Here is a 255,911-nt window from a genome sequence, read left to right as displayed (position 1 = left end):
CAAATAATTTTTGGGTGGTTGTCATGTGATTATCCCAGAATATTGCTTCCCCACAGGGGCAGTGGGTCAGGTTTAAAGGTGCTAGCCATCCATCCATCCATTTTCTTTCGCTTATCCGAGGTCGGGTTGCGGGGGCAGCAGCCTAAGCAGAGAAGCCCAGACTTCCCTCTCCCCAGCCACTTCGTCCAGCTCCTCCCGGAGATCACGAGGCGTTCCCAGGCCAGGCAGGAGACTTAGTCTTTCGTGTCCTGGGTCTTCCCCGTGGCCTCCTACCAGTCGGCCTTGCCCTCCTACCAGTCGGCCTTGCCCTAAACACCTCCCCAGAGAGGAGTCTGGGTGGCATTCTGACCAAATGCCCGAACCACCTCATCTGGCTCCTCTCAATGTGGAAGAGCAGCGGCTTTACTTTGAGCTCCTCCCTGATGATAGAGCCTCTCACCCTATCTCTAAGGGAGAGCCCCGCCACCCGACGAAGGAAACGCATTTTGTCCGCTTGTACCCGTGATCTTGTCCTTTTGGTCATAACCCAAAGCTCATGACCATAGGTGAGGATGGGAACGTAGATCGACCAGTAAATTGAGAGCTTTGCCTTACGGCTCAGGTCCTTTTTTACCACAATGGATCAATACAGTGTCCGCATTACTGAAGACGCTGCACCGATCCGCCTGTCGATCTCACGATCCACTCCTCCCTCACTCGTGAACAAGACTCCGAGGTACTGAACTCCTCCACTTGGGGCAGGATCTTTTCCCCAACACTTCACACTCGGCTGCCAATCGAACCAGTAAGAGCTGAAGATCCCGGCCAGATGAAGCCATCAGGACCACTTAATCTGCAAAAAGCAGAGACCTAATCCTTCAGCCACCAAACTGGATCTCCTCAACGCCCTGGCTGCTCCTAGAAATGTTGTCCATAAAAGTTAAAAAACAGAATCGGTGACAAAGGGCAGCCTTGGCAGAGTCCAACCCTCACTGAAAATGGCTCCGGCTTTCTGCCGGCAATGCGGACCAAGTTCTGACACCGATCATACAGGCAGCAGAGCGCCACAATTAGACAGTCCGATACCCCATACTCTCTGAGCACTTCCCACAGGACTTCCCGAGGGGAAACGGTCGAATGCCTTCTCCAAGTCCACAAAGCACATACTGGTTGGGAAAACTCCCATGCGCCCTCAAGGACTCTGCCGAGAGTATAGAGCTGGTCCACAGTTCCACGACCAGGACGAAAACCACGCTGCTCCTCCTGAATCCGGGGTTTGACTATCTGACGTATCCTCCTCTCCAGTAAACCTGAATAGACCTTACCGGGAAGGCTGAGGAGTGTGATCCCACGATAGTTGGAACACTCTTTGGTTCCTCTTCCTAAAGAGAGGAACCACCACCCCGGTCTGCCAATCCAGAGGTACCACCCCATATGTCCACGCAATTTTACAGAGTCTTGTCAAAAAAGACAGCCCCACAGCATCCAGAGCCTTAAGGAACTCTGGGCAGATCTCATCCACCCCCGGATTCTTGCCACAAAGGAACTTTTTAACTACCTTGGCAACCTCAGCCCCAAAAATAGGAGAGCCCACCACAGATTCCTCAGGCACTGCTTCCTCTTAGGAAGACATGCAGGTGGGATTGTGGAGGTCTTCGAAGTGTTCCCTCCACCGATCCGCAACATCCGCAGTGGAGGTCAGTAGCACACCATCCTCACCATACACGGTGTTGACAGTGCACTGCTTCAACCTACTGAAGCAGCGGATGGTGGTCGAGACTTGCATCGCATGTCCGAGGTTTTGCCTCCGTGACCGCCAAAACTGCACGGCGCTTGGCCTGTCTGTACCTATCCGCTGTCTACCGAGTCCCATGATCCAAAAGGACCCGATAAGACTCTTTCTTCAGTTTGACGGCATCCCTCATCGCTGGTGTCCACCTGCGGGTTTTAGGATTACCGCCACGACAGGCACCAACCACCTTGCGGCCACAGCTCCGACCGGCCGCCTCGACAATAGAGGTACGGAACACGGTCCACTCGGACTCAATATGCAGCGCCTCCCTCGTGACATGTTCAAAGTTCTTCCGTAGGTGGGAATTGAAATTCTCTCTGATAGGAGACCCTGTTAGACGTTCCCAGCAGACCCTCACAATGCGTATGTCCGGCATCCTCCCCCACCGTTGCCAACTCACCACGCGGTGGTGATTGGTAAAAAGTTGCGCCCCTCTCTTCACCCGAGTGTCCAAAACATGAGACCGCAAATCCGATGACACAACTACAAAGTCCATCATGAAACTGCGGCCCAAGGTGTCCTGGTGCCAATGGGACATTATGTTTGAAAATTGTGTTTGTTATAGACAATCTGTGACGAGCACAAAAGTCCAATAACAAAACACCATTCGGGTTCAGATCCGGGCGGCCATTCTTCCCAATCACGCCTCTTTAGGTTTCACTGTCAAAATGCGGCTGCTAGACTTTTGACAAGAACAAGAAAGTTTGATCATATTACGCCTACACTGGCTCACCTGCACTGGCTTCCTGTGCGCTTAAGATGTGACTTTAAGGTTTTACTACTTACGTATAAAATACTACATGGTCTAGCTCCATCCTATCTTGTTGATTGTATTGTACCATATGTCCCGGCAAGAAATCTGCGTTCAAAGAACTCCGGAGCCCAAAAAAAGTCTGCAGGCTATAGAGCGTTCTATTCGGGCTCCAGTACTCTGGAATGCCCTCCAGTTAGAGATGCTACCTCAGTAGAAGCATTTAAGTCCCATCTTAAAACTAATTTGTATACTCTAGCCTTTAAATAGGCCCCCCTTTTAGACCAGTTGATCTGGCGTTTCTTTTCTGCTCTGCCCCCCTCTCCTTTGTGGAGGGGGGAGCACAGATTCGGTGACCACAGATGTTGCGCTAGCTGTCCAAAGTCAGGACCCAGGGTGGACCACTCATCTGTGCATCAGTTGGGGATGTCTCCGCTCAAGATGATCTCCTGCTGGCCCCACTATGGACTGGACTCTCACTATTATGTTAAATCCACTATGGACTGAACTCTCACAATATTATGCTAGATCCACACGACGTCCATTGCACCGGTCGCCCAGAGGGGCGGGGGGTCCCTCATCTGCAGTTCCCTCCAAGGTTTCTCATTGTCATCACATTGGGTTGAGTTTTTTCTTGCCCTGATGTGGGATCTGAGCCGAGGATGTCGTTGTGGCTTGTGCAGCCCTTTGAGACACCCATGATTTAGGGCTATATAAGTAAACATTGATTGATTGATTGATTGACTGTCGTTGCCAATATGAGCGTTGAAGTCACACAGCAGAACACTCTCCAGTACTCCCTCGAGAGAATCCAAAAAGGGTGGGTACTCTGAGCCGCTGTTTGGTGCGTAAGCACAAACAACAGTCAGGACCCGTCCCCCCCACCAGAAGGCGAAGGGAAGCTACCCTCTCGTCTACGTTCCAAAATCGTATTCTGTATATTTCTTCAATTAATTCATATGATACAAGCTCGGGAAGTATTGCTGTGACATATACGTGACATCTGGCTTTCAGTGAGGATGGCTGAGACTGCAAATGTGGGCCAATGTGGTCTGTGGTAAATCCCCCATTACTCAGCAAAAAAGGGTCAGGGTTCTTATGGGTTAAATTAAATACTATTAAATGAGTAGAATGTACCACAGAAAGATCTAAGTCTGTTGGATATAAGCTGAAGACAACATTAAAAAAACATGAACTCCATGCTTAGCCCCAGTTTATCCTACTACACGAGGGTTCTGATGAAATAGCAAAGCTGAAAACTGATCATCAATGGGAAATCAAGGAGCTCCACAAAATGTTCTTTGAATTTGTTATCGGTGACTTAAAGTATTTTGTTAGCACATCTGCATGTTGCTCGTGTGGGCTTAGGCTAGTTCCCACCATTCAGACACATGCATGTTAGGATAATTGGAGACTCTAAATAAGGGGTGTCCAAACCCTTTCTCCAGTGGGCCACATACTGAAAAGTCTATGCATGCAGCGGCCATTTTGATATGTTTTTGTTCTGCAAAAAAATGGTAAAAACAGAAATTATACATTTTTAAATACTGCTTGTGTTGTTACAGGTGACAATATTAGTTATATACGATACCGATATTGGAGCCTTGAGTATTGGCCGATACTGATGACACATTGTTGGGAAAGGTTTGATCAAGTGAAAGTACTCAAACAAAGAACAATCATCTGATACGTTGTTGGGAAAGGTTTGATCAAGTGAAAGTACTCAAACAAAGAACAATCATATCAATCAATCAATCAATCAATCAATCAATCAAAGTTTATTTATATAGCCCTTAATCACAAGTGTCTCAAAGGGCTGCACAAGCCACAACAGCGGACATGCGCTGCTATGGAAACGGAAATAAATGCACCAAGGAATTAGTTACGGCATTCATAAAAAGGACCAAAATACAGTAAATATTGTACATGTAACATATTGTTATGAACGTGTTTGTTACTACATTATATATATATACTTGCAGTGTGTATATAAAACGTTTATGGACGTTTTTGAAGTATGTTCGTGTCTTTCATAATGATTGTGAACAATAGGCAAAAAAAAAAAAAAAAAAAAAGTACAGTTCCCCTTTAAGGTCACAACACAGGGAGTTGAATAAGGCAAACACGTTTGTTACTGGATATTTTCTGATATGCTTCTGCCTTGGAGACTTAGTATATGTTAGTATTATGCAACTATATATATATATATATATATATATATATATATATATATATATATATATATATATATATATATATATATATATATATATATATATATATATATATATATATATATATATATATATATATATATACATATATATACACTACCGTTCAAAAGTTTGGGGTCACATTGAAATGTCCTTATTTTTGAAGGAAAAGCACTGTACTTTTCAATGAAGATAACTTTAAACTAGTCTTAACTTTAAAGAAATACACTCTATACATTGCTAATGTGGTAAATGACTATTCTAGCTGCATATGTCTGGTTTTTGGTGCAATATCTACATAGGTGTATAGAGGCCCATTTCCAGCAACTATCACTCCAGTGTTCTAATGGTACAATGTGTTTGCTCATTGGCTCAGAAGGCTAATTGATGATTAGAAAACCCTTGTGCAATCATGTTCACACATCTGAAAACAGTTTAGCTCGTTACAGAAGATACAAAACTGACCTTCCTTTGAGCAGATTGAGTTTCTGGAGCATCACATTTGTGGGGTCAATTAAACGCTCAAAATGGCCAGAAAAAAAGAACTTTCATCTGAAACTCGACAGTCTATTCTTGTTCTTAGAAATGAAGGCTATTCCACAAAATAACAACATCCTCGGCACAGAGCCCACACAAGGGACGTCGATGTGAATGACTATGAGAAACCTTGGGGAGGATCGCATACGTGGGTAAACCCCCCCCCCCCCTCTAAGTACAGTCCTTATTGGATCCAACATAATAGTGAGAGTCCAGTCCATAGTCATATATATATAGGCCCCTCTTTTAGACCAGTTGATCTGCCGTTTCTTTTCTGCTCTGCCCCCTCTCCTTCGTGGAGGGGGGAGCACAGATTCGGTGACCACAGATGAGGCGCTAGCTGTCCAAAGTCGGGACCCAGGGTGGACCACTCATCTGTGCATCAGTTGGGGATGTCTCCGCTCAAGATGATCTCCTGCTGGCCCCACTATGGACTGGACTCTCACTATTATGTTAGATCCACTATGGACTGAACTCTCACAATATTATGCTAGATCCACTTGACGTCCATTGCACCGGTCGCCCAGAGGGGCGGGGGGTCCCTCATCTGCGGTCCCCTCCAAGGTTTCTCATTGTCATCACATGATTGTTCTTTGTTTGAGTAATTTCACTTGATCAAACCTTTCCCAACAATGTGTCATCAGTATCGGCCAATACTCAAGGCTCCAATATCGGTATCGTATATAACAAATATTGTCACCTGTAACAACACAAGCAGTATTTAAAAATGTATAATTTCTGTTTTTACCATTTTTTTACAGAACAAAAACATATCAAAATGGCCGCTGCATGCATAGACTTTTCAGTATGTGGCCCACTGGAGAAAGGGTTTGGACACCCCTTATTTAGAGTCTCCAATTATCCTAACATGCATGTGTCTGAATGGTGGGAACTAGCCTAAGCCCACACGAGCAACATGCAGATGTGCTAACAAAATACTTTAAGTCACCGATAACGAATTCAAAGTACATTTTGTGGAGCTCTTTGATTTCCCATTGATGATCAGTTTTCAGCTTTGCTATTTCATCAGAACCCTCATGTAGTAGGATAAACTGGGGCTAAGCATGGAGTTCATGTTTGTTTAATGTTGACCTCAGCTTATATCCATATATGTATATATATATATATATATATATATATATATATCCATAGGCATGGAAAAGCTCTTACCTATTTATTGTTAACGGTCTGAAATTGATGTATTCTGTCTTTAGGTTGAAGTAGAGTGGTAATTTTTTGGCGACACCTAGTGGCCACATAATGGCCCAACCATAATGAGGGGAGAAGGAGAAGCAGCCATAAAAAGCCTAAAACCTGGCAAGTCCCCTGGAGTGTATAACATTCCAGCAGAGCTGGTAAAGAGCGGAGGTGACGACACCATCAAAGCCCTAACAGAAATATGCCAACGTATATGGAAAGAAAAGAAGTGGCCGGAGTAATGGACACAATCAATTGTTACCCCTTCCAAAGAGAGGAAACCTCAAAAAATGTGAGAACTATAGGACCACAAGCCTTATTAGTCACCCAAGCAAAGTTATGCTATGAATAATTCTCAACCGCCTCAAAGCAAAATCTGAAGAACTATTATCAGAAGAACAGGCAGGTTTCAGAGCAGGACACAGTACAGTGGAACAAATCTTCAACTGTAGGATACTCATGGAAAAAAACATTGAACATCAGAAAGACCTGTTTCACAACTTCATAGATTTCAAAAAGGCATTCGATCATGTATGGCACGAAGGGCTCTGGCACACAGTAAAATAATTCAATATTGAAAATAGGGCTCATACAAGTCACCCAGGCCCTCTATCATAAAGCCACCAGCGCAGTCCTCCTTAACAACCAAATAGGACAGTTTTTCCGAACCACAGTAGGTGTCAGGCAAGGATGCCGCCACGACACCCTGTGCAAGACCACGGAAATCCTGGACAGACAACATCAAGATGGACCTGTCAACCCCAGAGCTATTAACGGCCACTAAGGACCGTGGGAACTGGCGCAGACTGGCTGCTTTCTCAGCGCAGTTATCCCCCCTACAACTTGACAGTCATGGGAAAGACTAGAATAGACTAGACTAGTGGCCACAATAATTTATTAAGCTCATGCGTCAGACACGTTTGTTACTAAATATTTTCGTACATGCTTCTGCCTTGGACGTTGTGTGTCTGTATGTATGACATCCGATATCATTTTTGGGTTAGAGGTTAGGGTTAGTGTTCAGGGTTAGAGAAAATATCGAAATGGGACACCCCTATTTATTGGTACCTATTTTTTAAGATACTTTATATAGTACTTTTTATTTATTTATATTTTTTATTTGCCTTTAACAAAAAGCCAAACTAGGTTTCCGTAACAACCCTGTGTTGCAGCAGTCTTCAATATGGGGTTTGAAAGGCCCAGGGGCTCTGCAGAGGGGCCGTGAAATTTTTGGTAGATTTTTAAAATATATTTTTAAATAATTCACACCGCAATTTTTTCACAAATGTAAATGTCTTTAAAATACACATGAACATTTAACCAACACACTTTTTTTTTTTAATTCAGTGTGAATAAATAACATAGAAAATGTATAAATATATATATTATTATATTCCTGTTAGCATTTAAGTTAGCTGGTGATTAGCATTCTAGTTGTCAGCTAGCGATTAGCGTTTTAGTTGTCTGCTAGCGATTAACGCACCAGTAGCCAACTATTGATAATTGCGTTACATGTCAGATAGTGATTAGCACACTAGTTTCCAGCCAGCTGTTAAAGGCGCAATACTGTTATTATTTGAATATCATTAGTATTGCACAATAACAAGGTTGTTTGGTTAAACTTTATTTCGAACATGTATACAGTTTCAATATGATACATCACATATTTCACATATTTTCATTTCTCTATACAACGAGTGTGAACTGGGGTAGGAAGAAGCAAAGCTTATTTAATCATTTCCCTTTCCACTTCATAGGTATTAATAACACATACAGTATGTTCACTTCCTAGTCTCAATTTGTAACACAATTTACATCAATGGATTCTAAATACAACTGTTTTTCTTAATAAACAGTTAAGTCAGCTATGATTCACTAATTAGATAATTAATATCTTATTTTCAATAACTTCAAGACATTTGTCATAATTATTCTTCCTTGTACTTTGTAAACACTTGTAGTTTAAACAGTTTCTTTAAGTGGATCATATTAGTACATTGTTTGACTTATTTGCTTATAATCCATTCCAAAATTTAATTACACATACAGATATACTAAAGGTCTTAAGTGTATGTGCATATATGTGTTTTAAATTAGATTTTTCCCTAAGGATATAGTTCTCTTCTTTAGTTCAGAAGAATTTTTGTACGTTCTTGGGTAACAGGTTATAGTTTGCTTTGTACGTTATTTTAGCTGTTTGCAAATTCACCAATATATTGAATTTGAATATTTTGATTCAATAAATAAAGTGTTTGTGTGTTCTCTATATCCAACATTATGTATTGTTCTGACTGACCTTTTTTGTAATACAGTTAGTGAATGAACATACTTTTGTAGTTATTTGCCCATATTTCTACACAATAACTCAGATATGGTAACACTAGCGAGCAGTAGAGAATATGGAGGGATTGTTTTTGTCCAATACATATTTTTGCTGTATTTATTATTAAAAAAATGATTGCCACCTTATGTTGCATATTTTTATATGAGATGTATTTTACGCTGTCAATATCTACTCCATCTGTTTGTATTTGTGTTTGACTTTCTCTTCTACTGTTACTGAATAGGATTTTTTAGTTTTACTAAAATTCAAGGATAGTCTCTATTTGTCAAACCATCTCTTTAATGTGTTTATTTATTCTGTGACTATTTGTATTATCTCCTGTGTGTTCTCTCCTGCCGTGTCATCTGCAAATGATACGAACGTTAAGTCCTTTGTAACTTTACAAATATCAGTTATATGACGATTGAACAATTTTGGTGCCCTGGGGTACGCCACTATATATCTCAAGCGCTGTTGACATATTTTCACCTACTATCCTCACATATTGCTTCATGTTGGTTAAGTAGCTTCTCAAGAACAATCCTCTGGTGCCAAGGTACCTCTAGGACCAGTTAAATGTAAAATACAATTTTTAATTCATACAAGATATATAAGGAGGGTGTACCCACCCTTTCTCTCCATTAGTTTGGGGGTCCTTGGCCCGGAAAACGTTGAAGATCCCTGCTGTATACCTTTTGTACCAGTGGTACAAAGGTGTCACTACAAGTTAGCGTCAGCATCCTTGTAATGGCATAATCCAGATTGTGCAGAGCACTGTAGGCTACATGTTTTGTTGCATGAGTTCTATGGAGGGTTACCTGAGTAGCTTGCTTGGACATGTGCTCCATGCCCTGCCCTTTTTCGGGTGACATCATCCCGCATGTTATTATACACTACTCCTTTGATTGAGTCAGCCGGGGTAATGCTCGAGCTCAGCCATCACCCTGAAGAGGATACAAATTAGAAAAGTAGTGAATTAATATACTGTATTGTTCTCTTATAATTTTGTGAAGGGAACTATAACTACTATAAAACTTTATTTTGATCCTCACCGAGCCTCTGGCTTAGCTTTAAGATAGTAAAACATGTCTTCAGGTCCAACTTTGGGAATTACTAAGGTTGAATCCCAGTTTGTTTACACAACCCTGTAGGGATTAAGCTTCATCCTTTCCCTATTTCCATACTGTATTATGAAACCACCGCAAGGTTTGGATGATTTATAGAGGACCGCAGCAGGAATTGAGAGAGTAGCCTTTCCCCTCCCAACTAGACCAAATTGATGGTTACTGCACTAGCGGACATTTGTATTGTACTAAGACTCCAGAGAATCCCAATTAAAAAGCCCAATGCTGCATTACCTTGTGGGACAAACACAAGTCTGCTAGAGTCTAAGGAGCGGCAGCAGCAGCACTGATCCATGCAGGAATTGGAAAGCTGTTTGCTATGCACTGCTTTTTGCTCTCCATGTAATGACATGTACACAACGTGTTCTACTATGATTGGAAAATGTCAAGTTTTGAAAACTTTGAGAGATATTTAGCAACACAATTAAGGAAAGTTATTGCACATTCCAATATAAAATGATCTAAATAGTATGGTATAGTTTATTTCTAATATCAATCAACCGAAGTGTATTTATATAGCCCTTAATCACAGGTGCCTTGAACAAGTGCAAAATGGTACATCACATGTTTCCAGTTTCTCATTACAGCACGTCCGAACAAGAGTGGGAAGAGGCAGATCTTATTTAATCCTACCCCTTTTCTGTTGCACAGAAATTTCCAACACTTTTGTTTGTTCACTTCCTGTGCTCAATCTGTTACACAAACAAATACATAAATGCGTAATTAAATAAATCAATAATTAATAAGGTTCACAATTAGCATAAATGAATAGTTAAGTAAGTTGTGAATGACCAAATGAGCCGCATAAGATTAACTAATTTTTTGATATTTTTATCAGGATTCTTTTTCTTTGTGCTTTATAAACATTTTTCTCCAAGGTTATATTTTTCCTCTTTTGTTTGGGTAGAACTGTTGTACTGTTCTTGGGTAGCAGGTTATAGTTTGCTTTAGTTTGTACATATTTTTTGCTGTTTGCAAATGCGCCAAATCATTGAATTAAAATATTTTTTATTTGATAAATAAAGTGTTTTAATGTTCTTTATATCCAACATTACGTATTATTCTAACCGACCATTTGTATTACACAATTGGTGAATAAAACATACTTATGTAGTTATTTCCCCATATTTTTACACAATAGTTCAAATATGGTGACACTAGCAAGAAGTACAGAATATTGAGTGATTTTTGGTTCGAAACATATTTTGCTTTAATTACTAGTGAAGTATCAAGAGGAGCCAAATGAGGTGGTTCGAGCATCTGGTCAGGATGCCACCTGAACGCTTCCTAGGGAGGTGTTTAGGGCACGTCAGACCGGTGGAGGCCACGGGGAAGACCCAGGACATGTTGGGAAGACTATGTCTCCCGGCTGGCCTCTGGAACGCCTCGGGATTCCCCTGGAAGAGCTGGATGAAGTGGCTGGGGAGAGGAAAGTCTGGGCTTCCCTGCTTAGGCTGCTGCCCCCGTGACCCGGCCTCGGATAAGCGGAAGAAGATGGATGGATGGATATTAGTGAAGTATTGAGAAACACTTGTGAATTCAAAAAATAACTTGTAACAAAGTGTGGGCCCTCTCCGCTCATCGCTGTCTTCGCCAATAAGATTTCAATTAAGGTCAAATTTAACTGTTTGTCTATTTCATTCATCATTTATATATACGTAATTGTTTTCTGCGCGTAAAACTATACAAATTCTCTATAAAATGTGTTTTATGTTAATATTATTGGGTGTGTAGGATGCATCCATTAGATTTATGTCATTTATTATAGAAAATCATACAATTCAGTCTTTGTCAAACCTTTAGAATGGATTAATAAGAAAAAACAAGGTCCAAGAGTATTTTGTTTTTATGTTGCATTGCAATGGACACAGTGAAACCCAAACCATTGTAACCAAACACGTATAAGTGTCTGGTGTCAGAATGTGTCAACACCTGCAGCTTAAGTTTCACTTGGCCGCATATTGTGATTTCTGCAATCTGTGGCGCTGCCTTATCATTAGGGTCACAGCTTTTTTTGACAACCTGCTGTATTCCGTGGATAACCTTCAGACCCCTGCATGCCATTGTGTGTTTATCAGCTGCGCCTCATGCTGCAACCCTATCCATCACCTCTCATTCATGTGGACATATGAAGATTCGCTGCCTGTACCTTGAAGGTAAGTTGGAGTAACATTTGTGTAATTGCTAAATGTAAATCATATTGCCACTGTGCAGCATGATGCATAAGTATGTGTGCTCCAGTCTATCAAATCAAAAATACAATATACTTTATTGTCCCTTTTAAGACAATTTGTCTTGGACTCAGTAACTGTGCCATAAATGCCAGAACTTTATCGTTATAGCACTTTCATTCACAGGTAAGTTGCAACACAAAGTGATTTACACCAATTTAAAAGTATGTAAAATATGACTACGCACGCATGCACACACAGCACCGTTGACAATATATAAGATATTTATATACATATATATACATACAGCCATCCATCCATCTATCCATTTTCTACCGATTGTCCCTCTCGGGGTTGCGGCGGTGGTTGCAGCCTATCCCAGCTGCATTCAGGGTACACCCTCCTTCCTACACATATATACAATTAAAGTAATGTATAAATAAATAAAGAATAGAATAGATTAACAACAGAAAATAGTAAGTAATAGTAATAGTAAGAACAATTATAGTAATAATAGCAATAAATAATTATAGTAATAATAGCAATAAATAAAACAGAAAATAAGAGAATACAAATTAGGAACTTTATAAGAGTTTAAAATGTTCTATAAAAAGTCTGATTAAAAAGGTGTGCCTTTAACCTTTTTTTGAAAAAATATATCATATTTTAATCTTTGGCCTTTGGGACCTACTGTCATGACCTGTCACAGCTGGTCTGACTTTAATTTGTGTTTCCTTATTTTTTATCCTCTTATTTTTATTCCACTTCCTGTTTGGTTCTACCATTCCTCTGTCTTGACCGCTGTCACCCTCAGCTGTCTCTGTTCCGGATTACCAATCAGGCGTCTTTACATACCCTTTAGACAGGGCTGGTTCGTTATGTTAGTAACTCTCGTTGTTTGCTTTGCTGATTGCTCCGTATGCTTCCTAGCTGCATAGCGCGCCTGCATAACTTTATTTGCTTCCTGTGCACTTCTCTGTTGCACTATTGTTGAGGAATTATAATATTCTTACCTGCATGTTGTTTCCTGTCTCCGCATCTTGGGTTCACAGCTACAGCAGTAATACAAAACCATGACACCTATACGCTAAAACCTCTTTAGTCTTGGTTGAGCTGTAGGAAACACACTGTCATCAATGAGTTCCATCCATCCATGATGTCTAAAATGTAGTTAAAAAGGGTATCTATTGGGGACTACAGGAGGCATGGCAATGTCCAACTGTGTTTCATTAGCATTACTGTGGAAAATGTCTGCTGGTTACATCTCCAAGAGGCAGCATGTAAAGAATAAAACGAGTGGGGCCTAAAATTGAGCCTTGAGGAACACTACACTTAGTACATGCAGGGTTTCCCGTACATGGCGCACCGCCACGCAAAAATAATAACTGCCAGACCTTTTCGACATGAAAACATATTTTTGACATGAAAACAAGTTTAAATGATATATTTTATGAATGGATATGCTGTATATAGTTTATTATTTACTTTTATATCATAAAAACGTTCTTTAAAGGCCTACTGAAATGAAATGTTTTTATTTAAACGGGGATAGCAGATCCATTCTATGTGTCATACTTGATCATTTCGCGGTATTGCCATATTTTTGCTAGAAGGATTTAGTAGAGAACATCGACGATAAAGTTTTGGTCGCTGATAAAAAAGCCTTGCCTGTACCGGAAGTAGCGTGACGTCACAGGTTGAAGGGCTCCTCATATTTCCCCATTGTTTACAATGCAGCGAGAGCGATTTGGACCGAGAAAGCGACGATTACCCCATTAATTTGCGCGAGGATGAAAGACTTGTGGATGAGGAACGTGAGAGTGAAGGACTAGAGTGCAGTGCAGGACGTATCTTTTTTCGCTCTGACCGTAACTTAGGTACAAGGGCTCATTGGATTCCACACTCTCTCCTTTTTCTATTGTGGATCACGGATTTGTATTTTAAACCACCTCGGATACTATATCCTCTTGAAAATGAGAGTCGAGAACGCAAAATGGACATTCACAGTGACTTTTATCTCCACGACAATACATCGGCGAAGCTCTTTAGCTACGGAGCTAACGTGATAGCATCGGGCTTAAATGCAGATAGAAACAAAATAAATAAACCCCTGACTGGAAGGATAGACAGAAAATCAACAATACTATTAAACCATGGACCTGTAAATACACGGTAATGCTTTCCAGCCTGGCAAAGCTTAACAATGCTGTTGCTAACGACGCCATTGAAGCTAACTTCTTCCTACTCCTTTTCGAACATGTTGAAAAGAGAAACTGGAAATTGTGATGTATCATGTTGTATGCTTGCATGTTCAAAATAAACTCAAACTCAACTTAGCTACGGGACCTCGTCAGAGCTATGATAAAAACATTAGCGCTCCGCCTACGCAAGCCCTCATCTGCTCATCAACACCCGTGCTCACATGCGTTCCAGCGATCGACGGAGCGACGAAGGACTTCACCCGATCATAGATGCGGTCGGCGGCTAGCATCAGATAGCGCATCTGCTATCCATCTCAAAGTCCTCCTGGTTGTGTTGCTGCAGCCAGCCGCTAATACACCGATCCCACCTACAGCTTTCTTCTTTGCAGTCTTCATTGTTCATTAAACAAATTGTAATAGATTCACCAACACAGATGTCCAGAATACTGTGGAATTTTGCGATTAAATCAGAGCTTTTTGTATTGGATCCAATGGGGTCCGAATACTTCCGTTTCAACCATTGACGTCACGCGCATACGTCATCATACATAGACGTTTTCAACCGGAAGTGTGGCGGGAAATTTAAAATTGCACTTTATAAGTTAACCCGGCCGTATTGGCATGTGTTGCAATGTTAAGATTTCATCATTGATATATAAACTATCAGACTGCGTGGTCGGTAGTAGTGGGTTTCAGTAGGCCTCTAATGCTTAATTTTGAAAGGAAAGAAAATGCATCTGAATCGTCTGTCAGCCGCACTGCAGCTGGCTGCGCATCTAAACGTATGGGGTGCTGAATGTCACAGTCACACTTTTCTAGCAGATATATTTCTCAGATCTAACTCACTTTTCTCACATTTAACTCACTTTCCTCACATTTAACTCATTTTAATCACATTTAAGTTTAAATTAAATGTTGACTGTAAATATTATATCTAAATGTTAAATCTAAATCTTAGATATAAGTCTTAAATCTAAATGTTAAATCTAAACCTAAATATTACATCTAAATAAAGACATTCAATCTAAATGTTAAATCTAATTGTTTAATTTAAACCTAAATGTTAAATCTAAGCCTAAATGTTAAATTTAAATCAAAATCTTGAATTTAAATCTAAATCTTGAATCTAAATCTAAATGTTAAAACTAAACCTAAATCTAAATAATACATATACATGTTAAATTTAAACCTAAATGTTAAATCTAAGCCTAAATGTTGAATTTAAATCTAAATCTAAATTTTAAACCTAAATGTGAGAGCTATGTGTTAAATCCACACTTAAATGTTAAATCTAAACCTAAATGTTAAATGTAAATCTTGAATCTAAATCTAAATGTGAGCACTAAACATTAAATCTAAACCTAAATGTTAAATCTAAATCTCAAATCTTAACCTAAATGTTAAATCTAAGCCTAAATGTTCAATTTAAATCTAAATCTTTAATTTAATCTAAATGTTGAATCTAAACGTAAATGTTAAATCTAAGCCTAAATGTTGAATTTAAATCTGAATCTTGAATCGAAATCCAAATGTTGAAATGAAATCTGAAAATTAAATCTAAACCTAAATGTTGAATCTAAACCTAAACGTTACATCTCAATAAAGATATTCAATCTTTGAGACACTTGTGATTTAGGGCTATATAAATAAACATTGATTGATTGATTGAATCTACATGTTAAAGTTAAACCTAAATGTTAAATCTAAGCCTAAATGTTAGATTTATATCTAAATCTTGAATTTAAATCAAAATCTTGAATGTAAATCTAAATGTTAAAACTAAACCTTTCGGTTAAATCTAAATAATACATATAAATGTTAGATTTAAACCTAAATGTTAAATCTAAGCCTAAATGTTGAATTTAAATCTAAATCTAAGTGTTGAATCGAAATGTAGAAATTAAATCCAAACCTAAACGTTGAATCTAAACCTAAATGTTAAATACAAATCTTAAATCTGAATGTGAGCGCTAAATGTTAAATCTAAATTTAAATCTAAATCTAAATATTAAATCTAAATCTAAATGTGAGCGCTGAATCTCTCGCCAAGTGCAAAGATGAGTATTTATTAAATGTCAATATTCAACCAATCCGAGGCCTCTCAGCCGCAAAGCCGCGCCCACATCTCTGCCTCTCAGTGCACGACACTACATCTTTCTGACTGCGGAAAAAATAAATATTACAGATGCTTAATGACAAATAATGCCAATAAAGTTGTGTCCTTGCTCCTGATGGGTCGTGGTTTGGGCCTTGCATGGCAGCTCCCGCCATCAGTGTGTGAATGTGTGTATGAATGTGTGAATGTGGAAATAGGGTCAAAGCGCTTTGAGTAACTTGAAGGTAGAAAAGTGCTATACAAGTATAACCCATTTACCATTTATATTTCTTTTCCATTTTCCTCCCTGCAGACACAGCCCCGACGTCTAAATGATAGGCGAGTCTCGGCTCGCAGAGAAGCATGTTTTAAAAGGAAGTAAGATGAAAAAGAGATGACTTTAATTCACACCCACTATAATCCTGTTTTTACAATTTAGCTCAAAATTTAGAAATATTCTTTAGAACCGATTCAAAGCGAGTGTATCAACTGGCTGCTGCAGCAAACTTATATGACAGTGATCGTTTGTTTACATTGTTTACAGCAATGTAATGTTCATATGGGACACAATCATGAAGTAACAGCGCAGCTAAATGATAAAAGACAACATATAAATAGAACCACGACCATCATCCCTCGCCTGTGACGGGAAGTGAACAAGCCAAACACGAGAGTCCGTGAACACTGCTCCAAAGTACGGATTTTGTGTCAATATATTGTGCATACAATTTATTGACATGTGACGTATGTGCAAAGGCTGTAATATATGATATAACAAGGTGGCGTCTAAAGAAGGACTTTCCCGTCTATTCCCTCTTGGTCAAGCACGAAAAACCCGCCAGGTGAACAGCAAATTTTACTACTTCCGGTGCTGATGTAAGCTGACACACGTCCCATGTGACCATAGGATGAACAAATACACTACGGTACTAAGACTATACTGGCCATAAACAGTTAGCTTCTACAGCTGGGTTGTCCAAAGTGCGTCACAGAGGCCATATGTGGCCCATGACTTATTTGTCATTGGCTTTAGGCCCATTACCAAAAAAAAACAACATCAGCAAAGTGTTGACATCAGCCAATAATAACAACAACACAAAGCTGTGTATTTAAAAAACAAAAACATGTTTTATATATATATATATATATATATATATATATATATATATATATATATATATATATATATATATATATATATATATATATATATATATATATATATATATATATATATATATATATATATATATACGTTTGTTTAGCCTTTTTAAAGAAAATATATGCATCATTGCAAATCAAAATGATCATGATGTCATATATGATGATGTCATGAATTGATTATCGACGTGGACTCCGACTTAAACAAGTTGAAAAACTTATTCGGGTGTTACCATTTAGTGGTCAATTGTACGGAATATGTACTGTACTGTGCAATCTACTAATAAAAGTCTCAATCAATCAATCAAAAGTCATATTGACCACTCTCCCTCAACGCCCCTAGTCTCGCCCCCACTGCCGCATATATAGTGGCAATCGAGAGGAAACCCTGTCATGGTTTTCATGGATGCTTCTTGAACAAGCAAATAATGCAAACATTTTCATTAGGGAAACAGTCTCCATTTTTACATCTTAGATTCATTATTGTGTGCATGGTTTAATTGATCTTCTGTATTATAATATGTCGCAAAAAAGTCCAGTATTTTCCATAGGATAGATATAAAGACTGAAATTGCACTTTTGACCCAAAAAAGATGAAAACTTGAACAAAGATTATAATTTAGAGCTTTCAAAAATATTGCGTTATCATTAATAATCTGATTCAAACTGTTGATGCAATGAACCCATCGGCAGCATAGAATGACTTAAAATCCCTGAAAAGTCTCTTCTGACAATACATTTTGTCCAAGTAACTTTGGCGTCGAGCGGTTTTGACTGGCTGCAGAAGCAAAGATGTCAATATGTAAGACCCGTAAGTAGGGATGATACTCGAAACCGGTTTTCCCGGTTGTTTGATAAGAAAAGAACCGAGTCCTCGGACTCGAATCCCTTTTTGAGAACCCGTACCCGTTATCGAGACCACTATAGTAAAGGAAAAGAGTTGATTCTTTATTCGAATCCCGTCCCGACCAGAAATGCTCCGTGGGACATCACAAGAATTGACGTCACGTAGCTCAGTCATTAGGCGCAGATAGCAAAAGCAGGAAAACAATGGACGGGAAAAAGCACTCCAAGTTGTAATAAAGTTCAAAACAAAAGCTATCGTCCATCGAATAAATTTACTGAGAGATTTTAGCAGGGTAAAACACATGACGGACACTTTTACGACCAACCGGAAACATAGCAACCAGGCTAGCAACGCACCTCCTTTACGGCAGCTGTCGCAACGTTCTTAAAGCAACCGCAGCACATACATATATACAACATATCTCCCTTTTTTAACTTTTGTTTTTCTTTCTTTGTAAACAAAACAAAATCACACTGTATATGTGTTGTCTGTCTAATTATAAATAATGCAGACGAGGCGTGTTGGCTGAGTTCTTGACGTTTACTTTCACAGCGTGGCAACATGCAACAACACTTTTCGGGGCTACCGCGCATGCTCGTAACTCCCGTTGCATGCTGGGTAGTGTAGTTGTTATATTCTCTCGCTCATAACATTTTTCCTCCTATAAAGAAATAATGTTAACTCAATAAAGTGTATTTCTTTTTTAGCTTTAACTTTTCATTTTTTTAGCATTGTGACCACATTTGCAAAGAACTTTTCTCTTCATAGAATTTTCTTTCAATAAAGAAAAAAAGTGCAAAAATGTCAAAGCATCATAACAAACAGTTATGTCAAATAGCAGCAGAAGTGCACTTTTTGGAGAGCTGTATTATTTTCAGTTTTGTGCCCAAGGGACTGATTTTATTTAACACTATATTATTATTTATACACCTGTAGTGATCACAGAGACAGGTTGTTTTTGTGTTACTGTATATATTTGTTTCTCTGAAAAATCCCACTTAATATACTTTGGGTAACAACAGTCAATATTCATTAATTTATTTATTTTTTTTTAGGTGGGTAACAGTCAATATTTATCTATTTATTAGATTTTATTTTTTTATTATATAATAAAAGTGAGCTTTTGTTAAACCAAATAGTGTGTGTTTTTTTCCATATACAACAACCTATCTGGACTCGATAAGAGAATCGATAAGGAATCGGTTCGATAAGAGGATTCGATAATAGGCTCGAACTTGATCATTTCTTATCAAACATCATCCCTCCCCGTAAGACCACATCGGCCCTTTTGATGGGATATTTGAGTTTAAAAAATTATGCCAGAACAATCAACAGACAAAGGTATTAATTTATTTTATACATTTTCAAACACAATATCCAAAAAACTCTCTAGTATAATACATTAAATCATGATAACATTAAATATACAATGTAGTCATTTGGATAAAATAATAATACAACAAAAAATGCGTTTGAAGAAGAGCAAGAAGAAGCAAAAGCTTGTGGTGTCCCGCCTAAAATATTCTCAATCCCAAAGGAATTTACCTTACAGTAACATATTCATGTTTGAACTGCTAGTTTCAGTACATAATCGCCTACCAATAATCAGTATATTGTTACAGGAATAATTCATCTAGTTTATTAAAACTATTTAGCAAGGTCTTTATACGTTTGGTTTTATTCAAGTTTAGCGATCATTTATTTTTGTCAAATCAACATTTTAGTTTACATTTATTTCACCATTCCAAGAGCTACTGCAATTTTGCTGCAAGTCCTCCTTCGGAACAGAAAATATTTATGTCATCAGCAAACCACAAACTTCAATTGTATATAAACCTTACAAATGTGCATAATCAATAGTTTAGGACCCAATACTAGCCCATGTGGGACACCACAGATAATAAATACGTAGTTATTTTTTACTAAAGCACTTCCAGTTTAAAATACCACAATAACACAAAAGGAGTAATAAGTCCGCATTAATGTGGATAAATATTTGTTTAGAAAATTATAAAACATTTTTTGTTGACATAAAGATGTTAATCAAAGGTGTTTGATAAACACATTAAAGGGGCTGTTTGCAACTCCTTCAAACTCAAAAAATATAATAAGAACACCACCGACTAGTTTACATTACCATTAGTGGTTTAACAGAGCATATAATATATATATATATATATATATATATATATATATATATATATATATATATATATATATATATATATATATATATATATATATATATATATATATATATATATATATTTATTTATTTATTTTTTTTTTTAATTTTATTTTTTTTTTTTTTAAATGTCTATATTTTACACAAGTACTAATTATATGGAAATAAAAATTAGTCAAAATTATACTTTGGAAAGTTGGCGCCAAAGTGTAATTTTGCAAATCTCACTTTCAAGTGCATATCCCTTGAATCTTTTTGCTCATGCCAAATGAAATGTGATTACTATAAATGAAAAAAAAATTGTTTTGATTGTGATTACCGGTAATCAAAATTAATTAATCCCCATGAACCCTGTGATTAATATAATATAATTATTATTATTTTATTAATAATTAATATTGTTATTATTATTTATTATTATGACAGCATTATAATAAATACATACATAAACTACAGGGCCTTTGTACTATTCATGCCCTAAAAAACATTATCAATAAGCAGTGGAAAATTGGCAATAAAACACATTTGAGTATTAATGAAAATAATACTTAAAAACTGGAAATGTGGAAAAGGGTGGCTGGGAGTATATAGAGACAGAAAACCCCAGAAGGTATTGGCATTGAAAATTAATTTTGTCATTGTAGAAAAACATATACTGATGCTAACACAAGCAGTGGAAAAAGGTTGCTTTAAAAAATAAAACAGACCAAAAAAAAAAATTCACATATTGAAATCATGGGGTTTTTCTAAGTCAATCTTCAGAGTTCCCCCTCATGCCTATCTTTTTATGTTGGTGTCACCGTTTGTTTTTTACTTTCACTTTTTGTGACGATGTTGCAAAAAGTGCTGTTGATGAATCCCAGGATGCAGAGAAGGTAAGCGATTTGCAACACAGGTGTAGCAGGAAATCAGACAGCAACAGAACACTTTAGCATACAGGCCATAATGAACTAGCACTGAAAGACTGAAAAATGTGGAACTAAGGCCTTGTTCACACTGCATCTCAATTCCAATTTTTTTGCCCATACGTCCATCCATCCATCCATTTTCTACCGCTTGTCCCTTTTGGGGTCGGGGGGGGGGCGCTGGAGCCTATCTCAGCTACAATCGGGCGGAAGGCGGTGTACACCCTGGACAAGTCGCCACCTCATCGCAGGGCCAACACAGATAGACAGACAACATTCACACTCACATTCACAGACTAGGGCCAATTTAGTGTTGCCAATCAACCTATCTCCAGGTGCATGTCTTTGGAGGTGGGAGGAAGCCGGAGTACCCAGAGGGAACACACGCAGTCACGGGGAGAACATGAAAACTCCACACAGAAAGATCCCGAGGCCTGGATTGAACTCACGACTACTCAGGACCTTCGTATTGTGAGGCAGACACACTAACCCCTCTGCCACCGTGCTGCCCTTGTCCATACGTGACCTGTCTTTTTTCATGTCAGTGCAATTCCGAGTTATTCATATGTGGATATAAATCCGATATGTATCCAATTTGACTGTAGTCTGAACAACCGGGTCACGGTCATCCGACCAATATGTCATTAAAAACCGACAAGCATCAAAAAATGGTTGACAATGAGCAGAAAACAGGGGTAAATAATGTTTTGAGAACTCATGTCAATGTTCCACCACTCCTTTCTCCGACTACTCGGCCACACGCTCTTCGGAGCAGACATCGAAGCAAATGTCCCACAAACTGCTAGAGCCAAAATGCTTGCCGTCTACTTTCTAAATCTTTTACTCGCAATAATTCGCTTCAGAAAATATTGACATTGATTGCACAAAATCCTTGATATTGCCACAAATGCGCCGCCAGGACTGAGAGACCAACTAGAATTAGAGCCATGTTTACTTCCGTACACACTGCGTTTCATGTGTCTGCATGCCTCGTCAGTTTACGTTTACATTAGACATCCCTTTTTTGTAATGTGAACAATTACATAAAAAGATCGGATCCAAGAAAAAAAACCTGAATTGGACATCCGACCCTGTAGTGTGAATGTAGCCTAAATAGATGTAATTGAGAATGTGGAACAGGTGTGCTGGAAGGACAAGGAACAGAAAGTAAAGGTGCTGCAAAACACAGTCCAAACAAACACTATAAAACAAGAGCACCAGGACTGGAAATGGTACTAAACACAGGAAAAGTCCAAACTGTCATGTGAGAACATGACACCTTTCCTGTTTTTACTGTCAATTGTACCGTATTTGTCAGGTTCAAACACTGTTGACATCTATTAATCAGACAAGAGACAAAGAATCAAAACAGAGACAGAATTAAATTTGAACCCATGGGGAGCTACGTGGCCACTGCACTCCCTGTACAGCCTGCACCACGCACTAACCCAAGCTTGGCCTCCCCGTTCTTTATTCAACTTTCTCCCCCCACCTGCCCACAGCTGCTTCACGAGGGCAGCGGGTCGTAAATAGCGTTGCTCTTGGTTACCAAATAGTTCAAAGAGAGTTTGTTAAATACTTCAAAGAGAGTTCCTCTAAAATACTTCAAAGAGCGTTCGTAAAACACTTCAAAGTAGTTCCTCTGGAAGTTGAGCAAATCCTGTCATCTATTCGTGTTGAAGTCACAGTACAGTTTTACGAGCCTTCTTCCTCTTGGGAGGCCACGAAGACAGCCTTTTATCTTCATATCAGGAACACAATGTAATACAAAGTATTTTTGTGATAACCTACAAACAATTATTCCAACAGTATTTTTCGGAGTATAAGTCGTATCGGAGTATAAGTCGCACCTGCCGAAAATGCATAATAAAGAAGGAAAAAAACATATAGAAGTCGCACTGGAGTATAAGTCGCATTTTTTGGGGAAATGTATTTGATTAAACCCAACACCAAGAATAGACATTTGAAAGGCAATTTAAAATAAATAAATAGTGAACAACAGGCTGAATAAGTGTATGTTATATGACGCATAAATAACCAACTGAGAACGTGCCTGGTATGTTAACGTAACATATTATGGTAAAAGTCATTCAAATAACTATAACATATAGAACATGCTATACGTTTACCAAACAATCTGTCACTACTAATCGCTAAATTCCATGAAATCTTATACGTCTAGTCTCTTCAGTGAATGAGCTAAATAATATTATTTGATATTTTACGGTAATGTGTTAATAATTTCACACATAAGTCGCTCCTGAGTATAAGTCGCACCCTCGGCCAAACAATGAAAACAACTGCGACTTATAGTCCGAAAAATACGGTATTTGTCACCGGACAGCAGAGTCATTTGCACGGCAAATTTCTGGAATTTCCCCACCACCTTTTAGTTTAATCGAACTAATTAGTGTGGTTGTTGTGGAAAAATCTGTTCTCCTGTTTGATATTCTCATCAGTGTTTCTCATCAGATGGAGTCCCCCTATGCCACATATGTCAGAGTCAAGGCCCGCGGGCCATATCCGGCCCGCGAGAAGGTTTTTTACGGCCCTTGGGATGATCTTGATTTATTATTAGAACCGGCCCGCAGACCGCAGATCTTTTTTTTTTTTTTTTTTTTTTTTTTTTTTTTTTTTTTTTTAGACCGCAGATCTTTTACACGCACCAAGCGGATGCCGGTCCAAGGTTCCGAAAGGGGGCGAGCGGCCCGCCGGGACGCGCCTGCCGGCCGAAGGCCTGCAGCCCGGCCGTCAGTCGCGGAGCCCGCCGTGCCACGCGCGCCAAGGGGGCGGGCCGAAACCCGGCCCCGAGGCCCTGAGACTTCTGCTTTGTTTCCCCAAACCGCGCGTCACCGCCGGGCCCGCACCACCGTCGGGCTGCAGCCCGAGCGTCGGTGGCGGAACCCGTCATGTGCCGCGCGCGCCAAGCGGAGCGGGGGGGTCAAGCGGGCCGAAACCCGCAGGCCACCCCCTCACCACGAGGCCCTGAGACTTCTGCGTTTGACCCCTACGCGCGGCCCGTCGGGACGCGCCCGCCGTCAAGCCACGAGGGCCAGCCGTCGGGTCGCGGAGCCCGCCGTGCCACGCGCGCCAAGGGGCGGGCCGAAACCAGCGGGGGGTTTCGGGCACCCAACTCGCCTCCCTCCCACGGAGGGAGGAGGGGGGTTTAATGTGAACATTACTGTGCAATCACATATTTAGAGTTTTTACTCAATTCAAGTTTAAAAGTTAAAGTTTAATATTTGTTTTCACTGCATGTTACTTCTCCTTAAACAAAGTGTTGTTTTTGATTTATAGATTTTTGCACTTTATTTTATTGTATTTCAATTTAATTATATTTTAAAAATATTTCAGTTGAGTGGATGATAGAAAATTGCTATTATTGTTTTTTTCTTTGAAGTAAATTTAGCCCACTTTTGCTAAAATAGAAAATATAGGCTACTGATGGTGCCTTGAATACCGGTTTCTTTCATTTAATGTTCATGTTATGGGGATTTTTATATAAAGGAAATTTGTCTTTTGTGTCTGTTGAAAATTAAAGATTACTGACAGAGCCATAAGAAAATATTGCTTTATTTATCTGATCATATTGGAATATATTTGTTAGGTTTTCAGTAGGTTCAATTAGGTTCACTAGACTATATGCGTCATTTAAAAATTTTTCAATGAACATTCGAACAGTCCGGCCCTCGGCTTGTAGCTAAATTTTTTATTTGGCCCTCCGTCCATTTGACTTTGACACCCCTGCCCTATGCCTATCACATCATACCAAAGTGAGCATCTGGACACACGACACACAAAATCAAATTAAGTAAAGCTATCCTAATTATAGATTCCTTTCCTCCTTTCACAGGGGAATTATGGGTCCCTGTGACATCAATGATGTCACAAAGAAAAGTGATGCGCGCCTCAATGATCAGCTGTGGGTAACGTTGTTTGTATTATTATTGTAACATAAAATGATGAAGATGATGATGTGTCTTTTCTCAGCGTACCAAAACCCACTGATGTAAATGTAGTGTGAGTATGGATATTAAGATGATTCCTTGTGTCGAAATATGTTTGCCCCTGACACCCAACTTGAATACTGAATGATCAGGGAGAAAGCAATAAAGACTGGCGCTCCAAGAGAACATCCCTATGCATCCCACATCTCCCGCTTTGCCATGTTCCCGTCCAGTCGGTCTTCAGGTGGTCCTGGGGTCACGGTAGCACCGTTCCCATTTGTCAGCCCCATTGTCCCGACTCTACCACGCAATGTTACTGTACGCAGCAAAACTAAAGGTACAGTGAAATCATTTGGAGACATAAAAGGCTCAAGGGACTCTGTCAACAAATTCCATGTCCTGGTACAGGTGGTCCATATAGGCATGAGGTCTTGGAGACACCAACAAGGGAGAAGACAGCCAAATTGGCAGTGCTGCCCAACCCCAAAGAGGTGGGGAATGTGACATCATCTGAGCGGACCAACAACATGGTGAAAAGTTTGGATACGATGCGCTGGGTTACCTCTTATCAGATGCACTACAAAGGTAATTGCTTCATTTTTGTGCCTTGCAAGAAGCGGAAACAAAAACTGAATTGCAACTATGAGAGCACAGCGTCATAAATGTTAGCATCAAATTAATATAGTTGTAAAAGAAAAATAAGATTGAGATTACCTACAACCCACTCTATCAAAAATAAAAAATGGCTTGTTCCACCTAAATAGCGGCAAACCGTACTTCGAACACTTCCCTCAAAGCTCACATTTAAGCATTTACACACAGCACCAGCATTTTCGAACAAGGATGTAGTGATAGTAGAAAGATGAAAATATAATAAATCTGTCTATGGCAGCATAGGAGAAAGGTATGTACAAGTGTCACTTTTGCATATCATCGAACATAACTGTGGTGTATTCAAAAACCCTCGATTAAAGTCAGAAATCGGAGTGTCAAAACCAGGGGGAGCCTTAACTCAGAGGAGATGCACTAATTATAATATAATCATCATAATAATGCAGTATTGGCATGATTGGTATTAAATAATGTCGATAATCTTAAATCTATCAGCTAATCTTTACTTTACAGTCTGAAGGAAAGGGAAACTTGACAGATTTAAAACTACATTTAAGTGAATAATGACAGGTTTTATAATTATTGCAATTCAGATTCTTGCCACTTTATGTTGAATATGTTGACTTTTTTTGTGGAAAAAAACCCAACTTTTTTTTCAAAACAAAACCAAATTATTTATCTAGATACTTTGCGTTAATTCCATCTTTAAAAAGATGGTTTCATTCAAATCCATGCAATAATTTGTTTTTTAGTGCATGTAAACATATCAAGTGTGTATGGGGATTTTTAGCATAAAACATAGGGCTGCGAATCTTTGGGTGTCCCACGATTCGATTCAATATCGATTCTTGGGGTCATGATTCAATTATAAATCAATTTTTTTTTTTTCGATTCAACGCGATTCTCGATTCAAAAACGATATTTTTCAGATTCAAAATGATTCTCTATTCATTCAATCATAGGATTTCAGCAGGATCTACCCCAGTCTGCTGACATGTAAGCAGAGTAGTAGATTTTTAGGACAATGTTTTATCAACTGATTGCAATAATGTAAATTTGTTTCAACTATTAAATGAACCAAAAATATGAGTTATTTTAACGTTGTGAAAATATGGGACACGGTGTGTTGTCAAGCTTATGAGATGCGATGCAAGTGTAAGCCACTGTGACACTATTGTTCATTTTTATTTTTATTTTTTTATTTTATTTTATAAATGTCTTATGATAATGTCAATGAGGGATCTCTAATCACTGCTATGTTGAAATTGTAACTAATATTGATACTGTTGTTGATAATATTAATTTTTGTTTCACTACTTTTGGTTTGTTCTGTGTCGTGTTTGTGTCTCCTCTCAATTGCTCTGTTTATTGCAGTTCTGAGTGTTGCTGGGCCGGGTTTGGTTTTGGAATTGGATTGCATTGTTATGGTATTGCTGCGTATTGTTTTGTTGGATTGATTCATTTAAAAAAAAAAAAAACGTTTTAAAAATACAAATAAAATAAAAAATTGAAAAAAATAAAATCGATTTTTGAAAAATTAGAATCGATACTGAATCGCAGAACGTGAGAATCGTGATTTGAATTCGAATCGATTTTTTCCCACACCCCTAATAACACATATTCATTTAATACATTATAATAATGTTTTTTATATTATAATAAATAAAGATGTATAGCCAAGAACTCTCCACACTAATAATTGTTGCGTTCAGGTCGCATGAAAGCGATAGTTGTAATCCCAGATGCAGAAGATAATTGGACACAGCGTGCAGTTACAATGTATTTAATATAAACCAATACAAAAACAATAAAACACTTGTGCGGGGAGGTGCACGCCGAACAAACACTAGTGCATTTGGGAATGCACAAAAAACCTAGGACTATGTGGGAACTAACTTACTTGGAAGTCTCAAATAAGCAAACAGTGTTCAGCAGCATACATGTGTATACAATGCCACAGCTCAACTTAAATAGTCTTAATTGTTCATTTGAAACATGTGTGTGGAGGGGTAAAGTGTACAGGAAGTACAAAACCCAAAACCAGTGAAGTTAGAATGTTGTGTAAGTCGTAAATAAAAACAGAATACAATGATTTGCAAATCCTTTTCAACTTATATTCAATTGAATAGTCTCCAAAAGACAAGATATTTAATGTTCGAACTGAGAAACTTGTTGTTGTTTTTTTGGAAATAATCATTAACTTAGAATTTAATGGCAGCAACCCATTGCAAAAAAGTTGGCACAGGGGCATGGCCTTTCCTTTTAACAACACTCAGTAAACGTTTGGGAACTGAGGAGACCAAATTTTGAAGCTTTTCAGGTAGAATTCTTTCCCATTCTTGCTTGATGTACAGCTTAAGTGGTTTAACAGTCCAGGGTCTCCGTTGTGGTATTTTACGCGTCTTAACGCGCCACACATTTTCAATGGGAGACAGGTCTGGACTACAGGCAGGCCAGTCTAGTACCCACACTCTTTTACTATGAAGCCACACTGTTGTAACACGTGGCTTGGCATTGTCTTGCTGAAATAAGCAGGGGCGTCCATGATAACGTTGCTTGGATGGCAACATATGTTGCTCCAAAACCTGTATGTACCTTTCAGCATTAATGGTGCCTTCACAGATGTGTAAGTTACCCATGCCTTGTGCACTAATACACCCCGATACCATCACAGATGCTGGCTTTTCAACTTTGCGCCTAGAACAATCCCAATGGTTCTTTTCCTCTTTGGTCTGAAAGACACTTCACTGGTTTTGGGGTTTGTACAACCAAACTACAGTAAGAGTGCCAGACAGGAACTACAACACCAAACATAGGAAATGCGTGACAGTACCCCCTCCTTAAGGGACGGATTGCAGACGTCCCAAAACAAAAACAGAACAAGTCCAAAGTCACAGCAGGGAGGAGGGAGGATTAGGCGGTGGGTTGCCTGGCTACGTGTCCTTGCAACCAGTGGGTAAGAGTCAGATGCCGGCGGCGAGTAAAACGCCACTGCAGCTGGCGAGGCAGGCATCCACGAACCGCCCATGTCTGTGGACGACGAGGAGGCAGACATGAGCTTTTAGCCCAAACCGTGAATTGTGAGGCAAAGTGGGAAATGGGATTACAATATTCGACCACAGTTGGAGAGGATCAGTGCGTGATTGATCCACCTACAGCAGAGGGACCTGAGCGGGTTGCGCGTCTTGCCGGTGTTTCTAAGCTGCCAGGGTCCACTTCCACCTTCGTCTTCGCCGCGCAAGATAGGCACTCTGCCAAAAAGTGTCGATCGGAGTCATCTGGCCCCCACGCCATAGTCTCCAATTCCTGCGGTGAGTACTGCTGGGCCTCTGCTTTCATCTCCTCAAACATTCTCCTCACAAACTCCCTCATTTCCTCCTCGCTTTATTGTTCTGCTGGTTCACTTCTTGGTCGGGACATTCTGTCGCGGTCAGGTCGCATGATAGCGATAGTTGGGATTCCAAGTTGGCTGTGAAACTCAAATGAAGGAGAGAGGCTGGGTGTCTCCCCCTCATTGCCCGCCTGAACAGGCGAGTCGCGCTGCGGGTGTAGGTAATGCCAACACTCTGTTCGCTATCTCTCAGGTGGTAGTGTGCGCAAAGCACCTGATGTGCGGGTCCAGCCAGTCGCACACGGCCAGATGGATATGTAAAAAAAAAAATTCTGACTGCATTCTTCTTGCGAGACAGCTATTCTCTAAACAAAAAATATATCCATGTTTTAATCTTGCGAGAATTTTTTTCCTTTTTTTTTCATTCAGTCAATATCAAATAAAATACCGGTAATTTATACAAGATTAGAATAAATCATGAATGAAAAGGAACAGAAAGAAGTATTAACTAATAATATCCTCCGCCTAGTCACACAAATACAAAATTTGCTGTTGAACTCAGAAGACTATTAAGGCTGTACTTGTTATGGTACAGGGGGAAGATGACGGCACAGAATGCAGGACGTTGTTTTAGCTTTTGGACGGCGTGGCGAAGTTGGTAGAGTGGCTGTGCCAGCAATCGGAGTGTTGCTGGTTACTGGGGTTCAATTCCCACCTTCTACCTTCCTAGTCACGTCCGTTGTGTCCTTGGGCAAGACACTTCACCCTTTGCCTCTGATGGGTGCTGGTTAGCGCCTTGCATGGCAGCTCCCGCCATCAGTGTGTGAATGTATGTGTGAATGGGTAAATGTGGAAATACTGTCAAAGCGCTTTGAGTACCTTGAAGGTAGAAAAGCGCTATACAAGTATAACCCATTTATCATTTATTTATAGCTCTATTTATTTAAATATACAATAAGAAATGAAGTGTGAAACTAATCCAAATGTGTGTGGTGTGCGACTATGTGTAGTGATTAGCTGTTGAGTGTTACCGGTAGTGTTGAACGAGGTGTGGAAGTCCAAAGGGACAAGACAAGCTCGGCAGGTCGAGATCCAAGAGGCAGCCAGGCAATTTAAAATGGGGATACAGGGAGACGAGACACACATCTTGTGACGCTGGAACAGAGGAATGCTGCTGGATAACGACAAGGGACACGAGACAAATGAACACGGTGGGCGAGAAACACAGAGAGAGTGTGCATAGAGCTAGAGATTTTCGGCTTACTGTACTGGAACAGGTCGCTACGTTCTGGCCAGGAACGCAGGTCTGCACTGGCTTAAGAAGCCCAGGGAGCTCATCAGCGACAGGTGTGCTGATTGCTGATTGATTGCAGCCCTGGCTGCAGCAAGAGTGGCACGCGCAGGAGCTCGCTTGAAGGTGCGCTCAGCGCAGCACACAGATGAATGCGCCCGGGCTGTGTGTGACAGTACCCCCCTCCTTATGGAGAGCTTCCAGATGTCTTAGAACTGGAAACAGAAGGACACTGAGATAAAGAGTCAAGGGAGAGTGGAGGGGGTAATTGGTGGTGGGTCGCCGGCCCAAGTCTCCCTGAATCCACCGGGGATGAGTCTGGTGGCAGGAGTAGAACGCCGCTGCAGCAGGCAGGTGCCCATGGACGCGAGTGGCGCCAGAACCACAGCAGCCTAATAGTTCCACCCCTATATCCTGGGCGTCGCTGCTGTAGGCGCAAAAAAGTGTCCATGCTCGTCGAGTGGGCGCCGTGTGCGGGCGTTTTATGGCCCCCAGAGACGCAGTACAATCTGCCTTTTTTTATTAAAAATGTTAATTTAATCCCACCTTCTCAACCCTTTACCCCCTAAGGTGTCTGTATATTTTTATAGTTTCTTGTTCTATGCTGTAGTGTACACGTTTAGACCTTGTTTGTGGAAGTGTTGAGGTATGCTAATCAGAGCATGCATATCAGATGGGGCAGTAAATGCTCAGCAACATTTAAGGTTGGGAATGGGGTACGCCAGGGGGGAATTCTCTCCCCTGCCCTCTTCAATCTGTATATGAATGACCTATCTGTACAGCTCAATACATGTAGAACCGGATGTGTACTTGGTAATACTGTGGTCAATCATTTTATGTATGCGGATGATTTAGCTGTCCTGTCTCCTAGCAGTGCTGGCTTCCAACAGCTGCTGAATATATGTACAGATTATGGTTTAAAATATGATGTTAAATATAATGCCAAAAAGAGTGTCATCATGATATGTAGAACAAGAGAGGACAAGGACCTCTCTTTTCCTTCATTCTATCTGTCAGGACAGGTGCTGAGTGTGTGTGATAAAACTAAGTATCTGGGGCACATCATCACTGATGTGCTGATGTGCTTTAATGTATTGTATTCTGTTTTTATATGTTTAAATGGATCTTAAGGTCTGCAATAAAGATTGATGTTGATGATGATATAGCCATCCATCTTTCTTTTTGTTTTTTTTTATTCCAAATGGGGTTTTTTTCGTTAAAGAGTGGATGGCAGAGGGGGGTTAGAAAAAAGGCCTTCAGACTGTTAGCTGTTCAGCTAACAGTCTGAAGGCCGCCTGTGTGGCTGGCCAGCCGGAGACGAGGAGGATGACGGCGCCGTGGGAAGGCCCGCCCGAGAAAAGGAGGACGACGTCGTCGGACTCAGAGAAGAGGAGGACGATGTTGTCGGAGCCAGAGATGAAGAAGCAGGCTGAGGAGCTGAAGCATGAGCTGGCCGTGGTGCTGGCACGGGGACCAGTCTGGGTGCTGGCACGGGGACCAGTCTGGGTGCTGATACGGGGACCAGTCTGGGTGCTGATATGGGGACCAGTCTGGGTGCTGGTACGGGAACCAGTCTGGGTGCAGGTATGGGAACCAGTCTGGGTGCTGGCACAGGGACCAGTCTGGGTGCTGGTACGGGGACCAGTCTGGGTGCTGGTATGGGACCAGCCTTGGAGCAGGTGCTGGTACGGGGACCAGCCTTGGAGCTGGTTCTGGTACTGGGACCTGCCTTGGAGCGGGTGCTGGTACGGGGCCCAGCCTAGGAGCAGGTGGTGGTGGTCTGGCTGGAGGTTGCGGATTGGTCTGCCGAAGACTAGGTGGTAGTGGTCTGGCTGAAGGTTGCGGCTTGGTATGCCGAAGGACAGGTGGTGGTGGTCGAGCAGGGGGTAGCCATTTTGCTAGTCGCAGCTATGCCACCCCGCCAGCACAGCCATCAGTACCATCCCCACCTCCGAAAGCAGACGCCAGACGCTTCCTGACAAATCTTGAACAGTCACAAAGGGTGGGAGGCGGGTAGATTCTTCCTCCCCTCTAGATAGGCGAAACAGTCCATCCCTCTTTCCCACAGGAGGCTGTCGAGGAGGACCAGAAAACATTTCCAAAGCGGTGGGCGGAGCAAGAGTTATTTGGGGTGGGGCCAAAGTCACTGGGGGCGGGGCTAGAATCACTGGGAGTGGGGCTTGAATCCTTGGGGACGGGGCATGAGTCACTGGAGGCGGAACTAGTCACTGGGGGTGGGGATAGAGTCACTGGGGGCGGAGCTTGAATCACAGGGGGCGGAGCTGGAATCACTCGAAGCAAAGCTTGAGTCACTGGAGGCGGAGCGTCCCGGCAGCGCGTTGAAGCCCTTCTGAGAGGTCTTTGTCCTCTCCGACGCGACCGACACGGTGGTGAGGCGATGTCCCCGGGCCAGACAGAGTCGATGGGGACCAGCGAACCCTCAGGGCCCCACATCATACCCTCCAGCGCCTCGGGCAAATAGCGCAGGGTCTCACTCTTCATGTCCCGGGTACATACCCGCAGTCAGCGTCACAAGGATCGGACACCAGGGAGTTCCATGACTCCTCCTCATCGTCCGCTGAGGAATGCCACGACGGCAACGAATCAGCCTTCAACTGTTAAAAAATCTTCTCTTTTTGACGGTTCGAGGGAGATATTCCACCTGGTCGGGTCAACTCACTGCGTTTCGGACGCATGGTTGGGACGGGGGCGTGGTTGGGGGTGTGGTTAAGAGGGGAGGAGTATATTTACAGCGAGAATTCACCAAGTCAAGTATTTCATATATATATATATATATATATATAAAAGAAATACTTGAATTTCAGTGAATTCTAGCTATATATATATATATATATATATAAAATAAATACTTGAATTTCAGTGTTCATTTATTTACACATATACACACATAACACTCATCTACTCATTGTTGAGTAAAGGGTTGAATTGTCCATCCTTGTTCTATTCTCTGTCACTATTTTTCTAACCATGCTGAACGCCCTCTCTGATGATGCATGTGTGGCACACACAGAAGTGCTTTCATCAAATGCACTAGAGTCTGGAATCTTCCATCTCTCCCTAGCATGGCCCAAAACCGGTCAATCTTTGCTTCCTGAGGAAGATCTTCACTGCCGAGCACTTGGTAGTCCACTACTTCTTCCCGGAGGCTATCCAGGTCCAATCGCAGCTGCAGCTTGGAACTTACAAGCGTATTTCTTCATCTTACTCGTCGTCTGCGTCGCCATGGCTGTATCTTCCTCGTTCTTCTGCTTCGTCTCCTTGTTGTGTGCGCAGTTGTGCACTGCACTCTCTAAAAGCCGTAGATGTTATTGTCACATATGTACAGTAGATGGCAGTATTGTCCTGTTTAAGAGTGTCACAACATTGCTGTTTGCGGCAGACAAACTGCTTTACGGTAGACGAAAACGTGACTGCTGTTGTTGTGTGTTGTTACCGCGCTGGGAGGACGTTAATGAAACTGCCTAACAATAAACCCACATAAGAAACCAAGAACTCGCCCTCGATCATTCTACAGTTATAACGTGATTGGGCAGGCACACTGTTTATATTGTGGGAAAGTGGATGTGAAAACAGGCTGTCCTCACTCAGGCCATGCCCCCTCCAGCTCCGGCTGAATTTCGGGAGATTTTCGGAAGAAAATTTGTCCCGGAAGGTTTTCGGGAGAGGCGCTGAATTTCGGGAGTCTCCCGGAAAATCCGGGAGGGTTGGCAAGTATGGTGGAGACAAAAAACAACTTACAAATTATAAACCTGTTGTCTTACTTACACCATTTTTTTTTTTTTTTTGAAAAATTGTTTAACAACAGATTGGACTAATTCATAAATAAAAGAGGAACACTCGCTGACAACCAATACAGATACAGAGCTAACATTTCAACATTGATGGCATTAATCGATATAACTGAAAAAGATTACCAACACAATTAAAGGTAAACAGTGTGCAGCAGCAGTGTTTATTAATCTAACAAAAGCATTTGACACAACTAATCATAATAACCTAATGAACAAATTAGAACTATATGGCATGAGAGGGTCTTTTTTTAAACTGGGTAAGAAGCTACTTAACCAACAGGAAGCATTACGTGAGGATAGGTGAACACACACCTACAACGCTGAATATACCTTGTGGCGAACTCCAGGGATCAATACTGGGACCAAAATTGTTCAATCTTTATATAAACGACATTTGTAAAGTTACAAAGGACTTAAAGTTTGTATAATTTGCAGACGACACAACTGTGTTTTGTTCATGAGCAAACACACAGAAGCTAATACAAATAATAACACAATAAATGAACAAATTAAAGGGATGGTTTGACAAAAATCTTTGAATCTCAGTAAAACTGAAATAATGTTATTCGGTAACAGTAAAAGACAGAGTCAAACACAGATACAAATAGATGGAGTGGACATTGAAAGGGTGAATGAAATCACATTTTTGGATGCAATAATAGATGATAAAATAAACTGAAAATCTCATACAAAAATATACAACTTAAAGTAGCAAGAAATACGTCAACAATGAATAAAGCAAAATATTTTTGTCGACCAAACGTCCCTTTATGTTCTGTACTGTTCTTGCTCCCCAGTGTTACCATGTCTCAGTTATTGTGTAGAAATATGGGGAAATAACTACAAAAGTACACTTCATTCACTAACGGTGTTTTAAAAAAGACCAGTTAGAATAACACATAATGTTGATGTTGGATATAGAGAACATTCAAACCCTTTATTTATTGAATCAAAAATATTGAAATTCAACAATATAGTGCACTTGCAAACAGCTAAAATTATGTAAAAAGAAAACTCTAACCTGCTACCCAAGGATGTACAACATTTTTTCTCAACAAAAGAGGAAAAATATAATCTTTGATTTTTTTATTTTTTTTTAAACATTTGTGTGCACGTACAACTCTTAAGACCTTTAGTATATCATTATGTGGAATAAATTATGGAATGGATTTGGCAAAGAAGTTAAACAAAGTACTAACATGATCCAGTTAAAAAAAAACTATTCAAATTTAAAGTGTTTACAAAGTACAAATCAAATTAAATCAAATCAACTTTATTTATAAAGCACATTTAAAATTTACCACAGGGGTAGCCAAAGTGCTGTACAATGGGCAGGTTAAAAATAATACGAGAACCGAGCAAACACAACACAACACAAACAGAACACGATAAAAAATAAATAAATAAAATATAAAAACAGGTTCACAGCAGGTGTATTATGGGGCGCCATTGCAGGATGGGTATCACTCAGTGTTAAAAGCCATGGAATAAAAGTATGTTTTTAAGAGAGATTTAAAAACAGGAAGAGAGGAGGCTTGTCTAACACTAAGAGGTAGGTCGTTCCAGAGCTTGGGAGCAGCAGCGGCGAAAGCTCTGTCACCTCTAAGCTTCAGCCTTGTGTCCGGGACCGTCAGTAGCAGCTGATCGGCTGATCTTAGTGATTGGGTGGGGCAGTAAGGCTGAAGGAGGTCGGAGAGATATGTTGGCGCGAGGTTGTTTAGACATTTAAAAACAAATAAAAGGAGTTTAAAATTGATTCTGTAACGCACAGGGAGCCAGTGAAGGGACGCTAATATAGGGGTGATGTGCTCACGTCTGCGGGTCTGTGTTAGCAGACGAGCAGCAGAGTTCTGCACGAGCTGCAGGCGGGCGAGGGAGGCCTGGCTAATGCCTACGTACAGGGCATTGCAGTAGTCTAAACGAGTCGAGATAAAGGCGTGGATTAATTTCTCGAGATCATGTCCTGATAGAAGCGGTTTCACTTTCGCTATTTGGCGTAATTGATAAAAGCTTTTTTGTACGACGCTGCTGATTTGGTTTTCGAATTTAAAATCTGAGTCGAACTTTACCCCCAGGTTTGTACAATGAAGAAGAATCCTGATAAACATCTTAAACTTTATTGAAAAATTAGATAATCTTTTTCATCTGGTTATGTGAATCACAACTTTACTTTATTCATAAGAACTTTATCGAATATTTATGGATTTATTTTGTTTGTGTTCTAAATTGAGCACAGGAAGTAAACATGTTGTGTTTATAAAATTGAAAAGGGGTAGAATTAGATAATGTCTGCTTTTTCCTACCGGTACTCCTTTTCCAACATGTAATGAGAAACTATAACAATGTGATGAACCACATTGTAACTGTATGCATGTCAAATAAAACCTTAACTATAACCACTTTCTTTTAGGTTATAAATACTTTCTCTTTTGACAAATCTGTTTTGAATGTTGTTATGCATCATTTTTAGAATATAGTACTCTACCATACCAGTTCAATACATTTCTAAATTTTTACTGTTTAATCGCATAATAATAATGCAACTCATTAATAATTAATGTATACTATTTGAAGAATATGCCAAGAGTCAATAAAAACGAGTACCTTCCGAAATTTTTAGACACCCCTAACTTACAGCCTCAATTCTAGCAAAATAAAAATGCCAAATGAATCATCCTGCCACCACCACAGTCACTATGTTGTTTTATTCATTTTAAAGGACTGCAGATGGATAGTAAAAGTCCTAAAAGTGATGACTTCGGGGAAAAATTGAGCAACACCACTGGGAAGACTGCATATTTTGCACCACTGGTCACAGAGGTGAGCAAATATCCAGTAAAAGATGAAACACAAGAATTGGATTCCTCCTAATGATGGTGTTTTCTTGCAGAGAGATAGGACCCGTCATGTGTATGTTCCCTCTAAAGTGAGACAAGTAATGAGAAGAAAACCGGAGAGAAACGTGAAGAGCACGTCTGCAGGCGTGTATTCAAACCCATATTCAGCTATGTACCAAGGATCTGCTAGAGGCCAGCACAGCGCTCGTATAATTACAGGCCACCACGATGACACAACATGTTCGCACAATATCGACCCTCATCCTTCTTTGCATCCTGCAGCCGAACATAGCGAGGTCTCGCACATAAAACTAATGGTGGAGAACAGTTGTATTGATTATGACAGCAAAAAGGGAGGCCAAGTGCAGTTTGACAAAAGCCAAACACCAGCATCAACAAACAAACAAGACGTCAAACCTCCAAAAAACCTGCCTCGCCCTCGTGTGCTGCCTGGGATTGCACCTGTTCGGAGAGCTGCTGGCAGTCAGCAAGGTGCATCTGGCAGCCTTCTGGCCGTGCAACGTTCTTTTACACGGACAAAGGCCCATCAGAACTTCAACAACTCCATCACGTATGAGTCACTCGACCTGAGGGACAATGTGTTCACTGGCAAGAGACACAACTTCTTTGGAATCAACTGTAACTACATACACGGATGAACTACTGCAGTCGCCGTCCACTTTAGCACTGCGTCATTGCAAAAACTACAATCAAGGCCGAAATACTTTTTTCTAGAGATGTGCCCATGGATCAGCACCAATCCGTATCGGACGATTTTCGTTAAAAAGGGTGCGATCACCATTGCCGATGAATGCCTTTGAAAGTTGGTAACAAACGTCAATCCTCTCTGGATGATATTTTTTATTTTTTATTTTGTCTTGGAAAGTCAGAATTTCCGAGTTCCTAGGCGGAAATTACCCCCCTGGGTCAGATGTTCTACTCAAAAAGTCAGAGAGTCCTCAACGCCCCCGCCAAGTTGGCTTCAAAGATGGCTGCTCTGAGTGTAAACAATAATAGAAGCTTCTTAATATTTGTTACTCACACGTGTGACTTTTTTTTGTCACACTAAATCAGCCGTATGTGTACAATGTATTCAAAATGGGGTATAAGGAACCTCCCATTTAGGATGGACGAGTCCTCCCAGAGAATTTTTTTCTAAGGCTGTCCAAAATGATGAGAGGTGACTAGAATTTAAGTTTAACAATTTACTCTACAAAACAGACGTCAGTACAAACAATTGCGATGGAGAGAGAGAACCGAGCTATATAAAGACACAATCTCTCAAATGGACACCCTCCTCATAGACTTTTGTCCTCCTTGGTTGCCTCACCTCGGCAGGAATCGAAACTGAAAGTTAACTTGACGCGTGTGCCCAGCGCACACACATTTTCCTCCACTCTCTCTCTCCTGGCTGGTACTTTATGACACCATTAATAATAATAGATGTGTGTAAAAGTGCATATATAAAAACGGTACATTCATTGTGTTTGTCTTCTTCGAGCAGAACCAAGGCCAAAGCGAGTCATTTCTAAGGCTTTCCAATTCCCCAAAAGACAGAAAATATTCTCTTAAAAGGGGCCACAAACAAAACTTGTTTAGGGCCACAAAGAGCTGTTTGAAGCAAATTAAAACAACACTATTTTACATAAGGTTTCCAGTGGCCTTAGCTGACTGCAGTGTTCGTCTTTATACAACTAACTCCTGCTGCAATAACCTTGTATCCTAACATTCTGATCGGGGAAAGAAAATATTTTTGTACACGCCACACACACACTGCTGTATATTCTGCTGCTTGCAAACTGACGCTGCGCAAATCGCTGCTTTGTGACACAAAGTCCTTGAGGCCCCCGAGCTTCAGCTTTGAGTGGTGTAACATTATGTGCTTTCAGAATAAAACACAAAACAGTCCGAGGTTGCAACATCTTGCAGCGTCTCCCATAACAATGTGACCTCGGACTATGTCAAGGTAACGTGTGGAGTTCCCCAGGGTTCGGTTCTTGGCCCTGCACTCTTTAGTATTTACATGCTGCCGCTGGGTGACATCATACGCAAGTACGGTGTTAGCTTTCACTGTTATGCTGATGACACTCAACTCTACATGCCCCTAAAGCTGACCAACACGCCGGATTGTAGTCAGCTGGAGGCGTGTCTTAATGAAATTAAACAATGGATGTCCGCTAACTTTTTGCAACTCAACGCTAAGAAAACGGAAATGCTGATTATCGGTCCTGCTAGACACCAACATCTATTTAATAATACCACCTTAACATTTGACAACCAAACAATTACACAAGGCGACTCGGTAAAGAATCTGGGTATTATCTTCGACCCAACTCTCTCGTTTGAGTCACACATTAAGAGTGTTACTAAAACGGCCTTCTTTCATCTCCGTAATATCGCTAAAATTCGTTCCATCTTGTCCACTAGCGACGCTGAGATCATTATTCATGCGTTCGTTACGTCTCGTCTCGATTACTGTAGCGTATTATTTTCGGGCCTCCCTATGTCTAGCATTAAAAGATTACAGTTGGTACAAAATGCGGCTGCAAGGCTTTTGACAAAAACAAGAAAGTTTGATCATATTACGCCTATACTGGCTCACTTGCACTGGCTTCCTGTGCACTTAAGATGCGACTTTAAGGTTTTACTACTTATGTATAAAATACTACACGGTTTAGCTCCAGCCTATCTCGCCGATTGTATTGTACCATATGTCCCGACAAGAAATCTGCGTTCAAAGAACTCCGGCTTATTAGTGATTCCCAGAGCCAAAAAAAAGTCTGCGGGCTATAGAGCTTTTTCTATTCGGGCTCCAATACTATGGAATGCCCTCCCGGTAACAGTTAGAGATGCTACCTCAGTAGAAGCATTTAAGTCCCATCTTAAAACTCATTTGTATAATCTAGCCTTTAAATAGACCCCCCTTTTTTAGACCAGTTGATCTGCCGTTTCTTTTCTTCTCTCCTCTTCTCCCCTGTCCCTTGCGAGGGGGAGTTGCATAGGTCCGGTGGCCATGGATGAAGTGCTGGCTGTCCAGAGTCGGGACCCCGGGTGGACCACTAGCCTGTGCATCGGTTGGGGACATCTCTGCGCTGCTGACCCGTCTCCGCTCGGGATGGTTTCCTGCTGGCCCCGCTGTGGACTGGACTCTCGCTGATGTGTTGGATCCACTGTGGACTGGACTTTCACAATGTTATGTCAGACCCACTCGACATCCATTGCTTTCGGTCTCCTCTAAGAGGGGGGGGGTTACCCACATATGCGGTCCTCTCCAAGGTTTCTCATAATCATTCACCGACGTCCCACTGGGGTGAGTTTTTCCTTGCTCGTATGTGGGCTCTGTACCGAGGATGTCGTTGTGGCTTGTACAGCCCTTTGAGACACTTGTGATTTAGGGCTATATAAATAAACATTGATTGATGATCTTTGAGGCTTCAACTTTTTAGACATCAATTTGTTTGCTTTTCACCTGAAACTGTTGCCACCCTTTGTCTGTATATACATACATGTATATTATATTTGAATTGGCACCATTTTGATATTTTTCATTTTCAAAACCAATACAATATATAATTTTTTTAACCTGTAGGGCTCCCCTCAAGTTTGGTCCAAGGAACCTGGAAGGGTCTAAGACTCTAAGTTATAAAAACCTTAAAAATGTGTCATTTATTTTATTTTTTTTCAGTACTTGAATCTCTAGATTAGGGGTGTCAAACTCATTTTAGCTCAGGGGCCGCTTGGAGGAAAATCTGTGCACACACGGGCCGGACTATTAAAATCATGGCATTAAAACTAAGAAATAAAGACAACTTCAGATTGTATTCTTTGTCTTACTTTGGCCCAAAATACAACAAGCACATTCTGATAATATTACAATAAAAATATAGAGAAAAATACAGGCAGCTGTAAAGTTTAGATCCATGAAGGAAAGAAGAAAGTGAACAAATGTTTATAACTGAATACATTTACATATGCATAAAATGTGTTTTCTTTTGTATTATTGTTTTTAATTAATTAAGTAACGTTTATGACCTTTTTCCAAAACACAATATAGACTCTGAGATATAACAGCATAAGTCATACATTTATATTTTGTTTTCAAAACAGTTACAAAAAAGTGGGACCCCAAAAATTGTAATGGTTTGATGGGGTCCCATTAAATAGATCAATGATTCATAACAACATTGCTTTTGATGCGTTATTACATTCAACCAATGAAAATCCCACTAAAATTATTTGAAATCCAAAAGGGTCCCACTCATAAGTGTTAAAAATAACTCATACATTTAAAAAAAAAAAAAATTTCCAACACTTAAATCTGTAGATCAATTTCAGATCAATTTGTTGATTTAAAAGTTTCCATTATTGTTTTATGGTTTGTTTTATTCCCTTTGTGTCATAGAAAACTGTTTTATGGCAAGCAGAACTTGCACCTGGCTCGCTGACAACAAGCTATCCATACACTTGGGTAAAACAGAATCCATCCTGTTTGGGTCCCACATCAACCTTAAGAAAGTCAATGACTTCACTATAAAAGTGGGTGACATTGTTATCACCAGGAAAGATGAGGTCACCTACCTAGGTTCCATTCTGGAGGCTAACCTTTCCTGTGATAAAATGGCAACCAAGGTAATCAAAAAGGTTAACCAAAGAACGAGATTTCTCTACAGAATCTCCTCTCTGGTCAACAAAAGCACCTTGAGGATTCTGGCGGGAACTCTCGTTCAACCCTTTTTCGATTACGCATGCACCTCCTGGTACCCTAGCACCTCCAAAACCCTCAAATGTAAACTCCAAACATCTCAGAACAAGCTAGTCAGGTTACTTCTAGACCTCCACCCCAGATCCCACCTCACTCCTAGGGCTGGCTCAAGGTGGAGGACAGAGTTAAACAACTTGCACTGAGCCTAGTCTATAAAATCCGCTACACCTCCCTGATACCGAAGTACATGTCAAACTACTTCCTTAACGTAAATGACCGCCATAACCACAACACCAGGGGGAGCTCCACTAACCACGTTAAACCCAGATTCCGAACTAACAAAGGTCTTAACTCATTCTCTTTCTATGCCACATCAATGTGGAATGCGCTCCCAACAGGTATAAAAGAAAGGGCATCTCTATCCGATTCCTCCTTCAAAACCGCAATAAAAGTTCACCTCCAGGCAACTACAACCCTAAACTAACACCCTCCCCGGATTGCTAATAATCAAATGTAAACAATCAAATGCAGATACTTTTTCTTATGCCTTCTGATCTCTCTCTCTCTCTCTCTCTCTCTCTCTCTCTCTCTCTCTCTCTCTCTCTCTCTCTCTCTCTCTCTCTCTGTGTCCACTACTTGATGTCCATATCCTACCCCCCCCCCCTCTCCACACCCCTGATTGTAAATAATGTAAATAATTCAATGTGATTATCTTGTGTGATGACTGTATTATGATGATAGTATATACGATAATATATATCTGTATCATGAATCAATTTAAGTGGACCCCGACTTAAACAAGTTGAAAAACTTATTCGGGTGTTACCATTTAGTGGTCAATTGTACGGAATATGTACTTCACTGTGCAACCTACTAATAAAAGTCTCAATCAATCAGCACACACAATTTGCAATATTTTCCCCCAAAATATTTAAAAGTTAAAAAATTAGCTGCGGACCTCAAATGGCCGGGCCGTACTTTGGATACCCGTGTATTAGACTATTTTTTTTTTGTATTAAAACTGTTTCTAAAGTCAATAATTTTTTTGATTGATTGAAACTTGTATTAGTAAATTGTACAGTACAGTACATATTCCGTACAATTGACCACTAAATGGTAACACCCGAATAAGTTTTTCAACTTGTTTAAGTCGGGGTCCAGAAAGGTCCTAAAAAGGTGCAGTGTAAACTAGGACCGCAATATCAATCAATCAATCAATCAATGTTTATTTATATAGCCCTGAATCACAAAAGTCTCAAAGGGCTGCACAAGCCACAACGACATCCTCGGCACAGAGCCCACACAAGGGACGTCGATGTGAATACTAAACATCTGTCCCACCATGACTTTTCTGTCACACGTTGTTATCATTGCAATATTAGAAATTCAATATACAGCACTTGTGTTGCATTCAATTAGGTGTACCTAATGATGTGGCCATCCGGTGTTTTATGATTGGAAGTCAGCATTTGGAGTGTTTGTGTCTCTCAACTCTAATTACCAAGAGTAACTCATCACAAGTGGTACTACATCTATCAACTAAAATTACAGTGTGAGACCCCAAAAGGGACAAGCGGTAGAAAATGGATGGATGGATGGATGGAATTACAGTATAGTTTTCCATTTAAGGGCATCCAGCATCTGCGATTCCGCAGTGTGGCCAGCAAAGGGCAGTATAACTTCATATTAGCGCCCCACTTTCATACGTCCAGCTCGCTCGTTTTTGTTACGCGCCCTTTCTCGTTAACAAGCCCACGTATTAACAATACGTAAAGGAATATTTACACCAATTTAGTGAGTGGAAAGTTTTAGTTGCCGTGTATTATAACCTTTGGGAGTCATTGGGAGTCCCCAAATACGTCGCGAAACAACACCATCCAGTCCAGCCACAAGCCCCGCCTCTCTGACGTCACTGTAGTTCTTATTTCTAATTGGCTGAACAGGGCAGTGGGCAAATGAAGGGTTTTTTGTTTTTTTAAATGAGTAGAAGCTCGGCTTATATGTGCGAGTCACGCTTCATGAGTGAGTCGGTTGTAATTATTCAATTTTATTTCTCCAATGGCTGTCTATCGTTCTTAAAAACGCAATTAATAATTCCGAAAACGTTATCACCTGAAAATCACATCTGTAACTGTCAAGGTGAGTACAGTATCCTCTTTTTTTCCCTTTTTTTTTTATCTCGCGGCATTGCTTCCGGTTTAAAAAAGACAAGCACAAAGTTGATTATTGTGTCATTTTAGCAGACACACCGCACGTCTTATCACCACATCACGCCGAAGCTTCGAGTAAAGCGCTATTAATTAAAGAGAGTGGTCCTGAGATGCTCAGTTAAGTGAGTATACGTCACAGCCACTACTGTACTACAGCTGGGGCGAAAGTCAGACATATTTCACGTCTCTTTGGAATAGTCACGTTTGGATTAGTCTTTTTTAGATGCTCTGCACAACTTTTAAAGTCAGAACAGAAAGATCAGTGTTGCCCAGACTGACGTTCTCAGATGCTGGAATGTTATGTTTTTTGGGGGGATGTAAAGTTGAACAGTGAGGCCTTTCAGGTGGTGCTGGTCAGGTTCTGTTTACATCAGGGGTGTCTAAACTGCGGCCTGGAGGCCATTTGCGGCCCGCAGGTCATTTTTTAACGGCCCCACGACACATTCTATAAATACGATTTAAAAAAACAAACAAATGTGGTATAAAAGAGCAAACATGGGAAATAAAACAAGAAAATGTTGCAATGTTTACTCTAATAACACAAAGATGCCATGTAGGCTGTTTCTGTCTTTAAAAAATAATATTTAATCAAAATCAACGTCATTATGAATTATTGACCTATTCAAAGCTCCAATTAAGTCACATCAAATATTCCACTTTAAGATATTCTTTGGGGAAAATGTTGCATATTTTGTGTTTGCCATATAAAAAACTGAGCTTTTGTTTTTTAAACGAAGGGCCTAAAACGAACAAACAAAAAACATAAACAACAATAAAACTTAGAATTGACGGACGGATCTGAAGCTGATCTCGAGATTATTGTGCTAAAAGTAATCAGTAAAAAAAAAAAAGTATAATTTATTTTTTAACACTTTAATGAGTAGGACCCTTTTGGATCCCCAATAATTTTAGTGGGATTTTTTTTTGCGTGTGTCATTGCTCAAAAAATGTCAATGTTGTTATGAGTTATTGACCTTTTTAAGGCTCCAATTATTTTATAATCTCAAATATTGTACTTTAAAATTTAATTGGGGGAAAATATTGCATATTTGGTGGGGGTTTTTCCATAAAAAACCTGGGTTTTCTTTGACAAAAAGGGCATACAGCTTAAATGTTTAAAAATGTTTTTTTGACAGATAGACCTAATGTTGATCTAGAGATTTAAACTTTGAATAATAATAATGATAATAATACTAAATAATGACACATTTTTTATATTTTTTTGACCAAAACTCTCTGGGTTCACCGGGATCAAGCCTGAGTGGCGGCCTAAATGTATATTTTTTTATACATTTATTGTATTGGTTTTTAAAATAAAAAATATCAAAATGGCCCCCGCTTGCTTTGATTTTTCAGTGTGCGGCCCTCAGTGGAAAAAGTTTGGACACCCCTGGTTTACATGATATTACCTGTGTGAAGTTGCTGGCTGCCTTATAATTGCAAATATGAAAATACCACTGCCATTCGTTATTCCAAAATACAGTTTCTGACTAGTGACGTCATCCATGTCAAAATCACCCCAAACTTGTCCCATTTGTTTGTATTGGTTTGTGCTGCAAACATTTTTCGTCTATTATATTTTTTTATTATTCAATCATAACCAGCCCCATAACATAAAAACTATATAAACAATTTTTCCAGGACAAACGCAGCGCAAACGATTGGGATGAGTTTGGAGAGAATTTGACAAGGGGTAGGGATGGTTATGAATTATAACACGTTAATGACGTGCAAACCATGAAACGTTAGCAACAATAAAACTATAATAGACTATGGATGTCCGATAATGGCTTTTTTGCCGATATCCGATATTGTCCAACTCTTAATTACTGATTCTGATATCAACCGATACCGATATATACAGTCGTGGAATTAACACATTATTATGCCTAATTTTGTTGAAATGCCCCGCTGGATGCATTAAACAATGTAACAAGGTTTTCCAAAATAAATCAACTCAATTTATGGAAAAAAATGCCAACATGGCACTGCCATATATATTATTGAAGTCACAAACTGCATTATATTTTTTAACATGCCTCAAAAAAAACAGCAGCTTGGAATTTGGGAGGTTGAGGTGGGCGGGGTTGGGGGGGGGGGGTGCGGGGTTGAGGTGGGGGGTAGGGGGTAGCGGGGGGTGTATATTGTAGCGTCCCGGAAGAGTTAGTGCTGCAAAGGGTTCTGGGTATTTGTTCTGTTGTGTTACGGTGTGGATGTTCTCCCGAAATGTGTTTGTCATTCTTGTTTGTTGTGGGTTCACAGTGTGGCGCATATTTGAAACAGTGTTAAAGTTGTTTATACGTCCACCCTCAGTGTGACCTGTATGGCTGTTGACCAAGTATGCGTTGCATTCACTTATGTGTGTGAAAAGCCGTAGATATTATGTGATGGGGCCGGCACGCAAAGGCAGTGCCTTTAAGGTTTATTGGCGCTCTATACTTCTCCCTACGTCCGTGTACCACTCAGTACAGCGGCGTTTTAAAAAGTCCTAAATTTGACTTTTTGAAATCTGATACCGATAATTTCAGATATTACATTTTAAAGCATTTATCGGCCGATAGTATCGGCAGCCCGATATTATCGGCAGCCCGATATTATCGGACATCTCTATAACAGACGATAAAAATTCCGCACAAATCAGAACAAACATACTGTAGCGCAAATGATTGGGACAGTTTTTAAGAGATTTAAGATTTTGAATTATAAAACATTGATATCATAAACCTGTAATAGTTAATGACATCCATCCATCCATTTTCTACCGCTTGTCCCTTTCGGGGTCGCGGGTTGTGCTGGAGCAGATGCATTCGGGCGGAAGGCAGGGTACACCCCGGACAAGTCGCCACCTCATCGCAGGGCCAACACAGACAATATTCAAACTCACATTCACACACTAGGGCCAATTTAGTGTTGCCAATCAACCTATCCCCAGATGCATGTCTTTGGAGGTGGGAGGAAGCCGGAGTACCCGGAGGGAACCCACGCAGTCACGGGGAGAACATGCAAACTCCACACCCGAGACCTGTGTTGAACCCAGGACCTTCTTATTGTGAGGCACACAAACTAAACCCTGTTCCACCGTGCTGCCCTAGTTAATGACATACCAACTATAATAGTTAACAACATGAACACTAAAATAGCTGTCCCAAAAAATTGCAAAACAAACCAATTGAAAAAGTTTGGGGAGATTTTGACATAGGCCTGTTATAAATTAATTAAGTGGTAATAACATAAAAAACGTAAAATGCTAATAACATCAAAATTATAATAGTTAGATAGACAAAATTGTTTAGCACAAACATAGTGCAAAACATTCGGGACACGTTTGGGGAGATTCAGACATGTTTGAGGGGCTGGTAATGAATAATAACACAACAAACACAACAAAAAAAGGTTTGCAGCACCAACAATTGGGACGGATTTAGGGAGATTTTGACAAGGAGGGGGTGCTGGTTAAAAATCATAAAACATTAGTAACATGAACGCTAAAATAGTTAGACAAAAAATTTGCAGCACTATCGAATAGGATAAGTTTGAGGATATTTGGACATGGTTGGGGGGCCGTTTATGAATAAAAAAGCGATAACACAAAAAATATCAAATGTTAATAATATAAAAACTGTATAGTAGATAAAAATAATTTGCAGTACAATCGAATGAGACAAGTTTGGGTAGATTTTGACAAGGTGTGTGGGCTTGATGATGTCACTAGTCAGAAAATGTATTTCAGAATAACGTAAACATTCTAATAGCTGAAACGAATAGCAGTGCTATTTCAAAATTTGCAATGTGAGTGGGGCCAACTTCACACAGGTTCTTTACCTCCATGTATGGTCCTTATTGATGTGAAGCCAGTTTCAGCTTAGAATGATGCAGAACTGGTTTGTCGTTTATCTATTTGGAAAGGGTTCTTTTGACAAGATGTGTATTTAAAAGTAAGGTTTACTCTCATGAGGAATTAGAGATTAGCACCCATTCTCTAACTTCATTTGGTTTTTAGCAATTAATTCCGGTTTAGAAGATTAGTGGCTGCTGAAGATTAAGATGTGGAGATATTGTTGGTGTCTCCATCCTCAACACTAGAAATAAATTTTTTTACATGAATAATGATTTTGGAGTGCATGAGAAAGTGTATTGCACAACACAGCGACAATAGAGCCAATGTTTTAATAGCGTAGTGCATCTCAATTATTTTCTGGTATGGCCCCTTAGGAAAAAGAAAGCATTTCGCACTCCCCCCAATTCTGCGGCGTGTATCGTTTGTCTATAACGTTTTTGTAAGTACACCTCTGCATAGCATTGTATCCTTATTAATATTAAAGAAAACAAAAAAGAAATATAGATCAAATTTCAATAAGTAAGAACTTTATAAACATTGTTTTTTAGTCTGTAAAATAAAATATTTGGAGTGCATCAATTTGCCTGAAATAAAAAAAACTTTACTTAAACTGTATGTGATACTGACATTTTTTTTTATAAACCCAATAAATAATGATCAATTCAAATTGATCAGCTACATTAACAAAATATATAAAAAACATTAAGCAACAAAACAAAAATGAGTAAAACAATTTGTGCTGATTTTGTTTTTTCTGTGAGGAAGTCAGAATTAATGGCTACAATGAGCACGTTTTGTAGTGCACAGCCTTTCGAAGAAGGGTTTGAAGCATGATACTGATAAAGCATTTACTACCTGGGGTCTCACACACACACACACACACACACACACACACACACACACACACACACACACACACACACACACACACACACACACACACACACACACATATCCCGGCATGCTTTAGGTTGTCAGCGAAAATTTTAGTTACAAACATCCTCGCCATTAGTCAGTGTAGCAAAGGTCACAGTGAACCCCATACGATCTGACCAAAACATCTGCTCTTACTCGCTAGCTTTAGCTTATAGCTAGAGATGAACATAATTTTGTTGTTGTGGTTTATGCAGCCCTTTGACACATTTGTGATTAAGGGCTATATAAATAATCTTTGATTGATTTGTTAATTTATTGATTTTCCAACCATGAGAAGGAAGAAAGTGAGTGTGAAGGACAGTGCTGTGAACAAGAACTGGATGATATTCATTGAATTAAAGAAAGTAATCATCAAAAACACGACTTTGCGAAGCAATTTGCAATTTGAGCCTATCAGTGCTAGTCTGCCCCATACTGAAGCAGAATTAATCTATTGCCAGCCGCAAATGTTCAAATAATATCCAAACAACGGACATTTATCCATGAAATTATGTAAAAGCTGCTGATGGTGTGTTTGACAGAGAGGGAGCTGTAAGGAGGTACCGTAGAAGTCCACTCTCCAAGGTAATTACTTTATATCACAAAACTACTGTAGTTGTTATTAGTACACTCTATTGTGTTGTTTTTATACAATATTTCTTATCTAAAAGTCTGTTTTACTTTTTAAAAGGCACAAGACATGTTAACATGTTTTGGGGGTTGAGCAAGCACCAATTCATTCGATTTTAATTCATTTCAGTAGGAGACCTTAATTTGAAATACAAGTGTTTTAAGTAGAGATGTCCGATAATGGCTTTTTTGCAGATATTCCGATATTGTTCAACTCTTAATTACCGATATCGATATCAACCGATACAGATATATACAGAAATTAACACATTATTATGCCTAATTTTGTTGTGATGCCCCGCTGGATGCATTAAACATTGTAACAAGGTTTTCCAAAATAAATCAACTCAAGTTATGGAAAAAAATGCCAACGAGCCACTGCCATATCTATTATTGAAGTCACAAAGTGCATTATTTTTTTTAACATGCCTCAAAACAGCAGCTTTGAATTTGGGACATACTCTCTGTGAGAGAGCATGAGGAGATTGAGGTGGGCGGGGTTGCGGGGGCAGGGTTCTGTAGGGGGTAGTGGGGGGTGTATATTGTAGCTTCCCAAAAGAGTTAGTGCTGCAAGGGGTTCTGGGTATTTGTTCTGTTGTGTTTATGTTGTGTTACGGTGCGGATGTTCTTGTTAGGATCCGCTGCTCGGATCACAATTTGTTTACACTTTAGCGTCACGTGTTTGTTTCTGTTGCCATGACTGCAGATTTTACTCACCTGCCTCTGATCAGCGTTCGGGACGCGCACCTGTTGCCCGAGCACTGATCAGAGGGCTATTTAGTCTTTGCCCGGGCCTCACTCGGCCTGGCTTCCTAATTTGCTTACATGCAACACGTATCGACCTTTTTTGATTCTTGCTAGCTTTCAGGCTATGCTATTATGCTTGCTAGCTCCCACGCTAGTCGTTTTTTGTTTTTTTTCCTGTCCGATTTAGTTCCTGAAATAAATAATTTTCCTACCTGCAAGCTGTGTCCGAGCCGTCTGCATCCTTGGGAGAACACCTCGCACCTCGACGCGACCAGGTCGTTACAGTAGGAAGCCAGCAAGAAGAAGTTCTCTCGCAGCGAGCATGTCGGAGGAGATGGACGAAGGTGCGTGGATGGTGTTGCGAGCGATGGAGGCGGAGACTCTCCGCTACTCCCCCTCGGAGCGCCAGGACCTGATCTGGGGTCCTAACGGAAAGTTGGTCCCAATCCACTCCGTTTGGCCCGAGGACATCGCCACACCTCCGCACCACCGGACGCGTCAGCGAAGACGGAAGCCACCCAAGAGGTCTTCACTTCGCCGCCAAGACGCGCCACTCCCTCAAACTCCTCCGACGGTACACAGCAAGCTACATTCAGCCCAAGATTTCCCTCTTCAAAGGTCTGTTAATACCTTCAACTACCTTACCGATGATTGTTATGACTGGCCTGTCAATCACTGGGACTGCAGCTATGACGTCATTCCGTCGGCACCCCCTGATGACACGCCGCTTGATGACGTTGTCCCGTCCATTTTGGATGACGTCATAGACAAAGACTTTTTTAGACATCATGTCAATTCTTCCTGCCAGCCATTTTCAAGTGACTTTAATTCTGCAATAAAACATTATCAGGACATTTTTTTAAGGACTAAATCTAGTCAGTCCCAGTCTCAAGTGGGGGGTGACAATAGACATTTTGGACAATTTAGAGGAGAGGATTCTACCCTCCCCCTGACCACCCTCCACCCACCCTTGAAGACGGTTCCAATCCGCAAGGAACGCGTCTGGGATCCGCTTTTTGAGGGGGGGGCTAGTACTGGGAGCTGTGCAAGTGGGGTGGCACAACGGCGTGCTAAGCCGCAACCTCCTGCTCGGCCACCGCCACCTGTCCTTCGGCGGGCTAAGCCACAACCTCCTGCCCGGCCGCCACCACCGGTTTTTCGGCCTGCTAAGCCGCAACCGCCAGCTAGGCCACCTGCACCTCGACTGGTTCTCACACCAGTACCTGCACCTCGACTGGTTCTCACACCAGTACCTGCACCTCGGCTGGTTCCCACACCAGTACCTGCTCCACGGCTGGTCCCCGCACCAGTACCTGCACCACGACTGGTCCCCGCACCAGTACCTGCACCACGACTGGTCCCCGCACCAGTACCTGCACCACGACTGGTCCCCGCACCAGTACCTGCACCACGACTGGTCCTCGCACCAGTACCTGCACCACGACTGGTCCTCGCACCAGTACCTGCACCACGACTGGTTCTCGCACCAGTACCTGCACCACGACTGGTTCTCGCACCAGTACCTGCACCACGACTGGTTCTCGCACCAGTACCTGCACCACGACTGGTTCTCGCACCAGTACCTGCACCACGACTGGTTCTCGCACCAGTACCTGCACCACGACTGGTTCTCGCACCAGTACCTGCACCACGACTGGTTCTCGCACCAGCACCGGCTGCCACGACAGCGACTCCGGCTGCCACGACAGCGACTCCGGCTGCCACGACAGCGACTCCGGCTGCCACAACAGCGACCCCTGCTGCCACGACAGCGACTCCTGCTGCCACGACAGCGACTCCTGCTGCCACGACAGCGACTCCGGCTGCCACGACAGCGACTCCGGCTGCCACGACAGCGACTCCGGCTGCCACGACAGCGACTCCGGCTGCCACGACAGCGACTCCGGCTGCCACGACAGCGGCTCCGGCTGCCACGACAGCGGCGACTCCTGCTGCCACGACAGCGGCGACTCCTGCTGCCACGACAGCGGCGACTCCTGCTGCCACGACAGCGGCGACTCCTGCTGCCACGACAGCGACGTCGACACCTACCGCTTCCACGGCGACGTCTCAGCGACCTCGAGTGGTCCGGCTGCGCAAGCAGCTCTCTCAGAGGACTCAGAGGCTGCTGAGATTCTGGCGCCACTCACGCCCACCTTCTCGGCGGCCACGAATGTGGCCTTACCGTGGTCGCCCGCCTCGCCAGCGGCGGCGGCGTTCCATTCGCCGCCGCCACCTGACCCTTCCCCGGTGGATTCGGGGACACGTGGCCTGGCGACCCACCACCAAGTCACCCCCCCCCGCCCGCCCTTGACTCGTGAACTATTGCCTTTTTTTTTTTGGGGTTCCAGTTGTTTTTTTTGTTTTCAAGGGACATCTGGAATCTGTCCTTTTAGGGGGGGGTACTGTTAGGATCCGCTGCTCGGATCACAATTTGTTTACACTTTAGCGTCACGTGTTTGTTTCTGTTGCCATGACTGCAGATTTTACTCACCTGCCTCTGATCAGCGTTCGGGACGCGCACCTGTTGTCCGAGCACTGATCAGAGGGCTATTTAGTCTTTGCCCGGGCCTCACTCGGCCTGGCTTCCTAATTTGCTTACATGCAACACGTATCGACCTTTTTTGATTCTTGCTAGCTTTCAGGCTATGCTATTATGCTTGCTAGCTCCCACGCTAGTCGTTTTTTGTTTTTTTTCCTGTCCGATTTAGTTCCTGAAATAAATAATTTTCCTACCTGCAAGCTGTGTCCGAGCCGTCTGCATCCTTGGGAGAACACCTCGCACCTCGACGCGACCAGGTCGTTACAGTTCTCCCGAAATGTGTTTGTCATTCTTGTTTGGTGTGGGTTCACAGTGTGGCGCATATTTGTAACAGTGTTAAAGTTGTTTATGCGGTCACCCTCAGTGTGACCTGTACGGCTGTTGATCAAGTATGCCTTGCATTCACTTGTGTGTGTGAAAAGCCATAGATATTATGTGATTGGGCCGACACGCAGAGGCAGTGCCTTTAAGGTTTATTGGCTCTCTGTACTTCTCTCTACGTCCGTGTACACAGCGGCGTTTTAAAAAGTCATACATTTTAATTTTTGAAACAGATACCGATAATTTTTAAACCGATTCCGATAATTTCCGATATTACATTTTAAAGCATTTATCGGCCGATAATATCGGCAGTCCGATATTATCAGACATCTCTAGTTTTAAGTTAAGAGCCCCATCACAGAACCTTGTAGTTTGAGGTACTACTACAGTATTATAGAACTGAAAAAGCGACCAGAAAAGAGACCTACATGAGACCCTGTCTCCAAATAGTATTTGGGGCGGCATGGCGTAGTGGGTAGAGCAACCGTGCCAGAAACCTGAGGGTTGCAGGTTTGCTCCCTGCCTCTTACCATCCAAAATAAAAATCGCTGCCGTTGTGTCCGTGGGCAGGACACTTCACCCTTGCCCCCGGTGTCGCTTACACCGGTTGATGAATGATGGGTGGTGGTCGGAGGGTCCGTAGGCGCAGCCACGCTTCCGTCAGTCTACCCCAGGGCAGCTGTGGCTATGAAAGTAGCTTACCACCAGGTGTGAATGAATGATGGGTTCTCACTTCTCTGTGAAGCGCTTTGAGTGTCTAGAAAAGCGCTATATAAATCTAATCCATTATTATTATTATTATTAATCCTTAAAAAAAAATTGTGAATCCAAATGATGATCTGGATCACCGCCAAAATCTAATCCCTTTTTCCCTATCCCATTTCTGACATTTCCTGAAAGTTTAATGCAAATCCGCCCTTAACTTTTTAAGATATATTGCTAACCCACAGACAAACAAACAAACCCCAGCGAATCGTGTTTGTTTTGTTCATCTATCGCAGGGGTCACCAACCTTTTTGAAACCAAGGGCTACTTCTTGGGTACTGATTAATGCGAAGGGCTACCAGTTAGATACACACTTAAATAAATTGCCAGAAGTAGCCAATTTGCTCAATTTACCTTTAACTCTGTTATTATTATAATTAATGATATTTATCTTTGTGGAAACACTGATCATCTTAATGATTTCTCACAATAAATATATATTGAAACAGATAAATATCAATATGCAACACTTTATTTTTATATTTTCTCTAAGTGCACATTTTTCAAATTGAACATTTTCAAATGATCACTTCTAAGACAGTCTTGTGAAATCGCAATATCCCATTTTAACTAGCTAGCCACTATCATTTTTTAACAAATCATGAATTACTTTGCACCATGTTTGTACAAATAATAACTCATGTAAAATACAAAAGTAAACTCTCAAATTTTTAAATCATGTCACACTTTGAACTGGACACCAAATCTGTTATCTGTTTCTTTGTCAGTTAGTGGGAAGCCTGGCATTGCATGCTGTTAACTAGTGTCTTGTACTCTGGTGTGTAACTTGACACTGCAACTCTGAGTGAGTCTTGCAGATGTGCATCAGTGAGGCGTGTTCTGTGTTTGTTCTTGATGAAGTTCATGTCAGAAAAGGCTGATTCACAAAGATAAGATGTTTCCTCATTGTTTGCGGAACCTTCTTAATCTTTTGAACATATTTTCACAGCAATCTGGCCTTAAGCTTAATTATGATAAATGTCAAATGTTAAGGATTGGAAATCTAAAGGGAACATCCTTTCGAATGGAATGCAAAGTGCCTGTTTTGTGGACAGATGGACCAGTTAACATACTTGGTGTTGTTGTCCCAGAAAATCTGGAAGATCTAGGCTCAATAAATTATGATAATCGACTAAGAAAGCTGGACAAAATTATGCAATTATGGAAAGGGAAATCCCTAACCTTGTATGGTAAAATGTCTATTGCCAACTCGTTAATTATTCCTCAATTTATTTATTTGTTTTTGTCATTACCAGCTCCATCACAAAACTTTTTTAAGATTTATGAGCGGAGGGTCTTCGATTTTGTCTGGAACGGCAAACCAGAAAAGATTAAAAGAAAGGTTTTGTACAAAGAGTATGAATATGGGGGCCTGAAACTTCTCAACCTTGAAGCTATGTGTCTGTCTTTAAAAGCATCAATTGTTCCAAAGATGTATTTAAACATTGAGTGGTACACAAATGTCCTGTTGGACAAAAAACATGTACTGTATCAAAATAAATTGTATCCTTTTTTACAAGTGATCCCCTCCCAGAGAGTCTGCTGGAAAACATGGCGGGGTTCATAAAGGAAACAATCCACTCATAGTGGTGTTTTCAATTTTATGTGCCAGAAAAAAGAGACGATATTTTGCAGCAGTTAATATGGATGAACTCTAATATTGTAATAGATGGAAAGCCTTTCTTTTGGAAAAATATGTTTGAAAGAGGAATCATTTTTGTCAATGATATTATCAATGAGAATGGTAAAATTATGAAGTATGATGAATTTAGAGCTATGTATGGTGATGCTTGCTCAAGCTTTTCATTTTATCAACTAACTGGAGTAATTGGGAAAAGATGGAAACAAATAATTAATTATGGAACTACTAAATTATTAGTTTGTAAACCTCTAATAAGAAATTGTAGTTGGCAAAAAGGAACTAAAATAAATAGAAAAATATATAATTTTTATTTAATAAAGAAATCTTTGAAGGCTGCCTCATACAACACAAATGGAAAATGGGAGGACTTTTTTGACTGCCCGTTGCCATGGGATGCCATATTCAAACTAATCTATAAAACCACTATCTATGTGCAAAATCGTTATTTTCAAATTAAAATTATTTATAACTTCTTACCCACAGGGAAAATGTTAAAATTATGGAATATGACAGAGTCAGATGATTGCCGATTTTGTTTTCAGGAGCCTGAATCCACCCTGCATTTGTTTTGGTATTGTCATATTGTGTCTTTGTTTTGGGTGGAAGTTGAAAAAATGTGTTTAAGGATTGGTTTGTTTATGAAGCTTAATGTGGTTTCTGTTATTTTAGGAGAGTTCATTGACAATCATGATTTAGTCAATTTAATTATAGTACTCGGTAAAATGTTTTTGTTTTTAAGGCCAAAAACAGATATTCACTTAGTATTACTTTCTTTAAAACATTTATTCAGTATTTTCTAACTTTAGAAAGTTACATGGTTGAAAACGATAATGATGCCAAAAAACATTAAAAAAAAAGATGAGAAGTCCTCAAAGGCTTATTTTGAAAGTATAATTATGTTTATAGATTATATGATATCTGTTGTTGTGTTCCCTAATTTGAGTGACCTGGACATAATCTGGACTGTACATAAATGCTTATTTTGAAAATGTAATTTTGTTTATAAATTATATGCAATCTGTTGTGTTCCCTAATTTTTTTCTGTGTACATGAATAAAGGTGTGTGTTGCGGAGTCCTACTTGGACATTATCTGGACTGGGCCTGGTTTAAAAAACCCTTTAAACAAATCTAATTTCATTGACAACCTGGTCTGTTGAAGATAAGGCCCTTTTTTAAAAAATAAAATAAAATAAGATAAATAAATAAAAAACATTTTCTTGGATAAAAAAGAAAGTAAAACAATATACAAATAATTACATAAAAAATAGTAATTAATGAAAATGTTAGTGGACCAGCAGCCTATACAATCATGTGTGCTTCAGGGACTGTGTCCCTTGCAGATGTGTTGTCTATGTTGTGGGAACCAGAATATTGGTAGCAGAAAGAAATAACTCCTTTTGTGTGAGTGGGTGTGGATGAGTGTGCATGGGGGAGGTTGTTTGGGTTGATGCACTGATTGAAAGTGTATCTTGTGTTTTTTCTATGTAGATTTAATTACAAAAAAAAAAAAAAAAAATTTTTTTTTTTTAATTTTTTTTTTTTTTTAATTTTTTTTTTTATAACAGGCCCGCGGGCGACTCATCTGGTCCTTACGGGCGACCTGGTGCCCGCGGGCACCACGTTGGTGACCCCTGATCTATCGCTTCCAAAGGCTGCTAGAGGGTTCACTTTTTGTGAGGTTTGCTGATTTAGAAGCAGCATTGCACTGTGGTGGGATGTTAGCCGCTAGCGAGGACGCTACAGTGCATTGAGGATGCGTCGTTCGTGTGTCACTGTCGAGACAGAATGTGTCATCAACATGCATTGTCACGATACTATTAACAGTTCTATCGTCAGCCAAGATTAAATAGTATATCATCTATATTGCACAACCCTACTTTGCAGCAGTTCAAGACCCCTAAGTGGTAACCAAATTCAGTGTTTATGTTTTGTTTTTTTGCTCCACTGCAGTCTTGAACGGTTTAATGCGGAGCACAGATCCAGCTGTGTATTTGCTTCCTCTATGGTGTTGTGTTTAAAAACACAGCAGTGCCAAAGCTGTGACGACCAAGCAACTGTGGAGTTGACGGCATGCGCTCAAAGCAAATTTAGTTCAAAACTGTACAATCTGGCACAATCAGTGTGTTTAGACTGATGTGTTTATAGACACCATGTTTCATTTCCTTGGAGATTTACAATTCAAGTGATTTATCCACTGGGGACCGTGCCAACACTCGGCTTCCTCCTTTAATGCCCGCCGGGCACAGCATTCTGCCAGGAAGTTCTCTTTTTTGGCACAAATTGTCGACCCCCGTGGAGTTGTTTATAATAAATCCATTATTCAGAATCAGTGGAAACATACATTACAACTTGTTTTTAGGTGTGTCGTGATGAATTTACCAGGCTTACCTTTATTTGGACGCCCATAACGACATCATTTGTCATTGGGGATACAATGATGTTTGTGTGCAGCGTCACACAAAACTACGTTTCCCAGCGGGGGTTGGAGTAAAAGTCAGTGATTGTGAGATCAGGATAAAGGTAAGGGTAAAATCATTTTAAATTTTTTTATTGCAGAAACTCAGATTAGGGACATGCCTTATTCTATTGGAAGTAGGGATGTAACGACAAACGGTAATAATGATAAACACAGTAAAACTCCCGATGGTTAGTACTGCTGTTTTAAATTAGAATTATTGAAAAACCATGTTTGAACTCACAGACTGACTGGCGCCAACTTGCTAGCTTAAATGCTGTCATGAAAACAAGAGGCATTAATGTATTTCCCTATTGAAAAAGGATATACCCCAATCTAATCTAAACTAGAGATGTAATGGCTTTTTTGCCGATATCCGATATTCCGATATTGTCCAACTCTTAATTACCGATTCCGATATCAACCGATACCGATATATACAGTCGTGGAATTAACACATTATTATGCCTAATTTTGTTGTGATGCCCCGCTGGATGCATTAAACAATGTAACAAGGTTTTCCAAAATAAATCAACTCAAGTTATGGAAAAAAATGCCAACATGGCACTGCCATATTTATCATTGAAGTCACAAAGTGCATTATTTTTTTTAACATGCCTCAAAACAGCAGCTTGGAATTTGGGACATGCTCTCCCTGAGAGAGCATGAGGAGGTTGAGGTGGGCGGGTTGGGGGGGTTAAGGGGGGTGTATATTCTAGCGTCCCGGAAGAGTTAGTGCTGCAAGGGGTTCTGGGTATTTGTTCTGTTGTGTTTATGTTGTGTTACGGTGCGGATGTTCTCCCGAAATGTGTTTGTCATTCTTGTTTGGTGTAGGTTCACAGTTTGGCACATACAGTGGGGCAAAAAAGTATTTAGTCAGCCACCCATTGACAATCAATGGGTGGCTGACTAAATACTTTTTTGCCCCACTGTATTTGTAACAGTGCTAAAGTTGTTTATACGGCCTCCCTCAGTGTGACCTGTATGGCTGTTGACCAAGTATGCTTGCATTCACTTGTGTGTGTGAAAAGCTGTAGATTTTATGTCACTGGGCCGGCACGCAAAGGCAGTGCCTTTAAGGTTTATGGCGCTCTGTACTTCTCCCTACGTCCGTGTACCACTCCGTACAGCGGCGTTTTAAAAAGTCATAAATTTAACTTTTTGAAACAGATACCGATAATTTCCGATATTAAATTTTAAAGCATTTATCGGCCGATAATATCGGCCGTCCGATATTATCGGACATCTCTAATATCAACACATTGCTGTCTAGGCAACTAAGCTGTTAAATTGTGCACATTGAATCTCCAAGCTGTGCTCTCTTAGAACAGAGTGATTGTTCTTTACTGAGGTGTTTTTCGATGCGTTTGAGGACCGCCGAACACAGAAGGACGCCACAACCCCCACCAGAAACAATAAATAATAACCATAGATTTTTTTTGTTACGCACTTTTAATGTAACTAAATCTTAATGTCAAACCGTACAAACCAATATTTAAAAAAATAAAATGCTTAGCCATTAAAACAGTTAAATACTACGACTGAAACACTATCAGTGAAGCACAATAAATACATGCAAAATAACTGTGTCTATTTATTTGTTATTAAAAAAATAGAGAGAACAAAAGTTGGTTAAAAGATTACAGTGTGTGTACAAGTACTTTTTGAGCACATTTAACATAATAATGATAACCCTAATTTTGGTCACGATAACGGTGAAATGAAATTTTCATATCGTTACTTCTCTACTCATATTAAATTTCATGCTGTTCTTTATATCGTTAACTAGTTGGGACTGAATCAACAACGCCTCAGACGACTTAACTCATAAGACATGGTTTCTAATTATGAACGTAAACTAACGATAAGACGTTAAAAACAAGCAATATTGAAGAAAATATTCTTAAATGTCACTGTGTTGTGCTTTCAATATAAAAGCACTACTATAGTCGCGATATATTTTTTTGGTGTGTGGGACAAATTAATTTCTCTGCTCCAGGGGGTGGGGGGTTCTACTCTTGTGTCTGACAAGAAGAATATATGTGATTTGTTGGTGAGCAAAGTATAAAATTGAGTGTACTCTTGGTGGGTGTGTTGTAGTGATGGGATCGGCAGTTCTTTTGACTGTACTGAATCACTAGAATCAGTTCCTTAAAATGATTCGTTCAAAAAATTTGTTCACAGAATCCCCCCCCCCCCAATAAAAAAATAGGAGGGGGGGGGGGGCTGCGTAGTACAGTACAGTGCAGCCATTCGCGGGAGAAGCAGCAAATAGGCGCCCACACAACACTACCGCCCCTCCCTGAATCACGTTCGCGAACGACACAACACTAAGGGGGCGCCCCTTAGTACAGTACGTAGTACAGTACAGTGCAGACATTCGCGGGAGAAGCAGCAAATAGGGTGAACGCGAGTCCCCACGCACTGCGTAGGGACTCGCGTTAATCCAACAACAACAACAGTTGCAGTAGAAGGGATAATAATAATAATAATAATAATAATAATAATAATATGAATCAGAATTGATCCCCAAGGAGAAATTTATTTTTGTTACAATAACTGTGTAAATAATAGCCTATGTATGTGTACATACATTAGTTATTATTTTTATTTTAAATCTTCTCAAAACAGCCTGCCCTACACTTTACCCCCCGCCAGTAGACTGCTAGTAGACTAGCAGTATACTCTCATAACTTTATGTGTTGAGATAATGGAGACGTGTGTTTGTTTTCATTTGGCTTGTTTTCATGGGATCGGCAGTTCTTTTGACTGTACTGAATCACTAGAATCAGTGACTGACACAGCACCACACTGTGGCCGCAGTTCAGTACGTGAACCGAATCACTTCTGCAGTTCTTTTGACTGTACTGAATCACTAGAATCAGTGACTGACACAGCGCCACACTGTGGCCGCAGTTCAGTACGTGAACCGAATCACTTCTGCAGTTCTTTTGACTGTACTGAATCACTAGAATCAGTGACTGACACAGCGCCACACTGTGGCCGCAGTTCAGTACGTGAACCGAATCACTTCTGCAGTTCTTTTGACTGTACTGAATCACTAGAATCAGTGACTGACACAGCGCCACACTGTGGCCGCAGTTTAGTACGTGAACCGAATCACTTCTGCAGCAGCAGTACAGTTTAATTGCAAATCAGCATTATTATAATGATGATGATAGCTACTAAACAACATCAACAACAACAGTTGCAGTAGAATGGATAATAATAATAATAATAATAATAATAATATGAATCAGAATTGATCCCCAAGGAGAAATTTATTTTTGTTACAATAACTGTGTAAATAATAGCCTATGTATGTGTACATACATTAGTTATTATTTTTATTTTAAATCTTCTCAAAACAGCCTGCCCTACACTTTACCCCCCGCCCCCGCAGAGCAGAGAGTGAGAGCGTTGTCGTTCACTGAGTGATTCATGTCGTTAATCCGCGGTGAACGAATCGTTCGCTCAGTCCCTCCCCCCGCCCTCTCATTAGCTGCGTCGTTTGCCGACGTCAAGGGTTCAGTGAGTCACAGAATGCGCCAGTTCCACTCATACCGGCATGGTCGCGGCGGAGCTCAACTGAACTGAGAAAGGAACGAATCAGTTCATGAAGTGATTCGGTTCAGTACGTTCACTCAAAAGATTCGTTCTTTCGAACGAATCGTTCGCGAACGACACAACACTAGTGTGTTGCGGGTGATCTTCTAAGACCGTGTACAATTGATAAGTTCAAAAGTGGCGCAGACTGCCCTATTTAAATGAGTATTTTTTCCTCCATTTTCCTCCCGATCATGCTCTCCAACATGTGGGGCTTTGCAATGTTGTTAAACAAACAGCTCACATCCATAATCTGTTCCACCTTTTCTGCAATATAGAATCACAATTTGTACAACAGAAACTCAAGAAACGCATATTGCAAGACATTTTTTCATAAAGGTAGTATGTTAATATTTCCCAAATTAAAAAATAAACAACATTATAAAAAAACACCATATCTAAAAATATATCATAAAACAATAAAATTATAAAATAATATTGCTGAATAGAATAGACATATCTATACTTTTTTATTAATGACAGTTCAAATATAGGTTGACACCCACACGTAGGACAAAGTATTGTTTGTCCAGCTGTCTTTGCAGAACGGTCGCCTCCTTTCTCACAGCCATGTGTTTAACTGTGTCAGTTTGCACTTACATTTCCAAATAAAGACACAAAATAGGGCCGCAGAACAGTTTGAGTCCTGATAAATCACATTGTGTGTCATTTCTTCCCAGTATTGTGGCCCTTCTGCTAATCAGCATATGTTCTGCATTAGGGATGTCCATCCATCCATCCATTTTCTACCGCTTATTCCCTTAGGGGTCGCGGGGGGCGCTGGAGCCTATCTCAGCTACAATCGGGCGGAAGGCGGGGTACACCCTGGACAATTCGCCACCTCATCGCAGGTTGCCACCTCATCGCAGGGCCAACACAGATAATCGGTTCCTAATTGGGTCAGTCCAGGAAGACCGTTAAGATTCTGGACAAATGATACGGGTATGTTTTTTTTAATCCAGCTGACTTTTGTAATTATGACACGCTGTCACATTTCACTTTCATCTTCACTGCTGCAACGCATAAAACTAGACTTTGGTGAAATCAGATAATTAGCTTGGAATAATCACAAATAAGGAAGCAACACCACACAAAAGTTTGTAACACAATAATATTTCCTCCTTAAAGGTCCCTCAAAGTCACACACGCTAAAAAGAGTTAGTGTCAGTCTGACTCTGAAGTGATCGTGCTTTACTTACTTACTGCCACTACCGCTAGGCCAGGGTCTCCTAAAGACTCCAAAACCTCATTTAAAACCCTGAGAGACCTGGGATTCCAGGCTGTAGCCCCCAGACTCTGGAATGACTTGCACCAGTCCTTCCCTGAGCTTGACTGTGTCGACTCTTTTAAAAAAGCTTTTGAAGACTTAATTTTTTAGGAAAGCTTTTAGTTCGTGGACTTTGTACTTTTTTATACACTTTTTTAATCTGTTTTATTCTTTTTATGATGTTGATTTATTTAAATGTCCTCTTAAACTATTGCACTTTATTTCACATTTTGTTAACTTAAGAGTTGTGCATAGCTGAAATTTTTTTTTAAAGAAGATTAGATATTACATTTGACTTTTCTTATATTATTTTCAAGGCTTTTTCTTTTTTCTTATCTCAAAACGCCTCTTAAGTTGGGATCCTGTTATGCAAAACCTATTTTTCCTACTTGTTGATACCTGTTTTTGTGTATTTGGGATCCCCATCAGTCCTGAAAATGTAAAAACAAGGCATGGTGGAGATATTTAGTTACGTCAATTAATATTTCCATTTGTGGGTTAGTTTATGGGCCAAACGATATCAGGATATAAGTTTTGATCCACTACACTCGCGTTAGCGACAGTGCGAGCACAGTTTAGGAATGTTGTCTGTTTTGAATTGAGTGTTGAAGTAGGACATATACCGTATTTTCCGCACCATAAGCCGCCCCGTGTTGTAAGCCGCACCTTCAATGAATGGCATATTTCAAAACTTTGTTTACCTATTAGCCGCCCCGTGTTATTAGCCGCACCTACGCTACGCTAAAGGAAATGTCAAAAAAACAGTCAGATAGGTCAGTCAAACTTTAATAATATATTACAAACCAGCGTTCTAACAACTCTGTTCACTCCCAAAATGTAATGTACAAAATTGCAATCACAAAAATAGTAACACTCAAAATAGTGCAGAGCAATAGCAACATCAATAACTCAACGTTGCTCATACGTTAATGTCACACACCACACAAAATAGACATTTAAAGCTCACTTTCTGAAGTTATTACTCATCCACAAATCCCTCGAATTATACTTCTTCGGTGTGCTTCACTTGTTTTTTGACACCATCGATGATGTGGACGCGCATGAAGTCATAGATCAACAGGGACGGAGCTGCGTAAAAAAGTCACCAGGTCTCTTCGCTCATTTTTTCTTCATCCATCCATCCCTTCGAGTTAGCTTTTATGATGATGCCGGCTGGAAAGTTCTCTTTTGGCAAGGTCTTCCTTTTGAATATCACCGTGGGTGGAAGTTTCTGGCCGTTAGCATGGCAAGCTAACAGTGAAGGACGACTTCTCATTCCCTGTAGTGCGAATATTCACCGTACGTGTTCCCGTTGTATCCACAGTGCGGTTCAAATGAATATCAAAAGTCAGTGGAACCTTGTACGCGTGTCTCTTAGTAGGAGACATTTTGTGGTCTTTACAGTAACACACAAATGAAATGAAACGTAATATCCGCGCGCTTCTTCTTCTACGGGGGCGGGTGCTCACCTTGGCGGTTGCTCACAGTAGAAGAAGAGGCGCTTCCTCTTCTATGGGGGCGGTTGCTTACCGTAGAAGAAGAAGCGCTTCCTCTTCTACGGGGAAAAAAAATGGCGGCTGTTTACCGTAGTTGCGAGACCTAAACTTTATGAAAATAAATATTAATATTAATCCATATATAAGGCGCACCGGGTTATTAGCCGCACTGTCAGCTTTTGAGAAAAATTGTGGTTTTTAGGTGCGGCTTATGGTGCGGAAAATACGGTAATGACATTGGATTTACACGTCTGAGGGCACATGTGTACATTGTTTGAGTGTTAATAATGAAATTGTGATATTTAAGACATTTCATATTGCTTAAAAAAACTTCTGTGCTACAAAAAAAGTATGTGCTACTGATTTTTTTCATTTGGTAGCACCGGTGTAACTGGTGAAAAAGCTACGCGTACAGCACTGACATTGAAGGTAATATAATAATCCATACATTTGCTCTGAAGCAAGATAACATCCGCTGACAGGTCTCTAGTCGTTGTCTGACGTCACTCGATCGCACCGCGTTTGCCTGGCACCAAAACACACCTTGCTTAAAAGTACACCCACCTAACGTGCTGATTTATTGTATTGGTTTATATGTGATTGTTTTATATCATATATCATGTAAAAGGGTTGTGCTTTGCACATGAATGCCATACATAATATTATTATAGAAACACAGTGATGGATCTGTGTGGTCTTTACGAAATGATGACATAAGAACTGCATGGCACCTTGCACTGCAAACATAGTTGACTTGTTTAAGACTTAAAAAGCAGGTGTTGGCAAAAGACCTACCTGCTGTGAGATGTTATATGATATTGGTGGTGTACAACCTGGTATGCTAATAAAAATGGTAATAAAATAGATTTTTTTCACATCTTTATTAATACCAATTACATATACTATAGTACTGAAAAGATACCAATACCAATAAGAGTACCGATGAAAATCGGTATCAGTAAGGAATATCGATATTGGCATCTTGAGGTGTAAATCTTTGGGCACCTAACGATTAAATCCAATTCCTATTCCTGGGGTGCGATTTGATCCAGAATCGATTTTCAATTCAAAACGATTTTCGCAATGTATTTTTTGGTATAATAATTATACTGTAACTTTTTCAAAACAGGTTACAGGTTACAAAAGCGGCTTCTGGTTGCATAGAGATTGCCTAAAAACATTTTTTTTTTCATCAATTTAAAAAAATTAGGAATCGACTTGGAATCGGGATGAATAAACACACAAACCTTTAGTAGATCAGGCCTTACTTTGTTGTGCACATTGAGCTACTTGACATAAGTCCCTGTGGATTTATTCTACACTGTTAATTAGTTTAAACTGATCAGTTAATAGTATTTATTTTTGTCGCTGCTTTGTAGAGCTGTATATGACTCACATTAGCTGCATATTATACATAGAAAAGAAAAGAAAAGAAGCAAAAGGTGAATAGTGCAAGAGATAAATACAACTGCTGAGTTCTCATCCATATGGCAGGTGTTGCCTCCTTTTGTGTCAATCAATCAATCAATCAATGTTTATTTATATAGCCCTAAATCACAAGTGTCTCAAAGGGCTGTACAAGCCACAACGACATCCTCGGTACAGAGCCCACATATGGGCAAGGAAAACTCACCCCAGTGGGACGTCAATGTGAATGACTATGAGAAACCTTGGAGAGGACCGCATATGTGGGTAACCCCCCCCCCCCCCCCAACCCCCCCCCCCCCCCGCCCCTCTAGGGGTGTCATCTCGGATAAATAATTTACACGGTTTTATGAGGAAACTTTGTAGATTGCATTTATTTAGTGTCACGTATAAAGCAACAGTTAAGTCCCGCTGTTGACTTTACATAACAGATTATTTATGATCGTCATTAAAAGACGTATTATGCAATTTTTTTCCTCCATGATTGTTTCTCAGTCCGCTCATAATAGTGACATGCTGACATTTTTAATAGCAGCTTGCTGCGCCAGTCTGCAGGTCCCTCCAGGCGTCAGAGAGGCAGAAGGATGCTCAAACATACTCTACCGCAAACCAACATTAAATTTTTAACAGAGGCAGCTCTCTCAGATTTTTTTGATGCACATGCAGAGAAGATGTTCTTTTTTTTTTAAGGAATAACAAAATTTTCAAACCTGCATTATTTACAGTGTTCAGCATATTTTTAAACGGCAGCGCTCTAAAAAGGCTTGAATAATGTACACCCTTTACATGGTCTTGTGTTACGTTTGGTCTGTCTTGAACCTAATGCAGCAGAGACAGAAGATGGCGTTCAGGTAGGAATCTATTTATTGTCAAAAACAAGGTAGGAATAGTGCAGTTGGGAAGTGCACAGGGAACATGCAATTACAAGCACATGCAAAACAACAAGTAACAATGTGTGCATATAAAGAAGCCTGATTGGCAACCTGGAACAGGCGTGCCCAGATTACTAATCAGGGAGAGGTGAGGGAGACAAACAGGAAATAGAACTGAAAATAAAAGCGCTGTGGAGGAAACACTAGCAATCCATCTATCTATCTTCTTCCGCTTAACCGTGGTTTGGTTGCAGGGGCAGCAGCCTAAGCAGGGAAGCCCAGACTTCCCTCTCCCCAGCCACTTCGTCCAGCTCCTCCCGGGGGATCCTGAGGTGTTCCTAGGCCAGCCAGTAGAGATAGTCTCCCCAACGCGTCCTGGGTCTTCTGCGTTGCCTCCTACCAGTTGCACGTGCCCTAAACACCTCCCCACGGAGGCGTCGAGGGCATCCTGACCAGCTGCCTAAACCACCTCATTTGGCTCCTCTTATTGTGTTACAGAGCAGCGGCTTTACTTTGAGCTCCTCCCGAATGACAGAGCTTCTCACCCTATGTCTAAGTGGGAGTCCCTCCACCCGACGGAGGAAACTCATTTCGGCCGCGTGTACCCGTAATCTTTTTCCTTTTGGTCATAACTCAAAGCTCATGACTATAGATGAGGATGGAAACGTAGATCGACCGGTAAATTGAGAGCTTTGTTTTCCGGTTTAGCTCCTTCTTCGACGGATCGTTACAGGGTTCGCATCACTGCAGAAGCCGTACCGATCCACCAGTCAATCTCACGATCCACTCCTCCCTCACTCGTGAACAAGACTCCGAGGTACTTGAGCTCCTCCACTTGGGGAAAAACATCCTCCCAAACCCAGAGATGGCACTCCACCCTTTTCTAAGTGAGAATTATGGACTAGGACTTGGAGGTGCTAATTCTCATCCCAGTCGCTTTACACTCGGCTGCGAACCGATCCAGTGAAAGCTGAAGATCATGGCCAGATGAAGCCATCAGGACCACATCATCTGCAGAAAGCAGAGACCTAATCCTACTGCCACCAAAGCCCTGCCTGCACCTAGAAAATGCTGTCTATAAAAGTTATGAACAGAATTGGTGACAAAGGGCAGCCCTGGCGGAGTCCAACCCTCACTGGAAACAGATCTGACTTACTGCCAAGCTCTGACACTGATCATACAGGAAGCGGACCGCCACAATCGACGGTCCAATACCCCATACTCTGAGCACTCCCCACACGACTTCCCGAGGGACACGGTCAAAGGCCTTCTCCAAGTCCACAAAGCACATGTAGACTGGTTGAGCAAACTCCCATGCACCCTCAAGAACACTGAGTGTGAGAGTTGGTTCACAGTTGCACGACCAGGACAAAAACCACACTGCTCCTCCTGAATCTGAGGCCTCTCCAGTAGTCCTGAATAGACCTTAAGGAGTGTGATCCCACAATAGTTGGAACACACCCTGCGGTTCCCCTTCTTAAAGAAAGGAACCACCACCCAGGTCTGCCAATCCAGAGACACTGCCCCCGATGTCCATGCAATGCTGCACAGTCTTGTCAACCAAGACAGACCCACAACATCCAGGGCCTTAAGGAACTTTGGGGGGATCTCATCCGCCTTGCCACCGAGGAGTTTTTAACTACTTCGGCAACCTCAGCCCCAGAAATAGGAGAGCCCACCACAGATTCCCCAGGCACTGCTTCCTCATAGGAAGATGTGTTGGTCAGATTGAGGGGGTCTTCGAAGTATTCCCTCCACCGATCCACAACATCTGCAGTTGAGGTCAGCAGCACACCATCCTCACCATACACGATGTTGACAGTGCACTGCTTCCCCCTTCTGAGGCGGCGGATGGTGGTCCAGAATTGCTTTGAGGCCGTCTAGAATTCGTTTTCCATGGATTCGCCAAACTCCTCCCATGTTCGAGTTTTTGCCTTTGCGACCACCAAAGACGCGCGCCGCTTGGCTTATCGATACGTGTCCGCTGCCTCCGGGGTCACATGAGCCAAAATGACACAATAGGACTCCATCTTCGGCTTGACGGCATCTCTCATCGCTGGTGTCCACCACGACAGGCACCAATCACCTTGCAGGCACAGCTCTGATCGGCTGCCTCGTCGACAGTAGAGGTACGGAACATGGTCCACTCGGACTCAATCTCCAGCGCCTTCCTCTTGATATGTCCAAGTTCTGTGACGGGAAACTCTGCCAGATGTTCCCAGCAGACCCTCACAATGCGTTTGGGCCTGCCAGGTCTGACCGGCATCCTCCCCGCCATCAGAGCCAACTCACCACCAGGTGAAATTTCAGCCCTTCTCTTCACCCGAGTGTCCAAAATATGAGACCGCAAATCCGATGAGACAACTACAAAGAAACACTAGCAAACACAGTAAAATAAATAAACAAAGTCCAAACCTGTCACGTTTTATTCAGTCAACTTGAACAATGACGTCTAACTAATTAAGTTTATTTCATATCATGTGCCCTTCTACTCATTTTACATGACAGGATAAACTATCAGGAATCATGACTATGATAAACGCTAATGAGGGTTGCTTGGATTAGCACAGTGACTCGCGGTCAGAGAAAGCACAGCCCTAACAGTCATGACGAAATTATTAAAAAAACACAAGATAAATATTCATATTTATTCGTTGAACTGTGTTGAGAATGTATTTTTTTATGAATGCGCAATCCGTCATAAACTGGATGGAATTGTAAACGCCCTGTTGTCAGCATGTTGGTAATATAATGTTTGCAGAAACATTTATTATATGCCATGACTTTCTGCAGCCTGTGTAATGTCTTAAAGTAAGCGTGACATCAGTATTCTTGCTATGTGAGCTAGCAGGTGCTTGTCGCTGCTGTTTTTCTACAGAGAGGGAAAAACTGCTGAGAAACTTTTAAAACTTAGAGAAAGTAAAAAGGTATTTTACAACAAAGTATGTGGTTTTTTTGCAGAAGGATATGCACATTATAAAAAGTAAGGTGAGACCACAAATAGTTTTTAAATGGGAGTAAGACATATTTAAAAGATAACATTTTTACCTTAAGTTAATAATTCCATTTTTGTCCTGTTATCCTCTTGCTAAATAATCTCCTGTTAGCTTTGGTTAGAGCACAAGAAGCACAACAACTCACATAACCACACTGTTTGGCTAAACCCCACTGCTAATGCAGATTATAAATAACAGCAGAATACATATTAAACAACCTTTTACCTAAACATTTTCTGTATAATACCATAAACACTGAGAAGTAAGGTTTTAAACTGAGCTAATTGCTGCTAGCTGTTTAGTAGCAGTCTATATAGCATTAAGGTAATTAGAAATGCTAACTTTACCATTGGCATTGTTATATTTAGATTACACACAATTGTGTGTGATGTTATTGACCAAATGTAAAAAAAGATGAGGACAACAAACAATTAGAATCGCAATATTGTCAGATGAAACACTTTGAAGTATTTCAGGCTGCATTGTCTAATTTCTCACAGTAAAAAGAGATATTCATGATTTATTCAGTATTCCACTTTAACAAAATAGGAACACTTTTGTTGTTGCAGCTTTATGGATTGAGGAATCAATCAAATAAAATGACTTTAGATGTGGTATTTTATTCTGCTCCTCTATCAGTGTTTGTGGAAGTCTTTGTGGGTTTTTGTTTGGATGTGGGGGACTGGGTTTGGGGGCTGGCCTCCTGGCCATTCGTCTCGGTTGACTCCAGCATGGGCTGGCTGTCCACTTTTCCTACTCACAGCACACACAGCTGGACTTTGAGGGATCGACCTCGGGGGAGGCGTAACGGGGTGGATGAGGATGCCTCTATGGGGCCCCAGTCTTCCTGACTTGTCCCTGCTCCTCCATTCCTCAATTGTAACTGCATCTTAGACACTTCGGATTTCGGGGGGCTCGGCATGGGAGAGACCCACCATGCCCCAATTTTAATCGCATCATTAGCCTCCACTCGCATACATACTGTATCTCCTTCACGCTACAGCCCACACATCAATACTGACTAGAGGTCGGCTGTGAAGGCCTACCTCCTAATTTTAACTTCACAGTAGGCACTCTGGGGGCCTTATACATTCCCACATGACATGCATAGGTGGGATGGGGTGGGGGATGCGGCGCGCCCCTCCTCGCCTTTTTGACTGGCGTAGGCTCCGTGATCTACAGTTTGGTGGCATGCCAATCCCGTACAGGGACCGCGCTGATGGTGTGAGGGTGAGCATGCTCTGTCTGTGGGTGGGGTTTTGTGCCTGGGTGGAGATCATGGCCAGGAGCATTGGGGTGAGTTTTGTCTCGGTTGGGGAGGGGGTGAGGGACCCTCAGGTATACGCGGTCGGGGCAATGGCAGGAATGGTTCGGATGGAGTTGTTGTGGGTGGGGTGGTCGCAGTTGTCGTTTTTGTTGTGGTGTTATTTGGTGTACTCGGGGGTTGATTGTGCACACACTGCGGCCTTTTAGCTGTTTTTTTTTTTTTGGAGACTGGGTTGAGTGGCCGTGCGGCGTGCTTTCTTGGCGAATGGGACATCGGGTGTTGTTTTGGCTTAATGGTGGCTTTGGTGTTTCTGTCTGTGTATTTGGATGTGTTTGTCTTCTTTCATTTTGTTTTGTGAACGTTTTGGGGTGTTTTTTTTATGGATGTGGATTAGGGCTGGGCGATATGGCCTTTTTTTAATATCTCTATATTTTTAGTCCATGCCACGATACACGATATACATCTCAATATTTTACATTAGCCTTGAATGAACACTTGATGCATATAATCACAGCAGTATGATGATTCTATATGTCTACATTAAAACTTTCTTGTTCATACTGCATTAATATATGCTCATTTTAAACTTTCATGCAGAGAGGGAAATCACAACTAAGTCAATTGACCGAAACTGTATTTATTAAACAGTTATTAAGCAGTGGCACAAACATTCATGTCATTTCAAAACAGAAAGTGCAAGATTGTCAGAGACATTTTAAAACAAGCTATGAGTGCACTTTTGTGCATGATGTCACTAAGAAGACATATCAAAACAACACTAAATTAAAGTGCACTTTTTGTACAGAACGCCACTACAATAGTTTAAAACAAATAAAGTGCACTTTTGTGCATGATGTCACACAATATATTTAAATAACTGTCAAATAAAAATGAGCTGCATAATAGGAAATCAAATAGTGTATGTCCTTCGCTATGTGGTAGGTTCCTGCGGAAGTTGTCTCCTTATGTTGTTGACTATTTTTTTTCATACGGTGTTTATGTGGAAATGGTTGCCTCGGCATTTTGTTGGTGTGGCACCGAACGGAGATGTTGACATGCAGAGTTTCAAGCACTCTTCATTCTTTAGCGGGTGACTTTTCAAATGATGCTACATATTAGCAGTAATGCTACTTTTTGTAGCAACGCTTTTGCCCCAGACTTGACAAATTACGGTTGTCTGTTCGACATATTCCCACTTGAAGCCAAACCACCGCCAGACGATGGACCCCCTGCTGTTTTTCTTGTTAATTAATTCTTCCTTCATTTGTTACCAGATTCGCACCTTCTTTCTCTCGTATTACCACTCGCACCACAGCTAACGTTACCATGCCGCTACCTCTCTGCTACGCGAGGGCGTATAGGTATGTGACGTATGTAAGAAGGTGCGCTTGTTTATGTGTCTGTGAGAAGGAGAGACAAGAAAGAGTGAGAAGAGCCTGTAGTGTAATGCCCGCAGCTAAAAGCAACTGCGTGAGAACGTATACTCGAATATCACAATATAGTAATTTTCTATATCGCACAGAGACAAACCCGCGATATATCGAGTATATCGATATATCGCCCAGCCGTAATGTGGATTGGGTGGTTCGTCGCGCAAGTTCGCTTCCTGTCGGGTGGGGTCCGTGTCCGTCTGTTTCAGGTTGGCGCTGTAGGATTTGATTTGCAGGCTTTCGGGTGTTGTCCCTGGGGGGGTGTGGGGACGGCACGTGACCAGACCTGTGGGAGCGGAATGGGATTGGTTGATTCTCGGTGGACGGTGGGTTCCGGGGCTGAATTGCTGCCCCGCCGGCTTATGTATGTATGTGTATGTTTATATATGTGTATGTGTGTGTGTGTATGTATGTAATCATTATTATTCCCCCAAACAGTATTGTTATTTATTTGTTGTACGTTGGGAATTGGTGTCAACTTTGCTAGCTGACAACTGATGTTCTAAATGCGAGCTGGCAGCTTGCGCCGCTAATGATAGCTGGCAACTGGTGCACTAATTGCTAGCAGGTAACTAGAATGCTAATCGCTAGCTAACTCTGCAGAACTCCTGGGGGCCAGGGACCCCCTGTTAAATACATCTAGCATTTAGTATTTATGCAACGGGTCGGACCTTGACACCGCATTAAAATATGCACACAGTGACTTCCAGTTCTGTGCAAAGTAAGCGTCAAAATAAAAGCATGCTATATTAACCTTGATTCTACCCAACAAACTCACAAAATGCACCAATTTTTTACCATAGCCACCAGAATAAAAAGTTTTGCAAGTATAAAAGCTTTATTTTCATTGTAGTGAAGAAGTACATACGTAGTTACTTGCTTAGATCAGTGCTGTGTGGTGTACCTAATGTTGTGGTCGACAGTTGTGTCTACAATTCAAGGCCAAGGAAATGACTTAACATTCTCCTTTCATATCTCATTCAGCGACTGTGTCCTCTCTCCTGAGGCTCAACACCCTTTTATCAAAATGTCAATAGAGGACGACAGCAAGGCGTCATTAAAACGGCAGTTATTGTTTTGTTGTATTTGGATGGAATAAGACTTTCTGTGACGTTTCCAGTCTTGCACATAATGAAGAGCACTTTGCACCAACTCAGCACGTTCATGTTCTTGACTACTCTCGGCTCTCGAAGGTTCTGACTCTCCTCAGAGTCCTAATGAGCTGCTGGTGAGCTATGAGGCTGTCACAATCCCACACGTATGCACTATATTACAAAGACAAGGGCCACTAGGGTGTGTGTGTGTGTGTGTGTGCGCGTGCGATGTGTGTGTGTGTGTGTCTATGGTTGAGGATGTGGTTAATTAACAGGATGTCAAGTAAGCATGTGTGTCTATGTGTGTGTCATACAAAAGTATTTCTGACAGCATGAATGAAAGCATGTTTTCTTATTATCACCATAGCTGTGATAGGCGATTTAAAGCTCATTTTATACTGCGGAAATTGTAAGATTACTAAAGATTTTAAGCAGCGTAAGTCTGTTGTTTGGATTTTTTCCCACTGACTTTGGCAGCCTAAGACCACCATGCCTTAAGCAGATCTTGGCCAAGCGTTACCATCTGTGTGACTTTTTCTTTAAAGGTACAACCATGCATACTAAAGGATGACCTTGCTGTAACAATTGTACCCAAATAAAGACATTCATATAGGCATTCTAGTTTTTGGCCATGTTGGTGTAGGGCTCTGATTGATATGGCTATAATTAATACAACTAAAATTAGTATGACTATGATTAATATGACGACAGTAGAGTGGTAAAACAAGTTGAATTTATATGCTTAATAGTGTTTCAGTGTTAAACCATATCCAATTGTATTTACAATCCGCAAAGTATGTGAAAATACTGTCTAAAATGTCACAAAAAGACACAAATTCAGTCAGTCATTTTGAATATTCCACTCCGAATACCTTCTGTAATTTCCGTAGATTTACGGAATTTACCCCAGATCAGTCATACTGGAAATATGCAAAAATTGTAAAGAGATGTGCTGTTTATCATTCACAATCATTATGTAAGACAAGACCACATACTGTATGCTTGGCTTTTTTATGCATTCAAAATCGTAAATAAGTAGCTAACAATTGAGTCAACAGATCGACGGTCCTCGGTTGTGCTTATTATACTCTCTAAAACAAATCCAGAAACTGCCAACAATACTCCATTTACATGTCGTCACATGAAAATTAACCAAATATGAGTGATATTGTTATTATAAGTGTCAACGCAGACAGACTATTTTAGTAGCGCATAATAGCAGTGAGCTAATGCTAGCTTACGCTGCTATTGTTGGCACACTGAGCCGACGGCTGCTTTTGCTTCGTCTCAAACTTGTTAAAAGTAAATTCTAGATTATATTTCATGCATCTCTCACCTGGTCATAGACAAATGTGGCCATGGACCGAGAGGCTGTTTGACGTTCATGCCCCTAAGATGGCGTAAAAGACATAAAAAGACGCTTGTTGCAGCAACTTTTTTTTAACCCTTTGTGAGGATTGCGAATCATTCTTCATCTGAACGGAATTATGTGAGCGTCCCGTCGGTCGGCATCCTAGCGAGAGTGGAAATTGTGCAGTAAGTGTTTGCTTTATTGTAGTTTATTGTGGTTAGTTTGTATGTTTAGCACCTAGCAATGCTGCGGATGCTAGTGTCACAATAAAGCTGTATCCGGGTAGCAGTCAGCTTCTAAAACTCCTCTTTCATCCTTTTTGTGTTCGAGCTCAAAAATATAAGGTCCTAGATCATAATTTTTCCTAAAGTAATCCTTGTTGGCTCTCACAATGTCATTTTTCTTCTTCAGGTGCTCCTGAAGCAATGTTGTACTTCCGTGCCTTTTTGCAGGAAACGGTCTTCTTTGAAGTCTTTAAAGTGAAGTGTTCCCACACTTTTGACGACTTAGGTCGTACACTTTTCTCCATTGAAGCAATAACCTCAAGATGTTTCTCCGCTAAACTATCAGTAGTGTTTTCCTGCGCCATTTTTCAAATGTTTCCAGCAAAGGAGACAGCGTCGTCACGTGAGCTGCACATGACCACATCATTGGCGAGTTTACGCCACCTCATGAGACGTAGCCTCAGCGCCGCCCTGGCGCTGTTTTGTACTGTTTTTGTACTTATTTTGATTATTGTTTCTACTACACTGAGTGTGCACAATAAGCGTATTGGCCACTGTCCCGTTTAAATACAGCAACCAAAAATATACAGTATATATATATATATATATATATATATATACACTACCGTTCAAAAGTTTGGGGTCACCCAAACAATTTTGTGGAATAGCCTTAATTTCTAAGAACAAGAATAGACTGTCGAGTTTCAGATGAAAGTTTTCTTTTTCTGGCCATTTTGAGCGTTTAATTGACCCCACAAATGTGATGCTCCAGAAACTCAATCTGCTCAAAGGAAGGTCAGTTTTGTAGCTTCTGTAACAAGCTAAACTGTTTTCAGATGTGTGAACATAATTGCACAAGGGTTTTCTAATCATCAATTAGCCTTCTGAGCCAATGAGCAAACACATTGTACCATTAGAACACTGGAGTGATAGTTGCTGGAAATGGGCCTCTATACACCTATGTAGATATTGCACCAGAAACCAGACATTTGCAGCTAGAATAGTCATTTACCACATTAGCAATGTATAGAGTGTATTTCTTTAAAGTTAAGACTAGTTTAAAGTTATCTTCATTGAAAAGTACAGTGCTTTTCCTTCAAAAATAAGGACATTTCAATGTGACCCCAAACTTTTGAACGGTAGTGTATATATATATATATATATATATATATATATATACATATATATATATATATATATATATATATATATATATATATATATATATATATATATATATTTACAGTATATATGTCTTTCTTTGTGGTATATCTTGAAAAATGGCAAATCTGGTATTTGGGATTGTTAAATTGTGCAATTAACTCATCAGTGTGCCCAGGACAACGATTAAAGTGCATTGTACAGGTATTTTGCTTTTTAAATTGGCAAACAAGCTCGTCCATGGTCTACAACAAAAGTAGTGGTAGAGTAAGCGGTCTTGCTCCTGCTCTCCCGTCTTGAATTGTAACAGTAATTCAGTACAATATGAGTAATTTTGAAATATTAGCTTTGAGGGGAGGGGGTGTCGCACTAATATACAATGAAAATTTCAACCTTACCCCTAACCTAAATAATAAATATAAATCGTTTGAGGTGCTTACTGTCATGTCTGTGTTCATGTTTTTGTTTGGCCATGTGCTGTTTTGTTTTTTGGACACTTCCTTAGTTCCTGGTTTCACTTCCTGGTTTTGTTTGTCACCATAGCAACCATTAGTTTCACCTGTTCCACGTTTGGACTCACACACACCTGTCTCACGTTTTCACAGTCATGTCATGCACCTGTTCACAGTTAGTCACGCACCTGTTTTCACTTATCATGTCACTATATAGGCTTTTCTGTTTCTGTTGTTCGTCCTGGCGACATCACACATTCATGCCATGTCCACAGTTCCTTGTCACGTTAGTTCTTGTTTCATCTCATACCAAGTAAGTTTTGTTTATTGTTCATAGTTTTGTGCCCACGTGCATGTCTTTTGTTTCATAGTCTAGTTTTCTACTTCCGCCTTTGTGCGCGCTTTTTGTTTTGTCACAGCCAAGTTTGTTACCTCCTCTGTGAGCGCCTTTTGTTTATTCATTTTTATTGTCCTTATATTAAATAATGTACTCACCTCCAAGCCGTGTCCAGTCAAGTTGCTTTGCACCTCGGAAAAACAATCCACGCCAAGGACAAAGTCGTGACAGATGTCGCCAGCACGAGAGCTCTCCCGCAAAAAAATGGGACAATTTTGACGAGGTAACGTGGGAGGTCCTCCGCGCGATGGAGGAAGAGACACTCCGCCATTCCCCCATGGAGCGCAGGGATCTCATGTGGGGTCCGACCGGCAAACTGGTGCCGATCAGCTCCCTTTGGCCCGGGGACGTTGGCACGTCATCCCTGTCCCGGAAGCGGCGCTCCAGACCGAGGATGTCAGGGAAGGTGAGCGGACAGCACGCTGCGCTCCTGCAGGCTCCTCCCCCTCCGGGCGGAAATGGAAATCAGACAGCCTGGCAGCTCAAGGAGCACTCCACAGACCTGGAGATTGTTTTCCCAAATTCTTTACCGGTTCAATCCAAGCCACCCAAATTCCATGCCCCGCCCCCCAGGACTCATGCCACGCCCAAGTCAGAAATTTTTTTTTCACCCACAAAAGCCCAGGTGGGGGGGAAAGAAAGACATTTTGGACAATTTAGAGGGGAGGATTCTGCCCTCCTCCTGAACCCCCTCCGCCCACCCCAAAAGACGGTTCCAGACCGCGGGGAGCGCGTCTGGTATCCGCTCCTTGAGGGGGGGGCTAGGGCTGGGAATTGTTCAGGTGGGGTGGCTCAGCATCGTCACGCCAAGCCACAGCCTCCAGCACGACCACAACCACCTGTCTTTCGACCTGCCAAGCCACAGCCACCAGCACGACCCCCACCACCAGTCTTTCGTCACGCCAAGACACAGCCTCCAGCACAACCCCCACCACCTGTCTTTCGACCTGCCAAGCCACAGCCACCAGCACGGCCGCCACCACCAGTTTTTCGACCATGCCAAGATCCACCTGCTCCACGCCCAGCTCCACGCCAAGCGCCACCAGTACCTGCTCCACGCCAAGCGCCACCAGTACCTGCTCCACGCCAAGCGCCACCAGTACCTGCTCCACGCCAAGCGCCACCAGTACCTGCTCCACGCCAAGCGCCACCAGTACCTGCTCCACGCCAAGCGCCACCAATACCTGCTCCACGCCAAGCGCCACCAGTACCTGCTCCACGCCAAGCGCCACCAGTACCTGCTCCACGCCAAGCGCCGCCAGTACCTGCTCCACGCCAAGCGCCGCCAGTACCTGCTCCACGCCAAGCGCCGCCAGTACCTGCTCCACGCCAAGCGCCGCCAGTACCTGCTCCACGCCAAGCGCCGCCAGTACCTGCTCCACGCCAAGCGCCGCCAGTGGCTGCCCCACGACGCCAAGCGCCGCCAGTGGCTGCCCCACGACGCCAAGCGCCGCCAGTGGCTGCCCCACGCCGCCAAGCGCCGCCCGTGGCTGCCCCACGCCGCCAAGCGCCGCCCGTGGCTGCCCCACGCCGCCAAGCGCCGCCCGTGGCTGCCCCACGCCGCCAAGCGCCGCCCGTGGCTGCCCCACGCCGCCAAGTGCCGCCCGTGGCTGCCCCACGCCAAGACCAAAGCCAAGACCAAGAACCGCCAAGTGACCAAGACCAAGACCCGCCAAGTGACCAAGACCAAGACCAAGTCCAAGCACCGCCACGCCAAGACCAACCACGCCAAGACCAACCACGCAAAGTCCAAGACCAAGACCCACGCTGCCAAGACCATGACCCACGCTGCCAAGACCAAGACCGCCAAGGCCAAGACCACCCACGCCAAGACAAAGACCCCCCACGCCAAGCTTCGCCGCCTGACGCACCAAGCCAAGCTTCGCCGCCTGACGCACCACGCCAAGCTTCGCCGCCTGACGCACCACGCCAAGCTTCGCCGCCTGACGCACCACGCCAAGCTTCGCCGCCTGACGCACCACGCCAAGCTTCGCCGCCTGCCACGACAACGCGCCCACCTCCTCGTCGGCCAAGGATGTGGCCATTCCATGGGCGTCCGCCACGCCAGGTGCGCCGACCTCCTCGTCTGCCACGAATGTGGCCATTCCCAGGTCGCCCACCTCGTCAGGTTCAGCGGCGGTCTACCCGCCGTCGCCACCTGACTCTGCCCCGGTGGATTCGGGGACACCTGGTCTGGCGATCCACCGCCATGTCCCCCTCCCCCCCTCCCATGACTCTTGATCCTGTTTTTTGTTTTTGGACATCTGGGATCTGTCCGTAAGGGGGGGGTTCTGTCATGTCTGTGTTCATGTTTTTGTTTGGCCATGTGCTGTTTTGTTTTTTGGACACTTCCTTAGTTCCTGGTTTCACTTCCTGGTTTTGTTTGTCACCATAGCAACCATTAGTTTCACCTGTTCCACGTTTGGACTCACACACACCTGTCTCACGTTTTCACAGTCATGTCATGCACCTGTTCACAGTTAGTCACGCACCTGTTTTCACTTATCATGTCACTATATAGGCTTTTCTGTTTCTGTTGTTCGTCCTGGCGACATCACACATTCATGCCATGTCCACAGTTCCTTGTCACGTTAGTTCTTGTTTCATCTCATACCAAGTAAGTTTTGTTTATTGTTCATAGTTTTGTGCCCACGTGCATGTCTTTTGTTTCATAGTCTAGTTTTCTACTTCCGCCTTTGTGCGCGCTTTTTGTTTTGTCACAGCCAAGTTTGTTACCTCCTCTGTGAGCGCCTTTTGTTTATTCATTTTTATTGTCCTTATATTAAATAATGTACTCACCTCCAAGCCGTGTCCAGTCAAGTTGCTTTGCACCTCGGAAAAACAATCCACGCCAAGGACAAAGTCGTGACACTTACTATGAGGTCTGTCACACCGCTACCTCTCGACCTGGCTGTTATCTACCGCCCCCCTGGGCCCTATTCGGACTTTATCAGTGAATTCTCAGAGTTCGTTGCTGATCTAGTGACGCACGCCGACAATATAATCATAATGGGGGACTTTAATATCCATATGAATACCCCATCGGACCCTCAGTGCGTGGCGCTCCAAACCATAATTGATAGCTGTGGTCTTACACAAATAATACATGAACCCACGCATCGCAACGGTAATACAATAGATCTAGTGCTTGTCAGGGGTGTCACCACCTCCAAAGTTATGATACTTCCATATACTAAAGTAATGTCCGATCATTACCTTATAAAATTTGAAGTTTTGACTCTTTGTCAACAAGCTAATAATAATAATAACTGCTATAGCGGCCGCAACATTAATGCTGCCACAACGATGACTCTTGCTGACCTACTGCCTTCGGTAATAGCACCATTCCCAAATTATGTCGGCTCTATTGATAAACTCACTAACAACTTTGACGATGCCTTGCGCGAAATTATTGATAGTATAGCACCGCTAAAGCAAAAAAGGGCCCCTAAAAGGCGCACCCCATGGTTTACAGAAGAAATTAGAGCTCAGAAATTATCATGTAGAAAACTGGAACGCAAATGGCGCGCGACTAAACTTGAGGTTTTCCATCAAGCATGGAGTGATAGTTTAATAACTTATAAACGCATGCTTACCTTAGCTAAAACTAAATACTACTCAAATCTCATCCGCCTCAACAAAAACGATCCTAAATTTCTGTTTAGTACAGTAGCATCGCTAACCCAACAAGGGACTCCTCCCAGTAGCTCCACCCACTCGGCAGATGATTTTATGAATTTCTTTAATAAGAAAATTGAACTCATTAGAAAGGAGATTAAAGACAACGCATCCCAGCTACAACTGGGCTCTATTAACACAAATACGACTGTATATACGACGGACACTGCCCTCCAAAATAGTCTCTCTATTTTTGATGAAATAACATTAGAGGAATTATTACAGCGTGTAAGTGGGATAAAACAAACAACATGTTTACTTGACCCACTTCCTGGGAAACTTATCAAGGAACTGTTTGTATTATTAGGTCCATCAGTGTTAAATATTATAAACTTATCACTTTCCTCCGGCACTGTTCCCCTAGCATTCAAAAAAGCGGTTATTCATCCTCTGCTCAAAAGACCTAACCTCGATCCTGACCTCATGGTAAACTACCGACCGGTCTCCCACCTTCCGTTTATTTCCAAAATTCTCGAAAAAACTGTTGCACAGCAGCTAAATGAACACTTAGTGACTAACAATCTCTGTGAACCTTTTCAATCCGGTTTCAGGGCAAATCACTCTACGGAGACAGCCCTCGCAAAAATGACTAATGATCTATTGCTAACGATGGATTCTGATGCGTCATCTATGTTGCTGCTTCTTGATCTTAGCGCCGCTTTCGATACCGTCGATCATAATATTTTATTAGAGCGTATCAAAACACGTATTGGTATGTCAGACTTAGCCTTGTCTTGGTTTAACTCTTATCTTACTGACAGGATGCAGTGCGTCTCCCATAACAATGTGACCTCGGACTATGTCAAGGTAACGTGCGGAGTTCCCCAGGGTTCGGTTCTTGGCCCTGCACTCTTTAGTATTTACATGCTGCCGCTGGGTGACATCATACGCAAGTACGGTGTTAGCTTTCACTGTTATGCTGATGACACTCAACTCTACATGCCCCTAAAGCTGACCAACACGCCGGACTGTAGTCAGCTGGAGGCGTGTCTTAATGAAATTAAACAATGGATGTCCGCTAACTTTTTGCAACTCAACGCTAAGAAAACGGAAATGCTGATTATCGGTCCTGCTAGACACCAACATCTATTTAATAATACCACCTTAACATTTGACAACCAAACAATTAAACAAGGAGACTCGGTAAAGAATCTGGGTATTATCTTCGACCCAACTCTCTCGTTTGAGTCACACATTAAGAGTGTTACTAAAACGGCCTTCTTTCATCTCCGTAATATCGCTAAAATTCGTTCCATCTTGTCCACTAGCGACGCTGAGATCATTATTCATGCGTTCGTTACGTCTCGTCTCGATTACTGTAACGTATTATTTTCGGGTCTCCCTATGTCTAGCATTAAAAGATTACAGTTGGTACAAAATGCGGCTGCAAGGCTTTTGACAAAAACAAGAAAGTTTGATCATATTACGCCTATACTGGCTCAGTTGCACTGGCTTCCTGTGCACTTAAGATGCGACTTTAAGGTTTTACTACTTACGTATAAAATACTACACGGTTTAGCTCCAGCCTATCTCGCCGATTGTATTGTACCATATGTCCCGACAAGAAATCTGCGTTCAAAGAACTCCGGCTTATTAGTGATTCCCAGAGCCAAAAAAAAGTCTGCGGGCTATAGAGCGTTTTCTATTCGGGCTCCAGTACTCTGGAATGCCCTCCCGGTAACAGTTAGAGATGCTACCTCAGTAGAAGCATTTAAGTCCCATCTTAAAACTCATTTGTATAATCTAGCCTTTAAATAGACCCCCCCTTTTTTAGACCAGTTGATCTGCCGTTTCTTTTCTTCTCTCCTCTTCTCCCCTGTCCCTTGCGAGGGGGAGTTGCAGAGGTCCGGTGGCCATGGATGAAGTGCTGGCTGTCCAGAGCCGGGACCCCGGGTGGACCACTAGCCTGTGCATCGGTTGGGGACATCTCTGCGCTGCTGACCCGTCTCCGCTCGGGATGGTTTCCTGTTGGCCCCGCTGTGGACTGGACTCCCGCTGATGTGTTGGATCCACTGTGGACTGGACTTTCACAATGTTATGTTAGACCCACTCGACATCCGTTGCTTTCGGTCTCCCCTAGAGGGGGGGGGTTACCCACATATGCGGTCCTCTCCAAGGTTTCTCATAGTCATTCACCGACGTCCCACTGGGGTGAGTTTTTCCTTGCCCGTATGTGGGCTCTGTACCGAGGATGTCGTTGTGGCTTGTACAGCCCTTTGAGACACTTGTGATTTAGGGCTATATAAATAAACATTGATTGATTGATTGATTGACCTAGTTACTGTTGCGTTTATGTCCGGATAGTTGAACTGCAGACAGTGCGTAGAACAAGGATGTAATCCGACAAGTTGGTACACTTTGACAGCCAATTTAGACCCGGGAATGGCGAGAATGACATGAAAAGACGCTTGGTCCCACCCCCCATTTTTTCGTGAGGATTATGGTCATTCTTTATCTAAATGGGAATATATGAACATCATAGCAATCGGCATTCTAATGACAGCAGACGTTGTACAGTAAGTCATGTTTTATTATTTTAAGTTTAAGTACCAATGATTGTCACACACACACTAGGTGTGGTGAAATGTGTCCTCTGCATTTGACCCATCCCCTTGTTCACCCCCTGGGAGGTGAGGGTAGCAGTGGGCAGCAGCGGTGCCGCGCCCGGGAATTATTTTTGGTGATTTAATCCCCAATTCCAACCCTTGATGCTGAGTGCCAAGCAGGGAGGTAATGGGTCCCATTTTTATAGTCTTTGGTATGACTCGGCCGGGGGTTTGAACTCACGACCTACCGATCTCAGGGCGGACACTCTACCCTGTTTGTCGGCTCTCATGAAGTCTGCAATAAGTAGTCATTAGTGATGGAGTTGGAAAAAAAGCGAATGTTGTAATGCGTTTTTTAAATTAATGTGCCGTGTATGCTTAAAATGAGCAAAATACATAAACAATAAATGTTATTATAAATGTGCCTGTTGCTACATTACATATATACTTACATCATATATATAAAACCTTAATGAAGGTGGTTGGATGTTTTTTTGAAGAATAGAGCGTCTTCCACAGGCTCCATTGTAAGCTGACTTTCGATCGCCTTTATTTACTATTTAGAATGCATTAAAAAAAAAAATGCGTTCACTTACTGCAGGTGCAGAAGGAGAAGCAGACTTCCACTGTAAATAAACATGGCTTTGTGCATTTCTTCTTGTCTAATGTTGACAACAGTATACATTTATCATGTTTTCCTTCTGTTCACTACTTTTGTTTTATCTCTCTTTTTGAAATAGAGCTGTTCTCTGCTTTTTATGTTGTGATTATGTACGGGCTGTCGCGCGTTACGACTTTCTGTGTACGTTTGAGGCTAGCAGTTAGCACTTGGAGTAACTGTAAGGTCGTGAATAAAACAGCTTATTAGGACGACAACTGGATCCCTTTTTTTATCGTTACATCGACACATGACACTCCAGACATTACATTTGTTTTTGCTAGCCTCGTTTTAAAGCAACACACTCAACAGTATATAACGTTACTTCTGTACATGTTGAAAAGGGGGAGACAGCAGCAAGACAATCGCTTCATTCCGAGACTAATACATTTAGTCCCCCTCCACCACCAATTTATAGCTGACATCAAAGACATGCGCGGTAAGGATAATTTCAACTCGAATTTCAGAATAAATGTTTTCATGCATGCGCGCCAATCTGAATGACTATCAGCATAAACCACTCGTCTCGATTGGAATTAAATTTTGATCGAAACGTGTGTGATCGGGTAAGAATATCCCAAGTTGCGTGTTCACATGAAGCATTTTTGTTACGGTTAGGATTTTAATCCGTTTAAAATGTGCACTTTGCTTTTTATGTGCATTAGATTCATACTTGCCAACCTTGAGACCTCCAATATCGGAAGGTGGGCTTGGTCCGGGGGGCGTGGTTGGGGCGGGGGGCGTGGTTAGGGGCGTGGTTAAGAGGAGAGTATATTTACAGCTACAATTCACCAACTCAAGTATTTCATATATATATATATATATATGTATATATATATATATATATATATATATATATATATATATATATATATATATATAAATACTTGACTTTCAGTGAATTCTAGCTACATATATATATATATATATATATATATATATATATATATATATATATATATATATATATATATATATATATATATATATATATATACATATATATATATATATATGTGACGGTCCACAACTGTATGTGGCAAAATGCAGCTCCACACTGCTGTCGCTTCAACATATCACTGGCACCAGGTGGATTATGAATTTCTTTTATTACAGTGTCCTGCAAAACAGTGCAAATTGTGAGACTGTGAGTCCACTTGGGTCACGGGATTATCAATTGGAAGGCGTCACAGTTCTGAGCACTTCCCGCAGGTAAAGTACATACCACTTCTCGCCAGCAACAGGCGCTGTTGCAACACTTCATTCATAATTTAATCAAGCATAATGAACGTCTGTTTCTACACCGTTACATATATATATATATATATATATATATATATATATATATATATATATATATATATATATATATATATATATATATATATATATATATATATATATATATATATATATATATATATATATTGATTTTATTATATAAATAAAATAAATACTTGAATTTTAGTGTTCATTTATTTACATATGTACACACACACACAACACTCATCTACTCATTGTTGTACTTGAAAGTACAATGCTTTGTTAAGGGTTGAATTGTCCATCCTCTTTCTATTCTCTGTCACTATTTTTCTAACCATGCTGAACACCCTCTCTGATGATGCATTGCTGTGTGGCACGCACAAAAGTGCTTTCATCAAATGCACGAGAGTGTGGAATCTTCCATCTCTCTCTAGCATGGCCCAAAACCGGTCAATCCTTGCTTCCTGGGGAAGATCTTCCCTGGCAAGCAATTGGTACTCCAGTACTTGTACCCGGAGGCTGGTCAGGTCCAATCGCAGCTGCGGCAGACTTTTTTTTGGGGGGGCGTGGCCTCCAGCTCCGGCTGAATACCGGGTGTTTGTCGGGAGAAAATCTCTGTCGGGAGGTTGTCGGGAGAGGCGCTGAATATCGGGATTCTCCCGCTAAAAATGGGAGGGTTGGCAAGTATGATTAGATTGCACTAGTCAGGTCTACTCGGGCCCACTAGGGGGTGCTAATCTCATTCACAATACATCTGCTATATTGTAACTTTCGTCAATTATAGAGATGTCCGATAATGGCTTTTTTGCCAATATCCGATATTGTCCAACTCTTAATTACCGACACCAATATCAACCGATACCGATATATACAGTCGTGGAATTAACACATTATTATGCCTAATTTTGTTGTGATGCCCCGCTGGATGCATTAAACAATGTAACAAGGTTTTCCAAAATAAATCAACTCGAGTTATGGAAAAAAAATGCCAACATGGCACTGCTATATTTATTATTGAAGTCACAAAGTGCATTATTTTTTTTAACATGCCCCAAAACAGCCGCTTGGAATTTGGGACATGCTCTCCCTGAGAGAGCATGAGGAGGTTGAGGTGGGCGGTGTTGGGGGGGAGGGGGGGTTGAGGTGGGGTGGGGGGTAGCGGGGGGTGTATATTGTAGCGTCCCGGAAGAGTTAGTGCTGCAAGGGGTTCTGGGTTTTTGTTCTGTTGTGTTTATGTTGTATTACGGTGGGGATGTTCTCCCGAAATGTGTTTGTCATTCTTGTTTGGTGTGGGTTCACACTGTGGCGCATATTTGTAACAGTGTTAAAGTTGTTTATACGGTCACCCTCAGTGTGACCTGTATGGCTGTTGACCAAGTATGCCTTGTGTTCACTTATGTGTGTGAAAAGCCGTAGATAATATGTGACTGGGCGGGTACGCAAAGGCAGTGCCTTTAAGGTTTATTGGCACTCTGTACTTCTCCCTACGTCCGTGTACACAGCGGCGTTTTAAAAAGTCATAAATTGTACTTTTTGAAACCAATACCAATAATTTTGAAACCGATACCGATAATTTCCGATATTACATTTTAAAGCATTTATCGGCCGATAATATCGGCAGTCCGATATTATCGGACATCTTTAGTAAATTATATACAGTTGATATACAAACAAAACATTATAAAAAACCAATACTTTGTAATAAAAAAATAAAGACAAATGTTAATATTAGCAAGTGGAATAATCAACCCCCCACACACACAAAAGTCCCTTACGCGCTCTCAAAAACGTCAATGATCATGTTGCTTCATTTAAAAACAGGTAAAAACTTATTTACTTTGCTGTCCCTGAATGTTTGTGGCATGCAAAGAGACTTGATGGCAGAGACTTGATGCGGCAAAGAGGGGTGGAGACATAGAGAGGAGGGGGCGGGGAGGAGGGGCAGCGAGTCCTCTTCTTGCAGGGGTTCACTCCTGTCTCTTAAGTCCACAGCAATTCCCTCCTTCTTTCCAGGTTGGTTTGTTGCCATTTTAAACCCATATTGACCAAGCAAAATAGACAAAACTTGGTAAATGGCGAGAAAAGAAACACACGCTAAAGCACTGAGAAGTGACCTGCCTCTGCAAAATGGTTGTGACCTGTGTGTCTTGTACTGCGCAGAAAAGGATGTCTTCAAAATGGCAGCGCCCTAAGGCTTCCAGCGGCACACAAATTAATGAATGAATTAGGCGTTCGCACACAGAGGCATACTCGGCGCAATCTAAAGGTTTGTAAACCGAAAAGTTGGTAAATAGAAGTGTTTGAGGTTCTACTGCATAGCCCACTAGTGTCTCAAAGGGCCTCACAAACTCACAATGGCATCCCCATATCTAAATTCACATCTGGGCAAGGAAAAACTCAAAGACTCTAAAACTCATTTCAACATAAACAGATAAATGTTTCATAGAAAGTACCTCTTTGGCTCTCAAATCTCATGTCACAAAAAGCAGTCGACCTTTTATGTCGATGTTGACTTAAGCTGGCATTCTTTCTTTTACTCTGAAAAGCGGAATTGAAAATATGCATATTTCATTAGACCAACCTAATTGCCCTGGTTTTAATGAAAAGGCTATTTGCCCACTGTGTTCGCCTTTGACAGAGAAAATGAGAATTACTTGTTGGCCTTTGAAATCGCCCGTGTTTCCCTGAGCTACACTTCAGCCCAGACGAGAGCTACTGCGGTGGTGTGGTGGGCTGTCTATGCAACCTCATTAAAGCTGTTCTTTTTCTTGTTGTAATTTGAAGTGCGTTGATCTCTGGTTGAAGAGTATCTGCTTCTTGCTCCGTCTGAACTTAGGAAGAGCAATAGATAAAGCAGTGCAATATAGCTTTGCTGGCACACAACAACAAAATATGACACAATAAGGGGAAAAAGGTGGAACTAAAATATGTTGTCATGAAAAAAACTAATTACTGTGTCATGATGACGCCAGCTAAATGCGTCAATACCTTTTTCTCGTCTTTTTGCATCGCTGTCCTTCTGAGAACTTTAGATTGTCTTTCAAAGTCACTGTGCTATTATTCTTAGAGGGGGTTGCTTTTATTGAATGTAGTGAATTTACCGTGGTGGCTATCAGTGCAAGACTGTTTTTAAAGATTGCATTGCGACGAGAAGGATCACTGTTAGCTGGCCTTAGGCACATCTTGCAAGAGAAAAGTCACGCTAAATTAAGCGGAGGCTTGTGACTTTATCCCGATGAATGTGTGGCCATCAGCACGGCGAAGACGAACAACAATTAACAACAATAGAAGGAGCTTTGTTTGCAGAAAGATGACCTGTCAAAGATGGGGTCTGTGCCTGCAGTGATAAGCCGTTCACAACGCTGCCTCACATTTATTCACATCAAGCTTGAAGCGATTGAAAGTTTCAAACATCTGCGTTTCCAGCAACGGTGTGGCGATGATTTAATCACCATTGATTTTCTTTCAAGCTGTTATGTCGCACATGGTACGGATTAATTACATAATCAGATTAGAAGACATTCTTTAATCAATACTCCGGGGTTTTACACAGTGTGAGCAAAGATTGTTTTAAACTAGGATTGACAGATCACAAAATTCCCTTAACTATGTGGAAAATACCCAAAAATCCGAAGGTTTTTAAAAAAAAACATATTTTTAATGGCAATCGGAAATCACTGATGCTGATGTTGCCACACAACAGATTCTCTTAGAACCGTATCCTACCCGGTGCTTACATGAAAAAAGGTGCGCAACTGCACGCTTTGGGTGGAAAAAGCCTTAAAGGCATCATATATTCCTTGTGGTCTACATAACATGTGATGTTGGTTCTTTGGTCAAAACTTGCCTAGATTATGTTTTAAAGACCCCGACTTAAACAAGTTGAAAAACTTATTCGGGTGTTACCATTTAGTGGTCAATTGTACGGAATATGTACTTCACTGTGCAACCTACTAATAAAAGTCTCAATCAATCAATCAATCAATCAAAGACCATCTTCAAGCCGCTTTTCTGACCGTCTCTTCAGGTAGTGCCATTTTTCTGGTCGGTCTTATTTACGCCCCTCCACTTTGACTGCATTTTCTCCCCGTCATTCATGTTGTTTTTTTAGCGCTTCAATGTGTAGTTTACTGACAGATATAAGTTAGAAGTATATGCTACACTGTATTAGAAGGACACATGTGCATGTACGAGCCAGTCTGCCCCACAACAAGAGCATAGGGAAAAAGAAGTAGCAAAAAAAAAAAAAAGGTGGGTGCAAACAAGCGTACAGTATTTTAGTGTTTTTTTCACCATCTCCAGGTTTTGATTGATTGATTGAAACTTTTATTAGTAGATTGCACAGTTCTACTACAGTTCTACTACATATTCCGTACAATTGACCACTAAATGGTAACACCCGAATAAGTTTTTCAACTTGTTTAAACGTAATCAATTCATGGTAATGGTCTAAGTTCAATGTTAGAGTTGACCAACTTCTCGGCCACATCCATCTACTATATACGTGAGAGGCATGATTTATAATCTACAATTAACTTTTACCAACTCAGAGGCGATGCTGCAACTTACTATTTCAATACTGTAGCTGCATAAGCGAGTTACCTCTCTGTGATCAAAAGTAGTTCCTCTGTATTAGCACTTATAGTTAAAATATTGCTAATACTTGTCCATTTCCAGGTCACAAGTTATAAATGGAGTATTGTTGTTGGTTTTTGGATGTTTTTTAGAGGACTTTATGATTGGAATAGATTACTCCCATTGGCTACATTGTTAGCCACCTTGTAGTTACTGTATTTTACAAATTACCAGAGGTGGGACCAAGTCATTGCTTTGCAAGTCACAAGTAAGTCTCAAGTCTTTGCCCTCAAGTCTCGAGTCAAGTCCCGAGTCAAGACAGGCAAGTCCCGAGTCAAGTCCAAAGTCAAGACTGGAAAGTCTCAAGTCAAGTCCCAAGTCCTTTTAACCACAGACTAATATATTTACACGGATTGTGTATGCTTTTAAAACGCTGTATTTATTTATTAAAACAAGTGCATTTGAAATTGCAGGAAAAAAAATAGTGCTGACATTGCACTTCATAATAGCACTATTATCCAGTCATTTTAAACATTTAACTCATTCCTTTACAGAATGAACACATTTGAAAAAACAAGTGCAACTGTACTTATTTGCACAAAAGTGTTAACAATGTATTTCCATGGCATATTGCATTGTAACTAGTTCCACAGCAGTTTCTATCCTGTTCTTACCTTATCTCATTGATCTCATCTCATACTGTATGTGTGTTGATGTGTGCGTACATATGAAAAACATAACAAAAACATGAACAAAACAATGAACAGAGTTGTACTTTTTAGATGTCAGGGCCCTATGCAATATGTTCACATATTCTTAATATAGTATACATTTTAACTGACCTTTAATTGACTATGTTTGTCTTTTTGTAGGTGGCTAAAATACGCGGTGCTGCTGACCGCCGTCTAACGTTACGTTACTGTGTGTGATACATTGAGTAACGTAACGTTAAGTCTAGGTACCTCATGCAACCCTGCTTAAAAATAATCACTTGACAAAAAGTATGAATAAGGTAGCGAACTGCAGTGGACGCAACATATTGCCGTGTTTGCAATGACGTTATAACCATAGACATCTTATAAGTAGACGCAGCATTGGCTGCTGTAACACGAGCAATTTGGCCGCCATCTTGAAGTGGTGATGAGGAGCCGGCGAACAGCCTAAACTGACAGTTGACAGGTAGAAAACAAAGATGGTGTTCAGCGTTTTCCTACTCATATGAGCGGACTGTTGAAAATAGGAATCGGGTGATTACTTTTCACAAGTAAGATTTAACATTAATGTACTATTGGTTGTATTTTATGAAAATAATATTACCACAGAGTTGAGAAGGAGCAAAGATCTTTAATATTTGTATGTGAAAATCACAAAGAAATCTTCTGGGGGAGGATGACCCCCCTACAGGGGTTTGGTTTACAAACTTTCAGCCCCACCTAAAACAAAATTCACCAGCCGCCACTGATTATGATGCATTCTCATTTTAGGCAAAATATAAGACAATACTTTCTTAACAGTATAATTGTAACCAGGAATAAGTCTTCAAGTAACAATATTCAAAAACTAACATTGTTGAGTAAGACAGAATTTGGTTTTATTCTGAATCCAGTGAAACAGATTGGTGGTTTTAACTGATATAATGACTTCCAGGTGTTTATATATGTTTATGTTGAAGTATTTGGCAGACGCTTGTATCCAAAGCGACATACATAAAAAATACATATAAAACAATCAGTGTAAACATGATCATTTAAGGGAAGAATGTAATACAAAATATCAACACAAAGTGTCAGTCTATAAGATATATAGATATCTAATGTATTCATACATTGTTTATGTAGGATATACGCATGTATATATAACCTAATCATATTGTTTCTTCAATTTAAAAATAGCTGACCGTTTTTTTCCCCTTTCTCTGGGATTATATTCCCAGTTTTGATCTTGGACGTCTGGTCACTTATAGCGTATAAGAATATTATATTACTGTTAAGCAAACTATGAATAATAAAACACTCCAAAACATGTGTCCTTTATCATAGCTACACATATAACAAAAAAGCGCGTGAAAATCAGTGGTATTCAGTGAGGTAAAATGAATTAAATGCGCTGACAGTTCATTGCTCCTGCCAAATGAATTGCACTAGTGGAGCGGATCACCACTCCAAGATGGCGGCCCCGCGTCTCGTCTGCGCCTGTAGGCAGTAGCGCGCGATGCTGCGTACCCTTATAAGATGTCTATGGTTATAACGTTAGCAGTGAGTATACAGCCTCACTGATTTAACTACACAGCAAATAAAAGTCACGTTACTTAGCCAATAAACGTTAGCTTACATTCAAAACTTACCCTTCTTTGTGCATCTTCAAATGTCGAACGAAGTTGGAAGTTGTTACGTCTCCGTCTATAATATTCGAACTGCATGATTTGCATAGGGCAATTCGTTTTTTGTTGACCAAGTCGTAGTTTTAATACCCGAACGAAATTAGCTTTGGCATAATTGTTTCTCACTGCCGCATTGTTCTACAATTCTTCTTCATTGGTTGTCCTGCAATTTGATTGGATGAGAGCTGTGTGATGAAAACAGCGTAGATCTAATTTGATTGGCTGTTGTACTGAGAGCATACCAGCTGACAGGAACAACACGCTGATAGACACAGACGAAGAAAATGAAAAATACGGAGCGGCGCGCTCCCAAATAACTTTTTAATCTTTGGGTTTTGGGGAAAGTAGCAAGTCATGTCAAGTCAAAAGGCTCAAGTCCAAGTGAAGTCACAAGTCATTGATGTTAAAGTCTAAGTCGAGTTGCAAGTCTCTTTACATTTTGTCAAGTCGAGTCCAAAGTCATCAAATTCATGACTCGAGTCTGACTCGAGTCCAAGTCATGTGACTCGAGTCCACACCTCTGCAAATTACAATGCATAAAAAAAGAAAAACATTTATTATTGTCTTACACAGGGATTCTGAATGATAGGCACAATTAAAAAATAAAAATGCAGTTCCAGTTTAATCTACGGATTATAATTATAATAACTCTCACACTATTATGCTAGATCCACTCGACGTCCATTGCACCGGTCGCCCAGGAGGGAGGGGGGTCCCCACATCTGCGGTCCCCTCCAAGGTTTCTCATTGTCATCCCATTGGGTTGAGTTTTTTCTTGCCATGATGTGGGATCTGAGCCGAGGATGTCGTTGTGGCTTGTGCAGCCCTTTGAGACACTTGTGATTTAGGGCTATATAAGTAAACTTTGATTGATTGATTGATAATTCACATTCAGCATGAAAAAAAGAAGCTGTGTTCAAGAGCAAACAAACAAAACACACGTTCACATGACAAGCACTGCTTAGATTGATAGGGACTTTTCGAATCTAAAATGTTGTCTTTTTCATTAATTTTTACTAACATTCACAAGTGTTAGTAAAACTCCATGATCTGGGCCGCAGCCGGCCCTTTGTGCGTCCCTGTCCGGCCCGTGTGAGGCCAATCATAAATTACAAAATAAATTTTAAAAAGTATCTATGTCGAGTATGCAATACAACTGTGCTGCTTTTGTTTTGAAAAGCGTTATTTATGGGCGTATGTCCGTGTGTAACCTGTGAGTGAAGGTGCACAGCGACAAGTGATGCACGGTTTACACCCGAGACGCTAAAAAGAGAAAAGTTGATGACGAATGCCGTGTTTTCAACAAGACATGGACTGCCAAGCAACGTTCCCTCTAAGGTGCGCCCCTGCCCAATTGCGCACTGCTCAAGCGTCCTCTGCGCACAGCAAATATATGCCACGCACCAAATCAAATCCCATCTGAATTCTAAACAAAATAAACACATTTATTCTGTGTAATTTTGCAATGCAACTTTGAGTGACAGTGACAACAGGCGGCCCTAGCGGTGTTCGTCAACACCGTTCAATTGAACACCGTTCAATTATTGTAACGTCTATCGAGATGCTTCGAGGCCAGGAATTATATCGATCACTTTATTGAGCAAAACTGTTTATATTCGGCCATAACTACACCAAAAATATGAGTAAAACACTTCTATCTCGAAAAACTAGTCATTTTCTGCCGTACAAACCAGGCCAAAACCAACTTGTCATCTGTCACCAACACGCATACCACTAAGCCCCTGGTGCGTTTAGGGCCACACAAAAAGTCGGACAACTCAAACACCACACAAAGTTACACTATGACTCCTCAGTCATACGTGTGCTTATTTTACTGTCATTTATTATTAATGTTAATTTATTTATATTAATCATGGAATGCTGTTACTAGAGAAAGTTACAGGAATGCACACTTCATCTTATGCTTACATTTCATTGTGCAACATGAGGATGTTTAAGGGGAACTAAATGTGATCTCTGAAAGGGGTACAAATGATTTCCAAAGCAGTGCTTTTGGTATAAAGTTAAGTTAGGTTAAATGAAAGTATTATTATTATTATTAATTATTATTATTATTATTATTATTATTATTATTATTATTATTATTATTTATCTTACGGTATACATCAAAAATAATATTGAGCAAAATTTAATTGAAATATTGTCGATGTGGCCCTCCAGCAGTGCTCAGGTTGCTCTTGCGGCCCCCGGTAATAATTAATTGCCCACCCCTGCTCCATACGCTCCATAGTCACGGCATAGTCTGCCTCATTAGTAATGAGTCCGCCCGCTTTCATTCACAACTTCAGCAATTTTGCCGAACTTAGGCGTGGCCGTTTTCACAGGCTGGATTGGAGAATACGAATTACAAACATGCCTAACCTCAAGTGTGTAAAAAAAAAAACAATTAGGCACAAACAAGCCCATTTTGCAGGATGGCATGTGGTGAAAAGTTACAGGCCAATTAATGCTTTCTCTACTATCACAGCTATGATTTTGTATGAAGTCTGGGAGAGGCTAATATGAGGAAATCAAGTATGATTATACAGTACCAAAGTATCTTTGCTTAATTATAGTGCAGCGAGTGCTGGTAGTCACTTAAATGCTGTCATTTTTGGAAACATGACTCCATTTCCTCACTGCAGGGTCTCATCCATGAGATGTTTAGTCCTGTGACTCACATCCTAATGATGCCTAAAAGCCTGTTGGGCCTGTCAGTCCCTTTGGCAGACGGTGGAGTTAGTGGAAGGACGTAGAAACATCTCCGACATCCAATGCAGAATGTAATAGAGGGCTTTCAGCTTTTGTCAATTTAGTTAGTGCGGCTTAAAAAGACATTACGCCATCTAAGCTGAGATCATTAGCTGGGCAGGATCTGCTGATAGGTCTCAGAATATTGTAACAGACTGTAGTCAAAGGTTTTTACAGTCTCTTTCTGCCTTGCTGGTGTTTCCATGGCGGCAAGAGCTGGTGAGAATGTCCAATCCTAATGGCTCAAGGGCAGGTGTCGTAGCTCTCGCCAAGTTACCACACATCATTGTCAAGTCCTTAAGTGAAGGCTCTTGTGGTGGTAAACTCTGATGTCTAATTGGACCGTCACCCTGATGAAAGCCTAGGAAGTGGCCATGTCAGATGAGATGAAAGGGCTCCCTCTTGGATGATGGTGTGACAGACCTGGCGCAGCGCTGGTGTGATCAATAGAAAGTGGATGAATAAATCATAGCAGAAAGGGAGGCAGTGCTGGCTGAACTGCCACATTGATAAGCACAATAGGACGATATGTTGCTGATTGGTGCGTTTACATACTGTATCCGTGTGAGACCTTGGCTTATAAGAGGTTCCACATAGGGCCATACAGAACAAGTCTTGCAAATGCAGAGCAGGTAATGTGGTTACTCGATATTGGTATCAGTCTGGTACCAAGTTAATACCATTGACCAAAAACTAGGGATGTTCTGATCAGGGTTTTATGCTTCCAATTCCGATCATCCATGAGTCAGATCAGCCAATACCAATACCGATATTGATCACATGTATTAACTGTACATTTTTCAGTGTATTTATGGTGAGTGCTATCAACGGTTTACCAATATCAACACAATATTTTAACTAGTTCCTTTTTTTCATTTTTTATGTTTTGAGCAAAACAAAGTCAATAGTACACAATAATTAAACACTATCAAAACCTACCATCTACTACTTTGTTTGAATTATTTGGGTTTTGCCCTCAAAGTCCTCCTGTGTCCAGGGAATTATTCCCTGAGTTTGTAAACATTAAGAAAAAAAAAAAAAATTATTTTGAGGAAAAAAAAATCGTGTCACTCTAGTTCAATCACATACTGATATTACCCTTGGTGTAGACACCACCAATATATGAATCGGTCCTCGTTTTACGTGTCATGTACTGACTGTAATAATGCTGACACACCAACAGTTGTTCTGATATTATCCCTCTCAAGACTCTTAATAAAACGTACTTGTTCATTTCCTGTTAATAGTTGCTAATCCCTTTTGCACCGAAAGCCCTCCAATGTCAAATGACTATAACAACATACAAACAATAGCAAAAATGTAACAGAACAAACAACACAACAAAAAAACACATATATTTATGGAAATAAACATAGAAGAGAACTGTAAAATACAGATCTTATCATGCTAAGATCGATCCAATACTGATACTACCGTACTACCTCGGGATACAAGTTTAATTCGTTCTGTGACGCAACTCATACCTCGAAAAACTTGTGTTGCAAAACAGCGTCACCCACTGAAATGAAATAAAATCAATTTATTCCGTGCTTGGCCTTGTCAAAACACAACAATTTTAACATGATATTACATTTTTTTGAGCTTCACCTGTACATCAAATGTACTAAGAACTACACTTTATCAATTATGCAATAATAATGTACAGCATTTAATTTGGAGGGCAGATTTCTGCGAATCGATTTTCATCGTTTACGCAAAAGAGCCGTTCCAAAGACTTGATTCGTTCACGAACGTCTCATCTCCAGTAGCCGTCCATCTGTTACAGTCCAGTAGAAGGAAAACAAACAAAGCCAAGTTGCTTCCCTATAAGTTGGACTCTAGCTGATACAGTCTGCTTTGCCAGTCCAAATGCATACGCTGTTTTCCGTAGTCTTCCCTCGTCGGCCAGGTAATACAACGACCACGCTACCTTTTTTATCACACCCACGGGGGCCGCATTCTCGTTGTCTCTCCTTCGACAAATGGACGAAATTTTTCGATAGGTAGAATCACAGCTGACCTGGACACAACACACACTTGTTGACAAACATATCACACCAGGCTGCCGTTCTTCCAGGGCTTATCCAAAACCGTCGCTCAACATTGCTGTGTTACATCCGAAATAGCTGCAATCGCACGTTTTTTTTCTCTTAAGGTATTCATGTGTGATTTCCTCAAGCGTTGTACTTGTAGAAGAAGGAGAAACACGAGCATGTCTGGATGACTCGCCACCGTCGTTATCTCCGAGTTACGATACCGCTTATTATGATGCAGGCTGGGGTGCGTTCTTTCTGACGTCACTTACTGTGTGGGGCGCTGTCTTTCTGACGTAACTTCCTCTCTGAACTCAGTTTGTAAATGATCAATAATTCCAGCCGGAGATTCAAGAAATAGACTGCGCACTTACCCGTGTAAAAAATTATCCAAGGAGGGGAACCTTAAACGATGGGTTAGTGTGGCTGACACGGGGCTTAGGCTAAATAATTATTTGTTTAAGGAGTTATCCGGCTTAATGTAGACAGGGCCTAAGTCTTTGTGTTGTTTAGGTGTCTCCTCCCTGCTCTGATCACTATAACCTGCAGTGGGCCAAACAGCTGTTAGTTCCCTAGTGGGTAGAGTAACAACCAATTAGTGCCTGTTGTTCATAAGTCCTCCTTAGGATAACAAGCCACTACTGTGCCACTGACGGCATCAACCGAATGTGGTTTTTATATGTTGACATTGTAAGCCATGCAAAAACATATTGTTAATGAGTGTGTGTGAAGTGCAGCAGTTGCCATCTCCTGAAAAGGCCCCAATTATTTTTACACTCTGGTGAAGTGATGATGTGGTTTTCCACTGTTGATGGCACGCCTCACGACATCCTGACATCTGACAATTTGCCAGTTTGAGGATGCAGAGAAGCGTTTTGTGACACTGCCTATTTCACCCTAAAGAGAGAATTTAATTGCTCAGTTTGTTTATTGTACATAAATGCATGTTTGCATGTCTACACCTGGTTCAGTTGGTTCAATAAAAACGTGTCCAACATCATGTGTATGTAGCTATTGCATTTTATGGGACTGCCAATCAGCTACAGTGAAAGCAATCCATTTCCATTCATGGATGGTTAGGGCTTTATCTTCTGGATAGTTGCATATCACATACGCACAGATAAAATCTATTGTTTTCCACAAGACTGCAAGCTAAATGTGTGTGTGTGTGTGTGGCGGGAGATGGAATGGTTGGGTGTAAGTAATTAGTGTTTCCGTGTTAAAGTGTCCAGTAACACCAGAAAAGTACTCAGATTCTCAAGGGGTACTTTCAAGGTTTTTCCCAAATTGCCAAAATGCGATGGGGACTGAGGTCAATATGATGTCATCATATAATTAGCATTATCTGTTTTGACGCATATATTTTCTTTAAACAGCCTTAAAAAAATGTCTACATACATTTAAAAACAAATCTGTGTTAACTTATTAGTAATTAGTATTAACTAGAGATAAATGCTTTAAAATGTAATATCGGAAATTAACGGCATAGTTGGGTTTTTTTATCGGTATCGTTTTTTAAATTATTTTTATTAAATCAACATAAAAAACACAATATAAACTTACAATTAGTGCACCAACCCAAAAAACCTCCCTCCCCCATTTACACTCATTCACACTCATTCACACAAAAGGGTTGTTTCTTTCTGTTATTAATATTCCGGTTCCTACATTATATATCAATATAAATCAATACAGTCTGCAAGGGATACAGTCCGTAAGCACACATGATTGTGCGTGCTGCTGGTCCACTAATAGTACTAACCTTTAACAGTTAATTTTACTCATTTTCATTAAATACTAGTTTCTATGTAACTGTTTTTATATTGTTTTACTTTCTTTTTTATTCAAGAAAATGTTTTTAATTTATTTATCTTATTTTATTTTATTATTCTTTTTAAAAAGGACCTTATCTTCACTATACCTGGTTGTCCAAATTAGGCATAGTAATGTGTTAATTCCACGACTGTATATATCGGTATTGGTTGATATCGGTTGATATCGGTATCGGTAATTAAAGAGTTGGACAATATCGGATATCGGCAAAAAGCCATTATCGGACATCCCTAGTATTAACATATTTAATTTTTTAGATTTTATCGTTTTGCTCTATTTTCAATTGTTGCTGCTTATACTACAATGTACTTTGTTGAGAATTTTTGAAGTTTGTAGAGACTTCTCCAATTATTTTAGTGACATTTTCATTATTGAAACGATTAGCAACAAATCTAGCATCTTTTTCTGTGTTATTGGAGGCTTGTGTTTACAGACTTTTTACTTCTGTCGCTCGATGTCTGCGAGGAACAGCGAGAGCTGCAGCGAGCCTGACGTTACACTTGCTTTGCTGCAGTCTTTCTCTTCCTAAAAGCCACCACCGTCCTCATTTTGTAGAGCTGTGTCGCGGGTATATCTCGGATATATTAAAGTATGTCCACATTGCATACATCCTGCATCCGCTGCAGACACTCGTGTGAGTCTTGCCTACGTTATCACAACATCCGGTTTCAGCAGCGATATTTCGGTGATCAAAGTCTTTTTTGGCGGCCCGATTTTCGTTGTATCACTAGTCAATAGTTCGCAAATAATTAGCTATATACATACAAAGTAATACAATATATTACTTAAATTTGTTTTAACGCAAAAAACCCTCAGTTTTAATGTATGGCGGCTTGGTGGGGCGCCACTATCATATACATGTACGGGAAACCCTGACTTATACACGCTTAACCATTGTGCACCTCTAGGGCCCAAAATGTGCATTACATCCCTATGTGATATGATATTTCAGTTTGAAGGTTATCAGTCTGAAATTTCACTTGGGAGTTTTCCAAATACTTTTTTTTCATGAAATTGCATTGTGGTTTTGATTGCAACGTTGTTAGAATACCGGTAGTATGTAAACAAAGTATACACACTTTTTCTTAAAAACTCCCATTATAACTGCTATTATTAAACAAACTGTAACCTTAAATTACTATGAAAACCAAGTTAGTCTTATTTTTGCCGATTGAAAAACAAGAAAATATTCTATTCTTGTTCTTAGAAATGAAGGCTATTCCACAAAATTGTTTGGGTGACCCCAAACTTTTGAACGGTAGTGTATATTAAAGGACAATAAATACAACCAAGTCTTGCCTGCTTTCGCTCTCATTCTAGCTGTAAAAAAAATAATTTTTTTTGTCTACTTGTCTACTGTATCAAAGTCAACTTTGTCATGACCTTTTGACATATTCAAGGCTGTAATTACCCAACCTCAAATATTCCATTCTGCAACTTATTTTACAAATATTGCATATATTTTGAATTTCCCAATATAGAAAAAGTTAAAAAATTAAAATTATAAAATTTCAATCGTTGAAAGTAAAAACGTATTACACTTTAATGAGTGGTTTCCATTTGGATCCTAAGAGTAAGTGTGTATAGTCAATCTTAACCTTGCACAAGGTTTAATATAGCAACAACCTTGTTAAGTTGGCAACACATTCTCTGTCAGACCAGGTGTCTCATCTTTAAAACTGTGTGTGAACTACTGCCTAAAAGTCTGCAGAAAACGAAAACTATTAATTCCAATGAGTGGTTGTGTTATTAAAGATCACATACTTTGCATGGAAAACAACTTATGAAACTTTTTGGCCCTCGTTTTGTGCGTATGCAAACTTTTATAGATGTGACCACATATGTTGTCTACTGTACAGAGTTGGAACGAAAAGTTACGATCACACACAGTCCACTTATAATGTGTTGTTTATGAGCGAGGGCAATCGGCAGCATCAAATGTATTTGTGGCAGACCGCTTTATATAAATTAATGTATGAGAAACACTGCAACTAATTATACATGCACATATCTTTAAATGCATAATAAATTAATAATGCACACAAAATCTGTTATTCAACTAAGATGCACCTATAGCTTTCTGCACACTTTTGAGAATTACAAAAGAATATGATAAAAGCCTAAGACCTTTTGATTTTTTAACGCTTAGCACTCTCTGTAAGTGTGCAATATGAATAATTTAGACTGCAGTTGAACACAACTTTACGACCGGACTTGTTTGTCAATGTCATTTTCAGATCCCTCATTGCACCCCATATTGGAGACACAAAAACAAATCACTCTAAGTAAGCTAATGTATTTTTCAGTGAGACTCAGCTGAAAAGCTTTAAGAGCCCTGAATATTAAAGCCATCTTTTTTCTTCCACCTTCGCCCCCCATGACCTTGTGTCCACTTCTGTTTTCTCACTCGCCTCACAGGAATGTTGCTGCTAGTCCAATCGTAGTGTATAGTGAAATGGGCTCAGAAGAGCGCATCTCAGCCATGTCGCAGAAGATTTCAAACTTGTCACGCAGCAACAGCAGCTCCTCATCGAAACTTGACAGCCGACAGGTAAAATGAAACTTGATTGTCCCCATCATGCACAGCTTCTTTTTCTGGTGTGTTCATTCAGAGTTTGTGCTTCTCTTTATTTATGTCATGTATATACAGTACTTGCATTGAAGCCATGTTTACTTGCGTTAACACTACAGCTCATGTGACGTCATGACGCTATGTTTGCATGCGGGTCAGTTTGTATTCACATTAGATGTTGCATTTTTTTGTAATGTGAACGGTTACATAACAAGATCGGATTTGACAAAAACAAAAAATTGTACATCCTACACTGCAGTGTGAACATAGCCTTAATTACGTGTCGAAGTCCTCCTCCAGGCCAAACGCCCTTCAACTGCAACGCCTATGTTTTAGTTTTTAGCACTTCCATATCGAGTCTACTGATAAATATAAGTTAAAATTATACGCTACATTGGAGGCCTTTAGCATGCAAATGTTATGGTTACTAATGGGAGGTGACGGCGACAGACACTAGATGGCAGTATGAACAATGATTTATTATATATATTAACTATATATATATACAATAATCAAACTATACAAATAAACAATAGAATGGAGTGTGAACTAGATCCAAAAGTGTATGTGGTGTTAGGCTAAGTGTGTAGTTAGCTGAAGTGTGTGTTACCAAGTGTTGAACGAGAGATGAGGAAGTCCAGGGGAAGAGGGGAATCCGTGTCCAAGCGGGAGGTCGAGATCCAAGGGGGCAGTCCGAGAAGCAGGGGGACGACGAGGAATGACGAGACACACAGCAACGTCAAAACACGGGAACGGAGGTCTGCGGTAGGATGACACGACAATGAAACACGGAAGGGAAAACACTGAGAGAGCAAGATACATAAAGCAGGAGATGATCGCTTACTGTACAGTAGACTATATTCCGGCGGCGGCATGCCAGGTTGTCCACGCTTATGAAGGCAGCTACTTCATTAACGGCAGGTGTGCTGATAGAGGATTGCCGCCAGCTGTGGAAGTGCGTGGCCGCGGTCTGCGCGGCGTGTGTGGGGGCGTGTCCTGCGGTGCTTGCAGCGCGCAAGGTTGAGGGCGCATTCCAATGCGCCCCGGCCGTGACAGCAAATGCCTGTACAAGCCAGTCTGCCCCTTAATAGGAGAATAGAGAAAAATAAGGAGCTTATTGGTTACTATACAACTTTGGACTACAACTGAATAAAAAATGCCGGACACGCACAAATTTCTTCGGGTAAACATCTACCATATAAGGAGATATCCCCAAAATACGTCACTAAAGTCTCAAATTCCAATCGACTCATTGGAGCAAGTTTGGAAGACAACATTTTTTTAATGGATATACTTTGCTATGCTTTCATGGTTTGATTCCAATTTCTCAGGACTTACGGCGATCCCAAATACACAAAAACAGATACGAACAAAAGTTGGTTTTGCATAATAGGACCCTTTCAATATTAGCATGTCAATTTATCACCAAACAGAACTCTGGTTCCACTGATGCTCCCATCAACCAAGGTGTGCCACAAGGCTCTATACTTGGTCCCCCTCTGTTGAAAATGTACATTCTAGCCCTCGCTCAACTTGGTCAACTACTACGAGAGCGCTCTGGTGTACTGAGCATGCCTATGGACACGGTCTTCACCCTAACCCTCATCCACCTTAGCTGTTTCAGTTCAGGTAATTAAGTTGATAAACTCCTTTTACTTACCTTGAAAATCACTCCACTCAATCTTTCCTTTGCCTCACGTACATGACATTTTGTAAGCATTGCAGTCTTTTGACACCAACCCACTCTCATTTGTGAAAATGAAAGTAATTGTACCAATAAACTTTTTTTTTTATAATTATGTCCCCAACTAAGTTCCTCCTTTAGAATGCAGTGATTTAATGACTGAATGACCCCAAACTTAATTTTCCACTACTGCTATTGAACCATCTACTCAATTAAGTTTTATATTGCTTCGTTCTTTTAATGCTATTCGAATCTGCAACGTCAGCTTCACCTCTCATGCTGCCACAGACTTCTGAGGACTTTGGCACCACGGGCTAACTGTTACGGTTGTTGCGCCAACTCGTATGTCATTAATTTTTCATAGCCCACAAAAGCTTTTCCATTTGTAAATACAAGTAGTAGGAGATTGTAACTGCTGTTTGCCCACAAGTCATACCACCAACATGAAACAAGGTGCTCGTGCAGGTTTTGGCTCCTCAATACTCGCAGGGCCATCATGATGTAACCTGTATATGTCTCTGTGTTTACTCAGCAAGGCTGGAGAAATCTATATGTGTAAATTGGCATATTTTCCTTGAATCTACGTCACTGCTGTCACTTTCGGCCTGGAAGACAAGTGACTCACGATGTGACTCTGTCATGGGGGCATATGACAAACCCTCAAACGAAAAGAAAACGTCTCCTTTTACTCCTCCTTCATTGGTTGTTTTAGACAGATTCACTCCCACTGGTTAGCAAATGGATGGCACAAAAAGCCAAAAGGCTTGTTTCCATTGTGGTCCATTAAATATTCATCACATTTGATACATTCAATAATAAAAGATATATAATCTGTAACATGTATATAAAAAATTACGTTAAAAAAATTGATAAATTATGTACATATACACAGTATACATGTAAGGTGATTTGAAAATAATATATTCAAAAAATGGGGGGGAGGGGTATATACACTATGTACATGAAGTATTAAGTATCACTATGGCAAATATAGGTTGAGCTATTGTGTACAATAACAGTTTTCATCCCCGTCGTCCACTAAATTGCTTATATTTCACCCACAGGACAGCTGGGAATTTGTGGAGGGTCTGCGTGGAGGCTTGGGCGGTGCCCTGGAGCCCCAGAAGCAGGAAGGTTATGTGCTAAAGAAGAGAAAGTGGCCCCTCAAGGGCTGGCATAAGGTATACACCTCCTGTTTGATGTTTGAATACAGTATGTATCTTTTCCCACAGTGTAGCCATGCATTCAGAGTAATTCTTAAGGCTTTAGTTATTATCAAACAAAGTGGCTGTGTGCAGGAATTGATTTGCTTGGTATGTGCATAAGTCGGGATGTAACAATATTAAAATGTCATACCATGGTCATCATGACCAAAATGATCACGGTTATTATTATTGCGGTAGTGTTGAATGTGGTCAATAAGTACTTATACATACAATGAATAACTACAATAAATACAATGCAATACAATAAATAGACACACTGTTAGAAACGCCACTATTTTGTATGTTTTGTGTTTCTTATTCTTCACTGATAGTGTTTCAATCTTAGTATTTAATCTGTTTTAATGGCTAAGCTTTTATTGTTTACACATTGTTTTGTATTGTAGCACTTTAAGATTTATTTAAATGAAAAGTGCGTAACAAATAAAATCGGTTTTAAGTTTTTATTATTTCTGGAGGGTTTTGTGAACCCTTACTCTGTTCAGCAGTCCTTAAACGCACCTTAAAAACACCTCCGAGTATAGAACAATCACTTTGTTCTAAGAGAGCACAGCTGGTAGGTTGAAAGTGCATGATTGAATATCTTAGTTCCTCAGACAGTATTGTTTTATATAAGTTTGGATTGGAGTATGTCTAAGGATGGGTACCGTTAACATTTGAACTGATACGGTACCAATTTCCAGTACCTGAGAATCGATTCCGGTTGGTACAAATTTTCGGTACTTTTTATGTGTTGATAAATATTTAATTGTTGATAATAAAATAAAAAATTGTATTGCAACATTTAAAAATTAGCTTATTTACCTGCAGTCCAGTTTTTATATCTTGTTTTTTTATACGATTGTAAGTCCAAGACGTTAAATGTCAGCAGTGTACAGTTTGTGTGTTGGCTAGTCAGTTCAGTCTGTTGAAATGGTCATGTAAAATCACTAATGCTAATTAGTAGCATGTCAAAAGCAAAACCAATGTATATTAGCATAAGGCTAGCGCATTTTTGGAAAAGTGGAGCCTTACTTAACTTACGTTGAAAAACGTTTTTTGAGTCAGTTACTTTGTTGGTATTACAAATTGCAACATTACCTCGAGGTAGTTTGGTTGAGTCGACTCTGAATCAGCAACCAGGTGTGATGTCACGCACAACCCAGGTACTGTATCATGGCATCGTTGGATTTTAGGTAGATCAATGCCTAGTAAAACCATCAGGTTTTGGTCGGTGCCAAAAAAGTACCGGATTCGGTACCCATCCCTTTGTATGTCGTTTTTTTAATGTGGAAATATGTTAATGTCTCTTGTTTTTGGACAATCATTGGTACTTTAACTTAACTTAATGTTAGCATTTAAGTTGGCGATCTAGCACCAGTCAGTCTGTCAGTTTATCAAAGTGCAGTTATCAATCACAGTTTTTTGATCATTTTTATCTAAAGAGTAACAAAATAATTAGTTTAATCATTTCAATCTAAATCATTACATATCTATGCATAAGTGACTTTTATGCAGCTTTAAAAGCATGTGGTAGACTACCTGAAAAGATGGATGGATGAAAATATTGGTTTACTAAACATACATTTTTAATTGTAAACAAATCTGCAGATTGTCTTTTAACTAATGGAGCAAGCTTTCTGCATGCAGTTAATGATCCTAACCGCCAAAGAGTCGCATATGACCTGTTGATGCACTGCCTCAGAGCTGCATCCTGGTGTTCCTCTCAGATGCATTAACTGATGGCCTGCTGGTTAATTGAGCTGTATATATTTAGTATTGACATGCAGTCTGAGCCCATGTTGTTCTTGTGCACTCACTAGTCACATGTACAAGTAAAACCTTCAGCGCTTAAAGTCATGTTGGGGAAGTGGATGAGGGAAATGGTTATAATGACAGAGAGTTAAATTAGAGGTTGACATCTAATAAGGTTGTATCTTACTACCATATTGTCCTTCTGTGTTCCGATAGAGATATTTTTCCCTGGACAAGGGCATCCTGAAGTACGGCAAGTGCAATGCTGACGTGAGTGTCTACCGGCTGAAAATGACGTGGCCTTGTCAGTTACTCATGAATAAGTCTCAGAGTGTGTTTTTACCTGTCAATCACACTAACAATTTATTGATTTTTAAAGCTGTGATCTAGTGTAGTCTGCATGTTTTGACTTGCAGATTGAGAAAGGGAAGCTTCATGGCTGCATTGATGTGGGCCTCTCTGTTATGGCCATTAAGAAGAAAGCGAAGTGCATCGATCTCGATGCTGAGGAGAACATCTATCACCTGAAGGTAAACCGCTAGGCTAGTTAATAGCTTCCATCCACTGATTTATGGGAAATTCGGTACAGGAACATGCAATATTCACATTATTTTCCTTGCTGGACGTTACTTATATGTCTTCAGAATGTCCTTGTGTTGTATATGTGTGTGACAAGGCATTGTTTGTGTCACCTCACTTGTCCTTGTGCTCATGCCTTGGGCAGATCAAGTCACAGGAGATGTTTGATGAATGGGTGTCCAAGTTACGTCACCATCGGCTCTATCGGCAAAATGAGATTGCCATGTGTCCCAGTGACAAGTCCTTCCACTTTCCCCACTATCCCTCCCCCACCTCTCCAGGTTTTGCTGACGGCGCTTCTGTTAGAAAGGTATACATATTTGAATTCATCACAGGACTTGTTCTTGTGTTGTCATATTTTTAAATTACAAAAGTATGCAGATGTAATTCTTTTTGCGCTGGCCTTTTGGTATCTTTGTGCAGTGTGTGCTTTCACGCAGGCAGTCCACATTGTATTCTGCATTCGGCTGCAACGGTCAAGCCAAGGTAGCAGCCTGGCTGCAGTCGTCTGACGACATGGACAAGTGCTCTAAAGGTGACAAAACACAGCAGCTCATTGCCAAAATGATTTTAAAATGTTTTCCTATTTCTGTGTCATGCCAGCCTGCCTCTCATTAAGGGGACCTATGATGATTTTATTTTACATTTAAAACATTTCCTGTGGTCTAGACAATATGTCTTGGATATGCGTGAAAATCTGCGTGAATTTTGCTCCACAGTCACTTTTATAACCCATTTTTCGAGTCTGTCTGCGAGTATGTATGATGCTGGAGGCGTTCCCAGATTGCAAATGAAACCACACCCCACTCTCTCCAAAAGTGTCATCATTTATCTTATGGAAATGTACACCGTTTAAATATATATATATAAAATTTGTCACGGTTAATTCTTTTTCTGACAGTCGAAAATAATGAACTGCATAAACAGTACATTGATTCACCCAGTCACCACAATAGGTACACCTGCACACTTGCTGATTGATTCAAAGACTGCATTAAAACAGCTGCTTTAAAGGCCTACTGAAATGATGTTTTTGTATTTAAACGGGGATAGCAGATCCATTCTATGTGTCATACTTGATCATTTCGCGATAATGTCATATTTTTGCTGAAAGGATTTAGTAGAGAACATCGACGATAAAGTTCACAACTTTTGGTCGCTGATAAAAAAAGCCTTGCCTGTACCGGAAGTAGCGTGACATCACAGGTTGAAGAGCTCCTCACATCTGCCCATTGTTTACACCAGCAGCGAGAGAGATTCAGACCGAGAAAGCGACGATTACCCCATTAGATTGAGCGAGGATGAAAGATTTGTGGATGAGGAACGTGAGAGTGAAGGACTAGAGTGCAGTGCAGGACGTATCTTTTTTCGCTCTGACCGTAACTTAGGTAAAAGGGCTCATTGGATTCCACACTTTCTCCTTTTTCTATTGTGGATCACGGATTTGTATTTTAAACCACCTCGGATACTATATCCTCTTGAAAATGAGAGTCGAGAACGCGAAATGGACATTCACAGTGGCTTTTATCTCCACGACAATACATCGGTGAAGCACATTAGCTACGGAGCTAACGTGATAGCATCGTGCTTAAATGCAGATAGAAACAAAATAAATAAGCCCCTGACTGGAAGGATAGACAGCAGATCAACAATACTACTATCAGGAGACACCGAACCAAACACTGGACCTGTAACTACACGGTTAATGCTGTGCCCCCTGTCGAAGCCTAGCAATGCTGTTGCTAACGACGCCATTGAAGCTAACTTAGCTACGGGACCTCGTCAGAGCTATGATAAAAACATTAGCGCTCCACCTACGCCAGCCCTCATCTGCTCATCAACACCCGTGCTCACCTGCGTTCCAGCGATCGACGGCGCGACGAAGGACTTCACCCGATCATCGATGCGGTCGGCGGCTAGCGTCGGATAGCGCGGCTGCTATCCTCAAAGTCCTCCTGGTTGTGTTGCTGCAGCCAGCCGCTAATACACCAATCCCACCTACAGCTTTCTTCTTTGCAGTCTCCATTGTTCATTAAACAAATTGCAAAAGATTTACCAACACAGATGTCCAGAATAATGTGGAATTTTGCGATGAAAACAGAGCTGTTTGTATTGTGATACAATGTGTCCGAATACTTCCGTTTCAACCATTGACGTCACGCGCAAACGTCATCATACATAGACGTTTTCAACCGGACGTTCCCCGGGAAATTTAAAATTGCACTTTATAAGTTAACCCGGCCGTATTGGCATGTTTTGCAATGTTAAGATTTCATCATTGATATATAAACTATCAGACTACGTGGTCGGTAGTAATGATAAATAAATAAATGGGTTATACTTGTATAGCGCTTTTCTACCTTCAAGGTACTCAAAGCGCTTTGACAGTATTTCCACATTCACCCATTCACACACACATTCACACACTGATGGCGGGAGTTGCCATGCAAGGCGCTAACCAGCACCCCCAGTAGTGGGTTTTCTGTAGGCCTTGAAGCAGCATTTATGTTACTGCTTGTTTATACATGTTTTTCATTGGACAATATTACAGCCACTTATGTTTTAAGGGTGTTGTCAAATGAGATGCTCCCCAGTCTACATACTGTTGCTTTTTGTTTATTTAAAGCTAAGCTTTGCTTTTGATGACAACTGTTGCCAAAAGGAGTAATTACATGATTGTGCTATATAATAAGGTAAGCTATGAATATTTTTTGTCAGTGTTGTTCTTGCCAAAAATAATGCATTTTTAGCTGTGGTAACATTGTCTAAGACCATGCAATGTATGAGAAACTGAAAAAGATGATTACAATTGTACGAAAAGTTATATACAGTCATAGGGCGTGTATCTTTAGACACCTAACAATACAATCCGATTCCGATTCTTGGGGTGACAATTTAATTCAAATTGGATTCTCAATTCAAACCGATTCTCAGAATGTATTTGGCAGTGATGGGCAGTATACCGAGCTACATGTAGCAAAGCTACATAGCTTAACTACATTTTCCAGTGGCTTGGCGGTAGTTTCACTACTTTTTGAACGAGTAGCGATTCCTGTAGCTTGACTATTTTTAGACCCATGTAGCTAGGTAACTTAGATCAAAGGTACAAGCTACAAAGAGAGAAAACGGACTACAAATCCAGGCCCACAAAAATACGGTGAAAATACAATGACCTGGATGAATGAGAACATCCATACATACGCAAAAAAATCCATGATGATCAGTTGGTGTTCGTATGATGAGTCACAATTAGCTAAGGTTAGGGCGAAACATTACGGACTGGCCAATCAGAGGCAACATAAGGCTAGTCACCTAAACCAGGAAGCACGCATTCATGTCACATGACGACGATGGGGTTGGAGATAAAGGGACACTTCAAGCTGACGACTGGGAAAAAAAAAACATTTGAAAATGGCAGACAAATTATCTCCTGCAGATTAGATTAATGCATGTACTTGGCCATATTTAGACAAATGTATGTGTATAGAGAAAACAATGCCCACAACTTTAGTTTTTAGTTGTTTACTATGTAAACCAAAATCATAACTACTCTCTTCATCCAAGGCGTACAACACAGATTTATAAACACACATTAAGGTGAGTTGAGTTCATGAAAAGTTTTACTGCACAATAACCATTACCAAACAACACACAAGTCATTGTTGTTGTTGTTTTCGTCAAGATATAAATAGATGCTCTTTTTATTAACTGTAGGAAGAGCTAATGAATAACATTATAGGGGTGGGCTAAAGAAAAGGCAAACTAAAGTAAATACATACATTGGTGTGCGGGGAGGGGACCCTTACAGGTAGTTGTTACTGGGCCTGTTTGTACACTCTCAGTTATATTACCATTGATATATACAGTACATGTGGGCCCATAGATATGAATGCTGTTAAATGGTGATCTGTAGCTTAAAGTATATGTATATGTATATTTGATGTCGCAAGTTACTTTTGCTGTGCCGCTTGTAGTGTAGCTTGCTACAATTCCCTGGGGATAGCTTCCCCTGCAGCTTAACTATATTTAATCAAGGGTAACTTGTACCTTAGCTTACTACATTTTCCAAGTAGCTTTCCCATCACTGTTATTTGGTACAATAATTATAATTAAACTTTTTCAAAACAGGTTACATGTTAGAAAAGCTCCTTCTGGTTGCATGGAGATGGCCTAAAAAATTATTTTTAAAAATAGATTTGTATATCGAAAACAAATAATGATTTGAATGTTTTTTGTTGTTGTTGTTGTTTTATCGATTTTTGAAATTCATAAATTAATTTAGAATCGGGATGAAGGAGAATCGCAATTGCCATGTGAATCTTTTTTTTGTGCAACCCTATTGCAGTAGTGGGTTTTAGGTCCATGAAGTTTGGAGACTATTAGGTCTACAGAAGTAATTCTCAACTGGTGGGTCTGGACCCAAAAGTGTGTTGCGGATCTATTCTATATATTAAACACATTTTAATATGATAACAATGTATTTTATTTTGAAATATTTTGATTTGACTTCCTCCTTCATGTGTACTCAATGTAGAAAAGTAAAAATATTGAATTTGTCGGGATTATTTAGTGCAATTTTACTTTATTCGTTATTTATTTATGACTTTATATTGTTTATCCTCCATTTTTATTGACGTTAGTACTGAAATGCATGTCTGCAAGTACTGCATGACTAGAGATGACATTGTTTGGTGTAACTTAAAAGCTGTTGGGTAAATTACTTTTAAGAAGTAATTAGTTATAGTTACTTTCTAAAAAAAAGAAAAGGAATTGATGCACAAAGGGAATTACGGTACTTTTTCATGACTGTTATTAGTTACCGGATAAGATCATTATTGTGTTACGTCGAAATATCTTCGACATGGCCTGTAACGTTTAGAAACCTTTTCATTAGGTGAGAGCTGACGGCTGAACTCATGACTTGATTTCCTGAGCTTTAGCAATCGCAACGCTTGTTGACTCCAACTGATTAGCAGTGTTCGGAATAACAGTGTTATCAAATAACGGAGTTACTAACTAATTTTTACTAGTAACGTTTAATGTTATTAATTTTATGTACTGGCAGAGGGGTTAGTGCGTCTGCCTCACAATACGAAGGTCCTGAGTAGTCGTGAGTTCAATCCCGGCCTCTGGATCTTTCTGTGTGGAGTTTGCATGTTCTCCCTGTGACTGCGTGGGCTCCCTCCGGGTACTCCGGCTTCCTCTTACCTCCAAAGACATGCACCTGGGGATAGGTTGATTGGCAACACTAAATTGGCCCTAGTGTGTGATTGTGAGTGTGAATGTTGTCTGTCTATCTGTGTTGGCCCTGCGATGAGGTGGCGACTTGTCCAGGGTGTACCCCGCCTCCCGCCCGATTGTAGCTGAGATAGGCTCTAGCGCCCCCCGCAACCCCGAAGGGAATAAGCGGTAGAAAATGGATGGATGGATGGACATTACATCGCTGTCACCAATTTGTTGTAACGTGGCACGCCACTTTTGATGTGGTTGTATGTCAATTTGACAGCGTCAAAAGCACAGCAAGTTCAATGCAGGAAATATCTTTTTACTAGTGAAAGCAACAACCATTACCACACTAAAATAAACTTGAGATTAAATAGAAGGAGGCCACATCGCACAGGGAACACAGCACAACATGTAAGTACACGCACACATATACACATTATACTACTAGTAGGTGGGAATATTGAACAGATCAGTTATTGAAGTTAGAAGCTTACAAAACTACAATACCCGTTTGTGGACAAGAAATTAAGGCAGCCATCAAAACACATTCAATCTCCGATTTGCCAGAGGTAACACAATCCAGTGAAAAGATTAAACAAAGCTGCCGTTTCCGCAAGCGCAACAAACACAGCTGATCAATTGCTCCTCTGTCTGGCTCTCTCGCTGACGTCACACGTCACATAGCAACAGGCACCGTCTTTTAAAGGCACACACTCTGCTTTCATTAAGCGTCTTTATTATTTAATTATTATTTGTATTAGTATTATTTAATTATTATTTAATTCATTAAAGAGTATTTATCTTACTAATTCAGTTACTTATTTGGCAAAGTAACAAGTAATTATAATTATTAATTTTTTTTAAGTTATTTTCCAAACACTGCTAATTAGCTTGCTGTAGTAGTAGTGAACAGTGGTGACTGAAGCAACATCTAGAGATCATTGATATACTGTAAATGTACCACTGTTGGTAACGTTACCACTGTTAGTAACATTGACGCTGTTTAAAATTTTGGTAATTAGATTACTAATAATTACTAAAAAACAATAATGCCGTTCGTACTCCCAACACTGGTCACGACTTTAAGACCCATAGTGTCCATAGATGACGGGAATTTCACTAACAAGTTCACCTTATGTATTTTTTGCTCCCAATGAATGAATCTAGCAGTCATTTTCCATCCATCCATTTTCTACCGGTTGTCCCTCTTGCGGTCACGGGGGTGCTGGAGCCTATCTCAGCTGAACTCAGGCGGAAGGCGGGGTACACCCTTGACAAGTCGCAGGGCCAACACAGAGAAACAGACGACTATTCACACACACAGGCCAATTTACTGTTGCCAATCAGCCTATACCCAGGTCCACGTCTACCGGGAGATAACCCACACAGTCACGGGGAAACAATGCAAAGTTCACAAAGAAACACGGGAATTGAACCCAGGATCTTCTCGCTGTGAGGCACGTGATTTCCCATAATATGAATTTGTTTTTGCGTAATCGGTAGAGACATAACTGTACTCGGAACGCCCCCTTTCCATCGACAGACTCGATGTGCCGCCCCCTCTAGGTGTGACGTCATCAACAGAACAAAATCCCTTGTGTGTCTGTTTTGAAGGAATTTTACCTATATACATAATATTTAGGTTCGGAACTATGAAATAAATGCTAATGTTGTCATGGGGCCGTCTAACCTTAGTCCGCAGTATCGAATGTTTTCTTTCTCCAAAGCTCCTCCAACACTTAAGTAAGTCCAAATTGCAAATCAACAACAGTACAAACCTATGTATATAGCGACTAAACACTAACAAATAATTTCAGAATGTGGTCAGTACTATGATGGTTAAATGTCAAATGTGTTCAAATGCATATTTTCTCACCTTCCTCTCTTTAGACTTGTCTGTTTGTGAGGAACATCTACTAGAGCTGAGCCACCTCCTTCAAAGTATGGAGGTCATCCATCGTACCTATTCTGCCCCATCTATCCAGGCTCTTCAGGTAGTTTGCTCATCATAATTGAGACATATTTACTTTATGAATTAAGCATATCTTCTCTGTGAAATCAGTTGCCCCTCTTCTGCTCAAATCACTAGGCATCTACATTTGACAGCCCCAAAAAGGAAAAGAGACTTCAGAGGAAATGGCGCACAAAGAACTACAACAAAGACGCGAAAACAACACTTCAGGTAAATACAATATAGTAGATTACCGCTATTCACTGGAGTTACAAAAATGCGTAAGCAAATGCATACAAATATTTATTTTCCTAACCTACCAAATCCTACTGCTAGCTTGACCAATTTTAGGTCAACATTTGCAATAAAAGTGTTGTGATTATAAGATTAGATTCATTTCCAGAATCCTATCTCTTCAATTGCTAGTTCACTTGTGACGGAAGCTAACAAGAAAAGTGCACACTACAGGTTTAAGCCCGAAATAAGCCTCACACACTTATTAAACATATTTTAAATGAGGAAATGTATAGGAACTGACTACTAACAAATGATTATGATCAGGGCTTTTCTTCAAATAGTCGAAGAGTTCACGATTCGATTCGCTGGAGTCTGATTTGGCTATCAACCTCGCAGTCAAATCTTCGGACGTTATTGCTTCAGTTGCCATCGTGCGTCTCTGGCCGGCTTGAGTCAAGGAACTGATCGATCGCGCAGTGATAGAATAGAATATAAAGTACTTAATTGATCCCTGGGGGAAATTCAGCACTACAGTTCGCTCACTATAGACAATAAATACTATGATGCACCACCTCGCCCGGAAGGTGTAGCCCTCCTTTCGCAGAGGTAATAATCCTTCTACTGGTTCACATACAGAAACTTTGTTGCAAGTTTTACTTCCTCTATTTAGTCAAGTTTGATGTCTTCTTGGCCCTGCACGCCAGAGCCGAGATCCTCACAAAATGTGGTTTAGCCTTTTTATAAGGTGGAAAAAGTCGCAAATGAGATCTCGGTTGCGTTCACTTTAATGAAAGACAGTATTCCTTTCATACGTACCTTTTTTAATTACATTTAGAATATTCACGTTTAAGTGCTAGCGCACATCCATGAGACCTTACTGATGTCAGTATACACTACTACATGTCATTATCTATTTCTCTTAAAAAACAACGCCATAGACTGATCGTCGACAATGGGCAAAATTTAACAAATCAAATTTGTCTATGAAAATTGCCCTATTAATAATAATTGATAGAAATGATGGGCTAAAAGTTAAGATAATAGGCCCCTGGATCGTCCTGGCTATCTGAGGTGTTTCTCCAAGCGCCGTCTACATAATCCACATGATATTTACTTGTGTTCACCTCGCTGCGAGTTTTTAGGTCGGATTGTAACAAGTTGCATGTCGTAGCCACACTACAGACAGTGCCGTAGCTAGCAACACCGGCTAGCCACACTGTTTGACTCGTAGAATTCTAGTCGAAATTTACGGTCAATATACTATCAATACTGTGTTTACCTTGCTGCAAATTTTCAGGCCAGATTATACCAGAGTTGACTGTAGCTTCGGTAGCAACATCAGAGCGCCATGCCTCACCTCATTATGACGTATTTATCTAATGTATACTTTAAAAAATAAACACATTTTATGATTTATTATCACAATTTTTTTTAATTATTACTGATTTAGGGTGAATGTTTCTGCAGAAAAAAACAACCTATTTTTAGAGAAAAAAATAGCATCGCAAATGCTGAAACGTGAAAATGTGAGGTTCCACTTTCTATCTACAAACGTACTTCACTGCTTTTGCTATTTATGATTGTGATATCGGCCTCCAATTCTGCAGGTTCCCAGCTGCATCTCCTCTGTCTCTGTCCGCCTCCATGCTTCTAACCCCAACCTCTCCTCTGCTGCACTGTGTAACGACAAAGTTGACCAGGAATCTGTAGATTCTCCTTTTGACGTGGCCAAGCTGCAGGAGGAATTCTGCCGCGTCGCCACTAACCGTGAGTCAAACATTCCAAAAGCTTTCTTCTCATCATTTCACAAACAGTAGGCTACTGCACAAAGCTAACTCTAAATTGATATTTTAGCTTGGCTTTGCTATGGGAAGTCCTTTTGACAGAGTAAAACAGTAATTACAGTTGAGCTAGAGTTGCGCGATAAAGATGATATAAGATATAAGTGATATAAATTTGGCTGACAATCGAGCTTTTAATACTATCGTTATATCGTAATAATGCATGATGATGACACGTTCTAGCTGCATCCCACAATTTTGAAACCGACATGTGAACAAACACGTCCTTAACGCAATGTAGCATTTTTGATAGCCGCTGATGTCCCTCCACATTGCAAACCATTATCACTGGAGGACAAGGACTAGCTAAACATGCTACACTACACATTGTAGGAGGATATGCTAACCGCGAACCACAAGCCAGGACTCTTGAATGTAAACAAGGGTAGGTGGATCGATACATACATCAACACTCAACAGTACCGATACCAAGTAGTATAGCATCAGGTCAAGGGCTTTAAGACAAAAAACAAAGGATTTAAATCAGAGCCAATTTTAGGAAATTATTTTAATATTAATTGATATCGTTACGCCGCCATTCTGTGTTTTTGTCTGATTATAATTGTGACAAAAAAATAAATCATTCAATGACCTCGAAAATGTGAAGTATCAGTATCAGCATTGGTATGATTAATACTGCCCCTGTAACTACTTGGTATCGGATCCTTACCACAATTTGTAGTATTGCCCAAAACTAATATAAAGTATTAACCCCAAGAATAATGGTTTATTACGTTTTCACAGAAGTGTAGATCAAAACATTTGACAACCTTATTTTTTTAACAGGTGATATTTTTGCATTGTTACTGTTCTGTTGAGTGAAACTATGATATTTTTCAAGCTGTGTTTTCGGGCCGGGGTAGGATGTGTTTTTCAGGTTGGGGTGGTTGAAAAATCCTCTCAGCCTCAGGCATACTTGCCAACCTTGAGACCTCCAAATTCTGGAGATTTGGGGGGTTGAGGTGGGCTGGGCCGGGGGGCGGGGTTAAGGGGGGAGGAGTATATTTATAGCTAGAATTCACTTAAATTTAAGTATTTCTTATATATATATATATATATATATATATATATATATATATATATATATATATATATATATATATATATATATATATATATATATATATATATATATAAAATAAATACTTGACTTTCAGTGAATTCTAGCTATATATTATGTATTTTGTATATATATTATGTATTTTATTATGTATTATTTATGTATTATGTATAATGTATTTTATTATATATATATACATATAAATAAAATAAATACTTGAATTTTAGTGTTCATTTGTTTACACATATACACACATAACACTCCTCTCTACTCATTGTTGTATTTGAAAGTGCAATGCTTTGCAGCCAGTAGCACAGCCTTTGAAGGAACATAGGTATGGGCAGTGTAATATTCTGGGTTGGAGTCAATAACCAGTCGAGGTGATTAAGTTACGTCTCTTTACTTCATACTTCAGAACCGACTCCCACACTTGCCGTCAGGGTGCGCAATACAACGTAAACCGTTGGCCAACCAAAAAGTAACCACAGAACACTATATACGGTACAGTGTCCTGTGGTTACTTTTTGGTTGGCCAAGCGGACGTGACGACAGGCTGTCCTCACTCAAGTCCGCACGGACCTGGAGGGGGCGTGCCTTAAGTCCGGCTGGAAATCGGGAGAAATTCGGGAGAATGGTTGTCCCGGGAGATTTTCGGGAGAGGCACTGAAATTCGTGAGTCTCCCGAAAAATTCAGGAGGGTTGGCAAGTATGGCCTCAGGGCCCCCCCTTAGTTTAAGTCGATCCTGGTGACAACAGAAAGTAACCACTTATTAACAGCAAATTAACAAGTGGGTTAAAGGCCTACTGAAATAAAAAATGTTTATTTAAACGGGGATAGCAGATCCATTCTATGTGTCATACTTGATCATTTCGCGATATTGCCATATTTTTGCTGAAAGGATTTAGTAGAGAACATCGACGATAAAGTTCGCAACTTTTGGTCGCTGATAAAAAAAGCCTTGCCTGTACCGGAAGTAGCGTGACGTCGCAGGTTGAAGGGCTCCTCACATTTCCCCATTGTTTACACCAGCAGCGAGAGCGATTCGGACCGAGAAAGCGACGATTACCCCATTAATTTGAGCGAGGATGAAAGATTCGTGGATAAGGAACGTGAGAGTGAAGGACTAGAGTGCAGTGCAGGACGTATCTTTTTTCGCTCTGACCGTAACTGAGGTACAAGGGCTCATTGGATTCCACACTTTCTCCTTTTTCTATTGTGGATGACGGATTTGTATTTTAAACCACCTCGGATACTATATCCTCTTGAAAATGAGAGTCGAGAATGCGAAATGGACATTCACAGTGACTTTTATCTCCACGACAATACATCGGTGAAGCACTTTAGCTACGGAGCTAACGTGATAGCATCGTGCTTAAATGCAGATAGAAACAAAAGAAATAAGCCCCTGACTGGAAGGATAGACAGAAGATCAACAATACTACTATCAGGAGACACCGAACCAAACACTGGACCTGTAACTACACGGTAAATGCTGTGCTGCCTGTCGAAGCCTAGCAATGCTGTTGCTAACGACGCCATTGAAGCTAACTTAGCTACGGGACCTCGTCAGAGCTATGATAAAAACATTAGCGCTCCACCTACGCCAGCCCTCATCTGCTCATCAACACCCGTGCTCACCTGCGTTCCAGCGATCGACGGCGCGACGAAGGACTTCACCCGATCACCGATGCGGTCGGCGGCTAGCGTCGGATAGCGCGTCTGCTATCCAACTCAAAGTCCTCCTGGTTGTGTTGCTGCAGCCAGCCGCTAATACACCGATCCCACCTACAGCTTTCTTCTTTGCAGTCTCCATTGTTCATTAAACAAATTGCAAAAGATTCACCAACACAGATGTCCAGAATACTGTGGAATTTTGCGATGAAAACAGAGCTGTTTGTATTGGGATACAATGTGTCCCAATACTTCCGGTTCAACCATTGACGTCACGCGCAAACGTCATCATACATAGACGTTTTCAAGCGGAAGTTTCCCGGGAAATTTAAATCGCACTTTTTAAGTTAACCCGGCCGTATTGGCATGTGTTGCAATGTTAAGATTTCATCATTGATATATAAACAAACTATCAGACTGCGTGGTCGGTAGTAGTGGGTTTCAGTAGGCCTTTAATAATAGTTTTGAGAAAATAACACAAGTGGAAATGACGCAATGTGCTACTGCATATCTCAACAGCCAAATTAAGAGCTTTTGTAACTCGTTATGAAATGATTCTATTCTGTATGCCAAATAATATATTGTGATATGTATCGTTAGTGCAATATACAGTATATCATGATCCAGATTTTAGGCCATCTCTATTTTGATCAGTTACGAGACACAATCCTCTGCCAGGAGCTTAGTAGATCTGCTTTGCGTGCGCTGTCAAGTTTTCCCGTGTTTTAATACACGTAAAACTTTAGTAGATCAGGCCATTTGTCTTGAATGCATGAGTTCATAGTGGTAAGTACCAAGATGTAGCGCTCAAAATGCCCCGAATAATGAGCATGTACAGCAACACACCAGAAGATGTCTATGTAAAATAGAGGCGCCCAAGAACTAAGACCGAAGTGTACATATTCTACATAATGAAGTGTACTGATGGAAGTATTTAATTTGAGACACTGCAAAAGGGTTTTATTCGGTGATGTGCAGTACTACTGATTTTCTTTCCGATCCAATACAGAGTAAAATTCAGGCTGGTATTGGCGAAACTGCTCTTATACTTTGTGCAAATATACCTAATGTATCTGATAAAATGTAAAAAGTAGTACATTTCAAATGTTGCTGCTCTTGGGGAATCATGTTCAAACGATATAAAATCACAGGGCGAAACAAATGATGGTGTTATCCTGCACTGAATGTGTTATCTTTTTTTTATATTCACCTCTGTATGTATTGTCTCCTAATGTCTACAATACAATGATACATACACTTGCTGTTTTATGATACTGAGTGACTCATTTTAACTGCCAGTAATATTCTTAAATAAACAAATGAGCGCCTGAATGATGTGCCACTGCGCGTGCGCAGTACTTACTTATCTAAGCGGAAGAAAAAGTAGTTCCCACCAATGGTGTTTCACTTGGACAAGATCTAAATGATTTAGTTATTGTTAATGATATGCATTATCTTAAATAACTAAAGTATAGATATTTTTGATTTGAGAATTGATATTAGAGCACACAGATCTGGTATCAGTGTTTTTGATATTTCAGTATCGATCCGCACATCACTAGTTTTATTGGTTTACCACTTGAAGTGACAAACTTCTTTTTACACTTGAATAACTGTCAGTTATGCAAAGATGTTACTTTAAAAAAAAAAAAAAGGTTTCATGATACAACGGTTTGACTCGTATTATCTATATATATATATTATTTCTGATGGCAAAAATTCAACAGACAAACAAATTGGAGGTTGGGCCAGCCTTCTGGAACATATTTTATTTGTCCACTATATTTTGCATTATCATATATTAGGGTTTCTATCCTTTTGAAGAGGCAGGTGTACTGTATGTGTAAGGAGAGGTTACACAAACTATTCAAGCTGTTTTTATTAAAAAAAGAAAATACAGAGATTGATTGATTATTACGTATTGTCAATATAGCATTAGAAAAGCAACAAATCTAATATTTGCACAATTCTCTATCTGACATCCAGGGGAACAACAATGCTCACTGTTAGTTTAAATAAACGTGTTTCTGTGTTTCTCCATTTTCCCCAGCTTCTACTAAGTGAAAAGTTTTAGTTCTCCCTTACATTGTATTTTAGCAATTAGAAAAAATTCCCCCTGTGGGTCCTATTCTGTCAAGCACCCATGCTAAGTCATCGTTGTTGTGAAATGCTTCCAATTTGCAATCTCCCCTATGCAGTGCACACTACCCTGAAGTACGCCCTGAGCTCACTAACGTCAGAGAGGGAGCGATTGAAACAATGCATGGACCACGACACCTGCCCCCCTACCTCGCCGCAGGTGGTCAGTTTGAAGAATGCGCTGACAACGGTACAGTATGTGGGATCCATTATGATGAGAGACATTCTCACTCTTCTTGAGGGATTCACCAGCTGAAGTGCACACACCCACCTGACTGAGATCAGCAGTGACTTTTTTCTGCGTTAACATTGATCGTCACGATGACACAGTGGAACTTCTCCATTCGCTACTCCAACACAACTGACATTAATAGCCTGCTGTCTGTTAGCTTTTCCTCCTGATGACTCAGAGTCTACCTACGCGACCACACAGAGGGAAAATAATAGACCCAATAACGTGGGTTTCCTCTGCTTCCGGTGATAACATTTTGCACAAAGCAAGAACTGATTCCCCAAAAATTTTGAATTTGTGTTACAGTACAGCATAAAAAATGTAACTCGAATATAAATCACGAGAGTGCATTTTGGAACCACTTTCTGTTTATAACAGTATTTTGTCATGTATGGAAAATGAAGGTTAAGGACCCCTGTTCGAGAGTAATATGACTCGAGTAAAGATAAAAAGTAGTCATGCAAAATGATTACTTGAGTAAAAGTAAGCGATAAAAACTACTCAAGCACTGTGCAACTAGTGAGTAATTTCTGATTTATGTAGTAGCGATTTTAAATGGCACTTGCCCTACAACTGTAGTGTGTGTGTTTGTGTGTGTGTGTGTGTGTGTGTGTGTGTGTGTGTGTGTGTGTGTGTGTGTGTGTGTGTGTGTGTGTGCATGTGTGTGTGTGTGTGTGTTTGCATGTGTGTGTGAGACAGAGAACCACTACTACAAAATATTACAAAAGATGCACATTTTACACTAACTTATGATATTATAACGAGGGATGGCTGAGGTGTACGGTGCAACAAATTTATTCGCAAATGCGACTAAAAATAGACCTCGCGACTCTCAAAAAAAGACCTGTCGCACATGTGCGAAAAGGGATTTTAACCATTTTATCGCATTTTACTCCTAAAAATAAATCCATCCAAGTGTGACAAAACTAGAGTTTAATTTTCTGAATATCTGTATAGCATGTTTGAAATTAATTCAAACCATAACCAAATGATTGATAACTCGCGCTGAAAGCCGTGTGTGGGCTGCTCCTACTAACCCACAAACTTGTTCCACAATGGATGAAACAAGATCTTAGTTAAAGGAACTGGTCAGTAAAATAAAACGTTTTTTTCACTACCAACTGGCGCAAACTGCACTGCACGCTAGTAACTACGAGGGTTGAAGGGAATATTGAACCATTTATTGACAGAAGTGATAAATTTGCCATCCAAACAATACCCTGTTTGTTGACAAGAACATGGAAGCACATTAAATTTATTTATTAAGCAGAGGTAACACAAACCAGTGAAAGATTCAAAAGAGCTGCCGCCAGAGCCAACAAACTGCTGCTGCTAGCCTGCTAAGCTAACAAAACAGATCAAACAAGACTACTGAGTGGATTCACTGATGTCACACGTCACTAGGCAACAGGTACCGCCTTTTAAAAGACGCACAGACTGCTGTCATCCATCCATCCATCCATTATATATATATTTATACAGTATATATATATATATATATATATATATATATATATATATATATATGAAACGTATCTTAGCTGCATTATGCCAGATATTTGACGTTTTCTTTAAGTAACAAATTAATACATTTCAGTACTTAATTACATTTATTAAAGAGTTATGTTGTTAGTATTTTTGGTAAAGTATCAAGTAACTATGATTAATGATTTTTTTAAAGTAATTTTCACAACACAGCCTGTCACACAGCATCATGAAGCAGTTGCCAGGTTGATGTTCCTGGCAAACATCTTTGTGTGTATGTCCTATAATAGCGTTTACCTTTAAAAACACCAATGTAAAGGTCAATTATTTTCATGTTGCTGCTGACCTTTAAACATGTCCTCTTAAACCAGGGCACTTTATTTCAAATGTTTTTGTTTGTGTTTTTGTAGCTGAAGAATTGATCACAGCAAAATGTTTTTGAAAGAAGATTGGAGATTATATTTCACTTTTCCTATATTATTTTCAAGGCTTTTTCTTTTTTCTTATCTCAAAACACTTCTTAAGTTGTGATCCTATTATGCAAAACCTACTTTTCTTATTTGTTGGTACCTGTTTTTGTGTATTTGGGATCCCCATCAGTCCCGAAATTTAAAATCAAGGCATGGTGGAAATATTTAGTTGTGTCCATTCATGGTTTAGTTTAGTTGCACTGTACAGCACTGGATGAGTATTGTTTACATTTTAGCCAATACTAGCACCAAATCGGCACTTTGAAATGATGCTTAAACGGTGCCCAAACTGGAACTTGAAAAATTTTAAACATGCACATTTCTGTAGAAATGTTTTTCTTTTAATAGAATTCAGTGTCATTAAAGTTGAACAGACTGGTAATTAAAATACTTAAGTGACATAAATTAAATGATAACTAACTAGTACATTCAAAAATAAGAACATATAGAACATAGAGCAGCAATATAGAACATAGAGCATGTGCAAAAAACAACCAACTTGAGTTGTAATGTTTGATGCTCAAAATGCTGAAGAAGTACTGTGTTGTTGTTGTTGCTGGTGTTAGAGTCTGCATTCATTTACACTGGAATAAGGCACCGATAGCTTCTTCTTTTTTCGGGTTTCGGTGCCCATCCCTAGTTATAACAGGGCTAATGTTAGCATAACATTAGCTAAAACATAAGAAACTTCTATAACTTACGACAACGTGTTTCCTCCAGTTGGAAGCGAAATTTTGTAGGATAAAAGGAAAATAAAAACATTTCTACTGACACAGATGACAGCGCATGATATAAATGTTCCTTTTCCTAGTTTGTAGTTAAACATCGAAGAGTTGTGCTGCCTCGCCTGAGGTCATGTCACTTTTTACAGTGTGTAGTTCGAGTGAAGGTCATGTGACTGCCAGGCTCCGTTTGATTGGTGAAATGGAGTCAAACATCACAGTGCTTACGTTTAGATCGATGAAACAGTCATGTGACCCTGACCGCTGGAAAAAGTCTCTCTAATGAGCCAAATGAATACATCTTTGCAAGCACTAATCAATAGATTATGAATAAATATAATGATGATACACATAACTGTAGCGATCAAAATTAAACTCAATATAATGGAGTAAAAGTAGCGTTTCTTCTTCGCAAAAATACTCAAGTAAAAGTATGTTGCAGTAAAACTGCAATTTATCCAAAAGGCTACTTAAGTAACAGAGTAAAGGTAGCACATTACTACCAACCTCTGACGAACACCAGAATGTTAACAAAAATAGTGGAACATTAGTGTTTGTTTGTTTGTCCATCTGGTTCATGGAGGATGACGTAAAATTGAGACACCTGCGGGAGATGCAATTTTTTATGCTGGATGCAGTAAATATTTCAATAGACACCATATGCAGGTTTGAACACACATTTTCCTCCATGAGTCAGGAACAAGTCAAACACAATTAAGATATTTAAACGTTTCAGTCGAATGAATGAATGAATGAATTGCCAAGGTAGAGAATGATGTCTAAGCTCAAAAACTTCTCCAAACTGAACTTTCAAACAAAACAGAAGGTGATCATACTTTTACAACAACTTAACATGTTTCCTTGGAAAAGGATAGGCACATGTGCTTCAAATACAAAAGGAAATACCACAAATGTCTTTCAATTTTATAAAATTGAGTAAATAATATAAATAAAAAGTACAAGAGGACCACAACTTACAAGTTTAATTGGTTTTGTGACAGAGCTCTTAACTCGAAACACTTTTGATCTCAAATCAACATTGCCCATTGAAATTAATTTAAATCAATTTAATCTATGCTTGGCCCCCACCAAAACATCACAATTTAAACACATAACATGCCTTTCAAGAAGAACAAAAACTTTTAGATACGGAATATTGTATGGATAAAATATTGCACTACAAACAACTGCAGTAGCTTTATGAAACAATGTCATATTAATTTACAGTATTTACCTTGGAGAGTGGACTTCTGCTGTATCTTCTTGAGCTGCTTCTCTGTCAAACACACCATCGGCATCTTATCCATATTCTCATGGATAAATGTCCGCCATCTAGAAATTATTTTGACATCCTTGACTGGCATTCTGACTCCTCCTGCGTCAATATGGTGTAGACCAGCAGTGATACGCTCGAATTGCTTCGCCAAGTCAACTCCACGATCGGTCATGTTTTTGATGATTTGTTTCTTTAATTCAGTTTGTATCATCTGCTTCTTCTCAGCACTGTCCTTCACACTCACTTTCTTCTTGCCTATGGTTGGAAAACAAAGTTATGGCGATCTCTAGCTATAATGTTAATGAATAAGACCAGAATTTTGTTTTTGTTTTTTTACATTAAGTCGATTTAATTAATTAAAAAGTATTTGAAAACTAAATTTTTATGCCACCCTTTTAACGAGCAACCTTTGTTAGTATCGATTACTGCACAATAATTTAAAGTACCAAAGAACGACTCCAAAAGCGTCACTGGTATCTTTCAATATACAGCCTTTTTTTTTTTCAGTTTAATTGGTTCTAGACCCAACCGCGTTAAGTAAATCGTATAAATTCTTATTCATAAATAGAACATTTTCACAGTTAGATATAACACCCCTATACACTTGTTTTACCTAAAATAGTAGACATAATCATACAAAATAAGACATATACTGTACTGTAATACATGTAAGACATACAGTAAATTACACTTAATGTTATTAATAGATATGTTTTCTATGTTTGTGTCTGTTCCTAAATTTAGAAAATTAGGCAACAAGTTGAATTCTCAATTTTAAACAAATATTATATGCTGTGGAGGAATTACCAAAATTTCAACTCGTGGTTGTAAAAAATAAGGGATTTCTGGCAAAAATATCTTCATAAGAATTAGCTAGATATACTTTCTTAATATAAGATATATACTGTATATATAAAAACAGTATAGGTAAGAGTTGTTTTTCTTTTTAGAAAAAAAAAAAGATTGCTCAATATGTGAATTTTTTACTTAGATTTTCTTAACATATCCACATTAGGTTGATCGGTCACCTTTTCCGATATTGAAAACAACAAAACAGTCTTCACGTCCTTTGATTTTGTTTTTGAATATGTGGCCGTCAGTGGAAAAAGTTTCGACATCCCTGGTTTAAATGTTGACACTGGTTATTTCTTCCAGGCTTTAGCCCAGAACTCAGAGCTGCGAGAGCGTCTGTGCAAGATTCATGCTGACTCGCACATCGTAGAGCCCACACTCCTAAATCTCACTGCCCCTGTGCAGGTGGGTGTGGGAATGCAGCGCCGCCTAACAAGCCCCCCGCATCCCCATGCTCCCCACCACCAGCATGATGATTATTATGGTTATTACCTCCGTCTTTATTTGCCTCCCACAGAATGAATATGCTGTAATTTATTTCATTGTCATCCACATTCACGCCACTTTGCTCTCCTCTCGCCCCCTCGCTCGTGACGAAGAACACATTGTGGATTACAGCATTGTGAATCATTTGCATAGCCGCCATGTGTTTAGCGCGTTCACACGGCAATCTGGCACGCGGTCATCTCCACACGGAGCTTCTTGGCTCACATAAGCACAGAGTGTGAGCTGATCAAACTAATAATGTCTCAGGAAATATACTTAACACACAACACTCATGCACCTCTTCTGATTATCTACTGGGAAATGAATAATCCAAATGTTTTGATTGCGATGATCCTGGGCAGTTAAGCAACTCATAATATAGTCCAAATGTTTTTATCCTTCGACAAAATACATTGTTGACCCATGGATATTAAAAACAATATACTTTGTTGCCCTTTATGTCACACCTGTGGCTCATTAGTGTTATCAGCATTTTGTAACTCACTCGTATAACCTTTAGCTTCCACCATACGGCCATTATCAGCATAGTGTTGTGACGAACATTGTCGTCCCCCACCGCCTCTGACAATGGTGAATGGACCCCTTTCCTCTTGTGTATTTATAGATGTAAATGTTGTGTTTCCTAGAAACAGGAGTCTGCATCTGAATCCCGTCCGTTGGTGCATCAAGTGTCCAATGAAAGCAGAGCGTCAATCGCAGAGTCGCTGTCCGAGTTCTTTGATGCCCAGGAGGTTCTGTTGTCCAACAGTTCCTCTGAAAATGAGGTACATTTCGAAGCAGCATTCAGTAAAACAGATCAGTGTAACAGTTTGGACACTTTCATCAGCAGTTAAGGTCATATCCTGGCAAAATTTGGAGGTAAAGTGGATTTATTTTGGTGTTTGGGTATGTTTGAAGTGCAAATGACACAAGAAAGTAAAGGTGCTCCAAAAAATGTATTCACATTTAAATAAAGGTTTTTATGTATTCCTAAATAGATTCTCAAAAATTATGGATTTAGGAAAAAGAATATATATATTTTTTTTTTATTTCCACTACATTTTTACATTTTGGATTAATAACATTAAACAACTATTAGTGATATTATTATGATTGCTAGTATTATGATTGATACTTTTTCTTTTATTAATATTTAGTTTTTTGTTTTTTAGTATTGTATGTAATAAGTATTGTATTTTTATGTTCTTCTCAATCACAAAATTTCTATCCTAGGTATTGTAAAGCTGCTTGCTTGCTTTGAAGTTGGGGTTGCTCTATTTTCTTTAATTAGATTGATTAACATTCTGTGATTTTTGTAAATAAAATTAAAAACATTTTTATGCCAGCAGTATTAGTCGTAGGTCAGCAGCCAAGAGAAGTTTTTGTGACCTGTAACCTGATTTGAAAAGGTTTTATTTGAATTTGTATACCAACTATTATAGTACAAGTTGAATCGAGAAACGATTCTAAATCGAATTGTCACCCAATGAATCAAAATTGAATCGAATCATGAGGTCCCGAAGGATTCCCACCTCTACAAGATAGTGCTTAATATTACGGTAGAAATGACCAGAACCATTTTAGAATAAACAAAATTAGGGATATTAATAATTTTCCAAATTTAAAAAAAATATAAATATGTGAAACGTATCTAATACAATTTCCTACTGTCACTTCTAGCTGAAAGATAGATAGTCCATCACAAAATAAAAATTCACTTTAACTAAAAATCTGGCCAGACTATAAATTATTTTGGGCTTAACTGTAAACAAGTACCTGTACTTTGTCATTGTGTATTTACACATAAATAAACTGCAAATAAAGTCATAATTAAAACACTAATGCATCATATTAATACGCTATACAATAGGAAAATGGATGCTAAATAATGTGCTATTGACATAAGTAAATTCATCATTAAAGGTTCTTTAGGTTTTAATATAAAAGTAAAATGTATCTCCTTTGAACAATATCCAGTGTTGTGGTATTTCAACTAACTAGAATCCAGTGAGTCTATTGTAGTGAATCACACCTGAGACATCATAAATTAATCAAATCTTTATTGGACACGTAAACAATGTGATAAAGAACATTTTACAACAATTAATCTAGACAGAGAATACCCAAAGTATTGTTGTTGTGGGTTGACTCCGCCGTTGGGGTATTCTTTCGTGAGATATGGCGTCAGGGGATAAGCTGGGTCACCCAAAATAAAAACAGGGAGCGGATCTTCATCTTCCATCAGTTGTTTGGGACACGAGGGGGTGGTTCCATCTTTCAGCTGCGCGCTAATGGCGGAGTTAGCGAAGATGCGGGCATCATGCACGCTGCCTTGCCATTTCACTGTCACACCCATAAAGCAGTATTTGTAGTCACACACTGCCTATCACGATCACATCCACGGGAAGAAGGGACAACATTTTTCGGTAAATAGACTCACAGCTGAAGTGGACATTTGAAAGTTCTCTTGCCGTCTAAGAAGTGTTGTATACGAAATAGCTGCAATCGCCCGTTGCCTTCTCTTAAGGTATTGATTTGTGGTTTCCAAAAGCGCCTGTACATGTAGAAGAAGGAGAAACACGGGCATGTCTGGATGATCCACCTCCATCTTTGTTATGAAGCTGCCTGTAGCGCGTTCTTTCTGATGTCTTTTCCTGTGTGGAGCGCAGGCTTTCTGACATCACTTCCTCTCCGAACTCAGTTTATAAACGATCATTGAGTCCATACAAAGCTAAGTGCCGGAGATTCAAGAATTACACGGCTGACTTACCCGTGTAAAATGTCCGAGGACGGGAACCTTAAACACTGGTTTAGTGTGGCTGAAACGGGGCTTCGGCTAAATGATTATTCGTTTAAGGGGTTAAACGACTTAGTGTAGACATGGCCTAAATTGCAGAGTCTTTCAGAAATGGTAGAAAGGACAGTGTTGTATGTGGGAGACAGATGATGTCGCAGACCACCTGCTCTGTTCAGGGATGGTTTTTCAACCTTGACATAGATGGCCTCCCTCACTCCTCTATCGTACCATCCGTCCTCTCTGTCCAGAATCTTTACATTTTTGTTCTCAAAGGAGTGCTGTTTCTCCCTGAGGTGCAGGTCGACAGCTGAGTCTTGGTCTGAAGAGTTTGCCCGTCTATGCTGTGCCATGCGTCGGCTTAGTGGCTGTTTTGCTTCCCCAATATATGACTTAGACTTAGACATAGACTTAGACAAACTTTAATGATCCACAAGGGAAATTGTTCAACACAGTAGCTCAGTTACAATGATGGAAAGTGTAAGGATGGAAAGGACAATGCAGGTATAAATAGACTAAATATAGCGATATAAAATATAACATATATACGAATATATACATAATATGTGTACAGTATATTATATATACAGATATATTATATTATGTCTATAACATATATACAATATATACCAATGACCATGTACGTATATGAATGAATCAGTGCATTCATCATTACACTGGATAGCATAAACCAGATTGTTTTTGTGGGTGTGGGGTGTCCGGTCTTTAGGATGCACTAGTCTCTGTTTCAAGGTGTTGCCTGGTTTGAAGTGTATCGGGATGTTGTGTTGGTTAAAAAGTCTCTCAGATAGACCTGATACATATGGAATGACAATACCGTGAGAAAATATCCCTGAACAGAGGAGGTGGTCTGCAACACCACCGATCTCCCACATACAACACTATCCTTTCAACCATTCTTAAAAGACTCTGCAATTTAGCCTCGAACAAATAACGGGAGTTAGAAACATTCTGGTCACAGAAGGTGACACACACACAATCGTTTGGCCACATAATACCTCAATGCTAACGATGGGAAATTACACTTCAACGACTGTCGTTGGCATTGACAGTTAGGATTGCTTGTTTGCATCTCAACAGATGAAGCCTGCATGGATGAGAGGCAAAACGTCTTTTAGGACAAACCAAACAGTCCAGTTGCGATCGATTGAACGCCCTGAGAATGTAAAAGTACATTTGTAAGAGTGCAGTTTTAATAAAATGCTTATAAAGTTTCAAAAAAAGTTGTAGTTCAATTAAACAGATCTTGTAGTTCCCTTAATACTTATATATTACTTTTATAATCCTAGTGCTTCATAGGGTTGCGTGATGTTCAGGATTCAAGAGTTTTGATTGGCAATTCACCACCATGTGTCCAAGACACACATATTTACATACTGTAGGCATATGTAGTAGATACACAATACCGGAAACAAAAAGTAACAACAAATGAGGTAGTAAAATAAATGTATTACACTAATGTAATTTTACAATAAATTAATTGATAACATAATACTGTAGTGATGGTATGGGTTAACAAAGGTCTTTATTCGAAAATGTCTAGAAATGCTAACGCACTGTGTGACCATTATAAGGTTTAATGATCATGTAAATTTCAGGCACACACAAGTGAATGCAAGGCATACATGGTCAACAGCCATACATGTCACACTGAGGGTGGCCGTCTAAACAACTTTAACATGTGCCACACTGTGAACCCACATCAAACAAGAATGACAAACACATTTTGGGAGAACATCCGCACCGCAACACAACATAAACACAACAGAACAAATACCCAGAACCCCTTGCAGCACTAACTCTTCCGGGACGCTATAATAAATACATTAATTTAATTGAAGGTAAAGTTATGCTCAATGTTAAGTTGTCTAGTTTTAAATAAAACATTTGAAGTGAAGGACAGCAAGGATCATCGTAAAAAAATAATATAGCTGCACTATCCTATTCTTTGTCATCATGTTGCGCATTGTGTTTAAACCCGCTTTGACAATTTACTGTCACGTCGAACATTTTCTTAACTCAACTAAATCCTTTCCTTTAGTGCAGACGGCTTCTTGAAGCCTTTTCAAATGCTGCATCAAGAAATAAACCTGAACTCTGCCACTTTATTCTCTTCCCTTTTATTTTTCATGTGGCTGATCAGATAGCAGCAGCAGTAGCGGAAGCAGTGTAAAAATGGAAGTTAATTACTTTTATCCAAAAATACAGCTGGAGCTCAGATTTAATAATGTTAGCTGGTCCTAAGGGACATCCATCTCCAAATAAAGTGACAGTGTGTTGAAAGACACAGTACCTGCTGTCTTTTATCACAACGTGTCTTTTTTTTAGGTATCCGAGGATGACTCGTACATCAGCGACATCAGTGACAACAATTCCATGAACAACTTTGGCAACGACACAGAAAGTGAAGGACAAAATTTAGGTAAAAAGTGTGGAAACACTTTAAACAGTTAACAATAAACCACCTACAGTCCCACATGTGTTGTGCTGTCAGATTCTGGAGAGGGCGGCGCTGTCCTTTGTCGGCGTAGATCCCGTCTGTCCTCTCCCAGCCCCAGCAGTAGCACCATCAGCCTGTGGAACATCCTCAGGAACAACATCGGCAAAGACCTGTCCAAAGTGGCCATGCCGGTGCATCTCAACGAGCCGCTCAACACCCTGCAGAGGCTGTGTGAGGAGCTGGAGTACAGCGAGCTGCTGGACCGGGCCGCCAACACGCAGGACGCCTTGGAGCGTATGGTGAGGTGTTACTGGGTGAAGTGCTAGCTTCAGTGGGTTGGCATCTGACTGCAGGATGGTCTGTCTATTACATACTGTACAGTAGCCAACTAATTGAGTTTTTTTTTTAAAATGTGCACTTAATACAGAGTAGTCATTCAATTTAGGAATGAATGTCTCTAAACAAATGTGTCTTATTCTTATAGTACCCTATTCTTTCGTTTGCGCTGAAATGTTTATTCATGTGCTTGAAGTTATGCACGTTCCTATAAGTCGTATTCTCCCATCCAGCATGGAGATATGCCTACCCCATATACAGTAAGTTGCTTAAATTGTTGATGAAGGCTGGCTCGTTACTAATGAAGTGGACTTTGTCGTGATGCCCTATGTTCTATGCTGTGTGAATTTCATGTGAAAGCATGTTGTCATGGTAATGTAGTGGGTGTATGAACGCTAAAACCGCTTCTTCTCCCTGGCTGGATGTAATCTGTAGATGAAACATTCTTCAATCTGAGCTATTCTGTTGTCATGTGTTTTATAATGATTGTGAAAGAAAGGCAAAATTCCACAAAAAGTGCAGTTCTGTTAAAGGCCTACTGAAATGAATTTTTTTTATTTAAACGGGGATAGCAGATCTATTCTATGTGTCGTACTTGATCATTTCGCGATATTGCCATATTTTTGCTGAAAGGATTTAGTATAGAACAACGACGATAAAGATTGCAACTTTTGGTATCTGATAAAAAAAAGGCTTGCCCCTACTGGAAGTAGCGTGACGTAGTCAATTGAACATATACGCAAAGTTCCCTATTGTTTACAATGATGGCCGCATGAAGTGAGAGAGATTCGGACCGAGAAAGCGACAATTTCCCCATTAATTTGAGCGAGGATGAAAGATTTGTGGATGAGTAAAGTGCAAGTGAAGGACTAGTGGGGAGTTGAAGCTATTCAGATAGGGAAGATGCTGTGAGAGCCGGGGGTGACCTGATATTCAGCTGGGAATGACTACAACAGTAAATAAACACAAGACATATATATACTCTATTAGCCACAACACAACCAGGCTTATATTTAATATGCCACAAATTAATCCTGCATAAAAACACCTGCGTGTTTGTTATGCTAGCTCCTAGCTCCTCTGCTAGCTCCTAGCTCCATAGAACACGCCAATACAATTCAAACACCTGATCAACACACACAATCACTCAGCCCAAAAGACCGTTCACCTAACCCAAGGTTCATAAAGCTTATATATTTAAAAAAAAGTTACGTACGTGACGCGCACGTACGGTCAAGCGATCAAATGTTTGGAAGCCAAAGCTGCATACTCACGGTACCTGGTATTCAGCTGGGAATGACTAAAACAGTAAATAAACACAAGACATATATATACTCTATTAGCCACAACACAACCAGGCTTATATTTAATATGCCACAAATTAATCCTGCATAAAAACACCTACGTGTTTGTTATGCTAGCTCCTAGCTCCTCTGCTAGCTCCTAGCTCCATAGAACACGCCAATACAATTCAAACACCTGATCAACACACACAATCACTCAGCCCAAAAGACCGTTCACCTAACCCAAGGTTCATAAAGCTTATATATTTTTTAAAAAGTTACGTACGTGACGCGCACGTACGGTCAAGCGATCAAATGTTTGGAAGCCAAAGCTGCATACTCACGGTAGCACGTCTGCGTCTTTGTCATCCAAATCAAAGTAATCCTGGTAAGAGTCTGTGTTGTCCCAGTTCTCTACAGGCGTCTGTGTATCGAAGTCAAAAGTCCTCCTGGTTAGAGTTTCTGTTATCCGAGTTCTTCCATCTTGACTGCATCTTTCGGGAATGTAAACAAAGAAGCGCCGGCTGTGTACGTGTTGCTGCTGACTTCCCTCGCAAAATAGACGCTTTGCACTGACAACTTTCTTCTTTGCTTGCTCAGCTTCTTTCTCCATAATGCAATGAACATAATTGCAACAGATTCACCAACACAGATGTCCAGAATACACCCAGAATGAGATGAAAACAGCTATTTCGTATTGGCTTCAATGTGGAAGGCATACCCGTGTTCCCCGGGCTACGTCACGCGCATACGTCATCCTCAGAGGCGTTTCGAACCGGAAGTTTAGCGGCAAATTTAAAATTGCACTTTATAAGTTAACCCGGCCGTATTGGCATGTGTTGCAATGTTAAGATTTCATCATTGATATATAAACTATCAGACTGCGTGGTCGGTAGTAGTGGGTTTCAGTAGGCCTTTAAGTACAAATGCTTGTTGAGCTGTGACAAATCAGAGGCTTGACAGCTGTTTGTGTGATTTTAGGTGTGTGTTAGCAGTGTTTCCCATAAACTGCCAAGATATCTGTGGCGGTGGGGGCGTTGCTATGGGCGTGGTCATCATGACATCATCGAGTAATTTGCATAATTTACTACAATGATATGATTTTCTCTAAAAAGGCTCAAAAAATGTATATTTACTAATTAATAATAACAGTTTTGTTTTAAACGTCCATCCATCCATCCATCCATCTATTTTACAATATAATTTTAACACTTTATGTACATATTTATATACAGATTTGAACAATAAGTTATTCACTGAAATATATTTATTAATTGTGGTTCTTACAAAAAATATATCTTATCAAATATAAAAGCTAAAATGTCTCTTAAAGCTCTGCCCCTTTAATTAGTGCATACTAAATAATTTAACTTTAGCCTACTACTACAACCATATTATTTACCAGCAACATAAAGTGAAACAGAGGCAGAGGTGTCCTGCCACAGTCAGTAACAAATAAACAGAAAACAGTAGTGGTCAAATACAAATAAGGCAACAACAGAAGTATCCTACACTTCTCTTTTGTAAAGTAAATCTGAACAGCCTATATGGGCATCTACATCAACTATATGATTTGCCTGAGAAGCTGGACAGGACAAAAAAAATAAAAAATAAATAAATAAATATTTTATTTTTATTTTTATTTTTTTAATTTGTGGCGGACGTAATTCTTTCATGGCGGGCCGCCACAAATAAATGAATGTGTGGGAAACACTGGTTAGGACCGTGACAGTTTGATATATCTATCAAAAAAATCTAAGAAATCAATTGATAGACGCTACATTATTTATTTATTTCCTATTAAATAGTCACATAGTTCAATGATCACAGTCCAGATTAAATAGTTGGATTGACCATGATGTTCAAACACGGCAGATATACGCACGGTCCCCTTCCGCTGTGGTCGCACTGAGCAATGTGCATTTTGATTTATGGTGCTTTTATCCTCAGCTCAATGGAATTTTTCAGGTGAGTCAATTGAAACGATTTGATAGTTTTCTGGAAGTTTATTTTTACATGGTATTATGTGTGGTATGCACTGCCTACAAACTTCAAGGCCTCCTGAAATGACATTTTTTTATTTAAACGGGGATAGCAGATCCATTCTATGTGTCATACTTGATCATTTCGCGATATCGCCATATTTTTGCTGAAAGGATTTAGTAGAGAACAACGACGATAAAGGTCGCAACTTTTGGTCGCTGATAAAAAAAAAAGCCTTGCCTATACCGGAAGTAGCGTGACGTTGCAGGTTGAAAGGCTCCTCACATTTCCCCATTGTTTTCAATGCATCGAGAGCGATTCGGACCGAGAAAGCGACGATTACCCCATTAATTTGAGCGAGGATGAAAGATTCGTGGATGAGGAACGTTAGAGTGAAGGACTAGAGTGCAGTGCAGGGCGTATCTTTTTTCGCTCTGACCTTAACTTAGGTACAAGGTCTTATTGGATACCACACTATCTCCTTTTTCTATTGTGGATCACGGATTTTTATTTTAAACCATCTCGGATACTATATCCTCTTGAAAATGAGAGTCGAGAACGCGAAATGGACATTCACAGTGACTTTTATCTCCACGACAATACATCGGTGAAGCACTTTAGCTACGTAGCTAACGTGATAGCATCGTGCTTAACTGCATATAGAAACAAAAGAAATAAGCCCCTGACTGGAAGGATTGACAGAAAATCAACAATACTATTAAACCATGGACATGTAACTACACGGTTAATGCTTTCCAGCCTGGCGAAGCTTAACAATGCTGTTGCTAACGACGCCATTGAAGCTAACTTAGCAACGGGACCTCACAGAGCTATGCTAAAAACATTAGCTATCCACCTACACCAGCCAGCCCTCATCTGCTCATCAACACCCGTGCTCACCTGCGTTCCAGCGATCGACGGAAGGACGAAGGACTTCACCCGATCATCCGTGCGGTCGGCGGCTAGCGGCGGCTAGCGGCGGCTAGCGGCGGCTAGCGGCGGCTAGCGGCGGCTAGCGGCGGCTAGCGCGTCTGCTATCCAAGTCAAAGTTCTTCTGGTTGTGTTGCTACAGCCAGCCACTAATACACCGATCCCACCTACAACTTTCTTCTTTGCAGTCTTCATTGTTCATTAAACAAATTGTAAAAGATTCACCAACACAGATGTCCAGAATACTGTGGAATTTTGAGATGAAAACAGAGCATTTTTGTATTGGATTCAATGGTGTCCGAATACTTCCGTTTCAATGATTGACGTCACGCGCATACGTCATCATGCATATTCGTTTTCAACCGGAAGTTTAGCGGGAAATTTAAAATTGCACTTTATAAGTTAACCCGGCCGTATTGGCATGTGTTGCATTGTTAAGATTTCATCATTGATATATAAACTATCAGACTGCGTGGTCGGTAGTAGTGGGTTTCAGTAGGCCTTTCAAGTGCAATGTAATGGTTCACTTTCCCAAGGCGCTAAACTTATTCCAGCCTCATAGGTGTGTAAGTGAAAAAGTACTCAAGTCGTCGGGAGAATACGCGAAAGACCAGATTTGACAGGTAACGCCCACATTTAAAGGCCTACTGAAATGAGATTTTCTTATTTAAACGGGGATAGCAGATCCATTCTATGTGTCATACTTGATCATTTCGCGATATTGCCATATTTTTGCTGAAAGGATTTAGTAAAGAACATCGACGATAAAGTTCGCAACTTTTGGTCGCTGATAACAAAGCCTTGCCTGTACCGGAAGTAGCGTGACGTCACAGGTTGAAGAGGTCCTCACATTTCCCCATTGTTTCCAATCATGGCCACAAGTAGCGAGAGCGATTCGGACCGAGAAAGCGACGATTTCCCCATTAATTTGAGCGAGGATGAAAGATTTGTGGATGAGGGAAGTGAGAGTGAAGGACTAGAGGGCAGTGGAAGCGATTCAGATAGGGAAGATGCTGTGAGAGGCGGGTGGGACCTGATATTCAGCTGGGAATGACTAAAACAGTAAATAAACACAAGACATATATATACTATATTAGCCACAACACAACCAGGCTTATATTTAATATGCCACAAATTAATCCCACATAACAAACACCTCCCCCTCCCGTCCATATAACCCGGCAATAAAAATCAAACACCCGCACAACACACTCAATCCCACAGACCAAAGTACCGTTCACCTCCCCAAAGTTCATACAGCACATATATTTCCCCAAAGTTACGTACGTGACATGCACATAGCGGCACACACGTACGGGCAAGCGATCAAATGTTTGGAAGCCGTAGCTGCGTACTCACGGTAGCGCGTATCCAACTCAAAGTCCTCCTGGTAAGAGTCTCCGTTGTCCCATCTCCACAAGCATGCATATCCAACTCAAAGTCCTCCTGGTAAGAGTCTATGTTGTCCCAGTTCTCCACAGGCCAATGGTAAAGCTTGACTGTCATCGTTCGGGAATGTAAACAATGAAACACCGGCTACGACGTAGCCGCTACGTGTTTGTGTTGCTGCAGCCGGCCGCTAATACACCGCTTCCCACCTACAGCTTTCTTCTTTGCTATCTCCATTGTTCATTAAACAAATTGCAAAAGATTCACCAACACAGATGTCCAGAATACTGTGGAATTTTGTGATGAAAACAGACGACTTAATAGCTGGCCACAATGGTGTCCCAAAATGTCCGCTACAATCCGTGACGTCACGCGCAAACGTCATCATACAGAGACGTTTTCAGCAGGATATTTCGCGGGAAATTTAAAATTGCACTTTACTAATCTAACCCGGCCGTATTGGCATGTGTTGCAATGTTAAGATTTCATCATTGATATATAAACTATCAGACTGCGTGGTTGGTAGTAGTGGGTTTCAGTAGGCCTTTAAAGGTCGATCCATTCAGAGTGCGCATCTTGGATGAAGGCGCTCTCTGACAGACTTAAATCGAGGGAGAGAATACCGGGCAGCCAGAATCCACACAGTTGCGCACATTTATTACTCTTAATCACACGGGAAAATAGGGCCCATTCTGAGGAAGTGGGGCTTTTTGTCTTGACTGGAATTATATTCTTTTTTTATTGCTTGATGGAGCAATTGATTGAGTATGATTGAATATGTTTGGCATCAAGCCTGACTAGGAAATGCAATCTGAGCTATTCTGTTGATTTACTCTGTTGTGTATGACAGACACTTTCAATTGAAAGTTTCTTTGGTAATGTATGATTTTTTTAAAAAAGGGAAGTTTGAAAAAATACATGAAGCAGATTGCGCGATATAGACAATACATAATATAACTGATATAAATTTGGCTGGCGATTTTTTTAAAAGTTTTATCATGATAATACAAGTTGGTGAATCCATCCTAGCTGTCTCCTGCAAATTTGACGGTGACAAGCGAACAAATGCGTCCTCAAACGTAATGTAGCATTCTTGCTAGCCACTAATGTCCCACCACAGTGCAAAGCCACTTCTAAATCAATAATCCTCTCCTCCAAGGCAGAAAATAAACTATGTTACTTACAAATACCATCCCTGGAGGCGAGGAATAGCTAAACATGCCACACTACACACTGTGGGAGGATAGTCTATCTAACCGCTAACCGCACGCTAGAGCTTAAAGGCCTACTGAAACCCACTACTACCAACCACGCAGTCTGATAGTTTATATATCAATGATGAAATCTTAACATTGCAACACATGCCAATACGGCCGGGTTAACTTATAAAGTTCAATTTTAAAATTCCCGCCACACTTCCGGTTGAAAAACTCCTTTGGATATGATTTATGCGCGTGACGTCACAAAAGCAACGGAAGTGGTTGGACCCCATCGGACCCGATAGAAAAGCCTCTTGTTTTCTTCGACAAAATTCCACATTATTCTGGACATCTGTGTTGGTGAATCTTTTGCAATTTGTTTAATGAACAATGGAGACTGCAAAGAAGAACGTTGTAGGTGGGATCGATCGGTGTCTTAGCAGCTAAGTACAATACTGTAATATCTGTGATATTTGCATTAGTGTACTGTCTTTAAGGGTTTGGGGAACGCGCATGCGCGAGTGAGTTGGCGGAGAACTTGTGTGTGTGAGCTTTGGCTAACAGCAGCTCGTGTATGTGTGTGCGTTACTTTTTGAACTACAACCAGTTACCGCTTTTTAATAAAGCGATTGAGCAGCGCTTCCTCGTCTGTGTGACTCCTTCTCCACTGCGGGGCATTACAATACTTACAGCAACACAACAAGGACTACTTACCCTGACGCCTAGCTGATGCTTGCCGCCAAACCCACGGATGAAGTCCTTCGTCGTGCCGTTGATCGCTGGAATGCAGGTGAGCACGGCTGTTGATGGGTTTCTATCTTCATTTGAGAACGATGCTACGCGCTAGCTCAGTAGCTAAGTGTGTCACCGATGTATTGTCTTGGAGATAAGTCACTTTAAATGTCCATTTCGCGTGCTCGACTCTCATTTTCAAGAGGATATAGTATCCGAGGTGGTTTAAAATACAAATCTGTGATTCACAATAGAAAAAGGAGAGAGTACATAGTTCTGTGAGGTCTGGTTGCTAAGTTAGCTTCAATGGCGTCGTTAGCACAGCATTGTTAACCTTCGCCAGCCTGGAAATCATTAACCGTGTATTTACATGTCCACGGTTTAATAGTATTGTTGATTTTCTATCTATCCTTCCATTAAGGGGTTTATTTATTTTGTTTCTATCTTCATTTGAGAACGATGCTATCGCGCTAGCTCAGTAGCTAAGTGTGTCACCGATGTATTGTCTTGGAGATAAAAGTCACTTTAAATGTCCATTTCGCGTGCTCGACTCTCATTTTCAAGAGGATATAGTATCCGAGGTGGTTTAAAATACAAATCTGTGATTCACAATAGAAAAAGGAGAGAGTACATAGTTCTGTGAGGTCTGGTTGCTAAGTTAGCTTCAATGGCGTCGTTAGCACAGCATTGTTAACCTTCGCCAGCCTGGAAATCATTAACCGTGTATTTACATGTCCACGGTTTAATAGTATTGTTGATTTTCTGTCTATCCTTCCATTAAAGGGTTTATTTATTTTGTTTCTATCTTCATTTGAGAACGATGCTATCGCGCTAGCTCAGTAGCTAAGTGTGTCACCGATGTATTGTCTTGGAGATAAAAGTCACTTTAAATGTCCATTTCGCGTGCTCGACTCTCATTTTCAAGAGGATATAGTATCCGAGGTGGTTTAAAATACAAATCTGTGATTCACAATAGAAAAAGGAGAGAGTACATAGTTCTGTGAGGTCTGGTTGCTAAGTTAGCTTCAATGGCGTCGTTAGCACAGCATTGTTAACCTTCGCCAGCCTGGAAATCATTAACCGTGTATTTACATGTCCACGGTTTAATAGTATTGTTGATTTTCTATCTATCCTTCCATTAAGGGGTTTATTTATTTTGTTTCTATCTTCATTTGAGAACGATGCTATCGCGCTAGCTCAGTAGCTAAGTGTGTCACCGATGTATTGTCTTGGAGATAAAAGTCACTTTAAATGTCCATTTCGCGTGCTCGACTCTCATTTTCAAGAGGATATAGTATCTGAGGTGGTTTAAAATACAAATCTGTGATTCACAATAGAAAAAGGAGAGTGTACATAGTTCTGTGAGGTCTGGTTGCTAAGTTAGCTTCAATGGCGTCGTTAGCACAGCATTGTTAACCTTCGCCAGCCTGGAAATCATTAACCGTGTATTTACATGTCCACGGTTTAATAGTATTGTTGATTTTCTATCTATCCTTCCATTAAGGGGTTTATTTATTTTGTTTCTATCTTCATTTGAGAACGATGCTATCGCGCTAGCTCAGTAGCTAAGTGTGTCACCGATGTATTGTCTTGGAGATAAAAGTCACTTTAAATGTCCATTTCGCGCGCTCGACTCTCATTTTCAAGAGGATATAGTATCCGAGGTGGTTTAAAATACAAATCCGTGATCCACAATATAAAAAGGAGAGTGTGGAATCCAATGAGCCAGCTTGTACCTAAGTTACGGTCAGAGCGAAAAAAGATACGTCAATCACTGCCTCTCAAGTCGTTCACTGTAACGTTCCTCATCTACAAATCTTTCATCCTCGCTCAAATTAATGGGGTAATCATCACTTTCTCGGTCCAAATCTCTCTCGCTCCATTGTAAACAATGGGGAATTGTGAGGAATACTAGCTCCTGTGACGTCACGCTACTTCCGGTACAGGCAAGGCTTTTTTTTTATCAGCGAGCAAAAGTTGCGAACTTTATCGTCGATTTTCTCTACTAAATCCTTTCAGCAAAAATATGGCAATATCGCGAAATGATCAAGTATGACACATAGAATGGATCTGCTATTCCCGTTTAAATTAAAAAAAATCATTTCAGTAGGCCTTTAATGTAAACAGAGGTTGGCAAAATTATACAAATATTGACAGGAACGATACCAAGTATATCATTACATGGTCAACGCCACAGTGGTTACATTGAAAATGTGTATTATTAAAAAATATTTCATTGTTTTTCTTATTGGTTACAAACTCAGGAAATACGTCCCTGGACACTGAAGGGCTTTGAGGTCAACAAAACAAAGGCTTCAAATCAGAACCAATAGTAGAAAATACTTTTAATGTCTAATTGGTATTGTAACACCGCCATCCTGTGTATTTGTCTGAATATAATTATAATCAATATTTGTATAATCTTAAACATTTGAAGTATCAGTGGACTGGCTATTTAAGTTACATTTTTCCTTACAGAGATGAGAGTCCTTTTTTTTTTTGTTAATCTATTTAGGACAGGGGTCGGCAACCCGCGGCTCCGGAGCTGCATGCGGCTCCTTGACCACTCTGATGCGGCTCAGCTACATACATGCCGACCCCCCCCCCCCCCCCCCCCCCCCCCCACCCCCCCCCCCCCCCGATTTTCCCAGGAGATTTATGGATCTCAGTGTCTCTCATAGATTACTCCCAGGGAAAAAATAATCCTATTTACACTCTAATTACTAAATAAAGGGGCGTGCCCTAATTGCACTGCAGTAATTGTCCTCTATAGCATTTACATACAGCGTGCCAGTCCAGCCACATGTTGCATGTTGTTATTACTTGCACACACAGGAGACAGCAAAGCATACTTACTCATCAGCCACACAGCTTACACTGACGGTAGCCGTATCAAACAACTTTAACATTGTTACGTTACAAATATGCGCCACACTGTGAACCCCACACCAAAAAAGAATGAAAAACACATTTCTGGAGAACATCCCACCGTAACACAACATAAACACAACACAACCATTACCCAGAATCCCATGCAGCCCTAACTCTTCCGGTCAACATTATACACCCCCACTACCACCAAATCCCCCCACACATCAACCCCCCCCCCCCACCCCTCTCCGTGCGTTGGTTGAGCGGAAGAGTTAGGGCTGCATGGGATTCTGGGTATTGGTACCGTCAGTGTAAGATGTGTGGCTGCTGAGGTAGTACGCTTGCTGTCACTTATGTGAGCAAGCTGAAACTGCATTCTACATGTGGTCAAGCAGGTACACTGTTAGGGCAGCGCCCTGATATTCGGAGTCTCCCAGGAAAAATGAGAGGGTTGATACGTATGACGCTATCAAGCGCGGGCTGCACTAACATCAAATTTCAACATTAAAGTGCGTGCCGGTGCGTGTGTCGGAGACCCCTGGTTAACATAGCACACAGCATTTAAGCTTTGTATGCGGTGTTTTTCATTTTAAATTTTAAAAAATTTTTTGTGGCTCCCATTACTTTCTTTAATTTGTGAACTTGCCAAAATGGCTCTTTGAGTGGTAAAGGTTGCCGACCCCTGATTTAGGATAACTAAAAGTTATTTACCTTCCAATTACAGTACAATGGTAAACAATTCTACAGTAATGAAAAATAAAAGTTTTTATCATAGTTACTTGCATTATTATTTTATGTTATGATTACATTACATTATAAACACTGCATAGTTTTTATCGGTTAATTCTTCACTTTAAAAGCATGATGTAGACAAAAGCTTTGAGTCTGTCTGCGTAAAGCCGAATATTTTTTAAAGTAAATGATTGTTCTAATGTGTGACACCTTGATTGACATTCTGAAAAGTAACATGTCTTCCTTACTTGTTATTTTCTCTGTTAAAGCAGTTATATATATATAAAATATAAAAATAGCAAATCGAATCGCACTCGCAATTTTGGAGAGAAAAATCGCAAAGAGGTTTTATCACAGAATTGTGCAGCCCTATTCCAAACATTCTCAAAATGTAGGTTATAAAAGTGACTGTGGGGCAACATTAATACACAATTTACACCAAAGCGTATCCAATACATATTATCTAGACCAGTGTTTTTCAACCTTTTTGAGCCAAGGCACATTTTTTGCGTTGAAAAAATCCGGATGCACACCACCAGCAGAAATCATTAAAAAAATGAAACTCAGTTGATTTGTTGGATATGACTTTAAACCATAACCAACCATGCATCACTATAGCTCTTGTCTCAAAGTAGGTGTACTGTCACGACCTGTCACATCACGCCGTGACTTATTTTGAGTTTTTTGCTGTTTTCCTGTGTGTAGTGTTTTAGTTCTTGTCTTGCGCTCCTATTTTGGTGGCTTTTCCCCTTTTTTTGGTATTTTCCTGTAGCAGTTTCATGTCTTCCTTTGAGCGATATTTCCTGCATCTACTTTGTTTTAGCAATCAAGAATAATTTCAGTTGTTTTTATCCTTCTTTGTGTGGACATTGTTGATTGTCATGTCATGTTCGGATGTACATTGTGGACGCCGTCTTTGCTCCACAGTAAGTCTTTGCTGTCGTCCAGCATTCTGTTTTTGTTTACTTTGTAGCCAGTCAGTTTTAGTTTCGTTCTGCACAGCCTTCCCTAAGCTTCAGTGCCTTTTCTTAGGGGCACTCACCTTTTGTTTATTTTTGGTTTAAGCATTAGACACCTTTTTACCTGCACACTGCCTCCCGCTGTTTCCACATCTACAAAGCAATTAGCTACCGCCTGCCACCTACTGATATGGAAGAGTATTACACGGTTACTCTGCCGAGCTCTAGACAGAACAGACACTCAACAACAACACATAATTTGCAGACTATAATTACTGGTTTGCAAAAATATTTTTAACCCAAATAGGTGAAATTAGATAATCTCCCACGGCACACCAGACTGTATCTCACGGTGTGCCGCGGCACAGTGGTTGAAAAACACTGATCTAGACCACAGGGAAGATGTTGATTTTTAAAGTAGATTACAAGAAAAAGCAGAGAGCAATATGGACACCACTTTCTTTTTTTATATCAATAGTGTTTCTCACCTTCTTTTCAAAGTGCTTCCACCTGCAACTTTCTTTGGCCCCATGGTGGCTTTTTTTTTTTTTTTTAAAGTTATCAAAGGCAGATATTTATCTGGTGTATTTATGAATCACTCCTGAGAGGGCACATCTGTACCTATTATTTGAGGGAAAAGGGACAATATACAAAACAATTTAAATTGCACAAATATGCAAAGAAGCAAATGCCAAATCTCGACTACTTTATCAGCAGTATTGATAAAATAACAAACAGTGGATTCCAAAAAAATCACACTTCCTAACTGTAAATAGAGCGAACCCAATTGATCACTAATGACTCATTTTAACGTTGTCACAAAATGAAGTTGTACGCTAATTGAGGAATACACTTTTTTTTAACCAAGACTTTTGACACAGTTTTTGTGTGTGTGTGTGTGTGTGTGTGTGTGTGTGTGTGTGTGTGTGTGTGTGTGTGTGTGTGTGTGTGTGTGTCGTGTGTGAGTGTGTGTGTGTGTGTGTGTGTGTGTGTGTGTGTGTGTGTGTGTGTGTGTGTGTGTGTGTGTTGTGTGTGTGTGTGTGTGTGTGTGTGTGTGTGTGTGGTGTGTGTGGTGTGTGTGTGCGTGTGTGTAGGTCTACATTGCTACATTTGTGGTATCAGGTTACGCATCCAGCTACTACAGAACTGGTGGAAACCTTTCAACCCACTCTTAGGAGAAACGTTTGAATGTGACCGGCCGGATAAAGGCTTCCGGTTTGTAGCAGAGCAGGTATGGTTATATCAAGCAAGTTTATTCACGACATATTGCACGAAAATGCAATGAATCCATTTTGTTTTGCAATGTTTTTATTTACTGCAGGTTAGCCATCATCCACCAGTCTCAGCTTGTCACGCAGAGTCTAAAAACTTCATCTTCTGGCAAGGTGGGTGATACAGCATAAACCTGTGTGTGATTTGAAGTGAAAATAGTTCATTTTGATTAATTTATTTTACAGACGTGAGGTGCAAGAACAAGTTTTGGGGGAGGTCGATGGAGATTGTTCCTGTAGGCAGCACACATGTAACTCTGCCTGGGTAAGCTTCACACTAAAGTGTCGCACGGAAAAGTCTTTTTTTACGATGTGTTTTTAACATCTGCAGGTTCGGAGACCACTATGAGTGGAACAAGGTGACGTCGTGCATTCACAACATCTGAGCGGACAACGCTGGATCGAGCACTATGGCGAGATCTCCATCAGAACTCAAACAGCGACGCTTGCCAGTGCAAGATTACTTTGTTAAGGTGGGCCAGGCCTGCACATTACTCACACTTTTCACTGTATGAGAAATAAGTGCTGTGAAAAAGGTCAAAATAGACGTATATGCTACGAACTACATACCAACCTGAAGACTTCCATATTAGGGAGTTTATGACTTCATGACATTTGCACACAGTAGGTGTTCTTCACCTGCACGCCGGTAAGAAGCCAATAGGATGTTCTCAAGGTTTGATGTATGGAAGCCTTTCCTGAGCCGAGAAGGTTAATTGCTTTAAGAGTTCTCCTTTGAAAGGTCCATTGAAGCCGGTGTGAGGGTCAAGGAAAAGGTGATTTATCCATTGTCACCTCACATTGAACACACCATCCAAGCAAGAGGAACCAAATATAAAAAAAAAAACATATGAGTGATGATGAATGAATCCAAATGTTGTCCTAATGATGGATGTTCTCCAATCTTTGTCACAGGCTAAATGGAACTCAGGTGTCAACGAAGTGGAAGGAACCATTACGGATCAGAAGGGGAACGTCGTGCACAGGCTCTTTGGGAAGTGGCATGAGGCGGTTTACTGTGGGGGACCCGCCATCAGCCACATGCGTGTGGAGAGCAAGTATGACCGCTTTCTTTTATTACAAAACATGTCTTGCATAATTAGTTACCCTATGTGATTCTTGTACATGCAGATGCAATACCACTCGACCACGAGCAGTACTATGGTTTCACCAAGTTTGCAATTGAGCTCAATGAGCTGGACACGTCCCTAAAACCGCTGCTACCGCCCACTGACACCAGACTGCGTGTGGACCAAAGGTGAGAGACGAAAACACACCACTTGGCCTTAACCCTTGCAAAAGCTTAAGATTGACTATAAGGATAGGATAGGACTTTATTGAACGACACAGGAGATCCTTTATACCAACAGCCATCAGACTGTATAATGCATATGTTCCTTGACTGCACTTAAATGTAGAGTATATGTAGAATATATTTATATTATTTATATATTATATATATAATATATTATATATATTATATTATTTATTATCATTACTGTCTATTGTGAGCGAACTGTGGTGCTGAATTTCCCCCAGGGATCAATAAAGTACTTTCTATTCTATTCTATTCTATTCTATTCTATTGTCATTGCACAAGTACAACGAAACTATGTTTTCCACACAAACCCGTTCAAGTTTAGACAAACAAACAGGTTACAGAACAGGAACGCTGATGGGTCCTGATGGGTCCTACTCTAACCACAAGGCCCCTACTCAGTGGCCTTGTGGTTAGTGTCCGCCCTGAGATCGGTAGGTTGTGAGTTCAAACCCCGGCCGAGTCATACCAAAGACTATAAAAGTGGGACCCATTACCTTCCTGCTTGGCACTCGGCATCAAGGGCTGGAATTGGGGGTTAAATCACCCAAAATGATTCCCAGACGCGGCCACCGCTGCTGCTCACTGCTCCCCTCACCTCCCAGGGGGTGATCAAGGGTGATGGGTCAAATGCAGAGAATAATTTCGCCACACCTAGTGTGTGTGTGACAATCATTGGCACTTTAACTTTTTAAAAGATAAGAAAAAGGTAAAACGCTGGGAAAGAAGATGAGTAAAAAAAATACAATCTAGACTGGATTACCTAAGGGGGCCTAGTCTGGAGTGGGAAAAAACCTCCATGCAATGCACACATAAGCACGTTATATTTAATCACGACAACTCGCAACAGAGGGGCGGGAGTTGGGGCCCTTGAGGGCGACTGCTGCGCTGCCAGCCGACCATCACCCCAAGTTCAGACAAGACAAAAACAAAGAGAGCAAGCTGGGAGATGAAGGGAGCGGAATACCGCCCTCACCAGAGGCAAGACAGAAAAAACTATAAATACTTACTCTTAGGATCCAAAAGGAACCCGCTCATGTCATGGATCAGCAATTAATTAGTTTTTTTTATTTTACTTTCAACGCTTAAAATATTTTAATACCTTCATATTTATCTATTGATATAGAGTTTTTATTATTTTGGGTGTATTTTGTACATTTTATGGCCTTAAATACATCGATAATTCATAACAATGTTGATTTAGATAAGGTAGACAAAAACATCATATTTTTACAGTGCCTACTGAGCTACAACAAGAGAAAAAGCATGCAGTTTATTGAGTTCTCACAAATATTTTATATATAGCTGCTGTGTTGTATTTTAATTGCCCAAGATCATTTCCATTGCATTTCAGTGGCTTAATGCCGGTTATTCTCATTTACACTCATCAAAGCTCTGAGAATTATGCTCCTGATTGTCTAGTGCCAGTTAGTGGTTAAGAAGCGCAATTACACCAAAGCAATATTTTCTTGTTTTTCAATTGGCAAGAATGAGATTTATGTGATTTTAATGGGGAAAAAAATTGTATTACAGACTGTTTGAAATGAGCAGTTATAGTTTTTATTATAGTCAACTGGGCCGAAATAATTTTTAGAGAAAGTGTGTATACTTTATGTTTATTCCAACAACGTTAAAATCAAAAATGCAATTATTGAAAACAATTTTTTTTTAACTCCCTCCTCTTAACCGTAATTTTAAATTTCTGACCACTAACTGAACAAATATATCACAATAAGGAACACAGGTATTACCTGATTTAGGCCCTAGGGGTGTAAAGGGTTTTATTCATCCATCCATTCATTTTCTACCGCTTGTCCCTCTCAGGGTGGCGGGGGCTGCTGGAGCCTATCCCAGCTGCATTTGGGCGGAAGGCTACACTTTCACACTTGCATAACAGCTGAGAGAATTTTACTGAAAACATGTACATAAGAGTTTTCATGATTTCCATCCATCGATTTTCTACCGCTTGTCCCTTTCGAGGTCGCGGCGGGTGCTGGAGCCTTGGGAAATCGCTTCAAAATCAGAACAATAAGTCGACCAGCAGCTCATTGTGTTCACACTCACAGCTTCCACTGTTTAAAAGCAGTTTTTTTGGGGGTTTTTTTTTAAGTGATAAGCTGTCAACGCTTAAAATTATTTTGACCTCAGTTGTGTGCTCTTGACGCCGTGCTCTGCGCAACTGATCAAACCTGCGAGGTAGACGCAAGGGCTAAAAATAGTAACTGCACGAGTCGCTTCAGTACATTTTTTGAAGCTAATTTTCTAAGGTTTGTACGTTGAATAGTGAACATTTAGGCCAGACTAAAATAGAATGTCTATTTTAATCCTGTGAAGATTCAGGAAAGACAAATGTGTGAATAATTAAATGTTAAGACAGCAGTGTGTTTTCTATTCTGGTAGTTCATTACTAATCCAACACAACATACAAACCCCAAAAAAGATATAATTTGGATTTGTTGTGCATGTAAACTCCCTATAGGGAAAAGCAATGCTCAGCTATCAGCACATTTGATGTGAAGTTCTATACTGTATTGGACCTTTGACATTTGCGCCAATGTATTCTTTGTCCGTGCTGCACATACAGACTGCTGGAGGAGGGGAAGTTAGAGGCTGCTGAGGAGCAGAAGCAAAGGATTGAGCAGCTGCAGAGAGAGAGACGGCGAGTCCTCGAGGAGAGCAGCATCACACATCAACCAAAATTCTTTAGGTAGCCTAGTTTGGTTGTATGGGCGATTATTAGGAGCTTAAAAATAAGTAATAAGTAACAGTGCAAAGAGCTGTATGAAATGTCTTCCTTTGGTTTGTGATATTGTTTTTTTTTTCTGTTTTTCCTTGTTGTATCCTTTCAGAAAGTCAAAAGATGATACGTGGGTGAGCAACAACACATACTGGGACTTGAGGAGAGAGCCAGGCTTTGCCCACATGGATTTCCCCATTTTGTGGTGACATGACCGACAGCATTCGCAGCTGAAAAATCCACATTCAACTCCGAATTTCTGTATTTCTATTGCCTTAACAACAAGTGCTTCTAGAAGTTGTGTGAACATGTTATGCACCATGAGAATGTTGCTGTATTTAAGCTCATATTTGGAGAAATGTGAAAAAGGTTGCCAGTCCAACTCATGACTGGCGTTATTAAAAATAAATATTAAGTGGGAGCTCATCTTCTTATAGACAATCTCTACCTCAGAGATATATATAGTAGCCTTGATATGCCATTGATTAACATTCAGTGTTTTATTCTGCACATACCTGATGCCTTATCAAGTGTACTGTCATCATTCATTTGTTGCATATTTTGATGTATAATTTGTAAGGAGATCCGAACATCAAGTAAATCTTGCTGAATGTTACTTTTTTGTTTCATTTTATAACACCAATGATAATGATATGTTTTTTCAATGTGAATAATGCAAACATGAGGAGCTAAATATTCTTTTGTTTTCCACCTCATCTGGTGTACCCTTGTTTACACCTGCATTATGGTGCATCATGGTTCAGACTGTGCTCCCTCAGCTCAAATAAATGCTGCAATGCTTCCCTCTGGTGGAGTCTTGTGTCTGCTCAAATTAGCCCCAAGAATAGTATTTCATTTAGGACTGATGTCCTAACACAGAAATATTTGATATTCTTTGTCTTGTACCTTCTTATTAAACACGCTACAAGCAATCCAATAATTTATAGATAAAGCAATCTATATAGTGTTTAAAAGGGGACTGTTCAAGTGTAATGTCTGTAAAATGTCAAATATGAAATGTTTGGCTGTTTGGCTTTGTGCTAAAGTCAAAACAAAATGATTACTAGATTAGATTAGATAAGATGAGGTAGAACTTTGGTATCCTGGGTGTGTGCCCTTAGGTAAATTGAAGTTCCAATAGCAACAACAGCATAGCATTGCATATTATGCAGTGTACATGATGGTGGTTATAGCAGCACAGCACGCAGAGTAGTAGGCGAACCACAGGTTGCGTAATAGCTTGAAGAAATATTATTGCACAATGACCTGCGTGTGTACTATAGTTAAGTACTTTTTTTGCTTTTCAGTGTTATGGTTATGGTTGAAGTTTATTTCGAACATGCATACAGAAACATACGATACATCATGTAATATATACATACCGTATTTTTCGGAGTATAAGTCGCTCTGGAGTACACAGATAGACAGACAACATTCACACTCACGTTCATTCACTAGGGCAAATTTAGTGTTGCCAATCAACCTAATTTAGTAATATGGTATACATTATATTATTATTATTATTATAATTATTATTACATTATTGTCATTTATTTTGTCAAACTGCAATGTCTCGTTTACTAGAACCAAATAATATGAATTGAATTTGGTTTTAATGATCACAATGTTACTCAGGGTCAAGGAGTTAACAGTAGGGATGTCCGATAATGGCTTTTTGCCGATATCCGATATTCCGATATTGACCAAACCCTTAATTACCGATACCGATATCAACCGAAAGCAATATATAGAGTCGTGGAATTAACACATTATTATGCCTAATTTGGACAACCAGGTATGGTGAAGATAAGGTCCTTTTTTTTAAAAATTAATAAAAAATAAAATAAGATGAATAAATTAAAAACATTTTCTTGAATAAAAAAGAAAGTAAAACAATATAAAAACAGTTACATAGAAACTAGTAATTAATGAAAATGACTAAAATTAACTGTTAAAGGTTAGTACTATTAGTGGACCAGCAGCACGCACAATCATGTGTGCTTATGGACTGTATCCCTTGCAGACTGTATTGATATATATTGATATATAATGTAGGAACCAGAATATTAATAACAGAAAGAAACAACCCTTTTGTGTGAATGAGTGGGGGAAGGAGGTTTTTTGGGTTGGTGTACTAATTGTAAGTGTATCTTGTGTTTTTTATGTTGATTTAATAAAAAAATTTTTAAAAAATTTAAAAAAAAAAACACGATACCGATAATTAAAAAAACGACACCGATAATTTCCGATCTTACATTCTAAAGCCTTTATAGGCCGATATTACCGGACATCTCTAGTTAACAGTATTAAAAAAAATCTAAAATGTAAATAAAACCTTAATACAAACAAGCGTGAGTCATAAAGAGACATGTTTGTGTTGTTCTCCAGGTTCAGAAGGACTGAGTTATTCACGAGGGCGAGGCACAACATCAAAATCATCCACACCCTTACTTACCCATTGTAAAATGTTCCGTATTTAAAATGAAATATGCAATGGTATCACTACAACTAATATTAATATAATACATAAATGAAAAAATACAATTATTATAATTTATTAAAACAATTTTTATCTTTGTTGTTGTCTTCTTCCTTGGTGGGCGGGGCCAATGTGTCTTTGAGATAGGAAGTGTGACCTCTTTATTGTTGACTCTTTGCAAGTCGTGTTTTGTCTTACCAGAGTCAGTCCAAATCTTTCGTCCGATTCACCGATACGACGACGACTTTGTGAAAACGGTAATATTTTTTTATGCCCCTGTATGTTTTCGAACGACATTTTAAACATTTAAATTTTAACCGCGAATGATGCGCTGCTCGTCTGTAGCAGCTGTTGTAGCACACGGCTAATGACAGGAAATCCCTGCTTTTTTAAAAAACGTGGCTTTAATCTTTGCGCTTCACACGCAACAATAGAAGTAATATATTTCAAGTAACGTAAGCATTATTTTCAAAAGTAAGGAAGACCCGAGCAAACCTCTTCCAGACGGGAGATGTTTGCTACAGCGACCAGAAACTTCGTGGAGGAAGTGGACCCTGGAGGTGTGTTGATCCCAATGAGAAGCCTCAATGACTCCATCACTTTGCTCACTGTGGTCGCAAGGCAGAAACGTGTGTGGTTCTGGCAGAAGCCCAAACATCTCCTAACTGACTTCACTCTCAATGACATCCTCACAGGAGACGCCATCACCCCAGGTAACAATGCACAGTTCGTACTACAGTCGTGTTCAAAAGTTGACATGCACTTGTAAAGAACATAATGTCAGGGCTGTCTTGAGTTTCCAATCATTTCAACAACTTTTTTTTTTTTGTGATAGAGTGATTAAAGCACATACTTGTTTGTCACAAAAAACATTCATGAAGGTTGGTTCTTTTATGAATTTATTCAATCAATGTTTATTTATATAGCCCTAAATCACAAGTGTCTCAAAGGGCTGCACAAGCCACAACGACATCCTCGGTACAGAGCCCACATAAGGGCAAGGAAAAACTTAACCCAATGGGACTTCGATGTGAATGACTATGAGAAACCTTGGAGAGGACCGCATATGTGGGTAACCCCCCCTCCCTAGGGGAGACGGAAAACAATGGATGTCGAGTGGGTCTGACATAATATTGTGAGAGTCCAGACCATAGTGGATCTAACATAATAGTGCGAGTCCAGTCCATAGTGGGGCCAGCAGGAGACCATCCCGAGCGGAGACGGGTCAGCAGCGCAGAGATGTTCCCAACCGATACACAGGCGAGCGGTCCACACAGGCGAGCGGTCCACCCCAGGTCCCGACTCTGGACAGCCAGCACTTCATCCATGGCCACCGGAGCTGTGTAACTCCCCCTCCACGAGGGAGAGGGGGGAGCAGAGGAGAAAAGAAAAGAAACGGCAGATCAACTGGTCTAAAAAAGGGGGGCTATTTAAAGGCTAGAGTATACAAATGAGTTTTGAGATGGGACTTAAATGTTAAAATTATGGGTCTACTGAAAATGTGACCAAATCTGCTGGGTCAAAAGTATACATACAGCAATGTTAATATTTAGTTACATGTCCCTTGGAAAGTTTCTCTGCAATAAGGCACTTTTGGTAGCCATCCACAAGCTTCTGGCAAGCTTCTGGTTGAGTTTTTGACCACCCCTCTTGACAAAATTGGTGCTGTTCAGCTAAATTTGTTGGTTTTCTGACATGGACTTGTTTCTTCAGCATTGCCCACACGTTTAAGTCAGGACTTTGGGAAGACCATTCTAAAACCTTAATTCTAGCCTGATTTAGCCATTCCTTTACCACTTTTGACGTGTGTTTGGGGGTCATTGTGCTGTTGGAACGCCCAACTGCGCCCAAGACCCAACCTCCGGGCTGATGATTTTAGGTTGTCCTGAAGAATTTGGAGGTAATCCTCCTTTTTCATTGTCCCATTTACTCTCTGTAAAGCACTAGTTCCATTGGCAGCAAAACAGGCCCAGAGCATAATACTACCACCACCATGCTTGACGGTAGGATGTTGTTCCTGGGATTAAAGGCCTCACCTTTTCTCCTCCAAACATATTGCTGGGTATTGTGGCCAAACAGCTAAATTTTGTTTCATCTGACCACAGAACTTTCCTCCAGAAGGTCTTATCTTTGTCCATGTGACCAAATTTAGCTGAACTGCACCAATTTTGTCCTCCCCGTGACTGCGTGGGTTCCCTCCGGGTACTCCGGCTTCCTCCCACCTCCAAAGACATGCACCTGGGGATAGGTTGATTGGCAACACTAAATTGGCCCTAGTGTGTGAATGTGAGTGTGAATGTTGTCTGGCTATCTGTGTTGGCCCTGCGATGAGGTGGCGACTTGTCCAGGGTGTACCCCGCCTTCCGCCCGATTGTAGCTGAGATAGGCTCCAGCGACCCCGAAGGGAATAAGCGGTAGAAAATGGATGGATGGATGGATGCACCAATTTTGTCAAGAGGAGTGGTCAAAAACTCAACCAGAAGCTTGTGGATGGCTACCAAAAGCGCCTTATTGCAGTGAAACTTGTCAAGGGACATGTAACCAAATATTCACATTGCTGTATGTATACTTTTGACCCAACAGATTTGGTCAAATTTTCAGGAGACCCATAATAAATTCATAAAAGAACCAAACTTCATGAATGTTTTTTGTGACCAACAAGTATGTGCTCCAATCACTCTATCAGAAAAAAATAAGAGTTATAGAAATGATTGGAAACTCAAGACAGCCATGGCATTATGTTTTTTACAGGTGTATGTACTATGCGCACTGTTTTATTCCTCGCTGTCTGTAGATGTAACAGAGACAGACTTCATCAAATACGACGGGACGTACGGTGACAACATTCAAGGGACGGTGGATGCACATTTCATCCAATCCAATATGAACATGGAGGGCAAAGACTCTTCCAAACTGCAGTCGTCATTTGGCAGTTTGAAGAAGAATGAAGTGGATGTCCAAAAGCTGCTCAAAGACTCTAAAAACAGGTGTGCTCCCTAAATAATCCAACTGTGATGGTCAGGAAGCCTCTCGAAAACCGTCTGTAAAACATAATCTATATGCAAATTTTGACCAAAGAAGCACGGTTACATGTTATGTAAACCACAAAGAAGTGTTTGAAATTTAGAAGAAGAAAAAATCATAATATGACCTTTTTAACACTCACAACAAGAAAAAAAAAGTAGACGGGTACTACTTAAAAAGCCCAGCACAGTTCTAACATTACATAACTCTGCTACAGTCCACAAGACTTAAATATGTTGTAAAACATGCCTCCTGTCAACCTATAAACATTTTGGAAAACTGCAGTTTTTGGGGAATTTTGTCCATTTTGTCTTTCTCTTTTCTCTGCGTCCTAGGTAGTGAAAAGCTGCAAGCATGAGGCGGCTAACAATGCAGAACACTGGAAGTTGTTTATTATGTGTATAGATCACTCTAAAATATAGTGACATTGTTGTGTAACACCGACGAACTATGAACCCTGTTTCACTCTAGTCCGTTATGTTCCATCCATCTTCAACCGCTTATCCGGAATCGGGTCGCGGGGACAGCAGCTCCAGCAAAGACCCCCAGACTTCCCTCTCCAGAGCAACATTTGCGACTTCCTCCTGGGGAATCCCGAAGCGTTCCCAGGCCAGAGAGGAGATGTAATCCCCCCATCTGGTCCTTGGCCTGCCGGGGGGCCTCCTCCCAGTGGGACGTGCAACAAGGACCTCCCTAGGGAGACGCTCGTGAGGCATCCGCACGAGATGCCCGAACCACCTAAGCTGGCTCCTTTCCAAGCGAAGGAGCAGCGGCTCTACTCCGAGTCTCTCTCGGGTGACTGCACTTCTCACCCTATCTCTAAGGGAGATGCCAGCCACCCTTCTGAGGAAACTCATTTCGGCCGCTTGTATCCGCGATCTTATTCTTTCGGTCATTACCCACACTTCATGACCATAGGTGAGAGTAGGAATGTAGATAGCTCGGTAGACCGAGAGCTTTGCCTTCTGACTCAGCTCCCGTTTCGTCACAACAGTGCGGCAGAGAGACTGCAATACTGCCCCAGCTGCTCCGATTCTCCGGCTGATTTCCTTCTCCATCTTTCCCTCACTCGTGAACAAGACCCCGAGATACTTAAACTCCTCCACCTGGGACAGAGTCCTGTCCCCTACCCGGACTGTACAAACCATCGGTTTCCTGCTGAGAACCATGGCCTCAGATTTGGAGATGCTGATCCTCATTCCAGCCGCTGAACACTCGGCTGCGAACCGATCCAGTGAGAGCTGAAGGTCACGAACCGAAGGTGCCATCAGGACCACATCATCTGCAAACAGCAGTGACGCAACCTTTAGCCCCCCGAGACGTATACCCTCTCCGCCATGGCCACGACTCCGCCTAGAAATCCTGTCCATGAAAATCACAAACAGGATAGGTGACAGAGCGCAGCCCTGGCGGAGACCAACCCCCACTGGAAACGGATCCGACTTACATCCAAGCACCCGGACACAACTCTCGCTTTGGTTGTACAGAGATTGGATGGCCCTCAGCAGGGTTCCCCTCACTCCGTACTCCCTCAGCACCTCCCACAAGATCTCCCGAGGGACGCGGTCATACGCCTTCTCCAAATCCACAAAACACATGTAGACTGGATAGGCATACTCCCAGGCCCTCTCCAGGATTCCCGCAAGCGTAAAGAGTTGGTCAGTTGTTCCACGACCAGGACGGAATCCACATTGCTCCTCTTGAATCTGAGGTTCGACTATCGGCCGGACCCTCCTTTCCAGTACCTTGGCGTAAACTTTCCCAGGGAGGCTGAGTAGTGTGATACCCCTGTAATTAGCACACACCCTCTGGTCCCCCTTTTTGAAAAGGGGAACCACCACCCCAGTCTGCCACTCCCTCGGCACTGTCCCAGACTTCCACGCAATGTTGAAAAGGCGTATCAACCAAGACAGCCCATCAACACCCAGAGCCTTCAGCATTTCTGGACGGATCTCGTCAACCCCCGGAGCTTTGCCACCGTGGAGTTGTCTAACTACCTCAGTGACTTCACCCCGAGAGATCGACGTCGATCCCCCATCATCCTCAGGCCCTGCTCCTATCAGGGAGGGTGTGTCTGATGTATTTGGGTTCAGGAGTTCCTCAAAGTGCTCTTTCCAACGCCCTACGACTTCCTCACTTGAAGTCAGCAAAGTCCCATCCTTGCCGTACACAGCTTGGATGGTTCCCTGCTTCCCCCTCCTGAGGTGCCGTATGGTCTTCCAGAACAGCTTTGGTGCCGCCCGATAGTCCTTCTCCATGGATTCCCCGAACTGCTCCCACACCCTCTGCTTAGCCTCGTCCACAGCCACGGCCGCTGCCCTTCGGGCCCGTCGGTACCTTGCAACTGCCTCCGGAGTCCCCCGGGATAACATACCCCGGTAGGACTCCTTCTTCAGTCGGACGGCTTCCCTGACCACCACTGTCCACCAGGGTGTTCGAGGGTTACCGCCCCTTGAGGCACCTAAGACCTTCTGGCCACAGCTCGCAGCTGCAGCTTTAGCAATAGAGGCTTTGAACACTGCCCATTCCTGTTCAATGTCCCCAACCTCCACAGGGATGGCAGAGAAGTCCCGCCGGAGGTGGGAGTTGAAGTCCTTCCGGACAGAGGACTCCTCCAAACGTTCCCAGTTCACCCGCACTACACGCTTGGGTTTGCCAGGTCTGTCCAGAGGTTTCCCCCGCCATCTAACCCAACTCACCACCAGATGGTGATCAGTTGACAGTTCAGCCCCTCTCTTCACCCGAGTGTCCAAAACATACGGCCTCAGATCAGCTGATACGATTACAAAATCGATCATTGATCTTTGGCCTAGGGTGCTCTGGTACCAGGTACACCTATGAGCATCCTTATGCTTGAACATGGTGTTTGTTATCGCAAGTCCGTGACTAGCACAGAAGTCCAATAACAATCCACCACTCAGGTTCAGATCAGGGAGACCGTTCCTCCCAATCACGCCAGTCCAAGTATCACTGTCATTGCCCACGTGCGCGTTGAAGTCCCCCAGCAAGACTATGGAATCCCCTGCCGGTGCCCCATACAGGACCCCATGCAAGGTATCCAAGAAGGCTGAATACTCTGAACTCCTGTTTGGTGCGTATGCACAAACAACAGTCAGAGTTTTCCCCCCTCCAACCCTAAGGCGAAGGGAGGCGACCCTCTTGTCCACTGGGGTGAACTCCAACGTACAGGCACTCAGCCGGGGACTCGTGAGTATCCCCACACCCGCCTGTGCCCTCACGCCCTGAGCAACTCCAGAAGTGAACAAGGTCCATCCCTTGTCCAGGAGTGTGGTTTCAGAGCCCTTGCTATGCGTAGAGGTAAGCCCCACCAGATCCAACCGGTAGCGCTCCACCTCTCGCACCAGCTCAGGCTCCTTCCCCACCAGCGTAGAGACGTTCCACGTCCCGAAAGTCAGCCTCTGCTGCCCCGAATTGGTCCGTCTGGAGCCTCCACTTTCACTGCCATCCACTTGGCAGCGCACCCGACCCCACTGGTTCCGACCGCGGGTGGTGGGCCCACGTGGCAGAGAAGATGGTGTGTCCACGTAGCTTCTTCGGGCTGTGCCCGGCCGGGCTCCGTGGCAAGCCCGGCCACCAGGCGCTCGCTGACGAGCCCTACCTCCGGGCCTAGCTCCGGAGGAGGGCCCCGGGCTTCCTCCGGGCCGGGTAACGCATCCTCTTATAGTATAGTTCATGGGGGGTATCGTAACCCTGATGGGGGGGGCATTCGGGTACTACACCTTGCCCAAGGGTGACCCGGAACTATGTAAGGCAGGGGCGTTCAACTCCCTGAGGCTTAATACAAGCCCACATACCACATAGTCCGTTATGTTCCCAACCATAAAGAGTGGACGTTAGAGCAGTATAGTTGCTCACTTCAGCTTTATTATCAACTTCAGTTGCAGTTACAATCCAAGCTGGCTCACTCACACTAGCCCGCTTACTTTCTGTACAGTGTGTCTCCTTCTAAACGTTCCCCCATGCAACATGTATTAATATGCTGGAGTATTAACCTAACAATTATATTGTAACAGACCCTGCTCACACTGCTCCTCCTATTATCTACTAGCTAGCTTGAGCTGCTACGCTGCTGCTGTATCGCCTTTGAGTTAGGAAAATTTAATGCTAGGTTATAAATTATGCCTCTTACCTGTATAGTAAAAAGTTGCAACACCAAGCCCGAGAAATCAGTCTACTTTGAAATTTTTTCTGAAGCATTTTTATATCCGAGGAATGAGGATTATACTGAATTTAGCAGCTCTATGGGCACTGTGTTGCTGAAAAACACAACCATCCCATCAGTCGGCATCCCACTGAGCGCAGACATTGTAAGTTACTTTTTCGTTTTCTTATTTGAAACGTTAAGCAATTGTGCTTCAAGGCGCGCATCAAGTCTGTCATTAGTGGTAGCAAACACAGAAAGTGCTGTCTTGTTGTTGACGGAAGTCGCGTTTGTTGCTATGCCCTATGTGAAATCAATGTGCCCAACAAAGAGGTTACATCAATGCTTAAAATGACCAATATCCTGTATATATTACATGTTATCGTGCATGTTCCTGTTACCACATTACATAGATACTTACAGCATGTTTATAAAGCACTGTTAGTTTAAAAACATTTTATAGAGAGATGGATAGGCGGAATCGATGAATCCCCATTACAAGTTAATTACGGATTGCTCTCCTCGGAGGCATTTATTTATTCAACTGCAGACAGTTATATATAGTACAGAGAGTATTCATTATGTTGTTCTTTATTAGAGAGAATGCCTTAGAAACTAACTTTTACAATATTTTTTATTAAATATACATTCAACAAGCTCGAGCCTATCCCAGATGACTTCATAATAAATATTATGTTACTCGGGATGTAACGATATGAACATTTCATATCACGGTTAACGTGACCAAAATTATCACGGTTATTATTATTGCAATTTTGTTGAATGTGCTCAAAAAGCACTTGTACACGCACTGAAATCTTTTGACCAATTATTTTGTTAAATAACTCAAATAAATGTAGACACTGTTAGAAATGTCACTATTTTGCATGTTTTGTGTTTCTTATGATTCACTGATAGTGTTTTAGTCTTAGTATTTTATCTCTTTAAATGGCTAAGATTTTATTGATTTAAATATCGGTTTGTACTGTAAGATTTATTTACATGAAAAGTGCGTAACAAATAAAATATATTACTATTCTTTTTTATTTCTGGCGGGCATTGTGGCATTATATTCTGTTCAGTGGTCCTTGAACGCATCGTAAAAACACCTTTGTCAAGGATTCCTCTGAATATAGGACGATCACTCTGTTCTAAGAGAGCACAGCTTGCAGGTTAACTGAACAATTAAATATCTGAGTTGCTCGGACGGTAATTTATTTATATAAGTTTAAAATAGGGTATGTCGTTGCTTAATGGGGAAAGACGTTAATGTCTGTTGTTTTCATGTTAGCATTTAAGCTAGCGAGCTGGCAGCTGTCAGTGTGTGAGTTATCAAAGTGCAGTTATCTATCACATTTTTTTCGATAATTCTAATTTAAAATAATACTTACCGTCGAAGTTTAACCACGGTTATCAACACCGTTTATCATCCCAATATGTTATGTCTTTCAAGCAGTATTGAACAATATAATGTATTTTTTTGCAGGTAAATCAGTCAGAATAAATATCAATAAATAAAATAAAAAATGGTACAAATGCATTTGTATTTATTTGAGGCAAGATGTTCATTTAAAAAAATGAGGCACGGCATCCAAAATCTTTCTGATAAAGACAGGATATTTGAAAAAAAGTTATAAAATATGCTGCACCATTCGAAAGCTGTTTTTAGCTTGTGTTCACTCAAAAGCACAGATGTACTGTTTGATAATTAGAGTGGGACAGATTGAATAAAAATATGTTTATTGACTCACTTATGGATTTATGGGTTTAATGCTTTAGTTTCAATTATGGTTCATTATGATTGTGATTTTTTTGTTCTTATTGTTGTTATTTTACAAACAAATGTCCCACCAGGATCCTGGACATGTCCCATTGTCTGATCCAGCAGACCAGGAAGAAGCGTCAGGTGTTTGGCATCGTGAAGGAGCGCATTGTGACCAGCCAGCCTTGTTATGTCATAGAGGAGGTGCAGCAGACAGGACAGTGTGCGGGGACATTCAGCCTCTGTGGACCCAAGAGTCCAAAGGTGCAGCTGGAACACCCCCACATATTTACTACTTATTCCTTTAAACTACTGTGGGAGGACTTGAGAACAAATTGTGCATTTCAAAATAAAATATCCACACATAACTTTGTATTTCTCATGTGCAGGTTATACTGAAAGACAATGGCAGCCTGAGCAAAGACAGTAACATTTCCATGGAGATTCCCACTAACACCACCCTGGCCTATGCCCTCATTGAGCTCGAGGTCAAGCATGACGGTCGCTATGGTAACTGTCAAAGAAATGACCTCTTGCAGTATTGCTGACTCTTAGCGACGTGTTTTTGTCCTTTTAAACAGATCTCTGTCTGATGTCAAACATCAAGGGGGGCTTCGAGGTGGACAGTCCTTCTGAAAAAGTACCGCTGAGTGTCACCGCCGCTTCTGTGCCAAACAACTCTGAAGTCAACCGTCTCAGGCAGGGTCAGCCTTCATTTTGTATTTCTTTTAAAATACATTTAACAATACTTTAATGTTTGCAGTTCTTGTGTAAGCTTCACTTACTCTGTGGTTAAAATCACTGAAATCTTTATAGGACCGATAGGACTTTACAGTTGGTAACCAAATTTAAAGAGCATCTTCAGGGTTTCCTCTAGATTGCCACTATATACGTGGGGCGTGGTCAATATGACATCATATATATGACGTAATAATTTTTATTTACAATGTTGCATATATTTTCTCTAAAAAGGCTAAACAAATGTTTTATGTATATTTAGTAACCTTATTAGTGTTATTAGTTATTAATAATACCATTAATGATCTTAATATTATTTTTTTTTTCTTAACTCATCAGCACAATCAGGTTTTACACAAGGAATTTGACTTGGTAGACTGTGCTCTCTTTGTTCAATGCAGTTTCAATTGTTGCTGCTTATTGTAAAAGGTAAGACAGGCTACACTTTATTTTGCTCTCCGTAAATGTTGTGATTCAGCTGGCCAATTATGTAAAGTCATTTGAATTAGAGATGGAAAAAAATAACTTTGTTGATATTCTTTACAATGAAGTCACTTTAAAACTAACCACACTAAATAAAGTACATTATATATACATATGAAGTGCACATCAGAATCAGATTCAGAATAGTTTTTTATTGCCATAGTGTGAGAACGGGTTCACAAACTAGGAATTTTTCTTGTTGCAATCGTGCAACATATAACACAGAATAGAAGGTGTAACTGAGCTATCAGATCTTGTTATTGTTCATGTGCCTGATGGCCGAGGGGAAAAAAATGTTCAGGTGGCGGGAGGTGTGGGTCTGGATGGACCGTAGTCTCCTGCCTGAGGGGGGAGGGGAGAATAGTTTGTGTCCAGGGTGATAAGAGTCAACTGTGATCCGACCCACACGCCTCCTGGTCCTGGAGGAGAACAGGTCCTGGAGGGGTGGGAGTTTGCACCCAATAACCTTCTCAGCAGCACGTACGATGCGCTGGACGCCAGCCGGTCCACCTCTCTCCTGTAGGCGGACTCTTCGCCATCCGAGATGAGCCCGATGAGGCTAGTGTCATCCGCAAACTTGAGCAGCTTTGCGGACTGGTGACTGGAGGTGCAGCAGTTTGTATATAGGGAGAAGTGCCAGGGAGAAAGTACACAGCCCTGAAGAGTACCAGTTTTCGTGGTCCGACTCTCTGAGACAATCTTCCACAGCCGCACGTGTTGTCTTCAGTCCGTCAGGAAGTCATTGATCCAACTGCAGAGCTGGTAGAGCTTGTCTCGTAGCAGTCCAGGGAGGATGGTGTTGAAGGCAGAGCTGAAGTCCACAAATAGGATCCTGGCATAGGTTCCTGGGGAGTCCAGATGCTCCAGGATGAAGTGGAGGGCCAGGTTCCCTGCATCATCCACAGACCTGTTGGCTCTCTAGGCGAACTGCAGTGGGTCCAGGAGGGGGGGCGGTGATGTCCTTGAGGTGGGGCAGGACCAAGCGCTCAAATGAATTCATGACCACAGACGTCAGCGCCACCGGCCTGTAGTCATTAAGTCCTGTGATCCGTGCTTTCTTGGGGACAGAGACGACGGTGGAGGTCTTGAAGCAGGACGGTACGCGGCATAGCTCCAGAGAGGTGTTAAAAATGTCAGTGAAGACAGGAGCCAGCTGATCCGCGCAGTGTCTCAAGGTGGAGGGGTAGACACCATCCGGCCCGGGGGCCTTCCGCATGTTCAGCTTCAAGAACTGCCGGCGTACATCCTCCTCTCGGATGGAGAGGGCCTTTGTTGAAGTCCTGTGATGTCTTTGGAGTCCTTTAATGAAGTGCTGGCGTTGGCGGGGACATGTAGGAATCACGTTAGATTAATAATATAATCTGGAATAAACTAAAAAAAAAAAAACATACAATTATGCAGGATGAAGGTTGAGCTCTAATGCTGCTAGCCTAATGCTAATGTACTATTGACTAGCTCATAGACAAGCTAAGTTAAATTAGCATGGCCAATCACTGACACTTATGCTGTATATAAACAATCCTTCACACTAACATTTATATCAATGGACAATTTGCAATGAAGGTAACATACATATTTTTGGAATGTGGGAGGAAACTGGAGTGCCCGGAGAAAACCCACTCACACACGGGGGCAAGTGGCACACTCCACACAGCGATGTCCAATCGGAGGTTCCAAGACGCACACGGTGTGAAATGAGATATTATTGTCGGTAGTAATGTCAAAAGATTTAGGGTAGTTTACAACTCAACACAACAAGTCAACTTTCTCTCCTTACTTTTGCCGGGTGTCAACTCGTTTAGGTGAGCGACCTGCTGCTGACACGCTTCTGACAGGTGATTTAGATGCACTTTTTTCCCCCAAAAATAAAGCAATGAGGAACGTGTTTATGATATTTGAGGTGTTTTTCAAACTTATAGTATAGACTATATACGGTATATCCATTCATATAATATATCACTTGCGCCACCATCGTTTACATGTAAGGGAAACTCTGATCTTTATATTGTGTCATTCTATCCAAAGTGAGGCACGGGGTCCAAACTTTGCCCGCTGAGTCGTTTCATTTGACCTGCCAAAGGGTGGCTTTTAAAATGTAATACATAATCATAGTGACCTCTTTTTAAACTCACACAATCATGGATGGCATTTCCACAAGGTTAGCAAGGTGCCATCAATCCATACAAGGATGTAACGATAAAGGGTATTAATGATAACTAGGGATGTCCGATAATGGCTTTTTGCCGATTTCCGATATTGTCCAACTCTTAATTACAGATACCGATATCAACCGATACCGATATATACAGTCGTGGAATTAACACATTATTATGCCTAATTTGGACAACCAGGTATGGTGAAGATAAGGTCCTTTTTAAAAAATATAATATAATAAAATAAGATAAATAAATTAAAAACATTTTCTTGAATAAAAAAGAAAGTAAAACAATATAAAAACAGTTACATAGAAACTAGTAATGAATGAAAATGAGTAAAATTAACTGTTAAAGGTTAGTACTATTAGTGGACCAGCAGCACGCACAATCATGTGTGCTTACGGACTGTATCCCTTGCAGACTGTATTGATATATATTGATATATAATGTAGGAACCAGAATATTAATAACAGAAAGAAACAACCCTTTTGTGTGAATGAGTGTAAATGGGGGAGGGTGTTTTTTTGGGTTGGTGCACTAATTGTAAGTGTATCTTGTGTTTTTTATGTTGATTTAATAAAAATAAAAAAAACGATACCAATAATTTAAAAAACCATACCGATAATTTCCGGTATTACATTTTAAAGCATTTATCGGCCGATAATATCGGCAGACCGATATTATCGGACATCTCTAATGATAACCATGGTAAAACTCTCGACGGATAGTATTACTGTTTTAAATTTAAATGATCAAAAAATCTCATTGATAACTGCATTCTGATAAACTCACGGATTGATAGCGCCAGCTTGTTAGCTGATTCATTTCCTTCTACTATTGCACTCAGGTGCTGCGAGGAACTCTTGGCACCCTGTTTGAAAACGACTGAGGAATAAAACAAACACAGGAACATGGCAATGTATTTATGCCGGCAAAATGAAAGGGTTCATTCTCATTTATTGTTTGATGGATTATTATCGGCCCAGTCCTCTCCCACTGAGAACAATCCTAACCCAGCCTCCTTAAACCAGCCACGCATTTCATTTTCATGAATTTAAAAATATGATGGTTTTCTTCTCACTGCAGAAGTGGACCAGCTGTGTGGTAATTTCCAGCTGCTCTCATCTCTTCCTGCTGCCACCAAGTCATCTCTGCTGCAGCACATCACAGCCGTCCTGGGGGACAGAACAGCTCTCAGTGGTCTTCAGAGCGCGGTGAGACGTCGCCTCTCTGTCATGTTGTGTGCACGTCCTGCCCCATCACTCAATCACGGCCGCTCCTTTCTCTGTCCTTTCTCAGCTGGACCAGATGCTCCTGGGTAAGAGCGCCAACATGGCGGATGTACCAGCGGCACACAAAGACAACATTCAGGCTGTACTGGACGTCCTGGGAGAGTCAGCTGAGACAGAGCTCACAGCATTTCACCTTGTTATCAGTGCTTTGGACGGTGAGGATTCTTTGATTTGATTTAAACACAACTTTATTAGCACAAAAGGATCAAGTACAGAATGTTTTTTGAATAAAAAGAATGACACCACGATAAATAATCTTTAAAAATACCTGACCTATAAGTTGTACATATCAACTGAAAAAGTAACAATGAACAATTCAATAATACTAAAAATAGAGCACCTATTCCCCCGCCCAAATAATTTATACTGGAGTCCACAGATGAATTGCTGTGGGGGAGAGGTTGTGATATTTTTTGTTGATTACACTTGTCACAAATATACTTCTTCATATTTCCTCTGCAGTTTTTCCACAAATAGAAATGTAATATTCCAACATTGTAGTGTAGCTTAGAAATTGAATTAAATATGAATATTTACCGTATTTTTCGGACTATAAGTCGCAGTTTTTTCATAGTTTGGCCGGTGGTGCGACTTATACTCAGGAGCGACTTATGTGTGAAATTATTAACACATTACCGTAAAATATCAAATAATATTATTTAGCTCATTCACGTAAGAGACTAGACGTATAAGATTTCATGGGATTTAGCGATTAGGAGTGACAGATTGTTTGGTAAACGTATAGCATGTTCTATATGTTATAGTTATTTGAATGACTCTTACCATAATATGTTACATTAACATACCAGGCACATTCTCAGTTGTTTATTTATGCCTCATATAACATACACTTATTCAGCCTGTTGTTCACTATACTTTATTTATTTTAAATTGCCGTTCAAATGTCTATTCTTGGTGTTGGGTTTTATCAAATAAATTTCCCCCAAAAATGCGACTTTACTCAGTGCGATTTGTTTTTTTCCTTCTTTATTATGCATTTTCGGCCGGTGCGACTTATACTCCGAAAAATGCGGTATATTCATGTTGCCATATAAGATAGCTTGCGATTACCACTCTAGTTGCAACCCTTTGATTAGCATATTAGTTGCACGGTAGTTTGTCAGCCAGCGATTAGTGGCCTTAGCTGCCAGCTGGCGATTAGCAAGCTAGTGGCTAGCTAGTGATTAGCAACCCTAGTTGCCAGTCTTCTATTAGACATGCTATACTGTATTATTTAAATATCTTATTTCACATTGGCCTGGAGAAAGTGGAAGACTCCTGATATACAGATGGATATAGAGCGTGAACCCCTGTTAAATATTTTTTAATATTTAAAATTTATTTATAACCACCATAAATTATTTAAAATATAGTTTAAAAAATGATTTGATGTATATCTTGTGAAAATCTACAGAAAAAGTATTACAGTAATATGTTCAAAGCTTATAGCTGTGTAATACCAAAGACTATAAAAAAATGGGACACATTACCTCCCTGCTTGGCACTCAGCATCAAGGGTTGGAATTGGGGGTTAAATCACCAAAATGATTCCCGGGCGCGGCACCGCTGCTGCCCACTGCTCCCCTCACCTCCCAGGGGGTGAACAAGGGGATGGGTCAAATGCAGAGGACAAATTTCACCACACCTAGTGTGTGTGACAATCATTGGTACTTTAACTTTAATAGTGTGTGCTCCCCGAGATTTGCCTTTTTTTCAATTGAATTGTACAACTTATAGGTCACATTATTCTTATTTATTGTAGTCTCATTTTAGTTTTAATGTGTCCACTTTTCTTTCTTCACAAAAACATATATTTTTTCCAATGTCATTCTACACATATTAATAAATAAATTAATTAATACATTCTAAATAACATTCATGGTTCACCTTCTCTATCCACTGTAAGAAATACTTTCCAGTAATTTGGATCCTTCTGAAGTTTGAAATGTTTGTGTTGTCCTTTCAGAGCTAACAAGTGATTGTCTCGCTGCACTGAGAGTCTGTTGCACTTCTCATGTGTTGAAAATCCTGGAACTTTTGGTTTGTCAGCAAGCATCAGCACCACACTACAACATGTGTGTGTGTGTGTGTCCATCACAAATGGTTGTTCTGGTTCTTTCCTAGGTGCGAAGCGTATCAGCAAGCAGGGAGTCACCAGCGAGCAGCGTTGACCTGGCTGCTCTGGCAGACCACGTCTTGTACAGCATTGAACATCTGTTCGCTTCCTCTAACGTGACCCTGAGGAGAGACGGTGACACATTGAGGACAGAAATAAATCATCAGCAGGGTAACCGTCCTCTCATTATGTGTATCGCTCTCAGAGGCCTCTACTCACTGGCCCACTGAGTTTGACCTACAAACTCCTCTTTAAGCTCTGAAATACTCAAGACCCTTTTGCTGCAAAACATTTTTGTGGTAAATAACTTTTGTTTAGGCTACTTAAGTACAACGCCCTTCACTTTTTAACACATGATTTGTGTGTAAATGTTTTATCAATGTCATTGTTCATTTTTAAATGATCAAAATTATTTGTTCCTGCATTAACTGTCACACTCCCAATTAACCAGTTAGTGGAATCATTGAAATATTTATATTCTAACCTCAATTTAACATGTTATATTATTGCTTTCATTGTAATGTATGCTCTTTCTCATTCCACACTGATTGGCTGATAGAAATCACAAGGTTTGACTGCCTTATGAGTTCTGTTGAAATTAAGCCTCATTCTGGATCAAGCAAAAAATGTAATGGCCTGTTTTATTCCTAACTACATTTCTTTGTATTTTTTACCATCTCGTCCCAATCCTTGTATGTTTATAAAATATGGAAAAAAATGTCTAATTTAAGTCAAAATGTTTTTAATATAAAAAACAGCACAGTTTAATAGAGAAAAACAATTGACATCTTGAAAATACATTTCTCTGAAAAAAGTAAAATTCACTAAATATGATTGTTTTAAATTACAATTTTTAATCAGATCACATCAAAAGGGACGGTTTAATGAGGCGCAGCACCTTGTTTAAAACTTCTTGTAGAACATTAAGTTTTAACCTAATGCAGCGCCACATGGAAGGTTGGACTCACACACAGATGATCTACATGGATGAGACTAGTGAACACATTAGTTTCACGTCTTCCTTCCCACGTAGAACCACACACTAACTGGCTGTCAGGTCACCTTCTATTGCCTTGATGGAAAGACAGAGTCCAAACAGTAGTAGTGGCAAAATGAAATGACAAAGAGTGTAAACGCACACACTGACTGAGGTAATGAGCAAGCCCTCATTAGTAGAATAAATACATACTCCAACTTACATAAGTGTAACATTAAATTATAGGACATGGCAGCAATAGTTCCTTTTCGAAATTTAAACACTCAATGTGTGTGATGAGAATATTAAAAGAGTTCTGCCAATAAATAAGTACACTTCCTGTGTGCGCTGGCTTTGCATAGTGTGTGCAGTGCAGTGTTGAGTCCTCCAGGTGTAGCAGCTCAGGACAGTCCCTTATCAGTAGACCCAGCTGACTGGGACCCACTGGGGCTCCACAAATAGTCTCTCTACTGTCTCCTGCAGCTCCTCGAAGGCCTTGTCCAGGTTGTCATTGACAATAATTAGGTCAAAGAAGTGGCTGTAGGCGCGGCGGATCCTGGCGCTCTCCTCCACCGTCTTCTTTAAGTCGTTCTCCTGTTGGAGTCACATCGAATATTACCTGCCAATCATTATAGTTGGATTTGATGCACTCACAGTTAATAGTTTGGTTGTTATTCCAGCATCCACCACAGCCTTGTGCATGTCTCTTAAGGTGTCCAGCTCAGGAGCCGCAATGAAGACTACAAAGGGCATAAACTCGGCAGTCTTCAGCACTTTCAAAGCCTGAAAAACACAAACATCTGTCAAACACTGTTGTGCAGTTATTCCCATAGCGGGCAGGACGAACGCTCACCTGGGGGTTGACGTCCAGGATGCAGGTGCGGCCCGCCCCCACCACCTCATGGATAGAGTCGATCTTGGTGCCGTATAGGTTGCCGTCATATTCGCCGTGCTCCAGGTAACGACTGTCCTTGATATCCTGCTCCACCAGCTGCCGCGCCACAAAACAATAGTTCTGGCCGTCTCTTTCTTCTTCTCGGGGGCTGCGGGACGTAACTGGAATAGATGGCGTACAAATAAGAACTGCAGCTGTGCTACACGTCAGTGGTTCAAAGTTAGTAAAAACAACTGTACAGTATTATTGCAACCTATCAATTATTTCACAGATACTAAAAACATGATTTAAGAAAAATATATGTAAATAATTATAAAAAGATATTGAGTGTCTCCCAAATTAAATTCAATGAATTTGAATTGAGATGGCAAACTGGAAGAATTGCAACAGGTGGGGGATTTTTCCCAACTATCCAAATGTGATTTGAAGGATTGAAAGTCAAGTGAATAATTTTGGCCTGCACAAAATTCAATATTCCATACACGAGTGTTTTACATTCCATATAGAAATATTACCATGAACTTCATGTAGACATTCTAATTACAGCAAATGTTTTTCAACAACTAAGAATGAAAACAAAACAGATAATTTCATTAGGATTATTTACTTCAAAATTCTGTGGTGTGGAATCATTTTGATTTAGAATTCAAATTTGGAATTTTGCACAAGCTTAAAACATTACCGTGGTATACTGTATTCATTAAAGTGTGTCTCTTTGATTTTGTGTTTCAAACAATAAAAAAAAAAAGTGTTTTGGAAAAGACTGGTTCTCTTGCATTTGGGTGAGTATGGTATATAAAAATATAGATCATTTTCCCTTTCTTCACACCTTTTTCCATAAAGGGTCTTCACAGCAAGTCAATTGCATGCATGTTCGATTAGGCCTACTTTTTGTTCCTGGTGCAACCTTACCATTTATTCACGATAGGGACAGCACAAGTCTTGTTTCAGTTTCACAAATTGTTATTAATTTTTTTAAATACAAAGTGACATAATTTGCAATAGAGTTTAAATACATTTTTAACGTATTTTTATGGTAAAAAGTTTGTGAATTCTTGTTGGACAGCATCAATTCTATGCTGTGTGTGACTTTTATCTGTTCATCCAAATAAACAATGTATAAATACTTAATTTGACAGAAGTGAGTCACTTACAGGGTACGGTAGTTCCATATCTCAGAGGATTCACCACAATGAGTCTGTTTTTCAGGCTCCGCCTCCCAACACCCTGAGCACCAATTAGAACCAATGTTTTCCTCTGGAAGGGCGGCATCTTAACCACTTCCTCGTAGATCTGCAGTTCGTAGCGGTCAAATTCTGCAAAAGCAGGACGTTATCTTTCCTTATGTTGTGTGTGAGGAGACTGAACGATCTAAAAAGGTGAAACACAAACACCTGCGTTCTTTGCAGTCAGGTACATAATTTTTTTCTTCTTTTTTTTGACAGAGATGTTTCCACACAGCATTCCTGTGTCAAACAAAAATGGTGTCAGCTCACAGAGCTATAAAGACTTATTACATGTTACTGACCTTTACCCGAAATATCCCATTCTTTTCTCACAAACGCTTTCCTCTTCTCCTCTAAGAACTGACTAGGAATGAGACCAGTCGCTCCGCCCACAACACTGCATGCCTACAGGAAAAGCAGAGCACGTTTGGTGAGAATATAATATAATATAATAATTCTAGTGAAAGTTGAAATAAGTAAATACGTAACATGTCTTGTAGAGCTGATCCACAATCCAAGTTAGCACTTACCATTTGTCAAAGCAGCACACAAGATAGTACGAAATGTAGATGACAGAGGTAAGGAAAAACTTCTATAAGGATTTTGAAAAGAACTATTACGTGCCTTTAAACTTAAAACGTTTAAAAATATACTTGCCGCACACTTTTACTGATCATTCCACCTTGGTATTTTTGACAAGGTCTGCGTGGTAAAGACATGCATTAAGTGAGGACATGATTTACTTTTTTATGACATTTTCATATTTGTAGAGTATCGTTGCTGCACGTATGATAATTATAACATTTGTTTGATGTTTTCAGTCTTTGTACAATCAATAATTCCACAAATATTATAGATCAATTTCATCCGTCGATACATAGTTGTTGGAAAACAAACTGCCTATGCATTATTTGTCTCACTTGTTTCTTTACAGCCAGGTGGGATGTAAGTTTTATTAAAGATAAAACTGCATTACAAGCTTGTGGCGGGGCTGCAAGTCAGGTATTTTTTGTTACAAGAACAAAGTGCAACAACAACAAAATAAGAGTGCAAAAATGGATAAAAGCCAAAATGACAAAAATAGATTTCAAATGGACAATAAATGAAATTAAGTTATACTTCAACTTGCTGGTCCATCAAAGTCCAAAAAACGATCAAGTAACTAATACTTCATTGTAACTTGGTAGCTTCCCAAAAAATAATCCATCAATCAATGATCAAAAAGTCACAGCTCATGTTACCTTCTTGTAAACTGGATTTTGTGCCCGGCAGCACATCCATTTTGAGCGTGCAGATTGCTGTCTGGTTCTTATTGTCAGCTCAGTGGTGCTGTTAGCTACTGTGCTACATTATAAGTGTTTTTTTGCCTTTTTACAGCAGTTTTGTTAGCTCAAATTGAGTTAAAAAAAAAAACGAACAAGTGATATGTGATTTAAAAAAATATGGGAAGTATCCACAGCGTTGTCAACACAGCCCCCTCCCTTCCACTGCACAACAAGATAATTCACTGACAAGGTAAAGTCGATTGCAGCTGAGATAAGCTCCAGCGACCCCAAAAGGGACAAAAAGTATATTCTACTTTTTTTTATCCCCAATCATTGTAGCGGCTTGGCTTTTAAACTTCAATGAGTTTTGTGATTTTCAACTGTGAATGCACCACAGGGATAGTGCCAGTGTGTGTGCGTGTCGGCAAGGCGGTTGCCAATGAGGACACTTCAGGTTGTTGTTTTGACTTTGTTATTAAATAGGTAGTTGGTTCCTCACCCCTTTGTTATGTTTGTTTGATATACAGTCATGAATAGCACATTTTACTTCTACTAAAATACTGGAACCAATTATTCATGTTTACATTTTTCTTATGGAAAATTTGATTTAATATACAAGCTATTCTATTAAAAAACCCTGTTCAAGAACAAATTAAGTTTGTAAGTCATTTCTGTGAAGTGAAGTGAATTACATTTATATAGCGCTTTTTCTCAAGTGACTCAAAGCGCTTTACATTGTGAAACCCAATATCTAAGTTACATTTAAACCAGTGTGGGTGGCACTGGGAGCAGGTGGGTAAAGTGTCTTGCCCAAGGACACAACGGCAGTGACTAGGATGGCGGAAGCGGGGATCGAACCTGCAACCCTCAAGTTGCTGGCACGGCCGCTCTACCAACCGAGCTATACCGTCCCGCTGTGTGCTTTTTAAACTGCTCTATGCCTTTCAATCTGTGTAGTCGTCACATTTGAGTTGCAGCACACCAGAGTTGCTTGCAAGCAGACCAAGACCATCTTAAGCAGTCTGCGTATTTGATTCGCACCTCGGTTGTGTAGCATTCACACTTAAAAACCAACCGCACTAGAATTCCTTTTAACCGAATAAAAGTAGCAAGTGTTGACTCGGCATAAAAGTGAATGTGAGGGCTTGGCTCTCGTGTGCATAGATCAAGATCAGTACGTCACCTGCCACCAGTTGGGGTCCTCCTTGTTGACGATGTGCAGGATATCGCCTCTAGAGAAGGCAAGGCCCGCCTCTTTACATGGAATCAGGTTGTCTGAGGCGGGGTTGTAGTTGAAGTGCGGCTTTAGATAAACCTGCCAGAAATGACAGCGACTAATCATGTGTAGGATGACAACATCTTGAAGCTAACTATTAGGAGTTGCATTAGCAGGTTAGCAAACTTTACTAATCTGATCCATGCCGTGCAAGAAGATCACATGCTGACAGAAAGCCTCAGCTGCCGTGTTACAGTAAGGAGGTTATTAATAGAGCGCCACTGGGCTCGGTTTACAGAGGTTTGGTATTCTGAGACCACACAGGTCAGGAGACAACAGGTACCAGCTTCATGTGCTCACCTCAGGAGGCGCTGGTGAGTCTCTGTAGCTGGGCAGCACCTTTAGGGTGACGCTGCCGCTGCAGTCCCTCAGCAGTTCCTGCAGCTCGTGCGGGTCGCTGCCCACCTGGCGCCCATTCACCTCGCGGATGATGTCGCCGGTGTGCAGCATGCCCTGGCGGTCGATGTAGCTGTCATGCAGGATCCGCGCTATCACCATCTCCCCTTGCTCCACACGGAATGTCACCCCCTGGAAGAAGTCTTCGATTATTATCTGGGTCCTTGGAGGTGATTGGTCGAGAGAGTCATGTCCTACACTTTTTACCTGCTAAAAATATTGTAACTCTATTAATTGGAGACAAGTCAAACACTTGTGCCAGGTGGAAAACAGTCGCTCACACTGAAGCTTGTCCCTTAAGAATGCCCACAAACGGCAGCTGAGTAATCAACGGTCAGAAGTGATTTAAGAGTGTGTTGTGATCATTCACAGGATAAATATTTGTGATATAAATATTATTGTATTATTGCTGTTTAAACTGGTGGTTGAGATCATAAACTTCTGTAATACTACGGCTGTAGTGTACAGCAGTGGTCCCCAACCTTTTTGTAGCTGGGGACCGGTCAACGCTTGAAAATTTGTCCCACGGACCGGGGGGGGGGGGGGGGATTTTATTTTTTTAATTTTTTTTTCATAAAGAAATACAATCATGTGTGCTTACGGACTGTATACCTGCTGACTGTATTGCTCTATATTGACATACACATACACAATATGTATATATAGTGTTTTTATGTTGATTTAATTTAAAAAATAAATACATTTAATTTAATTTTTTTTTTTTTTTTTTTTTTCTTGCGCGGCCCGGTACCAATTGGTCCGCGGACCGGTACCGGGCCACGGCCCGGTGGTTGGGGACCACTGGTTTACAGTACATTTATGTATGCGACCAGGAAGGTAGGTTACCGGGTGGACTTGCCATTGAGAGGTTTTTTTTTTGCTCTATATGTGCCACACCCGACATGTGAGACACAGTTGAGATGCAAAAATAGCTTGTAAAGTGTCAATTAATAAATGACAGGGTGCTTTACACTAATAATAACTTCTAATGTATTCTTAATAGTTTAAAACAAGTTTTGCAGTGCAAAGATTTTCGCATTGAGGTTTGAAGCATGATACTAATAAAGCATGTTCCCCCGGGGTCACACGTGCCCCCCGCCCCCCCCCCCCCCCCCCCCCGGGCATCGCACTTCACTGCCACACTATTTGAGAAGGACTGATTTAAGACAACTTCAGAAATCCAAATTTCATCCCTGTCCAGGTCACACAGGTGATGAATAAATGAGGACATTTATTTTTATTTTTTTAACTTACCAGCGGCTCTCCTGCTTTCTTCTGGATTCCGATCATCCTGATGGCGTCGGCGGGCACGAGACAGCTGGCCAACAACGCGGTGCAGTTTGTGGCGGCGTTGGGCATCTCGTAGCACTTTGCAGCCACTTTGTCATGAGCCTCTATCAAAGACTGCAGCAGAGACAATTCCAGATGAGAATTACTAGAAAACTACACAATCTCTCTCCCTCATGAATATCCATGTTCTTACCCCAGGAGCCACACAAACATTGCTCAGATAAAACAAAGTGCATTAGCGACTCCAAAGATTCCCTCAGACTGGAGGTGACGAAGTGCTGTCTTTCTCTCCTTACCCACAAAACTAGGCCTGCCATTGGTCAGAGGAAATACACCCCCACCCACCCCCAGCCACAGCGTATAAGCAATGGAGGAACAGAAGGAAGCAGGTCCAAAACGCACTTCAGTAACTGAAGTAAACACATTCTGACAAATGTTCTCATGTGCTGAGACAACAAGCCAGAGTGTTGCATCTCTCATTTCCCCGTGTGGGGGGGGGGGGGGGGGGGTTTACACACAAACAAGGACCTTGAAATGAGGCTCCTGGAGGATTTTGGAGAGCTCAACAGAGGCAGTGTCTTTTTCAGGGAGCGTGTTGAGCGTGTTGAGCGAGTCGAGGATCTCGGAGATCAGCTGGACGTTGTCGTCTCGCACGGCTTCTAACTTGACCTCCTCGAGGCACTCGTGAGCCTATGGACAGCAAAAACAATATTTTCTCAACATGGACCAAAAATGATACACCCTTTATTTGAGCTCACCTTATTACAAACCCCTTTTCCATATGAGTTGGGAAATTGTGTTAGATGTAAATATAAACAGAATACAATGATTTGCAAATCCTTTTCAACCCATATTCAATTGAATGCACTACAAAGACAAGATATTTGATGTTCAAACTCAAACTTTATTTTTTTTTTGCAAATAATAATTAACTTAGAATTTCATGGCTGCAACACGTGCCAAAGTAGTTGGGAAAGGGCATGTTCACCACTGTGTTACATCACCTTTTCTTTTAACAACACTCAATAAACGATTGGGAACTGAGGAAAGTAATTGTTGAAGCTTTGAAAGTCGAATTCTTTCCCATTCTTGTTTCATGTAGAGCTTCAGTCGTTCAACAGTCCGGGGGTCTCCGCTGTCGTATTTTACGCTTCATAATGCGCCACACATTTTTGATGGGAGACAGGTCTGGACTGCAGGCGGGCCAATCTAGTACCCGCACTCTTTTTTTACGAAGCCACACTGTTGTAACACGTGCTGAATGTGGCTTGGCATTGTCTTGCTGAAATAAGCAGGGGCGTCCATGAAAAAGACGGAGCTTAGATGGCAGCATATGTTGTTCCAAAACCTGTATGTACCTTTCAGCATTAATGGTGCCTTCACAGATGTGTAAGTTACCCATGTCTTGGGCACTAATACACCCCCGTACCATCACAGATGCTGGCTTTTGAACTTTGCGTCGATAAAAGTCTGGATGGTTCGCTTCCTCTTTGGTCCGGATGACACGATGTCGAATATTTCCAAAAACAATTTGAAATGTGGACTCATCAGACCACAGAACACTTTTCCACTTTGCATGAGTCCATCTTAGATGATCTCGGGCCCAGAGAAGCCGGCGGCGTTTCTGGATGTTGTTGATAAATGGCTTTCGCTTTGCATAGTAGAGCTTTAACGTGCACTTACAGATGTAGCGACCAACTGTATTTAGTGACAGTGGTTTTCTGAAGTGTTCCTGACCCCGTGTGGTGATATCCTTTAGAGATTGATGTCGGTTTTTGATACAGTGCCGTCTAAGGGATCGAAGGCCCCGGTCATTCAATGTTGGTTTCCGGCCATGCTGCTTACGTGGAGTGATTTCTCCAGATTCTCTGAACCTTTTGATGATATTATGGACCGTAGATGTTGAAATCCCTAAATTTCTTGCAATTGCACTTTGAGAAACGTTGTTCTTGAACTGTTTGACAGGGGGGACAGCGTGGCGAAGTTGGTAGAGTGGCTGTGCCAGCAATCGGAGGGTTGCTGGTTACTGGGGTTCAATCCCCGCCTTTTACCATCCTAGTTACGTCTGTTGTGTCCTTGGGCAAGACACTTCACCCTTTGCCCCTGATGGCTGCTGGTTAGCGCCTTGCATGGCAGCTCCCGCCATCAGTGTGTGAATGGGTGAATGTGGAAATACTGTCAAAGCGCTTTGAGTACCTTGAAGGTAGAAAAGCGCTATAAAAGTATAACCCATTTATCATTTATTTATAATTTGACTATTTGCTCACGCAGTTGTGGACAAAGGGGTTTACCTCGCCCCATCCTTTCTTGTGAAAGACTGAGCATTTTTTGGGAAGCTGTTTTTTTACCCAATCATGGCACCCACCTGTTCCCAATTAGCCTGCACACCTGTGGGATGTTCCAAATAAGTGTTTGATGAGCATTCCTCAACTTTATCAGTATTTATTGCCACATTTCCCAACTTCTTTGTCACGTGTTGCTGGCAATCAAATTCTAAAGTTAATGATTATTTGCAAAAAAAAAATGTTTATCAGTTTGATCATCAAATATGTTGTCTTTGTAGCATATTCAACTGAATATGGGTTGAAAATGATTTGCAAATCATTGTATTCCGTTTATATTTACATCTAACACAATTTCCCAACTCATATGGAAACGGGGTTTGTACTTGAACAACTGATGGAAGCAGTATCAAACTATTTCAGGATGCCCAGTGGAATACACTGTGGTTTTTGACAACAGTGCATTTCTCATTTCTGGTTTATTTAGTAATAGATGTGTGCATTTTGAAAGGCTCCTTTAAAAAATACAGCAGTTTTCCTGGTAGTGTTAAAAGGCACATTAACATATTTCAATAAATATTCAAACTGCATATGTGAAAATCTGATAGGAAGGAACAGCTTTTCTTATAAGTAGGGGAAACGCTTTTCTTAGCGCAGCATGCGCTATTGTTCTATTTATAGATATGAACGTGATGACCTCAATCTTCACCAAATACAAATAGAAGGAATAGAAATTGAAAGAGTAAATAAAACCACATTTCTCTGTATAATGATTGATGACAAAATTAACAGGAAATCTCATATAAAAAATATACAACAAAGTGGCAAGAAATACGTCAATAACAAATAAAGCAAAATATGTACTGGACAAAAAATCCCTTCATAGTCTCTACTGCTCGCTAGTGTTACCATATCTGAGTTATTGTGTAGAAATATGGGGAAATAACTACAAAAGTACACTTCATTCATTAACCATGTTACAAAAAAGATCAGTTAGAATAATACATAATATTGGATATAGAGAACATACAAACACTTTATTAATGGAATCAAAAATACTGAAATTCCACGACATAGTGAATTTGCAAACAGCTAAAATTATGCACAAAGCCAACTATAATCTGCTACCCAAGTATGTACAACAATTCTTCTCAACAAAAGAGAAATATAATCTTAAGAGAACATTTTAATTTAAAACATTTGTACGCACGTACAACACTTAAGACCTTCAGTATATCAGTATGTGGAATTAAATCATGAAATGGATTAAGCAAAGAAATCAAACAATGTACTAATATGATCCACTTCAAGAAACTCTTTAAACTTAAAGTGTTTACAAAGTACAAAGAAGAGGAACCATGCTGAACATTCTGAATTTATTTCATCCATCTGTTCATTTTCTAGATAATCTTATTCATCTCACCATATGACATAACTTACTTCACAAATTATTATTTATTTATTTTTAATGTTATTAGTTATGGAGTGTATTGTGAATAAATTGAGAAGAGGAAGTGAACAAAAGTTTAGCAACTGCTATGTAAAAGAAAAGGGGTAGGATTAAATAAGCTCTGCTTCTTCCTACTCTTTTTCGAACATGTTGAATAAAGAAACTGGAAATTGTGATGTATCATGTTGTATGCGTGCATGATCGAAATAAACACAAACATGTTTTTTATTCCACCTTATTTAGCTCAGTAAAAAGTTTTTATCTGTGTTGCAGCTCTTATTGCTGTGTTTTACAGTTACAAGGATGACTTTCACAAATTAGCTTTCCTGTATTTTGTGTAATCTGATTGTTCCCATCTGGTTAAAATTAGTTTCATTAAGTTTTTTTTTGTAAAAACTACACAACAAATATAAAAAAAAACATTATGGATGTTGTGTCTATGAAAAAACATTAAATTTAGGTGAGAATCCAAATACAGCTGTGATGTAACATTATCAGGGAATGACAAGTGACTTATTTTGTAGGGGGTTTTCTCCTAGGTGCTGTATGCATGCATACTAGCTTCAACACAGGAGCATGGATTCAAATTATGTACTTTATTTTTACAAGGGCCAGATGGTGCAGTGACCACTCACATCCAGCAGATGGCACTACAACTACAGGGTTGTCAGAGTCGTGTATAAAGAGTTTGGCCAACTAAACGAGAGGCGCCATGTTTGCTACCAATGACCTGTGCAGCTGTGCTTTGAAGCATGCAATTGCAGTTGTTCTGACATAAGTTTTCCTGACAAAACAACCAAAATAATAAGTCTAAATATAGTTCTAAACAATCTCCAGCTCATAAATTGCCAAAAAAACATGCTTTTATTTCTTGAAAGTAGAATTTTGCGGCCGTATTTGACGCATTCTGCTGCTACATTCCTGCAGTGATTTGTGACCAGCCGGCTCTAGAACACGCACATGTAAAAAAAAATACATAGAACGGACAAAATAATAACCCAAAATCTTCATTAGCTTTGGACCAACAATCACAGAGAAATTGTGACTTTTGTGTAAAGTATGTCAACTGTGGTGGCTGCCTCCATGTACTTGAAATCACTGTACTTGCTATGCCTGTTCTTTTAGATTTAGACAAACTTTATTGATCCACTATCATCTTATTATTATTACACCCAAAATGTGGTTTCTTTTACTCTTTCAATGTGTACTTCCATCCATCCATTTTCTACCGCTTATTCCCTTTGGGGTCGCGGGGGGCGCTGGAGCCTATCTCAGCTACAATAGGGCGGAAGGCGGGGTACACCCTGGACAAGTCGCCACTTCATCGCAGGGCCAACACAGATAGACAGACAACATTCACACTCACATTCACACACTAGGGCCAATTTAGTGTTGCCAATCAACCTATCCCCAGGTGCATGTCTTTGGAGGTGGGGGGAAGCCGGAGTACCCGGAGGGAACCCACGCAGTCACGGGGAGGACATGCAAACTCCACACAGAAGGATCCCGAGCCCGGGATTGAACCCAAGACTACTCAGGACCAATGTTCCCTCTAATTTTTCATGTGTGTGAGCAAATGCACAAACTCCCTGAGCATTCAGTGGAGCACATGTGAGCAACATCAGACGTGCACACTGTGGCCACACCAGCGTCACACCTGTCCCAAACCTGACTAAATAACAATTTAAATGTTTTATAAAAATAATTTTCTGATATAAGTGATTTTGCCCCCTTACAATGACAATAACAAAAAAACATGTTTTTCATGACCTATGTGCTAGTATTGTATGTCTGGCTGCGGGTCCTGCCTTTAAAAGAAATGTTACCCCTTTCAGAGATTACATTTAGTTCCTGTAACTTTCTGTCTGTAAAATACATCTTTTTATTAGCATTTATGAAATCTAGTGACAATATTTCATGAATAATATCCTTAGATTAACATTCTTAATAAATAGCAGTATAATAAGCACACATCTGATTGTGGAGTCAGTATTACAACCTGGCATTTACACATTGTGTGGCGTTGGGGTTGTCTGACTTTTTTTTTGTGGCCATAAACGCAGCACTGGCTAAGTGCCGTGTGTTGGTGCAGGTGAGCGAGCGAGCGGCTTCTGTTGATACGACAGATGACAAAGTTGGTTTAAGCCTGGTTTGTATGGCAGAAAATTACCAGTTTTTATAGATAAAAGTTTTTTTACTCATGTTTTTGGTGTGGTTACAAACAGTTTTGCTCAATAAAGTGATTGATGGAATTCCTGTCCGTAGTGTCTCGACAGACGATAATTGAACTGTGTTGACAAAGATTGTTTTATTCATTGGGGCCACTCTTGTTGTCACCTGTCACTCACAGAGTTGCATTGCAAAATCATACAGAATACATTGTAATGTGTTTATTTTGTTTAAAGTTCAGATTGGATTTTTGATTTCCTGCGTGGCATTAATTTGCAGTGCGCTGAGGACGCGTGAGCGGTGCGCAATTGCGCAGGCGCGCACCTTAGAGGGAACGTTGCTCAGGACCTCCGTATTGTGAGCCAGACGCACTAACCCCTCTTCCACCGTGCTGCCCTCAATGTGTACTTCGTCGTTCTATTTGTGTTTGACTTTCTCTTTTGCTGTTACCGAATAGCATTATTTTAGTTTTTCTGAGATTGAAGGATAGTCTGTTATTGTCAAACCATCTTTTTAATTCATTAACTTCTTCTGTAATTATTTGTATTAGCTTCTGTGTGTTCTCTCCTGAACAAAACGCAGACGTTGTGTCGTGTGTTTACCTGGCACAAGACACTGTAATTGGTGGCTCTGCAGTGTTGGTCATGAACCTTCACTTCCCATACTTGGTGGGAAAGTGATGTAAAAGTATTCCGCAATTCTCACAGGTGGAGCAGACCCATATTGCACAACAGAGCCTTTTTACATGCTGAAAAACTAACAAGGAAGTGCCGCAGACACATAGCATCAGCCAAAGTAGGGAAGAGTCATGGCGCCCTACATTCACGTGAGTGCCTTTTGACCAATCATTGAAGAGATAGCCTGAAACCGAGTTGGCCATATTCACTCTGGGCTGTAGTCTTGCATATTGTGTGTTTTGTTTGAATAAAAGCCAATCATACGATTGGTCTGATCAGCTTTGCGTTGCCTTCAGAGCGTCATTTTAATTTAGCACGGTGTTGTTTTTTGGTCCTTTTATTGTTCAAAGAGACCAACAACTTTTAAAGAGGTCATATGTTTTTAAAATACTTTTAAAACACTTCCTTGTGGTCTACATAACATGTAATGGTGGTTCTTGCATAGATTTTGTTTTACAGACCATCTTGAAGCCGCTTTCTGTGGGCCGTCTTATTTCGGTGCCTCCACTTCGACTGCGTCTTCCCCCCGTAACAATGTTGTAGTTTTTAGCGCTTCCATATGGAGTCTACTGACAAATATAAGTTAGAACTATACACTACTTTGTATTAGAAATGGCAACAGCAGAGGATGCATGTGCGGCCCCAAAAAATAAAGATCTTATTGACTACAACTTCAGTTAAATAATGTACATCTCTACCTCTGCCTACATGCTCAAAATTAAAGTGTAACTTTAGTAATTATTTGTTTGTTTAATTTAACTTGGATATTTAAAAGTTTACAATTCAATTACAATGTTAAAACATACAAGAAATACAAGTTCATTGAAATTGAAAGTATATGCGTGCAGTATTGTTATTACATCAGTGGTTAATTTGGTTTGAAAAAAATCAAAGCATAATAGTTTATCGGCAATAATTTATTGGTCAATATATCGTCGGGCTAAATTGTCATCAACAGGAACATCTTAACAAATTGGGCACATTCCAAACAGCTGGTTTGGAGGAAGAATGAAAAAAGGCAAGTTTGTTTTATAAATATCTCCGCCAGGCCTCTATGTTTAAATGAGACATTTTAGGGACTTAAGCAGATCCCAAAAAACAAAAACCGGTACCAATAGGTATGACAAGGATAGAGGTTATTTGCATCTGAAGACTAGCTGTTACTTTTTTTTTTGCTTTTAATACAACCATACATTTTAAGTAACATTTTTAAACATCAATTTTAATATGGCAAGAAAAGTGTCGTTTTATACAATCCAACAAATACAAAAACAACTTTTCTTACCTATCGGTACCTGTATTTGGGATCAGCATAAGTCTCAAAAATGTGAAATCAAACCATGGAGGCATGGCAGAGATAATTATAAAACAATCTTGCCTTCCGTCAAACTTCAAACATGTGATGTCAGCAGATATCTCCATATATCTTATATATTTACCCGAAGAGCTTTGTGCAAGTACGCCATTGTAGTCTGATGTTGTAGTCAATAAACTTATTTTTCTCTATCCACTTGTTGTGGGGCAGACTGTCTCGTACATGCACATGCATCCTCCGCTGTTGCCATTTGTACTACCAAAAAAATTGTATAGTTCTAACTTATATCTGTCCGGAGACTTCATATGAAAGCGCTAAAAACTACAACATGGCTAACGGGGAGAAGACGTAGTTGAAGTAGAAGCACGTAAATAAGACCGCCCACAAAACGGCGCATTTTGAAGAAAGAAAGTGGCTTGGAGATGATCGGAAAAAAATCTATGCAAAATTTTAACCGAAGAACCACAATTACATGTTATGTAGACCAGTGGTCCCCAACCACCGGGCCACGGCCCGGTACCGGTCCATGGATCGATTGGTACCGGGCCGCACAAGAAAAAAAAAAAAAAGGGTTGTTTCTTTCTGTTATTATTATTTCTGGTTCCTACATTATATATTAGTATAGATCAATACAGTCTGCAGGGATACAGTCCATAAGCACGCATGATTTTTTTTTTATGAAAAAAATAAATAAATAAATAAAAATTTAAAAATAAAAATAAACATCCCTCCCCCCCACCACCACCCACCACCCGGTCCGTGGGACAAATTTTCAAGCGTTGACCGGTCCGCGGTTACCAAAAGGTTGGGGACCACTGATGTAGACCACAAGTAAGTGTTTGAAATGTAAAAAAAAAGTCATAATATGACCCCTTCAATAGATTGCAGTTTTCAGCCAACCATCACCATTAGTAGGAGTCATTCATGAGTCGTGGGATGGAGTATAAATGATACCTTGGCGAGGGAGCGGACAATGCGGCTCTCCATGATGCCACGGAGGAAGATGAGGTCAATGTCTTTGGCACCCATGCCCGAGGGCATGTCTTTCAGGTTGTCCAGAACCTGCTGCATGGCTGAAAAGGTAAAAAAAAAAACATACATTTCCTGGGTAATCAAATGCATTGACATGTAGTGTTTTATGATTGCAGGGCCAATGAAAACAGCATAAGAATGTGGGACAGTCACATTCCTCTCATTTTCTCGCAAGCTGATTTTGTGGGAGAAATGTGCTGTGGTGATGAAGCACATGCCAGAAAGTCTGCTTTTGTATGAACAGCTTGCAAAATGCAGGAACTGGTAAGTGGTTTCATCATAGTGTTTGTGCGAAAAGGCTTTCAACACTTACAGTACAGCTCAAAAATACAAGTGGACAGCTGAATGTCTGAGGAGGAAATCAAACCCTTACTCGGGCCCGATAACACATTTTGCTCGACGTTATATTGACCTACTAATTATTGCCGATAATTATTGTCAACATTATTTTGAGACCAAATTAACGACTGATGAAATGATAATACATAATAATACCTGTAATGCAAGTATACCCTTCAAATAAAATGATAAAGTATTTGAACATTGGTATTGGAATGTAAACTTTTAAAGTGCTCCTTCAGATGATTCCCTTGTTCTACTGGGGGACTTCAACGCTCACGTTGGCAACAACAGTGAAACCTGGAGAGGCGTGTTTGGGAGAAACGGCCGCCCTGATCTGAACCACAGTGGTGTTTTGTTATTGAACTTTTGTGCTCGTCACAGATCGTCTAAAACAAACACCGTGTTCAAACATAAGGGTGTCCATATGTGCACTTGGCACCAAGACACCCCAGGCCGCAGGTCCATGATCAACTTTATAGTTGTATCATCGGATTTGCGGTCCATGTTTTAAACACTCGGGTGAAGAGAGTGGCGGAGCTTTCAACAAATCACCACCTGATGGTGAGTCGGCTCTGATGGTGGGGCAGGATGCCGGACAGACCTGGCAGGCCCTAACATATAGTGAAGGTCTGCTGAGAACGTCTGGCAGAGTCTCCTGTCAGAGAGTGTCAATTCCCACCTGCAGAAGAACTTAGAACATGTACGAGGGAGGCACTGGGAGGAGTGGACCATGTTCCTTGCCTCCATTGTCGAGGCAGCTGATCAGAACCGTGGCCGCAAGGTGGTCGGTGCCTGCCCTGGCGGTGATCCCAGAACCTGCTGGTGGACACCAGGGGTAAGGGATGCCGTCAAGCTGACGGAGTCCTATCGGTCTTTTTGGCTCATGGGACTCCAGAGGCAGTGGACAGGTAGGTACCTACAGGCCAATCAGTGTGCGGCTTTGGCGGTTGCTGGGGAAAAAACTCGGACATGAGAGGAGTTCGGCCATGAAGCCATGAAGAACGACTTCCAGACGGCTTCAAATCCAAAAGCAGTGCTTTTGGATTTGATCAAACATCCCCGCTGTCCACACCGTGTATATTGGGGATGGTGTGCTGCTGACATTGACTGGGGATGTTGTGGATCGGTGGAAGGAATACTTTGAAGACCACCTCAATCCCACCTAAATGTCTTCCAGTGAGTAAGCAGTGCCTGGGGACTCTGTGGTGGGCTTTCCTATTTCTGGGGCTGAGGTTGCTGAGGTAGTTAAGAAGCTCCTCTGTGGGAGGGCCCCCAGGGTAAGATGAGATCCGCCCGGAGTTCCTTAAAGCTCTGTATGCTTTGGGGCTGTCGTGGTTGACAAAACTCTGCAGCATTGCATGGACATTGGGGGCGGTACCTCTGGATTGGCAGACTGGAGTGATGATTCCTCTATTTAAAAAAGGGAACCGCAGAGAATGTTCCAACTATTGAGGGATCACACTCGCCTTCCCAGTAAGGTCTAATCAGGTGTACTGGAGAGGAGGCTACGCCGGATAGTCGAACCTCGGATTCAGGAGGAGCAGTGACGTTTTCGTCCTGGTCGTGGAACTGTAAACCAACTCTATACTCCCGGCAGGATCCTTGAGGGAGCATGGGAGTTTGCCCAGTCTACATGTGTTTTGTGGACTTTGAGAAGGCATTCAGCCGTGTGCCTCGGGAAGTCCTGTGGAGAGTGCTCAGAGACTATGGGGTATCGGACCGCCTGATTGTGGCGTGGTCTGACAGGTAGAAGACAACGGTGGAGAGACTATGTTCCCCAGCTGGCCTGGGAACGCCTCTGGATTCCCTGGGAAGAGCTGGATGATGTAGCTCTGTAGAGAGAAGTCTGGGTTTCTCTGCTTAGGCTGCTGCTCCCGCGACCCAACTTCGGAAAAGCAGAATAAGATGGATGGATAAAAAAAAAAAAGTAATTGCAACCAAAATCCCCACGCTTATCATCATCGCAGTATCGTGTGCTCAAAAAGCACTTGTAGACACACTAAAATCTTTTAACAAAGTTGTTTTTTTTAATAACTAATATAAATTGACACAGAATATACTTTCTTGGCAGATAAACTATTCTGGCTTCATTAAAGCCATATTATTTTGTATTTGTGTGTTTAAATATATTAATATTCTTACATTTTAATTTGCTAACATTTTAGAATGTTCTTTAATAAATGTAAATTGGGTGATCACTTCCAGTTAGTGACATCAAGGGAGTTTGCTTCCTATTGAACACACCTCTGTCTGTTTCAACTGGAAACTGACAAGTATGTATCGATCACTTTGTGCTAACACAGCACAGTCTATGTTCATTGTCAATATGGTATCTCAGTTGTTTAGACAGTAATGTATTTATACAAGTTTAGATTGGAGTCTGGTGTTTCTTAATGGGGAAAGATTGGCTCTTGTTTTCATGCTAACGCTAGTCGGTCCCTAATTTTATCAACGTGTGGTTATCAATCACGGTTTTTCGATCATTTGTATTTAATGCAGTAATACTAGCCGTCGGGACTTTTACAGTGGTTATCTTTATTACCATTTATGTGCATTGTAGTACAAACGCCTGCAGCTGCTGAAACCAACGCAAAGAGTGACCGCTCTTGCATCTCGCAACAACGCATGAATTCGGCGATTATCGAGGCTGGCAAAGTTATCGAGTTCATTTTCATTGACTTTATAATTAATTGACTTGTTGAATATTTGCCCAGGTCTACCCGTACTTGCATTTTTTCCAAACGTTCAAATGACAAAATATCAAATCCAACACACAAAAAGGAAAGTGTGTGAACTTTGGCACCGCTTACCTGAGCCTGAGTTTGCATTGGCCACAGTCATGTTGTGTGCTCTTCAGTTAGGGATGATGAAACCCTCTTTGCTCAGTCAAACTCTGTCAAACTGTCCGCCTACAGTGACCAGAGCAACCACAGTGCTAAAAAGAAGGTGGTAAAAAAAACACTAATCTGACACGGTGACATGAATGGTAGCAGGAAGTATTCTGTCACCACAGAAGAAGAGATGACATTGGACGTTGTTGTTGCACTAAAGCAGATGGGAGGACAAGGAGTGGCTCTGGATGACAAATTATTTCTCTTTCTCTGGCGACATACAGCAACCTAGCTAGTACGCATTTAGCAAAGCTTCCTGGGGAAATTCTACAAACAGAGTGGGCAAAAAAAAAAGCCCAGCAAAGCCAAGCAGGACACTGAACAAACAAGTATGGATTTTTTTAACTCAACACACTTGTCTATTATGCAAAGAAATACCACCCCCGCCCCTAAAAAATAAATTTACTACTACTATAAAAAACAGGAGCTCACCCTCAAACTGTGTATAAATCATCTGGACAGCATTCCAACATGGAGCCTTACATCTTCTATATCCATCGGGAAACTAGATGACGGAAGGAGAACATACAAGTATTTTAGTATTAATTAGGGAAGTCTTTGTTTTGTTGTTCCAGTAAAACAAACATTTAGATGGACAGTCAAACCAGGAGCAATAGGATTACACAATAGTAGTATAGAATACATTTCTATTCTATTCCATTCCATACACGTTTGCATTTTTATTTTATTCACTCAATTTTAACATAAAAATATAAACACAAAATTCAAATAAATTATAAATGAAAAGGAGCAGAAAGAAGTATAAATGTATAATATATGCCCCCTATTCACACAAATACAACATTTGCATTTCAACTCAAGACTTTTAAGGCCGTATTTGTATTTTACAACATTCAACAAAAAAATAAACAAAAACATAATCTTACTAAAAACTCATATCTTTTCATCATGATTTTAGAAGGTTTTTTCTATAGAAATGCACATTGTTTTGTTCCACTGTCAAGTTTAAAGTACAATAAGGTCAGTCAGTACTACAAAGAGTATAAAAACATACATATTATTAGCAATGGGCAATATGGCCTAAAATCTATATTGTGAGATATATTGCAGCTGTCACGCCAAATTTCTTCCCCCTACAAACCCCCCCCCTATTTACTTCCGGGGTCATTTCCTCTTACGTAATTTCCTCTTATGTCATTGACAGCGATCGATAGCACTTCGGCTTTGACTGCCCGTCGCTGGAAGGATACTTGTTTTTTAATTAATTTTTTTTATTTTTTATAATATAGTGTTAACAAAACGTCTGTATTATTCGGACAAGTATTAATCGGACAAATTAACTTGAGGATATTCCTGACTGCACATTTGACTCGTGGACATATGCAGAAATGAATAACAGTGTACAATAAGTTAATTCATTATCAATCAACAGTATCAAACTTTATTAAAACTACATTTATTCGTTAAATTCAGTTTTTTTTAGTTCTCTGTTCGCTGTCTGTTCGCTGTCAATGACGTAAGAGGAAATGATGTAAGTAAGAGGAAATGACATAAGAGGAAATGACCCCGGAAGTAAATGGCGGGGGGGTTTGTAGGGGGAAGAAATTTGGCGGGACAGCCTCCTGTGATAACAATACAGGTAAAAGCCAGTAAATTAGAATATTTTGAAAAACTTGATTTATTTCAGTAATTGCATTCAAAAGGTGTAACTTGTACATTATATTTATTCATTGCACACAGACTGATGCATTCAAATGTTTATTTCATTTAATTTTGATGATTTGAAGTGGCAACAAATGAAAATCCAAAATTACGTGTGTCACAAAATTAGAATATTACTTAAGGCTAATACAAAAAAGGGATTTTTAGAAATGTTGGCCAACTGAAAAGTATGAAAATGAAAAATATGAGCATGTACAATACTCAATACTTGGTTGGAGCTCCTTTTGCCTCAATTACTGCGTTAATGCGGCGTGGCATGGAGTCCATGAGTTTCTGGCACTGCTCAGGTGTTATGAGAGCCCAGGTTGCTCTGATAGTGGCCTTCAACTCTTCTGCGTTTTTGGGTCTGGCATTCTGCATCTTCCTTTTCACAATACCCCACAGATTTTCTATGGGGCTAAGGTCAGGGGAGTTGGCGGGCCAATTTAGAACAGAAATACCATGGTCCGTAAACCAGGCACGGGTAGATTTTGCGCTGTGTGCAGGCGCCAAGTCCTGTTGGAACTTGAAATCTCCATCTCCATAGAGCAGGTCAGCAGCAGGAAGCATGAAGTGCTCTAAAACTTGCTGGTAGACGGCTGCGTTGACCCTGGATCTCAGGAAACAGAGTGGACCGACACCAGCAGATGACATGGCACCCCAAACCATCACTGATGGTGGAAACTTTACACTAGACTTCAGGCAACGTGGATCCTGTGCCTCTCCTGTCTTCCTCCAGACTCTGGGACCTCGATTTCCAAAGGAAATGCAAAATTTGCTTTCGTTTCCACCATCAGTGATGGTTTGGGGTGCCATGTCATCTGCTTTAAAATGTAATATCGTAAATTATCAGTATCGTTTTTTTTATTATCGGTATCGGTTTTGTTTTTTTATTAAATCAACATAAAAACACAAGATACACTTACAATTAGTGCACCAACCCAAAAAACCTCCCTCCCCCATTTATACTCATTCACACAAAAGGGTTGTTTCTTTCTGTTATTAATATTTCTGGTTCCTACATTATATATCAATATATATCAATACAGTGTGCAAGGGATACAGTCCGCAAGCACACATGATTGTGCGTGCTGCTGGTCCACTAATAGTACTAACTTTTAACAGTTAATTTTACTAATTTTCATTAATTACTAGTTTCTATGTAACTGTTTTTATATTGTTTTACTTTCTTTTTTATTCAAGAAAATGTTTTTAATTTATTTATCTTATTTTATTATTATTTTTAAAAAGGACCTTAACTTCGCCATACCTGGTTGTCCAAATTAGGCATAATAATGTGTTAATTCCACGACTGTATATATCGGTATCGGTTGATATCGGTATCGGTAATTAAGAGTTGGACAATATCATAATATCGGATATCGGCAAAAAGCCATTATCGGACATCCCTAGTTGAAATGTAAACGTAGCTGTAAAAATCTAATTGCAGGACATAAATGGCCCAGAGGCCCTATTTTGGATCCCGCTGCTGCCCTGATAGATTATGTTGCAGTGCCACTCCCTCCTTTAGCCACATAACTATCTGGAATTTAGCAAGGTAAATTTATAAATTTATAAATGGGGAAGTCAGACAGAGACCATACAACACTCACTACACATTTAAACCCTTTAAATGTAAACTAAGGAGCGCTTTTGTTCAAATATACCGACACAGTACACATGAATGACTATTTCAAACAGGTTAAACACCCGCCCCTGCAGTCGGATAGATTGAGTTTGAGTTCATTTGGAACATGCATGCATACAACATGATACATCACAATTTCCAGTTTCTCTATTGAACATGTTCCAAAAGGAGTATGTAGAAGCAGAGCTTATTTAATCCTACCCCTTCTTTACACGGCAGTTGCTAAAACTTTTGTTCACTCCCTGTTTTCAATTTATTCACAATACACTCCATAAGTAATAACTAGAGATGTTTTTTAAAGCATTTATCGGCCGATAATATCGGTCGGCCAATATTATCGGCCGATAAATACTTTAAAATGTAATATCAGAAATGATCGGTATCGGTTTTTTATTATCGGTATCGGGTTTTTTAAATGATTTTTTATTTATTTATTAAATCAACATAAAAAGCACAAGATACACTTACAATTAATGCACCAACCCAAAAAAACTCCCTCCCCCATTTACACTCATTCACACAAAAGGGTTGTTTCTTTCTGTTATTAATATTCTGGTTCCTACATTATATATCAATATATCAATACAGTCTGCAAGTGATACAGTCCGCAAGCACACATAATTGTGCGTGCTGCTGGTCCACTAATAGTACTAACCTTTAACAGTTAATTTTACTAATTTTCATTCATTACTGGTTTCTATGTAACTGTTTTTATATTGTTTTACATTCTTTTTTATTCAAGAAAATGTTTTAAATGTATTTATTTTATTTTACTTTATTTATTTTTTTAAAAAGGACCCTATCTTCACCATACCTGGTTGTCCAAATTAGGCACAATAATGTGTTAATTCCACGACTGTTTATATCGGTATCGGTTGATATCGGTATCGGCAACTTCAGCCCTAAACTAACACCCTCCTTGTAAATAATAAAATGTAAATAATCAAATGTAGATACTTTTTCTTATGCTTTCTGATCCCTCTCTCTCTATGTCCACTACTTGCTGTACATATCCTACCAAGTCAGACCTTTCAATGTCCATTTCTCTGATGATGCAATTGTTGATGCTGATTGTTGATGACAGAAGTGTTGATACCAACCAAACCTAACCCCCCGCCTCCATATCCCACACCCCGGATTGTAAATAATGTAAATAATTCAATGTATATACTCTGATGATTATCTTGTGTGATGACTGTATTATGATGATAGTATATATCTGATAGTATATATCTGTATCATGAATCAATTTAAGTGGACCCCGACTTAAACAAGTTGAAAAACTTATTCAGCTGTTACCATTTAGTGGTCAATTGTACGGAATATGTACTTCACTGTGCAATCTACTAATAAAAGTTTCAATCAGTCAATCAATCAATTGGTTGATATCGGTATTGGTAATTAAGAGTTGGACAATATCGGAATCACGGCAAAAAAAAAGCCATTATCGGACATTCATTTTCTATACAATCTTACTCATCTCACCATATGAAATATGACTTACTTCACCATTTATTGTTTATTTTTATTGTTATTACTAATAACCCTGATTATTTATTATCTTGTGGGATGACTGTATTATGATGATAGTATATATCTGATAGTATATATCTGTATCATGAATCCATATAAGTGGAACCCGACTTAAACAAGTTGAAAAACGTATTCGGGTGTTACCATTTAGTGGTCAATTGTACGGAATATTTACTTCACTGTGCAACCTACTAATAAAAGTCTCAATCAAATCAATCGATCGGACATCCCTAGTGAAAACTGAAAAGTATCGATTTTATAACGATACATCCATTCATTTTCTATACAATCTTACTCATCTCACCATATGAAATATAACTTACTTCACCATTTATGATTTATTTATTTATTTTCTTGTTATTAGATGGAGGATATAAATTCAGAATCTTTATCATGGTTCTTCTTCTTTGTACTTTGTAAACACTAAGTATGAAGAGTTTCTTGAAGTGGATCATATTAGTACATTGTTTGATTTATTTGCTTAATCCATTCCATAATTTAATTCCACATACTGATATACTGAAGGTCTTAAGTGTTGTACGTGCGTAAATGTTTTTAAATGATATTGTATATTGTTATACTGATAGTAGGGGTGTGGAAGAATGTTAAATTAGCCGACATTGAAGCTACATAAAAAAATAAATCTACATGTTGTCCTACAAGCGAAGTGCGTGGTTTAACACCGAGAGTTGGCCTCATCTAAACTCACTGCTGCCATGAATTACAATTTATAATAGGTAGAAACATGTCTGCCGCCATCACGCAACACTTTAAAAAAAAACAGCTTGTTGTTGGTGTTTGAATTTTGGCGAGTCTTTTGGGTTAGCAATGGGTTAGCTGGAACATGTTAGCCTTGCTAGCGAACACTCACGTGCGGGCTCGCACGCCTTTTCCATATCACCTCTTAAATATGTCCTTTTCTATATGAGGTGTTAAATATGTCCTTAGGACGAACTGATGACGTACATCGTCCATGTCTCACACAATTGTTCCTAAAAGCACAAGTGAGTGTGCAATTGTTGTACCGACACGTAAATGAGCTGCTAGCAGACAATGTACATGTACAGCGTGTGTGTGTGTGTGTGAGAGAGAAGCTAACCACCATGCTAACTTTGACGCTAAATGAATGACTACCTGGCGTCTTCACTGGAGTCCTCTTCTTCTTTTCCTTCTGCTCAAAATGTCCATTATTCACCCATTTATTGTCCACTCGTTTACGCTGGTTAGTGTTGGTGTATTATGTCCAGTTAGTGTGCCTGCCAGGCTGCGCCCCCTTTCCCTCCCTCCCTCCGCCACTCAGCTCCACTGTCAATGACTCTATTCTACTTCCATTTTTACCTGCAACAATCCCTCAAAATGCGACAAAACCTCAAACTATTAGTTACTATTGCTGTAAATCCGAACGTTGCACAAAAGGTGCTATGTACCCTGTATCAATTCATCATCAGTCGGTCAGTCATGTCGAGTTGGGACGATCGATCCAATACCTGCATTGTCGATATTAAAGTGGTGTCGTTATAAGATCGAAACTGTTCAGTTTTCACTAGGGATGTCCGATTGATTGATTGGTTTGATTGAGACTTTTATTAGTAGGTTGCACGGTGAAGTACATATTCCGTACAATTGACCACTAAATGGTAACACCCGAATACGTTTTTCAACTTGTCGGGGTCCACTTAAATTGATTCATGATACAGATATATACTATCAGATATATACTATCATCATAATACAGTCATCACACAAGATAATCATCAGGGTATATACATTCAATGTCAATCAATCAATGTTTATTTATATAGCCCTAAATCACAAGTGTCTCAAAGGGCTGTACAAGCCACAACGACATCCTCGGTACAGAGCCCACATACGGGCAAGGAAAAACTCACCCCAGTGGGACGTCGGTGAATGACTATGAGAAACCTTGGAGAGGACCGCATATGTGGGTAACCCCCCCCCCCCCTCTAGGGGAGACCGAAAGCAACGGATGTCGAGTGGGTCTGACATAACATTGTGAAAGTCCAGTCCACAGTGGATCCAACACATCAGCGGGAGTCCAGTCCACAGCGGGGCCAACAGGAAACCATCCCGAGCGGAGACGGGTCAGCAGCGCAGAGATGTCCCCAACCGATGCACAGGCTAGTGGTCCACCCGGGGTCCCGGCTCTGGACAGCCAGCACTTCATCCATGGCCACCGGACCTATGCAACTCCCCCTCGCAAGGGACAGGGGAGAAGAGGAGAGAAGAAAAGAAACGGCAGATCAACTGGTCTAAAAAAGGGGGGGTCTATTTAAAGGCTAGATTATACAAATGAGTTTTAAGATGGGACTTAAATGCTTCTACTGAGGTAGCATCTCTAACTGTTACCGGGAGGGCATTCCAGAGTACTGGAGCCCGAATAGAAAACGCTCTATAGCCCGCAGACTTTTTTTTGGCTCTGGGAATCACTAATAAGCCGGAGTTCTTTGAACGCAGATTTCTTGTCGGGACATATGGTACAATACAATCGGCGATTGAATTATTTACATTATTTACAATCCGATAATGGCTTTTTTGCCGATATCCGATATTCCGATATTGTCCAACTCTTAATTACCGATACCGATATATACAGTCGTGGAATTAACACATTATTATGCCTAATTTGGACAACCAGGTATGGTGAAGATAAGGTCCTTTTTTAAAAAAAATAATAAAATAAAATAAGATAAATAAATTAAAAACATTTTCTTGAATAAAAAAGAAAGTAAACCAATATAAAAACAGTTACATAGAAACTAGTAATTAATGAAAATGAGTCAAATTAACTGTTAAATGTTAGTACTATTAGTGGACCAGCAGCACGCACAATCATGTGTGCTTACGGACTTTATCCCTTGCAGACTGTATTGATATATATTGATATATAATGTAGGAAGCAGAATATTAATAACAGAAAGAAGCAACCCTTTTGTGTGAATGAGTGTAAATGGGGGAGGGAGCTTTTTTGGGTTGGTGCACTAATTGTAAGTGTGTCTTGTGTTTTTTATGTTGATTTAATAAATAAAACAATAACGATACCGATAATTTAAAAAAACGATACCGATAATTTCCGATATTACATTTTAAAGCATTTATCGGACATTTCTAGTTTTCACTACTGCTGTTTGTTTTGTTTTGTTGATAAAACATATTGATTATGTTTAATACAATATTAGATTATTATTGGACAAAGGAGGAATCTGGGGGGCAAAATGACAAAGGATTTGAATGCCAATAGTAAACATGCACCTGGGGATAGGTTGATTGTAGGGGTGTGGTAAAAAAATCGATTCGAATTCAAATCGCCATTCTCACATTGTACGATTTAGTATCGATTCTTATTTTTCAAAAATTGATTTTCTTTTTTTTTTCTTGTCTTTTTTTTTATAAATCAATCCAACAAAACAATACACAGCAATACCATAACAATGCAATCCAATTCCAAAACCAAACCCGACCCAGCAACACTCAGAAATGCAACAAACAGAGCAATTGAGAGGAGACACAAACACGACACAGAACAAACCAAAAGTAGTGAAACAAAAATGAATATTATCAACAACAGTATCAATATTAGTTACAATTTCAACATAGCCGTGATTAAAAATCCCTCATTGACATTATCATTAGACATTTATAAAAATTACAAAAAATGAACAATAGTGCTTGACAACACACTGTCCAATATTTTCACAAAGATAAAATAAGTCATATTTTTGGTTCATTTAATAGTTAAAACAAATTTACATTATTGCAATCAGTTGATAAAACATTGTCCTTTACAATTATAAAAGCTTTTTACAAAAATCTACCACTCTGCTTGCATGTCAGCAGACTGGGGTAGATCCTGCTGAAATCCTATGTATTGAATGAATAGAGAATCCTTTTGAATCGGGAAAATATCGTTTTGGAATCGAGAATCGCGTTTAATCGGAAAAAATCGATTTTGAATCAAATTGTGACCCCAAGAATCGATATTGAATCGAATCGTGGGACACCCAAAGATTCGCAGCCCTAGTTGATTGGCAACACTAAATGGTCCCTAATGTGTGAATGTGAGTGTGAATGTTGTCTGTCCATCTGTGTTGGCTCTGCGATGAGGTGGCGACTTGTCCAGGGTGTACCCCACCTTCCGCCCGAATGCAGCTGAGATAGGCTCCAGCACCCCCTGTGACCCCAAAAGGGACAAGCGGTAGAAAATGGATGGATGGATGGATAGTCAATTGTTTGGATTCAAAATGACGTCACGTCCGGCTGATAGAATACTCGTGGTGGTCAAGCCAGTGCAGCCTCTTCTCAAAAATGCCCTATTGCTGGTGTTGGTTCCCGGCTGTACGAACCGTTTGAATCGCAAAAAGGAAAATAGTTAAAAAAACAGGCAACCTTCCTATAATCAATAAAAGTTTCTTGAGAGATAACGAAGAATGGCGGAAGATTGCAAGATTTTATGAAAAAACGACGACAAAAGTTCCACGCACTCCATTACAAGGGAGCAGAGCCGAATGCACGAGTTTGCAGTGACCACATTATAGGTGTGTTTGATATGCTTTTAATGTTTAAGTGTTTCCCATTTAAATGTTATCTTGCAATTATTTGTATTTCTTAAGAAACTTTTTTGCTACGAGTGTTTTGTAAAGCACCACCCCAGCAAGTGTAAATAAAAGCAATCAAATGTGAGCACAACCTAAAATAATTAAGTTTTTACCAAAGGCAACAATCATAAATGAAGCTTGAGCACATACACAATGTTGACATCTATTGTTTTATTTTGAAAAAGACGGGGGAAAGCACTACACGTACTCATAAACGGTGCGCGCAACAGCAAGGGCAGTCAACAGACATGACAGTAGACGTGAAGTTAAATCACGAAATGCAACCTTACGCGAGCAAAAACTATGCATATTTATTTGGGAGAGTCTTGATACCAACTGATACCAATTTTCTGAACCCAGTCACACACAAATAAGTTTTAGTTATCATCGGTTTTGTCGTGTAGAGTGATATCTGGAGCACACCATAGTTCGACAGGCCGGTACTCGACCGAAGAATAATCCTTGATATCACTCGACAAATCTTTTTTAATAAATCATAGGGGTCTATTACATTGTATAGTTGTTTTTTTGCTCATATCTGCTTTTTGCAGTAAGATTTAAGCCTCTTTTGTGCTCAGGTTGCTGTACAACAGCCATCTTAGCTGGGTTAACCAATGCTGGTTTTCACTTCCGGGAAGAAATCACATGTCGAAATACAAGCAAGGTACGTTTTGTTGACTTATTTTGCCCCGTTTTTATTTTGATCAAACAAATTGTATGGGAATTTTGGCACCTCTGTTTTTGTAAGTAATCCACTCCAAGAGGTTCTACAAAGACAAGAGATGTCGATAAATGCTTTAAAATGTGACATCGGAAATTATCGGTATCGGTTTCAAAAAGTAAAATTAATGACTTTTTAAAACGCCGCTGTACGGAGCGGTACATCCGTTAAAAGCAGTACAGAGCAGTTGCGTCTTCCAGTCAGCAGCCCCTCCCCTCTCCCCTCTCTCACACACAACACAGGAGTTGACGACTGCAGCATGAGAGGTTTACTGGCGACGCTTGATGACCTCATCAAACCGCCGGGAGCGCAGCATCACAACAACAAGAGTGTGTTGTTGCCGGTGCTGTAGCCGTGGCTAACAAGCCAGCTCGCTCAGTGACTGACTAACGACACCATGTCTATGGTATGGGATTATTTTAAAGTGTGTCTGACGGATAAAAAACTGGCAATTTGCAATGACTGCAAAAAGTTGGTTATGCGAGGAGGAACCAAGATGTCTTCCTTTAATACAAGCAATTTGATCTCCCACCTCTTCAAGAATCATAAGGAGATACACGATGAATACAAGCGGAAGATGGATGAAAAGCAAACACAGAAAGCAGCTTGCAGTGAACGGAGATGCCCTGTCTCAACGCAGCATTTCAGAAGCTCTGGCTGACTGCTAGGCCACTTCAAGCACTCACCACTAGCTTGCAGCACATTTGTGTTACTCATACAAATACACTAGAGCAGGGCAGATTGAGCCCAGTTTATAATTTCCTGTTATACAGTATGCCAGGCAGTCTACTAAAGGAGGACTATGTTATTGTTTACTTTATTACTCGAGTATGCTCTGGACCAGGGGTCGGCAACCTTTACCACTCAAAGAGCCATTTTGGCAAGTTTCACACATTAAAGAAAGTAATGGGAGCCACAAAAATGTTTTTAAAATTTAAAATGAAAAACACCGCATACAAAGCTTACATGCTTTGTGCTATGTTAACCAGGGGTCTCAGACACACGCACCGGCACGCACTTTAACGTGGGAATTGGATGTTAGTGCAGCCCGCGAGTTTTGGATGAATGTCGCTTGCGTCACACTTGCCAACCCTCTCATTTTTCCCGGGAGACTCCCGAATATCAGAGCGTGATGACACTGCATTTGGCGCCCTCTACAGTCTGCCCTATCAGTGTACCTGCTTGGCCACAAGTGGAATTTTAGCTTTAGCTTGCTCACGTAAGAGACAGCAAGGCTACTAACTCAGCAGCCACACATCTTACACTGACGGTACCAATACCCAGAATCCCATGCAGCCCTAACTCTTCCGCTCAACCAACCACGAAGAGGGGGGGGGGGGGGGGGGGTTGATGTGTGGGGGGATTTGGTGGTAGCGGGGTGTATAATGTAGACCGGAAGAGTTAGGACTGCATGGGATTCTGGGTAATGGTTGTGTTGTGTTTATGTTGTGTTACAGTGGGATGTTCTCCAGAAATGTGTTTTTCATTCTTTTTTGGTGTGGGTTCACAGTGTGGCGCATATTTGTAACGTAACAATGTTGAAGTTGTTTGATACGGCTATCGTCAGTGTAAGCTGTGTGGCTGATGAGTAACTATGCTTTGCTGTCTCCTGTGTGAGCAAGTAATAACAACATACAACATGTGGCTGGCCTGGCATGCTGTAAGTAAATGCTGTAGAGGACAATTACTGCAGTGCAATTAGGGCACGCCCTTTAAATAGTAATTAGAGTGTTAATAGGATTATTTTTCCCTGGGAGTAGTCTATGAGAGACACTGACATCCATAAGTCTCCTGGGAAAATCGAGGGGGTCGGCATGCATGTAGCTGAGCCGCATCAGAGTGGTCAAGGAGCCGCATGCGGCTCCGGAGCCGCGGGTTGCCGACCCCTGCTCTGGACTGAAGCTGTGTGCCTTCATTGTTTTTGTAGCTGTAGTTTTGAGGCATGTTTAAAAAAAGCAATGCACTTTGTGAAAGTCAAAGTATAGTATTTCCCATAGTTGTAGTGGGTATTAGGATTATCTCAGGGAGAGCATGTCCCAAATTCCAAGCTGCTGTTTTGAGGCATGTTAAAAAAAATAATGCACTTTGTGACTTCAATAATAAATATGGCAGTGCCATGTTGGCACTTTTTTCCATAACTTGAGTTGAAGTTGTTCTCTTATTTTGGAAAACCTTGTTACTTTGTTTAAGGCATCCAGCGGGGCATCACAACAAAATTAGGCATAATAATGTGTTAATTCCACAACTGTATATATCGGTATCAGTTGATATCGGAATCGGTACATAAGAGTTGGACAATATCGGATATCGGCTAAAAAGCCATTATCGGACATCTCTAACAATTTACCAAAGTGTACAAAAACCAAAACAATTTTTCCATAAGAAATAATGAAAATCCAATTAAAACGTTCTAGACACCCCAAAAATATATCTTATAGAGAATAAATATAGTTTTACATTCCAACAACAAAGTAAAATACATACAAACAATGAATGAAATGAATATTTGACATCAATTTTACCGTTATTGAATGCTCTTGTTGGTAAATCAGCCATCAGACTGTATAATGCATATGTTCCTTTTTGACTGTACTTAAATGTATAATAGACTGTATTTATATTATTCACATGTGAATAATGCTGTATAATAGACTGTATTTATATTATTCACATGTAAAAAAATACCCAAGTATTTATTGTTTATTGTGAGAGAATTGTGGTGCTGAATTTCCCCCAGGGATCAATAAAGTACTTTCTATTCTATTCTATTCTAAAGATGCCACTTTTGTACTTTACTACGAGTTCTTATTTGAATTCAATAGAGCAGTGATTATACGCCAAAGAATCACTTAATTGAATATTGTAATGTAACAGTTGTATTTTCCTATATTCAAACACAATGTTACTGTTCAAATTGTGTGTAATGTCACAATATACATGGTAAATAAAACCTTTGCCTTGTTATTGATTAATACTTAGGCCTACTACAACATTGTATTTAATGTTGATCATTATGATGGTACTTGGAGAGCCAAGTGTTTTGTGAGGTGGTATTTGACTAAAAAAAAAAAAAAAGTTTGAGACCCACTGCAATTGTGTTGTGCACCTTCTATGTCAAAGTGCTGGCACTTGCAACTTTCTTTGGTACACTCCATTTACAGGTAGCGGCGATACTGGCTCTGTGTTCCCTGGGTATGGAAGAGATACCAATATATGTTTAGTAGTAAACACAAACTGGATATCATTTTTACATTTTCACTTTTATTTAAACAGGAACCTCCTTGACAAAGACACTAAAAATGACAATAAAAAAGTACACAGAGACAGTTATTAAACATATTCACAGATTTTTAGAAAATAATAGCAATATAAAATAAACGCACTTATTCTTCCTCAAAATATAGGTAATATTTTCTCTTGTCCCAATCATCACAAGTCACACGATACCAAAATAAGTTTGTACCGGTGTTCACCGCTAGAGAGCACTGTTTAGTAAGGAACACCACATAAGCAGAAGACGTTGATAGACATATACAATATTTTGTACCTAAATAACACAACATACAGTATATATCACATGCAACATAGGTCCATTTATTAGCCACAAATTAAAAGTTAAGGCAACTCCAGCATCAGCATCATCATCATCATCATCATCATCATCATCATCATCATCATCATCATCACCAGATGGGCAATTCATCATACCTATAATGCATGAAAGACAATAGGGAAGTCATTAAAACATCATGAAATGTAAATAAAATAAACGAACAATTATGAAAAACAATTTAGCTGGTATTTGGTTAGCAGAATGTTATTAAGAGGCACATGCACACCAAAACTGCAGCAAAACAGAAATACTATTTTAATTCATATACATTTAATATGCTCACTAATACTACCATTAGTATACTACTAATGATAATAGAAATATCCCCATATTATAAAAATTAAAAAAACAGACATGCCGCAGATCATAACAAACAACAGAAGCAATTTCTGAATTAAAACAATGATATTTTAAAAAGTATTACAATAAAAATAAAATAGACATAATATTATATCAATTTGTATTTACAGCAAAGTAAAAATAAATATGCGTTATTACAATGATGGTCTAATATTGTATATTTTTAACAAAATAATTTTAACTGCTGTCAAAATAATTAACTAACAACCGATCATGACTGCAATTACCTGAAATAAGGTAATATGACTTACAAATAAATACATTTACTTTTTTTACTTTTTCAAAATACTGCTGAATTGTAAATCATTTATATTAAAGAATACACTTTGAAATATGTTTATCTTTGCTTATAAAACAGACGATTATATACATTTTTATTTACGGGAAAAAAATAAACCTGTATGATAAGGTGACCTGGTATTGTTTACTTTTAACAAAATTATATATATATATATATATATATATATATATATATATATATATATATATATATATATATATATATATATATATATATATATATATATATATATAGCAGAGAAACCTGTGAAACAGACTTGTATGGATGAAATAGCCTCTGTGTTTTTACCTGACCTAACGTATATATATATTTATATTTACATATAATTGCTGTAATAGTGGTTTACTAACCATTTATGATAAATGCAGCTAAAATACAGTCGATAAAGAGTCAAAAAAAAATATTTAAGGGGATTTTTTTTTTTATTGTAAAAAATAAATAAGATCTCAATTTAAATAATATTTCAAAATTATACACGTAGAAATAGATTATTATTACCTCAATAGATAGACATATTATTAGATTAATTTGCATTTTCAGCAAAATAAAATAAAAAAAAATAGACATACAATAAAAAGTAGGTTAAAATGAAAAAGTAGATTCAAATGGAAAAACACCACTAAATTGTAAATAAATTATTAAAAAATAAATAAAACTTGGAAAGATGTATTTGTAATTTGTAAAACAGATTAATAAACATATTATTAATTAAATGTTACATGTGAAATAATTTGGAATAAGTCAGTAATGAATAAAATATAATAATAGAGCATTACATTCCTGCTTGCACCAAATAGATAATGCAAATTATATCAGGCTAATAAACAGCCATACAAAACTGTAATTAAATCAGAAGGATGTTGTTTGATTTTTAGGTCCTACCTGCCATAATTGGATCCAGGGATACTCTCTGTGCTCTCCTTTACAAAAAAATCAGAAAACAGTGTGTCTGGACTGTCTCTTTTCCCGTACCTGTGGATGGAAAATAGTGTTCACTCCTGTTAATAAAAAGAACAAGGAGACACATCGCTGTCTCACCTCTGCCTTGTGATGAGGTTGATGTAGTGTCTGAGTGCACTGTAGTATTTAGCAAGCTCCTCAGGTGGTGCTCCTTCTTTGGGGCTGACAGGCTTGCGTGGATATGCTTGAATGCCCGAGTGAACACAAGCCAGCAGGCACAGAAGGACAACCAAAGACATCCCAGCAGTGAATCCTAAAAGGGGGGGAAAAGAGATAAAGTTTTACTGTATAATAAAAAGCGGTGGTAATCATCCAAAACCTACAAAAAAAATGAAATTCAAGCCAAAACCCCCCCAAAACAATGCACATACGTTGTTAAAGGCTGGAAATGCTGCTTGTGAGGCGACTTCCACTCTGTTCAAAGCTCCTCTATATGCCTCGGCTGTTTTATACAGGGTGTGTCGCGTAGTAGGAAGGCAGGCGTTCACTTGTACAGCTCCCCTGAGAAACATCCACCGCCTCATTAGATTAGTAATCTCTGCCGAGGATACAAATGATGCTATTTCATTACACTTATGACTAATGAAAACACGCACAAGCTACGAAATGAAGCAGAAACTAACTTTAAAAACTCAATTTTCAACTGGACTCACAGTTGTGATTCACACAGTCTAGTAACGCATGAGCAAGGTTTACGTAATTTTCATCTTCTACAGCAGGGGTCTCAAAAGTGTGGCTAAAGTTCTTTGTTAGCCCTTACACAAGACCTACACAAGACCTGCATCAGAACTTTATGAAGGAGGATTGAGGGCAGAGATATTCAACTAAAATGTTTTGGGGGCCACATTCCTAGAAAGCTAAGGACTGAGGGGCCAGACTTCTCCCTTCGCTATTAGTAGGGGTGCACAAAAAATTGTTTCACATCTGAATCACGATTCTTATTCATTCTGATTTTTCAAAAGACGTTTTAGGCCATCTCAATGCAACCAGAACGGGCTTTTCTAACCTGCTTGAAAAATGTTCATTACAATTATTATCACAAATAATACAAAGAGAGAATCCATTTGAATTGAGAATTGTGTTGAATCGAGAATCGATTCTGAATCGAATCGTCACACCAGGAATCGTAATCAGATCTAATTGTTAGGAGCCCAAAGAGTCACACTCCTAACTATTAGTCCTATTTTGTGTATTCACCAGCATCTTCTAAAGTAGACTTTTGATTTTGGTGTATTTATGGTGTCAGACTTACAGGAGCACTCTACTGTTTTTATGGACCTTTTGCAAAAATGTGAGTCTCTCACAAGTTTTTTTTAGAATTAGATTCGGATGTGAATCTATCTTTTTCAGCACCCTTACCATTAGATGGGGAAAAGACAAAGGGGGGTGATTGTGATGGGGGGCACAGTAGGACCCGCTCCTCATCGAGAAGAGCGATATGTGCTTTCTTTCATGTCAAGAGTCTCCAAAAATGTTCAACAAAACCTGAAAACTCGCTAGATTTGTCACTTGTCTGAATACTCGCTAAATATAGCCAACAAGTCTCTAATTTGGCAACAATCATCCTTCCTGCTACACGTCTTATTCTCTGGCAGAACATGTGTGTATGTGAATGTGCGTTAAAGTGTTACTGTGTTAATAAGAGTTACGACACATAGTCCCGTTATAAATGTTTATGAGTGGCAAGTCTTTATTTAATTATGGTTTTGTTTATTTGTGGCAGGCTGCCATTTTTAGCAGAGTACCTTCATGTTTAGGGGCTCAAACTCACAGAATAGTGACCTAACTATAAATATAACACAACTCAAGACTTTTGGGAGGTAAAGAAATGGAATGTTGTCCAATGATGGAGTCAGTGTCCTGATATCAAGACAATTTTAATTAGCAAGGACAAACGTGAAGGTAGCAGGAGTCACATACAAGCAGAAAGTGAAGGCCTGACAAAACAATATACTACTTTTGAGACCCACGTAAAACGGTTGTAATTGAAATATTTTATTTTCTAAAACACCTTAAGTCTAAACTTTAATCACATCTTGGTAGTTTTATTTCCAATCCATCATGGTCATATATAAATCCCACAAGCTCCCTCACCGTCCAAATACTTCTGCAAGCCATTGTATCTGCCATACAATAATATGTGGATATGCTGCAAGATATAAGTGCATTAGAGTCCAGTGCGCTTCAGTAATCAATACCTTCTGAATGTTGTTGTTTTACAGCACGATCGGCTCCTTAGCAACCAGAGTTGACTTCCATTAAGACGTTAAACTTAAACGAAATGCATAAACACTCACAGGCCGGTTTAAAATTGATTTTAGTTTGCAGCCTTTAAATAATAAATAAGACTAATGAATGGACAGACTCAATCATTTTCAATGTTGACAAGACACAAATAACATTGACAATATGAAATAATTCAGAGTTGAAATGAATTACAAAAGAGGAAGCCGTCTTTGTAATATGTGTCATATATTGTAAGTGTGTGTCACATGACTTAAACAAAGGCAGCTTTTGAGTGCACATTCTCCTAAAAAACAGCCAATCGCTCCAACCTTTAAACTTGGGAGTTGTTTGTAATGGAGGACTCTCAGGCCCTAAATGATGGGAACACTTTAACACCACTTTCTGACAAGAACATTACAGTAGATTGGGAAGAAAAGTCTTTGCAGGGTGTGCAAAAACAAAACCCTTTTGCCATTTATGTATGTTTTACAATAAAATATATGTTGAAATAAACATTATTGAGTTGCAAACATGTTGATTTAGAATATTAAACGGATGATAGACCATTAAAAAAGAAACGACAGAAGAAGCTGCAAATGGAAGGTTTAAGGAGGGAATTATGTAGATTTATACAAACGATTGCAGAAACCACACTGAAAAACGTAGAAAAATAGATCGGCCTACTACTTATCTTGCAGTGGACAGTTATTCAAAAGCTGTTTTTTGCATTACGCATGAATCTTCACGTCTTCGCATAAGTCGCTACAGTGCACGCCATTGTGTCTTGCCATATACTGCCCCAACCATTGGTCAGCTGTTGTACTGCAAAAAAAAAAAAAAAAACATTCTAAAACAAGATGGCTGACAGATGTGCAGAGCATTGGAGGAATGTCTTGTCCGTTCCTTCTCGACCCGTAGTGCTAAAAAATATATGTGGACTTCAAGCAACAAATAAAGAGCAATATAATTACAACACATTTCTGAAAGCTGGTTTTGTAATTTGAGGAAGTTGTGAATAATCATATGTCCACTAAATTGGACTGTAGGCATCACCAGTGTTGGGTTAGTTACTGAAAACCAGTAACTAGTTGCAGTTACCAGTTATTTTATTTCAAAAGTAACTCAGTTACTAACTCAGTTACTTACACCAAAAAGTAATGCGTTACTGTGAAAAGTAACTATTTAGTTACTTCTTTTTTTAATTTTTAATTTAAGGCTCCCATTAATGCCCTTTTAGTCTTCATTTCAGTGCTGTTATTGCACTGGAGAATAATACAATCTGTTGATCAACTTGACATGCATTTGCATCACTGAACTCTGCTAAGCAATGTGGTCTACATACAACACACAAAGACAAAGATATGTTTCAAAGGGCCAATTTATTTTGGGCCAGAAAAAATTGACAAAACTATTTTAAATAGCTGCAACATAACATACATAAGTAACAAACCGCATAATAACATGTCACAACATAGCTGTAAACCTGGCTTCACCCAAGGAAGGCACACATGACATGATTATATGTCATGTCACTATATACAGCACACATACTGCTATAGACACGCCTAACCAGACATTTTTCTCTCTCAAGGAATTGTGAAATAAAATCATGTGTTCAGGAGATCAACACTGTACTGAAGCCCAGAACACTCTACACATGTCCCCACTTTTAGTTTAGAGAAAAGGAAAGATTGGCCTGGCCCACTAGCATCCCTCTTTATGTTTGTGAACTTTATAGTCTGTACATTTAGAGTGATGTGATAATCAAACACTCTAGAAGTCTAGAATGAAAGAGTATATAAGAGAATTGACAGAGTGTGTGTACCTTCAGTGCTGAATGATGAGCAGAGGCAGAGTTTGGAGTGTCTTCTTTAGCTTGCTTTCCATGTTTATGTACTCACTGTCCAGGAACTTGGAAAATGTTTTCGTGCCATATACATACTTTGTAACGCGTTAGTCCCAACACTGGGCATCACTAGCTATATTTTGACTGCCATTTTAGGATGTTGTATGTCACTGTTTAAAAATGTATTTACATGTCATGTCATTAATATTGGTTGGTGAACAGGTTTAATACTAAATGTCTATATTTGTCACAATTTAATTTAATTTATTGGTATTATTAGCAATGACAGTTGTCTCAATGTGTATTATTGTGATTCTCCTTTCTCCATATACTGGAGTACCTAATGAGAACATTTCTCATACTCAACTTATTTAGTAGAGATGGGAATATTTGGATTCAGAATCGTTCCTCAATTCAACAAGATTATTGCAGTATAAAATCTGGTATATAAATGATAAAAAAACCTTTCAAAAAAGGTTACAGGTTATAAAAGCTCCTCTCGGCTGCTGGCATAAGACTTATGCACATGGTGTTGTCCTGAAAACAATTTTTTTAAAGTGTATTTTTACCCCAACTCCAACTCAATCCCAGCTGTACAATACTTAGGATAAACATTTACAAAGCAATTGAGAAGACATACAAATACAATTCAAAAAAGTAAAAACAAGAATGAATAAAAGCAACAATAACAATAATAACAACATCAGTAAAAGATGTTTGAGCACAAAAAAAATATTTTTCTAAAGCAATGGTTCTTAAACCTTTTTCACCAAGTTTACCTTAGAAAACACTCAGTCCGCCAAGTACAACCATAATGACCAACGTTAAAATACAGTAGCATAGTAGGCCTAAGTAATAACAAGGCAGAGGTTTTATTTAAGAAGTATATTTAATATTTTTGGCCACTGAAACATTACACACTGTTTGAACAGTAACACTGTGTTTGAATATAGGAAAATAAAACTGTACTGATTATTTGGCGTACCACTAGATGGAGCATGTGTACCACTAGTTTAAGAATCACTGGGAAAAAAACAACTTTTTTTGTGCGCATTTCTGAATTCGGAATAAACAAAAATCACTATATTGGTGAAAATAATTTTTTTTTGAAGCACATCAACAGTGTAAGTGAAGTGCAGGGACAAGACAATAGTAAAATAACATACATAAATAGTCCATCCATCCATTTTCTACCGCTTATTCCCTTCGGGGTCGCGGGGGGCGCTGGAGCCTATCTCAGCTACAATCGGGCGGAAGGCGGGGTACACCCTGGACAAGTCGCCACCTCATCGCAGGGCCAACACAGATAGAAGAACAACATTCACACTCACATTCACACACTGAAATTAATATGACTAAATATATAAAATTAGTACAAACAAACAAATACAATTGTAATAGTTTTTGGTGTGCACTTGCACTTCAAAGACATGAAGCAGGAGGAAGCAGGAGTGGGAGTCGGCCGGGCCCTCCCGAGTCCACCGCTACATTTGGGACCCAGGAGATGGCGCCATCGGAGGAGACGACCTACCACAATGGACCGCGCTGAATCGTCTACGGACTGGGGTCGGTGGCTTTGGGTCAACAATGAAGACGTGGGGCTTGGCGGACAGTGCGGCATGCGAGTGCGGTGACCCTGAGCAGACCGTCGACCATATAATCAACATCTGCCCCTTATATGGACCGCCCTCGGAAGCCAGCCTCTTCCACCTAGGACCAGAGGTATGGCTACGCCACACTGAGTTGGACATCTGACGTTACACGAAAGAAGAAGAAAGACATGATCTTAGAAAAGCTTTTAAGAACGCATGCTATGGTTGTTACATTTCTATTGAACTGCTTTTGTATCATAACGTTCTCCTTTTGTTGTGTGTATTCGTGCGGCACAGCTGACATGGTTGCACCAGGAAGAGGAAAGTTCTATACCAGATCTGGGCATTCTGCGGCCCGCAGGCCACATCCGGCCCTTTGTGCGTCCCTGTCCGGCCCGCGTGAGGCCAATCATAAATTACAAAATACATTTTAAAAAGTATCTATGTCGAGTGTGCAATACAACGGTGCTGCTTTTGTTTTGAAAAGCGTCATTTGTATTACTTCCGTGTGGACGTATGCGCGTGCGTGATTGTGAGTGAATGTGAACAGCTGCAATCACAAATTACAAAATAAAGTTGAAAAAACATCTATGTTGTGCGCGCAATACATCTGTGCTGCTTTTATTTTGAAAAGTGTTATTTATGGGCGTATGTCCGTGTGTAACCTGTGAGTGAAGGTGCACAGCGACAAGTGATGCACGGTTTACACCCGAGACGCTAAAAAGAGAAAAGTTGATGACGAATGGCGTGTTTTCAACAAGACATGGACTGCCAGCAACGTTCCCTCTAAGGTGCGCGCCTGCGCAATTGCGCACTAGGGATGTGCGTATCGATCCTGTGGTATCGATATATCGATACTCACACGCTACTCATTTGGCATCACTTTTCTGAAAAAAGTATCGATATAAACCAAAAAAACGGCGTGTGGGGGGTGCAAGCATCACTTTCAGATGTTTTTGATGACTTACTTAACTTACTATGTGCTGGGACACCCCTGTACCTGGCAGAGTATAGAGCTGGCCCAGTCACGTGACAGGAGACAGCGAATGAGCGACGTCAACGTGCAACACACACACAGCCAGCCGACAGCGATGCAGCCAGGCATATCCAGTGTTGTCCAATTGTTGACGTAAAACAGGCATTGTTTTTTTTTTTTTTAGTAATGTTTACTGATTTTTTTTTTTTTAATGATTATCCTAAATTCAAATAATTTCCACACAGGGGAATTTACTGTTAGTTGAAAATTGCTTGAGTATTTAAAACGAGATAAGAAAGAGATACAATTTGGAGATTCTTCATCTTTGCATTACAGTTTTATTTTTTTCCAAAAAAATCTTGAATATATGATTGAATGTGATTTTGGTTTTAATCTGTAACATGATTTCTTACATTTCGAAAACATTAGCCTATTTCATATTTCATTAATTGCTAATTATATCACAAACTTTAAAAAATAACTGCAGCTTCTTGCAATTCGGATTTGACTGTTAATTGGAAAGCCCTAATATTTAATTATTATAATATATAGTTATTATTATATATAATATTTAATTTATTTTTCATATTTATGTTATTTATTTTAATTTTACTTTTATTATATATTGACCATAATAAATGTGGTATAAATGGTCTGTATTTGTCTTGTGATTTGTCTTAAATAATAACAATAATAATAATATTTTTGACTGACAAAAAATTGCCAATAAGAAATTATTGGTATCGGTATCGGTGAAAGTGCAAGAAAAAGTATCGGTATCGTATCGAATCCTAAAAGTGTGGTATCGCCCATCCCTATTGCGCACTGCTCAAGCGTCCTCTGCGCACAGCAAATATATGCCACGCACCAAATCAAATCCCATCTGAATTCTAAACAAAATAAACACATTTATTCTGTGTAATTTTGCAATGCAACTTTGAGTGACAGTGACAACAAGCGGCCCTAACAGTGTTTGTCAACACTCAACACCGTTCAATTGAACACCGTTCAATTATTGTAACGTCTATCGAGATGCTTCGAGGCCAGGAATTATATCGATCACTTTATTAAACAAAACTGTTTATATTCGGCCATAACCACACCAAAAACATGAGTAAAACACTTCTATCTCGAAAAACTAGTGATTTTCTGCCATACAAATCAGGCCAAAACCAACTTGTCATCTGTCACCAACACGCATACCACTGGTGCGTTTATGGCCACACAAAAAGTCGGACAACTCAAACACCACACAAAGTTACACTATGACTCCTCAGTCATATGTGTGCTTATTTTACTGTCATTTATTATTAATGTTAATTTATTTATATTAATCATGGAATGCTGTTACTAAATAAAGTTACAGGAATGCACACTTCATCCTATGCTTACATTTCATTGTGCAACATGAGGATGTTTAAGGGAACTAAATGTGATCTCTGAGAGGGGTACAGATGATTTCCAAAGCAGTGCTTTTGGTATAAAGTTAAGTTAGGTTAAATAAAAGTACTATTATAATTATTATTATTATTATTATTATTATTTATCTTACGGTATATATACAAAATAATATTGAGCAAAATGTAATTTAAATATTGTCGATGTGGCCCTCCAGCAGTGCTCGGGTTGCTCATGCTGCCCCCGGTAAAAATTAATTGCCCACCCCTGTTCTATACTGTACAAAGCTCTAACGCATGTCGTCCACCCTAGTGGCCATTTCACCAACTCCTTGAAAATCGTACCGCATCAACACTGTGCGCATTTGGATGTGCTAAAAGTTTAAAGCTGTGACAAAGAATTTGTCACAGCATTTGTCTTTGTAAAAGTAATGAAGTGTGCAGTCCACAGAGAGCTCATCATTCTTTCACAGTGTGTTGGCTTGATGCTCGTTAATGGTCACATGACTCCGCTAATGACAGCGCCAACCACAGCAGCAGAAAAGTTCAACCAGCAAAAGAAAAAAAGTGCAGCTCCAATGACCAGTGACAAAATATATGCAATAGAAATAATAACTGTTATCCCTGATTGGTACAAATGGGAAAAGGGGGAGGATTAAATAAAGCTTGCTTCTTCCTACCCCTTTTCCAACATGTGAAGAGAACATGATGTATCATTTTGTTTGTGTATACATGTTCGATATCAACTTCAACCATGACCATGTTTTTGAAGATATTATTCATCTTGTATGAAAGCACAAACTTTAATCACCTTCTTCATTAGTTCTACATTTGGTCCGTGTTGTGATCTGGTGCGGCTTGCAGAGAAGGTCAATGACACAGAACGCTCACTTGCTAAGTCCATTAAGACCAAAACTATTCAACCAAAATGTATTTCCTCGCTAAATATCACAGAACTATGCAAACCATTTTGTTCATATTAACTGAAAACCTAGACTCCTTAATGAACCACAACTCCCCAGTGCCGGCAGCACTCATGCACTCAGACAATGGCGCTGCCACAATGATGCTACTACCACCGAGACACTTGCATACTGGTAATCATTTGTGTTACCTGCTGTCATATTAAAGGCCTACTGAAATGATTTTTTTTTATTTAAACGGGGATAGCAGATCTATTCTATGTGTCATACTTGATCATTTCGCGATATTGCCATATTTTTGCTGAAAGGATTTAGTATAGAACAACGACGATAAAGATTGCAACTTTTGGTATCTGATAAAAAAAAAGGCTTGCCCCTACCGGAAGTAGCGTGACGTAGTCAGTTGAACATATACGCAAAGTTCCCTATTGTTTACAATGATGGCCGCATGAAGTGAGAGAGATTCGGACCGAGAAAGCGACAATTTCCCCATTAATTTGAGCGAGGATGAAAGATTTGTGGATGAGTAAAGTGCAAGTGAAGGACTAGTGGGGAGTTGAAGCTATTCAGATAGGGAAGATGCTGTGAGAGCCGGGGGTGACCTGATATTCAGCTGGGAATGACTACAACAGTAAATAAACACAAGACATATATATACTCTATTAGCCACAACACAACCAGGCTTATATTTAATATGCCACAAATTAATCCTGCATAAAAACACCTGCGTGTTTGTTATGCTAGCTCCTAGCTCCTCTGCTACCTCCTAGCTCCATAGAACACGCCAATACAATTCAAACACCTGATCAACACACACAATCACTCAGCCCAAAAGACCGTTCACCTAACCCAAGGTTCATAAAGCTTATATATTTTAAAAAAGTTACGTACATACGCAAAAAAAAGTTGCGCACATACGGTCAAGCGATCAAATGTTTAGAAGCTGCATACTCACAGTAGCACGTCTGCGTCTTTGTCATCCAAATCAAAGTAATCCTGGTAAGAGTCTGTGTTGTCCCAGTTCTCTACAGGCGTCTGTGTATCGAAGTCAAAAGTCCTCCTGGTTAGAGTCTCTGTTATCCGAGTTCTTCCATCTTGACTGCATCTTCCGGGAATGTAAACAAAGAAGCGCCGGCTGTGTACTGTTGTTGCTGACTACGTTCGAAAAATACGTCCATTTCGCACCGACAACTTTCTTCTTTGCTTGCTCAGCTTCCTTCTCCATAATGCAATGAACATGATTGCAACAGATTCACGAACACAGATGTCCAGAATACTGTGGAATTATGAAATGAAAACAGAGCTTTTTCGTATTGGCTTCAATGTGGAAGGCATATCCGTGTTCCCCGGGTTACGTCACGCGCATACGGCATCCTCAGAGGCGTTTCGAACCGGAAGTTTAGCGGCAAATTTAAAATGTCACTTTATAAGTTAACCCGGCCGTATTGGCATGTGTTATAATGTTAAGATTTCATCATTGATATATAAACTATCAGACTGCGTGGTCGGTAGGGTTTCAGTAGGCCTTTAAGTAATCCTCAATGGACCACAGTTCCCCAGTGCCGGTAGCAATCATGCAGACTCAATGTCGCTGCCACCACCAAGACTCGTGTATCTTGGTACTCGAACTTACCAGCTTTCACAGTAAATGTGAGCTTAAATGAACCACATTTCTTCAGTTCCGGCAGGATTCGTGCAAATTCAGACAATGATGCTCCCACTACCAGGACACATGTTGATTGGTCATTATAACTTAACAGCTGTCAAAGAAAATGTGGTCCTCAATGAACCACAACTCCCCAGTGTCGTCAGCACTCATGCACTCAGACAATGATGCTGCCACCACCAAGACACATGTATACTGGTACTAATTTGTGTTGCACGCCGTCACAGTAATTGTGGTCCTCGATGAACCACAACTCCCCAGTGTCGTAAGCCCTCATGCACTCAGACAATGATGCTGCCCCCACCAAGACACATGTATACTGGTACTAATTTGTGTTGCATGCCGTCACAGTAAATGTGGCCCTCAATGAACCACAACTCCCCAGTGTTGTAAGCACTCATGCACTCAGACAATGATGCTGCCACCACCAAGACACATGTATACTGGTACTAATTTGTGTTGCACGCCGTCACAGTAAATGTGGTCCTCGATTAACCATAACTCCCCAGTGTCGTAAGCACTCATGCACTCAGACAATGATGCTGCCACCACCAAGACACATGTATACTGGTACTAATGTGTGTTGCCCGCCGTCACAGTAAATGTGGTCCTCAATGAACCATATCTCTCCAGTGCCGGCAGCACTCATGCAGAATAAGCAAATGACGCTTCCCCCACCAAGACACTCGCATGGTAATCATTTGTGTTACCTGCTGTCATATTATGTAATCCTCACTGGAGCACAGTTCCCCAGTGCCGGTAGCAATCATGCAGACTCAATGTCGCTGCCACCACCAAGACTTGTGTATCTTGGTACTCACAACTTGCCAGCTTTCACAGTAAATGTGAGCTTAAATGAACCACAGTTCTTCAGTTCCGGCAGGATTCGTGCAAAGTCAGACAATGATGCTCCCACTACCAAGACACATGTTGATTGGTACTAATAACTTACCAGCTGTCAAAGAAAATGTGGTCAATTAAACTCATGCAGAATAAGCAAATGACGCTGCAACCACCAAGACACGTGTATACTGGTACTCATTTGTGTTACCTGCTGTTACATTATATGTGGTCCTCAATGAACCACTGCTCCCCAGTGCTGGCAGGTCTCATACAGCCCTAGCACATGACACTACCACCTTGACTGTGGGCAAGACACAATTATCTTGCTACTCACGCGTGTTGAACTTGACAGCGTTTTAGACACAACCAAATTAGTGGTATGTCATTTTCAGTGGGTAGTAAAGCTGTACTGCTGTACACTGACTACTCTAAAGGTATAGTTAAGTTTAATTTCTATAATATTGTCCTCTGAGAAAAGGGTTTTACTGTTTGGTAAATGTCACAGACAGATTTGAGCTGAACCCACTTAAGAAAATATCACTTTATTTTAAACATGATTTAACAAAGTTCCCCTGGCAAAGTGAAAGAGAAATATACATGCAAATGAGGAGTTATGCTTATAATTTATCGTCTCCAAGATCAAATATAAAATCTTCTGGAAGCTTCTCATCAGGCATTCTCCTCAGTTGTTCGTCGTAGGAGCGCAGAGTCCACAGTTTCTCCAGTTCATACACGTCTCTTGTCTCCGGAAGCATGAAGTGGACGACCATATTCCCTGCAGGATGGTCTGACATCATTTCTTTGTGCCACACTGGAAATAATCGACTTCATGCTTGGAACTCAATGTTTTACATACCAAAGTCGATACACAGCCAATCTTCTGCAGCCTTTCCTTCAATCTTCACGTGAAATTGGTGATCTTCCTTCAGGAATTTGTACTGAAAAAAATAAAAAGAAGAAGCGTGTTAAAGATAAAGAGCACAGGTTTGCAGGTGTCAAGGGGACACAATTGCAGGTCACTTACCACTTTGACGGCATAAAGGGCCATAGCGCGGAGGTGTCTGGGTGATACGCCGCTCACCACGATGAAGTACTGGGCGTATTTGATGTGCTCTGGTAATTTAATCACACAGATTTCATCTGCGTTCTCCTGGCGCAGCAGAGACACCAAAACATCCAGGGTGAAAGCCTCAGTCGGCCCTGGAGATGTAAAACAAATGTACTTAAGACTGCATCAGTGGCTATTTTTTCAAATAAGATATTTGCTGAATTCCTATCATAAATTATAATACACAAGTAGATTACTGTCTAAATATTTACAGTGGAACCTCCATTTACCGACTTAATTGGTTCTTGAACGGGGTCGTAAATCAAAAAGTGTGTATAGTGAAGCTAATTTCTCCATAAGAAACAATGTAAATATGAATAATGAGTTCTAGCTTTCACAAACGTCCCTATTTTAGTAAAAGTTAGTACACGCAACATAAAGTACTATACAGTACTGTTTATCAAACAAACATGAATCAACTGTCTCTTTATTAACGTGCCAAAAAAAACGACGAGCTTAACTGTCTTGTATGCGCTGCTCTGCCAACACACGCACACACAGAAGCCCCTTTGGTGCCCTCAGAAACGATCAGAAATCACAAAAATCTTTAACAACTATATTGCTACAAGAATAAACATTTGTTCAAAGTAAAATCCACTTACAGTACACTAACATCGGCAAAAGTCCTCTTGTGAGCTGCTCCTTTGGCTCACAAGAGTTTTTGTGTGTGTGTTGGAAGAAGCGCCGCTGAACGAAAGGTTGTCTTCTCCTCCGCTGTGAAAGAAGTTTTCTTTGGCGTCTTTTTTCAGAAAAGTCTGTTCTCTTCACAATTAAAATCTTGCTGTGGTACGAAGCCGGCAAATACAAAATGGATGCCAGCAGGACAACAAAATGAATGAGTGAAGCGTTGGTACTTAGAGACATGGTTTGCACACAGAGGCATATTTGGCGCAATCTGAAACATTGTAGACCGAAAATCTAGCAAATTGAAAATCGAGGTTCCACTGTATATATCAGGGGTGTCAAACTCAAATACAGAGTGGGCCAAAATTTAAAACTGAACAAAGCCGCGGGTCAAGGTTGAACAAATTAACCTTTTAATAGGGACCCAAACAAGTTTTGCATTGAATATTGAACAAGCAAGGCTTATATAACTTTATAGTGACATGCAAAATCGAGTTTCAAATAATAATAATCAAAAAATATCAATGGCATATCAAATACAATTTAAATAAAAATGTAATGCCTCTTTTCTATTTGCAGCCTTCCGAGGTAAATATCAACATTAACATTTTCCACAGGCTAATTAATTTGAAAATAAAATAACAATGAATAAACCAACCATTCAGGACTTTAAACTGCTCAGTTTGCAACACACTGATCAAATCTGATGTGCCCAAGCCAGATACCTGCCATCTTTTCTTGGATGCCAGTTCATTAATGTCAGGGCTCAGCCTTTGAGCTGAGGCAACTTTCTTTATCGAACGAAGTTGTCCTCCACGAGCTGTCGTCACGTCTGCTTTTCATCCATTGCAACAACGTGCCGGCCCAATCACAAAATATGTGCGGCTTCAGCCCGCAAACACTCGTAAATGCAAAGCATACTTGGCCAACCGTCGTGCGTCGGTTGAGGTGGGCGGGGTTTGGGGCGGATATTGTAGCCCAGAAGAGTTAGGGCTGCATGGGATTCTGGGTATTTGTTTTGTTGCGTTTATGTTGTGTTACTGTGCGGATGTTCTCCCGAAATGTGTTTGTCATTCTTGTTTGGTGTGGATTCACAGTGTGGCGCATATTTCTAACAGTGTTAAAGTTTTTTTTATACTGGCACCCTCAGTGTAACCTGTATCGCTGAAGATCAAGTATGCATTGCATTCACTTCTGTGTGCGTGCCAAAATCGCACATGTTATGTAACTGGACCAGCACTCGTTGGACCGGACAACGAGGGGACGAAATATGAGGGGACGAAATATGAGGGAAGGGCACTGAAATTTGGGAGTCTCCCAGGAGGTTTGGCAATTTGGCAAGTATGAGAATTAGTGGTGTACCGTGGCACCGCCGCTGTATATAATCGGCGGGCCAGCTCTAGTGTTAATTTGATATCACCTCACGGGCCAAGTGAAATTACACGGCGGGCCAAAGTTTGACACCCATGGTATATATAGTTACAATCGACTAAAAATGAGTCAATACAGCCATTGTTGTTGAGTGCCGTCTGCACTGGGGAGATGCAATTAATCGAAATATCGCATGAAATCCATCATCTACTGTGATGTTGTGAAGCAATGAAATGTGATGGATGTATGTACTTTTGTGAGATACTCTATCGTTAGTCACAGTTGGTAGGGGTGTCCTGACACAACTTTTCCCCCTCCGATACAATACCGATATTGGAGCCTTGACTATTGGCCGATATCAATATAAATCTGATACGATAAGCCTGGGCAATAGATAGACCTTATCAATAAATTTGATACATTTGTTGCAGATGATTTAAAAAATTATAAAAGCTATGTTTTTTCTCCTCTTGCTCTGGCATTTTTTTGCCCACACAAGCGTCCTTAGCTTCTGCCTGCCCCCTTACTTCCTTAGCAGCGTTTCACACACTTAGCAAAACATGGCTAATGCTAACACGAACGAGACATTTCTTTCAAAGAAAGAAAAGTGTTGTCAGTTGTCTGTATAAGCATCTGAAACCGAAGTCTCTAGCCGAGTACGGAAAATGCAACTCTACGAGGCGAACAAGACTGCAACAACAAACAAACTCCAGCTATGATGAGAAAGTAGCAGAGTGGAGAACGATCACCTAGGCGATCGCTCTGTACATCGCCAAGATGTGGTGCACATACAATGAAAAAGCCCAAGTTGAACCACTTACAAAACTATATTCATCTAAATGATTTACTTGATTAATTATTTGCATACAATGTACAATACTAAATTTTTATTTACAGAATTATTTTATTCAAAACATAAGTCTTACGTTTGCACTTTAATTTGATTGATTATTTATTGGTTACTGGTATCTATTTATTTATTGGAGTTTATTTATTTGCATGTAATGTACAATGCTATATTTTTGTTAGGCAGAGTTATTGCCTCCCAAAGGAAGCTCTTAATTTAGTTCTTTAAAAATATTTCCACGAAAGGGATCATTTGTATCCGGTGTATAAAGAACATTATACAAATTACAATTTTGCTAAGCGTAAGATGCAGTGTATGCAGCCTCATTTCAAACTACTATTTTTTTATCAAAAAAAAGCTAAACTTGTTTTGAATGATCTGTCATTCGTATTCATTGGTTTCTATAAAAAGTACGGGAAAATCTGAAAAAAATCATAAATCAAATTTTTTGTAAATAAATCTGAGATTTTATTCGTAGGCCTACGATACGATATCAGCACAAATCATCTTCTAGTAGCCAATAGACTACCATGTTTATCTTTTGTAGATGACTTGAATAAATTGCAAGAAAAGACTAAACTTAAGTGTATGGCTGCAACAACTAATCTATTAAATCGATTAAAATCTATTATAAAAATAGTTGGCGATTAATTTAGTCATCGATTCGTTGGTTCTATGCTATGCGCATGCGCAGAGGCATTTTTTTTTTTTTTTTAAATTTTATTTTTTTATTATTATAAACCTTTATTTATAAACTGCAACATGTACAAACAGCTGAGAAACAATAATCAAAATAAGTATGGTGCCAGTATGCTGTTTTTTTCCAATAAAATACTGGAAAGGATAGAAATGTAGTTTGTCTCTTTTATCCAATTATTAATCGATGTAATAATCGACAGATTAATCGATTATCAAATTAATCGTTTGTTAAAGTTATGAAACTAATTCAAGTAAAATAGGAGATTTTAACTCTTTAACACACAAAATATGAATTGCACAAAAAGCCTTACTTGTTTCAGAAAACTTTGCAATTAATGAAAATATGAAATTTGGAAAAATGACTCTGTTATTAACACAGCAATTTGCATGATTTATCCACACCGACAGAATGATTATTTGTGAAGCTGCTTCACTGTCTAGCACACAAATGAACATGATTTTGCTATCACGATCATATTGCCTTCCCCCGCTTGATGTAATCTAATAAAACTGGTTTAACTTACTTTGGCTCAGGTGACGGTTGTCATTAAAGTCGCTATCCGGCTTCCGTGATTCATCTGGGATAACGTCAGTGCTCGTCGTCGAGTTGCTTCTCCCGACGTCGACGTCCGAAAAACATCTTTTGCTCAAAATATGACAAACAGATGTGCGATGTATTAGCGGACGTGAGGCTAAATTAGTACTAACATGTCGGGTAAGAACTTTATGGCCAGAACATACTCTGGTTAAGACACTAGTGTGTTCTAGTAATACTCTACTTTGACATAATAGTGCGTTTATGCGTGTAAAAATGTTCATTATTATGAATAAATACAATTCGGTGGACGACACCTTCAACGAGCAACGCCAAGGTCTGGAAACCGGAAGTAGCAAAGCATCTTAGATTGTGATTGGCTCTCATTTCTTCTTCGTCTGATGAGTGACACAGTAGATGCGCACGCAGATGCATATCGCCTCCTAGCGATTAGATTCTGATGATGACCCGGAAGCCATACCCGGAAATTCAAATCATTACATCCGTCCATCCATCCATCCATTCTACCGCTTATTCCCTTTGGGGTCGCTGGAGCCTATATCAGCTACAATCGGGCGGAAGGCGGGGTACACCCTGGACAAGTCGCCATCTCATCGCAGGGCGAACATAGACAGACAGACAACATTCACACACTAGGGCCAATTTAGTGTTGCCAATCAACCTATCCCCAGGTGCATGTCTTTGGAGGTGGGAGGAAGCCGGAGTACCCGGAGGGAACCCACGCAGTCACGGGGAGAACATGCAAACTCCACACAGTAAGATCCCGAGCCCGGGATTGAACTCACGACTACTCAGGACCGTATTGTGAGGCAGACGCACATAACAGATTATATATATATATATATATATATATATATATATATAAATATATATATATAGTTTAGTTTTTTTGGTATATGTATGTATATATTTTATATATATACACACATGTATATATATATATCAATCAATCAATGTTTATTTATATAGCCCTAAATCACAAGTGTCTCAAAGGGCTGCACATGCCACAACGACATCCTCGGTACAGAGCCCACATACGGGCAAGGAAAAACTCACCCCAGTGGGACGTCGATGTGAATGACTATGAGAAACCTTGGAGAGGACCGCATATGTGGGTAACCCCCCCCCCCCCCCCCTCTAGGGGAGACCGAAAGCAATGGATGTCGAGTGGGTCTGACATAATATTGTGAAAGTCCAGTCCACAGTGGATCCAACACATCACTGAGAGTCCAGTCCATAGTGGGGCCAGCAGGAAACCGTCCCGAGCGGAGACGGGTCAGCAGCGCAGAGATGTCCCCAACCGATGCACAGGCTAGCGGGTGGACCGCTAGCCTGTGCATCGGTTGGGGACATCTATATATATATATATATATATATATATATATATATATATACATATATATACATACATACATACACACAATAGAGATTATATATATATAGTTTAGTTTTTTTGGTATATGTATGTATATATTTTATATATACACACATATATATATATGTGTGTATATACATACATATACATACATACACACACACCAACATACATACACACAATAGAAATTATATATATATATATATACCTGTATATACATATATATATATATATATATATATATATATATATATATATATATATATATATATATATATATATATATATATATATATATATATATATATATATATATATATATATATATATATATATATAAACGTGTTGTACTATAAAAATGTATTATGTACAAAATATGCCCCCAGAATTGCGTTGCTTCTAAAATAAATATAGGTATTAAGGGAGGTACAGCACGTCAGTTTTGGTCTTATATCACAATGAAAATATCTGTATGTAGACTTTGCATATTTTCTGTTTTCCTCACTGCTTGGCAAAGATAAGAATGGTTTAGTCTTTATGTGCCCTGTATGGAGGTTAATTTATGTAACTGATTTTTGTGTAAACTGATTTAGTTTTTTACATAAAATTATGACAATTTCCATCCATCCATCCATTCATCTTTTACCTCTGGTCCGTGAGCACAATTTGTGTGTACAAAAATTATGTTTTGTTGAAGAAGTGTTTATATACAGTACATATATATATATAAATATATAAATTAAGACTGAAGCTCCTCATTGGCTCGTTCTGAGAGGATCGGGAGCTTCAGTTTTAATTTACCGTGAGTCTTGAAGCAACAAATAAATAAATGATAAATGGGGGGTTATACTTGTATAGCGCTTTTCTACCTTCAAGGTACTCAAAGCGCTTTGACAGTATTTCCACATTTACCCATTCACACACACATTCACACACTGATGGCGGGAGCTGCCATGCAAGGCGCTAACCAGCAGCCATCAGAGGCAAAGGGTGAAGTGTCTTGCCCAAGGACACAACGGACGTGACTAGGAAGGTAGAAGGTGGGAATTGAACCCCAGTAACCAGCAACACTCCGATTGCTGGCACAGCCACTCTACCAACTTCGCCACGCCGTCCAAATATTTCAGTACTGAATTTTTACACATTTCTTTTTTTTTTTACACTAAATTTTTTATACACTGACTTTTTACACTGAATTTTCAAACACAAATTTTGCCCATCATTTTTTATTCTAATAAATTGTCTGCATAAGTTGATGTAAAAAGCCACTGTTCATAGGTCAGCACTGAATTTTTCACATATAATTTTTTCTACACTGAATTTTTTTACAGTCATTTTTTTAACACATAATTTTTAAACATGGAAATTTACATACTGAATTTTTAAACACAAATTTTGCCCACAAATTTTTATTCAAATAAATTGTCAGCTTTAGTTGATGTAAAAAAATTAAGTTCTCAAAATTCAAATGCAAAAAAATCAGTTATAATAAATTCAGTGTCCAAAGAAAGGCACAAATTAACCTCCATAGCCCTGTGATTGACTGGTGACCAGAAGTTAGCTGGGATAGACTCCAGCTTGACTGAATGAGGACAAGCAGTATAGAAAATGGATGGATGGCACAAATAGGAGTAGAAACCAGGATTTTGTGGGGGTAATTCAGCCTCATTAAGAATAATTCATGCATTTAAATGTGCTTTGTAAGTGTTAACTTTAGCAAAAGAGAATGGCATTGTAAAAAATTTTTGTATGTTTATTCCTGTAGTGAATTATAAAAACAGTGCATGTACAAAATCTAGAAAAAGCCTTAATGTACAACATTAGATACATCGCATACCCAGACAAACCCATATATTATATATTATTAATACCACCTGAGATGTTTCACATACGTTTGATGTGTGAGTGCATCAGCAATAATTCTCTAATCAAAATATGTAAACATCAAATTATTATGGCTTTTCAGCAATGTACATTTGTACATTTTGTTCCCTTTTCTGAACATGACATGGTGTTCTAACGCCATCAGGAGTCCATTGTTACATGTAGTCTTAAACCCACAGGGATATGGTCTGTCAGGCCAGCCAGCTGGGTTATAAACGATACCTCTTCCACTTCCTATAAGGAGAAAGTTCACACTTTATAATAGTCACCTGTTTCATGACAACATGCAAATGTGCTATCACCAAGTATTGTTACTTCAATTGACTGGTTTAAGAAAAGAAAAAAACGCTAAGTGAATCGACTTACTGTTTGGCAGTGCTTTGAGATGGACTTTTCCCGGAAAAGGATATAATCAATCCTGCGACCAATCCAGGGCTGGTCAGTTTCAGGGTAAACCAATGGTGAGCCTGTGCCAGGAACGGGAGGGGAGATGTAACTCTTTCTGAGCATCTCACTCTCTAAAGTTCTGCACGAAAACACAGAATTAGACAAAGGAAGGATTTTGGTTGGCATTTTGGTACCTCGGTTTGCATTAGTAATCAGTTCCACAATGTCAGACAAAAAATAAATATTTTTTTTCCCCATTAAGAAATCATGTCAATCTAATTGATTCGCTCCTGACACCCAAAAATATAAATAATTTTATAGAGAATTATTAGTTTTAGGTTCAGAAAATGGTTATTGGAGTTATTTCTCGAATTAAAGGCCTACTGAAACTCACTACTACCGACCACGCAGTCTGATAGTTTATATATCAATGATGAAATCTTAACATTGCAACACATGCCAATACGGCCGGGTTAACTTATAAAGTGACATTTAAAACTTCCCGGGAAATATCCGGCTGAAACGTTGCGGTATAAAGACGTATGCGCGTGACGAAGTCAGAGTAACGGAAGTTATGGTACCCGTAGAATCCTATACAAAAAGCTCTGTTTTCATTTCATAATTCCACAGTATTCTGGACATCTTTTGCAATTTGTTTAATGAACAATGAAGGCTGCAAAGAAGACAGTTGTAGGTGGGATCGGTGTATTAGCAGCGGACTACAGCAACACAACCAGGAGGACATTGTTGGAGCGCTAGCCGCGCTAGCCGCCGACCTCACCTTGACTTCCTACGTCTCCGGGCCGCCAAACGCATCGGGTGAAGTCCTTCGTCCTTCTGCCGATCGCTGGAACGCAGGTGAGCACGGGTGTTGATGAGTAGATGAGGGCTGGCTGGCGTAGGTGGAGAGCTAATGTTTTTAGCATAGCTCTGTGAGGTCCCGTTGCTAAGTTAGCTTCAATGGCGTCGTTAGCACAGCATTGTTAACCTTCGCCAGCCTGGAAAGCATTAACCGTGTATTTACATGTCCACGGTTTAATAGTATTGTTGATTTTCTATCTATCCTTCCGGTCAGGGGTTTATTTTTTTGTTTCTATATGCAGTTAAAGCACGATGCTATCACGTTAGCTCGTAGCTAAAGCATTTCGCCGATGTATTGTTGTGGAGATAAAAGGCACTGAATGTCCATTTCGCGTTCTCGACTCTCATTTTCAAGAGGATATAGTATCCGAGGTGGTTTAAAATACAAATCCGTGATGCACAATAAAAAAAGGAGAGTGTGGAATCCAATGAGCCAGCTTGTACCTAAGTTACGGTCAGAGTGAAAAAAGATACGTCCATCACTGTCTCTCAAGTCCTTCACTGTAACGTTCCTCATCTACGAATCTTTCATCCTCGCTCAAATTAATGGGGTAATCATCACTTTCTCGGTCCGAATCTCTCTCGCTCCATTGTAAACAATGGGGAATTGTGAGGAATACTAGCTCCTGTGACGTCACGCTACTTCCGGTACAGGCAAGGCTTTTTTTTATCAGCGAGCAAAAGTTGCAAACTTTATCGTCGATTTTCTCTACTAAATCCTTTCAGCAAAAATATGGCAATATCGCGAAATGATCAAGTATGACACATAGAATGGATCTGCTATTCCCGTTTAAATAAAAATAAATCATTTCAGTAGGCCTTTAAATAGTGTGTTCAACTTCTGTGCTTGCATTTGCTACTTTCTTTGGTCTCATATTGAGTTATTTTCTGGTCGTACTCAATAAAAAAAAAGCATAGAGACATTGCACGCAAAAAAGCTAAACTAGTTCGTAGTGATTTATTTATTTATTAATTCATATCACAGTTATCCTGACTAAAATTATCATGGATACCATCATTATTGCGGTATTTTTTAATGTGCTCAAAACATACTTATACACACTAAAATCTTTTGACCGAGTTATTTATTTTTTGGAAATAACTCAAACAAATAGATGATACACTGCTAGAAAAGCCACTATTTTGCATGTTTTGTGTTTCTTATGCTTCACTAATAGTGTTTTAGTCTTAGTATTTTATCTTTTAAATGGCTAAGCTTTTATTGTTTTAAATATTGGAGCACTTTTAGATTTATTTACATGGAAAGTACAAAACAAATAAAATGTGTTATAATTATATATTATTTCTGGCGGGCGTGGTGGCATCCTACTTTGTTCAGCGGTCCTTGAACGCACCTTAAAAACATTTTGTCTCGTATTCCTCAGAGTATAGAACGATCATTCTGTTCTAAGAGAGCACAGCTTGTCAATTCAATGTAGAAATTTGAGTATCTTAGTTGCTCAAACACCAATGTGTTTATATAAGTTTAGATTGGGGCATGTCTTTTCTTAATGGGGAAAGATGTTCATATCTCTTGTTTTAATGTTAGCATTTAAGCTAGGATCAGTTTGTGAGTTTATAAAAGTGCAGTTACTGTATCAATCAGTTTTCTGATAATTTTAATTTAAAACAGTAATATTAACTGTCAAGAGTTTTACCGTGGTTGCCAATAATACTGTTTATCGTTACATCCCTACCAGCTTTTTACATGTAATAGTTGGTTGTACGAAAACCAAATCATACGAGAAGTGGGGCGTATGAAAACCGAGGTACCATCTTATTGATATTCAGAGAGTGAACAATTTAATTGTACCTTTGTAGGTTTTCTGGAGTGTTTACACACTCATCATACAGTGTCGGCTGCTCTAGTAGAGTACCTGTAACACAAGAATTACAATAAAGCAATAGAATACAGTTGCTTCTTCCATGCTCTCATAATACCGTACTAAAATAGTTAAATGTACGCACCAATGACCCAGGGCTTTTCTTTCCCTGGTCCTGCCCTGCAAGGGTCTTTGTATTCCTCAAAGAGACAGTGGTTCTGTTCCAAAGTGTCATCTAGAAAGACAGAAAAACTACACTCAAGTGGATCATTTGGGGGGCGGAAATGGAGAATAAATTGCGCAAGGAGACAAACACCTACCTGGTGAGCAGTTGTCAAAGTTAAAGTCGCCACAGAGTACATCAAAAGCCACTTCCTCGTCGGACTGCCTGTTGGCTGCTTGGAAGTCCCCGATCCACTTGGTGACCATGTTTAACTGCTCACAGCGGATCTCTCCTTCACCTGATTCATAAAGACTCTCAGCACGTCTCGCTTGTGTTGATTTCTGTTGCAGTTCAGTGATGATGAAAATGTACCTTCTGGTGCATGGAGGTGTACACAGTTAAAATAACCAACTACTTTCTTCTGCTTCTGGTTCTTCCCGATCACCACCTAAGGATACAAATGTTAGATTGTATTGGTGTTGGTTTGAGTTTATTTCAAACATGCATACAGTTGCAACGTGATACATCACAATTTCCAGTTCCTCTTATCAACATGTTCAAAAAGGAGTAGGAAGAAGCAGAGCTTATTTAATCCTACCCCTTTTCCATTACATAGCAATTGCTAACATTTTCGTTCACTTCCTGTTTTCAATTTATTCCCAATATACTCCATAAATAATAACATTAAAATAAATAAATAATAATTAGTGAAATAAGTTGTATTTCATATGGTGAGATAAATAAGATTATCAATAAGTTCAGAGGTAAGTCCCAATAATTTTTTGGGCATTGAGCACATTCTAAAACAAAAATTAACTATTGAGATGTATTATAGATGTTACACTAATTAGTTGTGTCACCTATGATGCAAGGACAAGATATCAAGTGTTTTCCATACATTAATTTAACTCTGGCGGCCCGCCACAAATACATTTGGACCGACACATATGACTTTAGAGGTTGTTTTTTTCTTTTTTTGTATTTGGCATGTTCACACTTGCTAACAAAACTCATCATAATGAAACTGTCTATATAGTTCACAGGTGTCAAACTCAAGGCTCGGGGGCCAGATCTAGCCCGCCATATCCTCTTATGTGAGTGTAAAGGTTACTAAAGGGTGTTATTTCATGTCGAGAGGGCTCTCATAGTGTTAGAAAATGGCACTCTGACAAAGCTTAACCTATTGTTAATATAACAATCTACAAGGTTAATGTAGGTTGCTTCTCTTTCTTCCCCCCCATTTTTCTGCATTCTTTCGTATCTCAAGTTATCATTACGTATATGTATTGTTGCATTTGAACAACTGTATTGTTGATAATAAAGGTAAAGTATTGGTATTGTTCATTATCAATAGCGCTATTTCTATTGGTATTTGTATTGCTCCATTTTTAGTGTAATAATGCTCATTGTCATTTCTGTATTATTTTTTATTTTCGCTAACTGCTTATTTGCTATTACTTTTACCATCATATTTGTACATGTCGTATTTGCTGATGTTGCTCTATTGTTGTTGTTGTTGTGTTTGCTGTTGTTGTTTTTGTCTTTCTGTCTAATCCCCTTCTTGTCCCCACAATTCCCCACTCTGTCTTCCTTTTTTTCTCTTTCTATCCCCTCCTGATAATATAAATACATTTAATAAAGTCATATACAAATAAGGCAACAAGAGAAGTATCCTACACTTCTCTTTTGTAAAGTACATCTGAACAGCCGATATGGGCATCTACATCAACTATATGATTTGCCTGAGAAGCTGGACAGGACATTAAAAAAAAAGCAGAGTTTATTTAATCCTACCCCTTTTCCATTACATACCAATTGCTAACATTTTCGTTCACTTCCTGTTCTCAATTTATTCCCAATATACTCCATAAATAATAACATTAAAATAAATAAATAATAATTAGTGAAATAAGTTGTATTTCATATGGTGAGATGAATAAGATTATCAATAAATTCAGAGGTAAGTCCCAATAATTTTTGGGCATTGAGCACATTTTAAAACAAAAACTATTGAGATGTATTATAGATGTTACACTAATTAGTTGTGTCACCTATGATGCAAGGACAAGATATCAAGTGTTTTCCATACATTCATTTAACTCTGGCGGCCCGCCACAAATACATTTGGACCGACACATATGACTTTAGAGGTTGTTTTTTTTCTTTTTTTGTATTTGGCATGTTCACACTTGCTAACAAAACACATCATAATGAAACTGTCTATATAGTTCACAGGTGTCAAACTCAAGGCTCGGGGGCCAGATCTAGCCTGCCACATCCTCTTATGTGAGTGTAAAGGTTACTAAAGGGTGTTATTTCATGTCGAGAAGGCTCTCATAGTGTTAGAAAATGCATTTAGAAGGTCATAAACACTTGTATATGCTGTAGCTATGAAAACATTTGATTAAACGCCGCTGCTGCCCACTGCTCCCCAAGGGGATGGGTCAAATGCAGAAGACAAATTTCACCACACCTAGTGTGTGTGACAATCATTGGTACTTTAACTTTAACTTTAACAATTAATAATTTCTACTTCGCAGAAATTCATTTAGCACGGTCATGTCCGAACCAATTAACAGTGATAAATAAGGGATTACTGTAGTTTGTTAGTAAAAATATATATAGTAGTATAAGAGATGAGCAATATGGCCTAATATCTATATTGTGATATATATTGCAGCCTCCTGCGATAACGAAATATATCACAATATAGTTGGTATGTAAATGATAATAGAACCATTTCAGAACGGGTTACAAAGGCTCCTAATTTGGCATCTGACGTATGCAGTAACATATTGCCTGATTTCCGGTTGTATTACTTCTTAAAACTATTTAATCAATCTACTTACTAATTTACTGTTAATATCTGGTTACTTTCAGTTATAACATGGTTCTAACTACACTTCTGTAACAATATAGTAAGCACTTATTATATCTGTTTGGATACTTTACATTAGTTTTGGGTGATACAACAAATGTGGTTATCGATCCAATACCAAGTGGTTACAGGGGCAGTATTGGTCATACCAATGCGGATACTCCACATTTCCCAAATCATTACATGATCACATTTTTTATTTATCACAATTCTAATCAGACAAAGTTTGTAAGCAATCAAAAAATAAATAAATAAGTATTTTGGATCGTAAAAACTATGGCTCTAACCACTGTGGTATCTACCCAATATTAGGAAGAATAAGAATACAGTAAGATGAACACAGCTGACTTGGTTGATATCTGTTCACTAATATAGTGGCATAAGACAATGACGTGTAAATGATCTTAAAAATCAGCAGGCGGTTATTTATACAGCGTTTTAAATTGCGTTTTCAGGGTAATTCTATTATCTCCTGTGGGATCATGTCTTTATTAGAGATGTCCGATAAATATATTATCGGCCGATAAATGCTTTAAAATGTAATATCGGTAATTATCGGTATCGTTTTTTTAATTATCGGTATTGTTTTTTATTTATTTGTATTTTTATTAAATCAACATAAAAAAGACAAGATACACTTACAATCAGTGCACCAACCCAAAAAACCTCCCTCCCCCATTTACACTCATTCACACAAAAGGGTTGTTTCTTTCTGTTATTAATATTCTGGTTCCTACATTATATATCAATATATATCAATACAGTCTGCAAGGGATACAGTCCGTAAGCACACATGATTGTGTGTGCTGCTGGTCCACTAATAGTACTAACCTTTAACAGTTAATTTTACTAATTTTCATTAATTACTAGTTTCTATGTAACTGTTTTTATATTGTTTTACTTTCTTTTTTATTCAAGAAAATGTTTTTAATTTATTTATCTTATTTTATTTGATTAATTTTTTTTTTTAAAAAGGACCTTATCTTCACCATACCTGGTTGTCCAAATTAGGCATAATAATGTGTTAATTCCACGACTGTATATATCAGTATCGGTTGATATCGGTATCTGTAATTAAGATTTGGACAATATCGGATATCGGCAAAAAGCCATTATCAGACATCCCTAGTTTTTATAATACGAATACCAACCACAGGCCCAGAATAGTGTGGATAAATAATCCTGTGACTTCTCCGACTAAAGTTAACAAAAGATGCTTTCGGTAAAATCGTACCTTAGCGGCAAGGAGGCCCTTGGCAGCCAGCGCATCTTCCCCTCGGCTGTTCGGAAAGCAGTGGTACTCAGCTTCCTGGATGGGAAATCGGCTGGCAAGGAAGAGGCCGCTATTGAAGAACTTGAAAGTGGAACAGCTGCACGGTGGTTGGCAGGCGTATACTCCAATGTCGTAGAGTATGTGCCCAAAAAAAGGACTCAGCGTACAGGTGAGCTTTTGTGCGGCCCTTTTATCGAACACCTCCTCTAAGCAGAGAATGTCCACATTGGCAGGAAACAACGTCGACACTTCCCAGGGCACGTCACCCTGTTGGCCAAGACCCTGGGAGAGTAAAGCGCGGGGTGCCCTGCGCTGACCTGTTGGCCCCTGCTGGTTAGCGTTGTGGTTGGAGTTGTGCTGGATGGATGGTAACTCAGCAGACGGCTCCTTTGTATCTCCACAAGGTACATAAACTGCTCCGTTGCAGGCCTTTACTCCAAATACATCACTCTCGGGGGGCGGAGTCTGTCTGTCTGTGGCACTACATGAGGAGGAATTAAGCGCGGGGACAATACTGTTGGAGGGGCTAAGAGTACTGCAGCTGCTGGGGGAGTCGATAAAGATGCGGATGTTGGGACGGCCCACGCCCTGCGCTATGCACTCGCCAATAGCAAGAGCCCTGCGCTGAGTGTGTCCCAGGTTATTAAAGCGAGCGAGGCTGTCGGGGAGAAGACACAAGTTGGCTGATGCAAAGCCAAACGATGCCTTTCCTTCTAGCTCAAAGCCACTGTGGGTCTCACACTGCAGCGACGTCGCCTCTCGGTGGTAGCAGAAGGGTCTGCGCCACGCTTGCAGCGGCGCCCACAGTAGAAAACCCAGCAAGGCTACGGGCGCCGTCAAGAGAAACAGAATAAAAAAGGTGATAGAGCCGAAGACGACCTTGAGGGGGTGGAGGTAGCATTCCTCCTCTTGTCTGTGCGTCTGCTCCAGGGTGGTCGACTTGCACACGGCGATGAGGCGGTCAAGAAACCAGAAGCAAGGTAGAATCAACACCCATCCCGCCGCATGGACGCCGGCAGCACACCGGTTGGGAAATGGGGACGTCTCCAGGGCCATGCCACGGGACACTTTGTCTAAACTAAACCAGAAATCAGGTGTCGCTTCATTCCTGGGCTATCCTTCGTGGACCCCACTCGGGACTGGAAACAGGAAAAACAAGCTGCACGTTACAACACCACTTCACAATGTGGATTTACAAGAATGACGGGGGCTTCATGTCTGCACATGCACTGACATTCACTGATTTACAGAAGACAAATACAGAATGTAGCACAAACTCATACCAATGTGTTTCATTAGCTTACAGAAGAGGCGAAAAGAAAAACACAATAACAAATATATGTAATGCTGGAAAAGAGTGCAGTAAAAAATAAACTGTCACACCTTCAAGTGCATGAACAGATAAGATATGTATTCTAACAGGAAAAAGGTGGGATACGCTACAAGGTATATTCAAGAATGATGATGTTGCAACTTCACTATTAAAAACCATCCTTCTGATGCTGTGTTCTAGTTTATGGATTTAGATTAGCGATGTGCCGATTCATATCGGATGATTTTCGTAAAAAAGTATGTGATTGTCCATTGCCGATCTATGTATTTTAATGCCGGTTGTTGACAGACAATATTCTTTTTTGGTCTCCGGCTGACAAGCGGCTAGCAGCTAATTGTGTGTTTCAGTCACAGTACATTTTGTAGTCCACGTATCCCTCCACTCATGCAGCCCCAGGCCATGACACTACCAATGACATGTTTTAACATAGAAAGACACAATCATTTTTATAATCACTTGCGTCCCAATCTATTTAAACAATAATTGTTTTTTTTAGTCATTTTCAGTGGTGCAGCAAGGAGAACGAGTCCGAGTGCCGCCGCCGTCCTGACTCCGTCCACTGCGGCGATCTACGTGACGGACACCACGGAGGACAGTTTGTACTGCTCTACAGCTGTACACTGACTACTTAACAGTATAGCCAATTATACGTTTTAAAGTATTGTCTTGGGATGTGAATTTTTCAACAACTCACGGTTCAATTCCAATTTGAATGGTGACGATGCTTTTCAGAATCGATTCTCGGTTTAACAGCAATCTCGAATTGACCCAATTCTTGCAAAATATTTATCTAAATTATAAAAAAGCATTAACAAAACAGGTTGAAAAAAAAGCTCCTCTTGGCTGTATACGTGCAGTGAGTAAGCGTGCAGATGGCCTGTAAAATATATACACTACCGTTCAAAAGTTTGGGGTCACATTGAAATGTCCTTATTTTTGAAGGAAAAGCACTGTACTTTTCAATGAAGATAACTTTAAACTAGTCTTAACTTTAAAGAAATACACTCTATACATTGCTAATGTGGTAAATGACTATTCTAGCTGCAAATGTCTGGTTTTTGGTGCAATATCTACATAGGTGTATAGAGGCCCATTTCCAGCAACTATCACTCCAGTGTTCTAATGGTACAATGTATTTGCTCATTGGCTCAGAAGGCTAATTGATGATTAGAAAACCCTTGTGCAATCATGTTCACACATCTGAAAACAGTTTAGCTCGTTACAGAAGCTACAAAACTGACCTTCCTTTGAGCAGATTGAGTTTCTGGAGCATCACATTTGTGGGGTCAATTAAACGCTCAAAGTGGCCAGAAAAAGAGAACTTTCATCTAAAACTCGACAGTCTATTCTTGTTCTTAGAAATTAAGGCTATTCCACAAAATTGTTTGGGTGACCCCAAACTTTTGAACGGTAGTGTATTTTTAAATTGATTCTTGAAAATGTTTAATAGATTCAGAATCGTAATATATAAGACTTGCGATTCGGAACAGCCCTAGTAGGATATGATAGTATCAACTTTATTTATCCCACAATGGGGAAATTATGTGATTGCACTGCAGATTTTTACATACACTAACAAAAGTACAACTTAATAAAACAACTAAAAATGTATAATAAATAATACATATTGCACACTAAACGATTGCACTATGTATAGTGTCATACTGTATTTCAAGTCTTACTAAATTGATTACCCCTGAAGTCAAGTCATACCAGTGTTTCAGACAAATTCATGATTTGCCACTAAGACATTTTGACTGCCGCGAATTGATCTAGTGCTACCCGTTCACGCTCGCTCATAAACACATTAAAACGCAGCTGGTCTGCCAGAGAATAAGCAGGAGGATTAGGTATTGCTAACTTCGCAATGTATTTAATGAGTAATCAGACACCTTAAGATACTCTTTAAAAAAAAAAAAAAAGAAAAAAAAAACGTGTTGAAGAGAAATTTGCGGACTCCCGACATTAAAAAGCACTTCCGGGCGGCTATGTCTTGTGCAAGCAACCCACCGCTGCCATGAAATAGACTGCAGTCCAATGGGAAGCCCACCCATCTATCCATTTTCTACCGCTTGTGTCTTTTTGGGGTTGCGGGGGGTGCTGGAGCCTATCTCAGCTGCATTCGGGCGGAAGTCGGGGTACACCCTGGACAAGTCGCCACCTCATCGCAGGGCCAACACAGATAGACAGACAACATTCACACAGTAGGGCCAATTTAGTGTTGCCAATCAACCTATTCCCTTTGGAGGTGGGAGGAAGCCGGAGTACCCGGACGCAACCCACGCAGTCAACATGCAAACTCCACACAGAAAGATCCCGAGCCCAGGATCGAACCCAGGACCTTCGTATTGTGAGGCACATGCACTAACCCCTGTACTACCGTGCTGCCCTCGACTGGAAGCATTGCGTACAATTCTAATTAAAATACACTACAAACATAAATACTAAAGCTGCACTGATTTTAAAACGGTTGCTCTATATTTGTATTAGTTGTCTTATGAATATGACTTTATAAAAGCTGTCCCAGATCATTCTTCAATATTTTGAAAAATGAGAGACAATTCATAAGATGTTTTAAAAGAACATAATGAGTCACACAAAAAAGACATGCTTCATAAAGAGGATAACTATCATTTTAGTGTTGTTGATGTTGTCTTTAAAATGAGTCAGCTGGACTGAGGGCGGAATGTTCAAACTACCAACCAGGAAGTAAATTGCATATTCCCTGACCGAACATCTAGCGTTCATTCATCATTTTGAAGATAAAAAACACATAGGAAACTATATTATATACTGTATTATATCATTGTAGCAACACGAATATGAAGAGCTTTTTCGAACAATTGATGACATCCTCATTGAAGGTGCTTGTTGACCAATGACTTACGTCATCGCCAGTGTGTTGGCATGCTAAGCTAGCAATGTTCACAACGAATATAAAACACACTCTTATAACACGCACTGTATATGTGACCGTATGCTGGTCATTATAACATTAATAATGCCCACGTACAGTATATAGTTATTATTGTATTGTTATGTCAATATAGCATCGCATAGCTAGCTAACTCAAACAGCAAAGAATCCGGGGATAACTCATTAAAGTTGCAAACATATTTACGTCACAGTTTAACATGTAGTCACAACACACGTTAAATAATTAAACTACATCTTAAAAACACCAAAAAACGAGTCAAGGAGTCCAAATAAACTCTTACCATTTCCTCTGTCTTTCAATAATATTAAGCCAGCCTAATCCGTTTGACGTCACGGTCTGTCATGTGACCCACTTGTATGACGTCACACAAAACAAAGCAGCTCAGCTTTAATATAAATTTACCAAATCATTCTGTATAATACTACCTCAATAGAATATTATTTCCAAAACTATTTAATGTAACATTTTATGCAATTCATTCTGTTTCACTGTTCGTATACATCAGACCTGGGCATTGTGCGGCCCGCGGGCCGCATCCGGCCCTTTGTACGTCCCTGTCCGGCCCGCGTGAGGCCAATTATAAATTACAAAATAAATTTTAAAAAGCATCTATTTCGAGTGTGCAATACAACGGTGCTGCTTTTGTTTTGAAAAGCGTTATTTGTATTACTTCCGTGTGGACGTATGCTCGTGCGTGCAGCGGCAATCTCAAATTACAAAATACATTTAAAAAAACATCTTTGTCGTGCGTGCAATACAACTGTGCTGCTTTTATTTTGAAAAGTGTTATATGTGCGTATGTCCTGTGAGGGAAGGCGCACAGCGACAAGTGATGCCCGGTTATCCCCGAAACGCTAAAAAGAGAAAAGTTGATGACGAATGGCGTGTTTTCAACAAGACAAGTAAAGGTAAAGCCGTGTGCTTATTTGTGGTACACAGGTTGCTGTGTTTAAAGAATATAGTGTAACGACCTGCTGAAGTAGATGTTGTCTTCTTGAGTTGCGTAAATGAGGAGTGAGGAGACGTGCGTGTGGAAGGAACGAGATATGTTGAGCTGTGTTAGTATAGCTTGCTCAATAAAAGTTTAAAAAGAGCGTCAGACTTGATGTGCACTTCTTCTGGACGCTACAATTGGTGGCAGAAGTAAAACTTTGCGCATACTGCGCTGCTTGTGTGCTACGTCATCGGGAGGTACGTGCCACGTGAGGAGCTCGCAGCAAAGAGAGAGAGAGAGAGAGAGAAAGAGAGAGAGAGAGAGAGAGAGAGAGAGAGAGAGAGAGAGAGAGAGAGAGAGAGAGAGAGAGAGAGAGAGAGAGAGAGAGAGAGAGAGAGAGAGAGAGAGCGTTTACAGGTGCAGCCACGCTGCTTGCCACGGGGGAATTCCGCCCTCAATGAAGACTCCCAGGTTTGATGGCAAGGCGAACTGGGAGGCATTTCATCCCACTTCTGACATCAATTGTAGCGTCCAGAAGAAATGCACACCAAGTCTGATGCACTTTTTAAACTTTTATTGAGCATGCTATACTAACACAGCTCAACTTATCTCGTTCTTTCCAAAAGGAAAACCAATCCTCACTCCTCATTTCCGCAACAGCAACGCTTCCTCCTTCTTCGCCAATCACCTTACAGGCGTACGTGCTACGTTCACAACGTTTTCTTATCTGGTTAAATAAAGGTTTTACAACAAAGAGGATGCAGGATAAAGTGACAGAAATTGAAATTTTTGTATTGCAATATACATCAGGAAGTGTTGTGTAAGAAAGTGTTAAAAATAAAACCATCAAAAGCCATCTGCTTTTGTATAAAGATAAGTTAGGTTAAATGAAAATATTATTATTATTATTATCTATCTTACGGTATATCAAAAATAATTTGAGCAAAATTTAATTGAAATATTGTCAGTGTGGCCCTCCAGCAGTGCTCGGGTTGCTCATGCGGCCCCCGGTAAAAATTAATTGCCCACCCCTGGTATACATGCTTGGCAAGCAACCACAAAGTTTGGACAATCTGTGATTAGAGTTAGCTCCAAAGTACAAGCTGATATCTGAACCATCTGTCTTTTTTCACACACACTGACACCGGATAAGTAATAAGGTTCATATAGAGGAGATGATAATATAGCAATAATATACCACTTTTTGGAAATTATATCTCATTCTCACAGAAATTAGAAGGGACAAATTGACTTATCAGCAAGGCGAGTGGGAATGTGAACATGACACGTATACGTTTCTTTAAGTATGTGTGATAGTGGGTCACCTTGACATAGGTTTAGTGCAAACATTTCAATAGAAAATTATTTTCAACAAGATGTATCAAAAGTTTAACAGGGCAAATGATGACAGCACTCACTTTATGAATATTTGGGCATATATGCAGATCACACCGTACACACATCTCAATAGAACATTATTTTTAACAAGATGTATCAAAAGTTTAACAGGGCAAATGATGGCAGAACTCACTTTATGAATATTTCAACATATACGCAGATCACACATTGTGCGTAGGGCCCTGACATCCGTTTGGAGCCTCATTTTGTATGAGAAGGCGCATGTAAACTGTCAACTAATGAATGACAAGGTGCTTAATATGACATTTTACCACAAACATATTCCTAGCCTCTTCCTGCTCTGTCACTGTAAAGAATATATTAGTAAATTTCCCTAATCATGATGGGTTCGATCCCTAGCGGGAGCTGGGGTACAATATTTGCTCATTCATGTTTTAATTATGTTACATTTGCACCAAAATTGACTAAAAAGATTAATTATTGAACAATGTATTCCCCATGCGCCATATATACGATATACATTTGGCCGGCAATAGAGCAGATAATACTATTGATTAGCCCTGAAGTCATGTTGTGTCAAGCAAATTTGACAGTGACAGCCAACGAACGCATCCTCAACTCATAACACAGTGGTTAGATCGATATTTTTTACTATCAAATAATCTTATGTCGTTTTTGTTATTGTTTGCAAATTCGGGAAAATAGTCCCTGGACACAGGAGAGCTTTGAGGGTAAAAAAACCCCCAAATTATTTAAATCATAGCCAATAGTAGGAAATCATTTAAATATTTAATTGATATTGTTACACCTCATTCCTGTGTTTTTGTCTGACTATAATTGTGATAAAAAATGCAATCATTCAGTGCTAATGAACCTTTTAGGTATTAGTATAATTTAGCCAGGGGTGGTCCTGTTACAGTATTTACATTTTAGAAAACAGCCCGCAGGTGAAGGATATGTGCTACTTTGCTCAGTGAATGCTACAAAACACAACAATGACTAAAGAAACATACTTCAATGCACACAATCAGCAACAACAACATTTTGATCCAAGAGTTTCTATCAGTTCCTTTCGCTCAGCTATTTATTTTTCTTTGTAATAATAGAAATAATGTAGAGTAAGTGGTTGACAAAGTCCAAGTGCATCAGAAGTGCGATAAAAGACGTATTCTTCAGGGTTCAGGGACAGCTCCTTGTTGCCGAGCAGCAGCTGTGTCCACTGCCAATAACTTCAACACAACAGCCAATTAGAACTCGTTAAATGTGGTAAAGGATGAAGAAATTCTCATTTAGTGGGGATTTTAAATCATGGGCTGTGTTTTTAATGTTGAATGAGGGCATATTACAGTCTTTCCCACACTATTGTTAAGGGAGCTGGATAAAGCCATAGTCTAATTTGCATAATTGGCCATGACGTATGTGCTTGTAATATTTATGTAAATTGTAGACGAGAAAAAAAAATGCAAAAAACATATCAGGCAAAACAAATACAGTATGTTTAAAAATACAAACACACATTTTCTGCTTTGTTTTTGTCTTTTTTATGCCACAAGCAATATGTGCTTTATATTCTATGCGCAATCACTGACTTGATTGTCGGCTGTTTTTTTAGTCTTTTGTTTAAAGTTGTTAAATGTTATTACCCCATTTGCTTTAACAAATAGGTTTAAAAAAAAAATCAAACTCATGGTAGAATCTCCAGTGTCCAATAAAACCCTAAAAAATGCTAGATTTGTCACCAGTCGTAAAAAAATAAAAAAATAATCTAAAATTGTCAGTTGTCTGAATATTCGCAAGATATAGTGAGAAAGTGGCAACACTGTTCTCTGCTGTTATGTCGACTAATTCTTTGGCAGACGAAGGTCTTTATTTATAAAAGTGCATGGATTTTAAACATTGCATAACTACAAAACCTCAGAATGTACAAACCCTGGCATAGCATACATGGGGGATGTTCATTCAGTTGTTTAATTTTGTAGAAAAAAAGCAGATAGCAGACATGACACAGAACTATAGACTTTTGATATGGCTACCTTCTGGCTTTAAAAAACACTAAAAGAAATCAGGAAAAATAAATTGTATTAGTCAGTAAGTTTAATTTTTATATCAAGCAAAATTAAAATTTTCCCAATCCTGAGGTAAAATTTATGGACTAACCCTGTAAATATTCATTTCCAAAGCTAACACCGGAATCATTTAAATCTGTTCATTAGTCTGCACTTAGAAAGAAGTGCGTACACTTAACTGTTGCACCTGGTGGTTTGACATAAATCATGGTTTCAATCATAGTAAATGCTCAAGGATGTTTTTGGATGATGACATAATTTTTAAAGTTGACAATGCATCCAGCCATGGAGCAAAAACTGTAAAAACATTCCTTGAAGAAAGATATATGAGGTCAATGTCATGGTCTGCAAATAGTCTGGATCTCAATCCAATTGAAAAAGTGTGGTGGAAATTGAAGAAAATGGTCCATGACAAGACTTCAACCTGCAAAGGTGATCTGACAACAGCAATCACAGAAAGTTGGTGGAAGATTGATGAAAAATTTTCTTTTGTCACTCGTTTAGTCCATGCCTCAGAGACTGCAAGCTGTTATAATAGTCAGAGGTGGTGCAACAAAGTGCTAGTGGTGTGTTGGAGAGTTTGTTTGTTTTTCATGATTTCATATTTATTTCCTTAGAATTCAATGATTACAAATATTTTTCCACTCTGCTTGATCTAAAAATGAAACTGTTAACAGCTAACACCATTTATTTTTTTGATTTAATTTAGTACGTTTTAAAGCCAGAAAGTTGCCAGTTGAAATTACAATTTTTTTCTCCCCGACAAAATTAAACAACCAAATGAACTGGCTCCAAGACTGCTGATTTCATACTCCACGGTAGTGCCCACTCTTGAAGGGAATGTCATAGAAGTGGTGCATGAATATAAATAGCTTGGTGTTTTAATTGATGCCTCTCTCACTTTCAAACCTTTTATTGATAAACTGGTGAAGAAACTAAAACTTACATTGGGGGTTTTCTTCCATAATACAAGATGTTTTTCTTTTGGTGTAAAAAAGCGCCTTCTCTCTGGTGATCTTTTTTATATGAATGCTACTTGTTCCTGTCTTCAGATGTTCATCACAAACTGTAGAGACGTGACTCACTTTACCATGAATTGATTAACGTGGACCCCGACTTAAACAAGTTGAAAAACTTATTCGGGTGTTACCATTTAGTGGTCAATTGTACGGAATATGTACTGTACTGTGCAATCTACTAATAAAAGTTTCAATCAATCAATCAATCAATCAAAAACCACTGTGACTTGTACTCTCGGGTGGGATGGCCTTCTCTGTCCACTAGGAGACAGTGTCATTGGTACACTTTTATTTACAAGGCTCTTCTGGGACTATTGCCCGATTACATTTGTACATTAATTTCACAGAGAAGTACGGACTCTTATGCTCTGAGATCCAACAATCACCTGTTGCTCGCACCGAGCTGGGGGAAAAAAACTTTTGTTTATGCAGCTCCTTGTGCTTGGAACATGTTACAAAGAGACTGGAAGCTGACTGAATTGTTTAATCCTTAAATGCTTTTAAATCTAAACAGAGGGCATTTAAAGGAGCCTCAGTTATCTGTAACTGTTTTACTTGATGTCCATCCTGTCATTTTAATGTGTAATGTGAATGTAATTTTATGTGTAAATTTGCTGCCTCTTGGCCAGGACTCTCTTGAAAAAGAGGTTTTTAATCTCAATGGGATTTTTCCTGGTTAAATAAAGGTTAAAAAAACCCACAAAAAAAAACATTTTTTCCAGGGGTTTCATTTAAGTCAACATGGTAAATCAACAAAGTGATCTGTGTCATTTCACAATACACAAGCTTTTACATTTGTGCATGAGCTCATTTATTTTCTTTGCTATTGACTGCCTTGTTGTTGTCAGAGCGTAAGATGCAAATTGCATACACTGCTGCAGCTGCTCGTTATCAAACTCCTATTTTGATGTTCCTTAATTTGGTTTTGATGTGCCTATTACCTGACACCTGACATGTTAGCTACTTCTCTTTGTTTATAATGTCTATTTTCTATTTCCTGCTGGATCTACTCTCTATTTTATGCTGCTGCTGTCACATATACTGTATATACTGTAATATTGTACATGGTCACTGGTATATATTGTATATATGTTATAGACATAATATATCTGTATATATATTATTCTGTACACATATTATATATATATATTCGTATATATGTTAGATTTTTTTATCGCTATATTAGTCTATTTATACCTGCATTGTTTTTTCCATCCTTACACTTTCCATCATTGTAACTGAGCTACTGTGTTGAACAATTTCCCTTGTGGATCATTAAAGTTTGTCTAAGTCTAAGTCTATGTACTGTACCGTACTGAGCATATCTTGTTGTAGCAATACTTTGCGTGTCACTAAGTAGCGTGCAGAGTTCCACAAAGGCTGATTTGTTAACACACGCAGTGGAGTGTGTTTTTTTGTTTTGCAGGCGACTTGCTCGTTAATGGAGGATGACAAAGAGAAGGGGGCGATACAACTGTATGTTTGAGGTTGCACCGTTCCTTTGATGCAGCAGTGACTCAAACTGCAATAAAACAAGCCTGTATTAGCCTCTTTATTAAAAATCCTATCTAAAATGTAATATATTCTTTCTTGGTCCATCCCCACTGCTACAAAAAATGTTGGCAATCGAGTTCATATTTTAAATCTTGATAATTGTTAATCTGAGGATTCAGATCAAACAAAAACGTCTCTCCCCCAACACTGTTAGAACGCAAACAGAAAAAAAAGCTGGTACTTGCTTACTAATGCCACAAAGTTCCATGGACGTTTCCGTCTGAGGTTGCCACAGCAATTGATCAGGCAGTAGGACATATAGAGGGGTCACATGTTGTCTTGGACAAACGCCTTGATATTGTCCACAAAGGTGAAAACGGTTATGGAGAAAAAAAGTCACCACTGCCTGACCAGTGAGGACAAGAAAGACCTGGAGGGAGACATGGAATGTGAAATCAAAAAGGCGGGCTTTGATGTCTCAAATACATAGAGTAGATTTCTATGGTCACTGATGGGGAAGTGGTTCAACTGTGAGTGGTTGTTTGCCTACTTTGTATCCTGTGATTGACTGGTCACCAGTCCAAGGTGTCCTCCGTGGTGAGCCGGAGCCTATCCCAGCTGTGTGAGGTATGACACATGCAACCATTCAAAAACACAGGAACATGCAAACTCCACTCACAATGGCTATTACAATTAATTCATAACTGTCATACATACACTAATAATTATAACAAAGACATGTCATGTTAAACATACTACTTGAACCAAGATTGGGTTTTTTGTGCTTCCAGTGCCTAGACAAAATGCAGTACAAAGAATTCTAACAACATCCATACAATACCACTAGGTGGCAGTCTAGCTCTTAAAACACGTTTCATTTCTATTCAAATAGCTTAATAGTTGTACTCTGATTTAGTATTATCAAACATTGGTTGACTTTGTGTTAGGTAAAAATATTCAATCTCACTTACAATGCTACGTGTGCCATTAAAAAAAGAGTAATTCAACAAAAAGACAAAGAAAAGGTGAGATTAAACACCTACCCTACGTCAAACGTCATGTTGATGAAGCTAACTTCCGCTTCTCGTGAATTTGCGACTTCTATTAAAAACAAGGCAAGTCACCTTCAAACCCAAGTTATTCTTGAGTACAAATATGTCATCAAGTTTACAGTGATAGAAAACAATGAATTAGCACGATAAATGATACAAATGTTTCGGTGGTGGATTAAAATGCAGTTTTTCGAAGGCTGGGTCACCTTTACAACAAAAGTTCACACTTTACGGTAGCTAGTTAGTCTTGTTGGGCAATACTTTACCGTATGGCGATACTATGGGGCGACACATACATTTTTATATCGATTCGATACCAACAGGCAAATATAAAAATATAACAAACGCCTCTGTTAAAAATATATAAATACATCAATATGGGATAATGTAACAATCTCAACAAAAGTGTTCCCTCTTCTTACATACAATTGTTCAAAATAATGTGTGGGGGAAGAAAAGTGTAAGCTATATTTGTTGGCTCTGATTGAAAGGTTGTCTTTTTGTCTCGTGTCCAGTGACTTATTTGGTGTTTATAAACATTATAATCATCAATCAAAATAAATGTATATAGCCCTTAATCACAGGTGCCTAGAAGGGCTGCACAGACCACAATGACATCACTGGTCTGAACCCACATCCTGGGTGACCAGCTGCAATGGATGCCAAGTGGGTACAGTTTTTGCAAATTATTAATGATAATGTCAGAGTCCAGACCATTGGGGGCAAGCAGAAGATTGTATGAGGTCTCCATCCAGTTCATAGAGGAGTGGTCCATACTGGGTCATAACTTCCAGACTTGTATCTCTCCAGGGATTAGCCGTGGCCTTTTCCTTGCAGGAGAGGGTGCAAAAAAAGAGAAGCGACAGGTCAAATGGTAAAAAAGCTATAGTATACAGATGAGTTTTAAGGAGCGACTTAAATGCTTCTACTGAGGTGGCATCTCTAGCTGTTGCCGGGAGGACATTCCAGAGTACTGGAGCTCAAATAGAAAATACTCTAGAGCCTGCAGACTTTTTGGGGGCTCTGTGTATCACTAATTAAACGGCATTCTTGGACATAGGTTTCTGGACGGAAACGTTGGGTACAAAACAATCAGCAAGATAAAATAGTGCTAAGCCGTTTGGTATTTTGTACGTAAGAGATAAAACCTTAAAGTCGCAACTTAAGTGTACCAGGAGCCAGTGCAGGTGAGCCAGTATAGGTGTAATATGATCCAATGTTCTTGTCCTAGTCAAAAGTCTAGCAGCCGCATTTTGAACCAACTGTATTCTAATAATGCTGGACCTGGGGAGCCCCAAAAATATTTACGTTACAGTATTTGAGACGGAATGTAACGAACGCCTGTATACTGATTTCAGTGTCACTGGTGGCATTTCCGTTTTCTTAGCGTTAATATGTAGGAAGTTGCCAGGCATCCATTGTTTAATTTCATTGAGACACACCTCCAGATGACTACAATCTGGCATGTTGGTCAGCTTTAGGGGCATGTAGAGTTGGCTGTCATCATAACAGTGAAAACTAACCGTATTTGCGAATGATGTTGCTTAGTGGCAGCATATAATTGCTGAAGAGAGCAGGTCCAAGCAACGGGACTCCGCACGTTACCTTAACATACCACAAGGTCACGGTATAATGGGATACACAGTGCATCCTTTCAGTGAGATAGGAGGAGATAAACCAAGAAAAAGCTAAGTCTGACATACCGACACATGATTTCATGCGTTCTAATAGAAAGTTATGAGCAACGGTATTGAAAGCAGCACTGAGATCAAGTAGCAGCAACATGGATGACGCATCTGCATCCATAGTTAACAACAAATCATTAGTCACTTTTGCGCGGGCCATCTCAGTAGAGAGATTTGCCCTAAACCTCGACTGGAAGGGTTCTCAAAGATTGTTAGACGCTAAGTATTGATTTAGTTGATGTGCAACAATTTTTTGGAGGATTTTAGAGATAAAGGGGAGGCGCGACAGCAGTCTGTAGTTTAGCAGGAGGTCCGAATCGAGGTTAGGTCTTTTGAGCAGAGGATGAATAACCGTTGTTTTGAATTCTAGTGGAAGAGTACCAGAGGAAAGTGATAAATAAGTGATATTTAGCACTGATGGTCCTAATATTACAAACAGCTCCTTGATGAGTTTCCCAGGAAGCGTGTTAAGTAGACATGGCGAAGTTGGGAGAGTGGCCGTGCCAGCAATCTGAGGGTTACTGGTTCAATCCCCACCTACTACCATCCTAGTCACGTCCGTTGTGTCCTTGAGCAAGACACTTCACCCTTGCTCCTGATGGGACTGGTTAGCGCCGTGCATGGCAGCTCCCGCCATCAGTGTGTGAATGTGTGAATGGGTGAATGTGGAAAATAGTGTCAAAGCGCTTTGAGTTCCTTAAAAAAAAGGTAGAAAAGCGCTATACAAGTACAACCATTTACCATGGTGTTTGTTTTGTTCCATTAACAAGTTGCAAGAGTTCCTCTAATGTTACTTCATCAAAACGATTTTTTTGGAAAGCATTTTGCATGATGCATTATGCATACATTCACATCTATGTTTATGGAACCCAGTTGAAGCTTGGACTTTGTGTCTTTGATCTCCTTTCTAATGAGCTCAATTTTTTCAGTAAAGAATTGCATAAAGTCATCAGCCGAGTGGGTGGAGCTACTGGGAGAAGACCCTGGTTGGGTTAGTGATGCTATGGTGTTAAACAAAAATTTAGGCTTGTTCTTATTAAGACAAATAAGATTATAGTATTTAGTTTTGGTTACGGTAAGAGCGTGTTTGTAGGTTATTAAACTATCACTCCATGCTTGAAGACCTTCAGTTTAGTCGCACGCCATTTGCGTTCCTGCTTTCTACATGATTATTTAAGAGCTCTGGGGCCGTACTTATCAAGCTTCTTAGAATTACTCCTAAGAAGTCTGCTAAGAGTTGACTTAAGAGTAAATAAATTCTTCGCTGAAAGCTGCACTTAAAAGTTAGTTATCAAGCGTCTTACTCACACTTTCAGCGAAGTGTAGGACTGAATCTTAAGTGTCACACTCAGAGCTGAATTACGACATTACTATGTGCCGTAAACGGAATTTTAGGTGACGTCATTTCTGTGTCCATAGAAATGACCAATCACGGAAGGGAATCCGTTGTCTAAGAATAAAGAAATATCTTGGAAATATTGAAGTGGACAATGGGAGTGTATATTTTGACAATAAACTACAAAATAATACAAAACAAACTAGTCCCCGCCGGCACTCACGCTACCGCTCCCTCTCTTCTGTCTCCCACACACTCACTGACGTCACTCACCTCACGGCCACACACATACGCTACTGTCATAACATTTTCTTTCCAATTCATTAATTAGGCAACTAATTTGAAACTGGTGTGGGTGGCTCTATATATACTAGCCCACTGCAGACACATGCAGAAATCAACAAGGAATCGAAAAGTATTAAATCTGTGACAAAAATAATATCCGCTCTGTCTAAACGATACCGTTTGATCAGCTGCTCGTCATAAAAAAAACAAAAAACATTGTTCCGTTCCCTGAACGTTTGCGCACGTCTCTCTCGCCTCAGTGCCATCCCCTGCTGGCAACTCCTAACCACTTAAGACACCTCTGAAGGTCTCTTAAATATCGTGGCGAGTAGGAGTGATTCTTCCCACACAGCAGAAGACTGCTATACGGATCCGCCTTCAAGTCGCCCAACCCGCGTTACTGTCACATTCGTTTTGGCTCCGCCTAGATGATACACCTCCGCCTCTGAAAATTGTACGGTCAGACAGCTGATCCTGAGCGGACTCGTGTCTGATTCGCATACGCGGACGTGACAAACTAAACCGGCGCACGCCGCCTAGAGTTATAGGCTCCGCCTACGCGCGCTGAGCCGACCAATGTCTGCACCCGCAGACCTGGACGCGCCTACTAGCGTGTACGCGCATGAGCCAAGATCATCGTGGACTTTCTTTGCTGGAACACAAACGTAAGTATAGATTTATTGATTTATTGCTACATTCGCAGTAAAGATCGGCCTTTGTGTTTCCATCATCATTTATGTATGATTGTAATGACGTTGTTTGATATTAGGACTAGCAGTAAAACTTTATATTCTGTAAAAAAAGGCTATTTCCAGCGCCGCCTCCCAGAATGCTTTGCATGGGGACGTGCGTCTGACGTCACGTATCCAGAAAATTCAAAATGGCTGCACGCGGTAGGTGAGGCCCGAGCGAAGAAAAGTGGAAAAGAGTGTTATTCGTCAAAAAACCCACACAACGGGAGGTTAGGCTTTGATCATGGGTGCGGAGCGGATGCAGCGCGCCGTCACGGCGCACCCGCCGCACCCGCCGCGGAAATAAGGCTTTGATCATGGGTGCGATGCGGATGCAACGCGCCGCCACGGCGGATCAGCTACCCGCCGCCGTGGCGGATACGTTCCTGAGTGCAAATGGACGCCGATGCGGGTCCGTTTCGCGGTTCCGTTCCGGAAAGCGCGATACCTGCGCGGGGGATCCGCCGCGGAGTGTTTTTGCTGTGTGGGTTAGACTTAAGAACGTTGATAAAAAGCTTTTATTCTTAAGTTTGAGAGTAGGACTAAATTTCGCAAATTCTCAGGACTTAAGTGTAAAATGGCACTCTAAGAAGCTTGATAAGTACGGCCCCTGGTTTTTTCCGTAAACAAAGCACGTCTCTTAGGGCCTTTATTAGTTTTAATGGTGCAATACAATACATAGGCATTATTGAAGTTGTTAGTGAGGTTGTCAATGGAGCCCACATAAATTGGGAATGCAGCCATAACCAAGGGCAGTAGGCCGGAGAGTCTTGGTTGTAGCTGCAAGACAGTGTTAATTTATTTTATTACTGGTAAGTGCACTTCGTAGCATCGCCCTCCTGAAGGAGTCACTTGTCAAACAAAATGAAGTGTGATGAAGTATGCAAACCTAAAACTATGAGCTGGCTTTTCTAGTGTTTGTTTTGAAACAAGAGCGTGGTTCAATAAAGGTCAAAGTAAGCCAATAAAACCCTGCTATAGCATCTCATTCATCATCACTGAACATATAAACATTTGGTGCTTTATTATTAATGCAAAACATTGACCTCAAAACGTGTTGCGAAAAATACACATATTAGAACATTTTATTTGTAGATTTTTATTTTATTTCACACCGAACTATGTAGTCATGCATTAGAAAATGCAAGGTACTGTAAAATGAACCCCTTGCATGTCACATTCAATGTCAGATATGACATCAAACAGCTGAAAAAACTGCTTCATCAAACAGGTCAAGTATAAAAAGCTACATTTAGGAGTCTCCAAGACAAATATAAATCTCCACAAATTATTGCTAGTTTCCCCACTCATATTCTTTATACAAGTTATAGTGCTTTATCATCCACCGTATGAATGTTGCAATGGACTAACTAAACACACAAACACAAAAAAATAGAGGGTTTATTATTCTAAGTTTCCATAATAAATACATACAGTATATAATTTAAAAGGCACATTTGGAAAACAAAATGAAAATATTTCACATTCAACATTTTTTTTGTTGCTAGATTGCTTTTGGGGTGCATTTAAACAAGGTGATTTGTTTCCCCCAATGTCTTATATGCTATGAAGACTTTATTTTTGAATTTTTATTAGAATAGGGACTTAGAAGTTGTCTGCATAGATTCTCTGGACATAAATACTGGTCCAAAACTAAGAAATACTGAAAAAAAATGCACTTTATGCTTCTTTTGGTATATTGTAGGGAAGACACCTGATCATAAGACATGAATGCAATTGGGAACACATAATATATACAAAATATGAGGTCCAGTTTGTAACTTTTTTTTTTATGGTATGTATAAATAATTAAATATTTGACAGTTAAAAAAAATACTGATGTAATTTGAATAAAATACAGTATTTGTTTGCACTTGATTTTCTTCACTTTTAAAGTTAAAAGCTGGTGCTGACAACCCTCATTCTAGATCCTTCCGCCTCCTATAGTAACATTCTGTCAACTTTTCTTCAGAGTTCTTTTTTTACTGCATACGATCTGTCTGGAGCTGCTGAGGCTGGTACTGACTGAAGGCAGCGGCGGCTGCGGCAGCACCGGGGGTGGCAGCTGTAGCCAGTGGCTGCTGGACAGCATAGCCGTACCCGGCTGCTGTCATGTAGCCCGTCGGCGCCGGGGAGGCAGCGTAGGGATACTGTTCATAGGCGGCGGCAGCTGCGGCTGCGGCAGTGGCTGCTGCGGAGTACTGGGCGTACGCTGCTCCAGTGTAGTCGAGATAGGGTGAGGTGGCGGCGGCGGCAGCTGTTGCCGTGGCGGAGGAAGGCTGCACGTGAGGAATCATCATACTGGGTTGGACAAACGCCTGAGGGTAGACGTAGTGAGCCGGGATCCTGTCAGACACAAACACACACACTGGGGTCAAAGGTGAGCCACGGTGAGTTATTCTTCCAACGAGCAGGTGCAAAAATACAACAGAACACAGCAAATCCATTCATTAAATGAACAACCTAGATAAGAAAAGTTAAAAAAGCAGCACAAGGAAACAAGCGCAATAAAACAAAATCAAACTTTAATCCTAAAAAAAAAAACAGGGTTGAAAACCGTTGTGACAAAATGCGAGCTGATCGCACAACACCGCAAGGTCAAGAAAGGAAGTGGACGTAATTGTGTCCACCAAACAACACACGTACAGGCATGCCCACACATGTTAGGTCCTTCATCAACACAAATAAAAACAACTGCACACAAGTCCACTTCTCTACCATGTCAACTGTGGTGAATGGAAAACTTGACATTTGCGTGTAATTGAAATCATCCGTGACAGTGTCAAACTGTCCCTATAGCGAAATTGTATACTGTACACCAGGGGTGCTCATTACGTCAATCGCGAGCTACCGGTTGATCACGGAGGGTGTGTCAGTCGATCGCCAGCCAGGCATTAAAAAAATAGTCCTAAAAATGAGCGATCATAAATCTTCACTTTCGTCACTTGATTGACATTCACGGCACCCGAGGGTCTTGTGAGATGACGCTGGCTGCTGCCAGCTCATTATTAAGAAAAAATTACCGACAGGAAGGCGAGAAACACTTTTTATTTCAAAAGACTCTGGCGCCGTACCTGTCGTCAAAACTCCAAAGACCGACTGCACAGTTGCACAATAAAAGCGCTGCTTCATCCTGCCTGCACTAACAAAATAAGAGTCTCAGAAAGCTGGCGTGCACAAGCTAGCAAGCTAGGGAGTTTGCCACCAATGTATTTCTTGTAAAGTGTATACAAAGGAGTACGGAAGCTGGACATACAGTATAAGATGCCAAAAACCAACCACTTTCATCTGGTATTGGACAGAAAGGAGGACTTTTTTTCTCCTCCATTTGAAAATGCGGACGTTATCAGCACCATTGTCTGATTCCTATCAATGCAAGTCATCAGAATCAGGTAATACACCAACTTATATTCTTGTCTTCATGAAAGAAAGGAATCTATATGTGTTAAACATGCTTGTATTATCTTTAAACACCTTTAACTTGTTAACAATATTAACCATATGTATTAAACATTCTTGTATTATCATTAAACACCTTTAATTTATTAACAATATTAACTATATGTGTTAAACATGCTTGTATTATCTTTAAACACCTTTAACTTGTTAACAATATTAACTATATGTATTAAACATTCTTGTATTATCATTAAACATCTTTAATTTATTAACAATATTAACTATATGTGTTAAACATGCTTGCATTATCATTAAACACCTTTAACTTGTTAACAAAGACATATATTTTATAAATAAGTAAATATAAATTATATATATGAATGAGGTAGATCCCCGCGACTTGATCAATTGAAAAGTAGCTCGCCTGCAGAAAAAGTGCGAGCACCCCTGCTGTACACAATATAACATTTCAAAATAATATGCCCCAGCTTCGCAGTCAACACGTCCTCCTTTTATTACGGATGACTGACTTGTTGACACCAGGGGCCTCATGTACAGAGAGTTGCGTAGCTTTCCTACTAAATATGGACAAATCCAGTAAAAAGAGTAAAAGTTGGCATTTTTTTCTTCTGTGAACTGTTAGCAAGCATCACTTAGGTGTAGCGTAAGCATCCACACCTGTAGAAATGTGTGTACGACACCTATGAAGTTGCCTTGAGGCAGCGCACATTTCCACATCAAGGTCAGTTTTGAAATGATGCATCTTAACTCTGCCGTAAAGGGCGTACCACAGGTTTTTGTGCATATGCAAGCTTTGTACATGAGGACCCAGGTCTCTGCTTTAGTCCTTGCTCTATAGGCGCCATTACCTTTTCTATGGTCATCATCAACATCTTTGGTGGCATCACACAACATAATTAAGCCAAAGGCAAAGCACGCACACACGCGCGCACGCACACACACGTAGAGTTAATCCCCACAAAATTGAACGCAAGGTTTGTTTTTGTGTGACTTCCCTGAATATATATATATTTTTAGTCGATAGTCAATAGCATTCAAATGTTGCTGTAACACCAGTAGAAGGAGCCAAAGAGTATATTCGGCCCTTCTTTGAACTCTTAGTCACTTACAGAAAATATATAGAGGAGCAGGTGTGCACGGGTTATATCTGTCCTGCATTTGGACATACAACTGCAACCTCCATCCCCCCTCTCACGCACGCGCGCGCACACGCACACACACACACACACACACACACACACACACACACACACACACACACACACACACACACACACACACACACACACACACACACACACACACACACACACACACACACACACACACACACACACACACACACACGCACACGCACACACGCACACACGCACGCACGCCAAGTTGACTGACAGGGGAGGCTGGAGGCAAAGCTATTTTTGCTGCAGTTGTCATGTCCAAAGGACACGCTGATCTACTTCAGTAACACATGGCAGGGCACTCGTCCGCTACAACCACTTTGCCCGAGTCTCTGTGACCTCCCTCCATTGATATCACGCCGTAAGGGTCGGACAAAATGTCGGCAACGTTGCTATTAGGATGAATATCTTCATCTTTATTATGTAAGGAGACGTTCTAAATGAATTACAATGCCTCGTTCATATTTCTATGAGTCAACACTGCACCGTACAAACATGAGTGTATATTGATATACTATAAAAAAAAAAGAAAGTTGAGAAAACGCAAATTTTCAAGTTAACATGATGCAACAAGATTTTTGCGTTTTCTCAACTTTTGACTACTGCTGGCCAGACACTGTTTTGGTATATTTTGTTGGACTAATTATTGTTTTCAAGTTAGTCAGACTCAGAAATAAGGTTTCACTATGTTTAACTACCAAAACAGTGTCTGGCCAGCAGTAGTCAAAAGTTGAGAAAACGCAAAAATCTTGTTGCATCATGTTAATTTGAAAATTTGCGTTTTCTCAACTTTTTTTTTTTTTTACAGTGTACATTTTATCAATTGCTGTATCGTTATCCTTTTACTATGACAAAAATTATATCGTACAGTATGTTGTTATTTTGTGATTGCTATCCCTTTTAGACTTGTAATCACTCATATACTGTACATCACTACTATCGCACAATTGCCGTATTGCAAAACCATATGACTTATGTGACAATTAAAATGTTGTGACGATATCAAATGATACTTTGTTATTCACGTTGGTGTGAATGTTCATTTGCCGTATCCTGATACTAATGTGGGCAAACTATTGTGATGATATTGCATGACCCCTAATAGGTATGTGTTTTTCACCCACAATTACTGCATGTTGAGACAGTAGCTATGTGCACATGGACACATTTAATCGGATTATAAATAAATAAATAAATAAATTAAAAACCTAACCAGAATAAAAATGCTTCATGTAAACACTTCAGTCGGAATATTCTGATCCGATTATACGTCTGGATCAAAATATCATTCCGGTGGAGACGGGTGGTTAATGCCGAAAGTAGTTCAGATTGTAGCGCATGAAAATACATCTTCCGAAATTTGGGTTAGAATTATGCCTACTGCGCATGTCTTTGATGTCAGATGTACTTTGTTGGTGGAGAGGGACTAAATGTAATAGTCTCGGAATGAAGCGATTGTCTTGCTGCGGTCACCCCCCTCAACATGTACAGAATTAGCGTTATATACTTTTGAGTTTGTAGCTTTAAAACGAGAAAAACAAAAGAATGGCTTGGAGTGTAATGTTTCGATGTAACAATAAAAGTCTTAATGAGCTGTTTTAGCCACGACATTATAGCTAATTCAAGTGCTAACTGCTAGCCTCAGACTCGTACACAGACAGAATGACATAACATGAAGACGCGCGGCAACCCGTACATAATCACAACGTAAAAGGCACTGAACAGCTCAATTTCAAAAAGAGAGGTAAAACAAAAGTAGTGAACAGAAGGAAAACAATTATAAATTAATAGTGATAATGTTGAACAAGCAGAAATGCACAAAGCCATGTTTGTTTACAGTGAAAATCACTGCTTAGTCAGCACCTGCAGTGAGCTAACTCCTCCAAAAGATGGCACCCGTAGCACAAATAACACACCTTTCTGTTTGTTAGGTTCTACGCATGTCAAAGTAAAGTATTCCGATTTAAGGTGTGATGCATGAAAACGCATGTCATAATCAGATCATTTTTTTCAGGGTCCATGTACACAGTAACATTCTAATCCGAATGTCGATCAGATTAAATAAATGTTGTCCATGTACATATAACTAATGATTATTAATTGATTAAATATATTGTGTATTGATTAATATACTGTTTCACTGTCGCTGTATTGGGATATTGTTGTGGGCAAAATATTGTGAGGATATCGCATCATGTGTTACTTTTATTCATATCCCCAATAGATATGCATTTATATGGTCTTCTCACAAGCACTGCATATGTATTGATAATATTACACAATCACCATTATACTATCCATTATACAATCATTATTGTGCACAAAAAATGTTATCGTATTTTAGTTCTGTTATTCCGATCTTTTTTTTCTCTTTTTTTTGTTGTCCTGTCCAGCATCTCAGGCCAATCATATTATTCCGTGTTATTCCGATCTCTACTAGATATCATGTATATTCTAATAAAATTAGCACACTATCAGTGTCAATACAAAAAAATAGAGCAAAACAATATCATGTAACAAGAAAAATATATATTCATACTAATAACACTAAACACATTTGTCTTTAAACACATGTATAACTTTTTTTTTAGCCTTTAAAAAAAAATACACACGTCACAACCGATTATGCAAATAATATGCCGATGTCATTTCGACATCTTCCTGGCAAAGCTCCGTACGCCACAAATCATGCTTGCCAACCTTGAGAACTCCAAATTCGGGAGATTTAGGGGGCGGGGGAGGGTGGGCGGGGTCTGGGGGGGCGGGGCCAGGGTTAAGGGGGAGGTGTATATTTATAGCTAGAATTCACTTAAATTCAAATATTTCTTGTATATATATATATATATATATATATATATATATATATATATATATATATATATATATATATATATATATATATATATACATATATATATATACATATAAATAAAATAAATACTTGACTTTCAGTGAATTCTAGCTATATATAAATATGTATTTTAATATATATATATATATATATATATATATATATATATATATATATACATATAAATAAAATAAACACTTGAATTTCAGTGTTCATTTATTTACACATATACACACATAACACTCCTCTCTACTCATTGTTGTATTTGAAAGTGCAATGCTTTGCAGCCAGTAGCACAGCCTTTGAAGGAGCATAGGTATGGGCAGTGTAATATTCTGGGTTGGAGTCAATAACCAGGCGAGGTGATGAGGTTACGTCTCTTTACTTCATACTTCAGAACCGACTCCCACACTTGCCGTCAGGGTGTGCAATACAGGGTAAACCGTTGGCCAACCAAAAAGTAACCACAGAACACCATAGTGTTCTGTGGTTACCAAACCAAAAAGTAACCACAGAACACCATAGTGTTCTGTGGTTACTTTTTGGTTGGCCAAATGTGTCCATGTGCACATAGCTACTGTCTCAACATGCAGTAATTGTGGGTGAAAAACACATACCTATTAGGGGTCATGCAATATCATCACAATAGTTTGCCCACATTAGTATCAGGATACGGCGAATGAACATTCACACCACAAAAAGTAACCACAGAACACCCTAGTGTTCTGTGGTTACTTTTTAAACCGTTGGCCAACCAAAAAGTAACTTTTTGGTTGGCCAACGGTTTACGTCGTATTGCGCTCCCTGACGGCAAGTGTGGGATCGGTTCTGAAGTATGAAGTAAAGGGCGGACGTGACGACATGCTGTCCTCACTCAGGTCCGCACGGACCTAGAGGGGGCGTGCCTTAAGTCCGGCTGGAAATCGGGAGAAATTCGGGAGAATGGTTGTCCCAGGAGATTTTCGGGAGAGGCACTGAAATTCGGGAGTCTGCCGGAAAATTCGGGAGGGTTGGCAAGTATGCCACAAATTGATTGCTGGTCTGCGAGTAACACTGAATGGATTGACATTAATTAGGGATGTAGCGATAATATTAAGATTAACTACAGCAAAACTCGACAGTTGGTATTACTGTTTGCAATCCATATTATCAAAAAACTGATTGATAAACACGTTGATAAACTCACGGACGGACTGGCGCTAGCTCATTAACTTAAATGCTAACATGAAAGCAAGAAATATTAACGCCTTTCCCCATTAAACCCCAATCTAAACATACATAAACATATTACTGTCTGAACAACTAAGATATTTAATTGTGCACTTTGAACCTACAAGTTGTGCTCTCTTAGAACAGAGTGATCGATATATACTCTGAGGAATATAGACAGATTTTTTTTACGGTGCGTTCAAGGACGGCTCAGCAGAGTAGAACATCACAACGTCCACCAGAACACTCTTTATCAGTGAAGCATTAGCAACACAAAACATGCAAAATAGTGGACTTTATAACAGTGGGTCTATTTATTTTAGTTATTTAAAACATTCAAATGATTTATAAGTACTTTTTGAGTACATTCAGCAATACGAATAATATCGATAACTTATCATTTTGGTCACATTAACCATGATAAACAATTTTCATATCGTTACATCCCTAGTGATAATACTCAATTATCACACAATTGCTGTATATCAATTATTTATACGTTTATCAAACGTTCTGTATTGTGACACATTGATATCTCAGGCAAATTATCATGTTATTACCCTGCGATCCCACCATTATTGCCCATACCGGGGTGGGTTGCAAAACATTCGGAAAGTATTCATAGTGCTTCATTTTTTCCACGTTTTGTTATGTTACAGCCAAAACGGAAGATATTCAATCTGTCCTCAATAATCTACAGACAATAATGACAATGTTATTTTTTTTTTTTCAAAAATATTGAAAATAAAAAATAAAATTAAATGTACTTAACATGTTTATGAATGTTGTCATTCATCCAGGTCATTCAATCGATCGCAACTGGACTGTTTGGATTGCCTTAGAAGACGTATCGCCTCTCATCCGAGTAGGCCTAATTAGTTCATGCTCATAGATTTAGATTGGTCAGATCTAGTGTAGAGGTTGGTGCCAATACCACAGTAGGCTTAATCAGTTCAGTTTATGAAATGCACCAACACAGTATTGAGCAAAGGCAGTGAATACTTAAGCACATTTGAAATATCAGAGGTCCATCAGTTCATAAAATGAAGCTGCTAAGGCTGGTACTACTGAGATATTGGCATGAGCCGCTAGACTAGATCTGACCAATCTAAGTCTAAGATGAGATCTGACCAATCTAAGTCTGAGCATGAACTCATGAAGCCTACTTGGATGAGAGGCAAAACGTCTTCTCAGACAAACCAAACAGTCCAGTTGCAATCGATTGAATGACCTGAGATTTCAAATGTAGTTAAGTTTTGCTTTGCTTAATACTGTGTTGATGCAATTTTGGCAGCAATTACAACCCTCTCTTTTGGAACACAATTCCA

General features: G+C 40.0%; 7 protein-coding genes and 1 long non-coding RNA gene across 14 annotated transcripts in view; 3 read left to right on the top strand and 5 right to left on the bottom strand.

Annotated features, from left to right (window-relative positions):
* Nucleotides 1-25,234: 25,234 nt before the first annotated feature.
* Nucleotides 25,235-38,391, top strand: LOC133660007 (sperm-associated microtubule inner protein 4). The gene is made up of 7 exons (XM_062063019.1): nucleotides 25,235-25,254; nucleotides 25,335-25,403; nucleotides 25,472-25,501; nucleotides 25,581-25,765; nucleotides 25,837-26,013; nucleotides 37,194-37,294; nucleotides 37,365-38,391. Exons 2-7 carry the CDS (start codon nucleotides 25,342-25,344, stop codon nucleotides 37,968-37,970), a joined length of 1,161 nt encoding a protein of 386 aa, XP_061919003.1. The 5' UTR covers nucleotides 25,235-25,254; nucleotides 25,335-25,341; the 3' UTR covers nucleotides 37,971-38,391.
* A 5,584-nt stretch (nucleotides 38,392-43,975) lies between these two features.
* osbpl3b (oxysterol binding protein-like 3b) lies at nucleotides 43,976-150,057 on the top strand. The gene is given in 25 exon segments (XM_062063024.1): nucleotides 43,976-44,152; nucleotides 101,253-101,385; nucleotides 104,155-104,271; nucleotides 106,264-106,317; nucleotides 106,464-106,577; nucleotides 106,772-106,936; nucleotides 107,050-107,161; nucleotides 113,743-113,846; nucleotides 113,942-114,034; nucleotides 115,648-115,807; nucleotides 120,812-120,942; nucleotides 126,929-127,060; nucleotides 131,419-131,829; nucleotides 145,039-145,093; nucleotides 145,096-145,175; nucleotides 145,266-145,329; nucleotides 145,402-145,480; nucleotides 145,547-145,593; nucleotides 145,596-145,640; nucleotides 145,643-145,692; nucleotides 146,131-146,247; nucleotides 146,249-146,273; nucleotides 146,347-146,473; nucleotides 149,118-149,240; nucleotides 149,383-150,057. Coding segments are annotated over 24 exon segments (2,598 nt in total). The 5' UTR covers nucleotides 43,976-44,152; nucleotides 101,253-101,289; the 3' UTR covers nucleotides 149,480-150,057.
* LOC133660012 (uncharacterized) lies at nucleotides 101,955-112,461 on the bottom strand. Its single transcript, XR_009827751.1, has 3 exons — nucleotides 112,360-112,461; nucleotides 102,251-102,489; nucleotides 101,955-102,166 (listed from the first exon to the last, which is right to left on the bottom strand). It is a non-coding gene; the product is annotated as an uncharacterized LOC133660012 (long non-coding RNA).
* Nucleotides 150,058-151,880: 1,823 nt separating the features above from the next.
* On the top strand, nucleotides 151,881-170,389 carry gsdmeb (gasdermin Eb). Of its 2 annotated transcripts, none has more exons than XM_062063006.1 (10): nucleotides 151,881-152,006; nucleotides 152,229-152,462; nucleotides 154,544-154,736; nucleotides 160,790-160,961; nucleotides 161,087-161,207; nucleotides 161,279-161,401; nucleotides 165,161-165,288; nucleotides 165,374-165,521; nucleotides 167,333-167,406; nucleotides 167,491-170,389. In XM_062063006.1, exons 2-10 carry the CDS (start codon nucleotides 152,261-152,263, stop codon nucleotides 167,710-167,712), a joined length of 1,383 nt encoding a protein of 460 aa, XP_061918990.1. In that variant the 5' UTR covers nucleotides 151,881-152,006; nucleotides 152,229-152,260; the 3' UTR covers nucleotides 167,713-170,389. The 2 variants fall into 2 exon arrangements, with proteins under 2 accessions (XP_061918990.1, XP_061918989.1); XM_062063005.1 differs by having other exon boundaries at nucleotides 152,225-152,462; nucleotides 167,491-170,379.
* On the bottom strand, nucleotides 168,193-193,269 carry pals2a (protein associated with LIN7 2, MAGUK p55 family member a). 3 transcript variants are annotated; one of them, XM_062063004.1, is made up of 14 exons: nucleotides 192,942-193,144; nucleotides 187,397-187,469; nucleotides 186,884-187,008; nucleotides 183,654-183,772; nucleotides 175,335-175,496; nucleotides 174,771-174,920; nucleotides 173,421-173,648; nucleotides 173,028-173,159; nucleotides 170,888-170,984; nucleotides 170,748-170,819; nucleotides 170,508-170,669; nucleotides 169,312-169,514; nucleotides 169,113-169,241; nucleotides 168,193-169,052 (listed from the first exon to the last, which is right to left on the bottom strand). In XM_062063004.1, the coding sequence occupies exons 3-14, from the start codon at nucleotides 186,912-186,914 to the stop codon at nucleotides 168,876-168,878; spliced, it is 1,662 nt and encodes a 553-aa protein (XP_061918988.1). In that variant the 5' UTR covers nucleotides 186,915-187,008; nucleotides 187,397-187,469; nucleotides 192,942-193,144; the 3' UTR covers nucleotides 168,193-168,875. The 3 variants fall into 3 exon arrangements, with proteins under 3 accessions (XP_061918988.1, XP_061918986.1, XP_061918985.1); XM_062063002.1 differs by lacking the exon at nucleotides 192,942-193,144 and adding an exon at nucleotides 193,235-193,269 and having other exon boundaries at nucleotides 168,196-169,052; nucleotides 170,882-170,984; XM_062063001.1 differs by having other exon boundaries at nucleotides 168,196-169,052; nucleotides 170,882-170,984; nucleotides 192,942-193,140.
* Nucleotides 193,270-200,397: 7,128 nt separating this feature from the next.
* Nucleotides 200,398-219,558, bottom strand: LOC133659998 (peptide YY-like). 3 transcript variants are annotated; one of them, XM_062063000.1, is made up of 5 exons: nucleotides 219,018-219,147; nucleotides 202,747-202,876; nucleotides 202,454-202,628; nucleotides 202,298-202,387; nucleotides 200,398-200,849 (listed from the first exon to the last, which is right to left on the bottom strand). In XM_062063000.1, exons 3-5 carry the CDS (start codon nucleotides 202,612-202,614, stop codon nucleotides 200,825-200,827), a joined length of 276 nt encoding a protein of 91 aa, XP_061918984.1. In that variant the 5' UTR covers nucleotides 202,615-202,628; nucleotides 202,747-202,876; nucleotides 219,018-219,147; the 3' UTR covers nucleotides 200,398-200,824. The 3 variants fall into 3 exon arrangements, with proteins under 3 accessions (XP_061918984.1, XP_061918983.1, XP_061918982.1); XM_062062999.1 differs by lacking the exon at nucleotides 202,747-202,876 and having other exon boundaries at nucleotides 219,018-219,558; XM_062062998.1 differs by lacking the exons at nucleotides 200,398-200,849; nucleotides 202,298-202,387; nucleotides 202,454-202,628; nucleotides 202,747-202,876 and adding exons at nucleotides 214,368-214,619; nucleotides 214,701-214,782; nucleotides 214,869-215,044 and having other exon boundaries at nucleotides 219,018-219,418.
* A 2,598-nt stretch (nucleotides 219,559-222,156) lies between these two features.
* Nucleotides 222,157-242,148, bottom strand: smpd5 (sphingomyelin phosphodiesterase 5). Of its 2 annotated transcripts, XM_062062996.1 has the most exons (10): nucleotides 241,880-242,148; nucleotides 241,387-241,454; nucleotides 241,086-241,266; nucleotides 229,655-230,832; nucleotides 225,915-225,990; nucleotides 225,700-225,840; nucleotides 225,525-225,614; nucleotides 225,370-225,433; nucleotides 222,675-222,834; nucleotides 222,157-222,542 (listed from the first exon to the last, which is right to left on the bottom strand). In XM_062062996.1, the coding sequence occupies exons 4-10, from the start codon at nucleotides 230,747-230,749 to the stop codon at nucleotides 222,450-222,452; spliced, it is 1,719 nt and encodes a 572-aa protein (XP_061918980.1). In that variant the 5' UTR covers nucleotides 230,750-230,832; nucleotides 241,086-241,266; nucleotides 241,387-241,454; nucleotides 241,880-242,148; the 3' UTR covers nucleotides 222,157-222,449. The 2 variants fall into 2 exon arrangements, with proteins under 2 accessions (XP_061918980.1, XP_061918981.1); XM_062062997.1 differs by lacking the exons at nucleotides 241,086-241,266; nucleotides 241,387-241,454; nucleotides 241,880-242,148 and adding an exon at nucleotides 234,245-234,307.
* Nucleotides 242,149-247,310: 5,162 nt separating this feature from the next.
* The window catches only part of rbm24b (RNA binding motif protein 24b), a 23,577-nt gene continuing 14,976 nt past the window's right edge, over nucleotides 247,311-255,911 (bottom strand). Inside the window, exon 4 of the mRNA XM_062064198.1 lies at nucleotides 247,311-248,271. Coding sequence (XP_061920182.1) covers nucleotides 247,908-248,271 — 364 coding nt within the window. The 3' untranslated portion in view covers nucleotides 247,311-247,907. The remainder of the gene's footprint in view (nucleotides 248,272-255,911) is intronic.

Source organism: Entelurus aequoreus, linkage group LG11 (genome assembly GCF_033978785.1).
Source record: "Entelurus aequoreus isolate RoL-2023_Sb linkage group LG11, RoL_Eaeq_v1.1, whole genome shotgun sequence".
Lineage (NCBI taxonomy): Eukaryota > Metazoa > Chordata > Actinopteri > Syngnathiformes > Syngnathidae > Entelurus > Entelurus aequoreus.
Note: the sequence above shows the minus strand (reverse complement) of the source record. Positions and strands in the feature narration are given on the sequence as shown.

Excerpts from the sequence above, each read along its gene's own strand:
- LOC133660007 (XM_062063019.1), top strand. The coding sequence starts at position 25,342 with ATGGGTCCCTGTGACATCAATGATGTCACAAAGAAAAGTGATGCGCGC. Across the intron at positions 25,404-25,471 it reads GCGCGCCTCAATGATCAGCT|CGTACCAAAACCCACTGATG; the intron begins GTGGGTAACGTT and ends GTCTTTTCTCAG. Across the intron at positions 37,295-37,364 it reads TTGCACCACTGGTCACAGAG|AGAGATAGGACCCGTCATGT; the intron begins GTGAGCAAATAT and ends GTTTTCTTGCAG.
- gsdmeb (XM_062063006.1), top strand. The coding sequence starts at position 152,261 with ATGTTTGCTACAGCGACCAGAAACTTCGTGGAGGAAGTGGACCCTGGA. Across the intron at positions 165,289-165,373 it reads TCAGTGGTCTTCAGAGCGCG|CTGGACCAGATGCTCCTGGG; the intron begins GTGAGACGTCGC and ends GTCCTTTCTCAG. Across the intron at positions 167,407-167,490 it reads TGAAAATCCTGGAACTTTTG|GTGCGAAGCGTATCAGCAAG; the intron begins GTTTGTCAGCAA and ends GTTCTTTCCTAG.
- pals2a (XM_062063002.1), bottom strand. The coding sequence starts at position 186,914 with ATGACTGTGGCCAATGCAAACTCAGGCTCAG. Across the intron at positions 175,497-183,653 it reads TTGTCCGCTCCCTCGCCAAG|GCTCACGAGTGCCTCGAGGA; the intron begins GTATCATTTATA and ends TGCTGTCCATAG. Across the intron at positions 169,242-169,311 it reads TCCTGGACGTCAACCCCCAG|GCTTTGAAAGTGCTGAAGAC; the intron begins GTGAGCGTTCGT and ends TGTGTTTTTCAG.
- LOC133659998 (XM_062062998.1), bottom strand. The coding sequence starts at position 219,312 with ATGAACATTTTTACACGCATAAACGCACTATTATGTCAAAGTAGAGTA. Across the intron at positions 214,783-214,868 it reads CCCTTTATGCCGTCAAAGTG|TACAAATTCCTGAAGGAAGA; the intron begins GTAAGTGACCTG and ends TATTTTTTTCAG. Across the intron at positions 214,620-214,700 it reads TTGGCTGTGTATCGACTTTG|GGAATATGGTCGTCCACTTC; the intron begins GTATGTAAAACA and ends ACCATCCTGCAG.
- smpd5 (XM_062062996.1), bottom strand. The coding sequence starts at position 230,749 with ATGGCCCTGGAGACGTCCCCATTTCCCAACCGGTGTGCTGCCGGCGTC. Across the intron at positions 225,841-225,914 it reads ACACCTCCATGCACCAGAAG|GTGAAGGAGAGATCCGCTGT; the intron begins GTACATTTTCAT and ends TTTATGAATCAG. Across the intron at positions 225,434-225,524 it reads AGAAAAGCCCTGGGTCATTG|GTACTCTACTAGAGCAGCCG; the intron begins GTGCGTACATTT and ends CTTGTGTTACAG.